General features: G+C 39.3%; 1 protein-coding gene, 1 long non-coding RNA gene and 1 pseudogene across 6 annotated transcripts; 1 reads left to right on the top strand and 2 right to left on the bottom strand.

Annotated features, from left to right (window-relative positions):
* Window positions 1–56,139: 56,139 nt before the first annotated feature.
* Window positions 56,140–61,022, bottom strand: LOC132394750 (very low-density lipoprotein receptor-like; annotated as a pseudogene).
* Window positions 61,023–75,178: 14,156 nt separating this feature from the next.
* On the bottom strand, window positions 75,179–193,784 carry smarca2 (SWI/SNF related, matrix associated, actin dependent regulator of chromatin, subfamily a, member 2). 4 transcript variants are annotated; one of them, XM_059969959.1, is made up of 35 exons: window positions 193,649–193,784; window positions 180,376–180,643; window positions 175,001–175,130; window positions 170,131–170,460; window positions 164,652–164,744; window positions 162,245–162,491; window positions 159,645–159,771; window positions 157,485–157,658; window positions 154,171–154,344; window positions 151,273–151,440; window positions 150,448–150,501; window positions 149,194–149,324; window positions 144,286–144,346; window positions 140,971–141,074; window positions 136,808–136,955; window positions 134,766–134,929; window positions 130,166–130,232; window positions 129,085–129,195; window positions 128,300–128,542; window positions 124,322–124,435; window positions 123,678–123,785; window positions 122,318–122,404; window positions 121,402–121,448; window positions 120,738–120,904; window positions 113,858–114,021; window positions 112,599–112,826; window positions 109,356–109,394; window positions 104,533–104,610; window positions 101,195–101,413; window positions 95,139–95,356; window positions 92,862–92,967; window positions 89,271–89,372; window positions 81,052–81,178; window positions 78,030–78,175; window positions 75,179–76,488 (listed from the first exon to the last, which is right to left on the bottom strand). In XM_059969959.1, exons 2-35 carry the CDS (start codon window positions 180,607–180,609, stop codon window positions 76,453–76,455), a joined length of 4,746 nt encoding a protein of 1,581 aa, XP_059825942.1. In that variant the 5' UTR covers window positions 180,610–180,643; window positions 193,649–193,784; the 3' UTR covers window positions 75,179–76,452. The 4 variants fall into 4 exon arrangements, with proteins under 4 accessions (XP_059825942.1, XP_059825943.1, XP_059825941.1 ...); XM_059969960.1 differs by having other exon boundaries at window positions 193,758–193,775; XM_059969958.1 differs by lacking the exon at window positions 193,649–193,784 and adding an exon at window positions 193,292–193,311.
* Window positions 193,321–216,098, top strand: LOC132394158 (uncharacterized). 2 transcript variants are annotated; one of them, XR_009512198.1, is made up of 6 exons: window positions 193,321–193,489; window positions 207,576–207,690; window positions 210,698–210,855; window positions 210,935–211,071; window positions 213,855–213,970; window positions 214,524–216,098. It is a non-coding gene; the product is annotated as an uncharacterized LOC132394158 (long non-coding RNA). The 2 variants fall into 2 exon arrangements; XR_009512196.1 differs by lacking the exon at window positions 210,698–210,855 and having other exon boundaries at window positions 193,332–193,489.
* The last annotated feature ends 72,260 nt before the right edge of the window (window positions 216,099–288,358 follow it).

Here is a 288,358-nt window from a genome sequence, read left to right as displayed (position 1 = left end):
AACTAATTCAGAATCTAAGGAGTTTTGAAAAATTATCACTAATGCATCCACTATTTCTTGGGCTGCTTCCTTAAGCACTCTGGGATGCAGACCATCTGGTCCTGGGGATTTATCTGCCTTTAATCCCTTCAATTTACCTAACACCACTTCCCTACTAACATGTATTTCCCTCAGTTCCTCCATCTCACTAGACTCTCAGTCCTCTACTATTTCTGAAAGATTATTTATGTCCTCCTTCGTGAAGACAGAATCAAAGTAGTTATTCAATTGGTCTGCCATGTCCTTGTTCCCCATGATCAATTCACCTGTTTCTGACTGTAAGGGACCAACATTTGTCTTAACCAATCTTTTTCTTTTCACATATCTATAAAAGCTTTTACAGTCAGTTTTTATATTCCCTGCCAGCTTTCTCTCATAATCTTCTTTCTTTCTTTCTTTTTCAATCTTTATTGAATTTCATATATAAAAAAAACATATCATAATATTGAATAGGTTATAAGTGCACTAGACTTGAAGTTGAATTAGTACTAAGATAACAATATCTTATTAAAATATCAGCAAAAAATAGTACATTAATCAATCAAACCTATATTAATTATACATGAAAAAGAGTAAGAATAATCATCAAAAGAAAAAAAATTAAAAAATACAAGAAAAAAATATATATTGAAAAAAAATTAAACCTAAACTAAACTAACATGGGCAGTAATAACAGTTTATATGTATATGATAGTGTCAAAAACTCTGGAACTCCATACCAGAACAAGAATAAAAAGAGAAAAGGTCTGGAAGAGGCCAAATTAATTCATATGAAAGTGACGAATGAACGGTCCCCAAGTTTCTTCAAATTTAATTGATGAGTCAAAAATAGTGCTTCTAATTTTTTCTAAGCTCAAATAAGAAATAGTTTGAGAGAACCACTGAAACATGGTAGGAGGATTTACTTCTTTCCAATTTTGTAATATAGACCTTCTGGCCATTAATGTTACAAAGGCGATCATTCATCTAATTGAAGGGAAACACCGATTACCATCCTCATTTGGTATACCAAAAGTTGCAGTAATAAAATGAGGTTGTAAATCAATATCCCAAATTGAGGAAATGGTAGCAAATATGTCCTTCCAATAGTTATGTAAAGTGGGACATGACCAAAACATGTGGGTCAATGAGGCCACATCTAAATGACATCTGTCACATTGAGGGTTAATATGAGAATAGAATCGAGCAAGCTTATCTTTAGACGTATGAGCTCTATGTACAACCTTAAATTGTATTAAAGCATGTTTAGCACGTATAGAAGAAGAATTAACCATTTGTAAAAATTTTTCCCATTTTTCTGTTGATATATTATATTGAAGTTCTTTTTCCCATTCTTGTTTAATTCTACCTGATATTTCTGGTTGTATCTTCATAATCATATTATAAATAAGAGCCACTAATCCATTCTGACAAGGATTCAAGGTAAAAATCATATCTGAAAAATCTATCAAAGTTGAATTGGGGAAGGATGGTAGAACTTTATGTAAAAAATTTCTGATTTGTAAATATCTAAAAAAATTAGGTTTAGGTAACTTAAATTTGTTGGAAAGTTGGTCAAAAGACATCAAACTACCTTCAAAAAAAAGATCACGAAAACATATTATACCTTTCTTTTTCCATATGCTAAAAGCTTGATCTGTCAAAGAAGGTTTAAAAAAGAAGTTAAGTAAGATAGGGCTATAAAGAACAAAGTTTTTCAGAGTACAAAACTTACAAAATTGAAACCAAATTCGTAATGTGTGTTTGACAATAGGGTTGGATATCTGTTTATTGAGTTTGACTATATCAGCAGGAAGAGAAGAACCAAGAATGGAGAATAAAGAATATCCCTGTGCATCATTGCATTCTAAATTTACCCACTGTGGGCACAATGGTGAATCCAAATCTAATTTCCAATATATTAAGTTTTGAATATTATTCACCCAATAGTAAAATCTTAAGTTAGGTAAAGCTAAACCACCATCTTTTTTAGATTTTTGTAACTGCCTTTTACTTAACCTGGGGTTTTTATTTTGCCACACAAATGAGGAAATTTTTGAATCAATGTTATCAAAAAAAGATTTAGGAATAAAAATTGGTAAGGCTTGAAATAAATATAAAAATTTCGGTAAAATCATCATTTTAATAGCATTAATCCGACCAACTAATGATAAGGATAAAGGAGACCATCTTGTAGTAAGTTGTTGAATTTGATGAAGCATAGGTAAAAAATTCAATCTGAATAAATCTTTATGTTTCTTGGTAATTTTTATACCTAAATAGATAAAGTTATCAGTAACAACTTTAAATGGTATCCTGTCATTCAATAAAGTTTGCGCATTTGAAGGGAATAATTCACTCTTATCCAAGTTTAGTTTATAACCAGAAAAACTACCAAATTGAACCAACAAGGATAAAATAGCGGGAATAGACCTGTCAGGATCAGAAATATATAACAACAAGTCATCAGCATAAAGTGATAACTTGTATAACTTCTCATTACGGGTAATACCAAAAATATTAGGGGATTCACAAATAGCAATGGCTAGAGGTTCTAATGCGATATTAAATAATAAAGGACTTAAAGGACAACCTTGTCTCGTTCCATGAGATAATTGAAAAAAAGAGGATTGGTAATTATTTGTAAGAACAGAAGCAACAGGTTTATAATATATTAATTTAATCCATGATATAAAATTAGGACTAAAATTAAAATTTCTCAAGGCATTAAATAAATATGTCCATTCAACTCTATCAAAAGCTTTTTCAGCATCTAATGAAATAACACATTCTGAGGTTGTGGGTGAAGAAGTATAAATTATATTAATCAATTTTCTAACATTAAAAAAGGAATACTGGTTCCTAATAAAACCAGTTTGTTCTTCTGAAATAATCTGTGATAGTAACTTTTCTAATCTAATAGCTAAAATTTTTGTAAGAATCTTAGAGTCTACATTTAATAGTGATATAGGGCGATAAGATGCACATAAAGTAGGATCCTTATCTTTTTTAAGAATTAGATTGTAGCTTCATAAAAAGACTGGGGTAATCTCTTCTTAGTAAATGCATCATTAAAGATTTCACATAACCAAGGGGAAAGCAAAGAAGAAAAAGTTTTTAAAAATTCTATAATATAACCATCAGGACCAGGAGCTTTCCCTGAATTCATTGATGAGATAGCCTCTCCTATTTTGGACATAGAAATAGGAGCATCGAACAAGCTCCGATCTTCATCTGTCAGTTTAGGAATATTCAAATTGTTAAAAAAATTATCCATCATGGACAGATCACCATCAGATTCTGATTGATATAAAGATTTATAAAAATCTTGGAAAGTATTATTAATTTCTTTATGATCAGTAGTCAGATTACCGTCTTGTTTATGAATTTTAATAATTTGTCTCTTAGTCGAAGTAGCTATTAATTGGTTAGCTAACAATTTACCAGTTCAATCACTATGAATATAAAATTGAGCCCTGGTCTTAATTAATTGATTCTCAATTGAAGAAGATAATAATAAGCTATGTTCCATTCGAAGCTCAACTCTCTTCTTATAGAGTTCTTTGGTAGGAGTCACGGAGTAAATCTTATCAATTTCTTTAATTTTATCCACTAATAAAGCAATATCTAAATATCTTTGTTTTCTTTTACCGATGGAATATGAGATAATTTGTCCACAGATAAAAGCCTTAAAAGAGTCCCAAAGTATTCCTCTGTCAATCTCTTCGGTATAGTTTGTTGAAAAAAAAACAAGTCAATTTGCTGTTTTATGAAGGTGATAAATACTGGATCTTGAAGCAAAGTAGCGTTAAGTCTCCAAGATCTAGTATTATTGAAATGGTCCGAAATCTTGATAGATAACTTCAAAGGTGCGTGATCCGAAATGGCAATAGAATCATATTTACAATCAGTAACATCTGTTAATAAACGATGATCAATAAGGAAATAATCAATTCTAGAATAACTGTGATATACATGTGAAAAAAAATGAAAATTCTTTATCTTTAGGGTTCAAAAACTGCCATATTTCAGTAGTTCCCGAATCAACCATAAAGGAATTAATAAGTAAGGCTGATCTATTCGGAAGAATTCGAATAGGTTTAGATCTATCCATCAAAGGATTCAGACAACAATTGAAATCTCCACCCATTATCAACATATATTCATTTAGATTAGGGAGGGAAGTAAATAAACGTTTAAAAAATTCAGGGCAGTCAAAGTTTGGAGCATAAATATTAACTAGAGCCACTTTTCGATTAAAAAGTGAACCAGTTATCAACAAAAATCTGCCCTGTGGATCAGAAATAATTTCATGATGTGTAAACGAAATTGAGGGGTCTATAAAAATAGACACATCCCTAATTTTGGCGGTACAATTCGAGTGAAATTGTTGACCCTTCCAGAACCTAAAAAAGCGTTGATTATCCTCCCTCCTAATATGGGTCTCCTGTGCAAAGATAATATTAGCATTTAGTCTATGGAATACTTTAAATTTTTTTTATGTTTAATCGGATGATTTAAACCATTAGTATTCCAAGAGATAAAGTTAATAGACTTATCCATCATGACAATATTAATTGTATATATCGTAAAAGGTTAAAAAGACACATAACCCATAATTCAGGAAGAAGGAAAAATGGTTCAGGAGCAACCGGAGAACATGACACTTCAACAATATTAATAATTTAAAGTCGGCCCATAAACTAAAAGCAAAAAAATAAAAAGCAAAAGCGTGAAAAAAGATCCCTACCCCCTCCCCCAACCCCACGAAAAAAAGCCAAGCAGCAGGCGCACAAACTAATACTAATATTACCCCCATTTCAAGATGGCAACTCCATGAAAAGAAAAAAAAAGACTATATAACACCCAGATAAAAATACAGGGTTGTAAAAAGAAAGAATATATATCAATCAAAATGAAAAAATAATATAATAAAGCAAAAGATCATTAATAAAAAAGGATAAATATTAAAGTTTAAAATAGTGTAATATGCCTTTAAAAAAAGATTCCATATTCAAATACAAGAAAATGACGTTTCAAAAACAGAGACTTATGGGAAGAAGAAACAACATTTTGAAAAAAACCATATAACAGAATATAAATGTAAATTCACCAATCTATTAAAAATTTCTTTTAAAAAAAAAGGTCATCAAAATAGGATTAAAAAAGGATTCAATTATCACTACAATACATAAAAAAGGTCCAAAAATCCAAAACATTCGTCCCATTTTCAAGTACAAGCAAATAAATGCTTACGGAAAGCAAAGTCTTATGGGAAGAAGAAACGACATCTTAAAAAATAAATCATTATTACAAAGTATTAACGTGTATATCCAATTCAGAGGAAAAAAAATTAAGAAAAAAGACACTATAGTAAAATTAGAAGAGCATCTATAAACCATGATAATTAAAAAAAAAACAGGTCTACAGACCAAAGTAAAAAGCTATACCGCAGCTTCATAAGTTAAAGCCCAAAACGAGATGGCATCTTCTCTCCAAAAATTCTTCAACATAACACATAGTTCAACTTGTACTAGAAGACTGATATTCTTCGACGAATTTTTTCGCTTCTTCTGGAGTATTAAAGAAGCGCTGACTGTCATCACTCAACGTAATTCTAAGATTCGCTGGGTATCTTAAAGCTTGTTTAAGTCCAATCGAATGAATCTCTGCCATCACTGGTTTAAAAGCGATTCTCACCTTCATCACTTTAAATGAATAATCTTCAACAATACAAAACTTGTTGTTTCTGTGAGAAATCATACCTTTCTGATGAGCTAATCGGATTAAAAGCTCTTTCTCCCAAGGATAATGGAGGCGAACAATCACAGCTCGTGGCTTGTCTCTCGAGATCGAAAATCTCGAAACTCTGTGGGCACGATCAATAGTAGGTTTAGCCCGCAAAGCGTCCTCGCCAAAAATTTCCCACAATAAGTTAATATTCAGTTAAGTCACCAGACTCAACATTTTCGGGAAATCCGATAATTCGCAAGTTCTGTCTGCGAGATCAGTTTTCAAGATTGGTGATTTTAAACTTATTCTGCTCCACTATTTTAGCGGTCGACAGTCCCTTCTTCTCCAAAGTTTCAATAGTACGTATTTTTTCACAAATTAACTTGTCAAGAGCCGCAAACTTTTCTTCATGCCGTTCAATATCTGCTGCCTGCGATTGAAGCTTGGTATCAAACGATCTAACAACTTCTTCAAGCTCAGACATTTTTGCAGTAAGCTTATTTTCCAGACTTGCAAGTTTAGTATCCAGAAGACTGGAGATTGCCTCAAGAGATGGAGGGTCTTTAGATGATTTCTTAGATACAGACATTTTAAGTTTGAAAAGATTAAATCAAGTATTATTTTAGAAAAGAAGTAAATCATAAATATCAACCCATGTAATTAAGTACGAAAAGATTTGATTAAAGGGTGATTATAGTTTAAAAAATGAAGAGCGCCTAAAAGACAGATGTCTACGTCGCCATCTTGAAACTCCGCCCTGAAGGCAATCTTTTTTTCCCTTTCCTAATTAAGCACTTTGTCCTCCTCTGCTGGGCTCTGAATTTCTCCCAGTCCTCAGATGTGCCGCTTTTTCTGGCTGATTTGTATGTTTCTTCTTTGGAATTGATACTATCCCTAATCTCCCTTGTCAGCCATGGGTGCACTACCTTCCCTGGTTTATCCTTTTGCCAAACTGGGATGAACAATTGTTGAACCATGTGATCTTTAAATGCTTGCCATTGCATATCCACCGTCAACCCTTTACGTATCATTTGCCAGTCTATCTTAGCTAATTCATGTCTCATACCTGCAAAGTTACTGTTCTTTAAGTTCAGAACCTTTGTTTCTGAATTAACTATGTCACTCTCCATCTTAATGAAGAATTCCACCATATTATGGTCACTCTTACCCAAGGGGCCTCGCACGACAAAATTGCTAACTAACTCTTCCTCATTGCTCAATACCCAGTCTAGAATGGCCTGCTCTCTAGTTGGTTCCTCAACATGTTGGTTCAGAAAACCATCCCCCATACATTCCAAGAAATCCTCTTCCTCAGCACCCTTACCAATTTGGTTCACCCAATCTATATCTAGATTGAAGTCACCCATTATAACTGCTGTTCCTTTATTGCAAGCATTTCTAACTTCCTGTTTAATGCCATCCCCAACCTCACGACTACTGTTAGGTGGCCTGTACACAACTCCCACCAGCATTTTCTGCCCCTTATGCAGCTCTACCCATATTGATTCCACATCCTCCAGGCTAATGTCCTTCCTTTCTATTGCGTTAATCTCCTCTCTAACCAGCAACGTTACCCCACCTCCTTTTCTTTCCTGTCTATCCCTCCTGAATATTGAATATCCCTGGATGTTGAGCTCTCATCCTTGGTCACCCTGGAGCCATGTCTCTGTGATCCCAACTATATCATATTCATTAATAACCATCTGCACATTCAATTCATCCACCTTGTTACGAATGCTCATCGCATTGACACACAAAACCTTCAGGCTTGTTTTTACAACACTCTTAGCCCTTATACAATTATACTGAAAAGTAGCCCTTTTTGCTTTTTGCCCTGGATTTGCCTGCCTGCAACTTTTACTTTGCACCTTACTACTTTTTGCTTCTATCCTAATTTTACACCCCTCTGTCTCTCTGCACTTGTTCCCAGAGAACTGCTGCTGCCAATTTAACAAATTTCATGTCACATGCAAGTGATAATAAATCTGATACTGATAATTGGTACAAATTATTTGCTTCATGAAATAAATCACACTCACCATCCCTTATGAGCAATCCGCAGCCCATGTTACTGTGTATTCTTTTTCATTTACCTCATTATGACCCTGCACTTTATCTTGGCTGGCAGGGTCAAGATGTGTCCCTACCAAAAGGAGGTGGAATGTGCTCCTTCCCTCTGCTAGCCTGCAGGTCACCCTCAGGCGAGGCGTAGCACCTGTTTTGACCCCTGATCAGGGTCATTTGAAGCCATGGGAGCTGGTGCTGGATGGTCGTAGGAACAGCTGGTACATATTACAAATCCTGGTTATGCGACCAGTGATACCAGGCAGATAATCTCTGAAGAGCATCGATAATAGCGGGGGTCGCCCATCTTGTAAAGACACTACTCAGAAGGCAATGGCAACCCACTTCTGTAGAAAAATTTGCCAAGAACAATCATGGTCTTGGAAAGAACATGATTTCCCACATCATACAATATGGCACATAATGATGCTCTTATTGTCTTCTCTGTAACTGTAACACTTTATTCTACATTCTGTTATTTTCCCATGTATTGCCTCATGTGAAAATAAACTAATTTACCAATAATCTCTATATACTCTACTGAATGTTCAGCACTGTGACTAAAAGCTTGGGTACGTAGTGAACTTTAAATTCCCAAGTCCTCCAAGAGGACCACAACCTTGTAGGGTTTGGAGGCTTGTGTACCTCAATGACCCAAAGAGTTGTGTGGGCTGGAGTAAGGGCCTTGTGTTTTAACTCCTTGTGGGGTCACCCATGCCAAACATGGCAGAGGACAGACTAAGAGTGGTCCACCGGTTTTCCAGGTACAGGGTTTTAGCTCAGGGTTAATAACTCCATCTGGTCAAAAAAATTGTTACAGAAACAGCAATGAAGAATCCTATACCTGTGTGCAACAGTATTCCTGAGTCTCCACTCGGAATTTGCATGATGGACAGTAGTGAAAGCCAAGAGGAAGCTTCTTGGCTTGAACACTGACAAGACTAAGACCAAAATTGATTTTTGGAATGTACGAACCATGTACATGTGTTGGTGTAACCTTCATATACTGGGAGCCAGTGAAAGCAGATGTCTATCTGGCATACTACAGGCAGCAACTGGTGGAACAGTTTTATACTTAGGAAGTGAAGATGCTCAGCATCATGATGGTGTAGCTGTCATTTTGAAGAAAGGCATTGAGAAGTGCTTGCTGGAGTGGGAACCAAGCCCCAGTAGGCTGATGAAAGTCAGGCTGAAAAGGAAGCAAGTGACCATGAGTGTCATCCAGTGCTATACTCCAACTAACGATAGTGACATTGAAGAAAAGGACATATTTAAAGAACAGCTGCAATGAGACGTAGAGTTAACACCATGCCATGACATAATCTTCATCATGGGAGATCTAAACACCAAAATGGGAAGTAACAACTCCCACTTCACTAGGGTCATGGGCACACATGGACATGGAATATGAATAATGATGGTGCAAGACCAGTGGAGTTCTGTGGCATGAACAATCGGGTCACAGGAGGGATCCTCTTTCCACACCATGAAATCCACAAACTGACATGGTGCTTACCCAGTGGATGTGACAAGAACCCAATTGACCATTTAATAATTAATGGTACGTGGAGACTGTCCTTGCAGGGTGTAATGGAGAAGAGAGGAGAGATAGAGGATGTGATCATCACCTTGTTGTAGCAGTGATGAAACTCAAGCTGAGAAGCACTGGGACCAAAAGACATGAACAAAGACGTTTTCATGTTGAAAAGCTCAAGGACACCAGTGTGACTTCTGCCTTCACCATTCAACTTAAGAGCAGATTCCAGACCTTTCAAGACCCTGATGAGGATGTGTCAGTACACAGGATCAATGCAATGTGGAAATGGATTGCCTCAGTCTTCAAGGGGAGCAGCACGGCATGTCTAGGATACAGAGCTAGAAGAACAAAGAATCGATACAACGGGAAACACAGACAGCCTTAGAAAGACAGAAAATTAAGAAGAAAAGTGTTAGATGCAAAGTCAAGACAAGTTAAGATGAAACTTCAACCAGCATACACTGAAGCTAACAAAAAAGTGAAGAGACTTGAAAGAAAGGATAAGAGAGTCTACATGGAAGACCTTGCAGAGGAGACAGAAGCAGCAGCCAATCAAGGTGATCAGGAAAATACTGTAAATACAAGATTTCAAAATTAGTATGCGGAAAGAACCAGGCCAGATCCAGTGGTCCCATGAGAGATAACAATGGTCTGGTTTTGACAACTGCAGAACAGCAAGAAGAACAATGGATGGAGTACTTCAGAGAACTACTTGAAGTTGAACTACGGTGAAGACTATCACCGAATGAAGAATCTGACATAAAAGAGGCACCCAAGGGATTGATGTCAATACAGATCCATGCAAGAGAAAAGAGGTTGTTGTTGTGATGAGATCATTAAAGAAGAGCAAAGCTCCAAAAAATAACCATTTGAACATTGAAATGATGAAAGCCGAACCAAATGTTTCAGCAGCCATTCTGCAACCACCGTTTACTATAATCTGGGAACAGGGACAAGTACCCAGGAACTGGACAAAGGGAATTATTGTTAGGATCCCCAAGAAAGGAGCACAAAGTGATTGCAACAACTAGTGTGACATCACACCTTTGTCAGTGCCCAGCAAGATTCTCACCAAAGTCATTGCCCCATGCACTACAGATGCTGTCGGTGTGTGCTTGAGGAAAGAGCAAGCTGGCTTCAAGAGACACAGAGGCCATGTCAACCAGATCTTCACACTGCATAATATCATAGAACAGTACACAGAGTGGCAGAGACAACAGTATGTGAATTTTGTGGACTTTGGAAAGGCTTTTAATCCCATCCACAGGGAGAGCATCAGGCAAATTCTCAGATCATACAGGATCCCTTCCAAAATTGCCCAGCTTATCCAGAGTCTCTGCGTTAACTTCACCTGCACAAGTGGTGACTGTAATTTGTGCTTTAAAGTTAAGACAGGAGTCAGGCGATACATCATTTAACCTGGTGATTGACTGGGTCATGTGTTATGATCCAGCAACAATGAATATATAAATGAGACAGGGTTTTTTATAACAAATAAAACATTTATTAAAAACTGCTTAAAAAAATCCCAAAAGTAAACGAACAACTAACTTAACCTGAAGTCGGCTGCGATACAGCAGCTTGAACAGTTCTTAAAGCGATAATGCAAAAACAGTTCCTAGAAGTAGTACTGTGAAAGTCCAAGTGTTTTACACAGTCGCTTAGGAGAGACTTTCCTTGAAGTAATAAATTCTCTTTTGCGACGTTACTGCTGATCCCAGCCAAAGTATGCTTTACCAAGGGATTTACGATTGAAGGAAATAAAGGCACTGACCTTTCCTTGACGAAACACTGCATCCGACTCTTTCTGCTCTTTTTTGGCAAAGCAGGATTTATCATGGACCCAAGTTACTAATTCCTCGTATGAAGATTAAATAAAGGTCAAACCTGCTTTACAGCCGACAACACCAACTCCTCGATTCTTCAACTTCCCGAACTTCGATAAATCTTCACTCTCCACTCGACTGAACTGGCAGTGATTTTCAGAACTGCCGGCAATAACCTTTGAGACTTAAGGCAGAAAGTAAAACAACACTTTAAAACAAAACTGTGTCATAACATCGAATATGCAGCAAAACAGAGTCACTGAACAAATTCAACCACAAACTGCCCCACGTCACAGGGAGGGGTTCTCCTTTTATACATTTTTTGAAAAAAAACTATCACATGACCTCTCACTGGCGGGGAAAATGACGTCACTCCACCATCACCAGACTGTTACCTCATGCCCAGCATAGCCTCAATTACATCATGGTCATGTGATAGGCACAAGATACTCACGGGTACGTAACACTTCCCTCCAAAAAAAAAATTTGGTCTGTCATGAACAAAATTTTAACAATTAATTATTTACAAAAGAAAAAAAATACAAATGTATAAAATTTACAACATACACAGTATACATAGTATTATCATACAGAACCTTACAAATTATTACACAGGAGTGTTACAAATGTTAAAGTATCACGCCATTAAAAAAGAATTACATCATACATTCAACATCGAGATAGACAATCAGCAATCACTTTATCTTTACCTTTAATATGAGTTATCAAAATATTGTACTCCTATAACATTAAATTCCAATATAATAACCTATTTTTGTTACTCAGAAACACTAGCGGATTATGGTCGGTGTTGACGATGAGTGGCTTTTGAGTTATACCAACATACATATCAAAATGTTCTAAGGCCAAAACAAGAGATAACAATTCTTTTTCTATTGTCGAATAGTTTCTTTGATGCTTATTAAATTTCTTAGAAAAGTAAGCTACGGGATGATCAACCTCATCACCCTCATTCCTTTGCATTAATACTGCTCTTGCAGCCTCATCGCTAGCATCTACAGCTAATGAGAAAGGTTTTTCAAAGTCAGGTGCCTTGAGCACAGGTTGTTGACATATCATAGTTTTCAATTTTTCAAATGCTTCTTGACAAGGTACTGTCCACACAAATTTTTCATTCTTCTTCAAGAGGTTAGTTAATGGAAGGGCAATATTAGCAAAATTCTTACAAAATCTTCAGTAATATCCTACCATTCCCAGGAATCTTATGTGAGTTTTTTTTCCCAGTTGGAGTGGGGGTCACTAAAATTGCCCGAACTTTTGCCTGAACAGGAGCTACCTTACCTTGACCCACAACATAACCAAGGTAAGTTACAGTGGCATGTTCAAATTCACTTTTAGCTATTTTAATAGATAAGTTAGCTTTTTGAAAGCCTTTCAAATAATTTCTCCACTGCAGTAATGTGTGCTTCCCAAGTATCATTCACTGTCACTAAATCGTCAATATAAGCATCTGTATCTTTTGTTACGAATGTGCCACAACTCTGAGGAGCCAAAGGGTACAAAGTCGCCCCCTCCTTTTTGAGAATTGCAAGATCGCTATTAATTCGGGTCTGGGACCCAGGAAATGAGAGAGAATCCATAAGGTTTTGGAATGTGTCCTGGCCTCAGTGAAAACAAAAACCCCTGATAACGGCTATTGTCTCTTGGAGACAGAATTGTGTATTGAGTACTATACTATTCATTGAAGCCCTCAGGGGATGACCAGAGTGGGCTGGTTGAGGGATTGCATCATCCCAACCTGATTGACATCTGAGACCCCGTGAGTAAGGATAAAAGAGGGTCTGGGGAACAACCCCTTTAGACGCACCAGGAGAAACGCTGGAAATCCAGTGACAGTGTTTTATAGCGAACACTGGTGAGGGCTTGTGTGTGCGTCCTCCCTTTCCAGGATGGCAGGTTCTTCACGGAAGAACCGCTTAGCTAAAGGAGAGGCCACAAGTGAACGGCCACACTAACGAGACTCCAATGGATCAAAATCATAAAAGGAATTGGCAAGTTTCTCAAAAATCTGTCTCTCTCTCCAAAGAAGGCAGCAGCCTGCATGAACTGAGTGACTTTTATATTTCCATCCGACAATACATTATCCCCTAGACAACAATAGAGCTTATTTCTTATTGATTATTATTATACCCGCACTTTTAGATTTAGTATTGACAATGTATATTATCTGTATGTTTGCATTGATATTATTTTTGTTATTTTTATTAATAAATACTGTTAAAAATAGTACCATCAGACTTCAACGGACCTCTTTATCTTTGCTGGTAAGTGATCCAGTTACGGGGTTCATAACACTTTTAATCCCTGAATCACAGTGTTAATCATCCGCTGGAAAGTACCTGAGGCATTCTTCATCCCAAATGGAAGAACATTATATTCATATAACCCAGATGGAGTTACAAATGCAGAAATCTCTCTACCTCTATCCGTTAATGGGAAACACCAATACCCTTTCAATAAATCAATCTTTGTAAGGAACTTTGCTTTTCCCACTTTATCTACACAATCATCTGCTCTAGGAAATGGATATGCATCTGTTTTTGTCACAGCATTCACCTTCCTCTAGTCCGTACAAAACCTAATACTACCGTCTGATTTAGGCACCATAACACAAGGTGAACGCTAACTTGAGTTAGAAGATCTAATATTATTATTCCGTAACATATATTTAATTTCTTTCTCAGCAAGTTCACATTTTTCCATGTTCATCCTATATGGATGTTGTTTAATGGGTTTGGCTTCTCCACATCTACATCATGTGAAGTTACTGTGGTTCTAGGAACGTCTGGAAACAAATCCTTATATTTAAAAATTAATTGCTTCATCTGCTGCTTCTGCTCTGGCTGTAAATGTGCTAATTTCTCATCAATATTTTCCAAAATCGTTGAGTTTGGTAACCTGACAGAAACAATGTTGGGTTCAGAGTGAGTTTCAATGAATCATCTGTTATGTTCCTAGTGAGATCAGACTCATCATTATTGACCACAACAGTCATAGTAGCAGACTGTTTCTCATAATATGGTCTTATCATATTTATATGGCAAAGTTGAGTTGGCCTTGTATGATCTGGAGTTTTTAATCACATAATCCACATCATTGATTTTAGACACAATTTCATAAGGACCATGAAATATAGCTTGTAAAGGACTTGTTTGCACTGATAAAAGAACCAGCGCCTTATCTTCAGGCTTAAACGTCCTCATCCTAGCTTCTTTATCATACCAGGATTTCATTTTCTCCTGAGCCAATTTAAAATTTTCCCTGGCTAAGCTATAAGCTTTGTGTAATCTGTCTTTAAATTTTAAAACATTGTCCAACAAATTAGTGAGTACCTCTTTATTAATCCATCGTTCTTTTAATAAGGCTAAAGGTCCTCTAACTCTATGCCCAAATACAAGTTCAAATGGACTGAAACCTAAGGATTTCTGTACCGACTCCTTTACTACAAATAGTAGTAAATATATACCCTCATCCCAATCTCTTTCATTTTCCACACAATACATCCTAATCATGGTCTTGAGGGTAGAATGAAACCTCTCCAAGGCACCTTGCGATTCTGGATGGTATGCAGAAGAAGTGATTCACTTAGCTCCCAATTTATAAACTATCTGTTGAAACAATCCAGACATAAAATTACTGCCTTGATCAGATTGTACTTCCTTTGGTAACCCAAAATATGTAAAAAAAAAAATTATAAGAGCCTTTATTACCGTTTTAGTTGTTATATTCCTAAGTGGTACCGCCTCTGGAAACCAAGATGCAGTGCACATGATAGTCAGCAAGTACTGATAAACAGTATTTGTTTTAGGTAATGGACCTACACAATCTATAATAATTTTAGTAAACGGTTCACTGAATGCTGGAATAGGTTGCAATAGAGCCACTGGTGTAACTTGATTTGGTTTACCCACAATTTGGCAAGTATGACACATTCCGCAAAACATCGCCACATCTTTTCTTAAACCAGGCCAGTAAAAATGTTTTAAAATCTTGTCCAGTTTTCCTTACCCCTTGATGTCCACCTAAGGGCACTCTTTGGGCTAAAGTTAAAATCTCATTTCAATAAACTTTAGGAACAACTACCTGGTGAACAACATTCCATTCATCACTTGCAAGAATTGTAGGCAATCTCCACTTCCTCATCAACACTCCTTTCTCAAAGTAATATCCTACTGGCATCTTATCAATTTCACTGTCAGGAAGAGCTTGTTCTTTTAATTTGATAATTTCAGGGTTTCTATTCTGCTCTGCTATCATCTCCTTGTGAGACAGAGACAAATCTTCATGGTCAGACTTACTCCAAGAATCTTGTTCAAACAATGAAGGTAAGAAAGTTTCTGACGCATCCTCAAAACTCGAATCCTGAGTTGAACAGTCATGGGAAACGACCTCATTCTGCATATCAATCTTTTTAGCCATAGCTCGAGTTACAACACCGAAAGAATCTGTGTTAGAATCCATCCATGGTTCCTCTGACTCTATTGGCAAATGCACTTCAGGAAAAACTTGTCCACCTGCCAAATCATTTCCTAACAATAAAGAAATATCATTCACAGGTAAACTAGATTGTAGTCCTATTTTAACAAGTCCTGTAACTAACCTGGACTTTAAATTTACTTTGTGCAAATTTACAGGCATAAGCGCACGCCCAACACCTCGTATATAATTTACCTCACCTGTGTCAGACTCATCATTAAACTTTAATGCACTGTCTAATATCAGTGATTGAGAAGCTCCAGTATCCCTAAGGATTTTTATTGGCACCGGAGTAGATCCTTCTTTCAAGGATACAAACCCTTCAGTTATAAAATGATCATATCCCTTCCTAACTTGGTCAGACTTTAACAAAACTTCATTTGTGTTCATCAAATGCTGTGGATTTACAGGTGTTTCAATATGTTGCACACAAGCATCTGGGACTGCTTCCTTCTTCCTTTTCAATCGGAAGCAGCTATTATGTGACCAGGTTTCTTACAATAATTACAAATGGGACCAAACTCTCTTTCCTTCACAGGTTTTCCTTCCTCCTTACCTTTCTCATCAACTTCTGATTTAATTTCTGGTTTACCTTGAGTCTCTGTGTTATTTTTCCTTTTAAAAGCTCTGCCCTGAGGAAATTTATTCTTATGGTTTAAAGCATACTCATCAGCTAATTTAGCAGAGTCCTGCAATGTAGCAGTATCTCTCTCATTTAAGTATGTCTTTCCTTCAACAGGGATGCTCCTTTTAAATTCCTCCATTAAAATCAGCTCTTACTATTTATTATAGTCCCCATTTACATTTTTAGAAGAAACCCATCTCTCAAAACACACAGCTTTATCATAGGCAAATTCCACATAAGTTTTCTCCACAGATATCTTCAAATTTATAAATCTTTCACTACATGCTTCTGGGACTAACTCATACGCTTTCAATATGTGCAGTTTCACAGTATCATAATCAAGTGCTTGCTCAGCAGTTAAGGCTGTATAAACTTCTTGTGCTTTGCCTTTAATTACACTCTGTAACAACACTGACCTTTTCTCTTTCGGCCACTCTGGAATAAGAACAACAGTTTAAAAATGTTGAAATATTTCTCTACTTCTGTTTCATTAAAAGGAGGGACCAATTTAATTTCCTGGCTAACAACAAACATTTTTTTAGAACCAGGAGACTGATTCTCAAACTTTAATTCTGCCATCGCTAATTGACTTAATTCCAAATCAGTTTCCAATTGCTTCTTTTTATTTTCAGCTTCTAATGGACTTAATTCCAAGTTAGCTTGTAATTCCTTCTGTTTTAATTCAGCTTCTACCTTAAGCTTTTCTATCGTTACTTGTTCCAAGTGTAACTGAGTCGCAGCTTTACTCACAGGAAACTTATCTAAAATTGATACATTGAAAACACCCAACTCTATAAAGTGTTCCGCGATTTTTCTCTAAATTACAGGCTTTGTTGTATCTTTTGAAATACCAAGTTCCAACCTGCTAGCAATCTCAAACACATCACTCTTTCTCACCTTTGCTAATAACTCTGGAACTGGCGATTCCAGGAAGTCATCAATATTCATTGTTGCCAAATACTACTCACAAGCCAATCAAATAAAAGAATCGAGTATTCCCCTTTTCCAAAACACCGATCAAAAATCAAACAAACATTTAAACTCGAAAATGGATTCAGATCCCGGATGAGCCCCCAAATGTTATGATCCAACAACAATGAATGTATAAATGAGACAGGTTTTTTTTATAACAAATAAAACATTTATTAAACATTGCTAAAAACAACCCCCAAAAGTAAACAAATGACTAACTTAACCGGAAGTCGGCTGCGATACAACAGCTTGAACAGTTCTTAAAGTGATAATGCAAAAACAGTTCTTAGAAGTAGTACTGTGAAAGTCCAAATGTTTTACACAGTCACTTAGGAGAGACTTTTCTTGAGGTAATAAATTCTCTTTTGCAACGTTACTGCTGATCCCAGCCGAAGTATGCTTTGCCAAGGGATTTACAATTGAAGGAAATAAAACGGCTTAAAGGCACTGACCTTTCCTTGATGAAACGCTGCATCCAACTCTTTCTGCTCTTTTTTGGCAAAGCAGGAGTTATTATCGACCCAAATTACTAATTCTTCGTACAAAGATTAAATAAAGGTCGAACCTGCTTTGCAGCCGACAACACCAACTCCTCAATTCTTCAGCTTCCCAAACTTAGATAAATCTTCACTCTTCACTCGACTGAACTGGCAGTGATTTTCAGAACTGCTGGCAATAACCTTTGAGACTTAAGGCAGAAAGCAAAACTCCACTTTAAAACAAAACTGCGTCATAACATCGAATACGCAGCAAAACGGAGTCACTGAATGAATTCAACCATGAACTGCCCCACATCACAGAGAGGGGTTCTCCTTTTATACACTTTTTGAAAAAAAAACTATCATATGACCTCTCACTGGCAGGAAAATGATGTCACTGCACCATCATAAGACCATTACCTCATGCCCAGCATAGCCTCAATTATGTCATGGTCATGTGACATGCACAAGATACCCACAGGTACGTTACACATGAGGCAAACAGATAAGCAGAGAGGCATTAGGTGACGTCTACTCTCTACTTTGGAAGACCTTGATTCTGCAGATGACCTTGCATTACTATCACATACAGACCAACAAAGGGATGAGAAAACTCAGTGCCTGTGTACCTTTGTTGGCAAGGTTAGAGTCAGCTAGAAAGAGACTGAGACCATGACCCTCAATGCAGAGTCTCCTCCCCCCATCAAAGCAGACGGCATCAACTTATCCAGCACCAACAGATTCACCAACCTGGACACCAACATTCAGCAGAATGGTGGGACCAAGGACAACATCCAGAGTAGACTCAATAAAGTTAGAAATGTCTTCAGATCAATGAGCAACACTTGGGGATCAACCAAGTACAGCGACAATACCAAGGTGAAGCTGCAACAGAGCTGTGTTCTGACCACATGCTTGTATGGGTCAGAATACTGGTGCATTGCAGAGCTGTCAAGCTCTCGTCATCCCATACACCATAGTTTCTGGCCAAGAAAGATATCCAACTACACTCTATTCCTTCAGTGTCACCAAGAGGACATGGTCACAATCATTCTGAGGAAAAGCTGGAGATGGATTGGGCATGTGATGAGAAGAAAGGCCAACTCCGTCATTAAGACAACACCTCATTGGACCATTGAAGGGTGGAGGAAACATGGGAGACCAAAGGCAACTTGGCACCGTACCACAGAGGCAGGAATGAGGTCCCTGAACCACACCTGGGGCACCATAGAGAAGATGGCTGAGGACAGATGGAGATGAAGGAATTTTATTGCTGCCCTAAACACAGTGACTTAACAGGCAGTAACTAACAATTCCTTGTGAATCCATTATCAGAACAAGGTTGAAGCAGGCCACAGTTCTGTCAGCTATAGCTTGAGCATTGTCCATCCAATAATTTATTATATCTATCGATATATTATATATCAATTCAAAACTGGACCCTGCTTTTTCACTTCATAGCATAAGGACATTGAATCCAGGCAAAACAAAGTACAGTTAACATTATACTTCTACATGCTGTTCGTGTCATGCTGATACGCTCCCTCTGTGTCTTCTGCACTCGTGTCCCCATTCTCTTTTATCCGCAGATCTGCTTTCGTCAGGAGTGGTCAGATGTGAAGCAACAGGCTGGTGTTCATCAGCACGTAAGTTCACTGTACTGACATTGTTACTGGGTAGATTTGATCCCTTCCATCTGTGAGGATGACAAAGAAGGTGAGTCAAATGGTTTAGCCTAAATCTAGTGTTTCCACTGGCTGCCGTGCCTGGTCTGCAGATAAATACTGGGGTCATTTGTCTGGAGCACCAGCTGTAGTCCTATCCACCTGGGAGCAAACCCTGCCTTTTCAGGCATTGTACTTACCATGACCTGGCCACCTAGTGTGGGAGGACTATCTTATCTCCCTCAGGGACTCTCCAACCAGTGTCGCTTGGCCACTCAGCGTATTAACCTGGTTACAATGGTCCTTCACATCCCCATATAATCATACTCAATTCGCTGGTGATTTCTTCCATCACACTTGTAATTTCTGCCTACTTTTCTCTCTTTGCCCTGGGGTTTGCACGCTCAATCCTAGTGGTCGCCAACCCATCGATCGCGATTGACTGGTCGATCTTTGAGGCTTTCCCAGCAGATCCCAAAAAAAAAGAAAAATAAATACACAAACACTGTTGAGAGATTGGTTCCGGTTTGCAGGCTTTTAGTTCCGTTCTTTCTGCCCAGTGTGCATGCACATAGCTCCCCCACACTACACAGTGTACTTCAGTGGTCCCTAACCACCGGGCCATGAGGAAACAATATGAATTAGTTGCACCTTTCCACAATCCCTGTCACAGCGTCTGTTGAACTTGAACCCACGCGAGGTCATCAGTTGCCTAATCGCAGTGACACCCTCGTGCCAGTGTTCGCCTTGTGCAGCCGGCAAGAACCTCTGACGCTACTGGCCTGGAGCGCGGCTGGCGGGAAGTGCCAACGTTACTGGCCCGGAGCGTGGCCAGCGGGAAGTGCCATTGCTACTGGCCTGGTGCGCGAACAGATGAGCGCAACCCCTGAACCGCTTCACCACACCGAATGTTCATGGGGAACCCGGTTGAGTTTAACACCACCCCACCCCCCTCCCGTCGGCTGGTCCGCAAGAATATTGTCAATATTAAACCAGTCCATGGTTCAAAAAAAAGGTGGGTACCCCTGGTGTTTATGCATTATTTCTACTTCTGGGTTGCGGGGTTTTACTTCCGGTCTTTTCCGCCCCGGTGCACATGAGTGTAACTAATTGACCTGCGGTTGATCTTGCCTTTCACTAAGGCCGAGGTAGGGGATTTTGGAGTTAAAAAGGTTGGTGACCACTACTCAATCCCTTTCTGCTGCTTTCTCTTCCCTTTCTGGTGTGTTCTTTCTTGCTGCTACCTCTGCAGGCAGCTGCACTGCTTTAACAGTTCTTGATTGTGTCTGGCCCCTGACATAATTCACACACACACGCTGTCCTGTCTGCTGTCTGTGCTTGGGGCTGCTGTCTCACTGTGAGCCATGTTCACTGTTCAGGGGATCACACGTTTTCTGTCCCTGTCTTGTCCATGTTATTACTCCCTTTCCTAAGTCTAGATTGTTACGAAGGTGGAGCAACTCTGAGGGGCCGAAGGGTACAAAGTCACCCCCTCCTTTTTGAGAACTGCAAGGTCGCTATTATTTCGGGTCTGAGACCCAGGAAATGAGAGAGAGACACACAGAATACACAAGGTTTGGAATGTCTCCTGACATAAGCGGAACGGAACCACTGATTACTGCCATTGTCTCTTGGAGAAGGAATTGTATATTGAGTACTGTACTATTCATTGAAACCCCTCAGGGGACAACCAGAGTGGTCTGATTGAGGGATTGCATCATTCCAACCTGATTGACATCTGAGACCCCGTGAGTAAGGATGAAAGACGGGTCTGGGGAACAACCCCTTTAGACGCAACAGGAGAAACGCTAGAAATCCAGTGACAGCGTTTTATAGCGAAAGCCAGTGGGAGCTCGTGTGCGTCCTCCCTTGCCTGGGTGGCGGGTTCATCACGGAAGAACGGTTTAGCTAAAGGAGAGGTCACAATTGAACGGCCACGACAACGAGACACCTGACAGATCGAAATCATAAAAGAAGGTTGGCAAAAACCTGTAGCGGTAAATGTTCCCATTCTCTTTCTCTCTCTCTCTCCAACAATTGCAACACAGCAACAACCAAACACTGGAGCCCGTGTGAACTGAAACGAACTTTATATTTCCATCGGACAATTCATTATCCCCCAGACAACGATAGAGCTTATTTCTTACTGATTATTATTATACCCGCACTTTTAGGTTTAGTAGTGACGACATATATTATCTGTATATTTGCATTGATATTATTTTTGTGTATTTTTACTAATAAATACTGTTAAAAATAGTATCACCAGACTCCAACGGACGTCTCTATCTTTGCTGGTAAGTAACCCAGTTACGGGGTTCGTAACAATATCACCTGCCTTACTTAGCATGTCTATCCCCAGTACAGGACCCTTACTGTCTGTGCACACCCAAAAATCCGCAGGAAGCTGCACTCCCTCTATCTCAATGACCTGAGGCTGATTTAACTCTCTCTCATGGTTTCGCCTCTTGCATTGGTAACGTAAATCACCTCTCCAGCCATGGACAGAGTAGATCAATTATCGATACTAACGACCACGTGACCACTAACATTTCACATTGCTGGCCCCCTAATAAACCTCTTGTAGGATATGTATGTATGGGTGACCACTACTGGCAAAGGAGGCTGCTGCCAGCCATTTGTCTGTCCTGGATGCCATCCTCACCAGCTCTATAATTTGGTCTGCAGTCAACTTGAACAGAGAGCGTACTACTGTGGTTTCTGCCTGCATGGTGGGTGACACTTGCTCCTTCTTCCCTTTTTAGGACCAGAAGGCCTAATTTTGCTCTTATGTCTTATGGTATTATGATGTTGTTAGAACACCACTGCCAAATATGGCCTGAGAAGCCACAGCTGTAATAAATTATCTCCTTTCCCCTTCTATGTCAATTCTGGCAATTTGTCACTGGGTGCCCTGGTTACGGCACACAGAGCAAGACCTCTGTGACATCGCGGTGGCTGCACTTACTACAGCAACGTAACAACTTCTCCCTCCTCGGGCCTATCTCACCAGCCCATGGTTCAATCCCACTGCAATCCACAGATCTAAAACATCCTGCGGGCTGGCTCAGGCCTTCCTTCAGAAGGCTGGATCATTCAGCTCTCCGCCGTGTCTTCTGGTACTTTGTCATTGACCTAAAGAAATCTAAGTGTGGGTACCATTCTTAGAAATACTCACCCCCTATAACTACTGAGATTGCTGGCCACACAGTGGGTCATAAACAAATCCTGAATGAGCCCTGTGTTATTCAGTTGATATAAATAGCTGTTATAAAACAATTCTGATAAGAATGATCTTATCATATTTGTGATCTTTATTGGCACCACCAGACCCATGCTCTTTAGGTACCTTGTAACCTACAGATCATATGAATCTTCACAGCCAACAGAAACAGAGTCAGCTTTATTGTTTATTTTTTTTTCTCAATACAGCGCGGAATCTGCCCTTTGAACCATGCCACCCTGCAACCCCACTTTAACCCTATCCTAATTACAGGTCAATTTACAACTTACTAACCGGTACATCTTTGGACTGTGGAAAGAAACCAGAGCACCTGGAGAAAAGCCATGTATCCCACAGGGAGAAAATACAAACTCCTTACAGAGGACGCTAGATATGAACTCTGAACTCCGAAACCTGGAGCTGTAATAGCGTCATGCTAACCTCTAGCAGCATGTCATGAAATTGTTGTTTTATGGCAACAGTATATTGCAATACATAATAATAAAAAACTATAAATTACAACAAGAAATAAATATATATATAATTAAATAAGTAGTGCAAAGAGAAAGTAAAAATAAGTGAGAGAGTATACATGGGTTCATTCTCCTTTCAGAGAGGAAGAAGCTGTTCCTATACCATTGAGTGTGTGTCTTCAGGCTCCCATGTGACCACCTTGATGCTAGCAATGAGTAGAGGGCATATCCTGGGTGCAAGGGTCCTCAGTGATGGGTGCTGACATTTTGAGGCATTGCCTTTCGAAGATGTCCTGGATGCTTGGGGGGGGGGGGGGTGTCTAGGATTCATGATGGAATTGGTTAAGTTTGCAGCTTTTTGCAACTTTTTCTGATCTTGTGCAGCGGTCCTCCATTGCAGATGCTGATGCCCCAGTTGGAATGCTCTCCATGGTACAGCTGTAAACATTTGTAGAAGTCTTTGATGACATAACAAGTCTCCACAAACTCCTAATGAAATATAGCCACTGTCATGCTTTCTCTGTGATTGCATTAGTATGTTGAGCCCAGAATAGAACTTCAGAGATGTTGACACCAGGAACATAAAACTACTCACCCTTTCCACTGTTGATCCCTCTAAGGACTGGTGTGTTTTCCTTTGATTTCCTCTTCCTGAAGTCCATGATCCATTCCTTGGTTGAGTGTAAGGTTGTTATTTCAACATCATTTAACCAGCTGATCTTTCTCACTCCTGCAGTCCACCTCATTACGTCTGAAATCCTGCCAACAATTGGTGTGCCATTGGCAAAGTTATAGATGAGTTGAGCTCTGCCTGGCCACACAGTCATGAGTGAGCACTTATGCCTGAGTTGCACTAGTGTTGATATCACTGAGGAGGAGATGTTATTTCTGATCTGCACTACCTTTGGTCTCTTGATTGAGGAAGTCAAGGAACCATTTGCAGAGGGAGGTACAGAGGTACGTGTTTTGGATTAAATTGATAGGTATGGAGGTGTGATGATGTTGAAAGCTGAGTTGTAATCAATTAGCTGCAGCCTGATATCATTGTTGCTATTGTCCAGGTGATCCAAGGTTGAGTGGAGAACCAGTGATATTGTATCATCTGTAGACTTACTGTGGCAATAGGCAAATTGCAGCAGATCCAGTTCCTTGCTTAGGCAAGAATTGACTCTGGCCCTGACCAACCTCTCAATCGCAGTACATGTGAGAGCAGCTCTGCGACAGTCATTGTGGCAGCTTACCCTGTGTGACAAGAGACCTAGGCAAGGATGGTTGGACCCAAGTGCTCGAGTATCTGAGGCTGGAATTGAGACATGATGCAATACTCAAATGAGAACAGAATATTAAATGAGATGCTAGGCAGTAATCCAAGTAGAGCCAATGATTCAGCACTGAGCCTCCGAATATTGAAATCCTGGTGCCAAAACATGGCTGCCATTTAGCGGGATGGCGCTGAATCCTTAGAGTCCTGAAATCCTAGTGCCAAAACATGGCTGCCATTTAGCGGGATGGCGCTGAATCCTTAGAGGCCATGCCATATTCTGGAGAGTTAGAGCATCCAAACCCTGGAAGATGGCACATCTGGATGTGCATTGTAACTGGACGCCTCCCCTATGGCTGACTCCTGACAGCACTAGTTTCTCAGAGGTAGCGATGGTGGTTGTGGACAAGAGAGGAATCCTAGATGACCCTTACAGGAACCCAGCACCATTCCTCAGGTCCGAATCCTTCCCAGGTCCACAATGTGAATCGTGGACAGCGATCCAACACAATGTCCACCAGAAAGCCGTGGATCCTGAAGACCTGGTGCAGAACACTTTCGACCTTCTCTGCCACAGATGGTAGTCTGTTCAAGCTTGTGAACCCAAAGTTCTTCTCACAATGAAGGCCTATTCCCCATTGACAAACCTGGGAGGTGGCAGGACTGATGGTGGTGGGGCTAAAAGGCTGGTTTTCACAGGTTTTAATTTGGAAATATGGGAAGTGGGATGATCTTGAGGGTCTTGGGGAGCTGCAAGGTGTGAGCCAACAGATTTACTTTTTTTGAGAACCTTAAAGGGTCCAATGAACTTGGGCATCAGTTTCCTAGACTCCACCCAGTGAGGCAGTTCCTGGGTAAACAATCAGCCTATTGCCCAGGCTGCAGATCTGGTTCTTGTCTTCTCTTGTGGTTAGCTTTTACTTCAGCCTTCCAGGCCAACAAAATCTCCCTTGCACTCATCCATTTCTGCTTGTAGCATCAGAGGAGATCTTTAGCCACGGGTACCCCAACTCTATTCAGGGCAGAGTAATAGAGAATAGCCAAATTGGCATTTGAATGGATACATCCTGTGCACCAAATACTGTAAAGTATTGTGGGCGACCTCTGCTCACACCAAATGGTTGCACCACTCGTCCAGTCTTAGGGTTTGTTCCAAATCTTGGTTCACCTGCTCCATCTGGTCGTCGGACTGTGGGTGAAACACGAACAAAAGACTTGCTATTTCTTCAATCAGCTTACAAATCATTCTCCAAAGACATGATTCGAAATGTGGACTGTGATCCAACACAATGTCCACCGGAAAATCATGGATCCTGAAAACCTGGTGCAGAACAATTCTGGCCGTCTCTGCCACAGATGGTAGGTGATGAATTTGCAGGCCTTCAAAAAACAGTCATCAATTACCATGATGATGGTCTTACCCTTGGAAGTAGAAAGTCCCGGGACAAATTCAATGGAGATGTGCACCCACGGTCTGTCCAGAACAGGCAGAGGGTGAGGGAGCCCTTGAGATTGGCTGTGGGGTTCCTTGTTCTGAGCACATACCTCACACTTCTGCAAATATTGTTGGATCTCTCTCGCCACTCCAAGCCACCAGTATCTTTTCTTGATGAACGTGGGGGTCCTGGCAACCCCTGGGTGCGCGGTCATTCTCGATGCATATACCAACTGAAGTACCCGATACCGGACGGAATTTGAGATGAACACCTGACCCAGAGGACCGTTCTTGAGAATCTCTGCTTGTGCCTGGACCTTGTGAACAGGTGTGTCAATTCCCCAACAAAATGGTGCTATCTCCTTGGCTTGGGGAAAATAGTGGTAGGCTGCTTCTCTCGTTCGGGTTCATCAAACTGACAGGACGCGGTATCTGGCTTCTTTTCTCATTGACCCCGGTTGATAGGTCAGGACGAAATTAAAGCAGTTAAAGAAAAGAAACCACCTGGCCTGCCAAGAATTCAGTCTCTAAGCCACTTGAATATAAGCCAGGTTCTTGTGCTCTGTCTAAACGATAAAAGGGTTCTAGGCCCCCTCAAGCCAGTGATGCCATTCCTCTGAAGTCAAATTGACTGTGAGCAGTTCTCTTTTCCCTATGTCATACCTCACCTCTGCCGGGGGTAGCTGCCTGGAGAAGGATGAACACGGGTGCAGTTTATTGTCTAAAGGTGTCCATTGAAACAGCACTGAACCCATTGCAATGCCCAAGGCATCCACCTTCATGAGGAAGGGAAGGTCCGGGTTAGGTACAACCAAAATGGGAGCTGTCATGAGCCACTGTTTGAGCTCTGTGAAAGCAGCCCAATCTAAAGGGCACATGGATCTCTTAGTTGGAGCTGTAAGCGGAGCTGCCACTGAGCTGAAGCTGTTTCACATTGGGTGGTTGTGGCCAATCTCTGACCAGCTGGTGAGGTGGAGGGCCAAATGAATCCCATGTCAGGAACCTCCTTTATATACTCCTCCTTGGCTCTTCTCTCTGGGCATGAGTGTGGGTACACTCGACCCCGTGAAGGTCAAGAACCAGGGCAGTGGATCTAAAGCACAGTCATAGGGTCAGTGCAGTGGAAGAGTTGAGATCATTCCCTTGCTGAAGGCCTCTTCCAACTCCTTGTAGATGAAAGGGATTTAGCCTGGTTTTGGTGTTTCAATTAACTTCAAACCTTTCTTTGAGGACTGTCCTTGAGGCTCCTTGGGTGGCAGAGGTGATTCGACAGACTTCAGTCTCCTCCCTATGTTCACTAGACTCTTTCATTGAAACAGTGAACAAATCAGAGTCCAAAGCATCGTCCATATCCTCAGACGATGCCAATGAGATATTAAAAGTGACCCTTGTGCCCCAGGAACCAGACTCCAAGGTACTGTGTTTAGCAGTCTTTCCTGTAGTCGGGACCTGGTGACTGAATACCTTAGGCTGAGCTGTTAGAGTTCCAGACTGCTTGGGCACCTCCTTGGTTTGCTCCTGAATCAGAGATCCCCCTATCTCTGCACGCCCGCGACTAGACAGAGTTGGGAATCGCATAGTCTTGTTGGCTGGAGCCAGTTTGTCTGTCCTCAAGGGCAGGACTGGGTCTCCAGAAGGCTTCAGGTTACCTCGAACTGAAGTCTGTTCCCTGATCGGTCATTTGTCTCAGGAGAGTCTGGGGGTCAGAACACCATGTTGGAAACATACCCTTTTGCAAAGACTGGACCAATCATGACCCTTCCTTCCTTCCAGTACATGGAAGGTTTATGCTAGGACAGCCAAGGGTGTCCAAAAGTCATGGGAATGAGAGGCGAATTGATGATGTAGAAACTAATGTCCTCCACATGATCCTCAATCATATAACCATGTAACAATCACAGCACGGAAACAGGCCATCTTGGCCCTCCTAGTCCGTGCCGAACCCTTAATCTCACCTAGTCCTACCTACCCGCACTCAGCCCATAACCCTCCACTCCTTTCCTGTCCATATACCTATCCAATTTTACCTTAAATGACACAACTGAACTGGCCTCTACTACTTCTACAGGAAGCTCATTCCACACAGCTATCACTCTTTGAGTAAAGAAATACCCCCTCGTGTTTCCCTTAAACTTCTGCCCCCTAACTCTCAAATCATGTCCTCTAGTTTGAATCTCCCCTACTCTCAATGGAAACAGCCTGTTCACGTCAACTCTATCTATCCCTCTCAAAATTTTAAATACCTCGATCAAATCCCCCCTCAACCTTCTACGCTCCAATGAATAGAGACCTAACTTGTTCAACCTTTCTCTGTAACTTAATTGCTGAAACCCAGGTAACATCCTAGTAAATTGTCTCTGCACTCTCTCTAATTTATTGATATCTTTCCTATAATTCGGTGACCAGAACTGCACACAATATTCCAAATTTGGCCTTACCAATGCCTTGTACAACTTTAGCATTACATCCCAACTTCTGTACTCAATGCTTTGATTTATAAAGGCCAGCGTTCCAAAAGCCCTCTTCACCACCCTATCTACATGAGACTCCACTTTCAGGGAACTATGCACAGTTATTCCTAGATATCTCTGTTCCTCTGCATTCCTCAATGCCCTACCATTTACTCTGTATGTTCTATTTGGATTATTCCTGCCAAAATGTAGAACTTCACACTTCTCAGCATTAAACTCCATCTGCCAACGTTCAGCCCATTCTTCTAACCAGCATAAATCTCCCTGCAAGCTTTGAAAATCCACCTCATTATCCACAACACCTCCTACCTTAGTATCATCGGCATAATCCTCATCCACGAAACCAATATCTGCTGCTGGATCTGCCCAGAACCTAGTGGACAGCCATCCAGGACAGTTGCAGGGATGGACGGGCTTAACTCCTGCAGCGTTATATTGAGCCAACATGTGTTCCCCAAGTCCAAGAAATTACCAGCTCCTCCAGAGTCCACAAAAGCAGGGAGCTCTCTTCAGTTCTTACCCCAGGGGATCTCAGCCTTCAGCGTGACACCAGAAGCTGTGGGGTTGAGAGTGGTCGTGGCTACTGTCACAGTCCCCCCAACACTAACCAGTCTTAGCAGTTCCTCCAATGGCTGCAGCTTCAGACATTCGGCCCACAGGTTACCTGCTTCCCTGCAGTAATAGCAGCCATCTCACCTCCGACACCAGGACACGCCATCGGCGGAGAGTCTTGTGCAGCCGATTTCCATAGGCTCAACAGGATACGGGCTGGTCAGTGTCCAAGATCAGGAAGTTGAACTGCAATGTGTTGAGGGAGGCCTGGCTCGGGCTATTTGAACTCGATGTAATCCCACCTTCGCTCCACCAGAGGATTATCAAGGTGGTTGGACAGGTTGATCAGAAACCACAAATCCTGTGATGGCTCTCCCAAAGTAAGGGCATCCAGGAGTCCGTGGCATTATAGAGTGGCTAAGGCTTCACCGTTCCAGCCACGCTCTTGGGCCAAAGTCTGAAACTCGATAGCGTAGTTGGCCACTGACCATCTGCCCTGACACATCATCAGCCAGTCCGAGACTCGGCTTGTTCCGGTGGGTTGATGGATCACCTTCCTCATGACGGGCATGAATTCCTCCATTACCTCCGACCTCTGTTCCCAATGTGCGGTGGCCCAGACCAGGGCTCTCTCTGTCAGGAGAGAGATAACGAAGGCCACCTTTCCACACTCTGAAGTGAAACGAGACAGCTGGAGTTCAAACACCCGTGAGAAGTGAGTAAGGAAGCTGCTGCAAGAACCCATGTCTCGGCTGAATCTCTCCAGGGTCAAAATATGTATTTGCTCTGCAGAGGTATCGAAAGCCTTACCTGAGCGACTCTGGCTTCCCCCTTGCAAAAGTTGGCACACGGCAACCTGGAGGTAACGTATCTCCAGGCTCTACATAGAAATCCTCTCACGGTGGCTGCCACAGCGAATAAGAGACTCTGATACCCCACTGGGTCCACTTCTGACTGAAACGAGAGCAGAATACTAAACGACGCCAGATGATAATCAAAGTAGAGCTGACAAATGAGCACTGGACCTCCACTCAGATGTTCCTTAAATATTTAAATCCTGGTGCCAAAACATAGCTGGCAATTAGCAGGTCAGTCCTGAATCATTAAAGGGGCCATGCCAGCTATCCATATTCCAGAGAGTTAGAGCATCTAAACCTCAGAAGTTGGTGCGGTTGGGAGTATATCGTTACCCCCACTCTTCATGGGCACTGGTATGATTATAGTGCTTTTGAAGCAGGTGTGAACCTCTGACGACAGCAGTGAGAGACTGAAAATGTCCTTGAAGACTCTGCCAGTTTCTAGTGCCCCACCTTGGCAGTGTTCATCCACTTGAGAGATGTTCTGACAACAGCCTCTGAGATAAAGATCACAGGGTCACCAGATGCTGCAGGGGTTCCTGCAGGTGCAGTTTTACTCTCCCTTTCAGAGTGCCCAAAATTCATTGAGCTCATCGAGAGTGAAGTATTACAGCCATTCATGACATTAGGTTTCACCTTGTAGGAAATAATGGCCTACGAACCCTAACAGAGCTAATATGAATTTGATTCCATCTCTAACTTCAATCAGAATTGGTTTTTCATTCTTAAAATAGCCTTCCATAGGTCATACCTGGTTGTCTTGTATCGTTCTGGACCACCAGTCTTCTCTGCCACAAACCTAACCCTCAGAAGAATATGAACCCCCTGGTTCATCCATGGCTTTTGGTTTGGGTGTGTCCAATATGTTCTCAAAGGCACACACTCATCCATATGGGTCTTGAAAAAATGCCATGACAACTGTGGCATATTCATGTAACTTCAAAGATGAATCCCTGAATGTTGTCCAGTCCACCAATACAAAGCAGTCCAGTAAGTGCCACTCGTCCTCCCTTGACCATACCTCTTGGTTCTCACCGTTGGTGTTGTAGTCTTTAGTCTCTGTGCGAACGTTGGGAGTAGAAGTACAGCCAGGCAATCGGACTTTCCAAATTGTGGCCGTGGGATGGCATGGTAAGTGTTCATGTTGGTGATATAACAGTGGTCAAGTGTGTTGGCTCCTCTGGTTCCACAGGTGGTAGTTGTTAAGAAGTTTTTAATTCTCAAGTAATTTAACAATTAACAAATAATCTTACCCAAATATTCTTGGCCTTAACAGACACACTTTAAATGGTCAGTGCTGAAATATTGATTCTCCTGCTCCTGGTCTTGTTAATCTCTCACTTTAGGCAACTATCTCTTCATGCCTTGTCAAGTTACATTCACAACATTTTGTTGGTGAGTGTATATACTTAAAACCACAGCTCTTATAAATAATTGCTTAACATACTCAATTAATTCTGTCCAAACATGATCAGGACAGAATAAAAAGATCAGTATATTTGTAAAACCCACCTCCTTATTGAACTATACCCAAGGTATGTGGATAGCACCAACATTGGTCCAAGTGCTGACAACCCTAATCTTCTATCAATCTTTCTAATAGTGGCCCTCCCAGGTCTCCTGCTCCCCTTTACTGGGCATTGAGCACACAGGATCTACCTCCATGTGCTCAACAATGTCTACCTCCAGGCATACATTGAGTAAGGACTTCTGTGCTCACTCCATTTCTGTGATTCTGCTATTGTTAGCAGAGTTTCTGATAGTGACAAGATGGCATACAGAAGCAAGATATATCAGCTAGTTAAGTAGTGTCACAACAAGAACCTTGCAGTCAACGTCAGTAAGACCAAAGAACAAAAGGGTAAATTGAGGGAACACACATCAGTCCTCAGAAGTGGAAAGAGTGAGCAATTTTAAGTTTGTGGGTGCCAAATTCTCTGAGGATCTATCCTGGGCCCCAACATATTGATGCAGCTATAGAGAAGGCACGACAGCAGCTATATTTCATTAGGAGTTTGAGGAGATTGGGTACGTTACCGAAGACACTTACAAATTTCTACAGATGTACCGTGGAGAGTACTCTAACTGGTTGAATCACTATCTGGTATGTGGAGCTACTGCACAGGATTGAAATAAGCCGCAGAGAGTTGTAAACTTAGTCAGCTCCATCATGGGCACTAGCCTCTGTAGTATCCAGGACAACTTTGAGAAGCGATGCAGACTCCATTTTGCAGCGAATGGAGTGAGATGCGTTTCTATCGCGGCTCCACTTTTTTTTATATCTTACATTCCACTGATAGATTCATTTTAAGTTTGAAGATTCATTATTTCTGTTGAAGGATTTATGACTTAATTATGATGGCAGGATGTCGATCTGGTATTGAATTGAGAAGCGGCAAGACTTTTCCTGAAACGGAACAAACAGAACAAATAACGAAGTCGGAGGAACCTGTTACTTTAGCAGTAATATTCTCTTCAATACAAGATATGAAATCTGAATTTAGTTCACTTAACATTAAGATTGATAAACTGACAGATACTACAGGGAAGCCTGAAAAATCCATCTTTACTATTCAAGAATCTCTGAAGAATTTGGACTTTCAATTGCAGACGCTCAAACAGACTACCCATCAAATTGAGAGGGAACAGGAACGATTCAGGCAAACTATCAATGAAAAGGAATTGAAGATGTCATCTATGGAAAAGAAAATTAATGAAGTTACCTTGGAATTATCAAAAACAAGGGGAAAAAATGATGACTTAGACAGCAGAGCGCGCTGAAGGAATTTACGTATATTGGGTTTGCCTGAAAATACTGAAACTGGTGACCTGTTAAAGTTCTTCTCTGATATGCTGTATTCACTTTTTAGTGAGATCCTTAAAGCGAATCCTGTCCTCAACAGAGCGCACAAAATTCCGAGATCTTGGCATTCATCGGAACTTCGTCCAAGATCACTCATATTTAGCTTCCATTATTATACAACCAAAGAAGCCATACTCCGAGAGTCTAGAAAAAGAAGGAAACTGATCTACAATTCAATTGAAATTCGTATAGTGGAAGATTTTCCTCCTGAGATTTTTGCTGAAAGAAGGAAATACCGGGAAGTCATGACTGAATTGTATAAAATAAATTGCCATCATTCACTCCGCTACCCCGCTCGCTTGATAATTTTTCCTCCTGATTCTCAGCCACACAGGATACTTTCTCGAAATAAGGGCTGGGAGTTTATTAGAAATTTTAAAAGTATTCCGATTGACTTCCGGTGAGGAACGAGGCAAGATGGCAGCACGGCACTGAGCGCTAACATATAACCCTCCTTTTTCACGTTCTTTAGGGCTCATAGACGGTCTTAATACAAGGTTGAGTTGGAGAAAGATCTTACTAAAGACATGGCCTCAAAAAAAGATTCAAACACAACCAGGAAACAAGATACCAGCAGACGACACCAAGCTAGCCATTCATCTGAGGAAGAAGCTATGCTAATTAAGCAAACAATGGCAATGGAGATGGAATCACTGCAAGAAACGGTAGCCCACATGCTAAAGGAGTCGCTGGAAAAGGCTCTTGACCCCATACAGAAGCATATGGCAGAGAATGGTAACATTCTCCGGTCGTTAAAGGAGCAAGCGCACATTCATGCTAAAAAAAAATTTAGCACGGTCTTCAACAAAATAGACAACATTCAGGTTTGCTTACACAAGAATGAGAAAGTTACTAATTCCTGTCTCGCGAAGGTGACTAAGATATGGAAGAAGCTAAATGACTTGGAGGTGAGATCCAGAAGAAACAATGTGCAGCTGGTCAACCTACCGACAGGTGCTGAGGGCAATGATTCAAGAGGTTACCTCCAGGAGATGCTGCCTAATTGGATTCCAGCGCTCAAGAATTCCCACAGCACTCCACTGGAGATCGATAGAGCACATAGGATCTTTTCCAACCACACCGCAAGACCACGGACCATGGTTTTTAGGCTTCTATGGTACACTGGCCGGCAGGCTATCCTGGAGGGCGCGAGGAAAGCCAAACCTACTCTCCCTGATGGCACCCAGCTGCAGTTCTTCGCCAACTACAGCCCCAGCATGATGCAGGAATGGCAGGGACACAAGGAGATCCGCGCTAAGCTCCGACAGAAGGGGATCGACTCATTCCTCATATACCCGGTGATTTTGAAAGTGAATATCAAGGGCATGAAGATGTCGTTTAACTCCGCAGAGGAAGCGAAAGAAGCTCTGAAATCATCGGTGCTGAGAGATACGGAAGAAGACCCTGGGCAAAGTCCACACAACCCTCGGGAGGAGATGGAACTGCATTAAGAGCTTGGACTAGCCTGCATGCGCAATCTAACAGACACGGGCAAGTTAACGTCCTAGGTGTGAATTTCTCTGGTTATTCTTTTACTGGAAAGTCATTCGTTGCACTTTTGTATTTAGTTAATTAAGGGGCCAATTTGTTTCTGAGTATTGCAGGTCAGAGTTTTAAGGTGATATTCAATATACCCAATTGTCTTACTTCATCAAGAATGAAGCTGAGAAACAGCTGTTTGTTCTGAATAACTTTAGAATGTTTTGTCTCCAGTAGACTTGTTTACGTTCCTGGGCACCAGATCAGATAGCACTGGAGCCATGGCCAAGCGACCATCCATTAAAGTGACAGTTTCTCGCTAGAGAGCTGTTGGGGTCTTGATAATGTGTTATACTGTATTTGAGCAGGAAATGGTTTTAATTATATAGGTTAACGGGTTTGTCCAGGTTTTTTTTTTCTTGTCTCTTTGATATGATTGTCAATAAGAACTGCTTTACCTTTCTAATTTGTTGTTGCTAGAGGGGGGGCGGTTAATGTCAGTGTTCAATGTCTGACATTGCTAAGTGACACTCACAGATGATACGAAGTAAAGGGTTGAATGGGAGGGGTGATGGAAAGGGGGGTGGGAAGGGGGTAACTCAGGGCTCCAACACCAACTTACAACAACAGATCCAGGGGAAGATGAGCGACACAGATAAATTAGAAAATCTTGCTATTGTATCATTTAATGTTAGAGGATTAAACTCTCCCTACAAACGCTCAAAGGTTTTATTGCGCTGTTACAGGAAACACATCTTAAACCTAATGACATTCCTACGGTTCAAAAACACGTTTATAAACCCGCTGTGGCATCAGCTGATGGTACTCGTACCAAAGGAGTTATGATATTAATGAGACGTAATATTAATGTAGCAATTGAAAGGTCTGGCGCCGACAATAAAGGACGTCTAGCTTTTTGCTGTACATCCATTCAGGGTAAAAAAGTTGCATTCATTAGATATTCATTATATATTCAACTATATTCAAGGTTGAATTTTTTCCCTCAATTACCTCACAATTACTGAAGTTAAGTGACTACCAACAATATGTTGGTTCCGACATGAGTGCTTTGGTAAACATTAACCTCAATAAATTTTCCTCAACTATATCAAGTTTTTGAGAACAAAACTGACAGAATTTATAAATTTGAATAAAAAGTGTCTCAGATGTGACAGTGATTTGGGCCTCCATCAAGGGTTTCTTAAGAAATAACGCCATATGATTCAGTGCCCATCTACATGAAAGCTGGCTTCAAAAGATTTCCACCCTAGAAGAACAATGTAAGGTTTTGGAGAATAACTTCTCCAAAACACATGGAGACACACCATAACAAAAGAAAACAAGCTCAAAACAAAACAAGCAGTATTAAATGATTTATTAAGAAGCAGTTCAGAATATATGATCCGTATAACCAAACATAAGTATTATGCAGAAGGCAGCAGACTGAGCCATCTTTTGGCACTAACGCTTAAACAACAGGAAGCTAAAAGGTCTATACCAGCAATTAGATGTGCTAAACGTGGGGTAGTATCTTCAGAGGAAATAAATGAGACATTCAAGAATTACTTTAAAGAATTGTATTCAAGTGGCTCAGTTCCTTCTGAGAACAACCACAGATTTTTTAAGTAGATTACACCTCCCTACGTTGTCATTAGAGGACACCAAAACCCTGGACTCTCCTATTACACGAGATGAGTTACATAAAGCAGTCAAAGCTACAAATAACGGCCATATGCCAGGTATAGGTGGCATGCCTGTGGAACTTTACCTAATACTTTGGAATATTCTTGGACCAGCATGGTTAGAAACATTAAATTATGCTTTTGGAAATGGCACTTTCCATAGAGATCTAAACACTGCCCTGATCACAGTTATACCCAAGCCTGGTAAGGACCCCTTGGAGTGTGCCAATCACCGTCCAATCTCCTTAAATGCCGACCTCAAGGTATTTTCAAAAGTCTTAGCCAGTAGACTTGAGACAGTAGTTGGGAAAATAATTATCCTAGATCAAACGGGCTTTATCAGCGGACGTCTCGCATCTGATAATCTTACACATACTGAGTGCAACACATAAAATCCCGCCTGCCTGCGGCCTGCTGTTTCTAGATGCTGAAAAGGCGTTCGATCGTCTTGAATGGCCGTATCTTTGGAGAGTTCTTAAAGAATTTAAGTTTGGCGATAAATTTATCAATATGATTCAAACACTGTATGCTAATCCCTCAGCCTGGGTATGTGTGAGAGGAGGTTTCTCAGAGTTATTTAACATAGGACAGGTCACACGACAAGGGGACCCTCTGTCTCCCTTAATTTTTACTATATCAATTGAACTGTTTGCACAGTTAATTAGAAACTCTCCTCAGATCTCCCCTATTACAATAGGTACAACTTCACATTTGATATCAATTTAAGCAGACGACACGCTAGTTTATATGGCAAATGTTCAACAAACTCTCCCCTATGTTTTAAAAACACTGGAGCAATTTGGATTTATTTCAGGATACAAAGTTAATTTGTCAAAATCAGCACTGATGCTGATTAATACGGATAAAGGTAAGGTGTCTCTCCCTCCCCAAATTACGGTTACAAATGAGATCCGCTACTTGGGTATTAAAGCTAATACTTCCCTATCATCTGTGGCTAAAACAAATTACTCTTTAATTTTGAAAAAAATAGAAGATATTAATAGATGGAGACACCTGCCAGCATCAGTCCCAGCCCGTATATCGGTCATTAAAATAAACATCTTACCCCGTAATAATTTTATCAGCTCAATGATCCTACTTGCGCCTCTAGCAAGATACTGGCAAAAATTGGACTCCTTACTATGATGCTATGTTTGGAATGGTAAACGACCCAATATAAAGTGGTCAACTCGATAATTCAAAAAGTTGGATGGGGGACTGGCATGTCCAAATTTTAAATTGTATCTCTGAGCATTTGTATTAAAAAGTCTTAGCTATTAAATGGAGGAGGATAAAGTTTCATTATGGAAAAATATAGAACAAGAGCTAATAGCACCAATAAGGTTGAAGGACTTTCTCCTAATAGGTATGTCTACCAAAAAATGTGATTTGTATTATGGTCCAATTTTAACCCATTTGCTACAAGTGTTTAGAACAGCAGAAAAATTCCTAAAATTTAAAAGTGTATGGTGCAAGTCATCTCCATTATGGAACAATAATCAAGTCAATCAAGTCAAAGCAATTCAAGTCAATTCACTTCTATTGTCATTTCAACCATAACTGCTGGTACAGTACATAGTAAAAATGAGACAATGTTTTTCAGGACCATGCTGTTACATGACGCAGTACAAAAACTAGACTGAACTACATAAAAAGAAACAACAACACAGAGAAAGCTACACTAGACTACAGACCTACACTGGACTGCATAAAGTGCACAAAAACAGTGCAGGCAGTACAATAAATAATAAACAGGACAATAGGGCAAGGTGTCAGTCCAGGCTTCAGGTATTGAGGAGTCTGATAGCTTGGGGGCATAAACTGTTACATAGTCTGGCCGTGAGAACTCGAATGCTTCGGAGCCTTTTCCCAGACGGCAGGAGGGAGAAGAGATTGTATGAGGGGTGCATGGGGTCCTTCATAATGCTGTTTCCTTTGCGGATGCAGCGTGTAGTGTAAATGTCCGTGATGATGGGAAGAGAGACCCCGATGATCTTCTCAGCTGACCTCACTATCCGCTGCATGGTCTTGCGATCTGAGATGGTGCAATTTCCGAACCAGGCAGTGATGCAGCTGCTCAGGATGCTCTCAATACAACCCCTGTAGAATGTGATGAGGATGGGGGGTGGGAGATGGACTTCCCTCAGCCTTCGCAGAAAGTAGAGACACTACTGGGCTTTCTTTGCTATGGAGCTGGTGTTGAGGGACCAGGTGAGATTCTCCGTCAGGTGAACACCAAGAAATTTGGTGCTCTTTACGATCTCAACTGAGGAGCCGTCGATGTTCAGTGGGAAGTGGTCACTCTGTGCCCTCCTGAAGTCAACAAACATCTCCTTTGTTTTGTTCACATTCAGAGACAGGTTGTTGGCTCTGCACCAGTCTGTTAGCCACTGCACCTCCTCTCTGTAAGCTGACTTGCCGTTCTTGCTGATGAGACCCACCATGGTCATGTCATCTGCGAACTTGATGATGTGGTTCGACCTGTGTGTTGCAGCACAGTCGTGAGTCAGTAGAGTGAACAGCAGTGGACTGAGCACACAGCCTGGGGAACCCCCGTGCTCAGTGTGATGGTGTTGGAAATGCTTCTCCTGATCTGTACTGACTGAGGTCTCCCAGTCAGGAAGTCTAGGATCCAGTTGCAGAGGGAGGTGTTCAGGCCCAGTAGGCTCAGCTTTCCAATCAGTTTCTGAGGGATGATTGTGTTGAATGCTGAACTGAAGTCTATGAACAGCATCCAAACGTATGTGTCTTTTTTGTCCAGGTGGGTGAGGGCCAGGTGGTGGCAATGGTGTCATCTGTTGAGCGGTTGGGATGGTACGCAAACTGCAGGGGGTCCAATGAGGGGGGCAGCAGGGTCTTGATATACCTCATGACGTGCCTCTCGAAACACTTCATGATGATAGATGTGAGTGCAACAGGATGGTAGTCATTTTGGCAGGACTCTGAAGACTTCTGCAGCACGGGGATGATGGTGGCGGCCTTGAAGTACGTTGAAATGGTGGCGCTGCTCAGGGAGATGTTGAAGATGTCAGTGAGAACATCTGCTAGCTGGTGTGCACATCCTCTGAGCACTCTACCAGGGATGTTGTCTGGTCCAGCAGCCTTCCCTGGGTTGACCCTGCACAGGGTTCTTCTCACATCGGCCACGGTCAGACACAGCACCTGGTCATTTGTAGGAGGGGTGGACTTCCTCGCTGCCACATCATTTTCTGCCTCAAAACGGGCGTAGAAGTTATTCAGCGCATCTGGGAGGGAGGCATCACCTGTACAGTCAGGTGATGTTGTCCTGTAATTGATGTCCTGGATGCCCTTCCACATGTGCCGTATGTCGCCGCTGTCCTGGAAGTGACTGTGGATTAGCTGGGCATGTGCACGCTTTGCCCCTCTGATGGCTCGGGACAGTTTGGCCCTTGCTGTTGTTAGAGCTGCCTTGTCGCCTGCTCTGAAGACGGAGTCGCGGGACCTCAGCAGTGCATGCACCTCTGCGGTCATCCATGGCTTCTGGTTAGTGCGTATAGTGATGGTCTTGGACAGAGTGACATCATCCATGCACTTGCTGATGTAGCTGGTCACTGATGCTGTGTACTCCTCTAAGTCGCCATCGGATGCAGCCTCCCTGAACATGTGCCAGTCAGTGTGCTCAATGCAGTCTTGAAGAGCAGAGATGGCTCCTGCTGGCCAGGTTTTCACCTGCTTCTGAACCGGTCTGTATGCTGGGATTAGCATAACAGAGAAGTGGTCTGAGTATCCGAGGTGGGGAAGGGGCTCTGCCTGGTACGCGTCGGGGATGTTGGTATAAACGCACGTTCTCCCCCCTCGTTGACAAGTCCACGTACTGATGGAATATGGGGAGCACTGACTTAAGGTTCGCGTGGTTAAAATCTCCGACGACAATAAACGGTGTGCATTCTGCAGTTCGTGAATAGCCCGGTACAGTTCACAGAGCGCCTCCTTAGCATTAACGCTGGGGGAATGTCGACACCGAATATAAGGACAGAGGTGAATTCCCGCGGCAAATAAAATGGTCTGCATCGAACTGCCACAAACTCCACTAACGATGGGCAGTGTCTGGAAACCAGCACAGAGTTCTCACACCATTCCGTGTTGATGTAAACACAGACACCGCCACCGCGGACCTTACCGGAGACGGCTGCATCTCTGTCCGCACGAAACAAAGCTAGCCCGTCCAGCTGGATGTCACCGTCCGAAATCCCATCAGTGAGCCATGTCTCTGTGAAGACAAACGCGGAGCAGACTCTGTACTCCCGCCGAGTATTCCGTTGGAGTTGGATGTCGTCCATGTTATTGTCCAGGGAGCGGGCATTGGAGAGCAGAATGGACGGGAGAGCCGGCCGGCTAGGGTTTGCTTTGAGCCTGGCACGGACCCCTGCCCGTTTGCCTCGCTTCTGCTTCCTCGCACATCGCTTTCGACGTCTCCTTCTCCATCTCCGGGTGCCAGCAACAGGCAAGTCCAAGGAGTGTAGGCCCGTTCCCCTCAGCAAGCCGAGGACCCGTAATTCAGCCAGCAGATCTTTATGAAGGTTTGTTTTTGGGGCGATCTCTGTGATGTAGTAGTGTCTGGCGATGGTAGATAGCCGCTCTGTTATCCATGTGCCCTAATCGAAAATTGTGTATCAAACTTAAAATAGAAAATTAAATTAAAGTAGCACCAGGTCTGAAAGGCCACTGCTGCTGCGCCGCCTCATGGGAATAATCATTTTCTATCTGGGGGGAAATCATTCACTAACGGAACTTGGGAGGATAAAGGTTTTGCTACTCTTCAAGATATTAATGGGGCAAGTACTATCCTTAGCTTTCAAGAACTGATATCTCGATATAATATTGATAAACACTCTCTTTTCTTCCACTTTAGAGTAAGATCAGCTTGTAAAGCCTACGGTGTTCCCTGGGGGTCAGATTTAAAGGACCATCCCATTTTAAGTTGGATACAAGGTGCTCCAAGACAGATAGTGTCATATATCTATGATAAATTAAACTCCTAGAATTATATGCCCACACCAGGAATGAAAGCCTGGAATAGGGACGTATCTAAATTGGGACAAGACTTCGACTGGGATGCGATTTGGGATAATGCTGCTGGTGCTTCGAAAAACCCAAATAATCGGTATGTACACTTGAAATTTTGCCATGGAGCATATCTAACACCGAGAATTAGACATCAAATGGGACTAGTTCCTGAACCATATTGCTCATTTTGCCCCCACAGAACCATTGGCTCTTTTATACATGTTGTATGGGAGTGTACAGGGGTTTTTGGTTTGTGGGGGAAGGTTATCAGTACTCTTACAGAACTAATGGGGGTACAATTACCAATGGACCCCGCTGTACATCTTCTAAATGATGACTCCCACCTTTCCCTTATGGAAAAAACACACAAAGTCTGGCTGGCAGGCCTGACTGCAGCTAAGAAGACTGTAGTCCAGTGTTGTAAATCTCCCCATGATATTTCATATATTCACTGGCTTCAGAGCTTTTTGGACATTTCTTACTTGGAACTTACATCAGCAAGAGTAAATGATGCACAACCAAACACAATCTTAATGTGGACAAATTTGATGTCTAACTTAAAATACCTTTTGTTAAAATAGGAATGCTTTGTCTGTTTATGCACTACTATTCAGTTAGTGGGTGGAGAGGAGGGGGGTAGAGGGGGGATGCTGAGGAAGGTTGGGGAGTTGGCTGGGTTCAACAGTCAAAATATAATTGGCAATTGGTTGTATTGAATGTAATTTGTTGGTGTTTCAATAAAAAATTAATAATTTTTTTTAAATATTCCAATTGTAACTCAAACAGGTAATTTTGAGCTGGGAGATGTTTATAGATACTTTGAGGAAAGACTATTCTATGCTTTATGGATGTCCGTACAGGACTTGGTTGACTTAATCCTTTTTTTAAAATTTATTAATAATTAGTATATATGCGTAGTTGCTTTGAAGAAAACCTGTTTTACATTTTATGGATGTCCACACAGGATCTAGTCTGATTTTTTTTCTCTTACGTTTGTTTTAACATTAATATAGCTCTGGGTTTGCTATATGTATTTCTTTTTCACTTTTTTTTGTACGACTTGTAAGTTCTCTTAAAAAAAAATTCAGTTGTAATATATTATTTGTTTCGATTTATTCTTTTCTGAATATATGATTCATATATTTTAGATGAATTTAAGATGGCCATCACTAGTTACATTTTAATTATTGTTAGACATAACATTACAGTATTTGAAATTTTTTCAACTCTTTTATTATGTCTGGAATCGGTGGGGTAAACATACTTTGTGAAAAGAGCTGTAAATGGAGGATGGGGTTAAGGGTTAGTAGGTTTAGCTTGTGGCCTGCCTATTGGGTCACTATTATTCGGGCTTTGGGGGGTGGAACTATTAGATTAGTTTTTTTTTCTCGATAGGGCAATTCTGAGAGGTTATGTTTTCTATCAATCATGACATAATTTCCTGTCAAGTCTGTGTGGTTTTTTTTCTTCTGGATCTAGGGCACTCTTGCGCAATAGCTTTCTTTAAAATAATGAACTTAAATTCTAAATATGGATGCTAATAAAATTAATACAATTTCTTGGAATTTGAACGGCATGAATCATCCTATTAAGCATAAAAAGATTTTTAAGAAATTAAAAATACTTCATGCGGATATTATTTTCACACAAGAGACTCATGTACGGAAACAGGATGAAGATCGCTTTTTTAAATTTTGGAAGGGACCTTTATATCATTCCTTATCAACAAATAAAGTTAGAGGGGTATCTATTTTTGTTAATTCTAAAATCCCTTTTGTGCACTTTTATACTGTTACTAATTCGATTGGAAGATATTTAATTGTCACTGGTTTATTATGCAATCAAAAGGTAGCTCTGGTGTGTGCTTACGCACCTAATTCAGACAGTCCTGAATTTTTAAAGAAGCTTTTTTTCTGAGCTACCGAATCTAAATGAATATAAATTGATCATGGGTGGTGATTTTAACTGTTGCCTTAATCCAGCAATTGACAGGTCATCAACCAATCCATTGCTTCCTAATAAAGCGGCAACCTGTATTAACTCCTTTCTTTTAGAATATGGCCTGGTTGATATCTGGAGATATAAACACCCTAATGACAAAGATTTTTCTTTTTTCTCACACCTTCATCATAAATATTCAAGAATTGATAATTTTTTTCTAGATACACGGTTATGTTCTGTTAATGAGTGTGCATATGACATCATTGAGCTGTCAGACCATACGCCTGTGGAATTAACCCTGAAGCTCTCTGATAAATTTTTGAAAATGTCACAGTGGAGATTGAATCCCGTACTGTTACAGGATCCAGCTTTTGTTAATTTTATCAAGGAGCAAATTTCTTTATTTTTTGAACTTATTACAACTAAAGGTGTGTGAAATTTATTTATATGGGATACGATGAAATCCTTTATCAGGGGACAAATAATTCCATATTCAGTAGATCTAAGAAGGAAAACTAAAGTGGAACTTTTAGTGATTACTAATAAAATTAGAGAGATAGATAAGGTGTACTCAGTATGACCTAGTGAAGATCTATTTAAGGAAAGGGTTGAACTCCAAACACAATATGATTTGCTTTTGACCTTCCCCACTGAGCAGCAAATTTTTAAATCTAAAAGTTATTTTATGTACATAGTGACAAATCAGGTAAACTGTTGGTGGCAGTTAAAGGCAAATATGGTCAGAAGGCAGCTTTTGAAAATGCGCAGATCAGATAGAACTGAAACATTAGACCCATATGAAATTAATAAGATATTTATAGATTTCTATTCTAATCTTTATAAATCTGAATTCTCTGATAATACTATTATTATGAATTGGTTTTTTCAAAAATTAAATATACCTAAAATTTCTACTCAAGATATTAATGTACTAAATGCACCTATTAAACAAGAGGAAATAGCCAAGGCTATATCCTCTATGCCACTAGGGAAGCACTGGGACCAGATGGATACACAGTGGAATTTTATAAGACCTTTAATGAAATGCTTACATCACATCTTTGTCAAACTTTCACTGATTCTACATCTTCTGGGAATCTTCTGGGGTCAGCAGGAGACGCTCATGGAGTGAGTACTGTTTTAGATTCGCTCCATAACCTTTACTTTTTTTAACCTTTGATCACCCTTATTCAACTTATTTTTACCTACACCAAAAGATTCTTGCTATTTTTTTGGACTTATCGTTAAGAGTTTATTGTGAATTTTTGAAGATATGTACTCAGAAATGGCTCTTAGATCTAAAGGACGAGAACCTGGGTGGAACCTGAACAATAATGGAAAGAAGCAAGCTCATCCGCAATGCACTGAATTAACTTATGAATTGTTATTGGAGGTTTTGGATAAAAAATTTGCTGAACAACAACAAATTTTTAAACAAGATATAAAGGCTTTTCAAGATTATATGGATAAGACGGATTCAGTAATTAACCAGCAGCAAGTTCTTATCGTATCTCTGCAAGAAGACGCTCGGAAACGAGATTTGATAATTGAAAAATTACAGCAGAACTTACTTTCGACCATTAAACTGGTGGAAACACTTAAAGCCAAGAGTGTCGACTTTGAGAATCGGTCCAGAAGACAGAACCTACGTATACTTGGTCTCCCGGATGGCATAGAACAAGGCGACCTCTCAAAGTACTTTGCTCAACTTTTAAAGGATGCGTTCCCATCTGATTTTCCAGATAGCCCCCCGTTACTTGATCGCGCTCATAGAATTATGCGTCGATCACCGAGTGCTTCAACTAAACCCTCGGTTGTAATTGTCCGGTTTCATTATGTATATGATAAAGAGCAACTTATTCGTGTGGCTCGGGGGGTAGGAATGGTTAAATTGCAGGATCACGATTTCTGCTTAGTAGAAGATTTTAGTCCTGAAGTAATGAAGGCAAGGCTTCTTTTTAAACCTCTGATGTCTGAATGTTATGAGAAAAATCTAAAACCTGCGCTCTTATACCCTGCGAAACTTAGAATCTCGCCGCCGAATGCTCCACGCGGGATTTTCCTTTCTACATCTGAAGCGAGAAGTTTTCTGATTGAGTTCTTCCCTACTGCTACGGTCTCTCGTTCCTAATAAATGAGGGATTTTGATCATGTAAGATTGTTTTTGATTCCTCAAACCAGATTTTGTTTCTGGCTATTGGTGTAGGTTTACTCTATACTTTATATTCAAGTTAAGGTGTTCTTTCGTCATATTAATCGGTTTGTTTTATACACTTTAACCATTATACTATATTGCTGACTATTATTTTTGTTCCTTCGAAGGTGTATTTTTAACCCTTCGAAAGTGAATTTTTTTTTACTAAGATGGTGGTTTTTTGGAAAAATATTTTTGGTGTTTTTTTAAGATGGTGTTATTTTTTTTTCTCTCGTCTTCTTCCTACAATGCATCGCTTATCAGTTTAAATATTTTTTGGTTTGTTTGGGTTATAACCCAATTTATAAGTTTTCAGTGATTTATTCTTTTTGTTTTTTTTACAACCAAGTATATTAAGAAGTTTGGTTTTAGTATAGTGATCATAATTTTTAAAGTTTGGGTGGATTTTTTTAATATATATCCTTTATATACAGAGTGGACTTCCGCTGATACGGGGGTAGAATTAATTTCATTTTTTTCCTTTTCCCAACCTATTTTTGGCTGTTGTTTTTTACTCTTTCTTGAGTGGGTGGGGGGGGGGTGGTCTTTTTTCTAACTCTATATTTCCTTTATCAGTTTGTTTTAGTTTTTTCACTTGGGCTGTTTTTGAACTACAAATATGTCTACTATGTCGTCACTTCCGGGTCCGCTCTTTATTTTTGTTCCTCTTCCGGGAGCATGAGTTTATAATTTGATTAACCCTTTTTATACCAAAGGGTTGATTTTAGAAATATGGCTCAGACCATTAATTTTGTGTCTTGGAATACTAATTGTTTAAACCATCCGATTAATCAAAAGAAGATTTTCAAAGTATTCCAAACACTTAATGCTCATATCATTTTTGTACAAGAAACTCATGTGAGGAAGGAGGACAATTATCGCTTTTTTTAGGTTTTGGTGGGGTCAACAGTACCATTCGAATTTGAATGCCAAAGTAAAGGGAGTCTCAATTTTTATTGACTCCTCTATTGCTTTTGTCCAACATGATATCTTTTCGGATCCGAATGGTAGATTTTTGTTAATTACGGGCTTACTTTGTAATAAAAAGGTTGCTATGGTTAATGTTTATTCTCCAAATGTGGATTGTCCTGATTTTTTAAGTCCTTATTTACTTCCTTACCTAATCTAAATGAATATAAGTTGATAATGGGTGGTGATTTTAATTGTTGTTTAAATCCTTTGATGGACAAATCTATATCTACTCAGACTTTACCCAATAAGTCGGCCACTTGTATCAACTCTTTCATGACTGATAATGGAGCTTTTGATATTTGGAGATTTCAACATCCTAAGGATAAGGAGTTTTCTTTTTTCTCACATGTTTATCATTCTTATTCGAGAATTGATTATTTTTTTATTGACTCTTGTTTGATTCCTTCGGTAAATGGTTGTGATTATGATATTATAGCTATTTCTGACCATGCTGCATTAAAACTTTCTATTAAATTTATGGATACAGTTCCTAATGCTAGACAATGGCGATTTGACTCTACCTTATTGCAAGATCCAGACTTTATTAAATTTATAAATGAACAGATCGACTTCTTCTTTTCAACCAACTCCATGGAAGATATTTCTTACGGAACACTTTGGGACACTTTTAAAGCATATATATGTGGACAGATTATCTCTTACTCTGTTGGTCTGAGAAAACGCATAAAGAAGGAAGCTCTTTTATTGGTTGATAAAATTAAAGAGATTGACAAGAAATATTCGATCACTCTGAGTAAGGAGCTTTACAAGCAAAGGGTTGAACTTCAAACAGAATATAGTCTATTACTTACATCTTCAATTGAAAATCAACTGATGAAGTCCAGATCTGATTTTTATATACATAGTGATAAATGGGGTAAACTACTGGCTTGTCAATTGAAGAATGCTTTGGTTAAAATCAAATTACTAAGATCCATCAGCAAAATGGGGATTTGACAGTTAACCATAATGAGATAAATAAATCATTTCAAGATTTTTATACTTCCCTATATCATTCTGAATTTCCTCAGGATTGTGGTACCATGTGTGATTTTCTTGGGAAATTGAATTTCCCAAAATTATCAGCAGATGATCGTTCAATATTGGAAACTCCTGTGACTGATGCAGAAATCAAAGCAGTTATTTCCTCCATGAATTCAGGGAAAGCACCTGGTCCAGATGGGTATACAGCAGAATTTTTAAAATGTTTTTCCACTACTCTCTTTCCTTGGTTACATAAGGTTTTTGAAAAAGCAATTAGATTGGGCAATTTGCCACATTCTTTTTATAGAGCTTCCATCTCTTTAATATTGAAGAAAGATAAAGACCCTACTGATTGTGCATCCTATAGACCAATATCCTTACTGAATGTAGATTCCAGGATTTTTTTCAAGTTACTTGCATCCAGGTTGGAGAAGGTATTACCCCAAATTGTCTTGGAAGATCAAACCGGTTTTATTAAAAATCGTTATTCTTTTTTTAAAGTTAGGAGGTTATTGAATATTGTGTATACTCCTTCACATAATATTTCAGAATGTGTTATTTCATTAGATGCGGAGAAAGCATTTGACAGAGTTGAATGGCCATACTTATTTAATGTGTTGGAGAAGTTTAATTTTAGTCTGACATTTATTTCCTGGATTAAACTGATTTATCTTGCTCCAGTAGCCTCGGTGTTTACTAATAATCAAAGATCTCCCTTTTTTCGTTTATTTCAGGGCACTAGACAAGGCTGTCCTCTTAGCCCATTATTATTTAATATTGCTTTAGCACCCTTGGCAATTGCTATCAGAGAATCACAGGATATTCTTGGTAGTAATCGTGGGACAGATACTCATAAGTTATCTTTGTATGCAGATGATTTATTATTATTTATTTCTAATCCTGAGAAATCTATTCAAGTATTTTTATCATTGTTGGCTCAATTTAGTGATTTCTCTGGGTATAAATTAAATCTTAATAAGAGTGAATTGTTTCCTTTAAATAGACAGGTCTCAATTTATGGAAACTTTTAAATTAGTTAATGACTCTTTTATTTACTTAAGGATTAAAATCACAAAAAAACCATAAAGACTTATTTAAGGTTAATTTTGTACCCTTAATTGATCAGATTAAATGCTTGTTTACCAAGTGGTCACCATTATCTTAATCTCTAATAGGTAGGATTAATGCTATTAAGATGGTTATTTTACCTAAGTTTTTATATATTTTTCAAGTGGTACCAATTTTTATTCCAAAATCTTTTTTTACTAATGTTGATTCAAAAAATTCCTCATATACATGGCAGAATAAAAATCCCAGGTTAGGTAAAATATACTTACAGAAGGCAAAGAAGTAAGGTGGGTTAGCATTGCCTAATTTTAGATTTTATTATTGGGCAGTTAATATTAGATATTTGATATGTTGGTTGAAAGATTGGGATGGATCTTTTAGCCCTCATTAGGTGAGCCTGGAAATTAAATTGGTACCAGGTTTTGCACTGGGTTCTATTTTGGGGACTTCTCTCCCTTTTGCTCTTTCTAAATTGCCGAAACGAATTGACAACCCGATAGTTAAACATACTTTACATATATGGTTTCCATTTCGGAAATTTTTCGGGTTGACTCAGTTTGTTTTATATATTCCTATTGTATCCAATTGTTTTTTCCACCCTTCAATTATAGACCAAGCTTATTCGGCTTGGAAGACTAAGGGATTACTATGATGTTCTGATTTATTTTTGGACAATTGTTTTATGTCTTTTGAGCAATTATCTAATAAATATAATTTGCCTAGATTTCATTTTTTTAGATATTTACAGATTAGGATTTTTTTAAATACTCTACTTCCTACTTTTCCAAATTTTGTGTCTTCAGGTATTTTGGAGAGTTTGTTTGAATTAAACCCCTTTCAGAAAGGGCTTATATCAAAACTTTACAATATAATTATGATGATACGTTCAGAGCCCCTTTATAAGACAAAAAATGATTGGGAAAGAGAGCTTAACCTTATTATTCCTATTGAGAATTGGGATAGAATTCTTCAATTAGTTAATACATCATCAATATGTGCCAAACATTCATTAATACAGTTTAAGGTTTACGTAGGGCCCAAATGTCCAAGGATAAATTGGCTCATTTTTATTCCTATATAAATCCTATTTGTGATAGATGTCAATCTGAAATAGTGTCTTTAACTCATATGTTCTGGTTGTGTCCACTTTTGAAAAAATATTGGAAAAGTATTTTTGATGTTATCTCTGCGGTATTGAACATTGATTTACAACCCCATCCTATTACCGCAATTTTTGGATTACCAATGATGGACTCACTTCATTTATCTTCTTCCGCCTGTCGAATGATTGCATTTCTTACATTAATGGCTAGAAGATCTATTTTGTTGAATTGGAAGGAAATTAATCCTCCTACTGTATTTCATTGGTTTTCTCAAACTATGTTATGTTTAAATTTAGAAAAAATTAGAAGTGGTGTATTTGATACTTATATTAAATTTGAAAAGATATGGAGACCATTTATTCAATATTTTCATATGATGTAATATGACCCTGTTTCAAGCCTATTTGATTTTCCAGTTTTGATTTTATATATGTTGAGAGGATCGGAGTTAACGACACTGATGATTTTGTATTTTTGTGAGATTTTATAAATAGCCCTTTTTTTCTTTTTCCAGTTTTTCTTTTTCTCTTTTTCCTTTTTTGTTTTTTTCCTTATTAGTTATTAGATTATTAGAATAGTTTTTTTGCATAATTTTTTTTCTTTTTCTTTTTTCTGTTTTTTTTATTATATATTATGATATACCTAGATTTGCCTTGGTTATTTATATATTGTGTCGTCCATGATTTGGGAATACTCATTTATACTGTAATCATTGCTTATGTATTCTTTCATGTGCAGTTGAAAAGTGTATGTTTGTAATCCCATTATCTATGTATCAATTGTATTTTGTTGATATTAATAACAATAATAAAAAGATTGAAAAAGAAAGAAAGGAATCTTCTGAAAAGTTTTTATGAGGCATCAATTTCATTGATTCCTAAAAAGGGAAGAGATTTATCTGAATGTGCCTCTTATGGCCAATTTCCCTATTGAATGTGGATTTTAAAACTCACCCTATGATTTTAGCTAATAGACTTGAGAATATTTTCCCTACTGTTATCTCAAATGATCAAACTGGATTTATTAAAAATAGGTATTCACATTTTAATATTTGGTGATTGTTTAATATAATTTATTCCTCCTCAGTCAAAGAATCTGAATGTGTTGTCTCTCTTGATGCAGAGAAAGCTTTTGATAGGGTGGAATAGCCTTATTTGTTTCAGATTTTGGAGAGGTTTAACTTTGGTCTGGGATTTATTTCCTGGATCAAACTGATCTAACATGCCCGATGGCTGTGGTTATAACTAACAATCAAAAATCTCCTTATTTTAGATTATATAGAGGAACTCGTCAGCGTTGCCCTCTTGGCCCTTTATTATTTAATTTGGTTTTAGAACCACTTGCTATTGCTCTTAGGGATTCTAATTCTGTTCAGGGTAGTAAGAGAGAGGATAAATTGCATAAGGTTTCATTATATGCAGATGATTTATTAGTTTACATTTCAGACCCTAGGAAATCTATTCCCTCTATGATATCCATATTTACTGAATTCACTATTTTCTCTGGATATAAATTTACATAAAAATGAATTATTTCCTATTAATAATTATTCTGATTATCATGATCAAATACCTTTTAATATTGCTAAAAATTATTTTACCTATCTTGGTATTAAAAATACAAAAAATTTTAAAGATTTATTTAAGTATAATTTTCTTCCTCTAATTGAATATACAAAACAAATGCTTTCTAAATGGTCACCTTTGACAATGTCATTAATTGGTCGAATAAATACTATAAAAATGGTAATTTTACCAAAATTTCTATATACGTTTCAAGCTGTTCCATTCTTTGTCCCGAAAACGTTCTTTGATAGTATGGATTATATGATCCTGTCATATATCTGGAATAATAAGAATTCTAGAATGAGTAAACTTTTATTGCAAAAATAAAAAAAGGGAGGATTGGCAAACTTTACATTTTACTATTGTGCAATTAATATTCGTTATATTACTTTTTGGATTTACGGTATAGATAATCAGGATTGTCCTTCATGGTTGGACTTGGAGGAGAGCTTGGTAAAGGGGTTTTCTTTGGCTTCCTTACTGGGAGTTCCCCTTCCTTTATTATTTTCTAGGATTGGTAGACAAGATTTTAGTCCCATTGTTAGACATACATTAAAAATTTGTTTTCAGTTTCGCAGATTTTTTGATTTGAATAACTTTGTTCTCTCTAGTAATATCCATCTTAACTACTTTTTTAATCCATCAATTCTGGATAATGCCTTTTTAATATGGAAAACTAAGGGAATAAAAACTTGCTTAGATTTGTTTTTAGAGACTTTTTTAATGTCTTTTTCGCAGCTAGTGGATAAATATGATATATCTAATGCACACTTTTTGGTATTTATAAGTTAGGAATTTTTTACAACATTTATTACTGAACTATCCACTTGCTCATTTACCAAATATGACAGGTGTTATTTTTCAGCTTAAACCATCTCAAAAAGGATTGACAAACATTATATATAAACGGCTTATGAATTTACGAATGATGTCCAATGATAAGGTTAAACGTGCTTGGGAATTGGAACTTCAGGAGTCACTTTCAGATGATCAATGAAATAAAATTTGTCATTTAGTCAACAGTTCATCCATCTGTGCCAGTCACTCCTTGATTCAGTTCAAGGTAGTGCACAGGACGCATATGTCAAAAGATAAACTAGCGCATAACTTTTCTAATATAAATCCCACCTGTGATAGATGTAATGCTGAGATGACTACCTTAACACATAAGTTTTAGTCTTGTATAAAATTAATTTTTGGAGAGATGTTTTTAGAACGTTATACAAAGTCATAGGTTTGGACCTACAACCTAATTCACTTACGGCAATTTTTGGGATCACTCCGAAGGAAACATGAAATGTTTCTGCTTCCGCTCAACGTTATTGGCTAGGAGAGTTATTTTGTTGTATTGCAAAGATCCTAATCCATCTACTGTTTTTTTTTTTGGCTCTCCTCCATTATGTCCTGTTTAAGCTTGGGGAAAATTAGAAGTCAGACGTTTGAAACATCTTTCGAATTTGAGCAAACCTGGTGACCTTTCATTCAATATTATCATATGATTTAAATTTTCTTTTTTTTAACTTTTTTTTACCACTTTTTTAGGTAATCTTTTTTCTTCTTCTCCGTGACTTTTCAGATTTGAGCGGAAGGAATTCCCCCCCCCCACCTGTTTTTTGTAATTATATTCTCAAATGGAATGCCCAGACTTCTTTTTTTTTGTTTTAGGTTAGTTTAGTGGGTTTTTTCCTTAATAATGGCAATTTTTGATCTTTCTTTTGAATTCTTAAGAGGAGTTGTGGCTCAATATTATACTATATATCACTTTGACAGTGTATGCTACTTTTTTTGTCTGTACTTCTATTGGAATGTGTATTTGATATAACTTCTCCTCTGATTTGTATTTGTCTTTATATATTTTAATTCAATAAAAAAGATTAAAAATGAAAATGAAATGACAACACATTATTCATTGTTAGCCCTTGTAGAGGGGTGGAGAAGGAAAAAGACTGGGGAGGTTGCAAACTATCTATGAAGAATACAGATCACTGTATACATACAGGGGACAACACCAGGTTACAGTTTTCCAAAACATGCTTATTGAGAATTGGAATATTGGGTACAGTTTTGGTACCCTGTCATAGGAAAGACGTCATTAAGCTAGAAAGAGTGCACTGGTTTTTGAGAATATTCCTGGCATTCAATGGGCTGAATTATAGGAAAAGTTTGGGCAGGCTAGGGCTTTACTACATTGAGCATAACAGAACAACGGTCCGTGTTGTAGATGTATACAAAATTATGAGGGGCACAGATAAGGAGAATGACCCCTACAGAGAAAGGGAATTGAAACTAGAGGGCACACATACAAGGTGAGGAAGAAGACATAAGAAGTTCTTTCTTTCTTTTTCAATCTTTTTATTGAATTTCATATATGAAAAAAAACATATTGTGATATTGAATAGGTTATGGGTACATTAGACTTAGTTAAATTAGTAATAGAATAACAATATCTTATTAAAATATCAGCAAAAAAATAGTACATTAATCAATGTAACCTATATTAATTATACATGAAAAAAAACAAGAATAATCATTAAAAGAAGAAAAAAATATATTTTTTTAAAAAATGCAAGAAAAAAAATATATATTGAAAAAAATATATAACCTAAACTAAACTAACATGGGCAATAATAACAGTTTATATATATATGATAGTGTCAAAAACTCCGGAACTCCATACCAGAACAAGAATAAAAAGAAAATGGTCTGGAAGAGGCCAAATTAATTCATATGAAAATGTCAAATGAACGGTCCCCAAGTTTCTTCAAATTTAATTGATGAATCAAAAATAGTACTTCTAATTTTTTCTAATCTCAGACAAGAAATAGTTTGAGAGAACCACTGAAACGTGGTAGGAGGGTTTACTTCTTTCCAATTTTGTAATATAGACCTTCTGGCCATTAATGTTGCAAAGGCGATCATTCGTCTAATTGAAGGGGAATACCGGTTACCATCCTCATTTGGTATACCAAAAATTGAAGTGATAAAATGAGGTTGTAAATCAATATTCCAAATTGAGGAAATAATAGCAAATATGTCCTATTGTCCTATTGTCAAGCACACATTACGAATTTGGTTTCAATTTCATAAGTTTTTTAACTGTGAAAAACTTTGTTCTTGATAGCCCTATCTTACTTAACTTTTTTCTTAAACCTTCTTTGACAGATCAAGCTTTTAGCATATGGAAAAGGAAAGGTATAATATGTTTTCGTGGTCTTTTTTTTTAAGGTAGTTTGATGTCTTTCGACCAACTTTCCAACAAATTTAAGTTACCTAAATCTAATTTTTTTAGATACTTACAAATCAGAAATTTTTTACATAAAGTTCTACCATCCTTCCCCAATTCAACTTTGATAGACTTTTCAGATATGATTTTCACCTTGAATCCTTGTCAGAAGGGATTAGTGGCTCTTATTTATAATATGATTATGAAAATACAACCAGAAATTTCAGGTAGAATTAAACAAGAATGGGAAAAAGAACTTCAATACAATATATCAACAGAAAAATGGGAAAAAAATTCTACAAATGGTTAATTCTTCTTCTATATGTGCTAAACATGCTTTAATACAATTTAAGGTTGTACATAGAGCCCATATGTCTGAAGATAAGCTTGCTCGATTCTATTCTCATATTAACCCTCAATGTGACAGATGTCATTTAGATGTGGCCTCATTGACCCACATGTTTTGGTCATGTCCCACTTTACATGACTATTGGAAGGACATAAGAAGTTCAAAGGAAATTTATTATCAAAGTACATATATGTCACCATATACAACCCTGAGATTCATTTTCTTGCAGGCATACTCAGTAAATCCAAGAACTACAACAGAAGCAATGACCACACCCAACAAGGTAAACGAACAATCAAAGTGCAACAGACAACAAACTGTACAAAGACAGTAGAAAAAAATAATTAGTAAATGATAAATAGTCCTTGAAAGTGAGTCCATAGGTTGTGGGAACAGCTTAGTGATGAGGCAAGTGATCCCCACTTGTTCAAGAGCCTGATGATTGAGGGGTAACAATTGTTCCTGAACAGGTGGTGAGAGTCCTGAAGCTCCTGTATCTTCTTCCTGATGCCAGCAGTGAGTGGAGAGCATGGCCTGAGTGGAGGAGGTCCCTGATAACGGATGTTGCTTTCCTGCAACAGCACTCCATGCAGGCGTGCTCAATGGAGTGGACGACTTTACTGGTGATGGACTAGGCCACATCCACTACTTTTTTTTAAGGATTTTCCATTTCAAGGCATTGGTGTTTCCATACCAGGCTGTGATCAACCAGTCAACATACTCTCCACCACACATCTGTAAATGTTGGTCAAAGTATTAGATGTCATGCTGAATCTTCGCAAACCTCCAAAGAAGAGGTGCTGCTGTGCTTTCTTCATAATTGTACTTACGTGCCGGGCACAGGACAGATCCACTGAAATGATAACACCGAGGAATTTAAAGTTGAAAACCCTTCCATCTCAGATCCTCTGATGAGGACTGGCTCATGGACCTCTGGTTTCCTCCCCGATATCAATATTCAGCTCCTTAGTCTAGCTGGCACTGAGTGAGACGTTTTTGTGGCACCACTCAGCCAGATTTTCAATCTCCCTCCTACACGTTGATTCTCACCACCTTTGATTTGGAAAATAATAGAGATGGCATCAGAAAACCTAAATATGGCATTGGACCTCCGCTTAGCCACGCAGTCATTAGTGTAAAGTAACTAAAGCAAGGGGATAAGCTGACGGAGATTGTGGAAAAGATGTTGTTGCCAATCCCAATTGACTGGGGTCTGCAAGTGAGGAAATTGAGGATCCAGTTGCACAAAGGAATATTGAGGTCAGGGTCTTGAAGCTTATTGATTAGTTTTGAGGGGATGATAATATTGAACGCTGAGCTATAGTGAATATAGAGCATCCTGAAGCATGCATCTTTACTGCTCAGATGTTCCAATGAAGAGCCAATGGAATGGCATCTGCTGTGGACCTGTTGTAGGAAACAGGTAGGAAAACTGAAGCAGATCTCAGTTGCTTCTCAGGCAGGAGTTGATGTGTTTCATCACCAACCTCTCAAAACATTTCATCTCTGTGGATGTAAGGGCTACTGGACGATACTCATTAAGGCAGGTTACAATGTTCTTCTGAGACACCAGTATGATTGAGGCCTGCTTGAAGCAGGTGGCTACCCAAGACTGCCAAAGTGAGAAATGAAAGATATTGGTGAACACTCCAGTCAGTTGATCAGTACAGGTCTTTAGTACTCAGCCAGGTACCCCATCTGGGCTGGATGCTTTCTCCCTCCTGAAGAATGCTCTCACATCAGCCTCAGAGACTGAAATCACAGTGTCATCAGGGCTGGGGGAGTTACTGAAGGTGCCTCCGTGTTTTGATGGTCAAAGCAAGCATAGGAAAGGCTTAGATGGGCATCTTGATGATCATGAACAGGTTGAGCTACAGTACAGCACAGAAACAAACCCAATGACTGCCTACAGTTATACTTCATGATTCAAACTACAAATGTAATAGAACTGGACTCCTGCTTATCACAGGTGTTACTTACTATTTTCTTTTCCAGAAATTTTTACCTGAATATTGCTTGATATGCCAAATCAGCCCAGAAGATTTTCTGATTTCCAATGTCAACAGCAAGTGCTACAGCATTTCTTAACTGGTCAACAACTCGAGTGTATTCCAAATGTTTCAGTCCAATTTTCCTGATGTCATGGCAGTTGACAAAAATTAAAGTAGGTTCATCCCCTGTTCTAGAAATAAACAAAAGCTACTCTCTCAGGGTTCCACAAGTTTAGATAACTGATAAAATACAGGAAGTTGCTGGTTTCTACTTTCTGAAGAGACCAATGTTCCTAATAGAATCCCTTGTTCTTCCATACCCTACTCATCTTTGAGCGAGGATACAAAAGTGGGAAATTAATTTTATGAAAAGCAACACATGGCAGAAAAAGGAAGTCACTAAAATCTTTTACATAAATATATCCTTTTATGTCTGTCCAAATGGTGCATTAGATCCAGGGTATTTTGTTTGTCTGCTACAAGATACAGATTCCAAGTTTTGTTCATTGGGTATACTACTTTACAAATGATTTGGGCATCCAAGGAGGCAAGACATTAACTAAACAGCTTATCTATAATAACGTTTCTAATGATGCAAAACCTGCTACCAAATCTACTAACCCATGATAAGTGATGAGACATAATGGGATTTCATTGCCATCAAATTGTTCCTTCAGTTCAAAGGCTTTGGACTATACCCACTTAAGTTCTGATCAGACTGGAGTTGAAAATTATTCTAGCATTACTTCCTTAGAATAGAAGTGGAGAGGCCAATTTGTAGTAAGATGGCTTCAAAACTAAAAGGTTATATAATTAATGAAGAAAGTCTTTATCTAGGGAAAGTCAAGGCACCACATCGAAGCTATGTGGAAAGTTAGTGGATAATTTGGCATGAAGAAAATAAAAACAGCAGTTCACTGTCCCACTTGTTTAGATACTTGGCTGGAGATGTTCTGAAAAATAAGTTCAAAATAGTCATTTTAGTGGCACTTAACACGATACGTACCTTGAGCCTTGCAACTCCCACTGAGTGGATCCAGATGATATCCTTTGTGACACTCACATTCAAAGCTCCCCTTTAAGTTGACACAGATTTGTCTGCAGATCTCCAGATTCTGACATTCATCAACATCTGCAGGACAGAGAAAAACAAATACTTCATACTTATGTTCATGCTAATTTCCAAGGAGACCGTCAACTTGACTTGCCTGCACAAGAGTTTCTGTCAAGCAGTTCAAAGCCAGGAGGACAGTCACATTCATAACCAATGGGAAGATCTCTGCAGATGTGAGAACAGCCACCATTGCTCATCAAGCATTCATTCAAATCTGTAAAGAAAAAGAGCTTAATAGTTTTATACTATTAAAACTTAATTAGCAAACTTGAAGCAGAGAATCACACTGTGGAGACAAGGCTGATCTGGGATCATTTCCAACAGGCAGAACCATACTGGAACTAAGAGTCAGCCAAGAATCTTCTTTACCCAGAGGTACTGAATTTTTGAAGTTCTCTATCATTGCAGTTCTGAGATATGTAAAATTGATTTTATGGATAGTGCAAATATAGGGTTAGTCCTGGACAAAATGGTCAAGAAACCAAGATCAGCAATTATCCTAATAAACACTGTAGGAAATATTTCATCCTCCTCCTATTTCTTGTATTCCTAAAATTAGAGTAGACATTAGCCATCTGCATTTCATTGGGGAAAACACACTTTAAATAAATTTAATATTGTGATCATTCAAATAGCATCTTGGCATTCATGTTGAATTTATTGTTGACTGCAGGTACAACACTGCCCTTGTAAGCTGTTTACAATGAGAATTTATAATAAAATTGGGAAAAGACAGGAGTTTAAATAGAATAACTGAGGAATAGTTCAAAAATAAATGTAACAAATCCTATTTGTTAGTAAAGCAAGCAAACTGACACTCACACACAATTTCACATTTAAATGAGGAAGAGTTTCTGACTTAGAAAGTGTCATAGATACAAATTGCAGAATGTTTGGAAAAGGAATTAGAATTTCGAGGAACACTAGAGATTGAAGGCTTCAGGGCAAGAAAATGTTGATCTTGTAAATACACATTGGTGGAATAGAGCAAGCAGCTAGAGAGCTCATCCATTTTCAAAACATGTTGACATTTATTACAACTTCTCAAATGTAAGAGCCACCTTTACAAGCCAAAGTCACTTATTACATTTATCATGTGGTTCATCACTCCAGTCCTTGCAATCTTGTTGCTGGTTACACAATTTGGATGCATTTATGCATTCTCCGCTTTAGCATCTGAAATTAAAAGGTCTGGAACTGGAAGGAGGAAGAGGTTTTATTTATAAATGAGTTGAAGCAAGGAATTAAAAGATAGTCAGAAAATAAATCACATACCTACTCTTGCAGTCAAATTCATCACTGCCATCCGGGCAACCCTTAAAACCATCACTTGCTTTCAGGAATACAGCTACCGCCACATTTCAAATAATCAGGCTTACAGATCTTAAGTGCTGAAATGAAAATTAAATTTAAAGATTAGGGAGAAAACACATCTTGTCTTTAAGATGCCTTTTTTAATACTTAATTTGAATATAAGGGACATTACAATATATCTAGAACATTTTCAAACAAAATCAAAACTGAGGATCTTTTTCAATTATATAGTGTAATTTTAAAAAATTGATTTAGAAATAAAATCTATACAACTTAACACATTGTTTCTGGTGTGTCATATCTGAATATACTTCACTATATCAACTTTATCAATTTGTTAAATTAGCTGTTCCACCGTACGCACGAAAACTGCTCCTGAACCAAAAACAACATTTTAAAAAATGCTGGAAAAGTATTTTTAAAAGTACAGTCAATGTTTCAGGCTGAGACTCTCTAGTCCTTCCGAAGGGTCACAGCCTGAAATGGTGACTGTATATTTTCCGCATAGATGCTGCCTGGCCTGCTGAGTTCTGTCAGTATTTAGTGTGTGTACTGCTTGGATTTCCAGCATCTGCAGGTTTTCTCTTGTTTGTGATGTTAAAAATTACTGTATATTTAACTTGAAAGGATCAAGTGCACTTACAACAATTGGCTTCATCACTTCCATCTTTGCAGTCACTATCACCACCGCAGGATCGGAGATGATGAATGCATTCACCAGAATCACACTGGAAGTCTGTAGGAGAACAAATCACAACTGTGGGCAGCACATGCCCACAACGGTCTGGAGATTCATCCGACTGGTCAACACAATCTGTGTGCCTATCACACAACCAGCTGAGGGGAATGCATTCAGAACTATTGCACCGAAACTCATGGGAGCCACAGGAGTGTGGAATATAGCTGCCTTCATCACTTCCATCACCACAGTCATCTACACCATTGCAGACAAATGTTTTGGAAACACACCTGTCACTGGAGCAAGTGAATGCATCTGGATGACAAACCAGGTCACCTGAAAAAAAACAATGAATTACAAGATGTGCAATTTAGAACAACGCTTCTGCTTGAAGCTTTGAATCTCGCCGATGTTCTGTGGTCTGCAGAACATTCTTCCAAAAATTCTATTTCCCTAGTTCATTCTATTTACCCGAGGAGATTTGCTCTGTAATCCTGACCACAGTTTACATACCAACAGTGGCCAGGTATAATCAAGTGCTCACAATACTGCCAAATGCCATCTCCAAACAAGAAACAGTCCATGCTGAAGCATTTTAAACCACAGTCGAAGACTTCAACCAAGATCATTTGAAGAAAACCCTGTCCAATTACCATCATCACTAGAGGTCCTGACATACTACACCACTGTTATACTAAGATAAGGAATGCCTATTGTTCCTTGCCCACACAGATACAGGCGGAGGCTACAGAGCAATGGTCCTGAGATCAAAACAACAAGGAGGTGTTGCTGGGGTCGGAGGAGTGGTCACAGGATTGCTTTGTCGGTGGACTGAGCGGTGATCAAACACTCATTTAGAGATCTGAATGAAATCACCATAGTTGTAATAGACTTTATTAAAACAGTTGTGGTGTTCAATGACAACAAACAGTGTAAATGGAAATGTAAATAGTAATAAATATAGAGGATCTGAGACGAAAAATCCTTGAAAGTGAGTCCATTGGTTGGGGGAATATTTCAATGATGGGGCCATTGAAGCTGAGTGGCACCTTCTCATTTCCATTACAATGGATTTAAACTTACCTCTGACATCTCCACTGTACCTACATCCAACCACCTTAAAACTGTGCCCTCTCGTGATAGCCATTTCAGCCCTGGGAAATGAGACACAAATCACCTTGCCACTAGGGTAAAGGCTGACTTCCCAGCAGCCTATTTTCACTTTCTTTCACTCAACAAGTCAAATTGAGGAATAGATTGGGAGTCTGCTTACCAAGAAGCTGACACCAGTACAAGAGGTTAAAGTGCAGGCTGGGTGCATGTATTTCTTCCAGAAAGACTCATCAATTGATACGTTCTTTAGATTATGCATCGTGCTGGCACCTATTCATTCTGTTGACTTACTGACTTTGGAGTAGAGCGTTTGCAATTTATGTTGAAAACAAAGCGCAAGTTACATTGCCTACAAATAAGGTAATATGGTTACCATGGCTATCAAAGTTCATCGAAAAATTATAAGGTGTCTAAAGCGCCGTTTACAAGAACATGATACAATCTAATATTCACTTGCGACTCCATTGGAATAAATGGCTTTTCCCGCCCCCGATATTGTTTAAGCTAATTTCCTCTCGGCTGACGCCACTACCAGTTAGAAACAAAAATGACACTACTTACCATTTACACAGCTGGGCAAATGGGAACAAGCTGCCAGCAGCAATATAACCAGCCGAAATGAAATCACGTCACTGCTTTCACCTGAAGCAGGAATCCAAAAGCGGGAGCCCATAGCCAAGGGCAATATATACCGTTTCTGCCTCTATTTCCCCATTCGGAAAACACATCTAAACGGAAAAATACAAACCACTGGTTTTTATCAATTTTCTTTTCGATCATAACAACCATCCATTGGTTGTTGCGCGCCTCAAATCCTGATTTGTTGAGCAATGACTCTGTCACGCACCCTATCGATATCGTTATTTCCATTGGATATCGTACACGTTGGGAATTTGCTGCAGCGATTTGCTGCAGGAACCCAAGCGAGCCAGGCAGCAGCAGGGGCGGGAATAAGGTTTTCATAACCACTTGATGAAAACTAATGGATTAATTTTCATCATCTGGTCTCTTCCCTAATTTTAAGAATTCCTCGGATGCTAACTGATTTTTCATCTTTTACCTTTTGGATGGAACCAAAATATTTCTCTCGGTGACTAGGTTTCAATGTGGAGCTTAAAGTTACATGATTGAAAATGTCAGTGTCTGGGTTATAGATAAGTAAGTTTCCAAATTGCACGGAACTATTTTGTGGAAATGGTTTGGGAATGCAGCATCGAATGCGTTGATTCTTTTGAATCCTTGTATTCTAATGCTTTATCACGTGCTGTTGTAGTTAAGCAGATAGACAAATGAGTTTTAAACGAGTAATGGATATTTACAGTTTGTTAGGTGATACTGTATGTACTTAGTGAAATGAAATCTAATATCTTAAGTATTATGCCTTAGATTTTTTTGAGAGTATGAAATTAAATAATTACAGTGAAATTTTCAAATTGGACCCTAGATTTACCTAGAAAAATCTATTAACAATTTGAATGAGCATTTCAGCAGCAAATGGGCTGAATGAAGAAGATTCAGATGATGGTATAGATGCCAAATCATGAAGACAAAGTGGAGCCACGCCACCAAGTGAACAGTCTCCATCAGATCCTGCCCCTCAGCGCTGTAAATATTTATACATTGCAGTTTGTAGTGGGGACCAAACAAAAAAGTGTGGAAATGTATCTCTAACCCTGAAAGTCTTCATAAATTTTTAATTTTTGTCAAATGTAATGTGACAAAATGGAACCTATGAAATCCCAGGAGGCTTTGCTGGTTTGGATGGGAGGTTACAAGTCTCTGTGTGTGTTTTATGCCAAGTGATAAGTGCCGTAGGACTCCGGTATATCCTTCCCGATGTTTCCAGCAAGAAGAGATCAATGGCCTGGGTGTTGGGGGTCCTTCATCATGGATGCTGCTTTCTTATAGCAGCAGTATTTGCAGATGTACACAATGGTGCGGCGGGCTTTTGCTGTGATGAATTGGCCTGTATCCACCACTTATTGTAGGCTTTCCCATTCTTGTGTACTGGTGTGTCCATACCAGGCCATGATGTAATCACTCCACTGTGCTTCTGTAGAAGATCTTTTAACTTGCTCTAATCTAATCATTCCCTTCCTCATAGCTGTCCTTTTTTTCATTCATCCATCTAGCTGGAGGAAATTCTGCCAGATAAGCAAAGTAATAAATCAGCATGTGCTAAGGAAGCAAAAAGCAGTAGAATGAGACGTCATTTGGATAAATGTGAATTATTAATGTGTTTTCTAATGGCAAAAGTGTTGAAATGTTGGCTACGAATGCAATTAACAAGCATGCCAAATGCTGCAGAGGAAGTATGAATAATAAAGAATGATAGTTCTCCACAGTCACAGAACACACATGAACACTAGAATATAGGAGCACAAGTAGGACATCTGGCCCCTCAAACCTAGCTTGTCATTCAATATGATCTTAGTTGATTGTTACTCTGCCAGTTTCCCATGGCCTTTAAGTTGTCGATCTTTCAACTATTTATCTGACTCCACCTTAAATATATCTAACGATCTGATCTCTATCACACTCTGAAGTAGAGAATTCCAGAGATCTATTACCCTCTGCAAGAAGAATATTCAATACACCTCACTTATCAATGACCAGCTCCTTGTAACTGTGTCCCTTGGTTCAAGGTTCTTCAATTAATTAAAACATTTTGGGGCTTGCCCTATCGAGCTCTCTTAGGATCTGAAAAATAACTCATCCTTTATTTTTTTTACCTGTGTGTAGTACAGACCCATACTGTCTCACTTCTTTTGACTGGACAGCCTTCTCATGCCAAGCATTACCCTGATGAATCTCCTTTGGATTATCTCCAATACTACGATATTTTCTATCCGATAACATTTTTTCAGGTCAATTTTGCTCACGTAAGAGGAAGATAAAATTCGAGTCCATTAGTTTAGGGTAAGGAGGAAGGGATGTAGAGGGGAGAGGGATCCTTCTTTCACCCAAAAAGCGGCAAGTGCCTGGAATGCCATGTTTGAGAGTTGATTGAAATTGGATTGCTGAGTTTACTTAAAGAATGTCTAGATGAGCCTTTGAATTGTTTAAGCACAGAGAGCTGTGGATCAAGTACTGAGAAATGGGATTAATACAGAAGGTGCCCACTCATTGGCCTGGTTGAGTTGGGTCAAATGCCTTATTTCAATGTTGTACAGTTCTATGATTATATGTAGCACCTTGTCAAATGACTTCTTAAAATCAAAATACACTACATCTACAGGTTACCCTTCTATTAAGTTCCCCAGTCATATCCTTAAAGACGCTGAGCAAAAAATACCCACCTTTCATTACAGTATATTGACTAGGTTTTATTATATACAAAATTTTCTAAATGATTATGTATTTCCTCTTTGATTATTGATTCTAGCATTTTGTTAATAAAAGCTGTTAAAGTTCCTAGTCAATAGTTCCCTGCCTTCTGTCATCCTCTCTTTCTATTCTTCTGGTACTCTCCCAAAAATTAGCAAGTTTTGAAAATTTTCAATGACATGCAGTTTAATTTGAGATTCAGATTGAGTGCTTCAGTATAAAATTGTCCAGAACTCTCTTTTGTACCCTCTAGGAAGTTCCTGAACAGAGAGCACAGACGTCATAGAAGTTAATTTTTCACGTACTTTGGAGGAGAATGGGAGAGTGGTATCATATTGAATTAATTTAATTAGCTGAAGATCAGTATTTGTGATGCTGAGGACTTCAAAAGTAAGTAGTGTCTCCCCGGGTCATTTCAGGATAGAGGTGAATGCAAACACATCGGTCTTATCCTCTGCACACATGCCACATTCTACCATTATGAAAGATGAGATACTTGTGATGATGTTTCATTCCATTAGTTGTTTAACAGCTAACATTCTAACCAGATGTAGCAAGTCTGCAAGGCCTTACTCCAATTTGATGGTTATTGTGATTGCTTACTTCATTTTATATGACCTCAACTCTTCTGCACATTTGTTCTCGATTTGCAATTTGATGGTTCCTCAGTTTTGATCCTGATACGCTCATCTCCATTTTCCATCATACATTGGATTGAAATTTGACTGAGCCTGATGTTGGGAATTGTTCTCAGCTGGAAGGGGAGCAGAGATAGTAGGAAGAGATGACGAAGATGGAAGTAGTGAACGGGAGGTGGTATTGGGCGATAGGAGTTGTAAGGAGGAAGGTGAATAGCAGGTTTCTGAGAAACAGAAATGTAAGTGATGAATTGGGGATTGTAGTGGCTTATCATCCAGTGATGAAGGCAAGTAGACAGGATTTAAATAAAAGAAGGAAGGAAGCGCTTAATGTTTTGTTGGGTTTTGAATGTGGACCTGTATGTGATATCAGTCCAATTAGATTAACTAGGGATTTCAAAATTGCATTAGGAGATATTGTGGGTGCAAGATCATTAAGAGATTGGACACTCGGTGTAGTGTTCTTGCACAGGTGTAAAAACTCTGAACTAAACACCAAGTTTAAACCGAGTCAATGAGGCGCGATCCCAGTAAGATTAACCGTTTACTGTTCACTCATCCACATTAACGTATGGTGAAAACTGTTGATAAAACAATATAAAATATATACAGTATTTGTTTCCTTCTTGGCATCACATCTACATCATAAATACTTGCAAAAGTAAAACTACAACAACTATATTACATTAAAGTGCAACAGACAGTCAGAATCTACCTACGCCATCGACTGGCTTTAAATACTTCAACACAAACTATCCATAACTCCTTAAATAATAAAGAACATAAACTATCAACCGTCATTACTTGTAACAGAATCAGTGTTAACATTCTTACTTCAACATATCGATTATCTCATGAACTTATGGTGTTGCTTCTCTGATGTTTCTAGTGCATAGAAATAAAACTTTTCTCGCGCTGATCCTGCACACACAACCTCCTCCTTCCTGTTTCTCCAAACTGGTATTTTCCCACAAGACGCGGCGAAACCGGGTGTGACGTTATTGCGTGCTGCGATATATCATAGACAACAAATTTACTTTAAACAATCTTAACTTTAGCTAGAAAATAATTACAAACAAATTACTAAAGCGAAAATATAATAAACTAAACAAATGCCTTAAAGGCAACACACTCAGTGTTTTGTAAAGATAGTAAGCAATGTGACAAAGCTTTAGGGTTAGATGCTGAAGGAGGAAGGAAAGTAACACTAAGGAACCACATTGAATGACAGTGTCTTTGGGGAGTAATCACAGGAGTGTTTCTCGATGTACCAAAGTTAAAAATAATTTAATAGAGGGAACAGTTTAAAATGGTTTCCTGATGAAGTAAAGCAAATAGCTTATTGATCTTGATTAAATTTGATGGGGATAAATTGCCAGGTAGGGTTAATTTAGGCTATATGAGTTATGTGGTTTGAGACTATGTGCCACCCCCACTGAGATGTTTTCAGTGCCATAAGTTTGGTCAAGTAGCAGCTGTCTGTAGGGGTAAAATGCAGTGTGGTAGATAGATTATGGCAATTGTGGAGAAGGCATTAGGCCCAAATGTAGCAATTGTGGAGGGAACATAGCTCTGCTTATGCACGGTGAATTCTGTGCCTAAGAAAACTGTGAAGTGCGGCATGTTCAGGTGGAAATGGGCATATCATATGCAAAGGCTCTTCAGAAAGTATCAAAGACTGATTCAATAGGACTATTAATATCCAGAAAATAGATTAAACTCATTGTGTAAAGTGCATGATTTTATAACAAAGGTTTCTTATGTTAGATGTGTTAAATTGTTCAGCACAAACTAAAAGTAGGACAGAAAAAAATAAAATTATATTAAAAGCTGCAGAAAAACCTCTAAAGTTAAAATACTCAACTTGAGAATTATTAATAATACTTTACAAGGAGGAGTAAATAATATTCAGATGTCAAAGGAGAGTTAAAAACAGGAGAAATTCTGCAGATGCTGGAGATCCAAAGCAACACACATAAAATGCTGGAGCAACTCAGCAGGCCAGGCAGCATCTGTGGAAAAGAGTTGAAGTTTTGGGCCGAGACCCTTCTTCAAGACTGGAAAGGAAGGGAGAAAGGGGAGGAAGTACAAGGTGGCAAGTGATAGGTGCAACCAGAGGAGAGAGAGGGGGTGAAGTAAAGAGATGGGAAGTTGATTGATGAAATAGATAGAGGGCTGGAGGAGGGGGAATCTGATAGCAGAGGATAGAAGACCAAGGAAGAAAGGGAAGGAGAAGAGCCGCCAGAGGGAGGTGATGGGTAGGTAAGGAGATAATGTGAGAGAGGGAAACGGGAATGGGGAAATGGTGAAGGAGGGGAGAGATGTCAATTACCGGAATTTCGAGAAATTGATGTTCATGCCATCAGGTTGGAGGCTACTCAAATGGAATAAAAGGTATAGGTATTGCTACATGGAGATCCCATGTTTCTGATGGACAGAGTGTAGGTGCTCGGTGAAGCGGTCTAACAATCTTCATCCAATCTCACTGATATACAGGAGACCACATTGGGAGCACTGGATAGTAGACCCACAGGTGAAGTGTTACCTCAACTGGAAGGACAGTTTGGGGCCCTGAATGGTAGTGAAGGAGGAGGTATAGGGGCAGGTGTGGCACTTGTTCTGCTTGCAAGGAGGGAGATCAGTGGGATGGAACGAGTGGACAAGGGTGTCACATTGGAAGTGATCCCTATGGAAAGTGGAAAGTGAAGGGGGATGGAAAGGTGTGCTTTGTGGTGGGGTCCCAATGGAAACGGCGGAAGTTACAGAGAATTATGTGTTGGACACGAAGGCTAGTGTGGTGGTTGAGGACAGGAAGAATCCTATCCCCGTTGTGGTGGCAGGATGATAGGGTTAAGGTAAATGTGCACAAAATGGAAGAGATGCGAGTGAGGGCAGCATTGATAATGGAGGAAGGGAAGGAGGACGACGCATCATTAGTTTGGGAATGAAAAGCTTCATCCTGAGAGCAGATGTGCAGAGATGGAGGAACTGAGAAAAGGGGGATGGCATTTTTACAAGTGACAGGGTGGGAAGAGGTATAATCTAGTTAGCTGTGAGAATCAGTGGGTTTATAAAAGATATCAGTAGGTAAACTGATATCCAGAGAGGGAGAGAGAATGATCTAGAAAGGGAGGGAGATCTCGGAAAGGAGGGCTGTTAATGGTTTTTCTAATGTTACAATGGAATAGAGTGCCCTTTACTCCACTGTAATACTGAAATGTCTGACATTAGCTTCTCTTACTTAGATTTCAGGGTGAATTCGATCATATTATGATCACGTCCCCTAAAGGTTTTTTTTAATCTTAAATTCTCTAATCAATTCAGTTCATTGCGCAACACCCAATCCACAATAGCTGATCCCCTAGTGAGCTCAACCATGAGCTGCTCTAAAAAGCTTTCTTGTTGGCATTCTAGAAAATCCCCGTCCTGAAATCTAGCACCAACCTGATTTTCCCAATCTACCTGCATATTGAAATAGAACATAGAACATAGAATAGTACAGCACATTACAGGCCCTTCAGCCCACAATGTTGTGCCAACCCTCAAACCCTGCCTCCCATATAACTCCCCACCTTAAATTCCTCCATATACCTGTCTAGTAGTCTCTTAAACTTCACTAGTGTATCTGCCTCCACCACTGACTCAGGCAGTGCATTCCACACACCAACCACTCTCTGAGTGAAAAACCTTCCTCTAATATCCCCCTTGAACTTCCCTCCCCTTACCTTAAAGCCATGTCCTCTTGTACTGAGCAGTGGTGCCTTGGGGAAGAGGCATTGGCTGTCCACTCTGTCTATTCCTCTTATTATCTTGTACACCTCTATCATGTCTCCTCTCATCCTCCTTCTCTCCAAAGAGTAAAGCCGTAGCTTCCTTAATCTCTGATCATAATGCATACTCTCTAAACCAGGCAGCATCCTGGTAAATCTCCTCTGTACCATTTCCAATGCTTCCAACATCCTTCCTGTAGTGAGGCGACCAGAACTGGACACAGTACTCCAAGTGTTGCCTAACTAGAGTTTTATATAGCTGCATCATTACATCACAACTCTTAAACTCTATCCCTCGACTTATGAAAGCTAACACCCCATAAGCTTTCTTAACTACCCTATCTACCTGTGAGGGAACTTTCAGGGATCTGTGGACATGTACCCCCAGATCCCTCTTCTTCTCCACACTACCAAGTATCCTACCATTTACTTTGTACTCTGCCTTGGAGTTTGTCCTTCAAAAGTGTATCACCTCACACTTCTCCAGGTTGAACTCCATCTGCCACTTCTCAGCCCACTTCTGCATCCTATCAATGTCTCTCTACAATCTTAGACAATCCTCTACACTATCTACAGCACCAACAACCTTTGCGCCATCTGCAAACTTGCCAACCCACCCTTCTATCCCCACATCCAGGTTGTTAATAAAAATCACGAAATGTAGAGGTCCCAGAACAGATCCTTGTGGGACACCACTAGTCACAACCCTCCAATCTGAATGTAATCCCTCCACTACAACCCTCTGCCTTCTGCAGGCAAGCCAATTCTGAATCCACCTGGCCAAACTTCCCTGGATCTCATGCCTGCCCCCTGCTGACTTTCTGAATAAGCCTACTGTGTGGAACCTTGTCCATTCCCCCAAGACCATTGTAACATTGCCCTTTTGGCATGCATTTTCTATCTCCCATTGAAATATATAGACCACATCCTTATTACTGTTTGGGAGTCTGTATACAATTCCCATCAGTGTCCTTTTACCCTTGCAATTCCTTAACTCTATCCACAGTGATTCAACACTTTATGACCCTATGTCTCTTCTTTCTAATGATTTTCATTTTTTACCAACAGAGCACCGCCACCCCTTCTGGCTTCCAGCCTGTCCTTTCGATACAATATGTGCCCTTAGACTTTAAGCTCCCAGTTATACTCTTTTAGCCTTGATGCAGCGATGCTCACAACATCATATATGCCAATCTGCAACTGTGCTAGAGAAGTTTATCTACTTTTTTCCATATACTGCACACATTCAAACATAACACCTTCAATCCTGTATTCATCCTTTTCAATTTTGCCCCCTTTTACATTGCAAATCATCCTATTGGCTGCAATTTTGCCCTATCAACAGCCTTTCCTCACTACACATTGCCTCTGTTCGTAATCCAGTTACCTTGTCTTCAGTACTATTATCTGCCTTTCCTACGATACTTCTTGTATTGAAATATATGCAGCTCCAGACACTAGACACACCATGCTCAACCTTTTAATTCCTAACTTTATCTGAGGTCTTACCAGCATCTGTCTTCACAACCTCTCCACCAAGTGCTCTGGCACTCTGGTTCCCATCTGGCAACACTAGTTTAAATCCCATTAGAAGAGTCCTTGACCATGAGTTCATACATTGTGGGAATATTTTAGTGATGGCATAAGTGAAGTTGACTGAAGTTCAAGAGCCTGAACGTTAGGGAGTAATAACTGTTCCTGAACCGGATGCAGTGGATCATGAGGCTCCTGTACCTTCCTCCTGATGGAAACAGCAAGAAGAGAGCATGACCTGCTGGTGGGGGTCTCTGATACAGGATGCTGCTTACTTGTGACAACGCTCTGTGTAGATGTGCTGGACTGGGCTGTATCTACTACTTTTTCTAAGATTTTCCATTCAAAGGTATTGGTGTTCCCATAGTAGGCTACCACCAAAAAAAGTATTAGTATTAGGCATTCTCTTTCATGTACAAAAAAACTTTTAATATGTTATGGACACAAGGCCTGTCATTTAAACTTGAAAAGATGGAAAAAACTTCCTTTGTTCACCAATTAAAGCGATGAGGGAGATTAAAGCATTGAGGTGAGTTTGGAGGGTGAGTACCGATCACCTGCCTTTTATTCGCTCTGCTTCTGGAGAGGGGACAGCCTGTTGCTGTGCCCATGGGGTGTTGCCCAAGTTTTCTGTGTTTGGATGTGGACTTGGACTATAGACTATTTTTCAGTCTTATAGTTCTTTTATATTCTGTGTTTTTTGCTCAATCTTTATTGATTTTTTTTGTGTGGGGAGGGAGATTTGGGGGTCGATGTGCCTGTTCCATTTTGTTCCTTTTTTTGTGTGCAGAGGGATTTTGGGGTTGGTGATTCTGCTGCTTTATTTTTTCTTTCTTCGTTTCACAGCTACCCAAAGAATTTCAAGAGTTGTATACTTTGACAATAAGTGAACCTTTGAACCTTCTGAGGTGAAGAATATTCAATTGAATTCAAGATATTTTGTGACAGGAAGATATGTTAGGGTGGGAATATCAATTACTAAGGAGCATGAAATAGAGAATGGGGCTTCACAGGGGAGTGTGTATAGCCCACTCCTCTTTAACATTATGATTAATGATATTTAATAAAATGTTGCTCAGCTATTTCCAAATCATTATATGCTGATGAAGTTGCATTGTGAAAAAGAGGCAGGAATTTGAACTAGTTAGGAAAATAAAGACAGCTATTAATGATGTGAAGGAATGGGGATGTCAGTAGGGGTTTAAATTTTCTTTTGCAAAGACTCAAGTTATTTGTTTTCTAAAAGGAACATTACACCCACAATTGATCTAAAGTTATACTGTAAGTCTCCTAAACAAGAGTCGATGGTAAAGTTTCTGGGTATGTGGATGGACATAAGGCTAACATGGATGGTGTATGTGAATAAAATTCTATAGAAGTGTTAAAAAAAACCCTTAGTACACTCAGCTGCTTAACTGGGTGTGATTGGTCACCTAAATAAATGTACCTTGCTATGATCAGATCTATCTTTGATGATGAGTGTATTGCTTATGGGGTCAACTTCACCAGCGGTCTTAAAGCCCCTGGATAAAGTTCAAGCTTAAGCATTGAGATCATGTTGTCGTGCTATTAAATCATTTCCCAATTTTGGCATTATTGGTAGTGTTATGAATGTACCACAGCTCTGAGGGGCCGAAGGAGCGGGAGCAGCCCCCTCCTTCCGGAGAATCGCAAGAGCACTATTAATTCGGGTCTCGGACCCAGGCAAATGAGAGACAATGTAACGGTTTTGGCCAGGGCTCTTAGAGACACCTGTGCTGAGGGCAAGACCCTGCTACGTGACAGCTACCACGGATATGGACACCCTCGGGCAATGTGGGGGTGGGGATTGCAACACCCTACTTTGATGGACATCTACAACTCTGCAAGTCAAGATAAAAGGGGACTGCAGGAGGCGGTACCCCAGAGAGACGCACCAGAAGGACTCTATCGCTTAACGCTCCCGTGATAGCTGGAAGCCAGTCAAAAGCAACGTGCGCTCCGTAACTTCTCTGCCTGGGGAGCGGGTGGCTGATAATACCGAGGACTTCGAACTAATAACAGGGAAACAACGCTCCCCTGATTCAACAGTGTTGCTTCGTCAAAGACCCGGGCAAGTTTTGTCGTTTCTCCTCACTCTCTCTGAAACACGTGAAACCCAGCGACTCCCCAAAAAGACTGAAGGCTGCAGACTTTCTGAGAGACTTTTATATTCCCAACGGACAATATATTATCCCCTAGACAACAGTCGAGATTATTTCTTAATGATGATTATTGCTATACCCGCGCTTTAGATTGAGTTTTGCCGATGTATATGTTCTGAATGTTTGGTTTAACCTTAATTTTGTGCCCCCTTTATGACTAAAACGTTCAAAAATAGTGCCATCAGACTCCAACGGACCTTACTATCTTTGCTGGTGAGTTATCCAGTTAGGGGATACGTAACAGTAGAAATGAATGAATTACTTTTACGTGTCTGCAGGTTACAGGGTTATAACCAATGATTTATAGGATTAACACAAGAGGACATAAAGTTGATCAGCCAATATTGGCAACATTAGTAGAATATTGGGAGTACCACATTTGTAAGGTCTTCAGTTTTGGCTGGATGGGAATAGACACAAAATCTTGTTTTTTTTAAAAAGTGTGGAATAGGGTCCCGGTATTTTCCTCTCTGCCAGTTATTCACGGTTTTCCCCTTTGCCCGTGGTTGATTTAAGCCTCCAAGAAAAGATCAAGGTGAGGAGTGATTGTTTATCAGTGGCACAGGAGGTTCAGCAATATATGCAAGGCAAACACGGATTTTTACACAGATGGTTCAAAGAATCCAATGACAGGTCAATCAGTTGTTTTTGTTTATGTTTTAGGAGACTACTAAGGAAAGATTATCAAAGTATCAGTATTCATGTCTGAGATGGTTACTATCAGTTTAGCCCTGGAATGGGTCAAAGAATTACACCCCGATTATGGACTTTTGTGCTTTCATTTGTTCTCAGTCTTGACATCTATTAAAACAGGCATTTCAATTTGTAGGCCAGACATTCTACATCTATTGAGTCTGCAGGGTCTTGGTTTATGTATCCATTTCTTTTGGATGCCCTTGCTGGGATTGAAGGAAACAAGATAGCAGCTCTCACCAAGATATCACTAAAAATTAAGGATGTAAATGTAGTGGTGCCTTTACATGAAGGGAAGGTGAAAGCCATAATTAAAAAGTTGGGATAAGGGAAAGGAAGGACCTCATTCATACAACATGACGAGAGCTCAACTGGAAGATAGGGATAATAGGAGGAAAGAAGTCATTTACATACTGGACACACTAGGCTAAATTCCTTGTTCAGAATTAATATGCATGATACAGGAACTTGGAAGGAGTGCACTTGTCAAGAAATGGTGTAGCACATATTTGAATGCAGATCCTATGAGATGCAAAGGAAACTTTTGTTAAATTGAGACCTTAGGTACAGACAGTTTAACATAAATATTTTGTTTCTCCCAGCCACATCAGTGGGAATAACGTACATTAAATTGTTGACCTTTTGTGTCAAGACCCTGCATCAGTCCTGATACCAGGTTTTCAACAATTCTTCTGCCCCCCACCAAGATGTCAACGTGCTTGAGATCCTAGCGTCTACAGTATTGGATCTACGGTAGACAAACTTCACTGTGCAAAGCTCCTAAGAAAACCACAGGGAGCAATACCAGTCACCAAATATTACCTTAATCAACCATCCTAAAATTTTGACTTCATCAAATAAGATGAGACTGTGAAATGTCCTTCTCGAATTCAGCTGCCTTTAGGAATGCCACTCCATATTACATTTGTTTTGAGATGACATGCAAACCGTAATACTAAACAATGGGTCTATAACAGCATCAAAAATTGGTTAAATCAGTTATTTTATTACTCCAGCACTTTACTCAATCTTTCCTGCTGCAACATGGTGCCTCAACTCCAACAAGCTTCCCATGCAAGAGTAAGGATAATTTTCAGAATTAAGGAGAACCTATTTGATGTTCAGTGACCACAATCCAGAATGAAGGCCGAGCTGCAATATGTAGTTAGTTACTGCCCGTTACGCTGCTGGTGTTTAGGGCAGCAATGAAGGTCCTCCATCTCTGGCAATATACCGATAACCATGTTCAGAGGCCAAGCTCCAAGACACAGCTGACTCAAAGCATACTAGAAGATAGCTCCTACACATCTGCAAGACCAACCTGCCTTTGCTGCACTATTCTAATATCTAACAAAAAATTAACCTACAAATACAGAAATGAAGGTCAAGGAAAATGAGCCACACTACATTTTTAAACAAATAGTAGTTTTGGAATATTTGCATGATTGGTTGAACTAAATACATTGTCTTGACTGTACAAAACAGGTTCATAGTCATAAGACACAGGAGCAAAATTAGGCCATTCAGTCTGTTGAGTCTGTTTCACCATTCCAGCATGGCTGATCCTGGATCCCACTCAATCCCGTACCCTCTGATGCCCTGACCGATCAGCAACTTCCGCCTTAAATATAATCATAGACTTGGCCTCCACTGCAGTCTATGGCAGAGCATTCCACAGATTCACTACTCGGTTTAAAAAAGTTCCTCCTTACCGCATTCCAAAAGGACACCCCTCAAGTTTGAGGCTGTGTTCTTTAGTTCTGTATACCCCCACCACAGTGAACATCCTCTCCACATCCACCCTATCTAGTCTTTACAATGTTCGGTAGGTTTCAATGAGATCTTCTAAATTCCCCCCAATGCTAAATTCCAGTGAGTACAGGCCCAAAGCTGCCAAATGCTTAAATATGTTAACCCCTTCATTCCCCTTCTGAACCCTGTCTAATGACATCACACCTTTTCTGAGATATGGACCCCAAAACCGTTAACAATACTCCGTGCGGCCTGTCTCTCATAAAGCCTCAACATTATCTCCTTGCTTTTATATTCTATTCCCCCTTGAAATAAATGCCAACATTGCATTTGCCTTCTTTACCAGACTCAATGTGTAAATTAACCACCTAGGAGTTTTGCACCAGGATTCCAAGTCCCTCTGCTCCTCTGATGTTTGCACCTTCTCTCAATTTAAATAAGTCTGCACTATTGTTCATTTTACCAAAATGCATTATCATAGATTTCCTAACACTGTATTCCACCTGCCACTTTTTTTTGCTCATTCTTCCACTTTGTCCAAGTCCTGCTGCAATTGCATTGCTTCCACGGCACTACCTACCCCTCCAACTATCTTCATATAATCCACAAACCTTGCCACAAAGCCATCAATTCCATTATCCAAATCAATGACAAACAATGTCAAAAGCAGTGGTCCCAAAACTGACCCCTGAGGAACACCACTAGTCACTGGCAGCCAAAATCCATGTATTTCCAGATACGCTTTTTAGCTTAATACTTGTGATTCATTCCAAGTGAAATAAAAAAACAGCTATGCATCAGGTGTTCAAAATTCCTAATGTATAAAAACAAAAGACAGTGAGTGGAGTGTATTCAAGACAAATAATTACAATACTGAAAAATCATAATATTCTTAAATTATATAAATATTAAAAATGCTGCATGACATTTTGTAGATTTATTATTTTTATTGGCAAGTTTAAAATACACTTCTCTGACATATTGATAGATCAAAACTTTCACAAGCAATTACAATGAGAAAATGCAAGGAAACCAATAACAAAATAAAATTATAACCACAATTTGAATTCAAACTATTAAAAAAATCCCCATAAATGTACCATCACCCCTCATGCATTCAAGCTACATTTAATTTTAGTATCGTCAAGGTTCTTTCCTAAATAACTGTTCAAAGTTGTATTTTTAAAAAAGAGGGTCTTTTTGAGTTCAAGTGGAAAAGTGATCTGCTCTATTTTTTTCTGATAATGAAGAACAGGCATCAAAGACTCAAGACAAGTGAAGTTTCCTGTAACTGAGTACATCATAGAGATCAGTGTCATATTTAAGAAAAGCTGAATTTCATTTCCCACAAGTAGAACTGTCACAATGCCATCCAGATGTAAGAATGTGGTTGAACTGCCACCCATTTCCACATACTTCAATATGTTACACGATACATTAATTCTGTGTAACTTTTTACACAAAGCCTAAAAATAATTCACAAGGAAGTCACAAAATACATCTTTACAATTTTTTCATAGGATGACCTTTAATCTTGAGCTCAATAGTGGCAATATAAATAACATTTCAGGATTCCTCATGAAGTTTCCTAATCTTGCTAAATTCTTAATTAGTGCTTAAATAAACACAGACAAAAAAAGTTTACTCTTTACAACTGAATTAGATTTTATTTGCCTTGGGCAATCAGTTACACCAAAGACATTGTGCAAAGAAAGCAAGAATTAAGTACACTTAAGGAAAAGCTTATTACCAGCACTGGTTGCAAAACAATATTTTCAAAACAAATTAAACTAAAAAGGGATGTGCATATGAAACAAATTTTCCACTTGAATTATATTTGTCAGAATTTAAAGCTGTGGAGACATTGACCTTCAGGACAACAAAACTGTCATTTTAATGTATATATACTGTATATATAAACTGATACAATTCAAAAGCAATTTTTACTCATTTTTGACAAGCTTAAAGCAAATATATGGTGATGCAAACAGATGTATAGCTATGAAATCATTTACTGCAGTCATGCTTACATAAAACTAAAGATTATATACTGTTCTACTAACAGATTTACTTTTCAGTAAAAAAGACAATCCGAGGAAGGGAGAAGTAGGGAAGGAGAAATTATAATTAGCTGTGCAACAAAACAGTTGGTAAAGTTACTGAAACAAAGATTTGTCCATGAAGCAATTCACATTCTTGTTATTAGTTCATTCATCTTCACTTCCACTGATATCAGATTGGTCCTGAGGAAGAAAAAAAAGACGAGTTTTACATTTTCATACAATTGAAAACACTTGTATATCAGACTAATCTTGACACATTTGGCATAATATTAATCTGATTTTAAAAAAATACATGCAACTTCTGAGATCATCAGAATATCAAAGTGTGCTCAATTCTTTAGAGACTTAGTTCGCAATATAGTTTCCATCCCAAATTATTCATAAAATGATTCATTGCTGCTTAAGTCAAATTGTGGTAGAATGTTTTAAAAGAATTGTGATGTTAAAATTCATTACATCTAAGAAAAGCAAATTACTGAATATCTTTTTACCAGAATATTTATAATTCAGAATTATAGGAAAGACAAGCTATTTTCAAAGATGAAACCTTCCACAAAGGTGATAGAATAGGAGCTTTTGATTACTTCAGTCTTGTTGAATTTTTAAAAAATAAATGAATACATTTCTTTCATTCAATGTGACTAGATCTTAACCTTGAACTGATAAGTTAATTCCATTTCTTTCTGCACTAATGTGTGATTAGAGAGCATTTTCAGCTTGTGGTAGATTAGTACAGTCATTTCCCAAATATGATGTGGAGAAACCTGGATTACTGATAGCAGTGTTAATATTTTGCCGCTTTATAAGTTGCAATTCATGTCCTTATGACCATGAGTTGGTTCTTATATTATTACCATCACACTGTTATGCATGACACTTTGGAAATACACAGAGGGAGTAAAACATGTACACAGACAAATTATAACATCTGTCCTTTCTAAAAAGTTGTGACTTTGACTATTTACAAGCACATTCTGGCAGAAAAATCTGACACATTGTTCTGCCAGGAGGAAGGCCAATCTCAATAGAAGATCCAAACCTTTCTCGAAACAATTGCTCTTTTACAGCCTAAATTCCAACAGAATGCAAATTCAATTTATGTCACCAATTCCTCATTTGCAGCCTGTGAATCCAGGACCAGTTTAAAAAAATACTGAAAAGGACATTTTGGTATCTACTTCTAAAGCTAATATAAATTTTCCTCACTCTTTTTTAATAACAAAAAATTAAAGCCACTTTATTAAATGTAATCCTCTTATTGCTAATAATCGAAAAAGAGTTATTGTTATAGAAAGTGCCATTATTTGTTCGCCTTCAATGATGGGAATATTAAAGAAAACTTGACTTTAACAATACACAACAATGGACTCAAGTCATGTGTAACAGCTCAAGCTGTACAGTATACGTTTTCAAGTCAGATGCTTCAATGCAATTGTAAAAAACGGAATCACTTAATTTACAAATTTTGACAACGGACTGTGAATGGGTGGGGGTGGGAAGAGCATGATAACAGAGAAAAAAAATAAATATACCAGGCAGACAGACACCATTCAAGAAAACCTTCTTTTATGGAGTAAATGATCTTAGTGGTCATTTTGTAATGCCTCAACTGAAGATACCTAGATTATATATAAATAGTTTGCACAGTGAACATTTCTAAATTTCAAAATGCCTTTCAAGCGAAATTCTACAATAATAAATCACCTTAATCGAAAACTTACATTGTTATCTTGGTCATCATCACTGTCATCATCACTAATGACGGGCTTGATTTTAGTACGAACCAGCCGTTTCCTACTTTTTCCTTTCTCACGACTTTTGTCACTGTCCTTTCGACCAAGTTTTATTTTAACTTTGACTGATTTTGCTGCATTATACAGAAAATTATATTTATTCTTGAAATTCCAGTCTATTTTTATTAAAGTGCTTAATAAATAATATGCACACATGACTTAAAGATGTTCTCAGCTTTATTTCCCAAATAGTACTCAATGAGCTGAGTAAGACAATTTAAATTAAATACTAAAGATCTTTGAAAACATATTGCTCTGTTTCATGTAACAAGGACAGAAGATGCTTTGTAATACAACTCTGGAGCTCTATTCAATGCAGATGTTTGATTTTCACAGCAATCTACATGAAAAGCTATTACTATTTCAATTAAATTTACCCTTCCTACTTGAAAGAGAGACAAATCTAATCTGTCCAATTATGAGACCTGAAGTACTCTACATTACTGAAATTTCTTGGAACTTGCAGAAATCAGGGTTATGAAGGGATAAGGATGACCAAGGTGCTTTTTACAGCAATAGGACATTGAGCTATATTCTATTATTGACAACAGAGCATTTCTATTAATTTGTAAAATTTCAGTTTTCTGCAAGCTAAATCACTTTTAGATATTTTGTATAAACATTAATGAATGGGCTACACTGCTTATTTAATAGAACTCTGCCCAAGTATAAAACCATGTTGGCTAAACATTTTGGTTTGAGATCAGACTGTTCTGACGTCAGAATTAGTAGTGCTGGAAGTGGATGGCAAATAACTTGAATAGAAACATCAATGAAAAAGAGCCGACCAACTGCTGTTGGAAACAATATTTGGTTTTTGATCTGACTTCACTGTATGATGTTAAAAATAAGACATCAACATCACAACCTAAGATCTGAAAATGCAAAACTATGTCTCTCAGATTTTTTATCTTGGTTCAGGCTGTTACCTGCCAACAGGTTGCTCAATATATTGAGGCATAATAACCAAGATCCTATGGCATGGAAATAACTGGGAAGAAAGCTTTCGATGTCAAAAGCAACTGCTCACAACCTACTTATCAATGATATACCACCCATAGCTCAGCCATTAAGATTAACCTTGAGCCCTTTTCTGCATCACTTCCTAAGCCATAATCATCTGAGATTTCAAACAACTACTTTTAAATTTCTTAATCCAGCTAGCAGTATTAATACCTTGAAAACACCCAATTGGAATGTGTCCCCAACTAAGCTTACTGTCATTTAAGTTATTCACTGGATGCTCAATAAATTTCACCTAGTATAGTTATGGACTCAAGTTTGTGTGGCAGTCTTTCAATGAGTAATTTCAAAGGGTTCATTGGAAGTCTGTAAGTACCAAGCTGAAAAACCTACAACATGCATCTGATATGGCATTTCCCAAAGGTAGTATCACCTACTTCTGAAATGACAATTATTAGTTAACACATAGGTATTTAGTGTGACATCTAGGTGTTTGGGTTACCTTTAAAAACTGGTAATGAATTGTGATCATTACTAGCTGAGATTAGATAATAAGGGATTGATCGAAGCTTACAACTTTGTATCAGCATTCCTATTCAATGTACCATTCAGGGTTGATGTACTATGGACAGGATAGGGGCAGGTTCTTGAAATGGGCAGGAAGATGAGAGATAAAACTTACAGCTGGAAATGTTAAATCATCACTATCAGTTTTTGGTGAGAAGATTGAGAAGAGTCACAATGAATTAGAGAGCACAATTCTAAAGGGGCTAAAAAAAACTGAATTATCTATGGTTTTATATGTACTGTTGAGGAAAGGCCTGCAATCTACTTCTATATCTTCGCATGAAAACCCTATGGACAACTACACTCTGTATAGGGTTGCCATGAGTCAACAACTCAATGGCACTCACAACAATGTATGTACTGTATATTTAATATAAAATACAGGCAGGAGGAGTCTCATGTTCATTCGGATTACTTCACTGTTACTGAGCTCATAAACCTCTATGAACTACTGGTTCAGGCTATGCATGATTATGGGTGCAACTCTCTAGGGAAGGAGAGGCCTGGCAGATCAAGCACTACAGACACAAAATTAATGTGATGGCAGAAGATCCAAATAAAACTAGAGGATTCCCACCACCCCCCCATCCCCGACACACACCATCACATAGGAATTGTTTAGGTTATGGACATTCTGTCCAGGGAGTAGAGAAGGCAGATTCAGTTGTAGTTTTGGCAGAGGGATGAGTGGTGGTAATAATCTGAATGATCTTAAATCGATTTGGTGTAGACCTCATGGGCTAAATGGCAGCCTCTGGTATTTTAACCATTCTGTAAATTCTATCAACTGATGGGTCAGTCAGCACCACCACGCACCAAATTGCCTCCAAGACTTTTGTCACACCAGCCAATGAAATCAACTGGTTGTGAAAAGCAACTGAACCTCATGTGAGCAACCCTGATGACCTTTCAGCAATTTGCTGTTGTCAAAGGCCTTTAAACTACCGTTAAATATCTTTTATAAATCAAAAGCATTTAAAAACAATTAAAAGAGATATAAATAATTGAACTAAAAATAATGTTTAACTTAAAAATGAACACTGGAAATGAATTAAAATCAAAAAAAATTAAACAAACGACTTACATTAAGAAAAGTCAGTGACTCCAGAAAATATATGGGGCTACAATGCTTTTCTCATCCCTGGAATAAAGCTGAAGGGCCAGATATGAAATACATCTGGCCCAACTGATCAGTTGGTCCAGATGTTCTGCTGATGGATTAAGTAACAGAAAGTGACAGTGAGGCCAGAAGTGTCATCTTCTAACCAACTCATCTGCATTGTAGAGGAAAGAGGCAAACCTGCAAATGAAGTGTAGCTGATATTCCTATGGAACAGACAGCCATAGGCAAGCACAATCTGATTGTTATGTTGACTAAAAGTAAACTTAACACCAGTTCAAGATAAAAATACAAGCTCACTCTCAGATCCTGATTCCTCTTCCTCCTCCTCATCATCATTACTTTCCTCCTCACTTTCCTCTTCTTTAGCGATCTTCTGCCTTGCACTTTTAAACACTGATTGAAGAACAATGGAATCTTCGTAAATCTGCAATAAGACAAAAGTTTAAACAGGAGTAACATTACCCATCAACAATTACAACTGCTATCATGTATTTTGAATTTCAGTAAACCTGTAGTATGACAGGTTTTTAAACCATTCTGCTGAATCAAAATGTAATGTAGTGTTTCACAAATGGCATGATATTATAGTGTTTCCAATTATGAATTGCAAAGAGTTGCAAGTTAATTTGTTCAAATATTAATAAAATCCTTGTAGTAATTCTACAAGCGTGAGTTTCCATTAACCAAATAGCCATAAGGCAGGCATCGCCTGATAGCTGGTTTCACTTTATTGAAGAACTTCAACCCACAACTTAAGAGACTTGGTATGAATTAACATTAAGTTTAGATTACCTTTTATAATAAAATGTAAGGAATAAATAAGATTCCATTATCTAATGTGCAGTCCCCAGTTGTGAGAATGCTTTCCAGACATATCTGGGATATAGGAAGTGCAAAAAGTATATTGCAAAAATTGGCGAGACCAGATCATGTAAGTATCTAACTTTTGATCTTAAGGTTGATTGACATGTCACAAATTCTTGAACTTGATCTAAATTTGATGTGTGCATTGTATGAAATGTTTCTACACTAAATTCTGCAACTCTGAAGTGGTTTTTCTTAAAGAGCAGTTATCTCAAACTCTCAATGCATTAACAAATTTTTTTACAAGTGTGAGCACATAAACCAGGGGTCCAAGAAGAAGTACAAGATTATATTCAAAGAAATAATTAGTTTGCATTGATACAGTACATGACTTTAAAATATTAATATTTCAATCGAGGAGTATTGTGAGGAAGGCTGACAAGCTGAGGGCGTGGATTAACACGTGGAATTATGACATTGTATCCATTAGCGAAACTTGGCTACAGAAGGGGCAGGACTGACAGCTTAATGTTCCAGGGTTCCGATGTTTCAGACATGATAGAGACGACAGAGGGATGAAGGGTGGGGGTTGGCATTGCTAGTCGGGGAAAATGTTACAGCAGTGCTCAGGCAAAACAGATTAGTGGGCTTGTCTACCGAGCCCATATGGGTGGAGCTGAGAAACAGGAAAGGTATGACCACATTAATGGAGTTGTATTATAGACCACCCAGTAGCAAGAACTGGAGGAGCAAATCTGCGGAGAGATAGCAGACAACTGCAGGAAACAAAGTTGTGATAGTAGGGGATTTTAATTTTCCATATATTGATTGGGACTCCCATAATGATAAAGGTCTAGATCAGGGGTCAGCAACCTTTACCACTGAAAGAGCCACTTGGACCCGTTTCCCACAGAAAAGAAAACACTGGGAGCCGCAAAACCCGTTTGACATTTAAAATGAAATAACACTGCATACAACGTTTTGTTTTGCCTTTATGCTATGTATAAACAAACTATAATGTGTTGCATTTATGAAATTGATGAACTCCTGCAGAGAAAACGAAATTACATTTCTGCATGCAACAAAAACATTTTGAACTCCGAAAAAAAGACGTTGGGTTGAAGGTTACTTTTAAGTAAAATACTCGACGTCTATTTGAGTCCTTCTTGTATTTATGAAAAACGCCAAACTTAAATTTGCCGCCAGCAGCAAACCATAACTAACGTCAGCCAGCTGTCAACCTGAAATATAAAAGGACTATTTCACTGAACAATGAAAACATATGAATATACGTAAAATAATAGGCAATTAAAATATTTATCATACTTGGTCAGGTTGACTCACACCTGACAATGCAGTCGTATTCAGTAGGGATGGATCGATGCTTAGGGGAGTGACCGGGAAGGATAATGTGTTTTTTTCCTCTCTGAACTCACAGAAGCGTTTCCCAAACAATGTTTGCATTGCGATGATTGCAGAATGTAAATACTCCGAATCTATCATGTCGTGACCTTGTTTGAACTCTCTCAAATTGGGGAAGTGAGACAATGTGCCTTTCTGTAAATCTCTGGCAAGCACTGTCAACTTGCGCTCGAATGCCAAAACATCCTCCAACATGTGCAGGGCTGTACGTCCTTACCCCTGAAGAGCTGTGTTCAGCGTGTTCAGGTGCGCTGTCATGTCTACCATGAAGTGTAGCTTTTCCAGCCACTCTGGCTGTTCCAGCTCAGGAAAGGTGAGCCCTTTGCTGCCCAGGAAAGTTTTCACTTCTTCCAGACACGCGACAAAGCGTTTCAGCACCTCCCCTCTGGACAGCCAGCGATAAAAACACGTTGTAGCGGTGTGCTACACGCAGTCAGTAAACTGCAGTCAAAGATAGCTTTATTCGAACTAAACAGCCTTGCTTTTAAGCCTCCCTCAACCCGCCCCCCATGGGCGCGGATGCTGCAAAAGACACGTACTCACAAACCCCCTTAGGCTATCTCCCTTAGCCTGAACGCTGGCTAATTGTGAGTCGGTTTGGATGTGTCAGGAAATGGGTCGCCACAACGTCCTATTTAGATTGTACAAGATCACCATAATCTTCAAATTTAGAATTACATTTCAAAAACTGTTTAACAAACTAACATAAAATACATTTTAATTAAATACTGACCAATTATTTCCCTAAGCAACAGGGAGCCGCAGCACAGATGTAAAAGAGCCACCTGTGGCTCTGGAGCCGCGGGTTGCCGACCCCCGGTCTAGATAGATTAGAGTTTGTAAAATGTGTCCAGGAAAGTTTTCTAAATCAATATATAGAGGTACTGACTAGAGAGGATGCAATATTAGATCTCCTATTAGGAAACAAGTTAGGACAGGTGACAAAAGTGTGTGTAGGGGAACACTTTGGTTCCCGTGATCACAATGCCATTTGTTTCAACTTGATCATGGAAAAAGATAAATCTGGTCCTTGGGTTGAGGTTCTAAATTGGAAAAAGGCCAAATTTGAAGAAATGAGAAAGGATTTAAAAAGCGTAGATTGGAGCAGGTTGTTCTCTGGCAAGGATGTCGTTGGTAAGTGGGAGGCCTTCAAAGGAGAAATTTTGAGAGTGCAGAGTTTGTATGTTCCTGTCAGGATTAAAGGCAAAGTAAATAAGGATAAGGAATCTTGGTTCTCTAGGGATATTGGAACTCTGATACAGAAGAAGAGAGAGATGTATGACATGTATAGGAAACAGGGAGCAAATAAGATACTTGAGAATAAAAAGTGCAAAAAACAACTTATTAAAGAAATCAGGAGGGCTAAAAGACATGAGGTAGCTTTGGCAGTCAATGTAAAGGATAATCCAAAGGTATATTAAGAGCAAAAGGATAATAAGGGATAAAATCGGTCCTCTTGAAGATCAGAGTGGTCAGCTATGTATGAAACCAAAAGAAATGGGGGAGATCTTAGATGGGTTTTTTGTGTCTGTATTTACTAAGGAAACTGGCATGGAGTCAATGGAAATAAGGCAAACAAGTAGTGAGGTCATGGAACCTACACAGATTGAAGAGGAGGAGGTGCTTGCTAGCTTGAGGAAAATCAGAGTAGATAAATCCCCAGGAACTGACAGGGTATTCCCTCGGACCTTGAAGGAGACTAGTTTTGAAATTGCAGAGGCCCTGGCAGATATATTTAAAATGTCGGTATCTACAGGTGAAGTGCCGGAGGATTGGAGGATAGGTCATGTTGTTCCGTTGTTTAAAAAAGGCTCTTAAAGTAATCCAGGAAATTATAGGCCGGTAAATTTGATGTCAGTAGTAGGTAAATTATTGGAAGGAGTACTAAGAGATAGATCTACAAGTATTTAGATAGACAGGGACTTATTAGGGAGAGTCAACACGGCTTTGTGCGTGGTAGGTCATGTTTAACAAATCTATTGAGTTTTTCGAGGAGGTTACACGGAAAGTGGATGACACGAAGCTGGGTGGCGTTGTTAGCTGTGAGGAGGATGCTAAGAGGATGCAGGGTGACTTGGATAGGTTAGGTGAGTTTGCAAATTCATGGCAGATGCAATTTAATGTGGATAAATGTGAGGTTATCCACTTTGGTTGCAAGAACAGGAAAACAGATTATTTGAATGGTGGCCGATTAGGAAAAGGGGAGGTGCAACGAGACCTGGGTGTCATTGTACACCAGTCATTGAAGATGGGCATGCAGGTACAGCAGGCAGTGAAAAAGGTAAATGGTATGTTGGCATTCATAGCAAAGGGATTTGAGTACAGGAGCAGGGAGATTTTACTGCAATTGTACAAGGCCTTGGTGAGACCGCACCTAGAGTATTGTGTGCAGTTTTGGTCCCCTAATCTGAGGAAAGACATTCTTGCCATACAGGGAGTACAAAGAAGGTTCACCAGATTGATTCCTGGGATGGCAGGACTTTCATATGAAGAAAAACTGGATCGACTTGGCATATACTCACTGGAATTTAGAAGATTGAGGGGGGGGGGGGATCTTATTGAAACATAAAATTCTAAAGGGTTTGGACAGGCTAGATGCAGGAAGGTTGTTTCCGATGTTGGGGGAGTCCAGAACGAGGGGTCACAGTTTAAGGATAAAGGGGAAGCCTTTTAGGACCAAGATGAGGAAAAACTTCTTCACAGAGAGTGGTGAATCTTTGGAATTCTCTGCCACAGGAAACATTCAAGGCCAGTTCATTAGCTATATTTAAGAGGAAGTTAGATATGGCCCTCGTGGCTAAAGGGATCAGGGGGTATGGAGAGAAAGCAGGTACAGGGTTCTGAGTTGGATGATCAGCCATGATCATACTGAATGGCGGTGCAGGCTCGAAGGGCTGAATGGCCTACTCCTGCACCTATTTTCTATGTTTCTATGTCTGCTGGGAAAGGATGCCTCTCTGGTTGGCTGCGTTGACATGCTAACTAGTATTCAAATTGTTTATCAATTTGAACTTTTTTCATCTTAAGCAACTACTTTCTATGTTTCTGAGGGAAGGCAGTGGATGTTGTCTACATGGACTTCAGTAAGGCCTTAGACAAGGTCCCGCATGGGAGGTTAGTTAGGAAGATTCAGTCGCTAGATATACATGGTGAGGTAGTAAATTGGATTAGACATTGGCTCAATGGGAGAAGTCAGAGAGTGGTAGTGGAGGATTGCTACTTTGAGTGGATGCCTGTGACTAGTGGTGTGCCACAGGGATCAGTGCTGTGTCCATTGTTATTTGTCACCTTTATCAATGATCTGGATGATAATGTGGTAAATTGGATCAGCAAATTTTCTGATGATACAAAGAATGGAAATGTAGTGGACCATGAGGAAGGTTTTCAAAGCTTGCACAGGGATCTGGACCAGCTGGAAAAATGGGCTAAAAATGGCAGATGGAGTTTAATACAGACAAGTGTGAGGTATTGCACTTTGGAAGGAAAAAACCAAGGCAGAACATACAAGGTAAATGGTAGGGCACTGAGGAGTGCAATAGAACAGGGGAATCTGGGAATACAGATAGAAAATTCCCTAAAGGTGGCGTCATTGGTAGATAGGATAGTAAAGAGAGCTTTTGGTACATTGGCCTTTATAAATCAAAGCATTGAGTAAGAGTTGGAATGTTATGGTGAGGTTGTATAAGGCATTGGTGAGGCCGAATTTGGAGTATTGTGTGCAGTTTTGGTCACCGAATTACAGGAAGGATATTAGTAAGGTTGAAAGAGTGCCCAGAAGGTTTACAAGGATGTTGACGGGACTTGAGAAACTGAGTTACCGAGGGAGGTTGAATAGGTGAGGACTTTATTCCCTGGAGCGTAGAAGAATGAGGGGAGACTTGATAGAGGTATATAAAATTATGATGGGTAGAGACAAGAGTGAATGCAAGCAGGCTTTTTCCACTGAGGCTAGTGGAGAAAAAAACCCAGAGGTCATGGGTTAAGGGTGAAGGGGGAAAAGTTTAAAGGGAACATGGGGGGGGGGGCTTTTTCACACACAGAGAGTGGTGGGAGTGTGGAATGAGCTGCCAGATGATGCGGTAAATGCAGGCTCACTTTTAACATTTAAGAAAAACTTGGACAGGTACATGGATGAGAGAGGGTATGGAGGGATATGGTCCAGGTGCAGGTCAGTGGGACTAGGCAGAAAAATGATTCAGCACAGCCAAGGAGGGCCAAAAGGCCTGTTTCTGTGCTGTAATGTTCTATGGTTCTATGACAAAGTACTATATAGAAAGCAGGCATTGCCAAACACAGCAGATTTCTATTAAGAGTAGGTCAATAAATTAGCAATATTTTTTGATTTTTAGTTGGTAAAGGAATAAAATAGATCATAGCAGTGGAAGAATTTCCATGCTATTTAAGTAATCTTATAGCTTTCCTTAAACTCAGCTGGTTAATGACCTTATCTGTACTTTCAACAGTGCATCATTCTTTTGATGCTGCAATGAACAGATAACCTTTAGGTTCTAGAAACATAGGGAATTTTCTGTAAGTGTTTTTTTTTAAAAAGAGCTTGCAGCCTACTCTGCCATTTGATTAAGACTGATAAAATCATGACCTTACCTCAAATATTCATCATTTCTCTATACTGTTTAATACCTTGGGCAATCAAAAAATCAGATACAGATTTAAAAATATTCCCACTAAGCATTATTTTAATCCTATTTTGGTTGTGCCACTTTCAGGTTGGTAAAAAGCTTACAGAAATATTCAGTCGATATAGCTCAGTAAGTCCTAGTCAATTCTTTGATATAGGGTAGTTGAAATATTTATTTAAAAAATTTATGACGTTGGTGGCAAATGAAAAATATAGTAATCATACCTTTATAGAACAGCTTTAATGTAATAAGTTATCCCAGTGTTTTTGCACAACAGTGAGCACTGCTACACAACATGAATAATTAGAGCAGCCTGTGTATCATCCTGAACTCAGGTGCTGTTTAGTGTAGAATTTGCACATTATCTCTGTGAGCATGTGCTGTTTCTAAAAAGTAAAAGGCTACTTAGTTATCTGACTACTGCAGGTTGAATGTCAAGAGAATCAGGTGCTGATGGGGATTTAAAAGAGAACATGCTCAGGAAAAAATAAGAGAAACACAAAAAAAAGGATTATTCTGTTGGGAGTCTGACATTAGCTCAATAGGCCAAAAGTTCAAAATGGAATATTATCTTATAAACATTTTCCTACTCTCTCCAACGACCTCCATTGCAACTTTGTGAACACCCCACTCATGACATTATGGATCAGAGAACTACAAATTCATGTTTGTGTTTCAACAGAATCCTACTTATTTTTGTCCACATCTATTTTTAAACTAAGAACAGTTAATTAAAACTGATGTCTGTATAAACATCCCCCCACCCGCATTACAAATACTGTCCATAAATAAACCCATGAATAGCTCTAGTTAGCTATCACATACAGTATGACCTGGATTTGCTACGCATCTTCTTCACTTCCTGTATCCCAGGTATGTCTGATAAGCATTCTTACAACTGGAAATGAAACTGAAGCCTGCACATTATCTAATGGAATCTTATTTATTCCTTACATTTTATTACAGAAGCCAATCTAAATTTAATGTTAATTCATACCAAGTCTCTTACGTTGTGTGTTGAAGTTCTTCAATCAAGTGAAACCAGCCATCAGGCAATACCTACCTTATGACCATTTAGGTAATGGAAACTCACACTTATAGAATTCATGCATCTCAAATTATTGGGTGGTGATTCATAATAAAATTTGTTCTCATGAATTTGTGAAAAATGTAAACAAATCAACAACCTCTCCCTGCCCCTTATTCATATTTCTAGATGCCCAAAAAAATGAAGCTACATTGCATTATAAAAAACATTATGGATTTTCTAGAAATGCAATCAATCCATCTTGCAGAAGTCACTTGTGTTGATTTACTTACTGTTCAGACTTTCAGTAAATTAAGTTCCAAGTCAAGTTTATTGCTTCAATTTTAAAATATAGACATGAGAGCAAATGTGAATCAGTAACTACTCCAGAAAAGTACATTCCCAGATGCTTGCAACTAACAACAGTTTTGGAAGAAAATCATAAGATTTAATAATTGCTTAAGTGTCACTTTTATTAATTACTTACACATCTTCCATGGGATGGATTCCAATAACCAACTGTCCCTTCAGAAGTTCTGATCATCACAGAATAATCACATTTTGTACATGTATTTCTCGTCATAAAAGAATCAACAAAGTCAACATTAAGTAAATAAACAGACCTGTGATCCTTCTAGATTGTACGTCTGAGCATTATGACATAACAGTGTTACATCCTTCTCCAGATCTCCGAGACTACGGTATTTATGGTTGCGAATACGGTCCTAGACAAATTCAACAGATTTGATGTACAGTTAAATTTCATATTTACAGTTCAAACTTCCAAAATCTGCCTTATTTTCATGGCATAATGAAAATTTCACTAATCCACCAGTGTCAATTTCTTCTTTTTCATATACTCTTGTAAGGCAGAATTTAATGCCAGTTATCGCTGACTCATGGGAATGAGACAACTGTAGAACAATGAAGTCAAGGTTTCCCAGAAGACCTAAATGAATCAGGTTGCATTTCATTTAAATTATATATAATGATCTGGTGGATTTCCCAGTAATGTCTTCAGAAACAATTTATTCAATTTAGTAGATTATTCAATCTTCCAGCTTGTCATGTTAAATCTTAGATTTTGGGTTATAACTACTTTTCCTCCCTCATTCTCTAGGGATTGAACACAAATATCCATTCATATATTATTTAATTAACTCTGGAAAAAGTCATTTGAACTGTAGCAGCTAATTTGTTGAAGGCATCCTCAGTGCTATCCGAAATTGAGAACTTAACTCAGCAACAATGCAGTTATCGACATTATATTTACAAATCAAAAGTTTGGAGGATTACTTGTAGACCAACTAACACAAATATGCTGGAGGAACACAGCACATCAGGCAGTATCTATGGAGGGGAATAAACAGTCAATGTTTCTGGCAAAAACCCTCCATCAGGACTGATGAATGGTGTCGGCCCAAAACATCGACTGCTTATTCCCTCCATAGATCCTACCTGAACTGCTGAGTTCTTCCAGGATTTTGTGTTGTTCTGGATTTCCAGCATCTGCCAAAGCCTTTGTGTTTATAACCTGTAGACAGAGTTGGTTATTTTATACTGTATATTGAAGTTAAAGAATTTGAGATGTGTTGTCCAAGAGACCTAAAGTTGTTGCAGTGTATCCACAGATAATCATGGCTTGCTTGAGGTGGAGGATGCATATATTTAAATTATAAACATGATGCTACTTGAAATAATTATGTCTTGGCAGAGGCTATGTTTCCTTAGCAGTGACCAAAACCCAGGTTAACTAGAGTATTCCATTACACCTCTGACTTCCATCAGCCTTTCTGGAGCAGAGTCCTTCAATGCCTTTGTAGCTACTGTATATATTTTGGTGGCCTGGTTAAGCATCCCATCTAGGATATTGATGCTGCTGTGTTTTGCCATGGTATAAAAGTTGAATGTCTTGAGAATTTAAGACTCTTGTAGCACAAATATCGCTTGTGATTTCACAGCTCAAGACAAAACACTATTTCGATCATGCTAAATGCTGGCAAGTACCCAACAGGATATGGAAGTGAAATCTACACAAACATGAGAACATGTTCTTCTGATCTATTGATACAAATCACTGAAGCTGAAATTGGACCTTGAATACTGTTGAGAACTCTTGTAGCAATGGCCTGGAGTTGAAAAGATTCAATTCCAACACACCCATCATTTTCGGTAATCCACCCCAAATTCAATTGGCTTCAATATTGAGGATTGCTGCTGTGCCATCAAGGACAGTCGCCTCATCTCTGGAGTTCAGTTATTTTGTCCACAACTGGATCAACGGTGTAATGAGGTCTACAAGCTGAGTGATTCTGGTGGAACCAAAACTTCAACCTTCAAATAAGAGAAGCACATCTGTTGATAATTGTGCAATGCTCATTTCCAGGGTCATGATCAGACATGAGCTGAGAAGTAGAATTCATTCCCATGCAGTGCCCGATAATGGCCAGGTTCAAACAAGAGACAGAAAAGCATTACCATTCTCTATTTCTTTCTATCAATGATGACTGGCTTCTATTTTAGTTGTTGTGAGTTCTGAGATCAATGTGGGAACTGTGTATTCTTTTACAAATGGGCAAGTGAGTTTTTTGTGAGATTCACTCCTACCACTTAAGCAGGGCTTCTACATTCTTTCAATGCTCGGGGTCACAATATCAGTATGAATGCTCTTGCTTCACTGTGGTCATGGGCAATGCACTCTCAAGATTCAATGTGGTTATTGCACATTTCCCTCCAAGGAGGCTCTGAGTATATTGTTGAATTTTTTCCTCTGGCTACCTAATAATTTCTTCATGCAACAAAATCACATTCATGAATTGAGTTCTGAACTCAATTCACGAATGTGATTTTGTTGCAGGAAGATATTATTAGGAAGTGGGTTTGGGTGCTGTGAAAAACGAGTGACCAGCGATCAGACTGAATAATTAAGACATCAGTGCTGAGGACATTTAGATGTTGGCTTACCTGCCCTTCTACAGACACCTACAATCAACATCTTGTGACTCACTACTGACTAGAATTAAAATGGTCAGGTAGGACAGAGGACATGTCTGATAAACACACTTGCCATTCCATCTGTACAAGTGCAGCTTCAAAGACACTGAATTAATTTAATACCATCCAGGGCTATGACCTCCACATTAGTCATCAACTTAAAAAGACATCCTTACCAAGACTTTCTGATAGTTACCCGTACCAACAGACTGGGGAGAAATAAGGTGAAATAGGGTTTTTCCTAATTTGGTTCACTCATTTGTCCTTAATGCCTAATAAATAATCCAGTGACCACATCCTTTGTTTTGGATTCTCCAGCCTGGGAAATACCTCTGCAGATATATTATCAATTGCTCGCAGAACCCTAAATGTTCCATAAAATAAACTCCAGTGAGTATAAGCCAGTTACTCTCTTGGTCTTCACAGGTATTCATCATTGTAGGATCTTGTACTTCACTGCCTTCAAATCTAGCATTTCCTTCCTTGGGTATAGAGACCAAAGTTGAAAACAGCACTGGTTATGATAATGATAAAGTGCACCCTAACCCCTTTTTGATAAAGGGTAACACACCATTGTGGTTTAATTACTCATTTTCATCTGGAGAAATGCAGTAGGCATCAAGTCTTCTTGCCCAAATTCAACCTGGTGCCATGACAACACAGTGACTAGATTCCATTTTGTAACTTCCCAGAGCTGCACTTTAACCCTGCAATGCTGTGTGGTGGTCTCAGATAAAGTATATCCAAGAAAATCAGTGTGAACCCTTGTGTAAGATTTTGATATTGTGACTGAATTAAGTTGGCTGTTAGTTGGCTAGTTTGTGGCAGGTTTGAATTGCTCCTGTTAATATACAATTTTTGAGTGGATAGAAAACGCAACTAATATTATTATCCAAGTTTTAAAAGATTATCTGGAGTATAAAATATGGTATTTCAACTTCTTTCTAGGAAAAGCATTTAATTAGCTACTTTGTTTACAGGGACACTTTAAATACTTTTTAAAAATATAGTTTGAAGTACTCAACTGAGTTTTCATTGATCTTCTTTACTTATAGGGCATAGGAAGATGAAGAAATGTTCAAAAATTGCATCTTTTAATTCATTAGAGCAAAATGGTGATTGAAGTCAGTTTAAGTTATGTGGTTATAATTAGTATTTAAAAACCAATTTATTGCAAGATGAAGAATGAAACAGAACAAATTTTACAGATCTGTTTATACCTTGATTTTTTTGAAATCCACAGGTTTTCGAATCAGCTCATAGTATTCGGGCAACTCCTTCCGTGATGGTAACTGGATGAAGACTTCACTCAGTTGTCGGTTCAAGCTATTTCAGGGCAAAGGTAGAACAGGTGATCAGTGCTACATCACCATCATTTTACAAGAAGTTCAAGTCAATTCAAATTCCATATGCCTATTTTTGATATTCATTTATATTTTTATAAAGCTATTACTACATTAAAATATCATTGTAAAAGCAATACTAAGCTTTCTTTTTGACTGAAAAGACAATTTGCCAAATACAATGCCCATATTGCAAAAAACATTGTACAGTAGATTCCAGTTAAGACATATTGAGACCAATACATTTTGGTCCAATTAAGCGGCAGCCCGAATTAGCAAAAGTTACATAGAAATAGCTTAAAAAAGTATAAAAAAGAGAAACTACCATTTAGTTGAGTAACAAAATTGTGTATTTATATACAAATTAGAACACTACTACTGTGACTACAATACTATAAAACTGTGTACAAGCTCCTAATAGTTACTGACTGAGGAATTCATCCAGTGTATAGTACTGTGTTCTTTTGACTGTAAATAAATAAAACCAGCACAGACACCTAGTGCAGATAATAGACTAATTTCATTGCCTTCCTGCATGAAGTAGTGTCAAAAATTACAGCCTTTTGGTGTCCATCAGTCCAAATGAATAACATAAGCACACACAAATAATGCAACTGTTCACTCTAAAGCAATGTCCCACATATTTTCCCAATTAGTTTTTGCTCTTTAAAAGTTGCCTCAGTTAACCATAATCCACTGCATATAGTGAAGACATACATTTTGAGCCTTTTTTTCATAATAGTTAACTATGGCTGCAATCTTCGATTATTATAAACAAAGGACTCATTACTGAAATACAACTGTAGTGAATTGTTAAAAAGAACCAATAACCGTGGAAAATCTAATACAAAGAATCAGGATATTTCTTACTCCTGTAACAACTGGAAAAATTGGCCCAAATTCTATACTAATACTACACATTCATCAACCCCAACATACATTTGTAGAGGCAGCCCGAAAAGAATACAAGCATAATTATTTTAATGTGGTTGTACATTGCAACAATATTCACCTGTCTCTTAACATTTTGTAAGATAAAAGGAAATGAAAAAAATTAGTTGACCATTGAAATGAGTGTGCACTATATTTTAAACTGCATATGACACCTGACATCTGTTCTTTGTTGCTAAGTAGCAGAATATAGTTGAAGATAGTACGGGGAAACCACAGTTAATAATGCATATATGGGAAGAGAAGTAATTGCTGTTAGTTCTCTAGCAATAAATAAATAAAATCAGATAAATGCAGTCTCAAATACTGTTACAATAGCAGCACCTAAACATGAATATTTGACAAAAGGATGTGATTCGTTTAAATTGATATCATGGGTGGCATAGACTGTAAGCCAAAGTGTCAGTGGCCATGTTCCATATTCTACATTCGTCGACTTGGACAACAGAAGGCAATACAATTTAAATACACATAAATTAGAAATGTTGCCAATGCAAATAGGGCTAGGTACAGATCAATGATTTATCATTCAGGAGTTTGGGGTTTAGTAAACGGTTCTAAATGGTTCCAATGAGTAAATTTATGTGAGGAGACACTCACATCAGGAAGAATCACTGCTTTGATTTCATATAATATAAAATAGGCAGTCAGAATTGAAAAGAGCTGCTATTTAATTGTCTTGGCACTGGAGAGATGACCAGTAACTCAATACCCAGCTGATAGGAATGGACTTCAATGTTGAACCTTTGAACATCCTAAACTGAGCATTACTTTTCTCCCATTTGACACCAGACTAGGACTATCATTGAAATGGATTTGAACACTTTAAACAATAATTTTAAGTGTGATATGTTGTGTTGAAAGTTCTCACTGCCTCATCAGTAATTAGGAAGTCAGACATCGTTTTATTTCCTCATTGTTAAACCATTCAAGACTGGTTTGGTTAACAAACCTTGTCTCAAGGACAAACCTTACATCTTTATGAAAAAGCTATTATGATTTTATGCACTTCTTTTACAATTCCAATGGTTCTGATGTTGGTTTAACATTTTAAGAGTTTCATCATAACACTTCCGATATTGGACAGTTGGATGAAATTGCTGAAATACAGATCTTAATGCCTAGAGTTGGACTAATGCAATGGAACTGCAAATGAAATACTTGATTGGGAAGGCAAGGATGAAAATGTCCAACTCATTTTACCTGTCTCTGTAGTTTATAACTGTATCAATGATTGCATTCATCTGCTTGGTTATCCTAGGTGGATTTGGAGACAGTTTTTCTGCTGGAGGTCTGCCTCTCTTTTTCTTCTTTTTTCCATCCTCCTTTGATGAATCTTTATCCACATTTCTTCTGCGTTTCCTAGCTTTCTTCTGACGTATTTCCTCTTCCATTTCTTCTAAATTGCCATCTTCAATTGCCTAGGAAGTTAAAATCCCAGTTTTAAATTTTAGATTTAAGTATATTGAATATCCATTAATGTCAAACTACAAATAATATTTGATCCTTTAATGCCTGCTGTAAATAGAAATGACAAATTTAATTTACCTACCCTGCATTTATAAACTCCATATCCCTGAACCCATGCAGGAAGCACAAACCAGAAATACAGATTCTTCATGCTCTAAATATATAATTACCTAGTTCTTCATAAAGCTTCTGATAATTTCAGCTTAAAAGGTAATTAATTTACTTCTTAAAAAAAAAATACTTTTAGTTATTGAGCTGTATAGTGGGAAAATTATCAGTTACGCTATACCTCCCAGAGGTCAGTTTTTTGGTTTAAGCAAGGTTTATTGAAAACTCCTACATCTCTTCAATTTTTTTTACCCCAAATCAAAGATATCTGATTCTCACATGACCCAAAGCAGTTTTTCCCTTTATTGTTTGAATCCCACATTTGCTAAGGGCTTAAAGCAGATTTGAATCATTCTCAGAAACTAATTTTCACCTTCAACAATTACCTGGATTACCCCACAGAAAAACTGCATTTGGTCAGCTGAGAAAATTTTGGTGGGATGTTCCAAAATTTACAATACAGAGTGATAAATGTGAAAAGCTTCAAAAGTCTTCACAGGAAAGCTCTAAAACAGAACTAGATACTGATCAAAGAAAATATGAAAAAGAAATAACAGCGAAACTGGCATTTTAATGCCATTACAGATATCTGGTCAAAGACTTAAGTCAGGACCATCCCCTCAAGGCAGACAAACAACCAATATGCAAAAGGCAACAAACTGCGAATACAAAAGACAAAAAAAAGGTAATTGCAAATAAATAAGCAATAAATAGTGAGCACATGAGATGAAGAGTTCTTGAAAGTGAGTCAATAGGTTGTGGGAACAATTAAGGGATGGGGAAAGTGAAGTTGAATTAAGTTATTCTACTGGTTCAAGAGCCTGATTGTTGAAGGGTAATAACTGTTCCTGACCTGGCAGTGTAGATGTGTTCAATGGTGGGGAAGGCTTTACCTGTGATGGACTGGGCAGTATCCACTACTTTTTGTAGGAGTTTCTGTTCAGGGGCATTGGTGTTTCCATACCAGGCTGTGATACAACCAGTCAATATACTCTCCAGCACATGTCTAAAGAAGTTTGTCAAATTATTAGATTCAGCATGACATCTTCAAAAACTTCTAAGGAAGTAGAGGGTCTGCCATGCTTTCTTCATAATTGCATTTACATGTTGGGCCCAGGACAGGTCCCCTGATATGATAACACCAAGGAATTTAATGTTGCGACCTTCTCCACTGATATCCCGATGAGGGCTGACTCATGGACCTCTGGTTTCCTCCTCCTGAAGTAAATAATCACCTTAGTCTTGCTGGCATTGAGTGAAGCTGTTGCTGTGGCAGCACTCAAACAGATTTTCAATCTCCCTCCTATATACTGATTCATCACCACCTTTGATTTGGCCAATGATAGTGGTCGTGTCAGCAAGCTTAAATATGGCATTGGAGCTGTGCTTAGCCACAGTCATAAGTGTAATGCAAGTAGAGCAGTGGGGTAAGCACACAAGACAAATTGCAAATAAAAACAAATAACTAAGTAAATAAAGCTGGGAATATGATTTGTAGAGTTCTTAAAAATTATAGGTTGTGGAATCAGTTCAGAGTTGAGGTGAGAGAAGTTATCCACACTGGTTCAAAAGCCGGATGACTGAAGGGTATTAATGGTTCCTGAAACTGGTGGTATGGGACCCAAGGCTCCTGCACCTCTTTCCTGACTCCAGCAGTGAGGGGAGAGGATAGCCTGAATCATGGGTGTGGGGGGGGGGGGGGTCCTGTTGATGGATGCAGTGCTTCTTGCAGATGTGCTCAATAGAGGGAAGGACTTTCCCCTTGATGGACTAGGCTGTATCCACCATTTCTGTCGGCTTTTCCATACCAGGCACTGATGCGACCAGTCAGAATACTGTCTACTTGCATCTATGGAAGTTTGTCAAGAGTTTTACATGGCATGCAGAATCTGCACAAACTTCTGGGAAAGCAGAGGCTCCGTCATGCCTTCTTTGTAAGTGCACTTGCACGCTGGAACCAGGAGCAAACCTCTGATATGATAAAGCCAAGGAAGTTAAAGTTACTGACTGCCTCTGATCCCTTAATTCATCACTATCTTTTGTTATCTGTGAAGTTATACATGGTTTTGGAACTGTACTTAACCACACAGTCATAACTATAAAGCAAGTAGGCATGTGAGAAAATCACGGATCCAGTTACTCAGAGATGTTCCAAGCTAAGTGAAGAGTAAATGAAATGGCATCTGCTGTTGACCTGTTGGGATGGTAGGCAAATTAGAGTGGAGGACAACTCAAACACAACTTGATATGACTTCTAAAAGCATTTCATCACAGTGGATTCAAGTGCTACCAGATGATATTTATTGAGGCAGGTTACCATGTTCTTCTTGGGCACCGGTATAATTAAAGCCTACTCAGACTGCCAAAGCAAGAGGTTAAAGATGCCAGTAAACACTCCAGCCAGTTGATTAGCACAGGTCTTCCATTATCAGCTAGGTACATTGTCTGGGCAGATGCTTTCCAAGTGTTCATCCTCTTGAAGGAGGCTCTTACATCGACCTCAGAGACCAAAGCACCTTCAGGAACTCCCAGCAGCCCCCAACAACCCCGTGACTTCAACGTTCGGTGTCAAAGCAAGTGTAAAAGGTATTGAGCTCATCCGGGGTGAAACTGTGTTGTCATTTACGTTGCTTGTTTTGCTTTGACATTCAAGCCCTGCTACAGCTGTCGAGCATTCTTCTGTGATTGAAGTTTTGTCTGGAACTACCACTTTCCATGTCATACTTTCTGGATGTCACACTTGGACCTCTTGTACTTCCCTAGGTCTCCAGTCTTGAACACCAACCTAGCCCTCAGCAGACTGCAGATCTAATAGTCAATATAGAGCTGCTGATTGGGAACAACTATGAATGATTCTGTGGGAACACAGATGCCCATGAGTGTCTCTATAAAATCTGTCACAAATGTGGCATATTCATTCAGGTCCCCTGATTAATCCTTGAAAATGGCCCAGTCCACTGACTCGAAGCTATGCCATAGCCACTCAAAAGGTTCAGGAGTTCATTTATTATTAGAGTATGTGTACAATATAACCTGATATTGGCACTTCACAGACATCCACAGAACAAGAAACCCCATAGAATGAATGATAGAAACACCGAAGTCCTGAAGACCCCACTCTCTCTTATGACCACTTCTTTGTTGTCCTTACTTCTGATGCTTTGCTCTTTAATCTCTGCCTGTATGCAAGTAGGAAGATAGCTGAATGATCAGACTTCCTGAAATGTGGTCTAGGGATGGTAGTGTAGAAGTGGTTGAGGATGTTAGGTCTTCTTTTGCTGCAGATGATGTGCTGATGGTAACTGGGCAGAGATTTCTTCAAACTAGCCCAACTGAAGTCCCTGGCAAGAATGTGCAAAACATCAGGTAGGGTTTTTCTTGTTAATCATAGCACTCAATACATTGAGTGCTTGCTAACATCTGCCTTTGGCGGTATTGTAAACTACAGTTAGGATCATGACAGGGAACTCTCTTGGTATATAGAACAGCCAATCTTTAATCATTAGAGGTTCCAGATTGGGAGAACAAGAATGAGACAAGACCACTACACCTGAGCACCATGATGAGTTTACCATGAAGTGGAGCTTGGGTGTCCAGCATGTCAAAGGTGAGCCACGTCTTAATGAAATAGAACACAGCAATCCCTCATTTCCTTCTGATACAGCAACCTTGCCCTCAAGTCTTCTATCTTGTTCTCCAGTGACTATACATTAGCCAGCAATATGCTAGGGTGAGGTTGCTGTATACTCTGTTGCTTTAGTCTGGCATGAAGTCTTACCTGGCACTTTCTTCCAGTGACAGCTGACTTTCAAGCTGCTTACCTGCATTCCTGAGTCCAGTTCGACAAGTCCTTATGAAATTGTAAAATTGCTTGCGTTTAGACTGTTTGCTGTATATCACCAGTGCTATCTTACTCAACCTTTAGTGAATTAGACAGCACAGGATTTCTAGCCTCTGATCTGCTCTGTAGCCATGTAAATGGCTATTCAGATTAGTTTCTGGTCAATGGTTTATTAGTAGTGGGTGATTCAGTGATAGAAACATAGAAAATAGGTGCAGTAGGCCATTCGGCCCTACGAGCCTACACCACCATTCAGTATGGTCATGGCTGATCATCCAACTCAGAACCCCGTACCTGCTTTCTCTCCATACCCCCTGATCCCCTTAGCCATAAGGGCTATATCTAACTTATAACTTAAATGGTAATACCATTTACTGTCATGAATTGATAGCTGAATTTTCTTTTGTTTGATATTATCAGTCTGGCACTTGTGTGATAGGAGTATTACTAGCCACCTATCAGACACAGCTTAGATATTGTCCAGGTCTCGCTGTGACTGAGGCATGGACTATTTCATTAATTTGAGGAGTTGAGAAAGGTTGTGTAATCATTCTAACATTTTGCAATCAGCAACAAACACTCCTATTTCTGAACTTATGAATAAAGGTCCTCGATGAAGCAGCTAAAGACACTAGCCCGAAGAACACCTGCAGATGTGTCCTGTGACTGACATGATTCATTTCAAACTACTTTAACCATCTTTCTTTGCGCTAGTTATGATTCCTGTGGTCCTGTGTGGAGCAAGGCTGTAACAAAGTCAGGAGCCAAGTAATTTTAGTGGAATTCAAACTGAGCTTCTGTGACAAGATAGTTGCCTAGAAAGCGCCATTTGATAACATCACTGATGATCGTGATGATTGGGAACACTCTAATTGCATTGTTAATTCTCTAAGTTGGATTTGTCATGCTTCTTGCAAGCAGAACAAAACTGTGTAATTTTCAGCATTACCAGATAGATGTACCTGTACTGACACAACTTGGTCAACAACACGTCAAGTTCTGAAGTACAGGTATTCAGTACTATTGCAGGAGCACTGTGGCTACGGAATGAGGTTTTTTGGCAGAAATGAAGACAGTGGGTCAATCTTCCCAATATTTGAGTGTATTACTGTTCACCTGGTGCAAGATGCTGAATAAGTGAAAGCCAATATAATGATCATGGAAAACTCCAGTTAATCCAGCCTTTCAGGTTAATGTTATCAGCTTATATGTGGAATCTAACGGATTTTCCAAGGATATGCCAAAGAGATCACATAGTTTTTCATCTAGAAGGCCAAGGACTAATTTTTGCAATTTCAAAAATAATGGTTTAGAAATGGGCAGAGAAGTCATTGCAGGAAATATTTGCTTTAATTTAACCATATGAATTACAAAACATGCTCAAAAAAGTCACCTCTAGAAGTTAACAAAGATCTATTCCAACTTTCAAATCCTCAAGGATAAAATTAAAATCTAAGTAAGGCAAGTGTAATACAATAGCTGCTTTAGCACTGCTGCATAGCAGCTAGCTTAACACTCGGTCAGTGATCTGGGTTCAATTGCTGCCATAGCTTGTAAGGAGTTTGCACAGTCTCCCTGTGATTGAGTTTCTTCTGGGTGCTCGTTTCTCCCACATTCCAAAGTAAGCTGTGGCCATCTAGGTTGGCACTGGAAGTACGGTGACACTTGTGCGCTAGCCCCAGCACATCCTTGGACTGTATTGGTTATTGACACAAATCATGCATTTCACCGTATTTTTCAATGTACATGTGATAAATAAAGCAAATTTTAAAATCTTTCTGTTTTACAAACAATGATTCTTTGAACTATACAAATACACCAAGCAATAATTGTTACCTACCCTTAGCCACTGTTTTTCTGTAAGGGCATCACTGTAGTCCACATCCCTGCGCATGCGTGAACCTCTCCCAAACATCTTCTCCTCCTCCTCTTCACAGGTCAACCTTTCAACTTCTGCATCATCTTTGACAATCCATGATGGCAAATCATCTTCCTCCATCAGTCTTGGCTTGCGTTTTGGATTCCGTGCGTCTTCTCTTCGCCGCTCTAGATCCATGCGCTAAGAAGGTAGAAGGTGTTGACATGGTAATATCATGCCTTTATAATCACAGTACATTTATTATGAATTAAATAAAAACATTAGTTGATGCATATAATGCTTTAGGATGAGGCATAAGTCTGTCAGGAGGATAGTCACTGACAAATAAATTGTAACTTTATTCCTCCTATCAAATTGCTACTAATTTACAAACAAGAAATTTTACACTAGGTGTAAGTATTAAAACTAGAGCTGTGGTAAATTTGAAGGGAAGAATGAAAAATGAAGAAAATGGCCTACTTTCTCTATTCCTTGAAACATACCATATTTGGAGTTAAATACTTCTGCATACATTTTTTGTTCTTCAACATGCATTTGATTCACATTGATTGGTTAAAACCAATTCTTCTGGACACCAATTTAGAAGCAGCCAAACTTTGTTTTGAAGTCACTAAATTGAAATGGCACCACTTTTGGGAGGAAATAGACTCATTTTTGTTGTGTTGTATGCAAACATGTAAATTTAGTTCAGATGTATCAGTATGTTTTAAGCTGTTTTAAAGATTGATGGGATGTAGACTTGCATTACATTGACATAAGCAAAACTGGTTCAGTTGCATCAATTTCACAATAGAATCAAATAGAGCTAAAACAATAAGAAATTCCAAAAGCATACCAAGGTGTTTTGTTAAAAATATAAGTAAATTAATCATGACAGTTCTCTGAACCTTGCGTACCATTCATATCTGAATCTATGTAATCTCCCAACTAATAGACAAGGGCATATTGGATAAGGAAGTTAACAAAATAGCTGCCAGAAACGGAATAATTAATGACTCATTGAGGAGATTACAGTGATGTGTCGTTGGCAATTTTCAATGTACAATATTTCACTAGTGCCCTTTAGGGAAGCAGACTGGCCTAATTCTGCTCCCATGTCTTATGGAATGAAACTTAGCAGCCTTTTCTAATCTCGTCTATATGTGATGTCAAACCTCCCAACAGTTTTTTCCTAACTGTCTTCTCAAGCAGGGGCAATTAGGGATGGATAATAAATGACAACTCTGTTGGGGATATATTTTTTTCCATTTTTTGAATGCATATTTGGAAATTCTTCCCCGTTCTACATATTAATGCTACAAACTCCAGCAAAATTTTAAAGAAACATAGCACATTCTAGAACAGGAAAATGTGACCATAATGGAATTAAGTAAAATTGTAAAATTCTAGGTTCTTCAACAACATGTTTATACTTCTGAACACCATTGACGGAAGGATTCTGGTTAATTGGGCCATCAGGTTTTCAGGCGAGCCACTATTTGGGACAACTCTTAAAGAACTAAAACTAATTGAGAAAATAACTGGGATTCCTTTTGGGGATGCAAAAAAAAAAATGGGAGTGAAAATGAAATGATTTCACTACTTCAGCAAGTTAGGAATTATGAAAAATTTGAAGGTATCCACAATGAAAGTAAAGATTTGGAGGATGCAATCACCAAAAGCATTACATGAAGGGAGTGCATTATCTGCACTAGGTGTCTGCACTGATCCTGTTCATCTACAGTCAACCAAAAGAACATGGTAGAATACAATTCCTCCTTCAATAACTACTAGGAACTAATACAGCTTTATAGTACTGTAGTGTTCTAATTTGTTCTGTATTTCATTTAAATACATAATTTGTTACTCAGCTAAAATTAGTTTGTGTTTTTATACCTTTTTAACTATTTTCATGAAACTTCAGCTAATTGGGGCAGCCCAATGTACTGGTCCCGATGTGTCCAATTAACCACAATCCACTGCATCTGCAGATATATTTTGACATGAATGCCTCCAATCGCGTGTGCCTCAAAAAGCTCTCGCAACTATGTCCAGCTCTTGCCCTTCACGTGTCTTACTACTAAGTCCAGTGGAACAGTTTTTACTGAAAGGAGAAGGGTCAAAGGCAGGTTACTGGCACCTTAAAATCAGTCACTTTGGGCTGATGGGGCTCATCAGCCTTGGTGGGTAGCTTAATTAGAAGAAGGAAAACTTTGATCTCAAATCTCTGCTGCCTTGTGGCAACACCCACTAAAGGGGAAGGCTTCAGGGGTAAACCACGAGGGAAAATTCTGGAGCTGGCATACCTTGGAGCATAAGACAGTCCTACATTGAGTTTAATGCCGACCAGCAACTTCTGCTACACTGCTAGTGCCAAACTGTACCAGTCTCTGCCATTTCTTATCAGATGCACGGAGACGGGGAGCTTGCTCTCCACATTGTACTGTACTAGCTTGCATATCCAGACAGCTGGGACACAATATCCATGGTCAACCCTAACCAATGGAGGCCTCATTCTGTTACGGAATCATAGAGGAATACAGCACAATATCAGGCCACATGGCCCAACTTGTCCATGTCAATGAAGGTGCCCACCTAATCTAGTCACATTAGCTTATTTTGGATCTGTATCTCTCTAAACCCTTCCTATCCATATACTTAACAAATGTCTTTTAATTTTTTTAAATTTTTACCCATCTCAACATTTTCTATGGCAATCCATTCCATATACAGTACATACTACCTACTGTGTGCAGTTGCCACCCCTCAGTTCCCTGTTAAATCCTTCCTTTCTCACCTTAAATCCAAGCCCTAGAGCTTCTGGTTCCTTTTCCTGGAGAGTTGGGGGAGGGGCAGACGACCAAATGCATTCATAGCATCTAAGACTCATGATTTTCTACACTTTTATAAGATTATACCTCAGATTCCTATGCTCCAAGGAATAAAACCATAATCTGCCCAATTTCTCCCTAAAACTCAGGTTCGCAAATCCTGGCAACATTCTCACAAATATATTTTTAAGGTCTTTTTCAGCTGAATGATAGCAATTCTATAAACGAGGTGGCCAAAATTGTGCAATATGCTCCAAGTATGGCCACACCAATGTCTTGTACAATGCATCAAAACATCCCAACTTGTATGCATGAAAATTAAAAATAACTAACTTCAGATGTAATTCAGATTCAGTTTATCATCATTTAAGAACCACAAATGCAATGCAGTTAAAAAATGAGACAACGTTCCTCCAGAATGGTATCAACAAAGCACATGACAAAATAGACTACCCCAGAAAATCCACGTAACGTTTGGCATGCACTTACCATGAATAATTCAAATTCTTCTTCATTTCGAGCAATCATCTGATTCAGAGTCTCATCATCTGGAACTTCATCTTCTTCCTGCAAATCAAGAGGGCAATATGGCAACTGAATATTGTTTTAGCAATTGCGTACCATAACTAAAATCATTCCAATTTTTGAAAGAACATTTTTAATGGTAGATGGTCATATCAGCATTTCTCTTCCAAGGTTTTTTTTTCCAAAGTTGTTTTACTCCCCCCTCCAATTGTACTTTAAGTGAAGGAACATGCAATTTAAGAGGCTAGGGCCACTCCACACTAATGAGTCCAGAAACAGGGATAGGATAAACAAGATTAGGACACTGCTGTGCCTTAGATCACAGAATCTTCAGTAAGAATTATGTATAGCACAGAAAATTAGATACCAGAATGCAAATACATTTGAAGTCTATGATTTATGAAAAGGTTAAAATAGTGATGCCCATCTAATTTAATGTAATATCTGAACCAATTGCAGCAACAAGATAAGTATTGGGAACATTAAGTAATTTAGCTAGGTATCAACACTTTAAAACAACTGGATGTTGTCAAATGCAAGTTTTCTTATGCACATGATTGTGCATGACACAAAAGTATTTTTATACTGGCTCAGTCCAATTGACAACTTCTGATAAATTATACACAACATTCTGAGCACACACTAGGATTCATCGATATCTGAAGACCTGCTGCTGCAACTTTAAAATTACATCATGACATGGACACACATCAGACCACTGAATTGTGGAAATGATTATCTGTATGTCAGGCATGGGAGTTCAGTTTCTGGAAAATTTCTCAATTCTGGTTTGGCAAGTATACTATTAGATTTTCAGAAATTTCCCATAATCCTTCAACACAAACACACATCAAATTGGTGGGAATGAGATGTATTGCCAAGCTACAGCAAGAAATCCTGAAACTTTCTCATATGGATATACAGCATGCAGTTTAGGAAGCTTAAAGAGACTGCACCGAGTAAAATTAAAATTATACAGCACGTGAAAAAAGAAGAAAATTGCTGGACAAGACCAGAGATGTGCAAGATTGTGCCTTCTCCTCCATAGCTTCTTCAGTGTTCAACTAGGGCTCCAGGGTGTGCCACATATGCAGACAGCACCAAGTGAGATATTTTAATTTAGGCAACAAAGATTACAGACTTTATATTGGGCATATTTTACTCAATAGTCTCATACCAGAAAATAAAGATTATACACCCTCGAAACCAAGTTAAACATTCCTAGAATGTTTCTAGTACCAAGTGATTTCTGTGCAGCTTTAGTTTTCCAGCATGATTATCACAAATATTCCCCCCCAATTTTGTTAAATACAAGTTTGTCAAAAATTAAGCAAAGAGAACGAGATTGCAAAATCTAAATTGTCATTATGATAGCAATCTGTACAAAGCTGAGGCAAAACTTAAAACTTATGTTAGAAGGCAAACTGCTGGTAGCAATACAATTCTTCAAACAATCCAAATAACTTGGAAGAAAGGGCTTCAAATTTTACCAAAACTTAGTTTTCAAACTCAATGAATACAATGGAAATAAACTATTCAAGAAGAAATGTAAAACAAAACATACATCATGACATTCAACAGAATTGTTTTGCTAATTAGCGGTATTATTAAAATCAACTTGAGTGAAGTCAAAGTTATCTCTCCATTCAAAAACAGAATTGTTAAAAGAGCTCTGGCACTCAAGAAGCATCTGTGGAATGACAAACCAGTCAGCCATCCTTCCTTAGAACTGAGGACCTGAACTGCTGGCTGGCTTCCGTTTCCCCGATGCTGATTGAATGCCGAGTTCTTAAAGCATTTCTATTGTTTCAGATTCCAGCTTCTGCAATTTTATTTGTTTACCATTGGCTCTCAATTCCTTTCTTTATCCTACCTTGATATGTCTCTAGTCCATAGAATTAAAACATGGCAGGGTAAGCCTTCATTAAACTATCAATTATGTCAGAAATGATAGTCAACATACTTATGTCACACAATTAACAAAATTCATCATGTTTGCAAACCAACAAAGGTCTCAGATCACCCATGAAACAAATCAGAATATGGAGTACAGGATAATCATCTATATTGGAGAAGACATCTTTTCACACAGAAATTACCAGAATGCAAAAAAACTAAAAACAGGCAGAGTTCAAACTTCTGCCAACTCGACTGGTTACTATGCAACCTGTACTAGTCAAAATATTGTTTTTAAAGAAAGCTTGATCCTAATGATGCTGTTCCACAAGTCAATTTTACACCACTTATAATACAAGTATCACAAAGTCCATATTTTCTTTTATATTTCCAGAAAACAAAAATTCAACATGACTGAGTCAATGCAAAGTGATCACCTAGGAAGCTCATTACTCACACCTCCACACCACTGTCTTTTCCCCAGCCTTAGCCACTGATATATTCTGAAATTAAAACTTCTTTGGTTGTTTACTGGCTAAATAGTACTTAGTGGAGTGCATAGCCAAACAGATTAGCAGGAGTTCAGCTGATCTACAATGCAGAAAATTTTGATACTACAGTCAGCTTTACCCTGGGCAGAGTTGAGGCAAGGTTCCCACTCGAAAGTGCTATCCCATGAGAAATTTTGAATACTGATTGGTGAGAAGAATGGAAAGGCATGGAGGAAAAAACATCACCGTGCTCAAGTAATATTCCCTGCTCATTCAATAACTTGTCAACTGCGTCCACATTCACATAGGAAAAGTGGCCACGTAAGCAAGATCCCAGAGGGCTGATGATGCAGATGGAACTATATGCAAGCAACAGTCAGCACATTGAGGGTACAGGTAATAACATCAGTTATAATTTAGAACAAAGCTTTTAAATATCATTTTTGGTTAAATAGTAAGTGAAAATAAAAGGGGAGGAGATGAAGCACGTATCAAATCACACATACATGCAAACACATAGTAATTAGGGCATCCTTGCAGAATTTAACACAATTATTATGTGTCAGAGGTTCTTTAAATTTGCTGGTCTATTTCATTAGTTACAATGGCACCTCATTAGTGTGGGTGACCTATAAATTTTCTCGATAATTAACATTTTTTAAAATTTGTGCATTTCCAATTAATGACAGATAGTCAACTTTATTGGACATTGTTGGTAAGCATCAAGACTCTCACTAGATCAAAAATTGTGCTGTACCAGAATTTGCAAAGTTTAGATTGAACTGTTGCATTAAAAATTACAATAAAAAATAAACAGCACAATTCAAATGGTTACATGCTTGCATGTTTTTGTTTTATTTATTTAAACACCTCAATTCCTCCCAGGATGAAATAAATACAGTGGATTCTGTTTAATTGGGCAATTGATTAACTGGGGCAGCCAATTATTTGTGAAAATTGCTGGGATTCCCCTTGTTTATTTTTCATACTATACTGCTTAATCGGGACAGGAGACTGTTACTGAACAGCTTCCAACCAGGGTCAGTTCGCACTTAGTAGCCTGTAGACACAACACTGTGCTCTGAACGAACAATTTTTGAATAGCATCAGTTGAGTGCACTGTGTTCAAAAAGCAGTGACTTTCGTGACTGATATTTGGAGAGAAATAATCAGTAAGTCAATTCAGAATGGTTTAGCTCACTGCGGTTTCAAACATTCAGGCCCAATGTCAGAAACAGCCAGGAGTAAAAATGAAAACATTTCACTACTTCAAGTTAGAAACTATGAAGAGTTTGAAGGTATCTACAAACATCTTGAATGTTACAATGAAGATGCAGATTTGGAAGATGCAATCGAAAGCATTGTATAAAGGCAGTCCATTATCTGCACTGTGTCTGCACGGATTTTGTACATTTACAATCAAAAGAATATGATACATTCGAACTCCTCTGTTGATAAGCTTTAGAAACTAAAACAATTTTATAGTACTGCAGTAGTATTGGTAGAACTTTGTTCTGTATTTCATTTAAATACATAATTTGTTATTCAGTTTTTTTAAAAATATACCCCTTTAACTATTTCCATGAATCTTCGGCTAATTAGGACAGCCACCTAATTGGGCCAAAATGTACTGGTTTGGACGTGTCTCAATTAACCGGAATCCACTGTATTTTTTGGAAATTTAAAAACAGTCAAAAACTCCGTTATAACTTATTTTTAATACTTCACGATTATAGTGACCTTTGACTATTTTTATTACAATTTTATTTCACTAAAGTGCTCACTGCATATTTCTCACTTTGCTGCATCTGAAATTTTCATTTAGGCATATGCTTCACTTATCCAATTTCTATTATTTCTTTTCTTATCAACTAGCATTAGCTGAGAGAACAGTCACTAAGCATTACAAAATCCTATTCTTCTCACTCCCCTCAAGAATTCTCAAATGCCCATTATAGGTAATAATTGTAAATAGTGGAACTTTACACTATTATTTTTGACCAATTACATTGGCAAACGTCATAAAGGATGGTTCAAGATTTCCAAAAAGCACGAAACAAAAAAGCTAAATTATTGAAACAAGGATTTTACAGTAAACATACTATCCGGTTAAAAGAACCATAGGATTAAGCTGTTATGTATTTTGTGCATAGCCATCCATTATTGAAAGTTGAGAGCCTTTCAGATGTTTAATCAGAGATTTAATTATTTGTAAATTTTAGATGACTAAACATTTTACTGAAAAACTCCAACCCTGCTAGCTTGCTTTCTATTAATAATAAATCAGCTGATTAAGTATAAAATACAGCGCATAAATAAGACACTGTTTGTAGCATATACTCATTTAAAAGTTATTGAGCACAGCTATAAGTCACAAGCCGGCCAGTAATGTTATCCTACCCAGGCAGTACTGCAGGAAGGAGAAGCATTGGTGTCCCCCTGGTGGTGAAAGAATGCAATGTTACAACACTGATTTCTCCAACAATACACTACTAGATGGTTCAGTACACTTGAGGATTACACATTTGAGAGAAAACTGAAATTAGCCATTTTAAAAGGGGAAATCATTTGTTATGATTGCTTTGCTGAATTCAAGCAACTTTGGACAATGGAAATGGTCACTCCTCATCAGTTTAATTTAATCAGAATAGTTTTGATCCTTTGCTTTTCAGGATAGAATTTTAAAATAAAAATGCCAATCACATATGAAAAATATTGATGTTTGTAGAGGAATGTAATCGCCAAGCAATTTAGCAGAATTGTTTTTCGGGCCATTAAATACATATTTGCAGTGTGATTCTCTTTGAAAGAAACTATGAATGTAATGTTTGCTCAAAGTTAGTTAATTAAATTCAGTCTAGCTGTAACAGGAGTACTCATTAACTGCTACAGACCTGGCAAAAGATGTCTGATTGATTGTAAACTTTCTACAGACCCTGTAAATTCATTGAATTTCCATTGACACCCTAGTAAAATACCTACATGAATTTGGTGACTTTCTGGCACAGAGGCTGTATTTTCCACACACCGTATTAAGAAATACCTTGGTTGTATTACTAGAAATATCCAGGCAACTCCTAAAGACTGCATTTACAGGGTCCATTACTTCATACCCCTTCCTCCGTAACAAATCAATTAAACTTAAATATTCAACATATTTAAAATATGGTTTTCTTCATCACTATTGGCTGCACAATATTTTTGGGTTTGTAGCTAATGTGGATACTAATTAAAACTAATCTGAAACTTGCCATAGGGTGGCAAATATTAATTAAGAACACAGGATTTAAAGGCAAGTTACTGCTGGACAAAATGGCTCACCATAAAAATTTAGACTGGAATCAATCATCCCTCTGCAATCTGAAACTACTTGAATTTTCTAACATCCAATATATGTGGACCATGAACTCTGCATTATATTAACATAACTAAAAGTTAAAGATACAATTGGATGGAAATGGTACAATTCACATTTCTGTTAGCAATTCAGTTTATACTTCAAATTCCATGGTAAAATGCATATTCTGTAAATATGCAAAAAATAGACATTTTTAAAGGATTTAGTATTTTGTTTTTCGAACAAATAGATTGATACTAAAGAAACTGCAGATGTTAGATTTAATGGCAAGAAAAGTACCCATGATAAGTGATCAAATTGCTATAGTATAATTTATCTATTATAATATAGACAAAAGGGCTGCACTTACGGTTGTAAATATTTAGATTTTATATTCATCATAAAGAGATGAATACCAAGAACCTATACGATAATGAGATATTCTGTAATTAAGCTTATCTCTAAGTACTTAAAAATACTGCGTCTCATGTCTCACAGCATTTGTTAATGGACACATGCAGTTTATTCCATAAAGCCTAAATATATTGGATGTCTCAGAAATTTTCAATATCCAAATTTCTCTATGGCTACATAGATTAGTGAATGGTCCCTCTAGTGAAGTGAACAACTAAGATATCTGAGTATATTGTAAAAACATACCAGTTATCTAAGTTTTAGGATGTGTGTGCATAGAGGATCATGGCTTTTGTTTATGAAAATCTATTGTACACATTTAAACCATGATTTTAATCACTAGAATGAGATGTAACTAATCTCTTTGTGAAACAATTAAGAATTTGTCTTTTCAGGTATGATGTGCGCAAATAATAAAATCAAAATATCTTCATAAATATACTTCCAAAAGTAAATCTTTCTGCTTGAATTTCTTCCACAGTGCCTTTCCTGTTGCAGATTTTATTGAATGTGGACCACAATCTATAAACCAATTGAAAAGCACTCCTTTCACTTCAAGTTTTGCAAGTACAATCAAGGCAAACTAACTGCGCATTTAAAAATAAAAACATAAATGTTGCATGAAATTTCTGGAAATGCTCATAACAGAGAATCTCACCTGGTTCCTCAACATCACCTCTTTAGTCAAGAAGGCACAGCAGCATCTCCACTTCCTGAGAAGACTGAGGCGGGAGGGGCTTCCCCCCTCAATTCTAACCAATGTCCTGACCAGCTGCATCACTGCCTGGTACAGGAACTGCACGGCACTTGACTGCAATTGAGAACGTCCAGACCAGCTGCATCACTGCCTGGTCCAGGAACTGCACGGCACTTGACTGCAAGACCTACAAAGAGCTGCAAGGGCTCCTGAGAGGACTATGGGGGGGGGTTCTCTTTTACTAGAGATATTCATTAGGAGTGCTGCATACACTGGGCCCTTAGCATTGTCATGAAATCCTCCCATCCATCTCAACTTCTTTGACCCCCTATCATCAGGCTGGAGGTATTGTAGCATTAGGAAGAGGACTGTTAGGATGAGAACCAGCTTCTCCCCCCGCCACTACCCAATATGAAGCACCAATTAGTTATACTGTTTACCTTTTAAACTTGTATTATAAATGCACATCATCTTAATTATCAATCTTCTGGAAAATATTTTACATTTATTTGTGGCAATATTACTTTGTGTTGTGTACTAGTTATAAGTACTGTGTTAAGCACCTTGATCCAAAGGAACACTGTTTCATTTGGTGGTATACATAACTATATGGTTTCTGATGTAGATTATATACTTCGTTTTTAAAATGACTCAGTATTTTGCTATTTGACTACCAAGTACTTAGTCTATTTAATTGATTAACAAATTAAAACTATCTCTGCAGTAGGAAGTACCTATCGGTTATCAATAACTACTGCTCTTTTGGTCAAAGCTATTGATAAAGGCTGAATATAGCAAATGGAGCATGTCAGCTTAAAAATGAGGACTAAGTGAACATTTCAGTAAGAGAAAACAAGATGTAGAAAGGGTATCCAGATAAATTCTCAGTCCTTCAAATTTTCTCCCAAAGTTCATTTGCACCTACAACTGAATCATGCAGTGAACTTTCAAAATGAGACTGTGAACTGTGATCATACAGCCTGGATTACAAAACTATGGCAATTTTCTATAAATCATGATGGCTTTAAAATAAATGCTAATTTATGTACTTTATGCACACAAACTCTTAGCTTTACAAGTATTATTCCATATACCCTTAAGTCATGTGATTTTTTAAAAACAAAATAAATACTTTATTTTCCAACATAAATTGCAAAGGATGTTCAGACATCATGGTAATAAAACGCTTACATACCTCATTCTGTTCCTCATGCTCCAATAAAGCTTGCAGGAAAGCTCGGCGCTCATGACTTGAAGATTTTTGATCAAACATACCAGCTTGGATAACCTTTTGGTCCACATTAAGCTTGTATTTGGCAGCAGCGAGAATCTTTTCTTCCACACTGTTGACTGTGCACAGGCGCAAGACTCGAACTTCATTCTGCTGTCCAATACGATGTGCTCTATCTTGGGCTTGTAAATCCTAGGAGATGCACAAGAATAAATACACAAATTCTCAGCAAAAGATGGATGAAATAGCTTTAATCAGAAAGTCTCCAACTAACTTGCAGTTTATTTATATGGTGCAAAGTTCAAGTTATGTAATTTTTCTCATTTTGTAGCCATTTATCTCAAAATGAAAGGATAAGATAATTTTTTTTCACTTTATCAGCAAAATAAAATTTTGGTCAGGCCACAAATGGAGAGTATTGTGATCATTTCAGGTCAGCCCATTACAAGGACATGGAAGCTTTGGGCTAAGGAAGTTACCTGGATTAAAGGGCATGAGCTTCAAGGAGAGATTGGACCAACTTAGGCTGTTCTCTATGTAGTGTCAAAGGCTGGATGGGGAAGAGACCTGATAGAAATTTATAAAATTTTGAGAAGCATCAACAGGATAGACAGATAGAACCTTTCTCCCAGGACAGAAATATCAAATATTAACTAGGATGCCATCAAGGCAAGAGGGAGATGTTTAAGAAAGATAAGCGAGGCAAGTTTTTCCTTTTTGATACAGAGTGGCAGGTGTTGAAATGGGCTGGCAGGGTACTGGTTGATGCAGACACGATAGATACCTGAATATGTAGGGAATTGAAGCATATGGATAATGTGCAGTCAGAAAAGATCTAGTTTAACTGTCGGCTAACTATTACTTGGATTGCACTACCTGTATGTATAACCTATATTTTCATTTATATTTATCATTATTATTGTTATGAGCAGAGAGACAACATCTGCCAGAAGTAAATTCCTTGTATGTGCACAGGTACTTGGCGATTAAAGTCTGATTCTGATTCTGATGTTCCACACAGACATCATGAGCCAAAGGGCCTAATCCTGTGCTATACTGGTTTATGTTCAATGCTACACAAGAAACGGCCAAGTACAAAAAAAACTTTACTTCTGTATGTTGTAGCAGAAGTTGAGAGAATCTCACTGTTGAAGACTGACAGATGAAACAGAAATTGGATTTATAGATGCTTTAGGATTTTTTCACCAAAATAAATCTCATACCTGATGTGGATTCCAATCACTGTCAAAAATGATAACAGTATCAGCTGCTTGAAGATTCAAACCAAGGCCGCCAGCACGTGTACTCAGCAAGAATATAAAATATTTTGAGTTTTCTTCATTGAACATTTTCAACAAAGCACCACGGTCCTCTGCTTTAGTTGTTCCTGTGTATGGATAAAAGGTCCTGAGCTCAATAGCAAAATATAGGTATTTCCATTTCAAATCCACAGATCCTAAAGTGTGCAAGTGTTCAGATGGCATATGGTTGCCATTCATTAGTCAGGAGACTGAGCTCAAGAGCCATGAGATAATTTAGCAGCTCTATAAAACTCTGGTCATAGGAACAATGTGTAAGTGTTAGAGAGCGTGCAGAGGAGATTTATCAGGATGGTGCCTAGATTAGGGAACACGCTATAAGGAAAACTAATTGAGTGAGCTAGGGCATTTCTCTTTGACAAAAACAGGATGAGAGGTGACTTCATAGAGATGTAAAAGATTATGAGTGGCACAGACAAAGTGGACAGCCGGCACCTTTTCCCCAGGGTAGCACTGGCCAATACCAGACAAATTCTGATTAAAGGGAATGTAAAAACGTTTAGGGGAGATGTCAAAGATAGTTTTTGTAGGTGTCTGGAACACACCACTAGGGGTGTCAGTAGTGGCTGATACAATAGGGATATTAAGAGACTCTTAATCACAGAGCTGCAAGACAAAGAAAGGGTTATCGGTTGTAATGGGAAGTCATTACAATTAGATGCAGGAACACAATGGGAATTCACAATTGTGTATCCACACAAATTGCTTTTAATAAGAAATAAAACTCAAGCCAAGGGTGGTTCAAAGTACATTCATGAATGTTGTTCCCACTTCCAATGTTAAACCCATCCCATTACATGAAATTTCTCATTTTCCACAGAAGAGAAATCTACAACTACACCTGTTAAGTTTCTATTTTCAACAAAGAGCCCTGCTTTAAACCAGGTATCCAAGGGCGCTATTAAGCCCTGAATGGATGGTAAATGTTTCACTACAAATTTTAAAAAAACAAATACAGTCAGCCTTCATTATCTGTAGGTTCCACATGCACGAATTCAACCAACTGCGGATCAGGTAAACCCGTAAGTTCTCTCTCCAGCACTTGTTGTTTGAGCACTGTTCGCCCCGTGTCTCGTGTACAGACTTTTTTCTTGTAATTATTCCCTAAACAATACAGTATAACAACTATTTACATAATATATACATTGTATTAGGTACTATAAGTACATCTAGAGATGATTTAAAGTATATGGGAGGATGTGGAAGGTTATATGCAAATACTACGCCATTTTATATAAGAGACTTGAGCATCCATGTTTTTTTGGTATCCGTGAGGGGTCTTGGAACCAATTCCCCACGGATAAGGAGGGCCGACTGTGATCAGTTTGGGCAGGATATGTTAAAGTCAAAGTATACATGTCACCATGATATTGAGTTCCTTCAGGGCATTTTCAGGAAAATGAAGAAACACAATAGAATTTATCAAATCTACACATAAACAAGAATGACATACAATGTGTAAAAGAAGATAAATTGTACAAACAAAAAATAAATAACACTGAGGAAGTGAGTTGGTAGGTTGGGGAATCAGGTTAGGTTCAGAGTTGCACTTGGCAAAGTTATCCATGCCGGTTCAGGAACCTGATGGTTGTAAGGTAATAACTGTTACCAAACCTGGTGGTGTGGGATCCAAATACTGCCGTATCTCCTGCCTGAAGGTAGTTTTGAGCAGAGAGCATGGGGTGGGTGCGCGGGGGGGGGGGGGTCCTTGATAATGGATGTTGCTTTCCTGTGGCAGCATTCCATGTAAATAAGCTCAATGATGTCCTGTGATGGACTAGGCCATATCCACCAATTTCTGTTGATTTTTCATTCCTAGGCATTGGTGTTTCCACACCAGGCAAAGATGCAATCTGTTAGAATACACACCACCATGCAGCTACAAGTCTGTCAAAGTTGTAGGTGACATATTAAATCTATGTCATGCTGCTGTTGACTGACTAAAGCTCAAGTGTTCAGCACAATCATCCCCCCAGTTCTCATCAACATGCTCCTAAACCTGGGCCTCTGAAACTCCCTCTGTAACTGACTCCTCGACTTCCTCACTGGGAGACCACAATCTGTGGAGATTGGAAATAATATCCTCCTTCCCCCAATGAAAAGCAAGACTAGCACACCTCAAATGCCATCTGTAACCACAATTATTATTGGCAGAATTTCAGATGGTGTAAAGGAGGAATACAGGAGCGAGATAGATTAGCTGGTCAAGTGGTGTCGCAGCAACAACCTTGCACTCAGCATCAGTAAGATCAAGGAATTGATCAGGAAGTGGAAGTTGAGGTAACACCCACCAGTCCTCTTCAAGGGATCAGAAGTGGAAAGAGTGAGCAGTTTCAGGTTCCTGGGTGTCAATATCTCTGAGGATCTATCCTGGGCTAACAATTACAACAGCTAGTTTTCATTAGGAGATTGAGAATTGATATGTCACTAAAGACATTTGCAAACTTCTACTAATGTACTATGGAGAGCATTCTAACTGGTTGCATCACTGTCTGGTATGGAGGGGTCACTGCACAGCATTGCAAAAAGCTGCAGAAATGAGTAAACTCAGCCATCTCCATGATCGGCACTACCCTCCCCAGCAATGAAGACACCTTCAAAAGGCAACGCCTCAAAAAGGTGGCATCCATCATTAAGGACCACCCCTTCAGGACATGATTTCTTCTCATCAAAGAACTGGTGCAGGAGCCTGAAAATACACAGTCAAAGTTTCAGTAAAAACTTCTTCCCCATCCGCCCTCCGCCTTCAGATTTCTTAATGGACAATGAACCCATGAACATTACTTCACTATTTTTTCCCCACTTTCTGCACCAAATTATTTATTTTTTTATAGATACTTACTACAATTCATAGTTTTTATTATATATTGCAATGAACTGCTACTGCAAAACAACAAATTTCATGACATAGAACATAGAATAGTACAGCACAATACAGGACCTTCAGCCTACAATGCTTTGCCGACCCTTAAACCCTGCCTCCCATATATCCCCCCCACTCTAAATTCCTCCATATACCTGTCTAGTAGTCTCTTAAATTTCACCAGTGTATCTACCTCCACCACAGACTCGGGCAGTGCATTCCATGCACCAACCACTCTGAGTAAAAAACCTTTCTCTAATATCCCCCTTGAACTTCCCACCCCTTACCTTAAAGCCATGTCCTCTTGTATTGAGCAGTTGTGCCCTGGGGAAGAGGTGCTGGCTGTCCACTCTATCTATTACTCTTAATATCTTGTATATCTCTATCATGTCTCCTCTCATCCTCCTTCTCTCCAGAGAGTAAAGCCCTAGCTCCCATCTATGATTATAATGCATACTCTCTAAACCAGGCAGCATCCTGGTAAATCTCTTCTGTACCCTTTCCAATGCTTCCACATCCTTCCTATACTGAGGCAACCAGAACTGGACACAGTACTCCAAATGTGGCCTAACTAGAGTTTTATAGAGCTGCATCATTACCTCACAACTCAAACTTTATCCCTCGACTTATGAAAGCTAACACCCCATAACCTTTCCTAACTATCCTATATATCCATGAGGCAACTTTCAAGGATCTGTGGACATGTACCCCCAGATCCCCCTGCTCCTCCACACTACCAAGTATCCTTGTCCTTCCAAAGTGTACCACCTCACACTTCTCCAGGTTGAACTCTATCTGCCACTTCCGCATCCTATCAATGTCTCTCTGCAATCTTAGACAATCCTCTACACTATCCACACCACCACCAACCTTCGAGTCATCTGCAAACTTGCCAATCCACCCTTCTACCCCCACATCCAGGTTGTTAATAAAAATCACGAAAAGTAGGGGTCCCAGAAGCGACACTTGTGGGACACCACTAGTCACAACCCTCCAATCCGAATGTACTCCCTCCACCACGACCCCCTGCTTTCTGCAGGCAAGCCAATTCTGAATCCACCTGGTCAAACTGCCCTGGATCCCATGCCTTCTGACTTTATGAATAAGTCTACTGTGTGGAACCTTATCAAATGCCTTACTAAAATCCACATAGATCACATCCACAGCACTACCCTCAGCTATGTGCCTGGTCACCTCCTCAAAGAGCTCTATCAGGCTTGTTAGACATGATCTGCCCTTCACAAAGCCATGCTGACTGTCCCTGATCAGACCACGATTCTTTAAATGCCCATAGATCCTATCTTTAAGAATCTTTTCCAATAGCCTTCCCACCACAGATGCAAGGCTCACTGGTCTGTAATTACCTGGACTATCCCTGCTACCTTTTCTGAACAAGGGGACAACATTCTCCTCCCTCCGATCCTCTGATACCATTCCCGTAGACAAAGAGGACATAAAGATCCTAGCCAGAGGCTCAGCAATCTCTTCCCTCACCTCGTGAAGCAGCCTGGGGAGTATTCCGTCAGGCCCCGGGGACTTATCTGTCCTAATATATTTTAACAACTCCAACACCTCCTCTCCCTTAATATCAACATGCTTCAGAACTTCAACCTCACTCATATTGTCCTCACCATCATCAAGTTCCCTCTCATTGGTGAATACCAAAGAGAAGTATTCATTGAGGACCTCACTCACTTCCACAACCTCCAGGCACATCTTCCCACCTTTACCTCTAATCGGTCCTACCTTCACTCCTGTCATTCTTTTGTTCTTCACATAATTGAAGAATGCCTCGGGGTTTTCCTTTACCCTACTCGCCAAGACCTTCTCATGCCCCCTTCTTGCTCTCCTCAGCCCCTTCTTAAGCTCCTTTCTTGCTACCCTATATTCCTAAATAGCCCCATTTGATCCTTTCTTCCTAAACCTCATGACTAGATTTTTCTACCTCACTTGTCACCCATGGTTCCTTCACCCTACCATTCTTTATCTTCCTCACCGGGACCAATTTATCCCTAACATCCTGCAAGAGATCCCTAAACATCGACTAAATGTCCACAGTACGCTGCCCTGCAAAAACATCATCCCAATTCACACCCGCAAGTTCTAGCCTTATAGCCTCATAATTTGCCCTTCCCCATCAAAAATTTTCCTGTCCTCTCTGATTCTATCCTTTTCCATGATAATGCTAAAGGCCAGGGAGCGGTGGTCACAGTCCCCCAGATGCTTACCCACTGAGAGATCTGTGACCTGACCTGGTTTGTTACCTAATACTAGATCCAGTATGACATTCCCCCTTCTCAGCCTGTGAACATACTGTGACAGGAATCCATCCTGGACACACTTAAACTCTGCCCCATCAAAACCACTGGAACTAATCAGGTGCCAATCAATATTAGGGAAGCTAATATAACAACCCTGTTATTTTTGCACCTTTACAAAATCTGCCTCCCAATTTGCTCCTCGGTACCTCTGCTGCTACCAGAGGGCTGGTATACTCCCAGTAGAATAACTGCTCCCGTCCTGTTCCTGACTTCCACCCATACTGAATCAAAAGAGGATCCTGCTACATTACCCGCCCTTCTGTAGCTGTAATAGTATCCCTGACCAGTAATGCCACCCCTCCTTCCCTTCCCCCCCCATCCCTTTTAAAACACTGAAATTCAGGAATATTGATCATCCATTCCTGCCCTGGTGCCAGCCAGGTCTCCGTAATGGCCACTACCTCATAATTCCATGTTATGTATTCTAGCTCTCAGTTCATCACCTTTGTTCCTGATGCTTCTTGCATTGAAGTACACACACTTTAGCCCCTCTACCTTACTACCTTTACACCCTTTATTCTGCTTCAATGACATATGCAGGTGATATTAAAACTGATTCTAAAAGTAGAGGCACTGTCATGCCTTCTTTGCAATGGTCCCAGGACAGATCCTTTGATATGATAAAGCCAACGAATTTTAAAGTTACAGACCCTCTCCTCTTCCAATCCCTTAATGATGACCTCTGGCTACTTCCTCCTGTGATTAATAATCAGATCTTTTGTTTTGCTGATGTTTAGAGAGAGTTATTGCCGTACCACCATTCAACTAACTTTCCCTCCTACATGCCAATTTGTCACCACCTTTGATTCGTCCAACAACAGCAATGTAGTCAGCAAACTTAAATATGGCATTGGAGCTGTACTCAACCATACCGTCACAAGTATAAAGTAAGTAGAACAGAGACTAAGCGCACAGCCTTGTGGTGCATCTATGCTGAGTAACTGGGGAGATGTTGTTGCCAGTCTGTACTAACTGGGCTCTGCAGGTGAGGTAACCGAGGATCAGTTGCATGCAGGGAGTGGGGTATTGAGGCCCAGGTCTTGGAGCTTATTGACAAATTTAGAGGATGATAATGTTGAATGCTAAGCTGATTAATAAAGATCATCCTCATGCAAGCATCGTAGTTGTCCAGATGTTCCAAAGTTGAAGTAAAGGGCCAATGAAATGGCATCTGCTGTTTACCTGTTGTGAAAGTAGGCAAATTGGAGTTGATCCAGGTCACTGCTCATGACCAACCTCTCAAAGCACTTTACCAGTGCTCCTGGATGATACTTATTGAAACGTGTTAGGAAAATATTAGATTTTAATCTGATATTTATAAAAGAATACTCTCCAAATGGAAGCATTAATTGAAGGAATATATGGGAAGTTCTAATATTCAGTATCAGATTTTCAAAAACTACTTAACTATGCCAATACACATGATACCACTAACAACTGAGGAAGCAATTTGCATCCCCATACAACATTAAGACTATTGTATACCACTTCCTACTGAAATAGCTCCACAAATTCCTATTTACAGCATTTTACAATGGCTTTAATCAGAACAGCAAGAATATTTTGGTAATTACACCCAAGTTCCCAAATGCTAACATACCATCAAGTCGCAAATACAAAAAATTTCTGAATGCAAAGTAGTCTTCCATAATAGTCATCAATGAGGTCATCTGGCAGAATAGCAGTACCCTGTGATTTGTAACTCGTAGTTTTGGCAAAATGCGGTCCAGTAATTCAAATTTTCCTGAAGCGCGATATAGATCAGGACTAGAAAAAGTAATTGCATAGTTAGATAAGTAGCATGTTTTGAATGTCCGTTCTAAAATTAATCAACTAAATGCATACTGTATCAAACATTACACTAGAGGAACAAGATATAATTACTGCAAGTCAATAAACTACCATAAATTGAAATTGTCATGATTAAATATTCCAACTGCAAATTATCAGGGACAAGTTATAATCTTGCTTTCATTCTGACACAATTCTCAGTTAAGGCAATTTTAAGACTAAAACTAGTTTCCTCAATTATTACATGATGCAAGGAAACTGTATAGCCATCTGTTCAAGATAGAAATAAAGATCATTGAAAGGATCATATTTTCTACAGTTTAGCTTAATTCACTAACCTTGTTAAATGCTACAATAAAAAATGAAAATAGTCTCGATTAAAATGCACTAAGTTTGCCAGCTTGAATTTAACTTGCAAAACCTGAAATTCCAACATTAGTTTCAAAAGCTGAGTAGTAGGTTTTACTACTCACCCAGTAATGAGTCCTCCATTATAACCTAGGTGTTCAGCAAAAGATTCCTACAACAGCAAGACAGAATTAGTTACTAGACTATGCAATTAAGAATTATACAATTCACACATATTGAGTACCTACGGGAAAGAGTTGGGGGTGGGAGAGTGATCTTTCACTAAAGTGTCAGAACAAATTATAATTTGGCTATATCCAATTCATTTCCAATTTACAGTATTTAGCAGATAAACATTCCCAAATACAAATTTCCACCTATGCATATGCTATACAAACTGCAAGTCAATGCTTAATGCCCATAACCCCCTTTAAATCAAAAAGATTATACTGGCACTTAACAGAGTATTTGAAGATCAAAATTTCAGACCAGGCAAAATGGCTCACGGTCTAAATGGCATCAGTAATCCCCGTCCACCCAGAAGCTTCTGAAACCTAGACTACTTACAGCAGAACAAGTCAAGACACTGAGAAAATTATCATCAATACTTTCTTTGCAAAATCCACCCAACTCTTTAGAAGGCTAAGAAAGACAACATCAATGACCCTCCTGGTCCAACACCCCAGTATTGAAGTTTAAGTTTCAGTCAGTTGACCAAATTGAGTAGGCCAACTTGTTTGCTTGACAGGCAACAGGTGTCTGAAAAATGACTTGCTATTCTTCGCAAAAAGAAAAAATAAATAAAGATTTGTTGAAAGCTTCCTTGAGGGAATTATTTCCTCTGACTCAGAGAAACCTTTGACCTATGATTGTTCAAATTAAAGTATTGCAGACCAACAGGTCAAAATGTTACAAGCACATAACACTCATGTAGGCAGAGGAAGGAACCAATTACACTCTTCCACCACCCCCCCCACAACTGTCTTATCAGCTGCCACTTCTCATCCATCCAAGAAAAATTCAATGCAATCATGAACTTACCTCTATATGTTGAAACATGAAGGGATGATTGCATATTTTTCTCAGCTGCATGATGGTATTCATGAGAGTTTTAGCACCACCTTTGCCCTGTAGGGAAACACAAGAATTAAAAGAAAAATAAATTGCTACTGTTTCTATAAACTTAAAGCATACATGCATATATTTCACAGGTAATATTATTTGACAAACACATTTATTTCACTCAGTATTAATTTGAAAATGACCAGGCTAACTTTGTCCATATAGAAGTAACAGTTATAGTGACTTATGTTTTGATAGCACAATAGAAGAGTACATGTAAAGGAACAAATATGCAATCAGCTTGTCACTTTATCCATGTAGAAGTAGATAGCAAGAATCAATCTGTAGAATTAACTATAAGATAATTGTTTGCACACTTTAACTTGAAATCTAAATAGATGTTACAGCCACACAGAAAATGACTGAGTACATCTTTTTCTCCTTTTCAGTCAGAAAGCAACTAGAAAGTTAGAACACTCTTGTAATCAATAATATATGTACTATAATATATATTTGGACTATAGTATATAATGGTATATAATTTAACAAGGTTGCTCTTTCTTTGATCAATCTCATTAAATTATTTGTTACACTAGCAAGCAGCATCTCTACCTTGATGGTGAATCTGTATTTGACATACATACTTTAAGGCAAGAGCTTAGATGTGAATACAAGAGGAACGATAACTTGGTCAGAGTGTTAATAACAGTGGGTAGTCTTGAGATGCAATGATACTAAGCAGCTGGTAAATTGTGCAGGTAAAATTTAGTTTAATTCCAAAAGGCAACACCTCGCACTTATTCAAATTAAACTCCATTTGCAATTCCTTGGCCCACATTCAAGGATTGCTGTAATTTTTAGTAACCTCCTTTATTGTCCATTATACCACCCATTTTAGGCGTCATCTACAAACTTACTAACAATGTCTACTGCATTCTAATCCAAATCGTTGATACAGACAACAAACAACAGGGCTCATGACTGTCCATTGGCACATCACTAGTCAATGGGCCTCCAGTCCGAGAAACAACCTTCTACCATCACCTCTGCTTTCTAAAGTCAATTCAATTGCGTATCCAATTAGCCATCTCTCCCTGGATTCCATGTGATCTAACCATTCAGAGCAGTCTACTATGTGGAACTTAGAAGTTCTTACTGACGTCCATATAAATCATGTCAAGAGTCCCACCCTCATCAACTTCCTTGGTCACCTCAAAAAAAAAGCTAAGCCAAATTTGTAGGACACACAAAACAATACTGACTACCTCATTCAACAATTGCAAAACATAAGCATTTAAAAATGTGTGTTATTTACAGCTTAAAACAAACTAGCCCCTACCTTTTTATCTTTCTCAGAACCATCTGTTAGAAGAATACCTTTAGCTTGCATGTGACGATATAGAACCTTCTGCAGCGAGGACATGTCACATTTGATGACATACTCAACCTAGAATTAAATTCAAATTGTTACAAGCAAATGAAATCTCATTTACTGAAAAAATCAGCAATCTAGGAACAATTCTAAACCTATCTGGAATCAGTATACTTCTTAATTTTTTTTTGTGATACGGGCATCGCTAGCCAGGATTTATTGCTCAGCCCAATTTGCTATTGAGAATGCAATTATGAGCTTTCTTTTGCAGTTCTGTTTGGAACATCCAGAGATTAAGGCTCAGTATCAATGAAGATCTGGCAAAATGTTTCCAAGTAAGGCTGCAGAGAGACTTCAGCAGGAATCCACACAGTGGTAATCTGATGCAGCTGCTGCCTTTGTCCTTCTTGGTGGTAGACATTGTGGGTTTCAAAGGTGCTACTAAAATAATCTGGACAATTGAGTGCAGTGCACTTCATAGATGGTCCACATTGCAACATATGCAGTGGTGGGGGTGGAGAATAGAGGCTGTGCCAATCAAATAAGCTGTTGTTTGAAGCTGATGAACCTCGAGGAATATCTTTCTAAGCTTCTAAAGAAACTATTAGAACCTTTTCTGGCAACTGGGATTCCACTTCTTTTTTCAGTCTTCGCAGAAGGAAAGGACGCAGCACTTTGTGAAGACGACGAATGATCAAGATTGTTTCCTCTTCATTTAGATCTACCTGCAGATATAAAAACAATGAATAGGAATTTGGCTTACTTGTCCTCCTTGCACAGTATGACATATGTAAAATAACTTCACTTTTCCCAATGAGGAAAATGTAGACACAACCTAACTGAGTGATGCTACAATCATTCTATCACGTTAGATTTGTATAGAAAAAGAAAAGAGAAGAAATAACCATGCCTAACATGTGTTTACATTTTGTAAACACACCTTTTCTTGTTAATAGTACACTCCATTCAAATATTATAATTTTTCTCAAAAATGTTCTTATCTCAATACTTCATCTTAATTCTGTAAGAATCCAAATCCAATTCCAGATCCTAGCTACCCTATCTCAGCTGGGTGCAGAAGACACGTAATGTATAAAGTCTGCCATTTCTGATGGCTAATCTTTTGTGAAAATAGGCATTAACAGCTTTAATTTTTGCACATTCCAAACTTCATCAAATCTCCTAACCCAGAGAGGTTTCAAGGTGACCTAAAAAGATTGAATAAGTGGGGAAAACATGGTAAAAGCATCATGATGCAGACAAATATGAAGTTATCCACAGCAGGAAAAAGACTTTTTTTTTTAAAAAAAAGATGAGGCAGACTACTAGCAGAGAGGATATTTTCATTGGTGGGGGTAACCTGGATGAGGAATCACAATCTCACAAGACATGCAAAGTCATAATGAAGGAATGTTTCCTCACCTGGAGGAACTCAGAGGCCAAGTTGCTGAGTATATTTAAGATAACATTACCAGTTGCAAAACAGCATTAAAGAAAGATGGGGGAAAAATACAGGACCATTGTATAGAGATGTGATTTTACTAAATGGAAAAAAAGACTTAGAAGGTTCAATGGCTTAATCCTGCTCCTATCTATATTTTATTTAGACTTTTATATGGTTATTAGAATCAAGTTTTCTGTATCTACAAAAATGCAGTTAATAGACAATAGGTGCAGAAGTAGACCATTCGGCCCCTAGAGTCTGCACCGCCATTCTGAGATCATGGCTGATCATTCACTGTCAATACCCAAGTCCCTGCCTTGTCCCCATATCCCTTGATTCCCCTATCCATCAGATATCTATCTAGCTCCTTCTTGAAAGCATCCAGAGAATTGGCCTCCACCGTCTTCCAAGGCAGTGCATTCCACACCTCCACAACTCTCTGGGAGAAGAAGCTCTTCCTCAACTCAGTTTTAAATAACTGACCTCTTATTCTCAATCCATGCCCTCTGGTACTGGACTCTCCCAACATCTGGAACATATTTCCTGCCTCAATCCTATCAAATCCTTTAATTATGTTAAACGTTTCAATCAGATCCCCTCTCAATCTCCTCAATTCCAGCGTGTACAAACCCAATCTCTCCAATCTTTCTGCGTAAGACAGCCTTGCCATCCCAGAAATCAACCTAGTGAATCTACGCTGCACTTCCTCAATTGCCAGAATGTCCTTCCTTAAACCTGGAGACCAAAACTGTACACAATATTCCAGGTGTGGTCTCACCAGGGCCTTGTACAAATGCAAAAGGACATCCTTGCTCTTGTACTCAATTCCCCTTGTAATAAAGGCCAACATTCCATTTGCCCTCTTCACTGCCTGTTGCACTTGCTCATTCACCTTCATTGACTGATGAACTAGGACTCCTAGGTCTCTTTGCACTTCTCCCTTACCTAACTCTACACCGTTCAGACAATACTCTGCCCTCTTGTTCCTGCTTCCAAAGTGGATAACTTCACATTTATTCACATTGAATGACATCTGCCAAGTATCTGCCCACTCACCCAGCCTCTCCAAGTCTCCCTGCATTCTCTTAACGTCCTCTTCGCATGCCACCCAGTTCAGTATCGTCAGCAAACTTGCTGATATAGTTTTCAATGCCGTCATCTAAATCGTTGACATGAATCGTAAAGAGCTGTGGTCCCAATACAGAGCCCTGTGGTACCCCACTGGTCACCTCCAGCCAGTCCGAGAAACACCCATTCACTGCTACCCTTTGCTTTCTATCTGCCAACCAGTTTCCTATCCATGTTGAAACCCTGCCCCCAATGCCATGAGCTCTGATTTTACTCACCAATCTCCTATGTGGCACCTTATCGAATGCCTTCTGAAAATCTAGGTACACAACATCCACTGGCTTACCCTCGTCTAACATCCTTGTTACACCCTCAAAAAACTCCAACAGATTAGTCAAGCATGATTTGCCCTTGGTAAATCCATGCTGGCTCGGCCTAATCCTATTGCTGCCATCAAGATGTGCCACTATTTCGTCCTTAATAATGGACTCAAGCATCTTCCCCACGACTGATGTTAGGCTAACAGGGTGATAGTTCTCCGTTTTCTCCTTCCCTCCCTTCTTGAAAAGTGGGATAACATTAGCCACTCTCCAATCTTCAGGAACTGATCCTGAATCTAAGGAACATTGGAAAATGATTACCAATGCATCCGCAATTTCCTAAGCCACCTCTTTTAGAACCCTCCGATGCAGACCATCTGGACCCGGGGATTTATTAGCCTTCAGTCCTACCAGTCTACTCATCACAGTTTCTTTCCTAATGTCAATCTGTCTCAATTCCTCTGATATCTTATGACCCTGGCCCATCCATACATCTGGGAGATTGCTTGTGTCCTCCCTGGTGAAGACAGATCTAAAGTACGCATTAAATTCTGTTGCCATTTCCCTGTTTCCCATAACAATTTCTCCCAATTCATTCTTCAAGGTGCCAACATTGTTCTCAACTATCTTCTTTCTCTTCACATATCTAAAAAAGCTGGTTAAGTTTCAACAAAAGGGAGGTAACAAAAAGCACATTAAAAGAGCTGCCAATATAAATTCCATCTGCCTCCTGTTCAAAAGGATTTTATTCTGTTTGATTTTGTCAAAAATAAAATGACTGCTTGTTACACAAATGCTAATATTTTTATTCCTTTAAAGAAATCAAATAGTTTTCATGTATTAAATTATAGAGAATGTAAAGAGGGTATTATAGATATTTTTATTAAAGCTCTTTTAATGAAGCAAAAATGTCACAAGTGCCCCTTGGGACCATTATTAAACTAAATCTGTGATATACAAGGAGATATTGATTGAGCATGCCAACAAAAGCTTGGTCACATTTTTAAGGAACACCTTAAATGGAAGAAAAACTGAAGGAATTAGTGAAAGAGTTTGAACTTGACAGTTGGCAGCACAGACGTCAAAGAGGCTGAGATTAAACTCAGGGATGAGCAAGGAAAAGTAATTGAAACAATATGGAATTAAAATGGTTATACAATAGGCTTAATAAGGTTATATGGAAAGGGATTGGCAAGAGGTATTTGAAAACAAAAATAATAATATTTTTAAAAACAAAACGTTGCCTAACCAGAAATGAATATAGTTCAGTGAGTATAGCAGTGAAAGAGTTGGACCCAAGGCAAGACTGCAAAACTTCAAAGTTCATTTGCCCGTTTTTACTTATTGCCCATGCATCCCGATTTTAATTTCAGAGTTTGAATTGCAGTCTCAATTTACTGCTAAAGGACCAAAATGGACTCTACCCAGAGAAATAGAGGGAAATCTTTATAAAAAGGTAGAATGAAAGAAACAGGAGCAGATGTAGGTCATAGCTCCACAGGCTTGTTCTGATCAGAATATGGGCTTCAACTCAATTTTCCTGCTTGATCCCAATAATCCTTCCATCCCACATTATCCAAAATCCATAGCAATACACAATGCACCGAAGGAACTTAGCAGGTCAGAAAGCATTTATGGATCGAATGGACAGTCAAGTTTTCAGATCCCAAAATGAAATGTTAACTGCCCACTTCCCTCCTTAGATGCTCTCTGACAACTTTAAATGGAACCGTGAAAAAAAATTAGCATATCTTTACCCGTTCTCCAGTCATGGCAAATGGAGCATTAAACCATTGTTCAAAGGTGCTGCAGCTTTTGAAGATAGTCGGTAAAAGAAAATTTAGAAGTGCCCAGAGTTCAGGAAGTTTGTTTTGCAGAGGTGTCCCAGTCAAGAGGACTCGGCGAGGTGCAACATAATGAGTATTCAGCACTTGGGTCAGCTTACAATGGTGATTTTTCATACGATGACCTTCATCGACAATCATGTATTTCCATCGAAGCTACAATTAGGGAGAATATCTGGTGAATCCAAACACCTATCCCATAAATTCTACAAGCAAATGAACCATTTCTACTGAAATTCTAAAAAATACTAAAGACAATACCACAAATCAGATTCAGATATAGTTTATTGTCATTGAGAAACCTCAAATGCAATGCAGTTAAAAAAATGAGACGACGTTTCCCCAGAATATTAGGAATGAATAGAATTGCAACATTCACTGGTAAAACATTCTAGTTATTCTTATTTCCCCTCTAACAACTGAATCATAAATTATAATTCAAGAAACATTTAATACTTCATTCTGATTTTCTAGCTAGAATCATTTCAAAACTAATTAAGCTTGGATCTTGGCACTTATGTCACTAAGTATACTTACTAAATAGGTTACACTTATTAAATATGATGTGAATTTAGGTTAATTTCTATTAATCTCACAGTCATTTCTACCATCAACCCAAAAATAACAAGACACCCTACTTAGCAATAACAATCAAATTTGGTAAATAAAGTTATTCTGATGGATAAAATGTGTCTTACTTTAGCAAGCACATGTTTGTCCTTAATGATGTATTCATACGTGGTTAAAAGAACATTGAACTTTCCACTGCGCAACTGTGGAATAAATGATCGACGAAGTGCAGGAGTACCCTTGGAATTAATAAAAGCTACATCAGAACTGCAAGCCAACAAATATTTACTAGTATTTCTAGCACAGGCCATTATGTATATATAAATAAAAACAGTGCAAAACTCCATATGCAATTGCATTAAATTTACATTACCTTGCACTAACTATTATAACTTGTACAACAATCGGCACAAATATTTACGCTTCTTAGATAGAATTGTTCAGTTAAATTGTTTCATTATGTTTACTCAGCCCATATTTAGAATTTCTTCCTTATGACCAGGTTCATCTTGTGCATGCTAAAATATTACTATACTGAAGAAATATTAGGTTTAAAGGTCAGACCTAAAAGTGCTTAAACAAGTTCCAGCTTTCCATACTTCAATTAGCTTTAAGTAACAAAGCACATCTTGCGAAATTACCATTATGTTGGAAAAGCTGAAAGAGAAGTGTGCAAAAAAAAAGTTGTGCTGACTTATTCCCATTTTTAATACATTTCTAAGCCTTGACACCTTCTCTTTAATGAAAGAAAAAATGTCAGAAGTTATAATGCAAAATTATTGATAAATGCACATCAAGACAACACAAGGAATGGTTATATTAACATCTATATCTCAACCCAATATACTGTATAACACAATTTTTAAAAAAACTCACCTACTTTGGATATCTAGCCAAAACAATTTTTAACAAGAATCATTCACTGACTGCTGTCTACCCATGGCATGCCAATCTTGCTTCATTGCAGACTGATTGGTGTTAGAAATGTGCATTATTAACATTCAAAACTAATTGCATATTAGCATGCAGCTTTCTTTACTTCCTCTCCAATTATCTCATTTTTATTTGCATCAGCAGAGAGCATTTACAATTCAACTGAAATGCATAATGTACACTACTGAATTAAATTAGAATGTAATTACTAGAAATCCGTTTTGAAAATTAGAAGAAACTCTGCACATTTTCTATATAAAATTAAAAAAAACCAACCTTATAAGAAATTTTCACAACAGATGGGGCCCACTTATCAAACTCATATACCCAGTTGGACAAAGTTCTAAAGAGAATAACAAAAGAGTCAACTTCCAATATATATTTAAATATCACCAAAAGTTTAAGTTAGAAAGCTTTAATTCAATCACCACTTATTCAGTACACTACAAATACATTACAAATATATTATTCTTCTGGCATTTCAAATAAGTAGGTGCTGTCAAGTTATATGTATACCACAATACTGCTTATACTTAGTCCCCAAAGAAATTACAAAATCATCAGATCCTGAAACACATAAAATGCAGCAAGTCAGGCTTGACCAACAAGTACTGATGTTAAAAAAAAGGAAGCTGGATTGCAAAGCGCATGGGGTTTGAATCTGAAATGAAGCAGTTAAATTAAAAATTGCTCAGTGGAAGTGAACAAGAATGCAAATAAAAATACAGAAGTATAAATACAGTTAAGATCAATATTGAAATTAATTTTCTCCTTAGTAAGAGAACTACAACTCAGCCCAAAGACAACCAGCTAAATTTCTCCATAATGCAAAAAGACAAAGCTGGAAATAATTCAGGCACCATCTAGAATGATAAGCAGATTTAATATCTGTCAATGATCTTCCATCACCTCAATTTCACCTACTGCACAACCATCAACGTCAAAATCAGCATGCCCAAAATTTCCATAAGTGGCTCTGAAATGGTTCAGCAATTTATATTTTAGAAAGTAACTTACAATGGTTGTTTTGTGAGAAAGGCACAAGAGCATTCTCAAATTATTCTGTAGAAACTGTTTCAAAACATATAGGCTCTTGCAATGTAGAAATTAGGACAGTGCTTCCACCTAAATTAGGTATTTCCACGAAAGACCGATTTTAAGTATTTAATTATTTCTTGTCTTATTTGCACTCTGTACACAAATATATTTGAAGTTCTTGGGATAATCTTAGAACAGGTCACATATTACTACTATCCAAATACAATAGATCTAGGGTTGAGAGGGTGAACAGCTTTAAGTTCCTTGGCATCCACATCACCGAGGACCTCACGTGGTCTGTACACACCAGGGGTGTGGTGAAAAAGCACAACAGCACCTCTTTCACCTCAGACGGCTGAGGAAGCTTGATATGGGCCCCCAAATCCTAAGAACTTTCTACAGGGGCACAATTGAGAACATGACTGGCTGCACCACTGTCTGGTATGGGAAATGTACCTCCCTTACTCGCAGCTTTCCACAGTGGTGCGGAAAGCCCAACACATCTGTAGTTGTGAACTTCCCATGATTCAGAACATTTACAAAGACAGGTGTGAGGAAAGGACCTAAAGGGTCATTAGGGACCCGAGTCACCCCAACCACAATCTATTCCAGCTGCTACCATCCGGGAAATGGTACTGCAGCATAAAAGCCAGGACCAACAGGCTCCAGGACAGCTTCTTCTACCAGGCCATCAGACTGATTAACTCACACTGATTTGAGTGTATTTCTAGGTTACATTAATTGTTCTATTTATTATAAATTACTATGATTGCACATTTCAGTGGAGACACAATGTAAAAATCTTTACTCCACATGTACGTGAAGAATGTAAGAAATAAAGTCAATTCAAAAAAGTATGCTTTTATTGTATTACTCTGTGTAGGATAATCTAATTTCCCTTATTTTAAATTTTGTGAAAAGTATAAATAAGGTGATTATCAAGGAAGAAAAAAGCTAAAAGTTTTCGTGAGGACATGTGGGCTTGTCCTTGCTTAAGATAATCACTAACTGGCATTTCAGTAGTACAAAACATGAACTGGAATTAGGGATCAGCATGGGACACTGTTCAGGAGTTATGGAACTGGGGAGGCACTAGTTAATACAAATCAGAACTTGTCTTCAATCTAGGACAAGCCTTGCTGCATACGCATACCAGCTTCTGCAGAGAGCCATCACTCAGTGGTAAAGGCAACTGTTTAAAAGTCTGGATTTTCAAAGCCATTTGAATATGTATGTGTTGTCAGCTGAGATGTCTTCCCTCTGTAAATATCTAATTTCACAGAGCCTATTTCCCATACCCAAAAATTTTGAAGCCGGAAGTGTATTTCTTGTTGTCATCTTTGCACTTAAACTGCACAAATCATCACTTGGAAATTCTTCAAGTGAAATTCTTCAAGAGAGTCTGCTTGTTATATTAAATAAAAGCCTCTTAAACCTACAGCTCCAGTCTCTGTGTTCTTTAGTCACACCATCTTCTGCACGAACCTCCTCACCATCAAGGACATCTTTAATAAGCACTGCCTCAATAAGGCAGCATCCATCATTAAGGACTCTCACAATACAAGGACATGCCCTCTTCTCATTGCTACCAGAAGAGAGAAGATACAGCAGACTGAAGACACTCACTCAATGTTTTTGGAACAGCTTCTTCCCCTCTGCCATCAGGTTTCTGAATAGACCATGAACACTACCTCACATTTTCTTCACTACTTAGTTTTAAAAAAAAAAATTCTTATTTTGACTTGTACTAATTTTTTTAAAATACAAAACATATTTTACGACATGTCAGTGATAATAAACGTAATTCTGATTCTCCACCCAGGGTTGGAGTGAACGTCAAATGCATTGAGCTCTTTTCAGTCTTGGACCCAGCAAGCAATAAGGCATATCCTTGCAGCCAGATACAAGACACTCTCAACATCCCTGAAAACAGATCAAAGAAACATATCAACAGACAGGTGGTTATCATGACCTGGAATTCCTCTAGTATATAATACAAATATTATCTGTGATCCTCAACATGAGATAAATTAAGCTACTGAGCCTTGTGCTTATTCTTACTGAACCGTATCATGAAAATGCAAAACAAACTATTATCGTTATTCCTCAACACAAGCCAAGTTACTCAGCTTGTGCTCCTTGCCTACTAAGTAACCACCAACAGCCAGATATGATCATCTCAAAAGTGATAATCTCATTAAGGCCAAATGGACAAAGAAGGGAGGAGATCACAAAATATTAAGAATTACATAACATCATTTTCAATATAGGCACCTTTAACAAAATTTATCTGGTAGGGATTAGACCATGCCTTGAAGCATATCCATAACGTGGTGCCTGAAATAATCAGAATTAACATATGCAGTAAGATCTCCCAGAAGAGGACATTGGTCAAATACCCGGAACAGCACATTAACATTATCAATGCTAAATTCAAATTATTTTGCCATATTCTTGAAGGTAGTTAAGTTATGCAGTTCCATAGATAATAGTAAGTGTAGATGCAGTAGATGCACATACTGATAATACTACAGTAATCTAGGAAATTGAAGGAGATTCTCAGATGTGGGCAGTTATGGTCTTAACCATGATTGTTCTTAGCAAATTTTTTGACAATAGCGATTTGCCATTGCAGTGCCTTTACAAGACGGGTGATCCCATCCGTTATCAATACTCTTCACAGATTGTTTACCTGAAGCCAGTGATACCCAACCAGAACTTGTGATAAGCATCAGCTGCACACATGACCGTCCACCACCTGCTCCCATGGCTTCATGTGACCCTGATTGGAGGGGTTGCTAAGCAGACTGTACACCTTGCCCAACGGCAACCTGTAGGCTAGCAGAGGGAAGGAGTGCCTTACACCACCTTTGGTAGAGATGCACCTCCATCCCAACACCCTATATACAAGAAGAATGAGTCTAATTTAAGACAAGGGTGGCTATATGAGTACAGATTTCCTGCTGAAAGATCTCGCTCAATAGTGGTAAAAGGAGACGGTTTTAAGTGTATGGGTTAAACAAAGGTGCTTAAATATGCAGGTGTGTTCATGTCAGCTAAAATGGGTTCCCACTGTAAATATGCAGTTGCACAGATCCATTAGTCCACACCCAAACTGCTACATTTGTGTTTGGAGAGTATATGCCCTCAATATACTTGGAGGTTCTTCAGGAGAGGTTCTTCTGGATTGCATGCTTGTTGTGCTCAATAAAGACTTTTTACAACTACAGCTCCAGTCTCTACATGGCTCATTCTAAGTTACAATAACTGTCTTTTGCACAATCAAGCAAGCTTGAACCGTTTAATCACAGAATTGTAAGTTAACTGTTGATCTTGCATCTATGTATGGATCAAGGCTCTATCAAGTGTGAACAAGCTAGTTCGAAGTGTAAATCATTGCTAGAAAGATGTTACTTGATAACTAGTGATTAGATTGATTCTGTGTTTATGGAAAAGACATGCCTGAATGACTCAGTACTTTTGAGACCATTGACACAGTGTTCTGCAGTGTTGGAGGCCATTTATTCCAGGCATAATGAAATCTGCAATTTCAATTTGAAGTAGTAACTGAGAATAACTGAAATATTCCTATTATAGAAACATTGGGATTACATCATCAGTATGATCATTTTAATTCCTACTGTCTCTGCTTTCTCTCAATTTTCCTTTATTTCTTTAGCCAAAACTATGTCTTCCATCTCTGAAATCATTTATTGATTTGACTTCCATTTCTAGCCATGGTAGAGAATACTGAAACAATTCCTGATAAGCCAAGTAGAAATATGAAGCAGCTTACAGTAGTGCACAAAATAGAACAGAGGAATTGTAGCAGACTTACGAGAGAGGAACAATAATGAGATATGGTCCATTAAGTCTCTTGTGTTCCATCAGGTATGTAATGAGCCCAATAGTCTGGATTGTCTTTCCAAGTCCCATTTCATCAGCCAAAATTCCATTCAAATTGTTATTGTAGAGGGAAACCAGCCATTCAAGTCCCTGAAGCTGCAGTTTGCAAAGAATATCCAGTTAGAATTCATTTTTAAAGAAAATTACAAATTCAAAGCTCACTTTTACACATTTATAGAAATGTTTAAATTTGGGTTGTGATCAAGCATACACAAATCCTTCTTAAGAGATGAGGCAGGCTTTTTAAAAACAAATGCAAACCTTAACTCCAAAACATTGCAGGTAAATCCAAAGTGGATGGAATTGAATGAAATTACCTTGTACTCAACCTTTCTGACTGACCGGCAAAATTCCTGGCTCATAATCTCCTAATCACTGCTTGCCTAACAATCAAATATTGCAAATTTTTGATGTGACAATCAAGATGCAATGCATGGTAAGCTGAATCAAAACAAACGTGCCATACAACTTACAGGAGTATCTCATGGAAAAATATGTTTGTGTACTAACAGAAGAAACATATGATGTAGAAAATCATGCAAGTTCTTAAAATTAAAATCACAAACCAAAATTATATTCACAATGTTTAAAAAAAGAAAATAATTGGAATACTACACAGGTTAAGTAGCATCTATGGAGAGAAAAAATAATTAACATTTATCATCATTGGTCTTTCAGGAAAAGTAGAAATAAAGACCACCTTAATTAGAAATTCTTAGCACAGATCTATGCCTCTTATTATAAGGTGCACCTCTATCAAGTCACCTCTCATCCTCCTACATTGCTTCACTTTCTTTCACACATTAGTGCTAGTATCTACTGTTTCAAAATTCCAGTACCTGCACTATTTTGTTTTTGAATACTGCAAATGGAGACAAATATACAAGATAATGTTGATCATCATTCCCTGAATTTCACATCTGCAACAAAACCAACTCTTAGCATCATAGCTTTGTAATCGCTGCTCAAAAGTTAATGGCGTGTAATATCTGGTGATGGACTACTGAAGTGTTGAGGCCACTAACTTTGTTTTGAAATGTCTAAATTTCAGTAACAGTAGCTCTCCTTCCATTCAACGGGAGCCGAATGCCATGTTAGAATTCACTTCAAGAGGTCTAGAATACAAGAGCAAGGTTCTGATGCTGAGGCTTTATAAGGCACTGGTGAGGCCTCACCTTGAGTATTGGGAACAGTTTTGGGCCTCTCATTTTAGAAAAGATGTCCTGGCATTGGAAAGGGTCCAGAGGAGGTTCACAAGGATGATTCCAGGAATCAAAGTGTTATCATACAAGGAACGTTTGATGGCACTGGATCTGTACTCGCTGGAATTTAGAAGGATTGGGGTTGGGGGGGAATCTAATTGAAATTTTTTGAATGTTGAAAGGCCTAGACAGAGTAGATGTGGAAAGGATGTTTTCCATGGTGGGAGAGCCTAGGACAAGAGGGCACAGCCTCAGGATAGAGGACGCCTTTCAAAACAAAGACATGGAGAAATTTCTTTAGCCAAAGGGTGGTGCATTTGTGGAATCTGTTGCCACAGGCAGCTATGCAGGTCAGGTTGTTGGATGTATTTAAGGTAGACAGTGATAGCTTATTGATTGGACATGGCATTAACAGTTACGGGGAAAAGGCCAGGAACTGGGGTTGAGGAGGAAATTTACAAAAAGGATCAGCCATGATTGAATGGCAGAGCAGACTTGATGGGCCAGATGGCCTAATTCTGCACCTATGTCTTATGGTTTTATAATGAGTTCAATGAACTGATTAACTGAAACAAAAATGGGTGCAGAAGGAATCAAATTGGGCGAAGACCAACCAAACAAAAAAGTGTTTGGCATTTGTGACAGTTTAACCTTAAAACTATTAATTCTTACACCATGGCAACAAGATACAAAGTCTGCATCAAGGTATCTCCCAAGAAGAAATTTTGCAGCTGACAGGAGTTTCAAGCTCTTCTGAAGTATCTATTCTTACCTGATACTGTTTAAGAGTTCCATTGATCAGGAGAGCAGATTGTTTCTCTACCCTCTCTGTTACTGCATGAGCTACTGCATAATATGACTGGGAACCTTTCATTCCTGCTCGCATGCTATATTCATCATCAACATCTTGCTTAGCACACCTAAAAATCAGAAAGAATCAAGCCATTTCAAATTATGAATCAAACTAAATATTCAATTATTCAGAACTATTCTCACTCACAATGAGATGCAGCAAATCCCAGAAATGTACAATTGTTAGCTGTAACAATAGTATTATATTTTTACCATTTTGTTACTACCGTTAAAAAGATGCAACTCTCAAAATGCAAGATGGGATTTCACAAATCTACAACTATTTTCTTCTACTAACCTTATTCTAGGGCCATATATTTCCAAATAATAGTCTGTATGCCAAGAAAACAGTTTGTGAGATTATAGGGTTCCTATACATTTGTTCTCACATCCCACCAGGATGCAAATCAATGAATGCAAGTGGCACAAATATCACTTACAGTATTTTATTTCTTGTTTGCTATGCAAAACCTAAATTTTTGAGCTCTGGAAATACATTGATTAGCAAGATGGTCAACCAATTACTAAAATTATTGACTTTGGACATTTGAAACCATCATGTATGCATCTTAGAAACTTCAGAAAAAAAAGCCTTATTCACAATTCTATCCATATTTTCATCTTCTAAGGTACTTCATCAGCCTTTGACTCTGGTATTATGGGTTCTGAGACAACTAACTTAAGGGTACTGCAGAATCCTCACACTGTTCCATAGTGGAGGTGGTGGTGGTGGTGGTGGTTGTTGATGAAATAGGCAGATGGGTAATTGTGTAGTGCCTTTGTGTGCTCCGGGTTCATGGCTTCAAAGCTATCTGTACCTTTCTGAATGCTCTATCTGCACATCAAATTGCCAGGGAACAAAGGTTCCCAGGAGTCAGTGTTTCTTCAAAAAAAGGCTTTCAGCACATTATTGAAGAATGTTAGAAAAAATTATCTTTTTTCAGTATCTTGAGCAACTTCACCTGATAACCTCTTTCCATGACAGAGACTAGTATACGTTAGCCTTTGAATATACACAAACAAATATCTACAGTATTCTGCACTTCCATAGCCAAGGTTGGAGTGGAGGTGATGTAGGTCAGACAGGTTCCAATTTATCCTGTAGATAAATTTCACTCCAGCAGGAAGCCAGTTGTAGGTAAGATATTGCAGTGAGAAAAAAAAGTGATAAGTACTAGGGTTATAACTCAACTGTATTTATTAGATGCCCAGACTATTAAAAAACCAACAGCAGGGCTTTGAGTTCTTGTTCAATGAATCATCAAACATTGTTATTGCACAACTTGCTGAATTACTTCAGCACTTAGTGTGTGGTATTCAATAAACTAATACCCACATATTTGTGATTATAAAAGATTAACAGCAAAAACATAGCTCTGGTAGAGTTTCAAAAATGAGACAAAATTATTCATTCAAGGCTTACAACCTTTGATGTCTAAGGCTGTATTTAAATATCCATCCCTAAGTATCCTCAAAAAGGTGGAGAGCTGCCTTCGTGAACTGTTGCAGCCCTTGCAGTGTGGATAAATCTTCAATGATACTAGTGAGATACTTGCAGGATTGTAACATAGCAACGGTGAAAGGACAGCGATATATACATTTTCGAGTCAGGATGGTGGGGGCTTTCAGGCAGTGGAGTTCCCTGGCTTTGTGTGCTGTTAAAAGTTGTAGGCCATTAGTGTCATGTAAATAGTCATAGCAAATTGCTACAGGACATACTGTAGATAGAACAAACTACTACCACTGTGCGTCAGTGGTGGTAAGTAGCTCTAGATGGGATGCCTATCGTGGGTTGCTCGTCCTATTTAGTCTCAAGCTTCTTGTGTGCTGTTGAAATTGCAGTCATTTTAGGCATATGGAGAACAAGCCTTGCAGATGGTGGATGTACCTTGGGGAACAAGGAGGCAAGTTACTTGTTGCAGGATTCCTAGCCTTTACCCTTATATATAATGTGTCTATGTCTATGTGGTTACTTCTGTTCATTGTTATAAATACACTCAGAAATAATCAGACTAAAGCATTAAAATCTTTACAGATGCATGTATTAGATGTTCAAAAGTCCACCACCATGTGCTGCTCATGTTAAGATGATTTTCCTTTACTACATTAGGTACATAAATAAAGATTAAAAAAGTCTAAGGTTAAATTTATTTTCCTCTTATTTGTTGTTTCTTTTCAAATTTTTGACTTTCAATTGTTTTTACAAATTGCTTGCAAATTAGAACTTTGTTAGTATCAAATTACAGTAAATCTAGTGCATATGAGAAAGCAAATGGAACTTTGTTTCTAACAACATGTAAAATAATAAGCAGGAAATGCAAATCATATACTTACATTTATATACTATATATTTACAAATCAATGAAATGTGCAGTTTTTGACACGCTAGGTTCTGTTATTTAGTCCTATCTATGGAAAGGCAAACGTCACAGACTAAATAAAGCTCACCTTCAAAAACCTAAAAGGGTAGGTGGTATGGCCTTGCCCAATATTCATTTATATTACTGGGCAGCCAACATACGTTGTCTTATCTTTTGGTCTTATTTTTATAATCAGTCTGACTGTCCAATATGGGTGGCAATGGAGTTGAACTCTAATAAGAATCTCTCCATCTCTACACTTCTTGGATCCGCACTTCCTTGCCATTTGCCTAATCCAGTCATCAGACACACTCTGAGAACATGGGCTCTGCTTTTTCAGCCTTCTATGCAGGATTTAATATTTCTAGACTGGTATAGAAAGGGCATCAGGTGCTTTTAAGATCTTTTCATAGACAAGCGCTTTGCAACTTTTGAACAACTATCCGTAAAGCTTGGCCTACCCAACACTCATATCTTTAGATACCTCCAAATTAGACATTTTCTCAACCCTTTAATACCAAACTTTCCTGAAGTACCTGATAAAAATGTCGTGGACTTCTTACTTCGTATGAACCCATTGGGTGAAGGTTTAATATCTACTATTCGAGATATGTTAGCATGTTGAGGCAAGCCCCATTTGACAAAATTAAAACTGCCTGGGAGCATGATTTAAATTTACCTCTGACCGACGAGGATTGGGATTCATTTCTCAAGTCAGTTAATTCAACTTCTCTACGTGCTCGCCGCTGCCTTTTACAATTCAAGGTTGTACACAGGGCTCATGTCTCAAGCGAAATTATCGCGGTTTTATCCTGATATTAGTCCCTGTTGTGACAAGTGTAAAGGGGGTGAGGCTTCCCTTATTCATATGTATTGGGCTTGTCCTAGTTTGGAGAAATTCTGGAGAGATGTCTTTTTAAACTTTATCTCATATACTTAAATGGTACTTGAAACCTAACCTTCTGATTGTTCTTTTCCGCACTTCATGAGAAGTTGACATGCATCTGACTCCAACTAAGCGTCACACATTGACTTTCGCCTCTCTTTTGGCCAGACATGCAGTCCTTAGGTGGAGAGATGTTGCCCCACCCACTAATTCTCAATGAGTCAGAGACATTATGTCCTGCTCAGACCTTGAAAAGATTCATTATTCACTTCTTAATTCCGACATAAAGTTCCAAAAGGTGTGGGGACCTTTTCTTGAATATTTTCATAATTCCCATTTAGATTAAGGGTGCATCCCTCCTTTTTTTCTTTTGCATTTAAATCCCTTACTTCCAGTTTCGTTCGGTTAAGATTTATGTTTTTTTTAATGTGTTAACATATTATAGCTCAGGTAATAGGCAATATACCCTCATTTGTATAAATACAGCTCTGTGGTGATAAAAGTTCTGATTAACTTTTTTTAATATATCGTAAGACTGGCTTGGAGTTGGGTAGTGGGAGGGTGGGGTGGTAACTTCCTTTATACGATTCTACTATGGGTGCTTTTTTTTGTGAATTTATTTTTTTATTGTTATGAACTGTACATTTGATACATTTGTTTTGCACTGTATAAACCTCTTCTTAAACTTTTTTTATTGTTTTGTCGCATTATAGAAACATTAAAAATTCACTTAAAAATGTGCAGTCAGCTAACCAGACAACATGGGATACTACATGTGCTTCACTGCAATCTCTTAAAATCCTATATTGTAAACCAAAACATTTTTAAAATACATACTCAATTATCTGCTTGGCAAAAATGTCAGATACATCTTCAATGTTAGAAACAATAATCTTCTTTTCTTCAGTATCAGGTGCAACTGGTGTTTCTTCATCTTCCTCCTTAACATAAAGCAAATCTTGTATTTAGGCTAAAGATTGCATTGATATCATACTTGATAGAACTTGCAAAATAAGGGGAAAAATAATGAATCAAATTAAAACATCATAAAATGTTTGTCAGCCAATACGGACACTTGCAGCATGATCAACCTTAGCAAAGTTGCAAATAAGGTAACATATTCTTGCAACATAGTACATGATTTATGAGTCTACAGATCAAGTACTGCAGTAGACTTCCCTTCCTCCAAAGCACATTTTGGACTTCCCAATTAAACAATGTTGCAATAATATCCAAAATAAAACACTTTTACAGAGTTACAAAACTCTGAAAGCAATTTTTGTCAGAAATTACCAGGTTGAAAGGAATTGTTGACATTCCATGTTGAAACCTTACATCAAGTATTTGGTCCTGATGCAGATCTGATGTGAAAAGTCAGCAACTCCTTTCATCCCAGCAGATTTTTAGTTGCTCCAGATCTGTTGTCCATCATCCCAGAAGTAAAAAGACCAAACATATACACCGCACACTAGTATATACAATGAAACTTATGAAAGAATCTAGCTTCCCCAAGTTGAGCAACAGACATATCTGCACCTCCCCGTCCTGGATTCTGAAGTAATCTTTCCCTGCAGGGTGTTCTGGTACACTCTTCCATTTCCATCACTACCTAACCCCCTTCTCACTTCTTGCAATATGTGCCATTTTAATGCCCCTATTCAATTGTCCAGGGATACTCCTTTCAGACGAGGCCTCCTTCTTAATATACTGCATGGTGCTCAAACGTATACTCATGACCTTTTGGAAATTATTTCGGAATGAGTGATTACTTTGTAAAACAACTCGGTTCAGCAGGGAAGATGAACCCCTGCTTTCAGTTACCCATCACCTTAGTTCCCAGCCCACTTCCACTGACTGCTGTCACAAAAAAACTCAATGTAAACACATGGAACAGTTGGTCATTTCACTAGGCATAATGCAGGCAGTTGGGCTCAACTGACTAATAAGTTTCATACAACTCCTCCAGGCTTGTATTTCACATTTCCGGCATTCACTTTTATTTGCCGCCCCCACTGGCATTTTCGAATTTTAATTGTAATATTTTCTTAAAAATTCACTGCCTAAACCAGACACTATCACCCAGCACCAGTAACGGAATGATTCATTCCCCTGCATTTACCCCCCCAAATGATATTGCTCTCTCCACTCCCTCCCCACACACACCTGTCTCCAATGTTAAACTTATTTTAATTCCCTAGTTCTGATGAACTACCAACTTCCTGAAAAGCTAACTAATTCTCAATAATACTAGTCAGTACTAGAAATCAGCAACTCATGCTGATTTCCAACACTTTGCTTCTATTAAAATGAAAATATTGCTGCCTCTCCACAAATAATTATCAGTACTACAAATTAATCAGAGCAACTGAAAGCAGCGCATTTCCAACTAGTGTAACAAACTAGGATCTGGTTAACCTGTAAATTTAAACAATAATCCAAATACTTTCAAAAATAGTACTGACATTTTCTATTAATGCACAAAACTGAACCAGAGAAACTTGTACAACTATAGCCCTGTCAGAAAGGCAGTAAATGGGGAGCACTGCTTTGCCACAATATACAGTGACTTCTGGTATTTTTGTCAAGCATATCAAGGTCAATCAAATGTAGATGAGGCTTACTCATTTTGCTCCCAAAGTCAAGGGTAACTAAGAGTCACAACATTAATATAAGCAGGAGGCAGCAGTGGTAAGTCATCTGGCTAGTGAGACTGCTCTGGCATTCAACAAGATATGGCTGGTGTTCAATCTCAAATACCATCCTCAGAACTATGTCAAAATTTTCAATTCCTGTAATATCCACATATCTATCACTCAGTTTTGTTGGCCAAAATGCCACAGCCTTCCATGATAGAGAATTCCAAATAACTCTGAGCAACAACATTTCATAGTTCTATGCCAATCTATTTTGATATCACAACTCTTAGTTTTAAACTCCGAAGTATCTAGCTTGTCAAACCTAAGAATTTTGAATATGGTTCCTTTTCAATATTCTAAATCCTAGCCTAATCAAACTTCTCATAAGACAAACCTGCCAATCCATGAACCTGCCTGGTGAAACTCTGTAGTACTTGTTTGACAACTAGTATATTTTTTTAATCTGGAAAGGAAGGTTAAGTTGTACACCAATATAACACTTCTGGGATTCATAAACTGCATTTGGCCACAGTGTTCAAATTTGGCTTTTTAACATATTTCCATATTCTGACCCTACTTGGCTTTTGTTTCTGCTTTCTATTTGCTTATGCATTTCAGGATCAACTTCCCTGTTTTTTTTTTAAATAATTAATCTCTTATATTCCTTCACTTGCACTGGACCTTTAATTCACCAGCATTTCTAGGAAGATCTTGGTCTGCTTTGTGATTTTTAGTTTTCTTGCTTTTCCATTTTCCCTTCATTGATTTCTTGGGCATGATTACATTACCTATTACACACAGCTCTAATATCCTTATTTTAACTATGTCCTACATTATGACTACGATTAAGACAATGAAAATGAACTCCCACTAATATTTTCTGGCCCCTGCTGCTCTTTTAGCTCCATCCAAAATTCCATGCTTGATCCTCCCCTCCATCGGCAGTGCTCCTCAACTGCTGTTTCATTTTTTTGTCCTTCCTATATGTCAAATACACTGGAATATTTCAGTTACCAATTTTAGTTACCTTGCAACAAGGTTCCTATAATGGCAATTGATCATGTCCATTTATAAGTGTGCCAATATTGCTGATGCAGACTGCATTTAGATATAGTGCTTCCAAGCTAGGCCTTTTAATTTTTTTTCCATTTATTGACTCCAATTGTAGCTTGCTTTTGTTTCTGTCATCTATTTACATTTCTAATGCTTACTTTCTGCTTTGTTTCTCACCCACCTGATTTTCCATGCACACCATTAAGCTACATTTAACTTCCTTCCAAAACATTGTATCCACCCCAGGCCCCCACAGATATTGCTCTCTGCCATCTACCTCAGAAATAGTCTCAGAAATCTAAAGTTCTTCCTCCTGAATTGCCAGCCACAAATTTATATGCTTTAGCCTAACATTGTTCTTGTTAGTATACAACTCTGGGATTAAAAGTGAATAACAATGTAGTAAGGCAAGAGCAGTGAAACAAGTAAAAACAAGCTCTAATATGCCACAAAAATAACAAACCTCCTCTTCATATTCTGAACCACTTTCTTCTTCACTGTCTGATCGTGGGGCTACTTCATACCTAAAAAGGAGAAAAAAAAACATATACCAAGTTAACATATTGATGGCTGAAAGATTTAACATAATGTGATGATATCATAAAATCAAAGCACATTGCACAAAAATGTTTTTAAAAAAAACTGAAGAGATAATGTGTTATTTAATCGAAGTGTTTTTCCACAGATTAGATCTCAATAAAGAAACATTCTTGTCACCACACACACACAGTATTTAGGAGAAAAATAATTTTTGTGCTAATACACTTCACAATAACCAGGTAATCAATTTAAATATAAAAAAAGCAGAAAATGCCACAAGTGCTTAGCAGAACATGACAAGTAGCATCAAAGGAGAGTTAACATTTCAAGTCAATGAAAAGCCCAAAATGTTAACTGTTACTCTCTCCATAGATGCTGCTCAACTTCTTTTTTCACAATTATATATACTGTATAGTATTTCAGATTCTCAGCATTTGCATTTTTTGGTGTTTGAATTGGTTCAAAACATGCAATTTATGATTTTAGTCTCCCTGGAAGCCCTGGATATGAGCATATGAGCACATAAATAACTAATGTTCCAATTTTTCTAACAAGACCATTGCCTGATTATTTATTATAGGGAATTTATTTGAAATAGCCAAATCTAGGTAATTGTATGTGAAGCGCCACACACAAAATGGTAAACAGCAGGCTAGACAGCATCTATGGAATTAAATAATCAGTCAACATTTCAGGCTGAGACCATTTTCAGGACAAGTCAATTGACCTGTCTTTACATAAATAATTGTATGTAAAAATATTTCAAATCGATGACAATTGTAACCTCGTTTAAATTTCTGACTATGACCAGAATAATCCATGGTGAAATACAGGTGTCCCCTGCTTTACGAAAGTTCCCTTTACCCCACTTCACTTTTACTTAGGACCTACATTAGTATTTGTTTTCAATAAACTAAAGAAATTCGAAGAGGATTTTCGTTTTTACGAAAAAAGGTGCTCGCTTTAAACTTGTGTTTACCCCGAGAAAGACTACCAAAACCGTGAAGCCTTGCACGGGCAGGTGTGTGCACATGTGTATCTGCTGATTTTTCTCCCCTACAGTTCAATTTTTGGCCAAATCTTTCCGATTCTGGTAAGTGAAACTACACTGTACATGCATTATTTCTACTTTATATAAGCTGTGTATTTATCATATCATTCCTGCTTTTACTATATGTTAGTGTTATTTTAGGTTTTATGTGCTATTTGGTAGATTATTTTTGGGGTCTGGGAACGCTTAAAAATTTTTCCCATATAAATTAATGGTAACTGATTCGTCTTACGAAAAAACTGATTTCGGCTTATGAAAGGTTTCATAGGAACGCTCTACTGTCAGTGGGGGAAACCTATACTTGATTTAACCAAAAATTTTCAATGATTGTTAGAAAACAGAGTAGTATGGAATATCTGATAGATAATCAATTGTCAGCACTGGTGGTCTTTAACAAGCTCTCCTCCTTCGACTGTCCATCGATTTCGATGTTGACTGTGCTGTGAGTTTACTCTCTGCAGGCACATTTATGGGCCACAAGACCAGCATTGGATCAGCACTGACTCCCACATCGGTTGCATTTGTGACTTGTCTGGTCTAGCACTGAATGTCTGTGTTCATGACCTGCTTCATATTTCTTCTGCCTTTTCTCCTCAACAGCTGGGATTGACTTCTTGACAATGCAGCGCCAACTTCTTCTGTCCAAAGCATCTTTCTCCCAGGTGCTGACATTTATGTCAGTGTTCTTCATTTGGCGCTTGAGCACATCTTTGTAGCGCAGCTTCTGACCACCATGCTTCCTCTTTCCTTCATGTAGCTCGCCACAGAAAACAGCTTTGGATAAACAATCATCGCTCATTCTTGGGACGTGACTAGTCCAACGCAGCTGAGAAGCTATGATGAGCGATTCTGCACTGACTGTCCCAGCATATTTGAGCACCTCCACATCTAGTACCCTCTCTTGCCACTTGATGTGTAATATTTGGCATAAATGCCTGAGTTGTGTCTTGGTCAATTTCTTGATTTGCTTCCGATACAATGTCATTGTTTTAGTTGAATAAAGCAGAGATGGTAAAACAGCTGTGTTATACACTTTGACCTTTGTAGTCTTTATCAAGCTCTACTTGATGAGCAGCCCCTGAAAATAATCAATGGGGTAAGCAAAGCAGTAAATGACTACTTTGCCTAGCCTACTGAATTTCAGTCAACTGCACTGACATTTCATCACACTCATTCCCCACCTTCCTCCAGATCTACACATCTTTAATGAAGTTTATAGACACTTTTCAAGTCACTTTAATTGTCATTTCGATCACAACTGCTGGTACAATACGTAGTAAAAATGAGACAGCATGGTGTTACATGACACAGTACAAAAACTAGACTGAACTACATAAAAAGAAACAACAACACAGAGAAAGCTACAGTAGACTACAGACCTACACAGGACTGCGAAAAGTGCACAAAACAGTGCAGGCATTACAATAAATAATAAACAGGACAATAGGGCAAGGCTCTGGGTATTGAGGAGTCTGATAGCTTGGGGGAAGAAACTGTTACATAGTCTGGTCACAAGAGCCCGAATGCTTCAGAGCCTTTTCCCAGACGGCCGGAGGGAGAAGAGATTGTATGAGGGGTGCATGGAGTCCTTCATAATGCTGTTTCCTTTACGGATGCAGTGCGTAGTGTAAATGTCCGTGATGGCGGGAACAGAGACCCCAATGATCTTCTCAGCTGACCTCACTATCTGCTGCAGGGTCTTGCGATCTGAGATGGTGCAATTTCCAAACCAGGTAGTGATACAACTGCTCAGGATGCTCTCAATACAACCCCTGTAGAATATGATGGATGGGGGGGTGGTGGGAGATGGACTTTCCTCAGCCTTCGCAGAAAGTAGAGACGCTGCTGGGCTTTCTTTGCTATGGAGCTGGTGTTGAAGGACCAGGTGAGATTATCCACCAGGTGAACACCAAGAAATCTGATGCTCTTAACGATCTCTACTGAGGAGCCGTCTATGTTCAGCGGGGAGTGGTCGCACAATGCCCTCCTGAAGTCAACAACCATCTCTTTTGTTTTGTTCACATTAAGAGACAGGTTATTGGCTCTGCATTAGTCCATTAGCCGCTGCACCTCCTCTTTGTAAGCTGACTCGTCATTCTTGCTGATGAGACCTACCACGGTCATGTCATGGCGAACTTGATGATGTGGTTTGAGCTGTGTGTTGCAGCACAGTCGTGAGTCAGCAGAGAGAACAGCAGTGGACTGAGCACGCAGCCCTGGGAGGCCCTGTGCTCAGTGTGATGCTGTTGGAGATGCTGCTCCCGATCTGGACTGACTGACTGAGGTCTCCCAGTCAAGAAGACTTTTCTGTCAGGATTTTCTGAACCAATCCATGTTTGGTTAGCACCAGATCTAACTTTATCAAGTCCACGCTGGTTTTATCGATGTTTTCCAACTTCTGGTAATTCCCTCTACTTCTCTCTTTTTCAATACCCCACTCTGGCTCCCCTCTTAACTCTTCTCCTTATCTGCCTATCACCTCCCTCTGGTGCCCCTTCTTCCCTTTCTCCCATCGTGCACTATACTTTCATATCAGACTCTCTCTTTTTCAATCCTTTACCTTTTCCACTTATCTCCTCCCAGCCCACAACTTCATCCCCCTCCCCACCCACCCGGCTTTATCTGTCAACTTCTAGCTTGTTCCCCAATACCACCTTCTTATTCCACCCTCTTCTCCCTTCCTTTCCAGTCCTGAATCTTCATGAAGGGCCTCAACCCATAACTGTGACTGTTTATTCAATTCCATAGATGATGCCCATCTTGAGTTCCTCCAGCTTTTTGTGCGCGTTGCTCTGAACTTCCAGCATCTGCAGAATTTCTTCCATTTACAGTTAGATGTTTTCCATGTTATAGGCGCAAGTTGTTAAATAAAATTAAATATAACATCATTTCACAGGTCGACTAAATCATTCATGCTCAACACTGAACTGATTCCACAACCCATGAACTCACATTCAAGAACTTTATAAACCCATGTCCTTGGTATTATTTATTTATTTATTTATTTATCTATTTGCAGTTTGCACATTGGTTGTCAGTCTTAGTGTGCAGTTTTTCATTGACTATTGTATTTCTTCATTCTACCGAGAATGCTCATAAAAAAAATGAATCGCAGGGGAGTATATGGTGTCATACACGTACTTTGATAAAAAATTTACTTTGAACTTTAAAAAAATATATATTGAATTTTACATGAATATAAATAATCTTGATCAATATATTTTAAACAGACAGCTCATTAAAAAAAAACTGGATGCCAATTTAAAAATCTGAATGTAAATTAACTAATTACATATGAAGCAATCATTCTGAAATGGCATTTAGCCATTTTTAAGCCACAATCATTCCTTAAACTACATCCTATTCATTCAAGAATTTTAAAATATAAGAAAATGACGTAACAACTTCATTTCTTTAATTATTGCAATGCACTACCTCACCTGAGAATTTTAAAATTTGTAACGTTTAACATCCTTCACAAATATGTATTTTTTTCCTTTTGAAACTCATTCTATTACAACAGTGTACTAATTTTATTTGTCAGCTTACTTCATATGAATACTAAGCTGAGTGGATCACAGTTTAATCGCATCTTGAATAAAGATGACATATTGATTGTTTGCATTTTTCTAGGTTAATTTTTATATTAAAGGATACTAATTATAGAGTCTGTTATTTTCCAGAATAACATAGACTCAGGACATTTTGTTTAGTCTGTCAACAACACTGGAATGGTAAGAAGCACCCCAGCATCTTTAATGCTAAATATAATTTACTTACCCAGGATTCATTTCCAACCAGGCATCCAACTGGACAGCTTTTGGAGCCTCAGGTCCTTGCAAAACTTTGCCAGTTTCAACATGGATAACTTTGACTGGCAAATCACTCATCTGGCTGCTTTCATCCAAAAGCTTGAACAAATGTACAGCAGGTTTATTTGTACACAGAATTTGTAAGACCACACACATCAAGCAGATGCCATCAAAAGACAATTCCATAGACAGTAATGTGCAGAAGTCTTAGGTGTATATATAGCTAGGATGCCCAAGACTTCTGCACAGTACTGTATATTGGTTAAAATACGAAGGTGGTTGGAAAACAAGAAATAATAGTACTCAGCTTTGTATTAGCTCAGAAGTATTAAGTGTTATTTGGTAACTGGAAAGTATGAAAGTAACACACACACACTCATCATTTTTTTTAAAAAGTAGTCTGGTGGGAAGTTAAGCATACAAAATCTAAAAAATGCATTAAGTATCAATAAACATAAAACCTCACAACAAATAAAAACCTTTGGGCTTATGTCCACATCTTTACACAAATTGGCACAGTGAAAATGATCTCAAAGCATGGACCAGTGCCCCAGTTTTCAATTCTCCACACTTCATGCAGAACACATTAAGTCATTAACTAGCTCAAGGCACAAGATGTTTAAAATATTTGAAATCAGAAATTTTGGATATTTTATGCAGAGTGGCAGATGAAATAAATAAGCTAGGAATCATATGAAGTCTAAGGTGAATCCACTTCAGCAAGTCTTTGGCAGTATAATTTCTATATGTTTTGCAGCTTACTGTGAGTTTTCAGAACCAACAACCAATCTCCTCACCCATGCACCAAAACTTAAGAATTTTTGGCTTTACAGGAAATTACATACTAGTTTTCTCTAAATCCTTTACTAAACAATGGCCCACTACAAGCATGGGGAGATGAGTTAAGTCGAAGAAATCATATGCTTCCCAATTCTCCCAAAGTAACCAATTAAATTATGAAATGACCCAATTATTCAAATTCCAAATGCTTGTTTCAGGCAGGAAAATTATTTTGTGTATGTCATCAAGGTCCATACCCCATCCTGAATCATTTGTTGACATTAAGGTGGCACCATTTCATTTACTTAGCTAAGCATTTCCATTTCTTCTTCCTTGCTTCAAGAAAATTTCTACTGGGTACCCAAATTAACTATCACTTTATAACCATACTTACTCTGGCAGATAGAAAAACTCATTTGTAATGCATGAAAAAATAACTCACTTCACCATCAGGAGCAAGGCTGGAGCTCATTCCTTCGGCAGGTTCTTCAGTTTTCTGATGATTTTAAAGAGTATAGAAATATTGTTGTTAACCGTAAGATAAACTTTTTAAGTATGAACACCAATTATCTACCTCAATGAGGAAATTAAGGAAACATAAGAGAGTTCCTCAAAGAACACACATCTTCAGGTAGTTCTAATGAACCTTTTCCATTCAATTGAGAGAACAAATGTACCTCCAATTAAATGTCTCATTCAAAAGACAGCCCAGATTGTGCTAAAATCTCTGGAAGGTGGTCTGAAACTGCTAAGTTCAACAGAAAGGTAAGAATGTCATTAAAATGTCAAAGTTGACAGCATTGTGATACTGCTTGAAAGCCTCTACCTTCTGAAATGTTGGAAGGATTCATTTCTGGTAGTTCATAACTATTTTCCCTTATCAATTAGTTAACAATATGTATTACACACTTATGTCCAATATCAGCAAAAATATTGAAAGACTATTAATTCCTTCTGATTAATACAACTTCAATTGAATTGCTTTAGAAGAAGCAGGAAGGAATACAGACTAGAAGGAGAAATACTTAAGAATCAAAGGTAGGAAAGAAAAATGAAAATGGAAAAAAGGGCAAATACACCTTCAACAATCAATACACTTAAAGTAAAAAAAAAGTCAAAATTAACCTACATGTCCCAGAAATCATTTCCTATCCATTCACACCCAAAGCAAAACAGGAAAAAACAGAGTTTAAAGTAATTCATACTAAGCCACCACAAAATCAAAACACATCTAGATTCTGACAACATTAGTAAACACAACTCAAACCTTCTTTTTCTTCTTCTTCTTCTTTTCCTTAGCAGCTTGGGCAGCTTTATGCTCATAGACCAGTTTAGTAAGGCTTGCTACATATTCATCTGTTTGTTGAAGCAGATATGCCAGACGTTTGTCCTTTTTCTGATCAATTAATTTACGATAACCTTCTTCATCTTCTGCCTGGTTCATAAAAATAAAAATGAATTTTAATTGGCAAATTTTATTTATTTAAGGAATAGAAATGGGTGACCTTCTAGCCCTGGTTGCTGCACTTCCTTTAAACTCAGCCAGTTCTATTCATTAGAACCCTCAAAACCCATTGAGTTCATTGGAAAATTTAATCTACTGCATAATATCCAAAAAATAAAGTCATCTAAAAGTGTGTTGAAGTATTAGTAAAACAACATCCTGAAAATCCACTAGTCCCACACAAAGTCTTGAGCACGCTGGATTAATGGAGTTTTTATTGTTAGGTGTTGTGTAACCAAAAGTATTTAAATTTCTATCAATATAGAAAAAATTGCTTTGCTTATGTTTTGACTTTATAATTTGATGCTATTATAAGTAATAGATATAACTCATCCTCAGACGATTCTGCTCCTCTAATACACCAGAACTGTTCTCCAAGAAACACCTTAATTCTTCCTGCCAAACTCCACCAGCCTACTCTTATAATTGAAAAATAAATTTGAAGATCCATCCTGAAAGATCATTAATACCTTCCAGTGTGTTTAATTTTACTTTATGTTCAATCTGGTATCGACCTTAAATTCTGAAATTGACCAATTCCACAGGCCAAATTGTTTGCAAATAGTGAACAGTGTGGACTCAGAGCAGATTTTAACAGAAACAAATTTCCCAGCTTTATATGAATAAATTAGCTGATTTTGTTTTTGTATCCAAGATGCAAACCATTCACCTACAGGTTTTGCAGAGACAAGCATCTGGGAACTTATTGAGGAGACTTTTAAAATTTCAAATATGCTGGGCAGGGTCTTGCTGGCTCAGAGTCCCCTTCTTCCCAACCCCACAAAAGGCTTTGAATGTGGATGGGGAGGGAGGAAAGAGGGAAGCAAACTCTGTAGCCTAAAGCATCCTAGACTCCAGCAGAGTGATCCAAGTTGTGACAAGGCTTTTGGTGGCAGTGAGGGAGGCTACCACTACAATTATCTTGTCAGCTGGCAAAAATCTCACCCTCAGCTCAGCTCCTTGGCCTACTCTGAAATGACAATGATATTTAGGTTTTAAAAAAAAAATTACTTTGAGATACAGAATCCATTAAAGTTAAGAACACTACATTATAAACAGCAGCTAAGGAACAAATCCCTACAAAACATTAAAGGACAAAGCTTTCCTTTTTGCCTTTTAGACTGAATTACTATAACCCTCTTTAATTAAGATTCTTTAGCAGGTGGAATTTGCAAATCTCGACCTCCAGGACCAAAACAGTTCAGTAAGATTGATCAAATACAGTGCTTGCCCAAGTTTTATGAAAATTATTACATGCATGGTATGGAACATGACATAGTGAATACGACCCAGTCCTTCAGAGGTAAAACTTTCATTAAGCACATCTACACAGAGCATTGTTGCAGGTTTGTAACATCAATCATCAGGGACCCACACCACCCAGGTCATGCTCTCTTCTTACTGCTACCATCAGGAAGGTACAAGGAGCCTCAGAACTTGCACCACCAGTTTCAGCAACAGTTACTATCCCTCAACTATCAGGCTCTCGAAGCAGGGGGGATAACTTCACCTGCTCCATCACTGAAATGTTCCCACAACCTTCGGACTCATTTTCAAGTACTCTTCATTTATTGCTTATTTATTATTTCTTTCTTTTGGTACTTACACAGTTTGTCATCTTTTGCACACTCAATGAACACCCAGATGGTGTGGCCATTCATTAATTCTATTATGTTATTATTCTGTTCAGTAAGTTCAGTATTTTGACAACTTTAGTTTAAATTTGCCTAATAATTATGCAGAAAGGTTCTCAAATCATTAATATTTATAAGCACAGATGCAAGAGGCAGAGAGTCAGGAGATACCAAATAGTAATCATTTTAAGTGACTATCAGAAACTCAGGAATGCAAATTTATGTGAAAATATAGACTAATACTGAGTACTTCAATACAAATGAACATAAATAGTATGGAATACAAACCTTCTCATTAACACTTGTTTCCCAAAACTTATCTGAATAAATAGTTGAACAGACATTTGCCTATATCTTTACAGTTTAAAATCCACATTAATCCATATTGACTTGACATTTGTTTTAATGAGGGATTTCATTTGCTGCTTGCAGTTTTTTTAGTTTGAATTGTAAAAAACCAAAGAGATCCTTATGCAAATAATACAAATCTCTCAGCCCAAAAATCAAAAGATCAATGAAAATAAATCAAAACTTTGTCTGGTATCAAAAAAGAAAGCAGCAATGTCTCCAATGCGGAATTATGAAAAAAAAAACACCAACAAATACATCTCCAACAGGACACAAGCTAAATTAGGCAGTGTAAAAACAGGAAGTCAGCTCACAGCCACTGAATACGCAGCATCCAAATTAAAATACAACCATACAACTCCAAATCTAAACTTGCAACAGATTTTACAAATACATCTTCTAATCAAATATTTCATTCTCTACTTTTAAAGAAAGTCAGGAATACTAGTAAAGGCACATTTAAAAGAGAAAAGACCAACAATTCAGAACTGCTGTCATTCATTCCTCATGAAAAACACTGGTTCCTTGTAGTACTTTAATTCTGGTAACCATCAAGTCACTTTCTACATATTTATTTTAAAATTGTATTAAGTTCAAAAAATAAAGGCACTTCATTATCAAAAACTTTCAACAGTAAAGTAGAACAACTAACAAGCATCCAATATGAATTCCAAATTACCATTAGTCTCCTCATTCTTTCTTTCTCAATCCTCTCCGTTTCCTTCTTCTGCTCACGTTCGGTATTGGCATGCCAAGTACCAATTGCTCTGGAAAGCTTCTGAATTTTCCCTGTAACTGAACGATGATATTCCTTGAAGTCTTTTGCATGCTGCAATATGCTGTTGAGATATTCCTAAAACAAATATCATTAAAAAAAAAGTCAGAATCGAGGTAAATGTCAATTTCATCTCAACTAAAATACAAGACTAGTTGCAAAATCCGAGTGGCACCAAATTAAAAATGATCTGCTAATGCAAACTTCATGCTTCAGAGGGAATTTTGTCAATATCCCCTACTCCCTCAATAATGAACTGGAGTTTTTAAATATCCAACTTAAATGCCAGCAAGCATTGATCCTGATTCAATTGCCGTCACAATCTGTAATGAGTTTGTATGTTCCTGACCACAAATAGTTTCTCTGGTTTCCTCCCACGTTCCAAAGACATGAAGTTGGGGTTAGAGAGCTATGGATACGCAATGTTGGTGCCAGAAGCACGGCAACATTTGCGGGCTGCCACACAAACTTTGCTCATTTGATTTGATGTGAACAATGCATTTCAATGTACGTTTTAAATGTACAGTTCCAAGAAAAAATTTCCGAACCCTTTACATTTACCTGGTTTTCTGATTTACTCATAAAATGTGGTTTAATCTTCATTTAAGACACAATAACCAACACAATATATCTAATTGTACTTTTCATGTCTTTATTGAACACATTATTTAATCATTCACAGACCAGGCTGGAAAAGGTCTGTGAACCCTTGCATTTAATAACTGGTAAAACCTCCTTTAGCAGCAATAAACTCCGAACTTTTCCTGTAGCTACTGATCAGACTCACACAACGGTGAGGAGAAATTTTAGACCACTCTTCCATACAAAACTGTTTCAGTTCATCAATATTTCTGGGATACCTTGCATAAGCAGCCATCTTCAGGTAATTGGGTTTTGCTCTGTACTCTGACTTGGCCATTCAAAAACACAAATTTTCTTCTTTTTAATCCACTCTGTTGTTGATTTACTCTTGTGTTTCAGATCATGATCTTGTTGTATCATCCAACTTCTATTAAACTTCAGATAACAAACTGCTACCCTGACATTCTCCTGTAAAGTGTCTTTTGAATTCATTGTTCCCTCAACAACTGCAAGCTGTCCAGGCCTTGAGGCAACAAAGCAGCCCCAAACCATGATGCCCCTTCCACCATGCTTCACAGTTGGGATAAAGCTTTGGGGTTGGTGTGCAGTGCCCTTTTCCCTTCAAACATAGTGGTGTGCATTTCTGCCAAAAAGTTCAACTTCTGTCTCATCTGTCCACAGAACATTGTCCTTGAAGCACTGTAGAACATCCAGGTGATCTTTTGCAAACTTAAGACATGCAGCAATTTGTTTTTTTTTGGGTAGCAGTAGCTTCCTCCAAGGTGTCCTTCCCCAAACACCATTCCTTGTTCAGTGTTTTTCCTAAAGTGGACACCTGAACACCTGAACAGAGTCTTTAGCAAATTCTAGAGATTTTGACGGCTGTTGCCCTTGGGTTCTTTTTCACCACCTTCAGAATTGGACGTTGTGCTCTTGGTATGACCTTTGCAGGACTCCCACATCTAGGGAGAGTAGCAGTGCACTGAATTTCCTCCATTTGTAGACAAGTTCTCTTCCTATGGACTGATGAACATTCAGGTCTTTAGAAATGCTTTTGTAGGTTTTTTAATGCATCTCTACAATTCTTCTAAGGTTCTTTAAAAGTTGTTTTGATTTAGGCATAGTGCACAGAAACAGATCTTTGGTGAGTAGAGCAGGCTCTGTCAGCAATCTGACTGCTTTTTTTCATATGGCAGGGCACCTCTACAACCCACACCTCCAATCTCATCTCATTGATTGGAAACACGTGACTCCAAATAGCTTTTCTAGAAGGCATTACTCCAGTGGTTCACGTACTTGTTTTAAATCTAGACTGATTGTTTAAGTGGTGTACTCAGCATTGACCAGAAGTAGTACAATTGCTTGTGTATTATTAGCTTAGGGTTATTGTGCTCATCTATTATTGTGACAGATGAAGATCAGATCACATTTTTGAGTAATTAGTGCAGTAAACCAGGTAATTGCAAACGGCTCACAAACTTTTTCTTGCAACTGTATATGTGACAAATAAAGGCAATCCTTAAATAAAGAGCAAGTTTTTCTGCCATTCAAGCTACTCTGGCATTTAATACAGTCATGGCTATCTAACTAGCAACTCCACCAATTCTTGGGATCCTGGCCTACTGACTGCTTAAAGTGATACTGAGAAACTCTGGTCTATGCATCACAACCACAGAAAAACCTCGTATAACTGTGAGATGATTCACTTTTTCTACTAAACTATTCGCTTACTGCGCCATCTGTGGGAACCACAAGCTCCCCAAAATTGACCTCATCAGTTACTTTAAAATACACAATAATGAAATGCATTCAAAGTCATCCCTGACCTGAGAGAATGCTTAAGAAAACCAATGATATTCTTGAAATTTCACTGTGTTGAAATTTATATGATCTGGTTTCAAATAACCATATAACAATTACAGCACGGAAACAGGCCATCTCAGCCCTTCTAGTCCATGCCTAACACTTACTCTTACCTAGTCCCACCGATGTGCACTCAGCCCATAACCCTCCATTCCTTTCCTGTCCATATAACTATCCAATTTTACTTTAAATGACATGGTATTAACAATATTTCCTGGTACTAACAGTAATTAATTTAACAGATTCAGTACTAGATGATTAAATGGAATATTCATCTTTAGTTGACAAATTTATTATGCACAGCAAATGAATATTACAAAATAAAAATAGAACAGCATGAAGAGACAAAGCATTGCCCAAGTTATCACCTAAATACTGTGGTAAAGTCAAATGCTAGCATCAGATCTGTTTAGTAATTTAGTATTTATTAGTGCAACCTTTCAGATAAAGTTGCACGTCAAATATATTCTGATATAGTCTATTCAAAGAGCATCAAGAAATAATCCCAATTATATGAATTCTTACATCTTGCAAATATTCAAGTAAATAAAATTTACAAAGCAGACACATTACATAGTATCATTGCAGTGTTCACCAAACACAAATTTTATGGGTTGGTGTCAGAATAGTTATTATAAATCACAGCAACACTACTCTGCAAATTTTCTCTTCAATGCAAATCTAGCAGCACAGATCCCACTGAAGTTATTCGACAAATTTTAATTTTACAAAAATGAATCCAAATTGCACAGCTTTAAAAATTATTTGCATACCTGATGTTTTTGCCGGCGCTTACGTTCTTGTTCAATCTTCTGTTGCTTCTCCAATTTCTCTGTGATACGAGCCTCTCTTAATGACTGCCTTTTACTTCGTTTATAGGCTTTCACGTTCAGTGCTGTCTCCAGAGTTGTATCACGACGCATGCAAGCAACTACTTCTTGCCTTAGCTGCAGTTTAAAAAGGTAAACAAGTTAAAAATGTTTTCATTGCAAAATTAAAAGTCCAGTTACAGTTTTATTTACACCTTTTGCAGTTCTAGCATTTAGTCAATAGAAAAATACAAAACAGTTCACTTTTTGACATGAAATTGAAGAATACAAATATACTTGAATAACAATAATAAAGATATAGGTGAACAATTACTTTTTAAAAAATCCCAATTTTGAAAATAATGATAGAATTCTATTTGGAGAGAGAGAGAAAAATATATAAATATAGATGGATCCCTTAACTTTACAAACTGTGAACTAGCACAGAAGAGGAAAAGTTCATGAATATAAACAAATACAAAAAGTGAAGGAGCCAACATTAAAAAAAAATTATCAGCCAAAAATGTTAATTTGATTCACTTTGGCACAGATCTTGTCCGGAATGAATTTCTAATTTCTAACACTCACTGTTTTGTTTGTTTTTATTCATCACTAATTTAGGCTGGGTGAGATTGGGTCCAATTCTAGACACAACTTTTCAGGAAGGATGTCTAGCTCTTACTGGGGTTGATGAAGAGAATTATTAGAATGATACAAGGGATGTGGGAACTTAATTACAAGGACATATTGAGCGTATGGAGCAATACATGCAGTAATACAGAGCCAATTAATCCCTCAAATGATGGATTAGATTGGAACCCTACAAGCAAATGTGTACACATACAAAAAAAAACTAATGGGAGCAAAGGCTTTATGAGTATCTCCATCTTTAAATGTTGGCACCCAGCAGATGAGTGCCAAAGATAATCCAGCCTTTCTCTATAAAGATATTCATGTTTACTGAGTTTATCACTCATATTCATTTCTTCATGAGATCAACAATATCAAAGAACGAGACCAGCCATTTCAACTCAGTCCATGTCAAGTAACTGCTGACAGTACTGGATTCCATGAAAATTATGGGATCAAGGTACATCCTGGCTGTAGAACTGAAGACATTTGCTTCACAACTAGCCTTCTCTCTATTCAATCTCTAGTGACTATGATAGTGCTAGCATCTGCAAGCAAAAGGCAGGAATGTGAGGTACTCTCCTTTTGCCTGGATGAGTGCAGCTTTTAATACTCAAGAGGTGCGTCACTATCCAGATTGCTTCCTGACTGATTTGCATCCAAGTCACCACCCGTAACATTCATTCTCTTTCCCAATGGTGCACAGCGGTTAATTTCTTTTTTAATCCTGCAAAAATTGCACTGTTAATTCCTCATTGGGCTATCTCAACAGCATCTTCATAACCCCCAACCTCTACCAAAATGGCCAAGGCCTTCAGGTGAATGGGAACACCACCACCTGCTTACTCTCCAAGTTGCTCACCATCCTTACTTAAAAATACATTGCTGTTTCTTCATCACTGGGTTTAAATTCCAGAACTTGCTTCCCACCAATGCTGTCAAAGCACTTTCATAAAAAAGCACCACAGAAGTTAAAGGTTCCAATCACAATCAACTTCAAGAGTAGAGATGTGCAATTAATGCAGAATTGCATTAAGAAACCAGAAATATGGCTTTTAAAAAACATGCATTTTTGTTTACGAAGGGTATTTAAAAGTATTGGATTAATAATTTTAAAAAATGTTTCTAGGTTGTAAATGTCCATGTTAAATTGGCATTTACTTCCATCCAAGGTGTCCCTGACTGAGGAGGAACTTACAGTCAGCCACATTGGTGGAAGTGCAGCCACTTGTAATTTGTGTGACTTCAGTAGATCTCTTCTGAAGAATATGGAAACAATGAATTTTCAAGAAAATCTGGTGCTGATTTATTTGTATGATCTAATTATTAACAGTAGTTTTCTTTTTATTTGTTCAGAGTTATTTGAAGAAACAAAAAGCAGGATATAGGTAAATGTGGAGGATTATTTGATTGAAATTGCTGTGCAGTTAAAGAAATCAGGCGTCATCAAATCCCCTTGTGGTTCATCATTCTATAATCCTAACATATACCAACCTGTCTTTGGAAGTTGAGCAGGCGAAGAGCTTTTAATTCAACAGTAGCTTTATTGCGCAAATCTGGTGGTAAAGAACCAGGTAAGTTTTCAAGCTCTTGAATACGATGTGCAATTCGAGCCTGAAGTCTTTGAGACAAGAAATATATAATTAATTGTACCAGCTTGCAATTTAAGAGCAAACAGCTCATATTTTCATGATCAAAATCAAAGATTATTTTGTAAAATTATATTCTTGAAGTTATTGTTAATATGATTCAACTGTATAGAATGACTTAATACACCAGCATGCAAACAGGGGTCTAAGCCAATGTTTATGGACCAGGTGACCTGTTTCCTATTATATCCACCCTGTTATGACTTAACAGCATATCTTATTACTCCACTTGAGACTCCCCACTGAACACTCATTTTATCTGAATCTGAAAACATCAATTAATTTTTAATCATTTCTTATTCGTCAATCTCTCAATGCTGCTTTTGGAGGTTCCTCTTTACTTCAAAGGGCGACAACCGTACAAGTGTCCAAGAGCAGAATGAGCTGTCTGAATGACTACCGTCCAGTTGCACTTACATCTACTGTGAAGTGCTTTGAAAGGTTGGTCATAGCCAGAATCAAATCCTGCCCAAGGACCTGAACCTGTTACAATTTGCCTATCAGAACAATAGGCAGATGCAATCTCCCTAGCTCTCTACTTGGCCTTGGATCAGCTGGACAATAGTAGTACCTACATCAGGCTGCTGTTTATTGATTATAGCTCAGCATTCAACACAATGATACCCCTCAGTTCTAATCAACAAGCTCCAAAATCTCTGCACTTCTTTCTGCAACTAGATCTTTGACTTCCCCACCGGGATAACTCTATTTGGATCAGAAATAACATCTTCTCCTTGCTGATCATCAATACTTGTGTACCTAAAGGATGCGTGCTTAGACCACTGCTCTACTCTTTCTATACCCATGACTGTGTGGCTAGGCACAGCTCAAATGTCATCTACAAATTTGCCAATGGCAACTATTGTTGGCAGAATTTCAGATGGTGATGAAGAGGCATACAGGAGAGAGACTGATTAGCTAGTTGAGTGGTGTTGCAACTACAATCTTGTACTCAACATCATGGACCAAGAAACTGATTGTGGACTTCAGGAAGGGGAAGTCGTGGGTACACATACAAATCCTCAGAGGGATCAGCAGCGTAAGGAGTGAGCAGTTTCAAGTTACTGGATGTCAACATCTCTGAATATCGAACCTGAGTTCAACGTATTGATGGAATTACAAAGTAGGTATGACAGCTGCTACATTTCATTAGAAGTTTCAGGAGACTTGGCATATCGTCAAGACACTCAAATTTTTGCAGGTGTACCATGGAGAACATTTTAACTGGTTGTATCAAGTCTAGTATGAAGGGAACATTGCACAGGATCGGAAAAAAGCTGCAGAAAGCTTTAAACTCAGCCAGCTTCATCATAAGAATTAGCGTCCTAAGGACTTCTAAAGTCTATGCCCCAAGAAGACGGCAGCCCCCCCTCACCCAGGACACATCCTCTTCTAAATGCTACCAACAAGTAGGAAATACATGAGCCTGAGGACACACTTAACATTTCAGGAACAGCTTCTTCCCCTCTGCTATCAGATTTCTGCATGGACAATGAACACTACCTCACTATTTATGTATGCTCTCTTTTTTTTAAACTAAAGTTGTTATATATTTCTTATTGTAATTTATAATTCTTTTAAAATTATGTATTGCAATATACTGTTGCTGTAAAACAACAAATTTCACACATCAGAGATATTAAACCCAATTCTGATAATAGTGAAAATATAATCAGTGGTTTTAAAAAATTCTTATTTTTCCATGGGATTCATTAGTAACAACCTTCTACTAAAGTTTCCTAATTATGACCATCAACTAGAACCACTATGGCCATCCATATCAACCTTGTCTAAATTTATAAAATTCAAAAAAACTCTCCCATTACCTTCAAGTTCCCTTTCCTTAAAGAAAGTCTGCAATCTGCAAACTCAATTGCTACAAGGCTTCAGCTGTGGTACATTGTTTCTAAAGCTTTATCTCAGCATGAACTTGTCACAATTAATTCTTTATCACAAGCAGAACAATCAAAGATTGATTTTGTCTTCTGAAATCTCAACCATAAATGACGATGACATTAAAGATAAAGTGACTCTGGAAATGTAGATGAAAATCAAGAAATCTAAATAATTAGTAAAGCAATTTTAAAAAAAAACAAAAGCTATTTTGGCATGCTTTTTATTTCTGATGTACAGGATGTACAGATTAAACCAACATTTCTTCTTTAATCCAGTAAACTCAGCCAGCAATTGACGAAAATTAAAAAGTGCTTATGAAGAGTGTTCAACATTTATCTGTAATCTATACTCAAAACTTTCCCAAGGTATTTGTACTACTATTTATATTAGCAAGGTCTTAATTGTAAATTTTTCAAACCAGCTACGATGAAATATTAAACTTGGAGATGTAGAGAATTTGTGCTTTATTCACAAGATACAGCCTTATAAAAGATTGCTGTTACCACACAGAGAGAAAATACAAATTTTAGTATTAACAATTGAACTCACCTGTACTCTCGTTCTTGAAGAATTTCAACAGGATCCAGCCCTTGTGGTTTCTGGATGGGTGTTATACGGTTTTGTTTCTGATGAAGTTGGATAGTTGGTGAAGGCTGGACAACAGATTGTTGTGGCAATGATGCCCCAGGGCCAGAAGGAGTTGTCTGCACAGCTGGCGCAGGAGAAGGTCTTCCACAAGTAGCTTGAGTAGGTATTTTTTGAGAAGCGTTTGGAATTCCCATTTCATTAACTTGACCTATATTTTTTTCCACAAAGACAAATGAAAAATAGGGTTTATTACATCGTGTTCCTATTTCATTATCATAGTGCAAAGAATAAAATCTATAAATATCAGATTTATATTCAAATTTCTCAGAGATTAAAACAATGCATCAATTGTCTCATAAGCAGGAGGAAAGTCATGGGGCGGCGGGGGGGCCTGCACAGCGAGTGTATCGAAGTTATGTATGTCATTTAGCATCACAGTATTGGAAATCTGTAGTAGTCAATAGACCAAACTTTCAAATCATTCTAACCCAGGATAACATAAATGTAAAAAGAATGTCTTGATGCACAGGAAGTGTTTAAATTCAACACACCCAAATGTTAGAACTCAGGTGGTCAGGCAGCATCTATGGAAGTGAATAACCAGTCGGCATTTCAGACCAAGACACCTCATCATGACCAAGTTTTGTAGTTTACCATGAAATTATAATGTGTGATAAACTTTTTATAAATTTAGCAATTTCATTGGACCAGTGAACACTAATGGACTAGGTTATGGCAAGGTCAATCGTGAAGGTTAGTAGTGGATAGAAAGAGGAAAGGAAAACAAAAGGAAGGAGTCACCACAATAAAACTTGTGCATTCCAGTTTGTACAGTCTCTCCTGGTTAGTAAAATTCACTTAATGAATACAGTCAGCCCTCCTTATCCACAGGGTTTGGTTCCGAGACGCCCTGCGGATACGAAAAATCACGGATGCTCAAGTCCCTTATTTAAACTGAATCAGTGCGGTGGTCTTTAGGACCCAGTGGAACCCCGGACTTTATTTAACATGTTCAGAGCGGTGGGCATTAGGACCCGGCATAGCTCTGAATCCGCGGTGTTTCTGTTCACAAAAATAATCACAATCGCGATTGAAAATAAGGTGGATGTAATAAAGCGATCGGAAAGAAATGAAACGCCATCGATCACTGGAAAAGCGTTACGCTACAGTCGGTCGACAATCAGAACAATTTTAATGGAGCATGTGAAAGGCCCTGCCCCGATGAAAGCTATGATTATTACTAAGCAGCGGTTTAATTATTGAAATACATATGTTTCTTAACTGTTCTATATGTATAGAAAGGTAAAATACGTACTATATACTAAGAAAAACATTTGACTAACTGACGCTAAATAATACCGGATGTACCTGTTCCGACTTCAAATCCGACTTAGAGACGGACTCAGGAATGGAACTCGCTCATAACCCGGGGACTGCCTGTACTTTTAAGTCATTTCTAGATTACTTATAATACCTAATACAATATAAATGCTATGTAAATAGTTGTTATACTGTATTGTTTAGAGAATAATGACAAGAAAAAATAATCTGTACATGCTCAAACAATGAGTGCTGGAGAAAGGACTGCTGGGTTTTCCCGATCCGCAGTTGGTTGAATCCGCGCATGTGGAATCCGCAGATAAGGAGGGCCAACTGTATTCACTATCCTTCAAATTACCTTTCAAACACAGCTCATGAAAACTAGGAACATTAAATATTTTAGGTTTGACTTGACGAGAAAGACTGGCAATATGAACAAGGTATATAAAATGGGGGAAAAGCTCTCAAGCACCATTTGAAAATAACGGTCAATGGTTGAACAAAAAATTTCAAAACAAGAAAGATTGGATTTCATTTACTGCATCTTTACTGGGAAAATAGACTGTTCACTTAATTAATTTTTACATTACTATATCCATGACAATTGGTTCCTGCAAAAAAAAAGTTAATGTACTTCTTTCCATAAAAGGATTCTTTAGGAACCATAGACCTGCAATCAAGTCATACCAAAGTATACATTCTATAAAGCTTGAACATCTCATGATTTTCTAAAGAAATTACTTCAATCTAATCACTAATGCCAAAATCATCTTCAAACAAAAACACGTAACTATTAAGATTTAGTTAACTGTGCTGTCTGTAAATATTTAAATTTCAATTTGATTGTGACGGAATAGCTATTCTTCCACCACAAAATCAGTTCATCACCATATACTATAGTTCCTTAAATGCAGTGGTACAAACAATCAGAAATAAGAAAAACATAAGTAAATGGCTGAAGTTTTATACTGAAGCTGCCAACATACCAAGATGGTCTTACAACCAATAGCACAGAAAGTAGTAAATCATTAATTTGATGGTTATTTACCTTCTGTCCAGGGCTTATGAACATTAGGCATATGTCCTGGCATCATTTGTGAGGGTCCAACAGCCTGACCAGCCATTGAATGCATGCCTATACCTAAAAGTTAGGAAAATTTAACATATCTCTTATCAAATCAAACCAAATGACCAAAAGCTATATTTTAAAATAAAATACAATTTATGAAAACAAAACATAATCAAAGGATGGCAAACAACTAATGTGCAAAAGATAAATAAGCAAATTTTTAAAAATGTAACAGAGACCATCAGCTGTAGGATGCTTGAAAGTGAGTATGTAGATTGTGAAATCAGTTCAGAATTGAAATAAGTGAAGTTATCCAGATTGTTCAGTAGCCTAATTATTGTAGAGTAACAATTATTTCTGAACCTGGTGGTGGGGACCCAAGGCTCCTATACCGCTTCCCAAAGGCATAGCAAGAGCATGGACTGGATGGTAGGGGTCCTTGATGGATGCTGCTTTCTGACAGCGCTCTTTGTAAAATGTGCTCAATGGTAGGGAGGAGTTTACGCCCCACCATGGATTGGTTTGCATCCACCGCTTTCATTGTGGTGAATTAATGTTTCCGTACCAGATCGTGATGCAACCAGGATACTCTCCACTGTACATCTATAGAAGTTTTAGATGGCATGTTGAATCTATACAAACTTTTAAGTTGGGGCATTGTTGTGCCTTCTTTGTGACAGCACTTACGTGCTCATCTCAGGACAGAAACTCTGAAATGAAAACGCCAAGAAATTTAAAGTTACTGACCCTTCAACCTCCAGTTCCCTTAATGAGGTGTGGCTCATGGACCTCCAATTTCTTCCTCCTACAGTCAATAATTAGCTCTTTGGCTTTGCTAATGTTGAGTGAGAGGTGGTTGTTGTGGCCACATTAACCAGATTTTCAATCTCCTTCTTATATGTCGATTTCTCTCCACCTTTGATTTAGCCAACAGTGGAGTTGTCACTAAATTTAAATATGACACAATTTAAGTATTAGCTGTTAAAAAAGAAAGTATAAAAGTGAGGGGAGCTAAGCACACAGCCTTGTGGTGCACCTGTGCTGATGGTGATTGTGGTGGAGATGATGTTGTCAATTCATACTGACTGGGGTCTGCAAGTGAGATAACATAGGATCCAGTTGCAAAAGGAAATATCAAAGCCTAGATCTTGGAACGTAGCGATCAGTTTTCGAGGGGATGAGCTGTTGTCAATACACCTTGATGCACACATCTTCATTGTCTAGCTGTTCGAGAACTGAGTAAAGAGCCAATAACATTGCATCTGCTGTTGACCTGTTATGATGATAGGCAAATTGGAGCAGATCCAGTTCCCTCCTTAAGCAGGAGTTGTTATGCTTCATGACCAACCTCTCAAAGCACTTCACCACTGTGGATATAAGTGCTACTGGACAATAGTCGTTGAGGCAAGTTACCACTTTCTTCTTGGGTACCGGTATTGTCTGCTTGAAACAGGCAAGCACATAAGATTGCAACATATAAGATTATTAAGATACAGGCAGGAAATATGTTCCAGATGCTGGGAGAGTCCAGTACCAGAGGGCATGGTTTGAGAATAAGGGGTAGGTCATTTAGGACAGAGTTAAGGAAAAACTTCTCCCAGAGTGTTGTGGGGGTCTGGAATGCACTGTCTCAGAAGGTAGTGGAGGCCAGTTCTCTGGATGCTTTCAAGAAGGAGCTAGATAGGTATCTTATGGATAGGGGAATCAAGGGATATGGGGACAAGGCAGCAACCGGGTATTGATAGTAGATGATCAGCCATGATCTCAAAATGGCAGTGCAGGCTCAAAGGGCCGAATGGTCTACTTCTGCACCTATTGTCTATAAGCACCTCAGACATCTAAAACAAGAGGTTGAAAATGCCTGTAAACACTCCACCCAGTTGATTAGCACAGGTCTTCAGTACTCGGTCAAGTATGGTGTCTAGGCCAGATGCTTTCCGTGGATTCATCCTCCTGGAGGCTCCCATGTTGGCTTGAGAGACTGAATTCACAGGGTCATCAGGGGCTGTGGAGGTTTATGAAGATGCCTCCACGTTTCTGCTGGTCAAAGTGAGTATAAAAGACACTGAGCTCATCTGTTGTCATTTATGTTGCGTGGTTTTGCTTTGTAAGAGGTGATGGTATTCAAGTCCTGTCACAGCAGTCAATCATCCTTCTGTGATTCAAGTTTGGTCCGTGGCATACAAGATGGTTTTCCAGAGATCATACAGAAATCAACAGGAAAATTAGGAAATCCTGGAGGGGCCATAAAAAGTCCTTCCCAAGTAGGATTAAAAATAATGCTTAGGCATTCTATATACAAAGTACATCAAGAACAAGAGGATAAGTAGGGAAAGGATAGGATCACTGATATTGAAGGAATCTTGTGCTTGGAGGCCGAAGATGGGACTAGGTCCTAAATGGGTACATTGTGTATTTACCAAATAGAGGACATGGAGTTTAATAAGATCAACATGGAGAGCGCTAAATGCTAGGGTATTTTTCAAATAACAAGAAAAGTAGCGTTGGGTTTCAAAGAACATTGAGGATGTATTGTCAAGGCCCAAGTTACTGACAGGCAAGAGATGAGATTACTGGAGTCTTGACCTAGAACTTTTGTGTCCTCTGTAGGCACAGGCAAAATCCTGGAGAACTGGTGAGTTGCTAATCTTGTTCTGTTATTCAAGAAAGGGTAAAGGGATAATCCTGAAAACCACAGACCAGTGATTCTCACATCAGTGGTAGGAAAGCTATCAGAAAAGATTCTTAGAGACAGTATTTACAAGTGTAACCCTCAGGTTTGGCTAGTGGCTTAATCTGGGGGGAAGACAGCCTCTGGCCTGGCCAAACTTGAGAAATCTTGTTTGGATGGATGCTACGTGATGTATTCCCCTGTTAAAAATCAGTACCATAAAATAACGAACAATATACAATATGCAATTAAATGATTGAGCTTTATAATTTTTAATTTGATTATAGGGCTAGTAAAGAAACAAAAAAAGGGCCCATTCTCATGACAGTCTAATACGCAACATTGGAGCTCACGATTTGCTTCCATTCGCTCGCCATCAATCTCCTCTGAGCATCATCGACCCTCCAAGTCTGCTCCAAGTCTGCTCCACCCAGTGGTCTACCAACTCTCTCCACTCGCGTCTTCTCGCTTCATGTCTTGCCGACAAAAGATCGCAAATACCTTCTCTCAGACCCCCCAAAAAAAAGACAAACAACATGCCTCTCAGTGGATGGCACACATTCCAAAGTCCCCATTATCGCTAGGCATAACCCAAACATTGCTGCAACAGAGAAACCATTACATTAGCAGTGAAACCTTACAGCGCGTTACACAAGCATTTAAAAAAAATCATGGCCTAATTAGGAACAGCCTACACAGCTTATTGTAGGACAAGTCATGTTTTACTAACTCGATTGAGATTTTGATTCAGGTGTTGAAGTTAGAGCTCTGGATGTTGTCAAAATGGATTTAAGAAAGGTATCTGACAAGGTTCCTCATGGTAGGCTCAGGCAGAAAAGTGTTCTTCGGCCATTTGAATTTAGAATCAGCTTGCCCGAAGTGTTATCTGACCCCATTGTCTTAATGTGTTTTGTACTACCTAACATGATCCAAAATAATATACATGCAGGATGTGACAAATGCTCTACTCACTTTACACCTATGATTGTGTGACCAAGTACAGCTCTAACACCATATACATGTTTGCTGATGACACCACTGTTGTGGGCTGTATCAGGGGGTAGAGGTGATGAATCAAAATACAGGACGGAGATTGAAAACTTAGTTGAGTAGTGTCATAACAACTTCTCACTCAAGGTCAATAAGGCCAAGGAATTGACTGTAGGCTTCTGGAGAGGGAGCCAGAGGTCCATGAGCCAGTAATCAGAGGATCAAAGGTGGAGAGAGTCAGTAACTTTAAATTCCTGGGTGTCACCACCTCAGAAGACATGCCCTGGACTCATCATATAATTATGAAGAAAGCACGACAGCACCTCGATTTCCTCAAGAGTCTGCAGAAATTTGGCACGTCATCAAAAACCTTGACAAACCTATACAGGTGTGCTTGCATTATGGCCTGGTATGAGAACACCAATGCCGAGTGGAAAATCCTACAAAAGGTAGTTGGTTCGGCCCAGTACATCACGGGAAAACCCTCTCAACCATTGAGCACATCTACATGAAACACTGTCATAGGAAATCAGCATCCATCATTAAAGATCCTCACCACCCAGGTCATGCTCTTTCTTATTGCTGCCATCAGGTAGAAAGTACAAGTGCCTCAGGATCTGCACCACCACATTCATGAAGTTACTACCTCTCAACCATCATGCTCCTGAACCAGAAAGAATAATTGCACTCATTTAATGACTCTTGTTATTTCATGCTCGTGAATATTGCTATTTGTTATATCTCCATTTACAGTTTATTTTCCACTGATCCTGTTTACAGTTCTGTTCTATAGATTTGCTAAGTATGCCCACAGAAAATGAATCTCAGGATTGTATTTTGTGATATACATGTACTCTAATAAAATTTTACTTTGACTTAAAAACATAACCCCAATTCCATTTGATAATGTTCCAAGATCCACATAATACAAAAACCCAATAGTGGAAGGCTTTAAGTCCATGTTTAGCTTTCTCCTTTGAAATACTTTGTCATCAACTGAGGAATCCAAATATACAAGATCCAGTCCATTTCGCAAAACCAGATCATTCTGGACCAGGCCTCTACCCAAACTCACCACCTTCAGTAACCTAACCAGAAATGCAGGACCAGCCAATTTGACAATCCATACAAGAGCATTAACAATAAGACCCAGGAACTTAGCGAGGTGCAACTTAGCCTCAGGCAGTCCCACCCTGGAAGACCATTTTGATAGTGCACTGTGGCCAATGGTCTTTCCACAGGTATCTGATAATCAGAGACTTAAAAGAGTTCAAATAATGGTTTATTGAAAATTAGCACAAGTAATACAAAATTAAAAATACTCGTGAAATTTGGTTTTATACCCGTCATAGCTCTATACAGACGATTTCAGATCAATATCTACCTGTAGTACTGCCTTCCACTTTTCAACAGACAAGCAGAAATAAATTGACCCACAAGGAGAAATCAGCAACTTATCCAGCCTTATGTTTTAAATTATTCAAGTTTTACTCCATATTATTTTCCGTAAGAAAAGTGTCCTTTCAATTTGTGCTTGACTGAATCAATGGAAGTAGTTACTGCATAAAAGATAGCCAATTATCAAATTATAAAATATTTGAATCTCTCAATTATTGGCACAAGATTGCAACTGCTTATTTGCACTTGCCTCTGTTCAGAATTCATAATCAATTTTACTGCCAGAATGCCGAAACAAACCAACTCAAGATTGCTTTTGCCCTGAGTAATGAGAAAATGCATTTTGAATCAGTGTATTTTTTTTCTGCACATGAAAACAAAACTAAATTGCATACTTACTTGGTGGTCTGTTGTAAGCAATAGGTGCTACTTGCTGTTGCATGCTGGGTAGTGACCGCTTCCCTTGAACAGCAAGCTGCAGATTATCTGGTAGAGGTTGTCCTCTAGCTAGCATTTTATAAGCCAGGATTTGAGCCCTTAATTGGTGAAGCTGAATTGGATTAAAAGGTGAAGGACCTCTGTTTTGCTGACCCATAACCTGAGGATCTCCTTGCAATATAGATGTGGCCTGTGATGGTGGAATCTGAGGAGGAGTGGGACCACCTGCTGACATTGGACTCGGAATATGCTCCGGTGCGCTCATAGGAGATGGATGAGGAGACATATAGCCTGCAGAGACAAAGTACATCATTAAATTCCAAACACGACAATGGATTCAAAATAATTGCACTTAGATCATTCAAATAATTCTGTCAAATTATAAAACACTGCAATATCTGCAGTTACCAGTTTACATATTTATACAGTTGTACCAAAAGAATAGATTAGCTATTACAGGTGGGCCCTGGGCAAAAGAAACTACAATTTTGTGTTTTCATGAAAGGGGGAATTCAGGAAACAATTCTACAAGTTTTGCTAAGAGGATTGTAGAGGATAGTGTAAAGCAGATATGCTGCTCTCTCTTTTGTATATTTTCTTTCAAGACTGCAACCAAATTATACTTGTAATTTTTGGTTATTAATCCATTGCTATGTCTGAGGTATCTTCTCCCTCAACTGGTCCTATCCATTTTCTTGTAATTTTTCACAATAAACTACTGTTTGTTATTTCTAATTGATATTTAGAACTCCGGGACTCTAGTGGCATAGACTTCCTTCAATGACCAGGCAAATTCAAACCTGAGGTGTGAAAATTGGAAAGAATAAGAAATTGAAGGGAGCAAGTAACAAACGGAATTGTTAAAGGAAGAACGGGGAACATGCAGTGTTTGGATTACCCCTGGGCTGAATGGCTGAGCAGAGTAAATTAGCAGCACACAAGTCTTTGGGCTTCTAACCAACCATTTGTTACTATGATTTAAGGCATCAGGTTTAATTCTAGCTGGCATGGACAATGAGATAATTTTTTTTATATCAGTGAGTCTGAGTTGATGATTCTGAATAGATATAGAAAGCAAGGATGATTAGACAAGTTAAATTTGTGCAGTAAAGGTTTTCTTTTCTGATTAAGTTAACTGCAGGGGAACCAACTTAAAATACATGTGTGGAATTATTGTGACTATGACCCAACATTTGTGATATTGAAGATAACTTGGCAGCTTTCAACAGAGTTTACAATTGCAGATGATCAAACAGTATGGTACAATGTACAGAACAAAAAAAAACTTCTCAAATTCCCAATAAAAGGTCAACACCGACTCCAATGGAGCCAAAAGTTAACCGGTATGCAAATCAAGCAAAAGCTGAATGAACCCTATCTTGATGTGGGTTAAATTAAAGCTGCAATTTTTAGAGAGCTCTTGGAAAGCGCTAGGTTCTGATAAAGCTGGGGGAATAGGTATTAATGTTTTTTTTAAACTCCCCTCTTCCTCCTTCCCCCATCAACTGCTCAGAATGCAGGAATGGCCAACAAAGCCCGCACTTAGAGCTCATCTCCAATTGTTCCTCAAATAGCGGTGAGCCTCTTTCATGAATCCCATGAATATCTATGTTCCTTTTACTGGCAGTTTTCCATCCCAATGGTGCTGCTGAAAGTGAATATCTGATTTAAAGGCAGTGATGAAGATGGAATGACAATATACTTGAAAGTTTGGTGTGCAACTTGAAATGGAACTTGCAGATGATAGCATTCCATTTCTGTTTCTTCCCTCTCCCTGATGATAAAAGTTGCAGATATGGAGGTGCTGTCAGAGTAGATGATACACACTATTGCTACAACACATAAATGACAGAGGCAGTGATTACACATCATCATGTATGGAGTACCAAACAAGCAAGTTATTGTGTTCTGGGATGTTGAAATAGTTAAGCATGCTTGGGCATAAGATACCACTAGAATAATTCCTGCAGTGATGTGCTGGGACTGGAATAACCTCCTTCCAACATCAAAAACACTACCCTTCAAAACTGTGTGGTATGTATGTGCCCATAAACTTTTAGAATTCACCACTTTTGTTTCAGCCATGGCTGGTTCTGGAATGCAAAACACAACAACCAAGTGTTATCTGATCCCATGCTTTGCTATTTCCAGTGCTCACCTATTTCTTTACACAGGGAATAAACCTAATTTGCCCAAGATGCAACTTTTGTAAAGGCAGAGATCCAAGGAAGAAGCTGAGATGGATCCCTGAACTAAGTCTTCAGCCTTGGGATTGAAACTCAAGCCGGGTCACACTACTACTGAGTTACACAGCACAAAAACAAACCCTTCAGCCTAATTCACCCTGTTGCTTATCTGAGCTAATCACATTTTCCTCTATTTGACTCATAACCCTCCCTACCCATACACCTGTCTAAACGCCTTTTATGTGTTGCAATTGTACCAGCTTTTCAATTCCTTTAGCAACCCTTTCCACATACCCCACCACCCCCATGCCCCCTTTACAATTTTCCCTTAACATCTTAAATCTATTCCCTCTAGTTTTAGATTTATCTATTCTGTAAAGAAAGACAGTCATTCACCCTACTATTGCATCTAGTTCTTCCTCTTAGCGGTTTTATTGTCATGTGGCCAGATTCCCATCTGCTGGTACTGGGATCACTGTCTGTCTAGGACTTCTTGTTTTAGTTGTTTAGCATGCATCTAGATCTGGACTGCAGCTTCACTGGATTGACAACTCATACTTAGATAAATGTGATGTTGCTCCAAACATGCTAAGGCAAATCTCCCAGCATGATTGTAAAGGTAGAATGAAGGATATTATAGGACCCCAAAGTTGGAATGTAAAGGAATAAATTCCTACTGCTGCTGTAGGCCAATGTTTCATGGATTCCCACTTTTAAACTGCTATTTAACTCAGTGGCATGAAGTTCGAGGAATGAAGACAAGATTTTCCCTCCATATAGACCTTACAGCGGCATTTCTACCAAATGTCAAATGAAGATATATCAAGATGTGGAGTTACAAGGATCAGTTGAAACAGTTTTTCCCCCCTTCGTACTGGTTCACTCACTACCTGTCACAGAATTAGTTTGCCAGTTGTGTCTTTCAGGACTTGACTAGCTCAGTCAGTTGTGGTAATACCAAGGCACTTTTGATGGTGGCCTTCGAAGTTCCCACACTCAGAATATAGATCAGAGCCCTTGTTGCCCTGTCATTCTTTCAGGTATTTTTCCAAAATGGTGGTACACTGATTCATCAGACGAGTGTGGATCTTGGGTAGCAATTAAAAAGTAGGCTCCCTAACCCGTACATGACCAAATGCCATTAGACTTCATGGAGGCTGATAACAATGTTCAAGATTCCGAGCTCAACACCCACTCACTTTTTATACTACCATACCACTACTTCTGGTGACTCTTCTGTTCGTGGTCAGGATGTGTCTATACTTTGTAATTGAAAAGTACAGCACACTGCTGTCAAGGTACAACTCTGTAAGCAACACATCAAGCTGTTGCTTGTTTGGTCTGTAGGACAACTCTCAAATTAAAAGCCAGTCCTTGGGTATATTGAGGATAACTTTACCAGGCTTTTCAGGCATTCACTTTAATGTGGGTTTGAATTCGCACAGGCCACAAGAGGTATGCACAGCAGATTTCTACCCTTGACAGACATTAATGAAGTGTAGTTTTGAGCTCACCACTATCAACATCACTTCTTCTTTTAAATTCCTGATTACTTATATATCTGAATTTTAACTTGTTTTTCGTTTGTTAATCTGGGCCTCTGAATAACTGGTCCAATGATGACTATGACACAGTTGCCCACCATACACTTTTTGAATAATTGATCATCCTTTCTAAGTATTTCTCTGTAGACTATTTTTAGTTGCTGCACTCTGATTGTGGATATTTTTTTAAATTTACACTGCTAGTTTTTATGCTATCATATCTTCGGTAATGGAGGAGCAGCAGCACAGAGGGAAAAGGGTAGGAGAAAAATAAAACCATTAAATACTTAGGAATCATCTTATCTAGAAATAACATATGAAGCTAGAACTAAAATGTAAACACATTTAAAAGAAAGGCAGTTCTAATACTGATAATGCTTCAGAATAGGATTTACGACTACACGTTAATAGCGCAACAAAAATAAAATCTCCAATGTCCTGTCTTACCATATTGGCAGATATACTGCTAAAATGATTCTCAAAAAAAAGGGGGTGGCATTTATAACAACAATGTAGACTCCTTCCAACATCATGGCTGAACTGTACCTTGGACTCAAGACTACAACTCTAAGGTCCAAAACAGTCTCTTTCTTGTATGAAATTAATCATGCAACCAGCATCTGCTCAGACCCATTCCACTGCATTAAAAAATATGTAAGGCTATTAAGTTTGTTTTTAAAAGGGAATGAAATACAAGAAAGAGGTTTTATTTGAAGGTCAATTTCAGTCACTGAGAGCAAAAAGGACAGAAAAATATATTCAAGATTATGGGTGATCAGATTCAGTAATTCAATTGACTTTGGCATTCATTTACAATTGATTGAACTTGCTCAAGAGATCTAGCCATTTTTCACATTTTTATTTATAGTTTCTTTCCTCCAGATCCAATTTGCTATCTTATTGTGAGACAAATATATATCAGTAGTGCCACGTGAGGAAATTTATGATGGATGTAAGACATAATAGACTAATCAAAGAATCAAATGCCAAGTTACCAAATGCAAAGGTAAAATGCAAAAGTTACCAAATGCATTAGTTGGAAAAATACTAAAATGAAAAGATATGAAGAAATACAACTTCACAATATTTTTCCAAGCATACCTTGAGAATGTTGATCCATTGGACTCTGAGGAGGGCCCATTCCAGTATGAGAAGGCCTCATTCCCATACTTTTCATCTGATTATAATGCATTTCATCAGCCATACTCTTGTCATGCATTGCGTCCATGGACTGAAAAGGAAAATAAAATGACACACATTTATCTTTTGTCAATAAACAGGTTATACCAATTGGTAGTTTTCAGCAATGTGCCTTCAAGAAAAATTAGATTTAGAAATTACTGCAATAACATTCACTTTTAATGTTTTACACTGAAGTGCACATACCCAAAACATCATTTCACCCTTGATGTGAAGAAGTATTTGCATGTATGACACAGAGGTCATCACCACAAGAGTTTTGTAGTAGGAAGCCGTTGGGATAAACGTAAAATTAAAATACGTTAACAACCCATAGTTTTCTCAAGTTTTAAAAGAAAGCTGAACACTTGCTCAGGTTTTCCTGTGGAGAGGACCACTATGAAATACTTACAAACCACAAATATCAGAAACATCTTGGCCAAACCCACCTAACATACAAGAACATCATGCTCCTAATTTAAATCAATAGGATTGTGATTACTCTGTAGTCTACATTTAATGAGGTGGAAAAAAATGCAATCAACTAGTTAGAAAACTAAAAACTAAAATTTACTAATCTGCCAAATTTTTCTTTCACTCCCCTCTCTAATTTAATTAAACTACGCCATTAGCAAATCATGTATGACCAAACTCAAAGATCATCTGGGAGGATAAGCAAACGAGCCACATGTTAAATGCTAGAAAGGATTATACGACTTTAACTTCTTGCTTTCTATTGTTGGTTTGGTGTATGCTAGCAAGTGTTTTGCATCTTAATTATATATTTAATTTGAATGTTCATCACTTAACCAATGAAAGTACTATACTCAAACACACTGTGTCACTTATCTCACTCTCAATATTCCAAAGAAAAACATGATAAAGTTGTCAGGACATTTGGAAGTACAAATCTACACAATGTTATAAAATTTAACACAGAAGGCAGTCATCAAGCCAACTAGATTATGTTAATGTTTATATCACGAGTCTTCTCCCATTCAATATGCCACATTTCAGCCATTCAAAATATTTCTCTTTTTTTTCCTATTTTATTCTTTCCTGAAAACATTTAAATCACTTGCCTTTACACTACCAGACTTTTTAAAATTAAATGAGACAACATTCCCATTGAAAATTCTTTAAATCATTTGAAAGATTATACCCAACAGCTGTTGGTAAGCAGCTAATATAATCAAGTTTTATCCCACTGGCTTGGAAACACACCAATCTTCAGACTGCATTATATATTTTAAGACTTGCAATACACTTCAAACAGGAATATTCACACTTCACTAGGGAATCAGGTTTGGCAGTCTCTACCCAGCAAGTTAGAGATTTGTGTACAAGAAGCAATCCCAAATCTCTAAGCTATATTGATACTTCAAGTACTCCACTTAGCATCAGTTGTGTCTGTTTGTGTTCACTTGAAGCACGGTGTACATGTTTGTCTAATGGCCACACAAATATTCACGGCTAATGCTGCTCAAAACCTGTTCAGCAACAGTCTCTGGTCCCAAATAAGGCTTCCCAATTTTAAAAAAAAAGGAATCCCAGTAATTTTCTCAATTAGTTTCTGTTCTCTAAGAGTTGCACCTTATAAATGGCTGCCCTGATTAACTGAAGGCCCAATTAACTGGAATCCACTGCATTACATTTCCATGTCTGAAGATGACGCAAAGAACATAAGAAATAGGAGCAGGAATGGGCCATCTGGCCTGTCGAGCCTGCTCCACCATTCAATAAGATCGTGGCTGATCTGGCCATGGACTCATCTCCACCTACCTCCATTTTCCCCATAACCCTTACTTCCCCTACTATGCAAAAATCTATCCAACCTTGACTTAAATATATTTACTGAGCCAATTCCACTGCTTCATTGGGCAGAGAATTCCAGATTCACCACTCTCTGGGAAAAGCAGTTTCTCCTCATTTCCATCCTAAATCTACTCCCCTGAATCTTATGCCCATAGTTCTAATCTCACCTACCAATGGAAATGCCTCTTTATCTATCCCTTCCATAATTTTATGTTCCTATAAGATCTTCTCTCATTCTTCTGAATTCCAGCAAGTTCAGTCACAGGCGACTCAACTCTTCTCATAGACAAACCCCCTCATCTCTGGAATCAACCTGGTGAACCTCCTCTGCACCACCTCCATAGACAGTATATCCTTCTAGAAGTAAGGAGACCAGAACTGCACGCAGTGTTCCAGGTGTGACCTCACCAGTACCCTGTACAGTTGCAGCATAACCTTTCTGCTTTTAAACTCAATCCCTCTAGCAATGAAGGCCAACATTCCATTTGCCTTCTTGATAGCCTGCTGCACCTGCAAACAAACCTTTTGTGATTCATACGCAAGCAATCCCAAGTCCCTCTGCACAGCAGCAAGCTGCAATTTTGTACCATTTAAATGATCTGATATCCCATTGTTCCTTCCAAAGTGGATGACCTCACATTTACCAACATTGTATTCCATCTGCCAGACCCTTGCCCACTCACTTAACCTCTCTCTCTGCAGACTCTCCGTATTTTCTGTACAATTTGTTAAAGCCAAAGGCTCTAGGTCTCTTTTCCACCCATCAGAGATATTTATCAGAAGTGCAGCATTGTCAAGGATCCTTCCCATTTGTCCAACAATCTATGAGCCCCCACCGTCAGGCAGGAGGTACCATAGCATTAAGACAAGAGCTGCTAGAATGGGAAATAGCTTCATCACCTAGGCCACAAGACCTCTGTACTCCACCACCCAGGTCGCATCACTTATGAAGTGCCAGTAGCAGTATACCATTTACTTTTTAAGTTTGTGCTGTAAATTCACCTTACGCTAATAGCTAATCTTCCAGAATATATTTTATTATTTGTTAATTTGTGGTAATAACACACAAAAATGGTTTAACACACAGACCTAAATGGTATTATTAACCAAAATAGGATGAGAATTAATTTGATCAGGATGTACAAGTGATTGTGGTGAAACAGGCTTCCAATTGCTCATAATCAATCTTAAATTGGTCAATAGTTTGCCACAGTAATTATGTTCCAAACTCCAATTATTGTTGTACTACCTTCATCACATTCTCATATTTTTCCCTTACAATGTACTTATATAGTCTTCCTTAAAGCATATGTAATTATTACCCAAATGACACCTTCCCACTAATTTCTCAATTTGCCAACTCATACTCAAGACCCACAACTTCCATGAGTACATATACCCTGTTTGCCTCTGCACATTTATATAATCATAGCAAGTGATTCTTCATCTTTTCCCCACAAGTAATGGGTGAAAGTTCAGTATATCATAACAGTTCAAAGCTCTTGGTTCTGCTATCACTCTAGTCAATGTTATACATTTCTAGTGGATCAGACTTGCAACTCAGAGACTTGAATTGTTCACAGCATTTTGAATGTGCTCCAACCAAAGTCTTAAAATACCACTTCCATTTTTTAGTTCTGTCATTCAACAAATGAACCTCAGCTATGTTCCCTTTCATTGTGCAGTACTTCATTTGTTATCCATTTCCTCAGATCCCTCAAATCCTCCGCCCTATGTAGGTACTCACTTCTTCAAAAAAAAAGTCACCTTATTTTTCCCCATCAAAATCTGCCATCTCACATATCTACTTTGGTGTCTATCATTTAAACAGTCATACTACATGCTTATTAAAGACTTCCTATATTTTGTTACAACCCAATTCTCTATAAACACAAATAAAGCACCCAATAAGTAAAAGCAGAGACATCAACAAATTTTAAAACTGCAATTTTGAATCCAGAATCCATATGATTTATAATAAATGGTGAACAAATATGTAACTGTAGCTTATTTATACCCATGGAATCTATTTCAACATTGAGATAATGGCTGATTTGTGACATTAAGTCTTCTTTGCTCATATTCCCTAATAAATTTGATTTAAGAAAATCTATGAAAATCCAATATAAAAACTAAATTTATCTAGCACAATGTCAGTTGAGGATGGATACTCAAAACCATGCCTCCCAGAATGCAGGAGTGATTCACATCCACCAGCCAAAAAGTAATGGTATGATAATGCAAACTGCTTCCCTTCATCCATTATAAAATTGAAAAGAATTAATTTGTTATCCTTCTTAATTACAGACAGTAACTGCAGTCCAATCACTAATCCTTACTCAATTCCACCTCAGGACTTTTGCTGGATCATTCATTTTCCCGTTTCAAAACTTGCAATATATTCTGCTATTTGCTTCATGGCTCTATGCCACTTTGACCTGCATCACAATTCTTATGCAATATCTTATTATTTGTGAAAATCCAAATGCATTAGCCTTACTTACCCACTTGCCTAACTTCTCAAAGTATTTCAACAAGGTTGGTAACCATGGCATTCTCTTTAGAATTTAAGCTTCTGTTTTGTGCTCAGTTTCTAGATGTTTTTCTTTAAAACATCTGTGAACAAGGACACTAATATAAAACCCATCACTGACTCTAAATTGATTGGGCTCTTGGTTCGCTGGATTTGTTCCTTTCCTTATATACAGAGAATCACTCTAGCTGTCTGCTTCTGCCCTTTGCTAATGATTTTTTTAATATATATATATATATAATGTTGCCTCTAACTCCCGCCTACCTTGTTTTTATACATGCTGTTTCAATGCATATTGCCTAGACTTATTTTCCAATTTCAACTGTAAATCACATCAACACTAATTTTCAAATGAGGCCAAGTAATTATTTAATATTTTGCCATTTTGTTAGAAACAGCTTGGTATTACCATGTGTAATCATTAGTAACCATTACTTATATTTTCACATTATCTTGTGGCTGTCAATTTTTTGTGTAAAACAAAAATCTGAGATCCTGATCCAATGCTGAATATAATCAGCTTTTTAAATTCCTATTGCTTTCATGTTAATTGTCAGGAATTTTCAAAGACAATACAGTGGAACAACACATTAACTCCAGGCTCAAATGAAATATTTCTATTACTTTTAAATGCACTAGCTAGGATAGCATCATACATTTAACAGTGGATCTTGTGCTGTATTTTGCTATAAACAACAAAAAAAAGTAAAACTCCATTGAATGAGGAAAACAAATGCTGCAAATCCAAAATAAAAGGAGAATTTTTAAAGAAGAGAAATCCATAGGTCCATTAGAATCAATAAAGGTCAAATTCTTTTAAGAAATACACAGGTCCAATCTATGGCAAGAATTGCATTATTTAAAAAAATCTCAGCAAATTTTAAATTTGCTTGCATTACATGCGTTATAAGTAAGATTTATGAGTAATACGTTAAGGTAAGATCATTACCTTATGCATCTGGTGCATGCTATCCTGCTGGAACTCGCCTGGAGCTTGGGATGGCATTGAATGAGTTACATTTGACGGTCCTGGACTTGGACCTGGACCCATCATACTATGTACAGAGCCTGGTGATGGTCCTGGTCCTGGACTCGGGCCTAGAATTGGTCCAGGAGATGGACCTGGTCCTGGAGATGGTCCAGGATGAGGCATCCCACCAGTGGGATCTGTAGGCGTCGACATCTATGCCAGTGTTGCTTGTTGACTTGAAGAAATTCTACATGGAAATCCAAAAAGGTAAATAAAGATGTTCATACATGCAAAAGAACATAAAACTTTAAAAACTATTCATGGTTCTTTGTGCCCAAAGTACTCAACTGAATAACAATTAATACACAACTTCAGATTTTGTCACAAGAAATCTGTTTGTGAAAAATAGGTGGCAAATTGACAAAACCAAGGGCCATTTTACAATAAAACTACCAAATTGTGTTTACAAATGCGATCATTTCCTCTGCCTGAATTGCAGAGTATAGAAGACTGCAGTTTTATCTATATTATGCATACCAACATCTGTGCTTTCATGCTAGACTACCCACAATTTCATATTCGGGAAAACAGAAAAATAGTATTGCTAGCAAAAATATGCATAAGACATGAGTGCTGTCATTTTTGAAATGATTTTTTTTTCCTTCGGCAAGCTCTAAAGCAGACCTAGAAATTATCTATTTCATTCCTAATTACTACTAGAGCCCCAAGGCTTTTATGATACTTCCAAGGAAAATGCAAAATTGTACATTTGATTACAAAATTCTACAGAATGAAAAAAATAATAAATAAAAATGCTTGGAAAACAGAACCAAAGACTGACATAGATTTTGTTTGCTCGTCTACAATATGTAGTATTTTCTATAGTAGATATATGGAATGAAAACAACCTCTCATTACAGTATCCTAGCAATTGCTTGGAGAGGCAATATCATTTTTGACAGTTCCAGCTTGCTGTTAAGTTAATACAGTGAAATATCACCAAAAAAATGGAACGAATAAAGAGAATGCAATCTTCTCAATTGAAATCAGCATCTGTCAAATTATTAACAATCCTCAATTTTTGGTTGAATTCTTGGTCTTAAAAGTTAAAAATAATAATGGAAAAAATTCAAACACAAGCCTGCTGTGAAAAATTTAGCAATACACAGCCTACTTTTGCATTTATTTAAAAAACAATAGATGTGAAATCGAGGAATTTTCTTCCAGATACAAATTCATTCATGAAAACAGAGGAAATATTAATTTTTTTCAAGTCATAAAAAGTAAACAGTAAATGAGAAGTTACTTCTCTGCAATTAACTCATCCTCAAGGATTAGCTACATCGATGGAATACAGAGCATTATTTTTTCCCCAGATAGAATGACAAATTGTTTGTCATAAAACGTTCAATTTTACATTTCTATCCTTTAGTTCATCTCCCAGTAGGAACAATGCTTATTCTTTCAGAGAAAAGCAGATCACATGAAATTAAAGCCAACCTAAATGAACACCACAGAAACAAATTACATGCATCAAGGAGCAGGTAGAACAAACTGTTTTGATCCCTTATCTTCACTCAGTAATTCCACTAGCAAGAAGACTACTTCCTGCAGTGAAATAAATGGATGTGCTAGTTTACTTTTCTCCACAAAATTCTCAATATTATCAAACTGATACCACCAATGACCAAACCCCACCCCCAAACACTCCCCCCTCCACCCCCCCCCCCCCACAACCAATATAGAATGCCAGCTATGCTGATGGGAAATAGCTTGTATGCAATTGATCAATTTGAGTGGTAAACACTGGTGCACCTCAAATAAGCAACTGTTGTAGCTATTGAAAATTCCAAACACGATATCCAGGAATATACAAATCCAAGAAATTTATCAAAACATTTATCGGTTTTACAGTCACAATGGAAGCGCCAAATTTCCAACTTCATCTTCATTAAAAATTAAATTTTCCACAGAAATTTATACTTTTGAAAACCCGAGTTACACTTGTAAGAAAAAGTTTGTGAACCCTTTACATTTATCCAGTTTTCTCATAAAATGTGGTCTGATCTTCATTATAATAGACAAGCACAATCTGCCTAAACTAATAGCACACAATTGTACTATACTTTTCATTTCTTTATTGAACACATTGTTTAATCATTCACAGTCCAGGCTGGAAAAAATATGTGAACCCATGTACTTAATAACCAGTAGAACCTTTTTCAGTAGCAATAACCTGCCACAGAATTTCCTGTATACTACTGATCAGACTTGCACAATGGCAAGAAGGAATTTTAGACCATTCCTCCATACAAAATGTTCCAGTTCATCAATATTTCTGGGACACCTTGCATGAACACTCCTTGTCAGGTCATACCACACCATCTCAATTGGGTTAAGGTCTGGACTGACTTGGCTATTCTAAAACAAACTTTCTTCATTTTAAACCACTCTGTTGATTTACTTTTGTGTTTCAGATCATTGTCTTTTGCATCATCCAACTTCTATTAAGCTTCAACTGACAGACTGCTGCTACCTTAACACTCTCCTGTAAAATGTTTTTTGAATTCATTGTTCCCTCAATGATTGCAAGCTGTCCAGGCCATGGGGCAGCAAAGCAGCCCCAAACCATGATGCACCTTCCACCATGCCTCACAAGTAGGATGACGTTTTGGTGTTGGTGTGCATTCTGCCAAAAAGTTAAACTTCTGTCTCATCTGTCCACAGAACATTGTCCCAGAAGTGTTGGGGAACATCCAGGTAGTCTTTTGCAAACTTGAGATGTGCACTGTTTTCCATTGGTGTCCTTCCGTGAACACCATTCTTGTTCAGTGTTTTTCTTATAGTGGGCACACGAACAAAGACATTAGCAAGTTTTAGAGATTTCTGCAAGTATTCTGCTGTTACCCTTGGGATCTTTTAGCTCCTTCAGCTTGGCACATTGTGCTCTTGGTATCTTTGTAGGACGCCCAGCCCTAGGGAGAGTAGCAACAGTTCTGAATTTCCTCCATTTGTAGGCAAACTCTCTTACTGCGGACTGACGAACACTTACGTCTTTACAAATGTTTTTGCAGCCATTTCCAGCTTCATGCATCTCAACAATGCTTTGTCTAAGGTCCTCTGGAAGTTGTTTTGATTCAGGCATGGTGCACATAAATAGATCTTTCTTGAGAAGTAATAATCTGACTTTGTCTTTTTTTATATAAGGCACAGTTTCTCTACAACCCAAACCACCAATTTCAACTCAATGATTAGATCACCCGATTCCAAATAGCTTTTGTAGAAAGCATTACCCCAGTTTCACATACTTTTTTGAACCTAGACTGTGGTTGTTTCAATAGTGTACTCAATATTGAAGAAAAGTACAATTGTGTTATTAATTTAGGCAGATTGTGTGTCTATTATTGTGACTTAGATGAAGATCAAACCACATCTTATGATTAATTAATGCAGAAAAACCAAGTAATTTGCAAAGGGTTCACAAACTTTTTTACAACTGTATATTCCACCTACAATGGTCACAAAAGTATCTTGTAACCTGACATTCAGAAGCAAAGTTCAATGAACAATTTAATAAACAGACAACTACTGCTTGATAAGAGGTCATGAAATTAAGACAGAAAGGCCCTTCTCTAATTATTATTTGTATCCATGCAAATATAAACAGGAAATTGGTTTAGCGCCGATCAGTTCTGGATTGCCAGGCTAGATCAGGAAAGGGTTCAAATTGATGAAATGCTGATTAAGAGGGATGTAACCACAAAACTAAGAACAGAACAAGAGAAGGTAGTAAATGCCACACATATTAAGTATGCTGGTGGCAAGCAACTTTCTAATGAGAGGCTTGGTAATCAGTACAACACTATGATCATTAACACAGGAGTTTATTATGCCTTATAATTTCATTTACATAGAATGATAAAAGCCTCAGAAGAAGCATAAAGAGATGTCAAAACAAAAGAGATCAGGTGGTCAAAGTAGGTAACATATGGGGTTTCTGACAGGGTTTGAAAAGTGAACAAATTCCTGAAAGCATTATCATACAAATAAGGAATGTTAGGGCAAGAGACACTCAAGATGTTACAGAATAAATTAAGAGAATAATTTTGGATCTGAATAACTAGGAGATCAAGTCAAATAAACAATAATAAATAAATAAAATAAAGCAAGCTTGAGAATGAGAGACGCGAAGTCCTTGAAAATGAGCCCATATGTTATGGGAACAGTTCATTAATGGGGTGAGTGAAGTTATACCCTGTGGTTCAAGTGCCCGATGGCTGAGAGGTAATAACTGTTCTTGAACTTGGTGGTGTGGGTCCTGAGGGTCCTGCTTCTTCTTTCTGATGGCAGCAGTAAGAAGAAAGCATGACCTGGGTGTTGGGGGTCCTTGATGATGGATGCTGCTTTCCTGCAATAGTGCTCTGTGTAGATGTGCTCAATGGTGGGATGGGCATTACCTATGATGGACTGAGCTATATCCACTACTTGTTGTAAGATCTTCTATTCAATATTATTGGGTGTTTCCATACCAGGACATGATGTAATCAGCCAATAAACTTCCCACCACACATCTAAAGAAGTTTGTCAAAGTTCGAGATGTCATGCTGAATCATCGCAAACTCCTAAGGAAGTAGAGGTGCTGCCGTACTTTCTACGCAATAGCACTTACACGCTATGCCCAGGACAGATCCTCTAAAATGTTACAACATTAATTTAATGTTGCTGACCCTCACTACCTCTGATCTGCTGATTAGCACTGGCTAATGGACCTTTGATTACCTCCTCCTGGTCAAGAATCAACTCCTTGGTCTTGCTGCTATTGAGTGTGAGATTGTTGTTGTGGTACCACTCAGTTCGATTTTCAATCTTCCTCTTAAGTGTTCATTTATCACCACCTTTGATGTGGCCAACAACTGTGGTGTTATCAGCAAACTTATATATGACAATGGAGCTGTACTTAGCCACACAATCCTAAATATAAAGCGTATGTTGAGGGGAGGATAGCATTGAATGCTGAGCTGTAGTCAGTGAGAAGCATCCTGAAGTATGGATCTTCGCTGCTTCGATGTTCCAGAATTGAGTGAAGAGCCATTGAAGTGGCATCTGCTGTTGACTTGTGATGCTAGGCAATTTGGAATGGATTTAAATGGCTTCTCAGACAAGAGTTGACATGTTTCATTACCAAACTCTCAAAGCACTTCATCAGTGGAAGTACAGTACCATACAAAAGTTAAATATATATATATATATCTTAAGACTTTTGCACAGTATTGTAGCAATTTTATGTATTATACTGCAGTGCTGCTACAAAGAAAAACAAACTTATTGACACGTGAATAATAAATCTAATTCAGATATGGGTCTCTATTGTGGACTGACAGTGGGAAGGGGGGGATCACAGTTGGAGAAAAAGAGGAAGGAAGGGGGAGGCAGCAGGAAACACCAGAGAAAGATTCTCTAACGATCATTAAACCAAATGACCTTGCCTAGTGTCTCAGGGTCGCGTATGTCTGCTCCCATGCCACCTCCAACCGACACTCCTCTGCTGCCTGACCCACACCTCCCATGGTACTTCATCCTCACCATTCCTAAAATCCTTTGCTCCTGTACAAACTTACGCTCCACTCCACGTTGACAAATACAGTAGTGCACAAAAATCTTAAGCTTCCCAGCTCTATATACGTGCCAAAGACTTTTGTACAGTACTGTCAGTGCTACTGGATGATAGTCATTGACGCAGGTCACCACATTCTTCTTAGGCACTGGTATAATTGAAGCCTGCTTAAAGCAGGTGGGTACCTCAAACTGCCAAACCAAGAGGTTGAACACTCTAGTCAGTTGTTCAGCAGTCTTCAGTACTCAGCCAGGTATCCCGACTGAGCCGAATGATTTGGTGAGTTTAGCCCCTTGAAGGATGCACTCCCATTGGCCTCTGAAACTGAAATCAGGGGCTCTGGGAGTTCATGAAGATGCCTCCATGTTTTGGTAGTCAAAGAGAGTACAAGGCATTGATCTCAGCAGGGTGCAAAGCCTTGCTGCCACCTACACTGTCTGTTTCACTTTGTAGGAGGTGTTACAGCCTGTTACAGCTGTCAAGCATCCTTCAGTGATTCCACCAGCATTTTGTGTGTCTTCAGTGATTCAAGTTTGGTCCAGAATTGCCACTTCGCAGGTGAAATGGCTTTCTGGAGATCATTACTGAACCTTGTGTATTTAACTTGCTCACAAGTTGAATGCCACTGATCTGACCCTCAGCAAATTGCAGATCTCGTGGTTCATCCCGAGCCTCTGGTTAGGGAAGACTGAATGATTTTCTGGGGACACATTTGTCTATGACTACTTCTGTTTATAAAGTCTGTGACAACAATGGTGTATTCTTTCAGATTCCCTAATAATTCCATGAACGCTGACAGGTCTAACGGCTCACAGCAATCCTGTAGCCGCTCTTCAGCCTCCTGCAACCATCTGTGTGCTCATCTCTGAAACTTTGTTCTTTAGCCTCTGCCTGTAAGCAGGTAGGACAGTAAGTGACCTAGGCATGGAATGGTAGACATTCCTAAATGCAGTGTAACATTGGTCAAGTGGTCAACCCTGGTGCTGCAGATGATAATGATAATTGAACAGACTTCTTCAAACAAGCCTGAATGAAGTTGCCAACAATGATTTAAAAGGGGTCGGGAAGGCTGTTTGTTTGCCATTCATGGCACTCAATACATCAAGCACTTATACATCTGCCTTTAGTGGTATGAGAACTCTCTTGGTAGGCACAATCATCAGTTGTTCCAGTTTGGGGGAACAAGAGTATGACAAGACTGCTGTGTCTGAATACCACAGAGTTTATCATGAAACAGACCCCCCACCTTTTCCCTTCTCCAAATCCATCTGGTGTACTGAGAAGCCCTCGTGCCTTAGCAATGAAACAGGCAGGCCCGCAGTGATCCATCTCTATGAAACAAAGAACACAGTCACTCAATTCCCTCTGATACAGCAATCTTATTTAATGATATAGTCCTTCTGGCACTTCGAGCCACGCTGCCCCTGCAACCTCAATTAACCCTAACATAATCACAGGACAATTTATAATGACCGATTAACCTACCCAGTACATCTTTGGACTGCACGAGGAAATTGGAGCACCTGGGGGAAACCCATACATTCCACATACAGAAACTCCTTGCGGAACAGCACCAGAATCGAACTCCATGTTCCGGCACAGTTTGAGCTGTAATAGCATCACACTAAATGCAACGCGACCATGGTGCCCTTGTTAACCTGTACATTTGCTAACAAGATGCTAGAAAGTTTCACTCCCCAGTGTTTCAGACTAGCTTGGAATCCTGCCCTTCTCCCTGTGTTGGCCAGGGCAATGAGGCTTCAGGCTTAAAGGTGCCGTACCTGCATGCTTGGGAGTCAAGTATGCCAAGTCCTTCAGCAGATCATGAAATCGCTAGTTCATTAAGATGGTTCAAAGATATGTTACTTAAAGGGAAATTACAGACTACAGATTACATAGAAAGTAATTCAGAAGTAAATACAGAAGTTTTGGAAGCAGCCCATTAACACTTCACTGTGGTTCACCAGTACCATCTTGAACAAAAGATGATTCAACTAAAAGATCAATTTAATAAAACTGATAAGTTAAGAGCTGAGGTAGTTAGAAGAAAGCTGCAGTTAGGTGTCATTGGTGTGCAAATGAAAGCTAGTATTTGGATTATAAACTGAATAAAGAACAGAAGAGGTTATGTTTCATACTTCTACATCTTCCAATCACTACTGCTTCAATTATTAAAACAAAGTGATTAATGAAGATGACATAGCATTTTTGTCACTATCTGGTAAACATTTTTCCAGTATTGTTTGGTTAGGAGTGTTGGAAAAAGGATGGGCAAAGGCATTAGATAAAAGACGGAGTTAGAGTTCCAGTTTGTCAAAAAGAAAAGGTCCTGTAATAGCTGTGCGACAAGAAACAGTTACTGTTACAAGTTAATGAACTTTAATGGGTACTGACAAAAGTTAGATAATTCAAAGTGTATAAAGAAAAAGAACAATGCTGGAACTGTGAAATAAGGACTCTGCAGATACTTTGAAATCTGGATTAGAGTACTCAAAATATTCAGCAGGTCAAGTGCCATCTAGAAAAAAAGAACTTGTTAAAGGTTAACAGACTGAAGATCTTTCACCAAAACTTTCACAAATTCTGATAACAATTGCATATAACCAAATTGTAGGTCCTGATATCTGTACAATGTCCAAGTCGAAGAAATGCTGGTCCACAAGCTTGGTTTGAGCTTCATTAGAACAATCAGGAAGCCAAATTGCTCAGTACAGCATGAAGAATTAAAATGACAGGTACCAGGAAGCTCAGAGTCACCAAAGGACTGAACAAAACAGGTTTCTCTAAAGCAGTCACCTAATCTTCATTTAGTTATCTCAATACTGTATCACCATATGCAGTATGCTAAAACTGTAAAAGGCAAATTGAACTATACACACAAAATGCTGGAGGAACTTAGCAAGCCAGGCAGCATTTTTATAGGAAAATTTACAGTTGACATTTCATCAGGTCTGTAAAGGAACATAGCAGAAACAAGAGAAAAAAAAATCTGCAGATGCTGAAATACACACACACACACAAAAATGCTAGAAGAACTCAGTAGGCCAGGCAGCAACTACTGAAAAAGAGTACAGTCGATGTTTCAAGCCAAGACCCTTCAAGACAGAACATGGCAGAAGCCAGAATAAAAAAAAAAGTTGGGGGGAGAGAAATCGGGGAGCACAAACTGCAGGAAATAGGAAATTCCTGATGAGAAGAAGCTGGTCATATACATTAATGATCTGGATGATGGGGTGGCAAATTGGATTAGTAAGTATGCAGATGATACTAAGATAGGTGGTGTTGTGGATAATGAAGTAGGTTTTCAAAGCTTGCATAGAGATTTAGGCCAGTTAGAAGAGTGGGCTGAAAGATGGCAGATGGAGTTTAATGCTGATAAGTTTGAGGTGCTACATTTTGTTAGGAATAATCAAAATAGGACATACATGGTAAATGGTAGGGCATTGAGGAATGCAGTAGAACAGAGTGATCTAGGAATAATGGTGCATAGTTCTTTGAAGATGGAATCTCATGTGGAAAAGGTGGTGAAGAAAGCTTTTGGTATGCTGGCCTTTATAAATCAGAGCATTGAGTATAGTTGGGATGTAATGTTAAAATTGTACAAGGCACTGGTGAGGCCAAATTTGGAGTATTGTGTACAGTTCTAGTCACCAAATCATAGGAAAGAAGTCAACAAAATAGAGAGAGTACAGAGGAGATTTACTAGAATGTTACCTGGGTTTCAGCACTTAAGTTACAAAGAAAGGTTGAACAAGTTACGTCTTCATTCTTTGGAGCATAGAAGGTTGAGGGGGTACTTGAAAGAGGTATTTAAAATTATGAGGGGGATAGATAGAGTTGACGTGGATAGGCTTTTTCCATTGAGAGTAGGGGAGATTCAAACTTGAGGACATGAGTTGAGAGTAAGGGGCAAAAGTTTAGGGGTAACATGAGGGGGAACTTCTTTACTCAGAGAGTGGTAGCTGTGTGGAACAAGCTTCCAGTAGAAGTGGTAGAGGCAGGTCCGATATTGTCATTTAAAAAAAGAATTGGATAGGTATATGGACAGGAAAGGAATGGAGGGTTATGGGCTGAGTGCACAGGTTGGTGGGACTAGGTGAGAGTAAGCTTTTGGCACGGACTAGAAGGGCTGAGATGGCCTGTTTCCGTGCTGTAATTGTTATATCTTATATGACAAAAGGGAACGATAAAAAAGGCAAAGGACAGGAGGAGGAATCCAACTGGAGAGGAAGTATACTATGCAATAAAAAAGGAAAGAGATGGGGAACCAGAGGGAGGTAAATTGAAATGTTGTTTCATCTGGAAAAAATGTTTGGTGCCTCAAAAGGTAGAAATGCCAGAGGCAAAAGAGTAGGTGCTGAATCTTTAAAACACTTCTACTAACACTTCTGATAAAAAGTCATTAGCAGTTTCTCTCTCTACAGATGCTACATGACTAGTTGTATTTCCTTGGATTTTCTGATAGCTAGCATCTTTTATTTTGCTTTCCAAATGCAATTTTTAAGCCAAAAATGTACCTATAATGTTTTGGATTGACAAGTTTCTGAAGTAATTATTTTCCAGTCAGAAGTTTTCAGTTTACAAACTCATTTAAGTACCACATTTAAAAGGGAAAAGTATCCCTGTTGGCAATTTGAAATTAGGTATCAGATATCAAGTTATTACTGAAATTTCTAAAGCTTTGAACAAAACTTCACACATTGCCTCTTACATTGCTTTTCAACTTGACTTTCCTCATATAGCATTTCATTACTTGCAACCTAGATTTTTAAAAAAATTGCTACAGCTTACCATTTTAATTATCCTCCAAAACAGAAAAGTTGTTCTACCAATTTACATAGTTCAGTTGATTTGCAATTATGCTCAAAAGGATAGCTAAGTTACACAGCATTTCCTTTCAATAAATTTTCCAGATGGAAAGTTGTACCAGAACTTTAAAAGCTATGGTTATTTAGCCACAACTAGAGACGACATCCAGTACTGGTCAACACAACAGAAGGATAGCACAACAATGGATGGAGAGGAGATTTCAGGAGTATGTTGCCAAGATTGCAGCATTTTAATTGTGATGAAAACCTGTGTCTGAGCTGGGGATTGAACAAAGGTCGAGGGACAATTTAAACAAATGGCAAGTGTTGTAAAATACAAAATTAGGAATCAACAGCTTGCATGCTTATATAGTAGTTCTCTTCTGTTATATATAATACGGCCAAATTGTCTATGTTTATTCATACCTTCAAAGAAATCCTGGGACAGATTTAACCTTTGTGTTACAGTATTATTTCAATTGAACCGCTAAACATATGGGAAAGTACAAATGGACCACCAGGCGGTAAGTAAAATAACAAGCACATGAGGCAGTAGAGATACATAGTCACATAACACAGAAAGAGGTCCTTTTGCCCACTGTCCAACTCAATCAAAAATGCATTTACACCAATCATACTTTATTCCCTTTCATTTCTCACTAATTTCCCCAGCTTTGGCAACTCACCCACACAATTTAACTACTAACGATCAGGACTGGAATTTGGAAAGAAACACAAGCAGTCAACAGAATAAGCAAACTCCACACAGACAGCACCATAAGTCAAGGTGGACCTAGGATGATGGTTATGAGAAATCAGCTGCACCACTGACAGCCCAGACCGTGCAAGTTTCTATAATTCTTTAATAAACGCAGCAGATACCTTTGTTGAAATTACTAAATTAAGCATATTTGTAGCCTGCCAGTTAGCACTAAAATTCACTGAAATATTCTATACACAATTTCAAAGAACAAATTGATTATGGATATGACATGATTTTGAATGCATCCCATTCACAAGTAATAACTACTAAAAATAAAACTTACTGCAAATACCAGTAAGAGCTGTGATATTTAAATTTTATTGGTAGATCAGCCTCAACACCAGTAATTAAAAAAAAAAGCAGGCTATAATATCCGATAGTTTTTTTTCAGTGCTCAAAACACGTTCTGCTTCTAACAAAACTAGCAATTTTAAAATCAACATTACACCACTATTTCCAAAATCTTGAGTTTCAGGCATGAAATTTAGGATGCTCAATGTTATCGGAGCATGCTAACTGCAACCTTACAGACCTTTGTTTTCAAGTGTCACCCTCATGTATTTACTCAAATTTAATCATAACACAAGAACTTTGCATTAACATGGAATTTAATGAGAATTAGGATCACAACTTTATATTTAGTCCTCTTCTCCCCCCCCCCCCCCACAAAAGATTTGAGAGTAAAGAATTTATAAAGACAAAGTAAGCAGACTCCAGAATGATTTAACAGAAGGGTTACTTCATCTCTATTTCCCTGATCCATCAACATAACGAAATCCTCAGTAGCACACCACCACGTTTGCTACAAAAAAAACCTCAAATGATTTATGATCAACACTTCTGAAAAATGAAATTTAAGCTCAGACATTTTTATTGCATAAAACAGCAGAAATCAAAATAATACATTTTTGAAATCCAGTTTTTAGTTTTTACTCCCAATATGGTATTAGCATATGTTCGCGTAAAAAGGAATGGAAATAAAAATGAATGAGGGCTAAGTTACACGACATAATTCCTTCAGCTGTTCTATCACATTGCATCAGTCCATTTCGCAGCCTAATAGGTATTACATTACGCACTGCTACATTTTCCTCAAAACTTTTGCATTGACTTTTTCCTTAGACTGTTTTATTTTCGACGCAGAGCGGTTAGGTCATCGGTCACTACCAAAATTATGCTTGCTGGCGACATCTTTTGTATCAGGTTTTAAAAGCTTATTTTTAGAATGAAAGTCAAAATACTTTTCCTTCTGTTGTGCTTGAAAAGCACACATGAACCGAAGCGGGTAATCTTCAAAGAGAGAGGAAAAGCAAACCTACAGCAATCCTCACGGCTTGGCCTCGGGGAGTTCGGTGCATGTTTAACATAACTTCACCCCGTTTTGCTTCAAGCTCTAGGCTCGAGGAGAAATTGATCAGCACAGTCAGGCCTCGAGCAACAAAAAGGCGACGGAATGGCGGAGGCCGGATAACACTAAACTGGAAGCGGCGACCCGCGCGACTTGGGCCTCAACAGGCCGCAAACCCAGATCTAACCCACCGGCTGGGCCGCGGAGTCTTTCTACGGCTTGTTAGGCCTTTTTTTCAAAAAAAAACCTCCCCCAAGAATGAAAATACTCGAGAGCGGGCGCCAGCGCCGCGCAGCTAAAACACCAAATCAAATCCCCGGGCTCGGGCCGATTTGCCCTGCGCGGGAGGCGGCCCCACAAACCTGCGACATTGACCAGACAGGGTCCGGGCGAAGCGAGGCGCCCGGAGCCGGAGCCGGAGCGCGGGCGGGCGGGCGGGCGAGGCGCCGTCGGGGAGCGGCGCGAGGTGAAGCCTCCCCGTGGCCGCCCGGGCGGCTCGAGCCGACTCCCCGGCGGCCTCGCGCCCATTCCCTCCCGGAGAGCCCGCAAGCAGGTCTGAGGTAAGAACTCCCCCCATCTCCACCAACGTTCAACAGCCCTCCTTCCTCCGCTCCACTCCATAAAGTACATAAAGATTCAAACTGCAACAGTTTTAGCCTAAACGTGCACTTAAAAATAACCGGCTGGAAAATAAACTACGGCTAGCATGGAAATCTTACCCTTCAATCTCGCATTCATTCATTCACTGACTCACTCCAGGGCATCGGAATTTGTGAAAACAGTTGGGGGCGCTTTTACTTATATATTTATTATTTTATATATTGTAACCTTTTTTGAGGAGTTTTTTAATTGAGTGGCCAAGAGGTGATCTCATTGGTGAAGTGACAGCCATCAACTTCCCTTTTCCTGCAATCCTCTTCCTTCTTTTATTTCGTTATATTCGCTAGCTCAACAACAACTCGCTTGGCAGGAAATCCCGCCTCTACGCTGCAAATTCATTGGGTACTGTACTTACAACGCCCATAATTTCAGCAAGCAATACAAACCAAGCATTTGTGCAGAAAATAAGTTTTATATTCAAAAATACACATGCCAAAATATCAATGTTCTATTCCCTGCCTTTTAACTGCATTTTTTCTTTCACCCATTTTTCATGCCTATTTTTGTTTCTGTCTCCGAAAGAATAACGAATTAAATAGATTTATCAGTAGGTCACATGGTGGTTATGTGCACTGTAGTTATTCTTCATTGAGGATTAAGAGATGTTTGCAAACATGGAGGGAAGCTGCCCTAATCAGCGGAGAAACACTGTGAATGAACCTTCTCCGCTAAATCAAAACATGAGTTGAAGCTACACCATGTTCAACCTGGGGTGCTGATCTTCCAGAACTGGTTTGGATTCAGCAGTAATCGTAAATTAGTCTCCAGAACACCGACGAACTATTACAAAGAGCATACACAGAAGCACTGTAAAACGTTCTTTGGGTTTAATTTTGGGAATGCTTTAATTTATTGGCCATAAAGTAATATATATGTTTTGCTCTGCAGCAAAGCTTTATAGAAGAGTATCAGATATTATAGAATGAAAATGCATAGAAGCAATTAGTAGAACTCAGCCATAACTCAATTAAATGATGGAGCAGTTTCTGAATAGCCTAAACCTGTCACAACAATCTTCCTAGAAAAAAAGTATTCATAAATATTCTATTCATTTCAATACGGGATGGGAAGATATCCAGTTACAATGACAAATCTATCAATCAATCAAGGACAGGAGTAACATGTATGAAATTGGAATAAACTGCAGGAATTCATTCAACTAGAAATGACAATTATGAAATTGGTTAATGATCCAATTTTCACAATACTCTCCAAGATTAGTGGGATATTTATGCAACTTTTAAAGAGTAGACATATATAGAGATAAATTCATGGTAATTCAAGGGTGGTGGAAGCAAATTCAATAGCTTTCAAAGGAAGATTGAATCTTTAGTAAGAAGAGAAACAACATGGCTGCAGGTCAAACAGACAGCGTGGTTGGAGACTGACATGGGCTAAACAGCTCTCTAATTAATGAACAGTATAGAGAATAGACAATGAAATGTTCAGGTGTGAAGCATGTAACAACAATGTGCTTATGTTGGATTCTAGCATTTTAATCCAAGATTCTTTCAGAAGTCAACAAAGAGGTACAAAACTTGTTGCTTTGTGATCGTTTTATTAAAACTTGGCAGAAAGGGAAGTCGAACAGAACAGTGATAAAGATCTACTAGTTGAAGAAAGAGATAAAGAAACAAAAATGGCGCCAAGCACAGAACAGCTATTTTATACCACCGAGGAAAGGAAAAATTACATTCAGATTTATAGATAAGAATTATATAATGTATGGATCTATTTATTTTTGAGCAATGTCCCTCCCCTTAGCACTACATATAGATGTGATCTGCGCATGCGCTGTTGTCTATGTATATGTATTGTTCTCTCTTGCTCTCGCTGCAATGTGAATACACCAGTTAAAGCCACTTCCTGTGCACTTAAAGCCGTCTTCCGTGGTGACGAGTACGATCCTGAATGTCAGAAAATATCACGAACTTCACCAACAGTTATGAGATGAAACAGCGAGAGTTAAGCAGCACAAGAAAGCAGAAGGACCATGAATAACAGTGAAAGGCGCTCTGAATTTAAAGTGGAAATAACATGGCAATGGCTTCAGTCGAGAAAGTTGACAAATTTGAAAGCACTAATGAAGGCCGGGAGTCGTATATCGAAAGGGTAGAATTGTATTGTAACGTGAACAACGTGGAAGAGCAAACGAACACCCCTACGCTTCTTAGCTTAATGAGCCCAAGAACATAAACTCTTATGCGACCTAGCAACTCCTGAAAAGCCAGCAAGCAAGATGTTGGATGAAACTGTTACAAGTTTACAAAATCACTTGAGCCCTAAACCACTTGTTAATAGCTGAGAGATTTAGATTTGGGTACAAGAGTAACCAGTCAAAAGATAAAAGCTTTTCTGAATACATTGCAGGATTGTTCAAATGTTCCAGTGTGACTTTGGAGGTGGACTTTCTGATGCATTAAGGGACAGGCTTGTATGTAGCATGCGTAGTCAAAGCACTCAAACAAGGCTACTGGCAGAAAAAAACCTAACCTTAGAATGGGCATTGACCATTGCAGTATCGTTAGAGAATGCAACAAAGGATGTAGCGGAACTACAGAAGAAGTGACTCAAATGGGACATACACAAAATGTCCCGGAATGGTGCAAAAAGCCAGAAGTTTTTTCGACGTGGCATGTCCTCCAATGATGCAAATGACTATTGGTTCAAAGAAAAGGTCTGCAGAGAGTGTCATAGACAAGGTCACATAGAGGGAGTGAGCAAGACAGACTAAAAGCACAACCGAGTGAAAAGTCTCAAACACAAAACTAAGCAAGTGCATAAAGTTACCAAATATAAAACAGAATCAGACAACATAGAGTCTGACAAAGTATGCCTGGAACTGCATAGTGTTACTGAAGCAGATCACAAAATCATCTGCATCACTATAGATGTATCAGGTGTAAAACTGAAAATGGAGCTGAATACAGGATCAGTTTTGTCTATAATTCCAAAGGCCGACTACAACAGACTGATTTGTAAGATAACATTAGGGAAGACCTCAGTGATGCTAAAGGAGAAAAAGTGTTTCCTAAAGGCAAACTGAAAGTAAATGTGATGTTCCAAGGCCAAACATAAGAGTTAGACCATTATGTATTGAAAAGTGGAGGGCTAGTGCTCATCAAACATGAGTGGTTGAGAAAAATCCAACTAGATCGGCGCTGCAGCCCAAATGGTAGCACTAACCAGAGACCGTCACAGCTGCCTAATGCTAATGAGAAAGTGTTTGAGAGGGGTATTGGTAAACTCAAAGGCATAAAGGCCAGAAGTGAACTGGATGAAACAGCAACACCAAGATTTCATAAAGCACATCTGATGCTTATGCACTACGTCCTAAAGTGGATGCAGAACTGCAGAGCTTGGAGGTGTCCGGAATACTCTCCAAGGTTTAGTGGAGTGATTGGCCCATGCCCATTGTCCCGGAGATCAAGAAAGGGAAGGTTGGAACCGTTCGCATGTGTGGGGATTTCAAGGTGAGCATCAGCCCGGTGCTGTGTACTGTGTCTCCTGCCATGAATAAAAGAGATTTGCATCTTTGGTAGGCGGGGAGAGGTTTTCAAAGATTGACTTGTCACAAGCCTATCTGCAAAGGGAGAATAAGTAGTCTAGCAGGAAGTTCCTCACAATCAACACTCACAAGGGACAGTTCCAGTATAATTGTCTCATCTTTGGCATCGTATCAGCTTCAGCAACTTAGCAAAGAGCAATGAACCAAGTGCTCCAAGATATCCCAGGAACACAAATTTACCTTGATGACATCATCATGACTAGCAGGAATGATGAATAGCACCTCCAGAACTTTGCTAAAGTGCTTACCAGGCTGAATGAGTATGGTCTGCGAGCAAAGAGAGAGAAATATGAGCTTTTCAAGAATTAAATCTCATATTGTGGACATGTCAATGACAAGCATGGCCTACATAACTCAGAAGAGAAGATTGAAGAGGTGCTACAGACATCAAACCAGAAAATGTTTCACAACTCAGGTCATACTTGGGCCTTGTAAACTACTACCACAGGATTCTCCCAAACATTGTCACAGTAATGCACCAATTGACTGCACAGTTGCAGACAGGAGCAAAGTGGGAATGGTCAGAAAGATGTGAAAAAACATTCAAGGAAATAAAGAAATCAATAACATCCAATGAATATTTCACCCATTATGACCCATGCCTGCCCATCAGACTGGCTTGTTTGCATACCCATATGGCTTTAGAGCCATTTTGTCACACATTATGAAAGATGGATCTGAATACCTGAGCGTAGAACACAACTAGGCTCTTAGTCTAGTATGGGGAATAAAAAAGTTCCACCACCAACTCTATGGACAAATGTTTACACTAGTAACAGACCACCAGCCCCTTGTGTCCATTTTCAATCCCAGGAAGGGAATTTCAGTGATGACTGCTATCCAGTTACAACAATGGACACTATTCCTAGAAGCCCACTCTTATGATCTAGAGTTCAAGGGTACCAAACAACACAGCATTGCTGATATCTTGTCACTTCTTACACTGAAGAAGTGAAGAAGAAAACTGAAGAAGAAAAGTCTTTATACCATGTCCCAGCAGCAGCGTTCCACACCGCATTGGTAGACCAGTTGCCAATAACAAATTCTGAAACACAAATGGAAACAAGTAATGAATTGACATTGAAAAAGTCTATGAAATCACCATGCAAGGATGGCCAGCTCTTGGTAACTCTATGTTTCCAGAGTTCTCAGTGAGATGAGACCAACTGCCAACTAATGTGCAGTACTTGTGTTGTGGTTCCCTCTCAACTGCGTACCAGAGTATTAGACAATCTGCATGAAGGATACCTGGGTACAGTCAAGATGAAGAGTCCCACCATGAGTTACATGTGGTGGCCGGGAATAAATAAACGAATTGAAGACTTGGCCAAAAACTGTTTGGGGTGCCAAAAAGTTCAAAATGCCCCCCCCCCCCACAGGCTCCATTACACCTGTGGGAATGGCCCTCGTCACCATGGGAAAGAGTCCATATCGACTTTGCGGGGCTATTCATAGACTCTATGTTTTTGATTGCTGTGGATGCTCATCCAAGGTGGCTGGAGGTTATACCAATGAAGTCAATCACCTCAGCAAAGACTCTGCTGTGAGGACTATCTTCATGAGAAATGGCTTACCAGAACAAATTGTGAGTGACAACAGACCACAATACATGTCAGAAAAATTCTGACTGTTCATGAAGAAAAATGTCATCAGACATTTCAAGTCAGTTCCTCGCCACCCAGCAACAAATGGGTTAGCTGAAAGGTTTATCCAAACCTTCAAGAAGTCCATTGAAGTGACGGACAAGGAGGACGTTTCTCTACACCATGTGGTGGACAGCTTCCTTTTCGTACATCAGAGATCTGTTCATGTGACGACAAATCAAACACCTGCAATGCTGTTCATGAACTGGAATCTGAGATCTCACATAGACCTCCTGAAACCAGATCTCCAGAGGGAAATGCAGAATAAACAATTCAGCCAGTTGTCAAGTGAAGCAGCAAAGAGCTTCGAGATTCGACAGGACATCCTCGTGCATGATTACCGAGAAGACAAGTGGATACCCGGTAAGATAGCTACAAGAACTGGACTAGTGATGTACACAGTGGATACTGGAGATCAGACATAGACGTACTGGAAGCTCAACCGAGGAACACACCTGAGTGAACTGCATCCAACAAGATGGACACATTACAGTCACTGTATTCTCACAGTCACTCTCAGTGATGATGCCATTGACAGCAACATGACCCTGGAATCCAAGACAAGATGTGGTCTAGAGGCACTACCTTGAAAGAAACAGAGCGCCACCCAAAAGACTGAACCTTTAGAACTGTGAAGTTAGTTATGGATTGTTATTGTGAAAGCAAGTGTATTTTGAACACGTTTTATTTGTGAAAGGGAAATTGAATGTTTTGCACATATACAGTTCTATGTTGCAGTTATCTAAAAGGGGAGGAAGTGTAATGAATGGATCTATTTCTTTGAGAACTTTGACCCCGCCCCCCCTTAGCACTATGTATTGATCTGTTGTCTATGCATGTGCATTGTTCTCCCATATTCTTGCTATTATTTAATTAACATGTAGTTGTGCACAGACACAGCAAATTAAACAATTAGAAATTAGATGTTCAGTACTGCAGTACCAAGTACCAGTGAGAAGGCACATACTCAAGAAATGTAAAAACAAAGAAACTTCCAGAGTTTTCCAGAATTATACTTTGTACGGTCACTTAAGGCATATTTTTTTAAATATTTATTTATTAAATTTTAGAAATTACAAGAATAAATGTAAAAGTAAAATAGTAAGAAAGATAATATTAACCCTCCCCTCTCCCCTTAACCCTTATCTAAAGAAAGAAAAAAGAAAGAAAAGAAAGATTGCCTGGATATCAGAGGATCCCCACATGCTCCACGGAGTTCAAAATAACTTTGATATTTATTTTTTACTTTCCCCAATTACTATAATTTTATCTTCAAAGGACCTATGTATTTAATCCTATCTTTTGTAAGTATGGGAGCCAAATTTTCAAAAATATATCATATTCATTTCTTAAATTATACGTAATTTTTTCAAATGGAATACAATTATGTATTTCATTATTCCAACAATCCATAGTTAAGTATAAATCAGATTTCCAACTAACTGCGATAACTTTTTTGGCTACTGCCAATGCAATTTTTATAAATTTTTTCTAATACTTGTTCAATTTAAGTTTCGGTATTGTCCCTTCAATGTCTCCTAATAGAAATAAAAGTGGACTATGTGGAAGTTGTACTCCAGTAATTTGTTCCAATAAAAGTCTTAAACTTAAGGCATATTAAACTGTTATATTCATATAATAACTGTTTAAAATACAAACAATTAGTTGTTAAACTGCAAAGATAATAACAACTAAACAGTCTAAAGCAAGAATTAAACAGTCATATCCAACAATTCCCCCCCCCCCTTTGATTCTAAATCATATATTTAGAATCATTATATCTGAAAATTCAGAGGCAGGAAAATTTGTGGTATCTACATTAAAAAATAATCAGTAACTACTTAGGTAATAAATTATCAAAGGTATATATTCTTCAATACAGTCGTAAGACTATGTCATGGTTAGTCAGATTAATAGGCACACTTAAGTAATAGAATTATTCTATTACCTATCACCTTTAAACAAGTAAAAAAATGTAAATTATGATAAGGCATATTAGTAAGGATAGTATGACTTGTACTATTGAGAATCCCCAGCTTCCAGGAATTAAATGAATCCAGTGAAAGAAACCCCATTCATCAGATTAATGTATTTCAGCTGCTTCTTTATGAATACGATCAGCCAATTTAGTTATGTCTTAAGACTCATCAGGTATGTAGATATGACACTCATTGTCCATAACTGCACATGTTCCCCCTTAAATGCTAAGGGGAGATATCATGCCATGCGATTTAGAAGAACCATCTTATGTATGGTGACCATTTCTGTATGTTACTTTTCTCAGGGCTTCAGTAGTATCATTGCTTGCTCTTTCTAAGGCTGCAGAAATATTTTTAATCTCTCTTACATGCATTGCAACATCATAAAATGGGAATAAAATTGATGGGATAAAAACAATCTCCTTCTGAAATGTCTCATTTACTTCTAGACTCAGGACATGAATAGTGTTAGATATGATATTCCCTAAATTATGCTGCTTATATTTAAATAAATGATCCAGTTTAAGGCGATATGTGGGGGGGGGGGGGGGGGCGGCGTGGTCATTGTATATTTGTCTCTTGAGCTTAATGAATCATAGGCATAATGCCAACATTGCCATTGCTGGAATGTTTAATAAAGAGGGTGCATGTTTGCTCTGAACTTGCAGAAATGCCTAACATTGGTGAATATTTTGAAGTGTGTGGAATATATTGAAACACCCAAAAGGTATAGTTGTTAACAGCATTAGTAAATTCATGTGATACTCTCAAGTGTGCATTATGAGTCATCTCAACTGGCACATTATGAGTAGGGAAAATAGGCAAAAATATAACAACAAGAAATAACCTTAGAATAAACTTCACAATGTCCAGTAGTTGTTGTCTTGCTTGAAGTTTTCTGGCTGGTTAGTGACTTGCTCACTGTAGCTCAGCAATGTTGGCACTGTGACCAAGAGTTTACTAGCACAGTGCTAGCTGTCCACATCAGGTACCACTTCAGCTCACTTGCAATGCCTGGTGTGTATCCACTTAACTTTTACCTTCTACTTTCACCACCAAGTTGGTAGAAACAGCACTTGATAAGGACCTGTCGAGCTTCCAGTGGCTCCTACTGTGTTTTTCTAATCAGGGTCCACACACCAGAAATCAGGGTGTGTCTTCCTTCTGTTGGATCACCCCAAGTGGCAGAAACCTGTTGAGAAGACTGGACAATCTGAGTTATCTTCACACAATAGATAACTAAACTGTCTGCATATCAACCTCTCTGAGATCGAGGGGTCCCAGCAGTAACATAGGAAGCCCTGTTACTACCTCAAATGGACTTGGTTTTGTTTTCTTGATTGGGGTTGCTCTGATGCTACACAGGACCATAGGATGAGTGTAAGCCATGGTCCACCTTCCTCATGATATTTAGTCATTGCTTGATGGTTCTGTTTATTTTTTTGACTTGTCTTGATGACTCGGTGAAGTGAACAATGAAAAGACCATTCAATGTTCATCAGTAGACATAGTTCCTGACAAACACTTCCATTGAAATGTGTTCCTTGGTCAGAGTCAATGTGACATGGCAATTGCCATCTGGAAATATAGCCCTTGATCAGAGTCTTTACCATAAGTGTGGCTGTTGCTCTCCTTGCTAGATTAGCTTTCACCTATCCTGAAGTCTTGTCCACTATTACCCTCATGTCTGAATATTCTTGACATTTTGGCAAAGAAATGTATTTCACTTGTAAATGTAAAAATTGACCAGGTGGGGCAGGAGTACCTAATCTGCTGCTCAAGGATTCTTTTTCTGGCATGTCATGCATCCTTCAAACGTTTTTTGAGCTTGTGCCCTGAACTATGGATTCCACTACCACTGGGAGAATCCTTTCATCACCTTTTGCACACCAATGTGTCCCAGGGAGTGTATCTGCTATGCCAGATAATCTTGTATGTTCATCTGTGATACAGAGCTCAACTTTATTCCCATAATTCCAGTTGTTGGGTTCACTGCAGATGTTCTCAGAACTTCCTTTTTTTCCTTCTGCTCCTTCCCATGCTGCCCTTTTTGCAATTTCATCTGTGAATGCATTTCCATGCCTTTCCATTGTAGTCGCTTTGGAGTGGCTTTTACATTTTAATACAACTTCTGACTGCAGTTTGTATGACATCTGTAAGTTCTTGTACTAATTGGTTATTCTTGTTTGGAGTTCCTGCAGGCATAAGAAATCCTTTTTATCTCCATAAGTTTCCAAAATCATGAACAAAAGCAAATCGAGAATCAGTGTAGATGTCAGCTGATCTTCCTTCCACCAAATTACTGACTTCAGTCTGAGCCTTCAGTTCTGCCAGCGGCATAGAAGCTATGCTTCCTGTTGCCAGAATTTCAATTCAAGGATCAATCATTCGAATTCCTCCCTCAATTGTTGAGGAGCCATCAGCGTACAGAATCTGATCTTTTGCAGATGCCATGCTCTTGAATCAATACTGCTAAAATGTGTTTCTCGTAGACATACAGGGTGAATGGTCTACCTGTATCAGGGATTCTCAATGTAAGTGCAGTACACAATTTCACCTTTAAAGCTTGAAGTTGTTCTTCATTAAGAGTCACGAGGCCATCTGAGCAGTTCTTCAGCAGATTTTTGAATGGTTGGGAAAAAGTTGATGAATCTGCCACTAGCTTGTCAAAACTTTGGTTACCTATGGTTTTGTCTTTAGTCCTGCATGTCTTCACTTCCTTGGTATTTATTGGAGTAAGCTGTGACATTGTAAGATTTTGTAAATAAAATGTGTGAGAGTCATTTTATGTGCTTAACAAAAGCCACAATACTTCACTTCTATTAAGAATAAACGAAAAGCAATCACCTTACACTGATATCATTACATCAGATACCGTCTCTTAAAGTGAAAACAACAACTGAATAACAGTGTTTGTGACACTGTCATAATAGACACTGTCTATTATGAACAATATGTGTCACCACCACCCATTGCATTACCCTACACACCCCTTCCCCTGCCCACCCTATCCAGAACTCACCAAAACTGGCATTGTGAGTCTGCCTGGATCTCATATGAGCCACTTAGCTTGGGTCCTATGTGCCTTGGTTGGAGTAACAGCAAGTGCTTTGGACTTGTCCAGGGCTGTTCTGACACACACACACACACATGGTCATGTTGTGATGAGGCGGAGTATGATAGTGGAACCAGCCAGCTCTTGCTGGGCCAGTTTAAGGTGATCTACAGAAATACCTTCAGGTTTACCATCCCTATCTACAAAAAGAGGTCTTTTCATTCCATTTCAAAACAAGTAACGGGCCGTTGTAAAGGGGCTTAAGGGGGTGTTGATTTGCATCATGGTGGACAAAGACAAACAAGGTAGAATGTAGGTCAACTGGAACCCAAGACTGTTGTACACCATGATGGGAGGTAGGAATAGGTGTAAAAGAATTGAGATTACTGAGGAGGGCAGAATGCTGTTGAGATGCCCACCAGGCAGTCGGGGTGTCAGGAATAAAATCACCCGGCTCCCATAGTAGCTGCCCATACACTAACCCAGCTGTGGAGGACTGCAGGTCCTCTATTGGAGCCATTCTGAGTCACAGCAGAACCCACCTGAGATGATTGTGCCAACACTCATCCGTCAGGGAGGCCCTCCAACAGCCTTTAAGGAATGGTGAAACCACTCGCACAGGCCATTGAAATAAATGTGGGTGACACGCACTGGCGTGATGCAATTTAACACCGAAGTTCTAGGCCTTTGCAACCCCGAGGTTTGACATGAATTGGGTCCATGCCCTGGGTGCCAAACCAAGCAACACAGGTGTTGATAAATACCCTAGCCACGTCGGCAGCAATCGTCGATGCTAGAGAGACGGCTGCTGGCTACCTGGTGGTGTGGTCCAGCATGGTAAGGAAATGTGTGAAACCTGCGGGGGCAGGGTGGGGGGGAGAGCGGATTAACCAGGTCCACATTCAAGTGGTCAAACCGTTGCCAGGGACTCGAAAGGTGCCCGAATGTGACAGTAAATTTTCGCTTGCTGACACACGACACAGGCTGCACTCCAGTCTCACTCATCCTTCTTAAGGCCGTGTTACACAAACGTCACAATTTCTGTAAAGCCTTCTTGACTGGATGTGAGATGCCATGAACGGAGCTAAAAACAGTATGCCTCCAGTTTGCCAGTACTATTGGGTGAGGGTGAGCAGTTGAGACATCTCACAGGACAGAAAGTCCCGTGCCTCCAAACTTGATGTCAGCCAACCACAGGCCTGTGACAACTGTCCTATAAGCCTGGACCTCTGGGTCAGTAGCTTGGTCGGCATAGTCAACCCCAATATGCATGGCATTTTCAGTAGGGCATGACAGGCAATCAGCTACATCATTCTTTTTCCCTTTTATGTGTTGTATGTCAGTCATGAATCTGAAATGTAGGCCATCACACGCACAAGAGGTTTGTGGTCAATGAACACCTCCAGCAGAAAACAAAACTGGCAGATGGCCAGACCACTCAAGCATGCGATTAGGGGCACTGCCTTTAAGGGCGCTATACAAGAGGAGCATAAGTTTAGCAGCTCGCGGAATGAAACAATGATAGAAATTCACCATACCTAAAAACTCTTGCAGAACTTTGGTAGTGCGGGGCAGTGGAAAGTCCATAATAGTGGTGACTTTTGATGGCTGGGGTGTCACATGTTCCTCAGAGATGCTGTGGCCAAGAAAATCAATACTAGACAACCCAAACTGGCATTTAGCAGGGTTAATAAACAGCCCGTGTTGGCTTAAGCACTTGAAAAGTGTGTGGAGATGTGATGTGTCGGTAATAGACGCACCTGTGACAGGTATGTTTTCTAGGTAAACAAAAAGAAAACCTAAGTCTTTTAACATAGAGTGCATTAGTCAGTAGAAAGTCTGTGCTGCATTTTTCAGCCCAAACAGTATACTCGGAAACTCAAATAGGCGAATTGGGGTTATAACAGCCACTTTGCAAGCATCCTCAGTGCACACAGACACCTGATGTAATAGGCAGCCATCTATTCCAGGGGATCATGGGTTTGTGCTACTGGTGGACTGTGTCCTCTCCGGGGCGCAAGCTTGGGCGGGAAGATTTGAAGAACCGGCTGTTGCCCATGCAGAGGGCTCCCCCTCTCTACGTCACTGATGTAGTCCAGGGGAAAGGCAAGTGCCAATACAGCTTGGCACCAGTGTCATCGCAGAGGTTGCCAGAGTGAAGTTGTAAACAACATCAAACTGCCTTAGGGACCCCGGCTCTGGATTTCTTCCTCGGGTTTTACTCCCAAAGCCTTCCCCATGGATGGGTATGGCTGCAAGGCAGCGGAGGTTTTTCTTCTCCTGGGCGGGCTACCGTCCAAGGCTGGCAAGCCGCACCTGCCCAAGGCACCTGATGGTTGCCCCGAATTAAGTCCACATTAGAAAAAAATTACCTTTCTCGCTAAATGGGCTGAGAAGTGTTAAATATGTGGGACCGGATGTTGATCAGGGGGGTTGGCCTTGCTAAGGCAGCAGTAATTGCCACATGGACAGCAACCACCATTGGACATAGAGACCATGTGGAGGGGTAAAGCCCAAGGGCTATTCAACCTGCGTACAATGCCAAGCATTTCCTTGTTAGCAAACCCAGCCTTCGCAGTGTCCAGTGTTTCTGGGTCCACAGGTGTGCGTGGACTGGCGGGCCAGTTGTGGAAATGGGGACCCCATGCATTGTGACTGCAGCAGGAAATGTTTATCTTTTTATCTGTGCTCCACGATTTGTACAAAGTTAAATTTTAGCTCTCTACCAGCTTGCACATTTAATCTATGCTCTATTGGTTTGCATGGGACTCTACCAGTTTGCATTCCTTTTTTGCAGATCCTCACTCCTAACTCGCATCTGATATTCAAAGCCAGACCCTTTTCCTCTCAGACAACAGAGGAACAGAGAAGTTATATTTCCTTTGTTGCCCACTGAAAATTCTTCATAGTTTTTGAATGTTCCTTAACCATCCTGCTGACTATGCTACTTGTTGGATTCTGGTGTTTTAGTCCAAGTTTCTTTCAGAAGTTAGGAAAGAGGCACAAAACTTTTCCCATCTTAATCATTTTATTAAGAGAACAAAGGGAAGATGATAGGGGTCTACTAGTTGAAGAGAGAGACAAAGGAACAAAGGTGGCACCTAACATAGAACAGCTATTTTATACCACAGAGATACGGAAAAATTCCATTCAAATTTATAGATAAGTATTAATTAATTAGAAAGCTGATGTTCGATACTTTAGTACCAAGTTAACCAATGAGAAAGCATATATTCAAATAATTCAGAACGAGGAAACTTCCAGAGCTTTCCCGAATTATACTTTGTATAGTCACTAGAGGCATATTAAACTGCTAAATGTATATAAAAACTACTTAAAATACAAGCTGATAATTAATTGTTAAACATCTAAGAATTGCACATCCAGAGCCAATACAGTTAATATAGATAAAAAATACATTATATGATTCTCTTACCTCCAAATACTCTGCCCTGGCAGTAATTTTTGTGTCTTTAATATGGTAAAATATTAAACATAGGTGTTTATAGTAATGAGAAAAGGCAGCACTGACTTTTAACCTTTTTGTCCTTATTTTCTGATAACAGTGTCCATTATATTATTCTATAACTTTCAGATTCCTGGGCAATCCTGAAAGATTGTCAAATTTTGTTTGTATATTTTGATCATATACTTTGTATTAATTTTTAATAAAGAACATTTCATTTGTGCCGTTAAGATTTTGCACTAGTCTTTTATGAATTTTCTTCTTCTCAACTACAGTGTATGTTGGTCATAGGAAGAGACCATTTCGTTCAGCATAATGTCATATACTGTATTTCCTGTATACTGCTACTGCTGTATTTCCTGCTACGATCTGGTGGTTTGACTGGAGCAGGTAATCAGTTTTGCCTAACCTTTCACTACATCATTTAACAATTTTAAAACTAAGCAGCACATTAAACAACGTTCATCACTGTAGCGCTGGGGTTCCTAACCTGGGGTCCATAGACCCTTCAGTTAATGGTAGGGGTCCATAGCATAGCAAAGGTTGGGAGCCCCTTCTGTTAGTGATATTATCTCATGAGGTTTTAAAGGGAACTTGTTTTTAAATAAGCAAGATAAGTACTTGGACACGCTAAGTAACAGGAAAATTTACAGTAAATGGAAGAAGATATTGCAGAAGCTTAAATTCTGAGCTTTATGAATGGATATAAAAAATTGGTGAAAGATCAGGGAAAAGATTTACAAGGCTAATGTTTAAATTCTAGAGAAAATAAAATTGAAGAGGAGGGTAGTGGTGGAAGTTAACATGATCAAAGTCTTTAAGCTAGTAAAAGACCAGTTGGAGAAACTCTAGTGGTCAAAAACTAAAGTTCATAATTATAAGATGTCCTTCAATAAGCTTACATTAAAAAATCAGATGAAATCTACTTACCCCAATAGTTGTAGGAACTATTATTTGCAGAAACTAAGATGATTACCACTTATTCGCTGATATATTTGTGGGAAAATGTAGTAAACACACTGCAGAGGAAGGATTAATCGGATACAGTGATGTTGAATGCAATAGAGTAGGAGGAGGTTTGAACAGACCACAAGTACCTGCAGAGACGATCTGGGAAACTTGATATAAAACATATGAAAAAATAAGCAGACACTGTGGACTCTTTATAGTAACCTTTCATTATAAAATTGAAATATAAATTCCAATTTCCCATCAATAAATGCTGTCTGGACTGTTGAATCTCAAAATAATTTCCATTTTAACTTCCATTTCCAGTAAAGCGAGACTGTTAATATCAACTTTTTTAGTTAGCCTGTTAACACAAAATTTCCTTGGATTATCTTTATGACTATTTTCCATTTACTGCTGATTTACATTCATGAACCTGCAACTTATGTTACCATTTGTTACCCTATTAAGTGTATTAAGTGTTGATGTGTTAAACTTTAACAAAAGCTTGAATTTTTCAAAAAGTTATATGCAGTTACTGTTAAAATGATTCACAATATATATGTTCCTTCAGTGGACACTTTTAAATAAATTACATAAATGTTCAAGACTTTCGAAAGCTATTTATAGGTTTTTGCTAGTATTGCAATGATAGACAAGCTTCAACCCATTTGTCAGCTTATTAGTTTCACAAGAAAAATGAGTCTGTTTTCCACTGGGTGGTTATTATCAAAATCAACCAATTCAATCAGAAATAAGTAGACACTGGAGGGTGTCAAACCCAGATTGGTTAAAGACAGAATTTGAGCCTGGGGAATAGTGTTAGAATAAATCAGGTCATTTAAAAGGCAGGGCTTAAAGCTATCAGAAGTAGATTGAACAGTGTCAGTTGGGAGATTACTTTCTCCATTTTTATGAGCAGAAGAGCTGAAGATTGTGGATGAGTTGACCATCAGTCCTCAAAGAAGATATCCACTTTTCTTCAGTTGCAGCAGCCAGATAAGCAGAGGAGAGGAGCTAGCAGCTTTTAAAAAGTTGCTTTTTACACTTGGGGGCTAGTTTTTCACCAGTTGCAGCAGCAGCCCAAGCAGCTTTTATTAAAAAGCCTGTAATTGGCTAAGTGTATGGCAACTTAGACAATTAAAGGAAGGTAGGGTAAAGAGGAACATCCATATGCAAGTGGACCTGGGTAGGAGTAGGAATCTGAGGCAACATCCACACTACACCGGATAAATCCGTAACCGAAGCTTTTTCTCTTCGTTTTTTACCCTCCATCCACACTAAAATGACGTTTTCATCCCCCGAAACTGGAGCTTTTCAGAAACGCTTTCCAGGGTGGGTATTTTTGAAGATGCAGCTCAGGCAGATCAGTGTGGACGGGGTAACCGGAGACTTCTGAAAACATTATCATGCGGCAGCGCGCTATTTCATTGGTTTCTTGAACGCAACCTAACAATTTCAGAACAGATGGCAACGAGACTGAAGCCAGAAGAGTTAGAAATGTACTCACCAAATACTTTGACCCATAACTTACTGAATAAATAAGTATACTCACTTTGCCCTGTTTTCTGTCCTTGCTCGTATGAAGGTGGTTTACCTATTTAAGCAAGTACTTCTCTGACAATAGATGTGTAACAGCCTAGTGTAACATTGTATGGAAATACAAGATAACACTAATGCAGACATTAAAACATTCATACATTTAACAAGGTGCTTTATTAATGAGTTAGTCAGTTTTTTAATGTTCGTCGTCAGCTGTGACAATCTGTCCATGAACTCCCTGTCGGTTGCCTCCATACACTCCAGTATTTGTTTTTTTTTTACTTTTAAGTTCTCCTGTGCGAGAGCCAACAGCTGTCTGTCGTTTTAAGTTTTTCTATCTAGTCTTTAACTACACAAATGCACACTTTTATGGCGAGATTCGACACCAAACCTATCGCTTGTTTTCGGTAGATGTGTCCTGCGCATGCCCAGTAGGAGATAATTCGCCGAAATCTCCATTTCAATGTGGATAGAGATATTTTCAAAAACGCGTAGCATGGACACCTATCGTTTTTACGTGAAACCAGCATTTTCAAAATTATCTGGTCTAGTGTGGATGTAGCCTGAGTCTTTGACTTGAGAGGCTTCAGTGAGGAGGCACCAGTGAGTAACAGCGAAGGTTTTTTAAATAATATATTTCTTAAATAAAAACACCAAATTACAATAATTAGGTTAGGTAGGGATGCAGGATGAGGTGATGAGTTGTGGCTGCATGATGTGAGATCTGGTGGACCCCATTGTGGTTCCTGGTGATCACATCTGCAGCAAGTGTTGGTAGCTTGAGGAACTTGGGGGAAAAGTTGGTGACATGGAATCTGCCTCAAACTGGGACGGGGAGGTAAGTGGGCACTGTATTTCAGGAGGCAGTTACACCCAGATAACTACTTCAAATTTGTTTTGTGGCCAGGGACAAGAGAGTGTGTCTGCACGCGAGGATATACAAAGGAGAGCAGTGGGCATTTTTTACCGGATTTTCAGAAAGACTTTAATAAGGTGCCTTACACGAGGCTGTTGAACAAGATAGGAGCCTATGGTATTTCAGGAAGGACACAAGCAAGTAAAGAGGTTGGCTGCTGAAGTACAAAGTGCATTTATTATCAAAATGTGTATACTATATATAACCTTAAGTTTTATCTCCTTACAGGCAGCCAAAAAACAGAGAAACCCAAGGGAACCCGTTAAAAAAAAGAAGACAGTCAAATGCCTAATGTGCAGATAAAAAAGCAAATTATGGAAGTAATAAAAATAAGCAAATAACATTCAGAACTGAAGTTGATGAAAGTGAGTTCACACTGCAGTCAAATCAGGAGCTCATTAGTTGCAGGCCACACCCTCAGTTCAGTGCAGAGCAGAGAAAACCTCATAGAGCAGTGAGCTGAACCAGAAAGTCCCACGCCTCCGGCCCTGACATCCTGACCTTCTCAAACTTGCCCAGCACTTAAATCGTCCAAACTTTAGGTCATCCCTCGCTCTTGGGCCCAGGCCCCACTGCCTTGATTCACCTTGCATCTGACCTTTCCCATTTGGCCAATGCTTAAGTTAATCAAACCTTGTTTCCTTCCTTGCTCCTGGGTCCCACTTTTCTCACCTTGTTTCTGCTGTATCCAATCACCTCCAAGTCTGCCCTAGCGATGGCCAAGCTCATTTGCCGATCTTGTGCCCAGCCCCACCACCTCAATTTGGCCCATACAGACCACACAACGGTACTGCACCTTGAGACTCCATCCCAAAAAAAAAAAAGTGGTTGAGGTAGGTAAAAAGCTCAACCGCAAAAGGGAAGTTACGTTGATTGCAGTGATAATTTACCACAAAAGTATAATTAATAAAGTAGTTAGTAGTTTGTTTGCTACCAGCAAGTGGTCACTGTGCTTCACCAGTGCCATCATAAACCGGCACTGACTGATAAAATGCAAAAGGTGGGAATAAAGGGGGGCTTTTTCTGGTTGGCTGCTGGTGTCTGTTGGGTGTGCTACCTTTCACGTTATATGTTATTGGTCTGGATGACAGAATTAATAGCTTGGTGGCCAAGATGATACAAAGATAGTTGGAGGGGAAGGTAGCATTGAGGAAGCTGGGAGTCTGCAAAAAGACTGGAACAGATTAGGAGAAAGGGCAAAGAAGTGGCAGATGTGGTACAGCATAGAGAAGAGTATGTTCATGCACGTTGGTAGAAGGAATGAATTCAGAAATCAGATGTTCAAAGGGACTTGGAAGTCGAAGTGCAGAATTTCCTTGCAAGTTGAGTCAGTATTAAGGAAGGTATCTGGAATGTTCAAATTTATTTGAGAAGATGAGAATATAAAAGCAAGAGAGTAATGCAGAGGCTTCATAAGGCATTGGTCAGACCACATTAGGAGTATTGTGAGTAGTTTGGGGCCTCATATGTAAGAAAGGATGGGCTGGCATTGGAGAGGGCTCAAAAGAGGTTTACATGAATGATCATGGAAATTTTTATTTTAAATTTATTTTATTTATTTTTATTTAGAGATACAGAGTGGAACAGGCCCTTTTGGCCCAAAGAGCTGCACCACCCAGGACCCCACCTATTTAACCCTAGCCTAATCAGAAGACCAATGACCAATTAACCTACTAATGTTTTTTGATTAATAAATATAATAAAAAATATGTGATTTTTCCATTTTTGTTCTAAATATTCGTAGTATGCATATTGCAAAAAAAAACACTTAAAGTGCCGTGCAGTTTTCAGACTGTGTAAAAATTTCCTGTTCCGAGCAATGGTTGGTCTGCACAGTTGTAAAAAAAAAATTAGAGGGACCATTAGTCTTACTGCAACTGTATCAGACGATAGTGAGATCAGACCTGGAGTATAGACTGTAGTTTTGGTTTCCTTGCCTAAGAAATCTTAAAACATAGAACATAAAACATAGAAAATAGGAGAAGCAAACTTTGGCCTCCATTCAACATGATTATGGCTGATCACCCACATTATCCTGTTCCTTTATTCTTTTACCGCTAAGACATACTGTGTATTTACCTCATTTTCAAACATATTTAATGATTTGGTCTCCATTGCTCTCTGTTGTAGAGAATGTGATAGGTTCACCATCACGTGGTGAAGGAATTATCCTGATCACAGTTCTAAATAGTATATCCCATATGCTGAACCTGTGACCCCTGTTTTGGAATACCCTATCTGTTGAAACCATGCTCCCTGGATCTAATTTACTGTATATAGTCCTATTAGACGTTTATAGCTGACTATGAGATACCCTCTCATTCTTTTAAATTCTAGTGAATATTGAGTAATCAATGCAATTGCTCCTTATTTGTCAATCCAGTCATCCTTAGAATCAGCCTGGTAAATTATTGTTGGACCTTTCTGAGATAAGGTGACCAAGACTGCACAATAAGCTACTGATAGGATCTCATCAATGTGTTGTTCAACCATTAAAACTCCATTTTGTACTTAAAATCTCTCGCAAAGAAACCAACGTAATTCTTTCTTTCCTAAATGCTGGCATTACTATTTTACAGTAAGGTGAAAAGAATATTATAAACACCAACACCACTTCCACCTTTTCTTGTCTCCCACCTGTAAGTGTTTCTTAATACTTAATTTCAGGTATTTTTCAAAATTACAAACTAATGTCACACAACCTTTCAAGGCAAGAAACACATCATTTTAGGTATAAAATGAATGTCACCAAAGGTACTTCAGCTTTTTAGAAAAGTAGCCTGATCTGAGTATTCCAGAATCTTTATTTTTGTTTGAAGCATTCCATCTTGTCTATATCATTGACATATATTTTGAATAGGTGGTGATAAGCACTGATCCTTGTAGAGGCCCAGAAAAAGAATAAGAATGCAGTTATAGAGGAATGCAGCTAAGATTGACTGGATTGGTTCAAGGGATGGTAGCTCTGCTGAGAGAGGGGAGGTTGAGTAGACTTGGCCTCCATTCTTTAGAATTTAGACAAATGAGAGGAGATCTCATTGAAACTTACAAGGTTCTTATGGGTTAAGTATAGTAGTGATCTGCAACCAGGAGCCACAGTCTTTCAATAAGTTGTTTAGGACTGAAGAGATATTTATTTATTCATCAGATAAGAAATCAATGGAATTCTTTAACCTGGAGAGTGGTGAAGGGTCAATCCCTGAATTTGGTAAAAACAGAAATGAACAGCTTTCTGGATGTCAATGGGAATCAAGGATTTTGGAGGTAAGGTAGAATTCAGTCATGATATTGAATGGAGGGCCAAATAATCTATTGTTCCTACTTATGTTCTCATGTTATGTTCATTTCCATATATTTTTGTTACATTTACAGTATTTGTATTTACTTTGCCATTAAGATTGTAGGGGCAAAACTAAACCAGAACAATTGCTGTTAGCCTGTGACTGCTACAGAGTTGTTATACTTGCATGACGCATCCTCTGCTCCACTGATTGCTCCAAAAGTCAAATCTTGTATTTGATCCTTTATCATCAATTAGCAACCAGAGAAATTTGAAGTGACTAACTTACGTGGATCCAAGTCTAAGCTAACTTTATTCAGCAATATTAAACAGTCAGCAAAAGATAGAACCTCTTCAAGTCCCAAGCTACAAACTGCAAGAATACTTAACTTATTCCCTTTGCTTTTACTAATGTGACATAATAAACACTCAATATGTAACACAAAGCAGATAGAGAGCAGATGCATGGCTCCTACAAAGATGTTATTGGCATAAATCATCAAGGTTTATCATATAGATTTTTTGATTTATTTGCAGATGGATTATTGCAATCCTCCAGGTTGGGAGGTTCAGCTCAGAGTTAATAACCTTAACTAGTTAACCAACACGATTACAGAAACAGCAATGAAGAATCCTTCTACATCTGTGTGCAATGGTATTCCAGAGCCTCCACCTGGGACTTGCATGACTGACAGTAAACGGACAGAAAGCTACTGACACAATGAAGGAAGCCGTGAACGTCGCCAGAGATGGAGGAGCTTCATTACTGCCCTAAATGTGAGCAACGTAACAGGGGAAAGAAGAAGATTATTGCAAACAACTGCATTTCATAACTTTCAAAACTGTTTTCTGTTATGTTTATGCATTGTGATTACTTCTCTTGTTACAGTGAAAAAAACTAAAGGCAGTCCTCTTCATATATCACCATCCACCAAGAATGAAAAGTATGAAATGACTCAATGACAAACTGAATGATTCAATTCAGACTGATAACTTACCATACCTGGTCTTGCAAGCCACATTGTTATGTACTTTTATCCAATGTATACAGCAGACAATTAAATGTATTTCTGCTGCATTTCATTTCTGTCCATAAAATTAAACTGCTGGTGGTGAAATTGTTCATGGATATCCTCATGATATCCCTTCATCCAATATTTTGGATGAGTAGATGATATTGTAAAGACTTCAATAATTATTGTAAAGTGTCTGACCATTGTCACCAGCACTAATTTCTACTCTCATAAATGAAGATTTTAAAAACATATGCTTGAAACTTCCAGTGATGATGAACAATTTGTATTTATTTATATCTACAACATAACAAAACATTCCAATATACTTTACAGGAAAATATTAGTCATAATTGACACTGAGCCACACAAGATTTATGTCTTAATGGAGGAAAGTGAAGTAGAGGAAATTTTTGATCTTAGGCTCTAGATACATGGAAGACTAGGCACAAATTAAAGGGATGACAATAACTTAATGTTCACAAGGCAATAATCAAATGAATAGTAGGTTTGCCATATGACAATAAAGTAGATTTGGTAGATTAGAACCATATTTTCTAGAGTTCAGAAGGACAAGAAAAGATCGTGTTTAAATTTACAAAGCTCTTAAAGAGCTTGATAAGGCATGTGCAAAGAGGATGTTTGCCCTGAACGAGGAGTCTAGGTGCACAGTTTGAGAATAAGGGGGTAGGCCTTTTAAGACTGAGAAAGGTGACAAACCTTTGAAATTGCTTATTCTTTAACAGCCAGGGAAGCTCATTCATTATGTTCAATTAAAACAGAGATCAATAGATTCCTGGGCATTAAGGAAATCAATGGATATTCAGGTAGTTCAGTAAAGTGGCACTGAGATGCAATATTGGCAATGATCTTGATGAATTGTGGACTGGGTTTCCTCCTACTCCTATTTCTGATGAATGTAGAGCTCTGAAAGGGTTAGAGAAGATTACAGAGCCAGCACTTGAAATGCAAGGATGAAGTTGGAACTAGTGTATGTCAATAAACACCAGTAATAATGCAAATCAGAATGTGTGGCAGAATTTGCAAGACAGGAAAGTAAAGGAGTCTGGGGCTGAAAGGAAAATTGGATAGGCATGAGTCAATGGGTCAAATGGCCGAATTCTGTTCCTATATCTTATGGTCTAAAAATAAGTTGCCTTATAATAGGAGTTTTGGGAACAAAATTTAGCTCACATCAAACCTGATCAAATTTTTAATATAAACCTTAACCAAATCTTGGCCTTGCTGAATGTTGTACCAAAGTCAAACTTCTATGAAATTTACTGAAGATTATAATCTCCCTTCATTTTGCTGTAATCTTTTGCATCCAACTTACATTTTTGGTTTGGCATCATTGTGAGGCAAATTGTTAATATCCTCTGACATTTCTGTTTTAATAATATTGATTCGCCATTATCTTTCCTATAACTAATTAAAATTAAATTTCATTATATTGGTAGCTAAGTCAGCTTCTTCTCAGTTTGGATTATTTTCCTGTCTGTGCTTCACTTCCTAAGTCAAGGATAGGCACGATCTTTAAAAGGAACTCAGCAGGTCAGGCATCATCTATGGAAAAGAATAAACAGTTGACATTTCAGGCTGAGTCCTTTCTTTAGGACTTGGCATGAAACACTGCCTGTTTATTCTTTTCCATAGATGCTGCCTGACCTGCTGAGTTCCTCTAGTGCTTTGTGTGTGCTGCTTTGAATTTCCAACATCAGCAGACTTCCTCATGTATATGATCTTTTAAGTGTAATATTTAACTGCAAATGTAACTTTTAACTGCAGGGTGAACTAATTTAAGACTGGAATTGAAACTTTTAACATTATATAAATTAACATGATATATCGGAGGTTAGATTTCTAATGGAAGTAAATTGAGCCTGTAAAGCTGAATTTCATCTGGTGATATTTATTTTATATTTAACATTTTGTAAATTTGGAAAGTACTTTAGAATCAGAATCAGGTTTATTATCACCAACATATGTCATGAAATTTGTTGTTTTGTGGCAGCAGTACAGTTGTAATGCATATATTTACTCTAAGAAGAATATGTTACTAATAAGAATGTATTAAAAGTAAATAGTACAAAAAGAGAGCCAAATAGTAAGGTAGTATTCATGCATTCACGGACTGTTCAGAAATCTGATGGCAGAGGGGAAGCAGCTGTTCCTAAAGCATCAAAATGCATCTTCGGGCTCTTGTACCTCCTTTAGACAGTAGTCAAGAGAAGAGAGCATGTCCTGGATGGTGATGGTCCTTCATGGTCGGCGGCTGGTGGCACAATGGCATCAGTGCTGGACTCCGGAGTGAAGGTTCCTGAGATCGAATCCAAGTCAGGCCATCCCCTGAGCATGCTTTCCATCTGTGCTGGGTTGAGTGACAAGCTAGCCACTCGGCCTTGTAAAAAAATACAAGGGTCGAGTCAGGAAAGTTTATAATGTGACCCAGTTAATCTGAAAGGAGACCAATCCTGACCCCACGCGCTGACAGTCTGGTGCGACACACTAAAAAAACTGATCCTTCATGATGGGTGCTGCCTTCCTGAGGCACCGCCTTCTGTAGATGTCCTTAATGGTGAGGAGTCTAATGCTTATGATCAAGCTGTGCCGACAACCCTCTGGAGCTTTTTTCTGATCCTGTGCATTGGTTCCTTACATACCAGACAGTGATGCAACCAGTTAGAATGCTCTTCACTGTACAATGACAACTACATCTGCAGCTTACCTTATGGTTGAGAAGGCACTGCAACTTCAGTCTTACAGCTTTCTCTGATGGTTTTACATGAAGTTATTTATTTATTGTTGCATATTATTAATGAGGATGATGCACCATCAATAACTCACACTGAGACGTAGGCGAGATATCGGCTTTTATTGACTGGAAGAAGGAACCAGGAGTGAGTGTCTATCATACAAGGTCCTGGAGACTGAGGCCGATCTTCAGGCCGCAGGTCGGCACATAGTTCACCACAGAGGAATAGTATTCTTTCAATAGTGATGTGGTTTTCTATATGGTAGTTGTGAAAAGAGTGGGACATCATGGAGTCAGGCATAGCATAAAAGCAGTAGACAATATGGGACGTTTCTTCATGTATATACATCTTGGTTTTATTGTGCTTATGAGCATCTTGATTTTTTTCAGTGTGAGTTTCAAGGGAAAAGTGTTCATTTTGCTTTCTATGCTCACAATATATTTCTTCACATTCTATTCCTGATTTTAGCTAACCCAAGGTGGTCTTATCATATCAACCTAGTCTGTTTTCTTCTTCTTAGGTTCGCAATTTATTGATGGTTCTACTTCCTGGTCCAAGATATTGGAGCTCTCAACCTTATGGTGTTGATGTAGAAACAACATTTTCACATACCAATTTCCTGTTAAATATTGCACCCTTATTTTGGACCAAACTATAGATTTAGGTATGGAATACAAGCAATATAATTATCTCTAACATTTGATTAAAGCTCAGCTACAGTATGTTGCTTAATAGAGGTTGATTTGATTGATTGCACAATGTGCTTTAACAATGATCTTATGGAAGTTACAGAAGGGAAATTAGATGACTTTGATGGATGGTGATCCACAGTTCCACACTCCCATTTTATTTATCCACTCCCATCCTTATTGCACTATGGTGTATTTTCTACAGTAAGTTATCTATTACAGTAGGAGTTTAGAATTGGTGTATACCAATATGTTCAGCATCAGAATCATGATTAATATCACTGTTGTGAAATTTGTTGTTTTGTGGCAGCAGTACATCACAATACATAATAATAAAAGACTATGATATATATATATATTAATTAAGTAGTGCAAAAAGAGAGCAAAAAAGGAAAAAAATAGTGAGGCAGTCTACATGGGTTCATTGTCCATTCAGAAATTTAATGGTGGAGGTGAAGAAGCTGTTTGTGAAATGTTGAGTTCTAAGTCTGTACCAAAATATGGGTGGAAGCAATTTGGATTTCTGCTGATTGTTACTGTTTGCAGATATTGAACCTTTGTGCTTTACCAATAAGTGATAATCATAGCAGTTGATGAAGGGGTTCAATTATTCCAGTGCCTAAGAAGAATGTGGTAATCTGCCTCCATTACTATCATTCAGTAGCACTTACATCAGCTGTGATGTAGTGCATTGAGAAGTTGATGATGAAATATATCAACTCTTGCCTAAGAAGCATCTTAGATCCATTTTGCCTACCATCACAACAGGTCAACAACAGGTGCCATTTCATTGGCTCTTCACTCAACCCTGGAACATCTGAATGATAAAGATGTGTATATCAGGATGCTATTCATTGACTGGAGCTTGACACTCAATACTATCATCCCCTAAAAACTAATCAATAAGCTTCAATACTTTGGCCTCAATACCTTCTTGTGCAAATGGATCTTCAAATTCTTCACTAGCAGACACCAGTCAGTTTGGATTTGCAATAACATCTCCTCCACGCTTTCCATCAGCACAGGTACTGTGCTTAGCCCTCTGTTCTGCTTGCTTTGTACTTATGACTGTGGGGCTAAGCTCAGCTCCATTGCTACATTTAAGTTTGCTGACGACACCACTGTCGTTGGCTGAATCAAATGTAGTAACAAATTAGCATATAGGAGGAAGATTGAAAATTTGGTGGAGTACCACCACAAAAACAACTTCTCACAATCTCAGCAAGACCAAAGAGCTGATTATTGACTTCAGCTCTTGAACCAGAGGATAACTTCACTCAACTTCACGTGCCCCATAAGTGAACTGTTCCCACAACTTATGGACTCACTTTCAAGGACTTTTCATCTCATATTCTCAATATTTACTGCTTATTTATTTATTATTATTTTTATTAATGTTTTATTTTTGTATTTGCACAGTTTGCTGTCCTTTTCATATTGGTGTGAGAACAAGTTGTGTTGAGAGTTAAGGGGTAACATAAGGGGGAATTTCTTTACTCAGAGAGTGGTAACTGTGTGGAATGAGCTTCCAGTAGAAGTGGTAGAGGCAGGTTTGATTTTGTCATTTAAAGTAAAATTGGATAGGTGTATGGACAGGAAAGGAATGGAGGGTTATGGGCTGAGTGCAGGTAGGTGGGACTAAGTGAGAATAAGCGTTCGGCACAGACTAGAAGGCCAAGATGGCCTGTTTCCATGCTGTAATTGTTATATGTTATATGGTTATATATGGTGTGTTTATCCACCCTGTTAGGTGTGGCCTTTCACTGATTCTCAAACGAGAGAAAATCTGAGGATGCTGAAAATCTGAGCAACACAAACAAAATGCTGGAGATACTCAGCAGTCCAGGCAGCATCTATGGGAGAAAGTACAGTCGATGTTTTGGGCTGAAACCCTTCAGGAGGACAATGTCAACTGTACTTTTTTCCATAGATGCTGCCTGACCTGCTGAGTTCCACCATCATTTTGTTTGTGTTGCTTTCATTGACTCTATTGTGTTTCTTTGTATTTACTATGAATGCCCACAAATAAATGAATCTCAGGGTTATATATGGTGACATATGTACCTTGATATTAAACTTACTTTGAACTTTGAACTCAGTCTTTACATTTTTGGACAAATTGAGCATTATTTAAATCCACAGCCGAATAACTGATGTTTGACAACCTTGAGATTTTTTCAGCATCCATAACAATTTTTGCCATTCTACTACACCCTCAGTTCTTTCAGTTTTGTACATACAAGCAACTTTACCTTATCATCGTCTACTGATTGCAAATGTACCCAGTCATGTTATTTACATTGCTTCTTTTCGCTATGGCCAGTGGCAAAGTGTTTTTGCTCTTTGCTCCCAATGTAATTCATTTTTTTTACCGCAATACTTGAATGGCTTGCATGTTAATGTAGGAGGTATGATTTGTAAATCTTCAGATGTCACTACAATTAGTGGTTTTATGGATAGTGAGACTCTCAGGCTGCAGAAGGATCTTGATCAGCAAGTAAAATGGGCAGACCGATGGCAAGTGGAATTTGATCTTGATAGTGTGAAGGATGCAGTTTGGTAAGTTAAATAAGTGTAGAGCATACATAAAGAATGTTAGGGTCCTTGGAAGTGTTGAGGAACAGAGGGACCTTGGTGTGCAAGTTCAAATGTCCCTGGAAGTGGAAGCATAGATATTTAGGGTGGGAAAGAAAGCTTAGTGTGCTACTATTTAATCAACAGGGGCATAGAATATTAGAGCAGAAACGTTATGCTATGACTTTATGAAACTTCGGTAAGAGAATTCTAGAATATTTGTGCAATTTTAATTATCACTATAAAAAGGACAGGTTGCTCACCAGAATGCCTGGGATGGAATGTTTCATTATCAGCAAAGAGTGAATACAATGGACTTGTTTTCTTTTGAATAGAAAAGGCTGCCAATTGGCAAAACATGAGGAGCATAGATCAGTTAGACAGCAGTATGCTTTGCAGCGCAGATCTCTAAAAATAAAGAGTGGCAATTTAAGATAAAGAGCAATGGTTTTAATATCGGGATGCAAGGAAGAATTTTTCACACAGCTGGACTTTGGAAAGCACTGCCTGAGAGGGTGAAGGAGGCAGAGACTCTCTCAAAATTTAAGGAGTATCTACTGTAGATGAACCGAAAATAGACAACTGTGGAACAAGTGCTGGTAAAAGGATTTAGTACAAATGGGTACGTAGTGATCTGGATGGGCTGAAGGGTCTACCTCGCTGCTGTATGACCTTGACTCCATGAAATACTTTTGCCACACCATGACAATGCCTTCAACAACACGTATCATTGAATTTCATTATGTTGCTGAAAACAGCTGAAGAATTTTATCAGCATAGCCACAGGGAAAAAAAAATTGAATCCACTGTGGCCTTCTAAATATAATTTTATATTGGTTTGAGTTTGCATTGAGAATGAGGTTTTTCACATAAAAATAAATGAACAACCCACTTGAGAAATTCTGCAAAACTATGGTTTAAGATAAAATTATAGTGGACTCTATCTGTCTACCATTTTGCACAACTGACTGATTTCTCAGCAGGAACATCATTGGATAGTAAAATTTTCTAAACAGGAATCCTGCTTCAAAAATGCCTTGGGAATAATTAAGCATACAGAGTATCTAGACTGAAGATGAGCTGCAAAGGAATATATATATATACACACACATAGCCATCTCATGTGCAAAGTGGAAAAACTTCCAGACCAAACTTGAATTGTTGAAAGATACACAAAAGCTGTGGCAGGGCTTGAATGCTACTATCTCCTACAAAGTGAAAACAAGTGACACAGTTAACAACTAGGCTCTCCTCCCATGTTCACTTTTAACATCAAAACATGGAGGCGCCTTCATGATTTCAGTCTCTGAGGCCAATGTGAGAGCATGCTTTATGAGGGTGAACACACAGAGAGCTCCCATGGTAATCTACCTCAATGATTATTGTCCAGTAACACTTACATCCACTGTCATGGAGTGCTTTAAGAGGCTGGTGATGAAGCGTATCAACTCCTGCCTCTGAAGTGACTTGGATCCACACCAATTTGTCTACTGTCACAAAAGGTGAAAAGCTGATTGCATTTCATTTGGCACTTCACTCAACTCTGGAATATCCAGACAACGAAGATGCATACATCAGGACACTCTTTATCCACTACAACACGGCATTCAATGCCATCATCCACTCAAAACTGATCAATGAGCTTCAAGACCTTGGCCTCAATACCTCATTATGCAGTTGGGTTCTTGATTTACACACTTGCAGTCTCCAATTAGTTCGAACTGGCAACAACATCTCCACAATCTCCATCAGCACAACTGCGACATAAGGCTGTGTGCTTAGTCCCCTGCTCTACTTGCTTTATACTTATAACTGTAAGGCAAAACACGGTTCCGATGCCATGCTTAAATTTGCTGACACCACTATCATTGACTGAATCAAAGGTGGTGACAAATCTGCATATAGGAGGGAGATTGAAAACTTGGCTGAGTCGTGCCACAACAACTTCTCATTCAATGTCAGAAAAACCAAGGAGATGACTTTTGACTCTAGCAGGAGAACGTCAGAGGTCCATGAGCCAGAGCTCAGCAGAAGATCAGAGGTAGAGAGGATCAGAATCTTTAAGTTCCTCGGTGTTGTAGCGATGTGCTACACACAGCGCTGAAGTAACGACACGCAGTCGGTAAGTCGTTTCGAGACTAGTTTATTCAAACCTCGTGGCACTGGCATTTAATCCCTAGTGCCCGCCCTCTCCGGGCGGAAATGACGTCAGAGGTGCTTTACCAAAGTCTTCCCCCCGCGCGCTGGCTATTTGTGAGCTGGTTCACCTGCGCAGAAAGTGGGTCACCACATAATCCCCCCCCCCCCCCAGAACCGGCGATACACCCCTCAATGTCCACAGTCTGGATCAGCTTCTGTTTGGGAGGTCTGCCTCTGCGCCGCGGTGCCTGAACCTCGACCGGCTGCACCAAGTCCACATGGGCTGGTTTGAGTCGGTCCGCCGTGAAAACCTCCTCTTTCCCCCCAATGTCCAGAACGTACGTGGACCCGTTGTTGTTGATCACCTTGAACGGCCCCTCGTACGGCCGCTGTGGCGGTGCCCGGTGTCCACACCTTTGTACAAACACAAACTTACAGTTCTGCAGGTCTTTGGGTACATGAGTCGGGGTCCATCCGTGCTGTGAAGTCGGTACGGGTGCCAGGTTGCCGAGCCTTTCGCGTAGTCTGTCCAGGACTACTGTGGGTTCTTCCTCTTGCCCCCTTGGGGCAGGTATGAAACTCTCGGGATGGCCAGGGGTGCACCATACAACAAACCAGCCGACGAGGCATGCAGATCTTCTTTGGGCGCTGTGCGAATTCCAAGCAGGACCCAGAGAAGCTTGTCCACCCAGTTAGGTCCTCTCAGGTGGGCCATGAGAGCCGACTTCAAGTGACGGTGGAAGCGTTCCACTAGTCCGTTCGACTGTGGGTGGTAGGCAGTAGTGTGGTGTAGCTGCGTTCCCAACAGGCTGGCCGCAGCTGACCACAGGCTGGAGGTGAACTGGGCGCCTTTGTCGGAGGTAATGTGGGCCGGTACCCCGAAGCACGCAACCAGGTTGCAATCAGTGCTCGGGTGCAGGAATCGGCAGATGTGTCGGTGAGCGGGACTGTGTCTGGCCAACTCATGAACCGGTCTACCATAGTTAGGAGGTACCGCGCTCCTCGGGACACTGGTAGGGGGCCCACAATATCCACATGAATGTGGTTGAACCTCCGGTGGGTGGGTACGAACTTCTGCGGTGGGGCTTTAGTGTGCTGCTGTACCTTGGCTGTTTGGCAATGTGCGCACGCTCTGGCCCATTCACTAACCCGCTTGCGAAGTCCGTGCCACGCGAACTTGCTGGAGACCAGCCGGACGGTTGTCCTGATAGATGGGTGTGCCAAACCGTGTATGGAGTCGACAAGCTCGCCGCCTCCAGGCTGCCGGGACGATGGGGTGAGGTTGGCCGGTAGCCATGTCACAGGAGGGTCCTCTCACCTGGGCCTACGAGAAAGTCCTGCAGCTGCAAACCCGAGACTGTGGTCCTGTAGCTGGGCGTCTCGTCGTCTGCCTGCTGCGCCTCTGCCAGTGCTGCATAGTCCACCCCCAGGGACAGGGCCTAGACAGCAGGTCTGGTGAGTGCGTCCGCCACGACGTTGTCCTTTCCCAAGACATGCTGGATGTCCGTCGTGTACTCGGAGATGTAGGACAGATGTCGCTGCTGGTGAGCCAACCAGGGATCGGACACCTTCGTGAACATGAAGGTCAACGGTTTGTAGTCCGTGAATGACCTGCCTTCTAAGAAGTACCTGAAATGCCGGATTGCCAGATACAGTGCCAACAGCTCTTGGTCGTAAGCACTGTACTTGAGTTCAGGTGGTCGTAGGTGCTTGCTGAAGAACGCCAGGGGTTGCCAGCACCCCTCGATGAGCTGCTCCAACACCCCACAGACTGCTGTGTTGGATGCGTCCACCATGAGTGCGGTCGGAACGTCCATTTTGGGGTGCACCAGCATCGTGGCATCTACCAAGGCTTCCTTGGCTTTAACGAAAGTGGCCTCGGCCTCCTCATCCCACGTAATGTCCTTGCCTTTACCTGATATTAGGGTGTACAAAGGGTGCATGATACGGGCTGCTGAGGGGAGGAAACGGTGGTAGAAATTCACCATACCAACGAACTCCTGTAGGCCTTTGACTGTGTTGGGCCGGGCAAAGTGGCGGATTGCATCTACCTTGGCGGGTAGAGGTGTTGCCCCGTCTTTGGTAATCCCGTGGCCCAGGAAGTCGATGGTATCGAGACTGAACTGGCATTTGGCCGGGTTGATCGTGGGGCTGAAATCACTCAGGCGGAGGTGGGACAGATGCTCCTGGCGACTACTGCTGGCTATAAGGATGTCGTCCAAATAGATGAACACAAAGTCCAGGTCGCGTCCCACGGCATCCATTAGCCGCTGGAATGTCTGTGCGGCATTCTTCAGGCCGAACGGCATTCTGAGGAACTCAAACAGGCCAAACGGGGTGATGAGTGCTGTTTTGGGGATGTCTTCAGGGCGCACTGGGATTTGATGGTATCCCCGGACGAGGTCTACTTTGGAAAAGATTCTTGCCCCGTGCAGGTTTGTTGCAAAGTCCTGTATGTGCGGCACGGGGTAGCAGTCTGGAGTTGTAGCCTCATTCAGTCTGCGGTAGTCGCCGCATGGTCTCCAACCCCCAGCTGCTTTGGGCACCATGTGCAGAGGGGAGGCCCATGGGTTGTTGGACCTTCGTACGATCCCCAATTCCTCCATCCTCTTGAACTCCTCCTTCACCAGGCGGAGAGCTTTTCCGGGGGGAGCCTTCGTGCGCGGACATGAAGGGGTGATCCCTGGGTCCCTGGATCCCTGTGGTGCTGAACCCCGTGCCTGGGCATGGCTGCCGTGAACTGCGGTGCCAGAATTGATGGAAAGTCCGCCAGGATTCTGGTGAATTCGTTGTCCAACAGCATGATGGAGTCCAGGTGTGGGGCTGGCAACTTGGCTTCACCCAGGGAGAACATCTGGAAAGTCTCGGCATGTACCAGTCTTTTCCCTTGCAAGTTGACCAGTAGGCTGTGAGCTCGCAAGAAGTCCGCCCCCAGGAGTGGTAGGGCCACGGCGGCCAGTGTGAAGTCCCTCATGAACCAGCTGGTGCCGAACTGCAGCTGCACTGTGCAGGCGCCATAGGTCCGTATCGTGCTGCCGTTTGTGGCCCTCAGGGTGGGTCCTGGCTTCCTGTTGCGGGTGTCGTACCCTGTCGGGGGCAAGATGCTGATTTCCGCTCTGGTGTGTGAAGAAGCGGCGTCCCGACTGTTTGCCCCAGACGTACAAGAGGCTGTCCTGGTGGCCATCCGCCATAGTCATTAGTGGTAGCTGGTCCTGGCCCTGGCCCTTGCAGGGCGGGTGACAATGGTGGGCTTTTGTGCCCCACCGCTGGTGGTAGAAGCACCACTGTTCACTGGCCTCCTCACTCCTGTCTCTGTGCTGTGTGTGCCCCCCCTGCTGGGCCTGGTCTGGTCTGTTGTTGGGTGTGTGGCCTGGTAATCTGACCAACAGATGCCACGCTCTCCCTCTTGGCTTTCCATAGTACGTCTGCCCAGGCCGCCACCTTCCTGGGGTCGCTAAAATCTGCGTCGGCAAGCAGCAGATGTATGTCCTCGGGCAGCTGCTCTAGGAACACCTGCTCAAACATGAGGCAGGGCTTATGTCCGTCAGCCAGGGCCAGCATCTCGTTCATCAATGCTGACGGCAGTCTGTCTCCCAAACCATCCAAGTGAAGCAGGAGGGCACCCGGCTCACACCGTGAGAGGTCAAAGGTCCCAATGAGCAGCACTTTGAATGTTTCATATTTGCCTTCTTCCGGGGCGACTGTATGAAATCGGCAACCTGGGCGGCCGTCTCCTGGTCAAGGGAGCTCAACACATGGAATCAGAAGATATCTGCCGAATCTGGAACTGGGCTTCTGCTTGGCTAAACCACACGCATGGTCGCAGCATCCAGAAAGTCGGCAGTTTTAGCGAAACTGCGTGAACAGATGAAGAGTCGGTCATCTTTGGTCCAAATCCCGTTTGGACCGTCGGGGTCACCAATGTAGCGATGTGCTACACACAGCGCTGAAATAACGACACGCAGTCGGTAAGTCGTTTCGAGACTAGTTTATTCAAACTTCGCGGCACTGGCATTTAATCCCTAGCGCCCGCCCTCTCCGGGCGGAAATTATATCAGAGGTGCATTACAAAAGTCTCCCCCCGCACGCTGGCTATTTGTGAGCCGGTTCACCTGCGCAGAAAGTGGGTCGCCACAGTATTATCATTTCAAAGATCTGTCCTGGGTCCAGCATGTAAGTGTTATTATAAAGAAAGCACAGCAGCACCTTTACTTTCTTAGAAGTTTGTGAAGATTTGGCATGTTATGTAAAACTTTGACAAAGATCCCCAGATGTGTACTTCTCTAGGTGTATAGGGGTGCTGTTGTAGTGTGGTGCACTGACTTCTACCTTGCTACAGCAAAGCGACTACTCTGAGACAGCTCCCGTCAGGGAGGACCCAATTCTGCACGATCAGGAAACAGTTTCCAATACCATCACTGACCTCATCCACTCTGGAGAACTCCCAACCACTGCCACCGAACCCATAGTTCCCTTATCCCGCAGTGCTCACTTCTATCCCCCACCAAGTTCCACAAACTAGATTTCCAGGTGGGCTTACTGTCTCTGCCTGCTTCTGCCCGAGTGAACTCGTGTCCTCATATCTCGATTCAATTCTATACCCCTTGGATCAATCCCATCCCACCCACATCCGCGACACTTCTCATGCCCTCAGTCTCCGTTCCCTGGATCTGGCCGCTTCATCTTCATCATGGCTCTTTCATCCCTGTACACGTCTATCCCCCATCAGGAAGGCCTCAAGGCTCTCCACTTCCTTCCTGACAGAAGAACCAACCAATGCCCCCTCCACCATCACCCTCCTCTCTCTGGCAGAACTAGTCCTCACTCTGAACAATTTTTCCATCAGCTCCTGCCACTTTCTCCATACTTGAGGGGTGCCCATGGGCACTTGCATGGGCCTTAGCTATGTCTGCCTCTTCATCGGCTTTGTAGAACAGTCTATGTTTGAAGCCTTCCCTTGTTTTGCTCCCCAACTCTTCCTCCGCTACATTGATGACTGCATCAGTGCTGCTTCATGCACCCATGCTAAGCTCGTCAAATTTATCAACTTTATCTTTAACTTCCACCCTGCCCTTAAATTCACTTGGTCTATTTCTGACACCTCCCTCCCCTTTATTGATTTCTCTGAGGACAAACTGCCAACTGACATCTATTCAGAGGAACGGAGTGAAGTTATGATGACGCTAAACAACAACTCCTTTGCTTGCAGCTTCAGAAACAGCTATATTTCTATTTGAGATATCTCTTTTTTTCCTTTTCAAGGTTCTTTTGAAGACCCTGACCTGCAGTTACACCCTGGCTTCAGTTCTTTGTGGGAATGGGGCCCATTCTCAGGGCCTCACGACCGGCCATTTTTTAATATCCCAAGGACGTGCCCTGGAATGGGAGCGTGTCTTCAGAGTGCTGGATTTTCATGGCTCTGGAGGTGAGTTGATTCTAGGCCGGTGCACTTGACTGAAGCGTCGCGGGAGAACATTGAACATCGGGAGCAGCGGGTTAGATGCCGGGGGTTGTGTGTCTGAAGGGCTGCGCCTTTCTCGGAAAAAGCAACACAATAGACTTTTAACGTTGTAAATCAGTGAGTTGTTTGTTATGTCTCCCCTGAGAAATGGGGACACTTCTTTTTCCCTTATTAGGGAGAGAGAGCCTGTGGTGTGTCGAATTACCAGGTGAACGAGTAGTCTTTGGGGTACTGCAAGTCTGTGTCTTTATTGATGCTTGAGTGCTCGGTGGAGGGCGCTGATGCTTTTTGCTGGTGGGGACGGGGGGGTGGGGGGAGTGTTGTTGCTTTTCTGCTGCTTCTGTATGGGAGGGGGAGCTGGGGGGGCTTTGGGGTTCTAACATTTAACTGTCATTTATGCTTTGGGGCACTGCTCTGTTTTCATGGATGTTAGTGAAGAAAAAGAATTTCAGAATATATATTGTATACATTTCTCTGACATCAAATGTACTTATTGAAACCTATTTATAAGCCTACTGATTCCCATAGTTATCTCAACTATACCTCTCCCCACACTGCCTCCTGTAAAAATGCTATCCCTGTTCTCAGTTCCTTCGCTCTGCCACATCTATTCCCAGAACATGGCTTTCTATTGTAGGACATCGGAGATATCATCCTTCTTTAAAATATGGGGTTTCCCTCCCTCTACTATCGATGCTCCCCTCACCAGGATCTTCTCCATTTCCCATACATCTGCGCTCACATCGTCCTCCTGCCGCCATCATAGTGATGGAGTCCCTCTTGTCCTTATCTGTGCCTCCGCATCCAGCACGTTATCCTCCACAACTTCTGCCCTCTCAAAATGGATCCTACCATAAACATACCTTTACCTTCCCCCTTTGCTTTCCACAGGGCTCGCTCCCCTCTGCGATACCCTCATCCATTCATCCCTCTCCATGAATCTCCCACCTGGCACTTACCGCTGCAAACATTCTAAGTGCTACATCTGCCATTACACCTCCACCATTCAGGGCCTCAAACAGTCATTCCTGGTGAGGCAACACTTCACCTGCGAATCTGCTGGGGTCGTCTGTTGAGTCCGGTTCTCCCCACGCAGCCACCTCTATATTGGTGAGACCCATTCGTAAACTGGGGGACTGGTTAGTAAAGCACCTCTGCACCATCCCCCACAAGCGGGACTTCCTGGTGAGTAAACATTTTAATTCCGATTCCCATTCTCATTCCCATCGATCCATGGCCTCCTCTTGTTCTAAGATGAGACCACCCTCAGAGAGTTCTGGGTGTTCCAACTGAGTAGCTTCCAATCTCATGACATAAATATCAATTTCTCCTTTCAGTAAACAAAATCCATCCCCCTTCCTGTTTTTCCCATTTTGACCTTTTACTTCTCACCTGCCTATTACGTCCCACTGGGTCCTCTCCCCTTCACTTTCTCCTCTGGTCCACTCTCCTCTCCAATCCTTCTTCTCCAGCTCTTGACCTTTTCCACCCACCTAGCTTCACCTATCGCCTTCTAGCTTGCCTCTTTCCCCTCTCCCCACCTTTTTATTCTGGCACCTTCCCCTTTCCTTCTCAGTCCTGAAGAAGGGTCTCGGCCTGAAACATTGACTGTTTACTCTGTTCCATAGATGCTACCTGACCTGCTGAGTTCCTCCAGCATTTTGTGTGTGTTTCTATCGATGTGTGGTGACTAGTATATTGACTGGTTGCATCATGGCCTGGTATAGGAACACCAATACCCTTGAACAGAATAGATGACAAGAAGCAATGGATACAGCCCAGTACAGAAAGGGCAATGCCGCCCCACACCATTGAGCACATCTTCAAGGTTTCTGATTGAAACGTTTAAGATAATTAAAGGATTTGATAGGATTGAGGCAGGAAATATGTTCCAGATGTTGGGAGAGTCCAGTACCAGAGGGCATGGATTGAGAATAAGAGGTCAGTTATTTAAAACAGAGTTGAGGAAGAGCTTCTTCTCCCAGAGAGTTGTGGAGGTGTGGAATGCACTGCCTCGGAAGACGGTGGAGGCCAATTCTCTGGATGCTTTCAAGAAGGAGCTGGATAGATATCTGATGGATAGGGGAATCAAGGGATATGGGGACAAGGCAGGGACTGGGTATTGATAGTGAATGATCAGCCATGATCTCAGAATGGCGGTGCAGACTCGAGGGGCCGAATGGTCTACTTCTGCATCTATTGTCTATTGCCTATTGTCTATTGAGTGCTGTTGCAGGAGAACAGCATTTATCATTAAGACCACCACCATCCAGGTCATCTTCTCTTCTCACTGCTGTCATCAGGAAGAAGGTACAGGAGCCTCAACAGCCACTGTATCACTTAACGATCAGGCTGCTGAACCAAAGGGAATATTTTTACACGCCCCGTCACTAAACTGTCCTCACAATATATGGACTAACTTTCAAGGACACTTCATCTTGTGTTCTTGATATTTAATGCTTATTCATTTATATTATTTATTTATTTTCTTGTTATATTTTCTTAGTTTATTGTCTTTTGCACATTGATACTTTGTCTTATTCGGTGCGGTCTTTGATCCTATTGCATTTCTTGTGAATGCCTGCAAGAAAATGAATCCCAGGGTTGTATATGGTGACCTATATGTACTTTGATAACAAATATGTTTTGAACTTTGAAGTAGGAAGCCGTACATCTGAAAATGCATTTGAGTGAAGCCAGAATAATTAGTTTTCAATGAGCAAACTTATTCCAACATTAATGTGTTTTTATTTGGTATTCCATACAGACACATAAGGATTATAACAACACAGTATTTTTACAAGATATCATCTCATAGTTAGATCATTCCACATAATTTTTACAGACCATTAGCATTGCCTACACAATTACAGGAATAGTATTACATACTATTAATCGCATACTGAAGATTAGTAACATATGTCATTCCTAAAGAATAGTGAAGAAAATTGGAACAGTGTTAATAACATGAATAAAACATTATTAAATGATTTTCTCCACATTTGTGGAATATCATGACCTGCAAGTACTATAAACATCAGAAGTTACGAACTGCATTTGCATTTTTGACAACTTTATTGCACTACATAAAGCTGATTTAATTCACTTTCTCCTATTGCAGTGATTTGTAGGATAGAATTTGTTTGCAAATAGAGTCAGATTTACATGGAAATATCCTCAGAAGCTTGTGATTTTCTTAGGTGAAAATTGTTTATGTGGGATCAAGGTAAGGAATATTAGCATTAGCTGTGTGTATAATATCATTATGTAGTCCAGCTTTTTAAATAAAATGGTATGCTAGTCCAAGTTTTATTTGTTGAATTGATTTACAATTCTGTAGTTTTCCTAACTACAATTTTAAAAATTGGAGGTAGAACCAAATTAAGAAGAAAAATTATGCCGTATCTAGAGGTCTGCTAGGAATTCAGTAGATAATAAACAAGGTTATATCACATTGGACTCTTCTGGATGGCAACTGTGAAGTGCAATCAACCCATTTATTTTAAGAAAATAATGTTGCATTATCAGTATTTTGTCTTCCAGATGTGATCTCAACAAAGATACTTGTACCTGAAGCAAGAGTATCTAGTCTGAAAAAAAGCTTTGGTAAACAGAATATTGTGCTAAGCAGAGCTGTGTTGGTGCTCATGCCAGGTATGTGTAAGGTCCTTTGCATTGCATTAATCTACCACGCAGGAGGCTCTGCAAATTATTTTTGGTAGAATGGACTTTTCCTATGCAGGAGTAATTCATCTGATCTCACCTGCCAGTCCAGAGGATGAAGGTCATGGAGAAAGGGTGTCACATGGCAGACGAGGAGTGAGGAATAATTTCAGACATGATTGGTAGGAAAGATCAGGATCATGGGGAGAGTAGGAATAATGGTTTTGGAATGAAGAACAGGAAAGAGGATCCTGGGATGGATTAAAGGCAAAACTATCATGAATTGCTGGGAGGGAGGAATAGGGACTAATGAAACAAATTGGTGGGGGGGCATGAGAGGCGGATTTGGGGTGAGGTCTTGTTCACATGATGATTGTCGTGGTTAAGGAGATGATCAAACAGTGATTGAAAAGTGGAAAATCAAGGATGTGAATTGCAGAGAGGGGTCATTGATATGATTTGAAAGTTGTTGGAAGTATGATCAGCTAGTTTCTCGATGTGGTGGAGATATCAGTAATAAGAAGTTAAAGGAGGATTTACCTGTAAGAAAATCAGATAGGATCATCCAGGCATTGCTCAAACCCTCTGGTTAAGAGTCTACTTAAGTGTTCTTTTGGTCCATTTTTTTATGTAAATGAAATGGGTATTGTTGGACATTTCATGTTATACATATCTCATTGTACTCCACCACTCTTTCAGGAAAAGTTATTTATCATTTGCTATAACACACGCTAATTTTCTGATTGTTCTACAATGACCCTTATATTACCCCCAATAACAAAGTTGACTATTTTCCCAATTCCTACAAATTATTCTGTTCTTGCTTATTTTGTAAATGAATAAAAATTTCTTATCACTATCTTGACTATTCAATTAACCTGACCATATTCTTTTTCAGTGTATTTTTATCCTCCTCATGGTCTATTTTTGCATTTAGATTTGTATCATCAGTATACTTAGTTTTATTGCAATTGTTCCCCACTTTGTAGACATAGATTGTAAACAGCGAAGGGTTAAGTACTGATCCTTACATACATCATTCAAATCAGTCACTGATTTGCAAGTTTCCTTTTTATATCTGTTTGGCAGTCCTCAGTCCATAGAAACATAGAAAACCCACAGCACAATACAAGCTCTTCGTCCCACAAATCTGTGCCAAACATGTCCTTACCTTAGAACAACCTAGGCTTACCCATAGCCCCCTATTTTTCTAAGCTCTTTGAGTCCATGCTCATATGTTTCCATGATGCCTAATCTAGCGTACCATGTGGCACCTTATCAAATACCTCCTGAAAATTGGAATTGATTTATCATTGTCACATGTACCAAGCTACAGAAGAAAGCTTGTCTTGCATACTGTTCCAATCGTAACACAGAGCACTGAGTTAGAACAAGGTAAAAGAATATCAATGTACAATTAATGTTAACAGTTACAGAGGAAGTGCAGTGCAGGCAAACAATAAGGTGTAAGATCATAACGAGGTAGACGGTGAGGGCAAGAGTCCTTTTTGACATACTGGGGAGCCATTCAATAGAATTGTAACAGCAGGGTAGAAGCTGTCCCAGAGCCCGATGGTGCGTACTTTCAGGGTTTTGTATCTTCTGCCCAGTTGAAGGGGTGAGAAGAGAGAAGGTCTGAGGTAGGTGGGGTCTGATCACACTGGCTGCTTTACTAGGCAGTGAGAAGTATGACAGAATCCATAGAGGGGAAGCTGGTTTCTGTGATGTGCTGAGCTGTGTCCACAACTCCTTGCAGTCACATGACGAATGGTTACTATACCAAGCTGTATGCATCCAGATTGAAGTTTTCCACGGTTCATCAATAAAAAAATGGGAGGGATCAACAGAGACTTGCAAGTTTCATTAGCTTCCTGGAGAAGTGAAGGCATTGGTGAGCTTTCTGGGCTATGGCATCTTTGTGATTAGACCTGTACAGTGTATTGCTGGTGTTCACTCCTAGGAGCATGAAGCTCAAAACCCTTTCAACCTTAATGCCATTGATGTGGAAAGGAGCATATGCTCCATCCGCCTTCAGAAATCAAAGAGCAGCTCTTTGGTTTTGCTGTCATTGAAGAATAGGTTGTTGCCATGACACTTGTTCTTGTACTTTGACTCATCATTATTTGAGATATGGCCTGCTGTGGTGGTAACCTGCAAACTTGGTGACTGAGTTAGAGGAGAATCCGGCCACACTGTCATGATTGTACCAGGAATAAAGTAGATAAGGGGCTGAAGACACAACCTCGTTCAGCATCAGTACTGAGAATAATCGTACTGGAGGTGTTGCAGCCTATCCATATTGATAGCAATCTGTTGGTCAGAAAGTCAAGACTCCAATTGCAGAGGGAGGTGTTGACTCCCAGAGTCCAGAGTTTGCTTGGAATTACAGTATTGAGGGCAGAGTAGTAGTCAATAAACATTGGTCTAACATAGGTGCCTTTGCTGTACAGATGCTCCAGAGATGAGTGTAGGGCCAGAGAGATGGCATTTGCTGTTGACCTGTTTTGGTGGCAGGCAAATTGCAATGGGTTGTGGTTGCCTAGAAATTTTAAAATACAAATGTACTCCATTTTCTATCACCCCTTGAATTTTCCTACTAGCTACACCCTTGAAACGCTTAAGATTTGCTAAGTAATTTCCCCTTCATAAAACTCTTGATCTTGCAAGATCAAATTATTGTTTGGTGCAATATCTTTAATATCTAATTCCATAATTCTCAATGCATCTATGACTGGCTATCTGCTTTATTGTTCCCCTGTTTCTCTTTTTGCACCTTCCAGCCTAAGGGTCTATTCTAGAATCTGTAGAAAATCTGGAAAATCAGAATTGAAATTATATGCAGACATTATTTTTAAAATCCCTTGGGCATTAAATTCCAGGGAATGCCTGATTTTAGCTTCAAATTTTGGCAGTACTCTTTTTCACTAACATGAATGCTTTTAGTTTATCACTCTAACTGGTTCCCTTAGTTTCACAAAATTTGTGATACATCTTAGCTCCTTTATCATGAAGGCAACCAATAAAAGTATTATTTAGAAACTCTAACATTTTGTTATTCCCCTTTATAATTTCTTTCATTTTTGCATTTATCGTCACTAATATCTTACTTCTAAAATTCATTTAGAAGTTCCTTCGGTCTCCTTTTACATTTCTTGTCAGATTATATTCCAGTTTCTCTTTGTATCTTTCAATGGTCATTATTTGCTAATTATTTTATTAAAATATTCCCACATTCAGAATAGATGAATGTTTCTGGCATTGTTGTTGCTTTGCTCTGTTACTCTAAAACCAACCTAATCATCCTGGTTGGATATGGCTGTGCCAATTTTATATTGGATGTTTTATTTCTGCAAGTATTATCGATTAGAAATGTGAAATGTGCACACACATGGACCTAATTTTTCAAGTGCTACACAATAAAAAATTATGTTTCTCTATCAAAAACACTTCCAATATGTGAATGCCTTAAAGTCTGGGAAAATGGACCAGGTACCTTCAGCTGCAATGTATGTCAGATTGTTGATGCACATGCATAGAGTGATGCATTTCATTGTGCAATGCCTGTTTAGAATGTTGCCAGGGGAATTTGGGTCATGTATTTCTGATTTGGACAAATCCCCAGCTAATTACTAAGCACTTTCTCAGAATGTTCCATTAACTGCAGTAGTATTAGCTCACTTAGGTTTAAAACGTACTGCAGAATGCCCTGGAGGCTTGTTGTTAATTCAGAAAGCTCCTACTATTGACCAGAACAAACAGTACACTGTTGTTTCTGTATTTATTATCTCCTTACCATGAAAGCTCTTGTTGTGATCCTGCATAGCGTCTTGCAGATGCTGAAGTTATAGGACCGGGAGTGAAAATGGTAATACTCAACATGTCAGACAGCATCTGTGGAGAGAGAAACAGAGTTAGGATTTCAGATTGATGACCTTTCAACAGTAGTTAAATCAGTGAATTCTAAAGAAAGGTTAGTTATCTCATATTGAGTAGTTAGGCTACATTTTCTGCTTTTCAGATATTCGTTACCTGCAGTTGATGCTTTACAAGAACGGGAAGTGGACGCAGGGCAGGTGCACCTGTGGAGTTTGAGGGAGGCGGGAAAGAAGAGCTCAGATTCACAGCAATGTACCCCAAGCATATTTCCTGAACAACATTCCTATCTCCATTTATAGGTTTTTAGAGCAATGTATCCAGAGCATATGGCCTTCTTTATTAAATAAATAGTGACAGAAATTTGCAAGTCTTAACCATGCAATGATTTTGCATGGTTTTGCACATAAGGTCCCCCTCGACGTGAGCATTCAAGCCTTTGGATGATTCCACATGGCTCTTATTATGGCACAGACCATGGTCATTTCAGCCCATTAGGTCTGCTTCTATCTCTTTTCTCTCCTCTCTCTTGTGCCCAGCAACTCCCCTTTGAGTAGATTCTAGACACGACCAATCTCTCAAAGCACTTCACCACAGTGAATGCCCTGGCTAATAGTCACTCTGCTCTTCTTGGGCACTGGAAAGATCTTTGCCCTTTTAAAGCAGGTGGTAATCTTTGACTACAGCAGTGAGAGTTTGAAGATGCCCTTGAACACTGCCACAGAGCCCTACCAGGGCCTGATGCCTTGCTAGGGTTCACCCTCTTGTAAGATGTTCTGATGTTGTTTGTTTGTTTGTTTGTCTGTTTGTTTGTTTGTTTGTTTGTTTGTTTATTTATTTATTTATTTATTTATTTATTTATTTATTTATTGTCACCTAAGCCAGCATTTATTGCCTGTCCCTAGTTACCCTTGAGAAGGTGGTGATGAGCTGCCTTCTTGAACTGCTGCAGTCCCTGAGGTGCAGGTACATCCACAGTGTTGTTAGGAAGGGAATTCTATGATTTTGACCCAGTGAAATGAAGGAATGGCAATATGTTTCCAAGTCATGATGTTGAGTGACTTGCTGGAGGATTTCCAAGTGGTGGCGTTCCCAGGTATCTGTTGTTCTCGTCCATACAGATGATAGTGATTGTGGGCCTTGGGAACCTTGGTGTGTTGTAGCAGTGTATCTTGTAGATAGTACACACTGCTGCAACTGCTCGTTGATGGTGAAGGGATTGGATGCTTATGGAAGGGGTACCAATCAAATGGGCTGCCTTGTATTGGATGGTGTCAAGCTACCTGAGTGTTGATGGAGCTGCACTCATCCAGGCGAGAGGTGAGTATTCCATTACACTCCTGACCTGAGCCTTGTAGATGGGGTTCAGGAGGTGAGTTACACACTGCAGGACTCCTAGCCTTTGACACGTACAAACAAGCTGGATGAACTCAGCAGGTCGGGCAGCATCCGTTGAAATGAGGATTTATTATTATGACTGCTCGTTGTTTGACTGCTCATTTCAATGGATGCTGCCCGACTTGCTGAGTTCATCCAGCATTTTTGTATGTGTTGATTTGACCACAGCGTCTGCAGTGTACATTGTGTTTACTCCTAGCCTTTGGCCTGCTTTGGTAGCCACAATGTTTATATGGCTAGACAATTTCAGTTTCCTGTCAATGGTAAGCCCCAGGATGTTGATAGTAGGGGATTCAGTGATGGTGGTGCCACTGAATACCAAGACACGATGGTTAGAACCTCCCTTGTTGGAGATGGTCATTGCCTGGCATTTGTGTGGCTTGAATGTTACCTGTCACTTGTCAGCCCAAGCCTGGATGTTGTCCAGCTCCTGCTGCATTTGGGTATGAACTGCTTCACTCTCTGAGGAGTTATGAACGGTGAAGAACATTGTGCAGTCGTCTGCGAACATCCCCACTTCTGTCCTTATGACAGAAGGAAGGTCATTGATGAAGCAGCTGAAGATGATTGGTCCTAGGACACTTCCCTGAGGAACTCCTGAAATGATGTCCTGAGGATGAGATGATTGACAGTCAACCACAAGAGCCATCTTCCTTTGTGTCAGGTATGATTCCAACCAGTGGAGGTCTCCCCCCTAATTCGCATTGACTCTATTTTAGCTAGGGCACCTTGATGCCATACTCGGTCAAATGCTGCCAAGCCCATTGGGCTCAAGGAGAGCTTCTCTCCTGACTCTTATACAGACATATTATATGTTAAAGATGAACTCTTGATCTCTCAGTGTACTTCATAACAGCCCTTGCACTTTATTTGTCTACCTACATTGTACTTTCTCTGTAACTGTAACACTATATTCTGCATTTTTCTCTTTTATACTACCTTGATATACATATATGGAATGATCTGTGTGGATGGCATGGAAACAAAACATTTTTACTTGTATGGGTGACAATAATAAACCAATTATATTTATGGCAACACATTGTTTACACATGTTTTATTAGCTTTGCTCCAATAAAACCCTTTTCTTTTAGATTTAATCATATCATTATAAAGATTAACATAACTCCATCATACTCCAAAGAATCCCTATATTGTAATTAGAAATTACGAACAGTTGTTTTCTTTTAATCTATTGCTCCAATAACAGCAGATTCCTTTTAACACACTTCTTTAATTTTTGAATTGTAGTATTCTGTTTAATTTATGTACTGTTAATAAATTATAAGCTATTCACCACCATGTTTTCTACTCTTTGTTAGCTGTAGCTCTGTCAATATAGATCTACATCTGGTACCCGTGTGTTAAATTAATTTTGCCTAAAGCCTTCAACTATTTTAAAATCAAGCCTATCCCAACTCCTTGTCCATATTGCCGCTCTTTTCTAAATGTCTCTTCCCAGTCTCGGTCATTCTACAGTCACATCTTAGTATGAAATGGCTTCCAGATGAAATGCAATTATCTCTGTTTTTGCCATTACACTTTAATCTGATCACAAGTGTTCTATGCGCTGAAGTAAAACCATTGATTTTAACATTTTAATTTCTTTCCCTGGTGTGGTCTTTTCACTAATACCCTATTACCATTGTCAAATATTTGCCTATTCACAACATTAGCTGCTTAGCCTTACTTAAACTAGCTATTACTCTCACTGGTTTCTGAAATGTTCTAACACTTTTTTTTCCCCAAAGTCAAGGAAGAAGCTTCTTGTTGTATTCTTGTGAACAATTATAGATGTTGAATAAATTTTGAATCTCTTTCTCAAAATGAATTTTAAAAATAAATTGTAGTAGTACTAAATTAGGATTATGCTAGTCAATGAATACCCATATGCTGCATTTACAGTGCACCTCCTACAACTCCATTCATTGTAACTTTGTTTTTATATAATTAATTAATTTTTGTAATAAATTTGCAAGTTTCTTTAAATTTTTAACTTAATTAATAGGAACACTTTCTTCCCAGTCCCAGCTAGTATTTTACTCTGCGCGTTCTCACTTTTATACACCTTCTGAGTGATATTCAAGTTACAACTGCTCAGTCAGCTTCCAGTTTATAGCAATTACCCCTACTGTGGGAATCATTTGCAGTTGATTAAATGATGACTGCTTAATTGTAACCTGCACAACTGTTAAATGCTTTCCAGTTTTTGAAGTTCTCAGTTAAATACGAAGGCATACTAATGCAATGTTACCAATACATTTTTGAGGCACACTGCTTCAGAGAATTTTTTTTTTACATCTCTACCTCCTACATCCTCCACTCTAATTATAATATGCTGAATTAGAAACTACTAATTTTTAGAGTTGACCATCCCTTCCAATTTCTCTGCGGTCCTTGTGAGGGGTTGGGGTAGAAGGTATGCACTTGTTAGCTAACCTTGTGAATGGAGCAATATTATTAAGAGCTTTTCTATCTGAAGTGTATCTAACATGTATTCTATGGTCACATAGTAGGCTTTGGAAGATTCTATAGTAATCCACCCATCTATATTTTCAACCGAGCCATTTATTAATGTCATAAACAACAGAGATCCCAGAATGCCACTAATCATGGACCTCCAGTTGGAATAAGTCCCTTCAACCAATACCTTCTGTGTTTCTATGGAAAGCCAATTCTAAATCCTAACACCCAATTCACCCTGAATCACATGCATCTTAATCTTCTGGATAAGCCTGCCATGGGAGACCTTGTCAAAAGCCTTACTAAAATCCATGTATACAACATTCACAGCTCTACTTTCAACAATCACCTTCATCACCTCCTCAAAAAGCTCAATCCACTTCATAAAGCATGATTTGTCCTACACAAAGCCATGTTGACTGGCCCTGATTAGGCCATAGCTTTCCAAATGCTCATAAATCCTATCTCTAAGAATCCTCTCTAGTAACTTTCCTATCACTGACGTGAGACTCACTGGTCTAAAACTTCCATGATTATCCCTATTTCCTTTCTCGAATAATGGAACAATATTAGCTACTTACCAGCCCTTGGTGACTTCGCCTGTGGCTAGAGTGGATATGATGGTGTTGGTCAAGTCTGCAGCAATTTCATCTCTTGTGCTGCTCTCAATAACCTTCAGCTTATTCCATAAGACCCAGAGTACATTTCTACCTTAATATGCTTTAGGAGATCCAACTCCCAATGACTAGGCATCCACAGCCATCTGTGGCAATACATACCACAGATTCACCACCATCTGGCTAAAGAAATTCCTCATCATCACTGCTCTAAAATGAATTCGAACATTGCATTTGCCTTCTCACCACTAACTCATCCTGCAAGTTACCCTTTAGGGAATATTGCATAAAGACTTCCAAGAAACACTGCACCACTGCTCTAAATGGATGTCCTTGTATTCTGAAATTGTGCCCTCTGACCCTAGACTCTCCCAATAGAAACATCCTTTTTACGTTCACTCTTTCTAAGCCTTTCAATATTCGTTAAGTTTCCATGACATCCCCCCTCATTCTTCTGAACTCCAGTGAGTACAAGTCCAGAGCCATCAAATGTTCCTCATACTTTAATCCCTCCATTCCCGGGATTATTCTTGTGAACCTGTCCTGGAACCTCTCAAATGCCAGTACATCCTTTCTTTGACAAGCAGCTGAAAACTGTTCACAATACTTCAAGTGCAGTCTGACCAACACTTTATAAAGCCTCAGAGTTGAAACTTTTGCTTTTCTACTATTATCCTGTCAAAATGAATTCGAACATTGCATTTGCCTTCTTACCACTAACTCATCCTGCAAGTTACCCTTTAGGGAATACTGCGTAAGGACTTCCAAGAAACACTGCACCACTGATTTCTGAATTTCCTCTTCATTTAGAATACAGTCTATGCTTTTATTTCTTCTATCAAGTGCATGACCATACACTTCCTACTCTATATTCCATCTGCAACTTTGCCCATTCTCCTAATCTGTCCAAGCCCTTGTACAGACTCCCAGCTTCTTCAACTCTACCTGCTCCTCCACAGACCTTCATACAGTGAGTAAAGTGAGTAGAACAGAGGGTTGAGCATACAGACCTTTGGTACACCTGTGCTGATAGTTGAAGGCTTTAGGCAAAATTAATTTAACACACTTGATCTTCATATTGTTTGCAAACTTGGCCATAAAGCCATCAGTTCTATCATACAAATCATTGACATATAATATGAAAGGAAGCAATTTCAACAGGGACTCCTGTGGAACACTACATGTCATTGGCAGTAAGACAGAAAATACTCCTTTTATTCTCCCTCTTTGTCTGATGCCAGTCTGCTAATCCCCATGCTAGTATCTTTCCTGTAATACCCTGTGCTCTAATTCTCTTTAGCAATCTCATGTGTGTGACCTTGTCAAAGGCCTTTTGAAAATTCAAGTAAACAACATCCACTGACTTACAAATCCTCTCTGGTATCCCCTTAAGGAAACCATGCTGACAGAAGTATTTTATCATGTGCCTCCAAGTATCCTGAAACCTGATCCTTAATAATGGACTCCAACATCTTACCAACCACTGAAGTCAGACTAACTGGCCTATCATTTCACACGAGTGAATCTGCAGATGCTGGAAATAAATAAAAACACAAAATGCTGGCAGAACTCAGCAGGCCAGACAGCATCTATGGGAGGAGATAGTGGTGACGTTTCTTTCGGCCTGAAATGTCGTCTCTACCTCCTCTCATAGATGCTGTCTGGCCTGCTGAGTTCTGCCAGCATTTTGTGTTTTTATTTTTGGCCTATCATTTCCTGACTTTTGCCTCCCTTCCTTCTTAAAGAGTGGAGTGACATTTGCAACTTTCCAGTCCTCTGGAACCATTCCAGAATCTAGTTATTCTTGAAAGATCACTACTAAACTCTGCAGCTATCTCTTGTGGTGTTGTCCATTTGGTCTAAGTGACTTATCTGTACATTAAAATCCCCCATGACTGTTGTAACATTGCCCTTTTTACAAGCCTTTTCTATCCTCCAATGTAATTTGTATCCCTTAGCCTGGTTACTGTTTGGAAGGCTGTATATAACTCCCATCTTCTGATCCTATGTCACCTCTTTCTGAGGATTGGATTTCATTTTATACCAACAGAACCACTCCGCCCTTTGGTCAACAATGTTGTGCTGACCCTTTAATTAATATCAATCTATCCCTTCCCTTCTATGTAGCCCTCCTTTTTTCTACCATCCTTGTTCCTATCTAAGAGTTTTTTTAAATGCCCCGAGTGTATCGCTCTGGCACCACCTCTGGCAAGGCATTCCAAGCACCCAGCACTCTCCATGTAAAAACCTTATCCCTGATATTCCCCCTATGCTTTCCTCCAATCACCTTAAATTACACTCCCCCTTGTATTAGCCATTTCTGCCCTGGGAAGATCATCTCTGGCTATTCACTCAATCTATGCCTCTTGTCATTTTGTGCACCTTTATCATTTGTATGCTCCACATTGATTTCACTATTCTCCACACCCTTCCTCTCAGTTAATACTGATGTTGAGTACTCAGTTAAGATCTCCCCCACATCCTCTGCCTCCAAGCACATGTTCTGTCCTATATCCTTGAGTGGTCCTACCTGTTCCCTCGTTATCCACTTGTTCTTGACGTATGTAAAGAAAGCCATGGGATTCTCTTTAATCTGACTTGCCAAGGACTTTTCATGACCAACCCAATTCCCTTTTTGAGTTCTTTTCTGGCTTCTTTATAACCATCAAAAGCGATGTTTGATTTTAGCTTCTTAAACCTCACAAACTCTTCCTTTTTCTTCTTGACTAAATTCACCACTTCTCTCAACTTCCAAGAATTCCTTACTTTGCTATCCTTATCATTGCTTTTTACTGAAACATATCTGTCCTGTACTCTATGCAATTGGTCTTGCCAAGCTCATTACCCAATACCAGGTCCAGTATGGCTCCTCTTATTATTGGACTATTTATATATTCATTATAGAAACCCTCCTGGATGCACAAACAAATTCTGCCCATGTAAAACTCTAAGGATGTCCCTGACGATATTAGGGAAGATTAAGTCATCCATTATTTTCATACCTTTCACTATAACAACCCCATTATTTTCACACCTTTCACTAATCTCCTTCCTTAATCTGCCTGCATATCTGTTCCTCAATATCCTGGTAGCTGTTGGGTGGGGAAAGGGGTCTGTAGCGTATTCCCATCAGAGTATTCCCTGTTCGTATTTTTGAGTTCTATCCATATACGTAGAGTAGGAGATGAACCCTTCCTCTCAGAGTGCTGCTGTAATAAATAGTGCAACTCCACCTCCCGGCACATTCTTCCACCCCACTATATTTAACCTCCACCACCCCCACCCCCCACCATTACCTCCTTCTCTATATTTTATATAACTTCAGAATCCTGGAACATTAAATATCCATTCCTTTCCCTCTCTTAACCAAATCTCTGTTAAGGCCACAACATCATAGTTCCGTGACTGATCCATGCTATACCTTCATCAACCTTACCCATAATACACTCAGCATTAAAATATACACCTCAACCCATTGTGACTATTATTTGCTCTTGCTGTTCTCACTCCCTCCATTTTCTGACCTGGTTCTCTGGTTCCCATTCTCCTTTGAAACTGGTTTAAATCCTGGCCTGGGTATTGGTTCCTTCCAATTAAAGTGCAACCCAATCTTGAAGGACCCTTTCTCCAATCAATCTGTCTCCATCTTCACGAATCATTTCCCTGCTACCTCCCGCAAACTGGTACTTGACTCAGTAATCCCTCTTAGCATCACTCTGAAATTGTTCTGGCCCCAGTCTGTTTTCCTTCCTTCTTTCTGAATCCCAATGTCACAAATTCTCAAATTATCACACTACTTATGGTGAACACTTGACTCTGCCTTAATTCGGATCGGCTATTCATAAATATTCATGTGATTAAGGAAAGGACAAAGGTGTGGGACTATATGTGGCATAAACAGGGGTCTTGTTCAGGGAACTGTCCAAGTATTATTGGAGTGACCTTTGTAGTTTTTGTTGAGTGCTGTCCGAATGACCTTTACTGCCGCAAAATTCTAACTTGATCATTCTGAATCTTTCTGCTTCAAAAAAAACAACTCACACTTGAGCTCCTATCCACTGTCACTCATACAAAGTCACCACGGATATAGTATATTACTACTTTGAACCTGTCTGCCAGCTGGAGAGGCAGGTAGTATTGAAGGAACAGGGAAACATTAAACATCCATTCTGCAGAAGGATTTGTACAGGTTGGAAGAATGGGCAAAGAAGAGGCAGATGCAATATAGCATATAGAAGTGTACAGGAATGTACTTTAGTAGAAGGAATGAAGGCATGATCTATTTTCTGAATGGGGAGAGAGTTCCAAAATTGCAAAGGGACTTGGGAGTCCCAGTACATGATTCCCTAAAGGTTTACTTGCAATTCGAGCTCATAGTAAATAAGTCAAATGTAATGATTGCATTCTTTTCAAGAAGACTGCAATATAAAAGCAAGGATGTAATGCTAGGGCATTATAAGGTATTGGTCAATGACATTTCGGCTATTGTGAGCAGTTTTGGACCTCTTATCTGAGAAAGGATGTTCTGGCATTGAAGAGGGTCCAGATGAGGTTTATAAAAATAATCCTGGAAATGAAATATTCAACATATGAGAGTGTTTGATGGCCCTTGACTACACTTAATGGAATTTAGAAGAATAAAGAGGGGGATCTCATTAAAGTCTATTGAATATTGAAATGGCTGGATAGAGTGCATGTGTAGAACATGTCTCCAGTAGTGGAGGAGTCTACCACAAAGGGCACAGCCTCAGAATAAAAAAGGCATCCCTTCAGAAGAGGGATGAAGAGGAATTTCTTCAGTGAGAGTGGTGAATCTGTGTAATCCATTGTCACAGACAGCTGTGGAGGCCAATCCATTGGTTTGATTAATAAGGGCACGAATGGCTATGAGTGGAAGGCAGGGTTGAGAGGGAAAGATAAATCAGCCATGATCTAAAGGTGAAAAAGACTCAATGGGAAGAATAGCCAAATTCAGTTCCAATGTGTTATGATCTTACTGCATTGAACATTGATCTATTAGGTTATAAACCACTTCATTCCATGATGAAGATTTTAAAGACCCTCAAGTACTGTTAAGGAATAGTGATGGACCATCTTTTCTTGCCAACACATAAACCACATCAGGATTATACACCTGAACTAAACTCAGTGGGAAAGGATGCCCTACCCTGAACAGGATTAGATCTTATGAGGACACATTAGTATACTGCTGTCACATCAAAAATAATGTCCATGATTACTTGTTTCACAGCTTCAGTGGAGCAATAGCTGCTACACCTGCCAATCCTTAACATGGTTCAACAACTTAAATAAAAAGCTTTTAACCATTGTTGATTGCCCTGTCATATGAGAGAAGGTTTGTAATTTTCATTGTGTTGCTTGTAACCTTCCTTGTCCTCATCCAATATTCACTGAGCAATCTCTGTCCAAGCAAATAGGGAAAAAATGTGTTTGCTCTAGAAAGAGTGTAGAAGAAGTGATGCTGGGATTTTAACTATGAGGGAAGATGAGAAAGGTTGTGAATGTTTTCCTTAGAAGAGGAAGCAGATATTATTGAATAACATTATGCAGTGTCTAATTGGGCCCTATCTATATATTCTGTTTCACTTTGCTGAAATGTAAAAAAAAATCAACATAAATTAATCCATACAATAAATGGAACAGGTATGAGAAAGTTGCTTTCCTCATCTCTTTCTCTTGGATGGTAGGGGAGATTTCCTTCAGAGAGCATAGTAGGGGTGGAAGCCCATTTAAAAAGCAATTGAATGTGCATTTTAAAAGCATGATTTTCAGCATTGTAGATCGAGTGCTGGAAGGTGGGAATAGGCTGGGAAGATGTATTTCGACCAGAGTCGATACTTGACCGAATACCCTTCTGTGTCATGATTTTCTATTATTCAAAGGCCTTTATTTCCACAGGTAATATTTGTCCTGTTGTGAGCCTCTGTGCATACTTTCTTTTCACTTTGATTTCCTTTTATAGTTGCTTCTACGTTAAACCTTATGAAGTATTATGAAGTTCCTAGGATGATTATACAGTAGATGAAGCAAGTGATCGAGGTAAAATACAAGAAGCATAGAGAAAAGGAGAGAGATGGAGCAAGTGGGAAAATTACATCACATTCATACAGATTGGAAGCAAGCAAGCAATAAACAGGAGTCGGAAACACTCCTAAGGGTTAGTCCAGTATCTGTGCACCAGCCAAAATGATGTGGATGTGAGCATCAAAGGCTAGTGGCTTGTTAAGAGTTAAATGTTGTTAAGCGCAAGCATATTCTGATGTGTTGAAGATCACACGTTATAGTCATTGAGCCTGATTTTCTCACTCCCTTCTGCTTAAGAGTCTGATCTCTCTTCACAGCAGATCTGTACTTTAAACTCAACTTAACATCAAGACGTCAAAATTTTAATTTTTGATCTTACATAAGATATTCTTCGTCCAATGTATCAAAGCTCAGAACAACCAACATAACATAACATATAAGAGTATTTTCTGATCATTCTCATTGATAAATATAGATGTATACATAAGCAGATTAGGACTAAGGCTAGCTTCTGTATTAGGACTAGCTTCTGTATAATCTACTTACAGTGCCTGTAAGAAGTATTCACCCTCCCCCTGAACCATGGAAGTTTTCATCTTTTATTGTTTTACAACATTGAGTCACAGTGGATTTAATTTGGCTTTTTTGACACTGATGTACAGAAAAGTAAAAACAAATTTCTACAAATTGGTCTAAATTTATTACAATTATCAAACATGAAATAATTGTTTGCATTATTACTCACCCACCCTTCAAGTCAGTATTTAGTAGATGCACCTTTAGCAGCAAGTACAGCCTTGAGTGTGTATGGATAGGTCTCCACTGGCTTTGCACATCTGGACACTGCAATTTTTCCCCATTCTACTTTACAAAACTGCTTAAACTCTGTCAGGTTGCATGGGGATTGTGAGTGCGCTGTCTTTTCAAGTCCAGCCACAAATTCTCAGTTGGATTGAGCTCTGGACTATGACTTGGCCATTCCAGGACATTAACATTGTTATTGTTAAGACATTCCTGTGTAGCTTTGGCTTTATGCTAGACATCATTGTCTTGCTGGAAAACAAATTTTCTCCCAAGTTGCAGTTCTCTTGCAAACTGCATCAGGTTTTCCTCCAGGATTTTCCTGTATTTTGCTACATTCATTTTACCCTCTACCTTCACAAGCCTTCCAGGGCCTGCTGCAGTGAAGCATCCCCACAGCATGATGCAGCCACCACCACTCTTCACGGTAAGAATTGTGTGCTTTTGATGGTGTGCGGTGTTTGGATTACACCAAATGTAGCGTTTAGTCCAATGGCCAAAAGCTCAATTTTGGTGTCATCAGACCACAGAAATGTTTTCCAACTGACTTCGGAATCTCCCGCATGCCTTCTGGCAAATTCTAGTTGACATTTCGTCTGAGTTTTTTCAACAGTGGCTTTCTCTTTGCCACTCTCCCATAAAGCTGTGGAAAACCCGGGCAACAGTTGTTGTACATGCAGTCTCTCCCATCTCCGCAACTAAAGCTTGTAACTCGTCCAGAGTTGTCATAGGACTTGGTGGTCTCCCTCACTAGTCCGTTTCTTGCACAGTCACTCAGATTTTTGAGGACAGCCTGCTCTAGGGAGATTTACAGCTGTGCTAGATTCTTTCCATTTCTTGATGATTGATTCAACTGTATTCCAAGGGATAGTCAGTGACTTGGAAATTCTCTTGTATCCATCTCCTGACTTGTGCTTTTCAATAACCTTTTTGTGGAGTTGCTTGGAGTGATCTTTTGTCTTCATGGTGTAGTTTTTGCCATGATACTGACTCACTGGCAGCTGGACCTTCCGGATACAGGTGTATTTTTACTACAGACAATTGAAACAACGACTGCACATAGGTCTCCAAAAACTGATTTCCATTTAACTAATTATGTGATTTCTAATTGGCTGCACCAGTAATGATTTGGCATGTCATATTAAAAGGGGATAAATACATGGTGTAAATTATTTTGTATTTCATATTTATAATTAATTTAGATCACGTTGTAGAGATATGTTTTCACTTTGACATGAAAGAGTCTTTTTCTGTTGATCAGTGTAAAAAAAATTAAATCCACTGTGATTCAATGTTGTAAAACAATCAAACATGAAAATCTTCTGGTGGGGGAGGTGAATACTTTCTATAGACATTGGATATAGCTTGTGAGCTACATCTACAGGTTTTATTTTTCTTGCTTTTGTACAAAATAGAATCCTGCATTAGTACATGATTTTCGCCTCCAGTTGAAAAGAAGTGACTAGTTAAATTAATAATACCAATGGCAAGAAGATTGGGTTGACATGACCTTGATCAGAAATTGATGGATAGACAAGAAGAGACCTTGTACAAATGTATCACTACCACCTTTACTTGATTGGTGGCACGTTGTATATATTGTGTTTAAAGAGCTTGCAAGAGCTGATTTTTTTTATTCCACTACACAGTGTTCAAAGTCATCAGTGATGTAGAAAATAGATGCCATCTTTGAAGAAAGCTACCTGGGTACTGTCATGTGCCAGCAACAATAGACCACAAACTGAGTCAGGGTTTAATGTTAAACCACTATATTTATCAGTATCTACTCAAAATACAGAAGCTTAAACAAACTACCTTCCTACTCAGCAGTTAACAGTGTTATGCATTTGTGGGCTCCCAGACCATCAGGCTTAGGGACAGTTCTTAAATTCTTAAGATAGCAAGCTGAAAAGTTCCAATAATCCATGAAATGAAATAGGTGAGAGAAGAAACTTGTTAATCTGCATTAAAGTGCAATGAGGAGGCAATCATGAAGAATTGCACAGTTTCCATGCTGGGAAAACAAGGTAACAGTCACAAAAGATCCTAGTCGTCGAGCTCTGTTCCGAAATCCATGTAGAGATTATCCCAAGGTGACAGTCATGGAATGTTCTTTAGCACAAGTGGTCACTACAAAACACACCTGAATCCATGTAAGGGTTAATGAAAGTGGTCGCCAGAGAATACTCCAAAAGTTTATGTATGGATCATAAGAAGTGACAGTCACATATCCAGTATGTTCTCTGTGCCGCACATTCACCCAATCCTTCGGGCATGGGAAAGAATCAAACTTCACCCATTACTGGAGCGAGCTCCTGCTCACAGTCCAGAGCCTTAACTCTCTCTCTCCTGAATGTCCCAGCAATCTGTCCGCATTCTGTTATACTGACGTCATACTCCCGCCTCGTCCAGGCATTTAAAGTGACGCCCACCGTCAACAAAACCCGTGAGTCACTGCTCAACAATCATGTAGCAGGTTGTAGCTCAAGTATAATGCCTCATAATATTGTCTCTCTGCATTCATAAGTCTCAGATATCCCTGGTTCCCCTTATGTACATATACATACTCTAGGAGGACAAATAGTTGACCATATTGTCCTGGATATGGACAAATGCACAACTTGCTGCCTCTGGTTCCTGAGCAAACTATGCAAAGCAACTACAGGTGTAGAGGAGCAGTTGAACTAATCCTCCATTTCTGAGAAGTGCTTGATTAATACAGGCACATATGACACCTTTTACTTGGTCAGTTACTCTCAAACACAATGAGAAGAAATTCAATTACTATGGCTGCTCTATATATGTCTCCATAAATTAGTGGTAGTTATAATATTGTTAAAATATAAAAATATTTGAAAAAATCATACCCTTTGTTAAAAATGTGTAACCCTCTCTCTGTAGGCTTGTAATGAGTTAATTATTGCTGAGAATTCAACCTAACAGCACCAAAATTCTACATTATATAGGGAATAATGACGAAAAGGCCGTTTCCTATAAATAAATGCATCTCCATTTAATATGATTTGGGTAAACTCAACTCATGAAAGCTTGGATATTCCTTTAAGGGAAATAGTACTGTTACTTGTATGAATACTGACACTTCTATGTCAATTTACTGTTCACCAGAAAGCAATAATTTAATATTCACCAGTACAAATATAACTTGAAATTGTATTGACAAAATTTTTAAACTATAACAAACACAATAGAGAAAAAAGGCCCATTACATATATATTAGTCTATTGTATGCACATAATCATTGGAAGTCATCGTTGCATAGTCAATCCGGTTTGCTTCACCTCATTTACTTACAGTACCGAACAACTCTGCCTGAAAACATAGTCCAAGTGAAATGGGAATTTACCAGGAGGACGTTTCCTGCTTGGCAGTTCTGCCTGCCTCACTTCCAACAGTGCCCATAGGTCAGCTGCAGGGTCATCAGAGGGGACCACCATTCATTGATGTTTCACTCTCTTAGCCCTGGTACATCTCCTGGTGGCAGAGCAGTGGTAGGGACATCTCCCTGCCTCCTCCTGCAGCTTTCAATGGAGTTAGTCAGTCCCCCAGTTACTCTCCTTCCTCCTCAGCCACAGCCAAAAGCATCTGCATCTTCAGCCAGCTCTCAGGTGGCCCTCCTGAGCCTCGTCCAGTCACTGCCCTATCATGGAGTAACCTTGTCATCAGTTTGCCAACAAAGCGCCTGCATCATACCTCCACAGGGCAGATGATGGTCCTACAGCCAGCTTCCTTACACTCAGCTGCCAGGTCTGAGTACTTCAGCCTCTTTCACTTGTGGGCAGCTGCCACTCCTTCCTCTCCTTAACTCAATGAGGAGGACTGTCTTGGTGGCTGTGGACCACAATACTAAGTCTAGGCAGAGAGATGTGGTGGTGATTTCAATAGGAAATGTAGCTGTCTGCCGAGATTTGCCCTCACATTCCACTCAATGGCTGTGGAGAGGAGTCCTGAAGGAGCTCTTGGGCGGGTCCATTCAGCACCCTTGCTAGCCTTAACAAATGGGATGAGTTGTCATCTTGCTAGGGAAGGCTGCTTCTCGCATCCCACCTGCAGGTCCCTGAGATCTCCGCCAGCTTCTTTAGGACCTGGTTGTCCTGCCATCTGTAGTGCCCTTGGGACAGTGCAGTCTTGCATCCTGGCAGGAGGTGTTGAAGGATGGCATCAGTGGTATCACACAGGGGCCAACTACTCTCACTGCCGAACCACTGGTGAAGATTTAGGGGACAGGGCAAGGTGTCATAGATTGTCCAGATGAGGAAACTGAGCATGGCTTGTGGGACCTTCCACAGGTCAGATCAGCTGAATGACCTATTGATGGAGTTCTCCCATGTTGTACAGCTTCCCTGGTGGTCCTGTGCCACTATCTTCAACCTGTAATGCTCCTGCTCTGTCCTTATCACCTCCACTACCACAGCTTTCCTCTCTTTCTTCAAGGCCTTGGACCAGAAATATGCTGCCTTCCCCCAGCCAAGTCCTGCATGTCCGGCCTGGACTCTGCCGACAACCTTTTGGTGCTGCAGCCCGATGATGGCCTGCTCTACCTCAGCTTGAGCTCTCCATTTACAATAGATAGGATTGAGGCATTGGCACTCCTCACCACCAGGCTGATAGACTCTCTCAGCCTCAACGACCAGTTGGGCTTTCTCCTGCTTGTACCCCAGGCTGATAGATCTCAGTGCAGCTGCAACATGCTCTTCCTGAAACACAGAGGCAGTCCCAGCCATTTCCAGATGTATCAGTTGGCTATCCTATCCAGCTGGGCTGTTGATGAGGGAATTTTACAAATTTTCAGGGGCCACATCACCCTTTGGTACAGTGTGAACAATGGGATTTTCTCGAGCCCTACAACAAAGCTGATGTTGTCACTTCTGACCATCCATATAATATCCAATGACAATGTATCAAACTTTCTCCAAGGTCGTGTGATAACTAGCTGATTAAAAGTTATCTGTACATTATTTGTGAGAACATAGTCTGCATGAGGATTTTCCGACTGCTGTATCTGTCCTTCTAAGTGGGTTCTGTCAGTGTTTCACCATGTTCTTCACTCATGTTCTTTGTCCTTCTCCATTTCTTGTCTCTCTCCTTTTTCAACTTCTTCCTTCCACTCTCTCCAGAATATGGTTCTAGCCCCCTCCCACCCCCAATCCCCTAGGAAGTTCTGGGGCATCTTATTGGCCAAAATGTTAACAAGACAAATCCTACTGGCTAATTCAACAAGCCTAACCTATCAATCAACTTAATTACTCAATTATATAATATAAGTAGAGGAAAAAAGTTAACCTCTACAGGCAGCTTTGCAAATGCAGAAGTTGTGCCGATGCAGGAACAAATCTTTGCTGGAAATCAGAGCAGCCAGAATGAAGCTGGGGTACTTTAACTCTTGAGGCCTCATTCTGTTATTTGACCTTCTAACTGCACTAGGTGGAAAATCAAAAGGAAAATTAGAAAATCATGCAACTGAGTGATCACTAGTTGAGAGTGGGTAGATGATAGATTAGTCTTCAAGCTCTCCTGACCCTTCCCCTCCCTTGCTTCTAACCTCAGGGAAAGTTATTAAGGAATGAATATATGAAACTTTAAACACACAAAACTCTGCAGGTGCTGGAATTTTGGAGAAACACATACAGTGCATAATGCTGGAGGGTCTCAGAAGGTCAGGCAGCATCTATGGAATGGAATTAAAAGTCTCACCCAAAACATCAATTCTTTTCATAAATGCTGTCTGGACTGCCAGTTTGCTCCAGAGCATTTTATGCATGTTACTTTATATATGAAGCTTTTTTTTGGAGTACTATTGGTCCTCATCTCTTCTCCATCTGATGGGCTGGAGGAGGTGGGTTTGGGGTTGAGGGAACACACTGAGGCTTCTTGCTTAAACCTTGTTAAAATTGCAACCAAGGATTGAAAACATCATTAGCACAATATCTAAACACGGATGACTCTGGTTTTAAGACTTTGACAACTGCTCAGTTGAGGAGCTTAATTTTGGTCAATAACCATGGGACACGTCGAGTTATCAGAGTATTTTAATTGCCTACCTGTTTGTTTCCCATAAACTTGTCTATAACCATGGATAATAATATTGGACATTAAAGGAATGTAGAATGCATAACTGAGGAAGTGTATCTGGTTGGTTACTGAGCAAGCTCAGCCTTCAATACTATCATAACAAGCAAACATATCTCCAAACCGCTAAACCTAGGACTCAACACCTCTCTTTGCAATTGGATCCTAACCTACTGACTGACAGACCGCAATTAGTAAAGATACACGGTGCTAGAAACCACTGTCTTTTTTAAAATAATACTTTTTTATAAGATTAGTATTTTTTTTAACAAATTTGTGTATTCTTCACACTCACACTGGCAGAAAGTGGCATAGCACACAAACTAACGGTGTATCATCTTACACAATTTTCATGAGCACTTTTACCCACGTGATGTAATTGTTTAATTATGTAGCCTAATAATGAATTCATCACTATCTAAGGAATTTTCTTTTACTTATCTATAAAGGTGATACAGTTTTTAAAAGCATCATCTTTTATTCCTTTGTCTTACACCTCATCATTAATTCCCCTCTCAGCATCATTTCTTAGCTCTTTATTTAGTTTGCTTTGTACTTATATGTTTGTTTGCACTCTAAAATAAACTGAAATCTTGGAATTAAGTCTGCTCTCCATCTTTGAACCCTAATGATCAGAAGTTAGCAGAGATCCAATAGCAGCCTCACCTTCACCACAATTATCCTCAACACAGGTACCCCACAACACTGTGTGTACAACCTCCTACTCTATTCCTTGTACATTCACAACAGTGCATCCATGTTCTGTTCTAACTCCATCTACAAGTTTGTAGATGATACCACCAAAGTGGGCCAAATCTCCAAATGTGATGAGTTGGAGTACAGTAAGGAGATAGAGAGCCTAGTAACATAATATCATGAGAACAATCTTTCTCTCAGTGTCAGCAAAACAAAAGAGCTGGTCATTGATTTCAGGAAGGTATGCAGCACACATACTCCATTTTGCATCAATGGTGCTGAGATCAAGAAGGCTGAGAGTTCCAAGATCCCAGAAGCGAACATCCTGTCCTGGTCTAATCATGTTGATGCCACAGCCAGGAAAGCTCACCAGCATCTCAACTTCCTCAGGAAAATGAAGAAATATAGCATGGAACCAAAGATCCTCACTAATTTTTCATTGATACATCATAGAAAGCATCCTACTTGGATGCATCACAGCTTGATATTGCAACTGCTCTGCTTAAGGACATAGCAAACTGCAGAGAGCTGTAAACACAGCTCATTAAGAAAGAGGACGTTCAAAGTTCAAAGTAAATTTATTATCAAAGTACATATGTATATGTCACAGATACTACCTAGAGATTCATTTTCTTACAAGCATTCACAGTAGACCAAAGCGATAATAAGATCATTGAAAAGCTACATAAAAAGACCAAGGTGCAAATACAAAAGAAAATAAATAAATAAACAAACAAACAAACAAACAAACAAATAATACTGAGAACATGAGTTATGGAGTCTGTTGTGGATTTTATATTTCAGTAATATTTGAGTAATTTTGTGTGTGTGTACATTTATATATGTGTATGTGTGTGTGTATATATATTCATTGAGCCTGCTTAAATAATTCATTACAAGTTGTATAAATAAATATATAAATTGCATACGTCATCATGCTATCACCTGATACACCCATGCCTCAAAGTAAACATAAAGCTAGACCCACCATTTCGGACTCCCGTGTCTTCCTTTTAATGTTTTGAAGTTAGAAAATATAACAGAGTCCTTGAAAGTGAGTCCATAGGTTATGGAACTCATTCAGAGTTGAGGTGAGTGAAGTTATCCATGCTGGTTCAGGAGCCTGATAGTGAAGGGTAGTAGCTGTTTCTGAACCTGGTGGTGTGGGACCAAGTCCTTCTGTATCTCATTCCTGATGGCAGCAGTGAGAAGAGAGCATAGCATGGATGATGGGGATCCTTGATGATGAATGATGGTTTTGTGTGCCAGTGCTCAGTGGTGGTGAGGGCTTTGCCTGTGATGGACTGTGCTGTGTCCACCAGTTTTTGTAAGCTTTTCAATTGTTGGTCATCGGTATCTCCAAATCAAGCCAAGCTGCAACCAGTCAGGATACTCTCCGCTGTGCATCTATAGAAGTTTTGTCAACGTTTTAGATGACATACCAAATCCTCACAAACTATGTGTTGGTCCCACACATTATCTCTGAAATGATGCTGCTAACAAATTTAAAGTTACTGACAGTCTCCACCACTGATACCTCAATGAAGACTGGCTCATGCACCTCCAGTTTCTTCCTTCTGTAGTCAGTAATCAGTTCTTTGATTTTACTGATGTTGACTGAGAGATTTTTGTGGTGGGATCATTCAACCAGGTTTTCAATCCTCCTCCTATATGCTTATTCATCACCTCCTTTGATTATGCCAGCAACAATGGTGTCATCAACCAACAGATATTGGGGCTGTACTTAGCCACACAATAAAGGTATAAAGCGGGTAGGGCAGGAGGCTAAGCCACAGCCTTTGAATGCACCTGTGCTGATGGTGATTGTGGAGGAGATATTGTGGCCAATCCATACTGACTGGAGTCTGCAAGTGTACTGGAACTTTAAAAAAAAATAGGATATCTAAATCCCAGGGGCCAGATAGGACATGACCCAAGTTATTACTGGAAGTTGGGAAAAAGATTGGCATTGATCTTCGAGTCCTCACTGGTCACAGGGGTAGTAGCAGAAGATTAGAGGATTGCTAATGTTATTCCTTTGTTCTAGAAAGGTAATAGGGAACATCTTGAGAATTATAGACCAGTGAATCTTACAAAAGTGCCAAGCAAATTATTGGAGAGGATTCTTAGAGAAAGGATTTACGAGTATTTGGAGTAGCCAGATGTCAGAAGACATGGGATCCTGTTACAGTGAGCCAAAAGCAATCAATGTCTTCAGGTCTCATCAGTAGTTATAGGTGAATGAACCCAAAAAGTCGGTGACGAGTTGCTATATCATATCAACATGGCAATTTCAGCAGAAGTCTTACGCGCAATCCCACGATAGCAGCAAGCTCTATTGGAGGTGGTCCAACCAAAGTTAATCGAAACCTTGACCAGTAGGTTATCCGTGAGTCCAATGATATTGGTGTTGACAGGACTCATGTGAGCCTGTTGTTGCTTCTATTACCAACTTCCAGTTCATGCCACTTCAGGAATTACGTTTGAATCCTGTTTCAAACATTATGAAGATATCTTCAGAGTTAAGTTCGCCAGTAAAGACAACTCGTGGCAGACACACACCTTGCTCTGATAATTGGGTACTGCCGAACATGAGCGTTATTTCAATTGCATCCTGCCTAAGAATTCACGTGACCAAGCATCAGTTGAAACTGTCCAAAAGCTAACAAGCATTTTTGAAGAGCAGTCATCTCTCTTCAGAGTTTGCTACCACTGAAACAAACTTGTCAAACACAGTTCAAATGTCTGACCGAATCACAGCTCAAATGTCTGATATTTCTTTGCGTATTTCAGGCACTTGGCAATACAGACATTCGAAAACCACTCCTGGCCAGACTGGAGAAAGACCTTGATACGACACCATAAGTTGTCACTCAAGAATGTCAGCATTTGGCCAATTATGATCTGATCCTGGTTGAACAGAACTGTGTCAACAGAGTTTCCAGTAGTCCAGGTATCAACACTTAGCAGATCTCCAAGCTGACTTGTTAGAACTGTGGTGTGTGGCATTACACAAGGAAATGCCAATACAAGAACCACGTTTACAGCAAAACCAATGGCATGGTCAAAAGTAAGGCTTTTGCCATCCTTCACTGTCTGCTAGGCCAGTGAAACACAAGGGCACCATCAAAACCTATAAGGAGTTTTATGGTCAGGTTCAAAGTTGACTTCAACACCAGGAGTCAGTACATCAATGTATTTATCACCAATCAATTAGTCAAGCTGCAACTCATTCTGGCATCAGGCATCCCCATTATCTACAAATACAGTGTGCACTTGTGTCCTCGCTAGTCAAATCAACTCATGACTCTGCCTGCAGGGATTCAACTGGTGAACTGCACTGCAAGGTGAAACTGAACATTAAAAAAGACAGCAGTGTGTGTTAACTCACTGACCAGCCAGATCTGAATGTCCTTTGCATTGATTAGATAGACAAGCTCCTAAACATAAAACTAATGGGAAGGAAACCATGGATAGTCTATAATGAGAGTATAATCTTTTTTAAATTTAAGCATGGCGTACACGTATAATGTGGTAGTGTCATGCCAGATGCCGTTTATGTACTTTTACAGATAACCCACTATGCATGATGTAAACAACAAAGATTGCTTAATCAAAGAATATTAATAAAATATTCCTCAAATATTAAGAACTATTTAATACACAACACTCCTCCCTGCTCAGCTATAAACTCCAACTGAATATAGAATGTATCTCAACTACATACGCAGTATACCATACATAGTAGTTGTATATAATAAACCATATAGTACCAGAGTAAATTTTTAAATTCAGCCCCAAAGATTTAGTCTCTGTGTGTGGAAGTTTTCTTACTCATGTGGGATAATGTCTTTCCTGACAAGGGGTATCACTCTGCTTGGCAGGTGAGACTTGTGACTGTGAAGCAATTTCATCTTCTGGGGCCTTTTCCGTGCTGGTTGTTGGAGTTGAATCTGAGACTGTAGGAAGTGGTTCAAACAACTCTGAACACCTTTCTTCTTTTCTCAGCTTTTCTCTCTGGATCTATTTTAATCATTGCTTCTCTCCTGGTCCCAGCTTCTTTCTCCCTTTCTTTTCCTTTTTTTTCTTTCTAGGATGTGCATCTTGATCTTGGAAAGGGGTACTTAATTCACTGGAGTATTATCTTATTGATTCTTCTATTGCTCCTTTTTTGAAATGATCTCTCCTCTTGGTTTTCTCATCCACAACATCCTCTGACAAATCTTCTATTTCATATCTCCATTGAGTCCTTTCTTTGCATCAACTTTCACAAACAGCTGTTAGTTTCCCACTTGAAGTTCATGCAATAACCTTAATGCTCACAGAGCAGATTCTGGTTCTTTATACTCATAAAAGCTGATTGCTTGCAATTTTCCCGAAGCTTCTTAAACTCCCTTCCACCTTAAAACCAAGCCACTTTTTGCAAGTAACTGCCTGCTTAACATATCAGAAGCCTGCTCAGATATGCTGTCAAAAACTATTGTAGTCAGATCACTTCTTTTGTCAATTTCATGATTTGTCTGAGCAGCATGTTTCTTCATTGGTTCAATATGCTTTCCAACCAGAGGCACAGAGATTGGCACCAACACCTGTTTGCCCTTAGATGGGAAATGGTTCATTGGTGATAGTTGTGGCATCATCCAATACTTGTCTTAATTTGCTTTCAGAAGGCTTCATTGCAGGGAAATGGTGGATGCAAATTGTAGTTGTCTCAGTCAATCATGCCCCTGCAATGCTGACCCTTCTGTTTTTACCACATACAAGCCCAATGTGGCTTGTTGATTGTTATAAATGTCATTTCCGCAGGAGTCATTTTTTTCTCCAGTATAAGCTCTTAGTTGGACATCTGATGGTTTCAGTTCAGTATCTTTGAAATGCCATTCAAACTTATTTTGTAGAATGACTGAAATAGCTCAACCAGTACTCAACCACAGTATATTGCTTGTCTATTGTTAGTTCTCACATTATACAACCCAAGGCTACTCAGTCCTGTGTCATTCTCATTATTATCAGATTTTTCATCTATAGCATACATATTTGTGCTTTGTTTGAAACTCCAGTTTGACTTATCTTTTTCTCTGCCTTGCATAGTCTATTTATTTCTGTCTGCCTGACATGTTCTTTGTATATGTCCTACTTTGTTGCATTTTCTGCAAGTTTAACCTTTAAACCTTCATTGGTTTGGTGTATGTGAACCACTGCCACAATGGTAACACAATGTGTTCAGCCTTGCCGGTTTCTGTTTAGATGTTGCAATTTTGTTCTCACCCACTTTCACTCCTGACTGCAACTCAATTACATCTCTGTCAGCTGTTTCCATTGATACGGCTATTTCAATTGCTCATTTAAACGTGAGTTGAGCTTCAGTTAGGAGATGTTTTTGAATGCTTTTTTTGTAATATTCCACAAACTAAATCATCCTTCTGTGCATTATTATGCCAGTCTTTGAGCTGATGATTCCCAGTCAACTTCTTCAATTCAGCCACCCATGCTAAAATGGATTCCCTTTCCTTTTGATTCCACTTATGAAACCTAAAACATTCTGCAATCAACAATGGTTTTGGTTTTAAATGTTCCTGCATTGCTTGCACAATATCAGCAAAGCTCATTTCAGCTGGCTTGGTTGGAGCAGTTAAACCACTAAGCAAACAGTATGCTTTTAAATCCAATGCACTCAGCAAAATTGGTACTCATTTCTCATTGGCTATTTCATTTGCTTTAAAATACTGCCCAATCTGATCCATACCACAATACCCAGTTACCTGTTGTGTAATGAAATGTGTCAATCTTTCCAATGTAGCCAGCAACTTTTGCTCTTTTTTATGATGATTATCGTCTGGTATTCCTTGTTTATAAACCCGTGAATTTTCTGGCTTTTTTAAACTCGATCATGTTTTCATTCCCAAAGAATATGTTCTGCAATGCCTTTTTTTATCTCAACTATTCTCATTGCATTTTTTTTAACTCAAACATACCACTGCACTTCAACAGGTTGGTAGTTGTCTCAGATTCATTTAAAGCTTTCTCATCCAAAAAACAAAGGCATCTTGGTTTGTTTTTTCACTTTCAGTGAGGTACACGTGTATTATGTGGAAACGTCATAATGTATGTCATTTACCTACTTTTACAGATAACCCACAATGCATTGTGTAAGCAACAAAAATGCTTAATCAAACTATACATTTACATTATTACTCCAACTTCAGTGAAACTTTAAATACACAAAACAAAATGCAGTGAAACTCCAGCTCTGTCCATTTTGTTACGAAACCCCGTAACTGGGTCACTTACCAGCAAAGATAGAGGTCCGTTGAAGTCTGATGGTACTATTCTTAACAGTATTTATTGATAAAGGGGCACAAAAATAAGATTAATGCAAACATACAGATAATATATGTCGTCAATACTAAATCTAAAGCGCGGGTATAATAATAACCAATAAGAAATAGCTCTATCATTGTCTAGGGGATAATGTATTGTCCGATGGAAATATCACAGTCACTGTTAGTTCATTCACACTGCAGCATTTTGGGTTTAAGAGAGAGGCGGTTTAAAACTTGCACAGGTTTTTTATGATGCCAATCCGTTGAGTCAGGGGAGTAGGTTTCCCCGTTGTTAGCTAAAAGCCATTATCCATGGTTCCAGCCACCAGTTCCAGCAATGGAACTGAACGCACGTGACCTCCTTCAGATGACTTCCTGCTGTTACGTGGTCGTTTAATGTTTCTTCTGGTGCGTCTGAGGGGCTGTTCCTGACTCGCAGGGTCATAGATGTCAATCAGGTTGGGGGTGATGCAATCTCTCCCTCAACCAGCCCACTTTGCCTGAGGGTGTTCACGTAGCATAGTATCTCAATCCACAAATTTGTCTCCAAGAGACAATGCCCATGTCCCGTAGTTTTACATCGCTGGGGAAACGAGACATTCTGCATGTCCCTCTCTCATTTCCTGGGCCCCTTGACCCAACCCAACAGTGATCTTGCGATTCTCACAAAGGAGGGGGCTACGGACGTAACAATATGCAAAGACAGACTTCTGGCCCAGAAGACCATTACCATATGCAGCCTTCTCAATCATGGATCAAGAACTGGTTCACTTGCAACAAGCTGGTGTGATCAAACCTATCAACTACTCACTTTGTGCAACTTCAGTTGTCATAAGCAAGAAAACTAATGGTACAGTGAGGTTGTATATAGCATTCCCAACTAGTTTTAATGCAGCTTTGGAGACACACCAGTACGCATTATCTGTACCAGCAGATTTCTTTGCAAAATTGAACAGCGGACACCACTTTGTGAAGATGGACCTGGCTGAAGCTTACCTCGAGGTAGAAGTGACAAGAGGCTTTTGATCAGGTGAAGAATATGCTGTGGTCTCTTGACATGTTTCAACCCAGAACTGCCTGTCATTGTGGTAATGGATGCATCCGATTACGTGGTGAGTACTGTCATGTTCCACCTCTTCCCTGATAGTTCTGAAAAACTGTCATATATGCAGCTAGATAATGGATTGCAGCAAAAAGGAACTATAGATATATTGAGAAGGAAGCTTCGAAATCATTTTTGCTGTAAAGAAATTCCACAAGATGCTTTATAGCAACACTTCACTCTCCTTACTAATCATAAGCCACTGTTCATCTTCAGGTCTAAGAAAGGTATCCTGGTATATACAGCTAACCATCTACAAAGATGGACAAGAATGTTATTAGCTTATGATTTTCCAATCAAGTGCACATTAACCATGAACCTGGTCAAGCAGATGCCTTCTCCAGACTTATGAATCAGCATGTTATTGAAAACAAAGAGCATTTGCGGCTGTGATTTTAGTTGATTGTGAAGTCCAGTGGGTTGTATCAGATGCCTCTGAAGATCTTCTGATCATGGTCAACAAGATCAGAGCAGACACAGCTGCAGATCCACTTCTTCAGTGTATCTCCAGATACCTCGTAGACAGATGCTCAGTCAAAGTTGAGGAAGATGTCATACCCTTCTACCGATATCATACATAGTTGTCAACTGCGGACTCCTGCCTAATATTTAGAGACAGAGTAGTGATTCACGGACACATCAACCAAAAGTACTGAAACAATACCACCATGGTCACCTGGCCATTAATCAAAAGAAAGCCCTGGCCAGAAGCTTTATGTACAAGCCACGCAAAGATGAAGAAATCACATCTGTATACAAGTAGTGTACTCAATGATCTATGGTAGCAAAGAATCCAAGTGGAGCTGATTCACAAGCATGGCCTCAGGCTACCAGACCTTGGAGTCGAGTACATATTTACTTCACTGGCCCAATTTACGGGAGTGCCTACCTTGTCTTGGTTGTTGCCTATTCCAAGTGGCCAGAGGTATTAAGTATGAAGTCAGCAAGAGAGCTATCATAGAAATACAGAAAACGTACAGCACTATACAGGCCCTTTGGCCCACAATGATATGCTGAACATGTACTTACTTAGAAATTACCTCAGGTTACCCATATCCCTCTATTATTCTAAGCATCATGTGCCTATCCAAGAGTCTCTTAAAAGACCCTATCATATCCATCTCCACCACTGTTGCCGGCAGCCCATTCCACACACTCACCATTCTCTGCGTAAAAAACTTACTCCCAACTTCTACTCTGCACCTACTTCCAACCACCTTAAAACTGTACTCGCTTGTGTTAATCATTTCAACCCTGGGAAAAATCCTCTGACAATCCACATGATCAATGCCTCTCAACATCTTATACATCTCTTTCAGGTCACCTCTCACCTTCCATCACTCCAAGGAGAAAAGGCCAAGTTCACTCAACCTATTCTCATAAGGCATGCTCCCCAATCTAGGCAACATCTTTGTAAATTTCCTCTGCACCCTTTCTATGGTTTCCACATTCTTCCTGTAGTGAGGTGACCAGAACTGAGCACAGTACTCCAAGTGAAGTCTGATTAGGGTCCTATATAACTGCAACAGTACCTCTCGGCTCCTAAACTCAATCCCATAATTGACGAAGGCCAATGCATCTTATGTCTTCTTAACCACAGCGTCAACCTGCGTAGCAGCTTTGAGTGTCCTATGGACTCAGACCCCAAGATCCTTCTGATCCTCCTCACTGCCAAGAGTCTAATCATTAATACTATATTCTGCCATCATATTTGACCTACCAAAATGAGCCACCTCACTCTTATCTGGGTTGAACGCCATTTGCTACTTCTCAGCCTAGTTTTTGCTGTAACCTCTGACAGCCCTCCACACTATCCACAACACTCCCAACCTTTGTGTCATCAACAAATTTACTAACCTATCCCTCCACTTCCTCCTCTAGGTCATTTATAAAAATCACAAAGAGAAGGGGTCCCAGAACAGATCCCTGAGGCACACCACTGGTCACCAACCTCCATGCAGAATATGACCCGTCTACAATGACTCTTTGTCTTCTGTTGGCAAGCCAGTTCTGGATCCACAAAGCAATGTCTCCTTGGATCCCATGCCTCCTTATTTTCTCAATAAACCTTGCATGGGGTACCTTATCAAATGCTTTGATGAAATCCATATATGCTACATCTACTGTTCTACCTTCATCAATATGTTTAGTCACATCCTCCAAAAATTCAATCAGGCTGGTAAGGCATGATCTGCCTTTGACAAAGCCATGCTGACTATTCCTAATCATATTATGTCTCTCCAAATGTTCATAAGTCCTGCCTCTCAGGATCTTTTCCATCAATTTACCAACCATTGAGGTAAAACACATTGGTCGATAATTTCCTGGGCTATCCCTTCTCCCTTTCTTGAATAAAGGAACAAAATCAGCAACTCTCCAATCCTCTGGAATCTCTCCCGTCCCCATTGATGATGCAAAGATAATTGCCAGAGGCTCAGCAATTTCCTCCCACAGTAACCTAGCATACATCTCGTCTGTTCCCAGTAACTTATCCAACTTGATGCTTTCCAAGAGCTCCAGCACATCCTTTATCCTAATATCTATATGCTCAAGCTTTTTAGTCTGCTGCAAGTCATCCCTACAATCGCCAATATCCTTTTCCATAGTGAATACTGACGCAAAGTATTCATTAATTAACTCCATTATTTCCTCTGATGCCATTCACACTTTTCCATTGTCACACTTGATTGGTCCTATTCGCTCATGACTTATCCTCTTGCTCTTCACATACTTGTCGAATGCTTTGGGGTTTTCCTTAATCCTGCCTGCCAAGGCCTTCTCATGGCCCCTTCTGGCTCTCCTAATTTCATTCTTAAGCTCCTTCCTGCTCGCCTTATAATCTTTTATATCTCTATCATTACCTAATTTTTTGGATGTTTTGTAAGCTTTTCTTTTCTACTTGACTAGATTTTCAACAGCCTTTGTACACCAAGGTTTCTGTACCCTACCATCCTTTCCCTGTCTCATTGGAACGTACCTATGCAGAACTCCAAGCAAATATCCCCTGAACATTTGCCACATTCCTTGAGAACATCTGTTTTCAATTTATGCTTCCAAGTTCCTGCCTGATAGCCTGATAGAAATACTTTTCTAACTTGTTGGTTCCTATCCCTCTCCAATACTATGGTAAAGGTGATAGAATTGTAACCATCTCCATCTCTAAAATGCTCTTCCACTGAGAGATCTGACACCTGACCAGGTTCATTTCCCAATACCAGATCAAGTACAGCCTCTCCTCTTGTAGGCTTATTTACATATTGTGTCAAGAAACCATCCTGAACACACCTAACAAACTCTATCCCATCTAAACCCCTTGCTCTAGGAAGATGCCAATCAATATCTGGGAAATTAAAATCTCCCACCAGGTATTGTTCAAAAGTTGCTGCAAATATTCAGCTAATTTAAGAAGCCAGGAACATTTGTATCTGACAATGGCATGCAGTCAGTGCACATCAGTTGCTGCATTCTGCCAGCACAGTGGAGCTATCCACATCCACTCACCCTCATGTCATCCACAGTCCAACGGGCAAGTCTAGTACCCCTTGAAAAGGGATACGGCAAATGAAACATAGATACGTTATGTTCATGCATCAGTCACTTCTTGGAACCAAAATAAATTACCATACATCCAGTTAACTGTACAATAAGGAAATCGTAAAAGGTATTTTAGACAACATAGCTAACTTGTGAAATTAGAATAGAAAGTATTAAGGATACTCAGCTGCTTATGTTTTAAGTTGATGACCCTTCAAGAGAACATTGATTTTTAGTTACCACCTCATTGAAAATATGCAGGGAAATAAACCCCAATGAATGTGAGCGAGATAAAAGAGAAATGCTGAATCCTCACTGCAGTAAAGAGTACTTCATGAAAAGAAATTAAACTAATGAATAATTGAAAGAAAATACCAGAAAACAACATTCCGGCTAGATATAGTCCTGTGGTCCACAATAGCCAAGCTGGCATATGTTGTGGAATTGACAGTACCATGGGAAGGTGCTGTTGAAGAAGCTTATGAGAGGAAAAAGACCAAGTACTCTGAACTGGCAACTGGAGCTGCTCAGAATGGCTGGAAGACCAAGATTTTTCCTGTAGAAGTGGGACGCATGGGATTCGTTGCTACATCTATGACCAGTCTATTGAAGAAGGTGGGGGTGAGGGGTGTCTCCCTCCAACAAGCAATCAAGTCCTTGTCAAATGCAGCAGAAGAAAGCAGCAGTTGGATTTGGATTAAAAGAAAAGACGACAACTGGGCTGCAAGATGAAGACAGGAGGGTACGGAACTGAGGGTGGTGTATCTGGGAAGCCAGGTAGCACCATTGAGCCCTCTGGAGACGTCGTGGGCTTCTCAACGAAATGTTAAAGAAGGAGAGTGCCCACCTGACAACCTCGATGATGTAGCTACCCTCCTCGTCACCACTCCAAGCCTACTGCCAACATTGAGAATGCCGACTTTATCATTGAGATTGAAACATCAAGTCCTATTAGCTCTACTACTACACACCCAGTTAACTGTACAATAGGCAATGCGATGTACATTAACTCCTTTTTCCATTTATACTGTTATTCTTTGTTGGTTGAACTATCATTTCTGTTATTCCACGGGAACAACTCACTTTAATTTAAATGATCAAAAATATAACATAAAATATAAAAATACTCCAATAAACCATCATCAGCAATACTATGTATTCAGACAGTTATAGTATGTGCTGATGGCACTGTCTCCATACAGATTTAATGCTTCAATCCTACAAGCCATGTGGGTGGAAACAGCCCTTTTTTCCCCACAGCTTCAAACAAACATATAGCTCAATATACAAAACTTTGTAAAAAAATACTTAATGTTTTTATGAGAACATGAATGTGCCAATTTGATTAAAATTCCAGTTGTTTTCTGTATTTCTTATCCTTCCTGGAAAAGGGATATAGCAAATGAAACACATTTTTCATGCATCAATCACTTTCTGGAACGAGAACGGTGTGTGCTGCCCCTCCTCAGGCATCAACCAGTTGTGGCCATGTGCTCCCGAAGGCACAACATGCAAATCATCAAAATCAGAGCTGGATCTTCACCTCCTCCTGAAGCATTCAATTTACCTCGGCTGAACCAGCCATTAGAGCCAGAAGAGCAACAAGCAACATCGCGACAAGAATGTGACAGCCTGCAAACACTAAGAAGGATTAGCTGGCAGTGAAAAACTGTTGTTCCAACCCAGAACAACCCTTGTCTCAAATCCTACAGGTAATCATCCTCAGGAGGGAGGTGTTACAGCAAGCCAAATGCAAACAATGCCTATTGATTGTCTGATAACCAATCTCAGGCTGACTTTCATTGATTGGTTGTTGTTCCTGGGAACATCTCAAATGCTCTTGGGTAAACCATTTAAACAATCGTGCTCTGGGTGCACTGTTTAGTTTTTGTGGCTGCATGGTTTTACTGAATTTCACATTCTGGCTTTGTTCTGTCTTCTGGTTTTAGGTGACTGAACACATCAGATCCAGGGAAGCTTGGCTGGGTGGATGCAGAACTGGCTTGCCCATAGAAAGCAGGGGGTGGTAGTAGATGGAGTGTATTCTGCCTGGAGGTTGGTGACCCAGTGGTGGCCCACAGGGATCTATTCTGGGACCCCTGCTCTTTGTGACTTTTTTAAATGACTATAACAAGAAAGAGCAAGGCTGGGTTGGTAAATTTGCAGATAACACAAAGGTTGGTGATGTTGTAATAGGTTATAATGAGACATTGCAAGGATGCAGAACTGGGCTGAGAAATGATAGAGGGAAAGGTGCGAAGCGATTCCCTTTGGGAGGTCTAACAGGAAAGCAAAATACAGGGTCAACGGCAGGATTCTTAGCAGTGTGGAGGAACAGACGGATCTTGGGATGAATGTCCATAGATCCTTCACAGTTGCCACACAAGTTGATAGAATGGTTATAGAGGCCTTTGTTAGCTTGGTATTGAGTTCAAGAGCCACAAGGTAATGTTGCAGCTCTATAAAACTCTGATTCAACCATACTTGGAGTATTGTGTTCTGTACTGGTCACCTCATTGTAGAAGGAGAAGGTGCAGTGGAGATTTATCAGGATGCTGTCTGGATTGGACAGCACATCTTATGAGGATAGATTGAGTGAGTTAGTGCTTTTCTCTTTGGAGCAAAGGAGGATGAGAGGTGACTTGATAGAAGAGTACAGGGTGATAAGAGGAATAGATAGGGTGAACACCGGAGACTTACTTCCCAGGGTGTAAATGGCTAATATGAAGACGCATAATTTTAAGGTGATTGGCGGAAAGTAAAGGAGGGATGTCAGAGATAGGGTTTTTGCACAGAGAGTGGTGGGTGGCTGGAACACACTGCCAGAGGCGATGGGAGGGGCAGGTACATTAGGCACTTCAGGAGATTCTTAGGTAGGCATGTGGGTGATAGACAAATGAAGGCCTACATGTGAGGAAAGGGTTAGATTGATCTTAGAGTAGGCTAAAAGATTGGAATAACATCAGGTCTGAAGAGCTTGTACTGTGCTGTAATGTTCTGTGCTCTATGTTCTACTTCTAAATAAAGGCCTTTTCCTTGGATGTTTTCCCACTATTTCTATTTAGTATCTTTTAGATGACTTGCCAGTATTTCATCAAAGTGTAGCTGGGAACTTCCAGACAACTTATTTTGTATATTGTATCAGCATAGTTCAAGTTTCATTTTAAAGGATCATTCTGGGGTATAATAAATTGTACATTTAACCAAACTGTTGAAAAAAGAACCAATTAATGCACAATCCTATATATTTTATGACAGAATTATATGGCGTACCATTATGTTTTATAGTGGGAAGCAATCATTGATTTCAGATCAATGCTGAGAAAAACAACTTCAGAATCACATCAAAATGAGGGTTCTTTTAAGATACATGAAAACCTAGTTGTTGGGAAAGCTCTTTAGCTTTCATCCTACAAATATTAATATTTCATAGTATGGTGATTAACCTTCTCCTATTTTAATTATCTTAGAAGATTATTACTTCATCTGGAAGAAATAATGGGAGTAAAAGCTATTAAGGCAAGTTTAAATCCAGCTTTAATTACATTGTAAGCTATCTGCTATAGCCGCTGAACTGTATCTAAGGATCTCATGAGATGAACTATTTACAGTCTTGAAGAAGTATTGTTGGAAGCTGTCCTCATATTATTCTGAAGTACAACTTTGTTTTACCTAGGCTAGTGACTTCTTGAGTACATGAAAGACATAATATAAATTTAAGATTTCTTTTAACTTCATTTTATATTTTGGAAACTGAGCAATTGTGGCCATGCCACCTAACTCAGAAGATTCTTTTAACTTCATTTTATATTTTGGAAACTGAGCAATTGTGGCCATGCCACCTAACTCAGAAGATGCCAAGGATGTCAGGTATGTTTATTTGTTTGCCGTCCACTTCCTCACTTTATAATCTCACTGAACCATTCGAAACTCTTCTCCAGTGCCCTGAAGTCTGTTCCAGAGATATCACTCAATGTTGGTTTGGTAGTTGCAGATAAGCCCTTCTCATTAGGTGATAAATTTTGTAATTCCCAAACAAAGAACTAAATAGAGGGAGGAATGACCAAGTGGAAGAAAATCATAGAAGGTGTTTTAGACAACATAGCTAACTTGTGAAATTAGAACAGGAAATATTAAGGATACTCAGCAGCTGTGTTTGTGAAGAGCTTATGTTTTAAGTTGATGACCCTTCATTAGAATATTGAGTTTTAGTTACCACCTCATTGAAAATATGCAGGGAAATAAACCCCATTGAATGTGAGCGAGATAAAAGAGAAATGCTGAATCCTCACTTCAGTAGAGTACTTCATGAAAAAAAATTAAATTAATGAATAATTGAAAGAAAATAGCAGATGCTGGGAACATAATGTAAAACCATGAACTGCTGGAGATACTCAACAGATCATGATGTACATGTGGAGGGATAAACAGAATTAATGTTTGAGATCAATGATCTTTCATATATAGCCATCTCCTTGTGGTCTTCAAAATAAGCTTAATTAAACTGAATATATATTTTTACTGATCAATATAAGCAAGAGTAGGCCATATTTCCTCAGAAACTTACTCTTACAGTACATTTTTTGCCACCTCTTGTTCAATTTCTTGACCTTTTCATTCTCTTCCTCAACAAATGTCTTACCAATCATAGCTGTGAATATACCCAGTGATACAGCACTCTTTTGTAATAGGGAAATCTGAAGATCTACAATCTATGTAAATTTCTCCTGTTTAAATAGCTAAGCTCTTCACCTGAGACTGTACCCCCTCATTCAAGCCAGAGGAAGCAGTTTCTCAGCACGTACTCTGTGTTGTCTACCTTGAATCACTGATGTTTTGTTAGATCATAACTAATTTTTCAAAATCTTGGGAAGTTGATTCCTGAGAGGCAACCAGAGCCCTTTACTTAACATGTTCTTCCTGAGCTGGAGATCAGATTGATGGTTCAAATGATTAATTTATTGTTGTAGCTGTGAAAGGATAAGTGTCCGTGGAACTGCAGTTACATTGGTTTGCCTCTTCTCCTCTGGATTCATTCCATCTTCATCTAACCCTACTCCAGAATGTCTCTAAACAACCATAAAAATTGAGAAATTCAAAATGTTTCCTTTTTGCCATTACACCCCAATTCCTTGGTCCTTTCCTTAATTACTAAGGTGTTAACTTTACCTTTTTGGCTACTCCCAACTTAGTTAACTATGCTGTTCAAAAGCAAAAAATGTATTTTTGGTTAATTTCTCTTACACTGAAAGAAGGTAAAAGCTTGTTGGTGAAACAAGTTGGTGAACTAATTTATCATGGACGTGGGTCTGGTTTGATGATTCGTCACAAGGTGAATGCTAATTCCTAGCTAATAGATAAGGCAGCTATAGAGGCTCAGGAAAAACAAAACAGAGGATCAAAACATGAGGATGATCCTTGAACAAACCATTAAATTAGTTGATAATCCTTTGAGTCATATAATAATGCACAATAGCAGAGACACAAATGAATAGTGAAATTGATAAAGAAATAACCACTGATATTTACACAGATTAAAAGTAAAGTTTAATATGTTTGAAAGAATAGACTGTTCTTCATAACATAAAATGCAATAGAAACGAACTTCATGTGCCTTAGTTGGACTGAGGAAAGTCTTCACAGAATGTTGAAATGAAATTTGAATGCACAGAAACCTGAGGGAAGGACAATTCAATATAACTTGATCCTGAGACTACTGTTGAAATATTCAAAGTCAATAAATACAATCAGGTCCTGCTATTCATTTTCATATGATGATCAGAATAGTAGTCTTTTCTTTCCTTTGGATGTTAATATCTCCACCTCCAATTTAAATATAAGTTTATTTTTTAAAAGCTGCTAGTTCTTTCTAAAAGCTAAAGTACCCAAGAGGGTCAGTAAGTCAGTAGGTGAAATTCCTACAAAACAGGCTTGCATTACATTAGAAGCCCAATTTGCACTGCTTTGTGAAATGGGTTACTGATTTGTAATCAGCCTAGCTTAAGCAGTTGGCAAGAATAACTTTGTTCCTAATAATTAATGTGATTAATGCCTTTTGGCAAAACTTGTCTTTAATGTGAAAACCATGGTACATTTTTATTGTTCCTACTTCCAATTAGAAAGCTGATTTTTTAAAAAAAATATTAGAATTTCCATTCAAATTTCAATTTGGCCTGCCTGTTTCCAGTCCTGGTAACTTCCTCCATTTGCAAAGCCTTTTGTGATCTCTTCAGCCCTCCTTTTTACATGAACCTGGCCACTGTTCCATTATGAACACTTATACCTTTAGCCGCCTATGCACTAACTTCTAAAGTTTTCTTCATAGCCTTTAAATTCCTTTAAATCCCTGTTTGTATTCTAGTTCTTTGACTAAACATTTGGTCATGGGTATCTTACATACTTCAGTGTCATGTTTATCTGATAATATTGCCATGAACAACTTTTGCATATTCTATGATAATAAAAATTATACATAGTTATATTGATTTTGCTTTTGTAAATTCTTAATTCTCAGAGAAGTTAAGCTGGATTTCTGCCTGTTCTATTTCCCACTGAGCATTCACAAACATGCACACAACATATATGACTTAGCCTACAGAATAATGTACTTATACAAACCGTACTTGTGCCTAACCAGTAAAAGGTATCAAACGCATCTGTTACTTGGTCGAAATATCACCTAACACATTTTTTCCAGGGCTGAAATGGCTAACACAAGAGGGCACAGTTTTAAGGTGCTTGGAAGTAGATACAGAGGAGATGTCAGGGGTAAGTTTTTTACTCAGAGAGTGGAGAGTGGGTGGAATGGGCTGCTGGCAATAGTAGTGGAGGCGGATGTGATAGGATCTTTTAAGAGACTCCTGGATAGGTACACGGAGCTTAGAAAAATAGAGGACTATGTGTAACCCTAGGTAATTTCTAAAGTAAGGACATGTTTGGCATGTCTTTGTGGGCTGAAGGGCCTGTATTGTACTGAAGTCTCTCTATGTTTCTACTATTTTAAAGGAAATCCATCATAAAGGAAAAAACTTTTTATGAAAGTAGTTAGCTTTTTGGCTAGTTTCATTACAGTGACTTCACATACTGATATATTTTAATGCAAAGTACAGTACATCATTAAGCTCATGTAATTGTGAATGCAGAAAAATGCCAAACACTTTGTCCTTAAAAATGTTATAGTGCAAATGTATAGCTGGAAGGTTGTTCTTGATTCCAGCTGTTTTCTTGCCAGAACTTGGGAGAGGAAAATATTCATAGAATAACTTCAATGCTTGGAGCAATGTCGAAATATAATTAAAACTGCTCTTAATATCGCCTCATGACTTAATCCAGGAAATCATTGTGAGTGGTGATTATTGCCACAAAATTTGATAAATCATTGACAGCAGTTTATAGTTTTTTATGCTCAATGGGAATTTGCATGCAGCTTACCATCTGCTGCTAGTAAGATGCTTAGCTCACTGCCAATTGTCGATAGGCCCTGTAGTCATTCGTATCGGAGAAAAGAACGCCTTAAAATTGTTTAGTGAATGTTCTCATTATACTTGTACTGAAGGAAATATTGAGTGAAAATTTAAATCAGTTTATCATGAGGTAGGTGTATTTATATACTGTTCTCCAGCATGTTGATTCTTCCAAAGAGAAAGGCATAGCAAATATTTTTGCATTTAATCTCCTACTACCACATTTCTTGGCTTTAGGTGTATATTTTCCCATGCTGCTGCTCATTAATGAAAATGCAGAAGGTACAAGTCAAGAAATCCTGCTACAACCAACTCATTCCTTTTAGCTGTTCATATAGGGTTGATGTAGTATCAGTTCTGAGGAAGATAAATGCCCGCTATATGCCATTGAGTAAGGTTATTAATAAATTCATATTAATTGCATGACTCCGTTAGTATTATCTGCACGGAGGAACATAGAAATGGGGTAGAATGACAATTTAGTAATCACAGTCCTTTAATATGAATGCGATGACATTAAAGAAATCAGTAATATTGCCAATTATCAACCAATAGCAGTATATTATGCCCACATTTGTATTTGACGATAATAATTAGTATTTTTGTAAGTCATTTTTATTAATTTTTGGCTAAATAATTATATAATAAATTATGCAGTAATCATTTTCAGTTGATGATAATGAAATGCTTCTAAAAAGGACAAGTTTTGCCTCAGCTGCAAACCAATATTTTTATGTAATGAAACTTTGAATATGTGTAACAGTTCAGAAATATGACAACTGCTCTACTATATAAATTGAATAATATAGCTACCAAGTAAATGGCATAGAAATGCAAATTTGGACAGTTGGAATTAAAAACATAGAACAATAGGTAAAGCAATTATTTAGTTAAATTCATTTAATTGATAATTTAATTACCTGTTGCTTTTGGAGTTAATATTGAATGCAAAAAAGGCAGAAAGCAACATAAAAAGACTGCATCTTGGGACATATTATACCTATTTACTCATTGAGAATGTATGTTTGATGACATTTCATGCACACTGCTGTTAAGCGACTGCCTTTTTGCTGAGAAGTTATCAGTAAAGCTTGTTCATGACAATAAACTATTACCACCAAGGCATAAATACTATATATATTCCCCATAGCTCACACTGACATTTTTGTTAATATTTTAATATGATAGCTGTGCCAAAGGAAAGGTCCCATTGCCCTCTCCAAGGATGTATTATAACTTATGTATATCAAATATAGGAATACAAATAGTATATTTTTCTTTTGAACTTGTGGAGAGAAAACACCTTTGAGATATAGAGGAAAAAGAAAATCTGAATTGAAATTCAACTATTATCAGAATTGACCAGAAACATTTGGAATAATATAGCTCCATTTCCATCATGCAGATGTCAATTCTAGGAAACAGAGAGAGGAAAATGTTCCCTTCACAAGTTATGTGCAATTCTGCAGGCCTATTAACCGATTGATGCACCATCAATAACTCTCTCTGAGACGTAAAGGCGAGATATCGGCTTTTATTGACTGGAAGAAGGAACAAGCAGTGGTTGACCACCATACTACATCCTGGAGACTGAGAGGCCGGGCTCAGGCCTTGATCGCCTTTATACCGGGGTGTGTGGGAGGAGCCACAGGAGCAGTTAGCAGGGGGTGTGTCCAGACAGGTATATGTAGTTCACCACACCGATAAAGCAGTGGCAGTGGGCCACTCCCTATACTGTCAGTTGTGGAGGTTTGAAGGCTTTCTGCTGGTGGTTAATGCAAAGACTGCTGGAGGCAGTGCACAAGCTGTGTAAAACACTCATTAAACTGCTCAGTAAAACTCAGGGCTGACCCAAGTTGTGACTGGAGTACTTGAGTAGCACTAAACCTGTACAAAGTATATTTTAAACCATTGCAGCTCTGTTTGATGGCCTGATGCTGTCTTGGCCCCATGCCAATTCTGTACTTGGTCAAAAAATTCACACTATCATACAGACAGCTCAATATCTTTCATAAATATGGCAGCTGTCTTTGCATTCAATGCACAAGTTTCTTCATTCCTCTACAACTGGGCGGGGTATCTAACTACTGTGGGTTTAATTGATATTCCACATGGCTTGTCTTATTGTCCTAGCGGAGTTCTTTATGAATGGTATTATGTATGGCACAAAGAAGGGATCTTAAACAAAACCAGTTCTGGACTATTTGATTAAATTTATATAACCGTATAACAATTACAGCACGGAAACAGGCCATCTCGGCCCTTCTAGTCCGTGCCAAACGCTTACTCTCACCTAATCCCACTAACCCGCACTCAGTCCATAACCCTCCTTATCTTAAGTCTTTTCTGGTGTTTACCATTACTTGCATTTTAAAATAATAAAATCTCTTGTAAAAGTCATGACTAGAGCAAACACCCTTTTTTGTTCCTTGCATTTATACTTCCTGATACCTGTCTCTAATTGTACTGTTTCTTCTAAGACTAACTTGACAACAAATCAAAGAATGGCCATGTTTCATTTTGCATGTAGACAATGCTCTCACAACAATCTCACACACATGTTGGTATGTTGGTCTGTGCATTTTGCATTTTCCATGCTCTAGACTTAAAAAAAAACTATGTTATATGTTACATATGCACACAGTGAAATGGCAGCCAATGTTCATTTTAATATCATTTGCACAAAATGTGCTCTGCATTTGAGGTCTGTGAATGGAATATGCATCACACACTGATCATCACACAATGGATATGTTAAACATTCAGAGAGTCATTAAGTCATACAGCAAAGACACGTGACCATGCCAATCATCAAGTAACTGGTTACCCTATTTATCATCATTTGATCTGTGACCTTCTATGCATAGACAATTCAAATGCTTGTCTAGATAACCTTTAAATGTCATGAAGGCAGTATGTTCCAGTTTCCTACCACTCTTTGGGTAAAATAAAGTTTTCCTTAAATTCCCTCCATATCTACTACCCCCTACCTGAAACTTATATCCTATGTCATGGGAAAATGTTTCTTTCTGTCTACCCTGTCTGTGCCTCTTATAATTATGTTTACCTTTGTCTGATTCACCCTCAGGCTTCACTACTCCAAAGAAATCAAAACACAGCCTATCCTATTATTCCATTTCTGGAGTAGCTAATGTTTCATATATAGTTGTCCCATAATGTATTCACTCATCACCCTCAATAGACAATATAACTTTAGCATCTGACATCTATAAAACTGGTGCCGTTAGTTCATCAAGTCTCCATGGCATAAACACATTTTTTTTTGCCATGGAGGCTTACCATTAACCAAGGGGTCCGTGGATCTCAGGTTGGGAACTCCTACCTTAACAGCACTTCACAAGTTAGTGATCTTTACCTCCTGGAAGGACAAAGTCAACATTTGCATGGGAGCATCCATCTTCAGAAACTCCATCCATAGCACACACCACCTTGACCTGGAAACTATTTTGTTCATCATCAGTAATTCGCTCTCTATTTGACAGCAATGTGTGAGGACTACTCCTACATGGGTTATAACGTTCAAGAAGACAAAGTTCTTAAAAGCATGGATGGTTAGTACAGCAGCAAACCGACATTTTGATGTAATAAAAATTTGATTATGTGTAACAGTTCAGAAATATATATATAATCACATATATATATGATTTAAATAATATAGCCATCAAGTAAAATGCAAACAAATGCAAATTTGGACAGTTAGAGTCAAAAACGCAAAACAATGGGTAAAGCAATGAAGCAAAGTTAAATTTGTTCAATTAATAATTTATTTAATTACTTGTTGCATTAGGAGTTAATATTGAATGCAATGCATACCTAAAAAAGGCAGAAAGCAACATGAAAAGACTGCATCTTGGGGCATATTATACCATCTACTCATTAAGGATGTACGTTTGAAGACATTTCTTTAAAAAAATTAATTTTCATTCATCACAATGTCTTTCTGCTGAGAAGTTATCACTATAGCCGATACAATAACAATGAATTTTTGACACCAAGGCATAAATACTGTACTGTATATATCACTACTTTCAAACAAATACATTAAACAAAATTCAATGACAGTAAATATTCAAGATGCATAGAAGGACAACATGCTGATGTTTGGGATTTGTAGCTCAGATACAGACAAGAATGGTAAAGGAAAGCAGAGCAGTGTGGGGAAATAACAAGTTTAAAGTTGTGACGGTCCCACTAATCTTAGGGAATATCTTATTTAAGACATTTGCTGTAGATTCCGCCCAACTATTTCTGAAATTGGCAACTTTGGAAAATGACTAAGCATATTAGGAACCACCAGGAAGCTGCAAACTTAGACCATGGCAGTGAGAAAATCTAATGGCTTTAGGATGTCACTGGAGAACAGAGTGGTTGATTGAAATGGACTGGTGGGAATGTTGGTGTGGAATTGGTGGCAGAAGGCTCGGTGTCTTTGGGGCTCAAGGCCGGCATTTATAAAGTTTGCAAAACTCTCCTCGGAATAATCTGAATAATCAAGAAAAACTTAGTGAAGAAGGTCAAATGCTTCAACTGTTCAAGTAAAAGCACAGTATTGAAATTTTACTGGAAATAGAGTCAAAACTGTAGAATTCACAGAAAGGTTTTTTAATGGCTCTTGTTCATTAACAGGAAAAGGGACAGCCACTCACTTATCAAAAAGTCTGTAATTTTCTTTCCCCATGGAACAATTATTCGTGCTGAGGATAGGTACATTATTCTGAAAGGGTTGGTAAGATGTCAAGAAATAAATTTTACTCACTAAGAAAAGGACTAGATTTTCTACCCATTCATACGTAATGGGTAGAAATTATTTTAAACATGGTGCATATTCCTGAATGTTCATGTCATGTATTGAAATTTTAAAGAAGTCCATTTTAACAGAAGCTCCTTCCATCGTTTTAACATTTCTTATGATTAAGATAAATGATTAAAAGGCATAGGCTTAAGGTGAAAGGAAGGAGTTTTAAAGGGGACCTGAGGGGTAAGTTTGTTTACACAGACAGTGGTTGATATCTGAAATGAGCTACCTTTGCAGTTGATGGAATCAGATCAATACCTTTTAAACAAAGGTACTTAAACAGGCATTTAAATAGACATAGTGTACAAGGGTACAGCCCTAATGCAAACAGATAGGATAAGTGTAGGTGGACATGATAGGCTGAAGAACTCCTTTTTGTGCTGTGTTACTCCATGGCTCTATGACTCTATAACATTATAGGACTGACTTATTAATAAACATTGGTTGAAATAACCAGACCTTTAGCAGACGATTCCATACACTACTTCCCACAGTTGATGGCTCCACTCTTCTCAAACTTCCATCTATTTCACCTTTTGCATTGCACTAGACTCTGCACTAAGAAAAGGACATACTGAAGAAAGGGATGAGACGTATTTCAATTTAGTTCTACATGAGGGCTATCTGGTAAAGAGAGGATTTAGTTTGCTTACATTATTTCCATATTTTCTATGTGTTACTTAATAGTTCTACTGTGTGTTTTGTTCTATTTTAACAAATTTTTATTGTTTAAATCTACCTGATTATCAGAAGCATTAAAAAAGATTCTAAAAGCTTTTAACAGCGAGATTGAGACACAGTACAAACCCTGCTTGCCCTTAGGGAGTCAGATTGCCTGGCCCTCCACATCCAGGACAGGTTAGTTTAGGAAAGCAGGCGCAGGCAAAGACACATTTGGAGGGCAGGCAAGATTCAGGACAATCCAACTGCCTTCTGAAAAATATTTTGCAAAGTTCATGTAACCTGTCAAATGAATACAGAAATAGGAGCAGAAAATGTCGGAAAAGCTCAGCAGGTCAGGTAAGAGTGGTGGAAAAGAAATAGTGTTAATGTTTGAGGACACTAATCAAACTCATCTAATTTTTATGGAGGCACAAGTGTCAGCAGATGTTGGAGTCTAAAGCAGCACACAAAGTGCTAGAGGAGCTGCATCCCATTCAGATTTAGAACCCTGACCTAGAAACTTTGACAGCCCACTTCCCTCCATAGATGTAACCTGATCTGCTGAGTTCCCCCAGTGCTCTGTGTGTTGGTCTATTTTTATTTCAGGTTTCCAGCATCTGCAGATTTTTAATTTTCAAATAAATTCAGGGGTAGTGAGACATACTTCAGTAATTTATTTTGACATTGTCAAGCTAAAATTAGATAAATTGTCTGAAGTTCCTATTCTTATTATTTATTGGTTTGCTTGTACATTCTATATTGGACAAATAATTTATTTTATTTCCCCACAAACAAATAATTTCCAATAAAGGCAGAACTTGGCATGAAAGCTCCCATGTTAGAATAGTAGAATAGCCTCTGTAGGTCTGTTCTCTAGCATCAGACATGTATACAGAGATTCAGCCACAGGTACAAGAAGGGTGAACAGAATCTTATAAAGGGGTCGATAGGAACAATGAATCCTAGCCCTAAAGGTGATATGAGAGATTGTATTTTTTTTCTCAGATCATCAGTGCATCTGCTGCTACTTTACCTCACAACTAATGCTCACCATGCTATCAAAACACCAGCTGGACAAAGCTCCCAACGTATTTTCCAGTTCCCATTTCAGATTAGTTTCTTGCCAAATGCACCCGACTGCAATGACATTCCTTGCTCGTGTGAAGCTCACTGAGCTAAAGAGCGTACAGGGTGATAATAGACACAATACATACAGTGAAATGATAGAATTATGCATAGTAGTGAGAACTACTAAGGGGACATTTACAGAAGAGAAAAATCCAATGGTCTGAGAATATGTTAGCACTACTGGGAAGTGGACGTGAAAGAGATGGCTGGTTCAGAAGAAAGATGCAGTGGGGACGAAGTTGATCTTGAGCCCGTTTCTCTGGGTTTTCAGGCAGCTGTAGCTTCTCCGAGAAGGTAGGAGTTTTGAAGTGGATGGTACATTTATGGCACTTTGTACATGAAGTTTGTTCATGTTGCTCTCCTTTCTCTTTTCTCATCAGTTTGCCATCTTCTGGCATTTGAAAACAGAGGAAAGCCAATCATCATGCACGTAAAAGAAATTAAAGCCAACAAATCTAATTCCTTATCTTAAGCATAAACAAAATGCAGAACGGTGACACAATTGGATTTCAGTGTTTTTAATGAGTGACATTTCCAGAATAAAAAGCAGTACAGCCAATTTTAGGTGATGAGGTCTTCTTCAAGCGAGGCAAAGTACTGCCCAACCTGCTGTTCTTGATTTTGTATCTCTTCCATCTGTCATTTTATATGTAGCTTAGAAGCAAGAAAACATGTCACTTTGTGCTAATCCATGTTTTTGAAAAAATTTATCCTGAATTTTAATTCTGAATCATCTAGAGCCTGTACGAGGTTTCAAAACTCTTCCAATTGGTTTTCTTAGATCAAATCCACGAACTCCAAGCACTGCAGGAGTGCCCCACAGCCAAAACCATTTTATTCTGCATCCCTAATTACCTTTGAGAAGCTGGTGGTGAGAATCCTTGAACTTCTGCAGTCTTTCAGGTGAAAGCACTCGCATTGAGCTATGGGATGGGGGATTCACAGAATTTGACCCTACAATGAAGGGTTGCTAATATATTTCCAGATCAGAACGGTGCATTATTGGGAAGTTAATCTATATGTGGTGTTATTCTCACGTACAGTGCATTTTCACTTCAGCCGCTGTGGAGAGAATGAATTTCTAGGATGATTGATGAAATGCCAGTCAGTTGGGCTGCTTTGCTCTGGATGGTGCTGAGCTTCTTAGTGTTTTTTGGGCTACACACATCCAGGAAAATACTCAGTACAATAAAAATAGTAGCCATTTGGTCAACTAAAATGTGTGCTTTCTCTCCATCCACAATCTAATTTTGGTAATGTACTGGTTCAAATGCATTAGCATTCACTTGCTACTGAACAAAAATACTCTCTTTGTTCTTCTGAAACAGTCTTTCAGAGTCAAAGAGGACCTAATTTCACTCTGCTTTTGTGGGTTCTGAGTGAATTTATGAGGTTCCTTGGGGAACATCGAATATAGAATGGTACAGCACAGTGCAGATTCTTTGCCCAACATTGTTTTGCTGACCTTCTAACCTGCTCCAGGGTCAATCTAGCCCATCCCTCCCATGTAGCCCTCCATTTTTCTTTCATCTATGTGCCTATCTGAGTCTCTTAAATGTCGCAAATGTACCCACCTCTACCACTACCTCCCAGCAGTGCATTCCACTCTCTGTAAAAAACTGTATCTCTGACACTCTGCTATGTTTCCCTCCCTTAAAAGTGCGTCCTCTCGTATAAGCCATTACCACCCTAGATAAAGGATGTTGGCCGTCCACTCTGTCAATGCATTTTATCATCTCATACACCTCTATCAAGTCTCCTCTCATCCCCCACTCCAAAGGGAAAAGCCCTAGGCCACTCAACCTTTCCTCATAAGACATTGTTACATACCCCGTGGGTATCTTGTGACTATCTTATGACCATGATGTAATTGAGTATCTGGTGAGCATGATGTAATGGTTTTGTGAGGGTGGGGTGATGTAATTTCCCACCAGAGTGAGGTCACATGGTGTAATTTTCCTGCCAGTGAGAGGTCATGTGATGGCCTGTTCCAACAGGTATAAAACAGGGAAGCCTTGTTGTGACGCAGGTTAGTTCGTTGTTTAATTCATCAGTTACTCCATTATGCTGCGTATTCGTCTCATGATGCAGTTTTGTTTCAAAGTGGAGTTTTACTTTCTATCTTAAGTTTCAAAGGTTATTGCCGGCAGTTTTACCACAACACTGCCAGTTTTAGTCCAGTCGGACAGTGAAAAATTTATTGAAGTGCGGGAACCTGAAGGATCGAGTAAAGTTTGTCGGCGATAATACAGGATCGACCTTAATGATTCTTCTTTCAAGGAATTAGTAACCTGCATCTGAGGTAATCCCTGCTATAACAGCAGAAAGGATTGGAGCAGTGCTATTTGCCAAGGAAAAGGACAGTTTTTAAGCCGTTTTTATTTCCTCCATCATAAATCCTTCGGGCAAGGCATATTTCTGCTAGGATCAGCAGTAACATCACATCATAGAGGAATTTGTTACTTCAGGAAAGTCTCTCCTAATTGACAGTCTAAATCACTTGGACTTTTACATTTATCACTGTAAGACTGTGTTCGCATTTATCACTTTAAGAACTGTGTTCGCATTTATCGCTTTAAGAACTGTTCGAGTTGCCGTATAGCAGTTAACTTCCAGTTAAGTTAGTTGTTTGTTTACTTTTTATTTTTATTGAGCAGTGTTTAATAAATGTTTTATTTGTTTATAAAAAACCTGTCTCAACTTTATATTCATTGTCGGATCATAACAATATATTCTCTAATCCAGGCAGCATTTTGGTAAATCTCTTCAAACTGCAGACTCTTCCACTAAGGGGGCAGATTGTTGTTTATGGAAGTTTGGGTGGGGAGTTTGTGAGGTGATCTGTTCCTTTAATTGCTTACATACAGGCCCATGTGTATGCCCAATGTACAGGCTAAAGGACAAACCATTCTGTGTGCTCCATCTTGACTTTGTGTGGTCCCAGGTTAGAGATTTCCAGCAGTCAGACAGGAAGTTGCATTTCTTCAAGGGGGCTTTGAGCACATCTTTGAAACTTTTCATTTGACTACCATGTAATCTGTTTCTGTGATAGAGCTCAGAACTGAGTCTATGCTTTGGAAGTCTGATGCTATTTGTACATGTGACTTGACCTGGCCTGCCCAATGTAGCCAACTGATTGTAACTGGAAAATTGGTACAGGTCATGTTGACCTTGGAGGGGTCACTGACATTAGCTTATTTGTCCTTCCTGTGATTTTGGAAGATTTTGTGGAGAAGGCATGGTGGTACTTTCCTAATACTTTCAGCTGGCTCCTGTACGTAGCCTAAATCTCTAAAGCAAATGTAACTCAGCTTCTCCACCACCACCCATTTCAACGCCTGAAACTCCAACTTGTGTGTGGGGTAGATTTTCTCGGAGGGCAACAGACTCCGGCTGGCAAATGCAACGGACCTCAACCTGGTGCCCTGATCCTGATCCTGGCATCTGTGTGCAGTACATACGGCAAGTGGGGGTCCACAAAAACCACCACCAGCACCTGGGTCAGCAGCTCCTTCAGTGACTGAAGGGCCTCCTCATGTTTTGCTTCCCACCTCGGTCCAAAGGGCTCTGATGGGCTAAGATACTCTCCACCCTCCTGTCCTTTCCCCCCTCCCTTTCTTCCCCAAGGGAGGGAACCGCACAGAAGCTGGTTCAAAGGGTGACTCACTTTTGCGTAGCCCTTTACAAAACCCTGATAGTAACCACAGAACACGAGGAACGAGCGCAGAGCACTCACAGTCTGGGGTCTTGGCCAAGTAGTAACCACTTCTTAGCTGGGTCTGTAGCTACTCCATGCCATGAGACTATGTGCCCAACATAGCTAACAGACGTTGGCAGAACTGGCACTAGTCCAGGGTAAGTTTCAGCTATCAGGTGGCCCAGCACCTTCAGCAGCCTCGCTTCATGTTCTTCCAAGGTGGACCCAAACACTATGAGGTCATCCAGATACACAAATACCTCAAGCAAGTTCATATCCCTCACAGTCTTCTCCATGACCCACTGGAAGGTTGCAGGGGCTCCCAAGCTGCCCTGGGGCATCCTTTCGAACTGGAAAAATCCCAGGGGATATATAAATGCCATTTTCTCTTTGTCAGCCTCACTCATGGGGATCTGGTAATATTCACTCCTCAAGTCCAGCACACTGAACCACTCAGGCAGGCCAGTGTGTCTTCAATCCTCGGGACCGTATACTGGTCAGGGACAGTGCTCCTGTTCAGAGTCCTATAGTCCACACACATCTGTACCTTCCCATTCTTTTCTCGGGCCACTACTATTTCTCTGAACGGGGTAACCTCAGTCACCCAGATAGTGTGACGAGTGCTCTTGGAACAACCCACATCAAACTCTTCAGTGGAAAAGACACCTTCCAGCTTCAATATATTCTCTACCAACCTTCTCTTCCAACCTGCAGGAACCGGGGAGTCCACGAAGTCGAATGACTCAGCGGTTGACTTTCCTCCCTTTTCCAATAGTTTCTCCCCGGCTTGTCTCACAGGGACACTAGACATTACCATCATTGGGAACAAATGCGCCAGGGGCATCCCCCACTTGAAGGTGACCTCCCTCTTCGTAGTGTTCCTGATGATCACTGCCATCCTGCTCACCTGTACAACCGAGGGCTTCTGTAATTCAGGCCTCACCAGTACCCCAGCCAGAAATCCTGACTCCCTCTCATGGTCTTCTGTAGCATCCACTAAGAGGGCTTCGCCCTCAGGCACTCCGGGAAACTTGGGGGTCCCCATCACTCTCGCTACTTCCCCATTGGCTTCAACTGCGTGAACCACACAGTCCCTCGTCTACATTTGATATCTGGCCTGATGCAGCCACGCACCTCCTCAGAAGCAGCTTGAAACACCAGGTGCACAGACAATGTCCCCAGAAAGCTCTCACCTGTATTCTCCTTGCAGAGCCCCAGGAGCCTCCTCACAAGAGGGGTGTTGGTCCTCATCAGAATTGAAATTCCGCCCGTCTCAACAAGGTCTGGACAAACCGCACTAATGTATCAAGGACCTCAGACACTCCCACATCGGCCACTGAGAACTCCAACTTCACTGCCAAATAACCGTCATATGGATAATCACTGGCACTAAGCCCTCAGATCTCCGGTGCCCTGGATGGTGTCAATGGTAAATGCTTCAGATACTGGTTGTAAAACAAACGGTACAACAAAGTGACCTGCGACCCGATGTCGAGTATGGCTTTGGCATAAATACCCTCTATCCATAGTGATACACAGCAGCATGGCCCAATGAGCCTTCAGGAATAGGGTCTTTCACTTTTGGGGGTTCCTTGGTACATTGCTGGGAATGTATTCCCCAGAGGCATCAGGTCATACCCTCACTGGGTTTTCCCAACAACTCTCTCTGCTGAGGCACCTGGGGTGGGGGGGTCACTCTCCTTCTGGTGTGACACCTGCTGCCAGCAGCCCTCCACATTGTTCGTCCCCTTGGGGAATCCGGCCCCCATCAGCTCCATCACACCCGCTGATAACAGCTGCGACGTCTCAGTTCTCAACTCTGCTGCAATCTCCTCTACTGCTCCTTGGGGTAGAGGCTATCTGTGGTCACTTCACTGCAGGGGACCACTATCAAGGACTGTACCCTGCTGATGGAATTCTCACGCGCCTCCGACGCATTCTCCTCCTCTCGTGCCTCTCTGATCAGCTCAACAAAAGATGGAGGGGGGCGCATCTTACAAGACCTCAAGCAATCAGGTCCTGGGAGTGGAAGCCCCTGGATATCTGGTCCATTCTTACCTGACCCACCTCAGCCGCCCGAATGACCCCTCTGTGCCGCCAACAATTTAAGTGCCTCTCTCATCGAAAAATATAAGCAGAAAGCTTCTCCCCCTTCTCCTGACTCATGTTCTGAAACCCCACCGTGAGCTCCATTAGGCTTCCTGTCATACCAAAAGCATTTTCCCGTGCTCGCGTGTAATCTCTCATAGTTGCTAGGGGATACCGCAACCTGACAACTCTCGCAACATCAGTAGCCCGTCCACTCAATCTCTCAACCAACCTCTGTCGCTTTACTTCATCAGAGCACTGCCACCCTTCTAACAACTGAGAAGTCTGCACTGCCCAAGTCTCATACCCCTCTTCCCCTTTAGGGGTGGGCATTATTCCAGAGAGCAGCTGGAGCCTAACATAGCTGGGACTTTGGACCTGGGCATTTTTCCATTTATCCACCAGAGAGGTAAGGGCAGATACTAACTCAGAATTCTCACTCTCCCCTGCGGGGGGACAGGGAATAATTAAACATTCCAAATATGACCACTCCTTCCCCTCACTCCTCAGAAATGATAGAACCCTGTTTTTGAGATCTCCGTCCCCAGCTACAGGAAACTCAAATTGAGATTCGGCCTGCTCTGCTGCTGCTACATCAGCGCTAGTCTGCAGTAAAACAAGAGCGGCGCCCGCCATTTTATCAAACCTCCACCCACGATCGCAACTTCAACAGTACTTAATAATTCATCCGGAGTACGAATATCTACCCCACTGGTTCAATGCTCAGAGTAATCACACAGCACCAACGAAGTCAATCCTGAACGATACCCCCATAGTTGTAACCCTCAGGTTCAGCTAACGGATTAATCTAGGGGAAGACAGCCTCTGGCCCAGCCAAACTTGAGAAATCCTGTTTGGGTGGATTCTGCATGGTGTGTTCCCCTGTTACAAATCAGTACCACGAAATAACAAAACAGTGCACAATATGCAATTAAACGACTGAGCTTTATAATTCTTGATTTTAGGGGTCCTCATCACCGTCGCTACTTTCCTGGGCCGTACCACCATTGGCTTCGACTGGCTGAACCACACAGTCCCTCGTTAAAATCTGGTATCTGGCCCATTGCAGCCATGCACCTCCTCAAAAGCAGCTCGAAGCACCGGGTGCACGGCCAATGTTCCCAGAAAGCTCTCACCAGTCTTCTTCTTGCAGCCCCCATGATCCTCCTCACAAGAGGGGTGTTGGTCCCCACCAGAACTGACACACTGCCCTTCTCAATGGGGTCCGGACAAACCAGCACCAATGTATCAAGGACCGCAGACACTCCCACATCGGCCTCCGAGAACTGCAGTTTTACTGACAATTAACCGTTGTATGGATAATCACTGGCACTAAGCCCTCAGATCTCCGGTGCCCTGGATGGTGTCAATGGTAAATGCTTCAGATACTGGTTGTAAAACAAACAGTACAACAATGTGACCTGCGACCTAGAGTCGAGTATGGCTTTAGCATAAATACCCTCTATCCATAGCGATACACAGCAGAATGGCCCAATGAGCCTTCAGGAATTGGGCCTTTCGCTTTTGGGGGGTTCCTTGGTACATTGCTGGGAACGTATTCCCCAGAGGCACCAGGCCGTCCCCTCACTGGGTCTCCTCTAGGTTTTCCCAATGACTCCCTGCTGAGGTACCTGGGGGGGGGGGGTCACTCTCCTTCTGGCGTGATACCTGCTGCCAGCAGCCCTCCGCATTGTTCGTCCCCTTGGGGAATCCGCCCCCCATCAGCTCCATCATATGGGGGGGGGGGGGGGTCACACCCGCTGATAACAGCCGACATATCTCCATTCTCAACTCTGCCCCAATCTAGGTTGTCAGTGGTCATTTCACCGCAGAGGGCCATTACCGAGGACTGTACCCCGCTGATGGAATTCTCCCATGCCTCCAACGCATTCTCCTCTTCCCGTACCTCTCTGATCAGCTCAACAAAAAATGGAAGGTGTGCGTCTTACGAGACTGTCGGAGACCCCAGGCAGTCAGGTCATGGGACTTGGCCACTCTTAACTGATCCACTTCAGCAGCCTGAAATTAGCTGCCTTTCTAGCCCGAAAATAAAAGCAGAAAGCTTCTCCCCCTTCTCCTGATTCATGTTCTAAAACCCCACCAGGAGCTCCACTGGGCTTCCAGTCTGGCCAAAAACATTGTCCAGTGCTCGCATGTGATTGACTGCGGTCGCTACCAAATATTTCAACCTGACAGCTCTCACAAAGTCAGCGGCCCGCCCATTCAAACTTTCAACCAATCTCTATCCCTTTACATCATCAGAGTACTGCCACTCATTTACAACTGACAGGTCTGCTCTGCCCAAGTCTCATACTCCTCCTCCCCTTTAGGAGTGGGAGCTATTCCAGAGAATAGGCAGAGCCTGCCATAGCTGGGACTTTGAATCTGATTTTTCTATTTATTTGCCAGAGAAGTAAGGGCGGATACTAACTCAGAATTCTCACTCTTCACCGGGGGACGTGGACTAATTAGACATTCCAAATCTGACCACTCTTTCCCCTCACTCCTCAGAAAGGAGAGAACCCTGTCTTTGAAATCTCCATCCCCAGCTACCACTACCTCAGTGCTGGTCTGCATTAAAACGAGAGCTGCACCCACCATTTTATCAAACCTCTGCCCACAATTGCAACTTTAACAGTACTTAACAGGTGAACAGCAATTCATCCGGAGCATGAATATCTACCCCACTGGTTCAATGCCCAGGGTAATCACACAGCATCCAACGGAATCAATCCTGAACATAGCCCCCACAATTGTAACTTTCGCTTTGGCCAGTGGCTTAATATAGGGGGTGATAGCCCCTAGCCCAGTCAAACTTAAGAAATCTGGTTTGGGTGGATGATGTGCGATATGTCCCCTGTTACAAATCAATACCCCGAAATAACAAACAGTACACAATATGCGATTATATGATCAAGCTCTATAATTTTTACTTTGACTGTATGGTTAGTAAAGAAGACAAAAAAAAAAGAAAAAGAGCCCAATCTTATTAAACTGTCTATTGTGCAATATTGGAGCTCACTGATAAGCTGGTTGCTCACCATCAACCTCCTCCACTCATCGCTGCCCTTCAGACCCTCGCTCCAAGTCCACTCCATCCGGCGGTCTACCAACTCTCTGCATTCGTGTCTTCTCTCCTCAGCTCTCCCAGGCAAAAGACCATGAAAATCTCTCTTCCAAGCTTACAAGAAAGAACAACAGTCCTCTCATTGGATAGCTCCCAGCATCCCAAACCCTGTTATCTCTAGTCATAGCCCAAATATTGCTGCTACAGAGAGACCAT

This window comes from Hypanus sabinus, chromosome 5, assembly GCF_030144855.1.
Source record: "Hypanus sabinus isolate sHypSab1 chromosome 5, sHypSab1.hap1, whole genome shotgun sequence".
Classification (NCBI taxonomy): Eukaryota; Metazoa; Chordata; class Chondrichthyes; order Myliobatiformes; family Dasyatidae; genus Hypanus; species Hypanus sabinus.
Note: the sequence above shows the minus strand (reverse complement) of the source record. Positions and strands in the feature narration are given on the sequence as shown.

What these genes read in the sequence shown, in the direction of transcription:
- smarca2 (XM_059969959.1), bottom strand. Translation starts at nt 180,609, where the DNA reads ATGTCGACGCCTACAGATCCCACTGGTGGGATGCCTCATCCTGGACCA. An exon ending in CAGAAAAACAGTGGCTAAGG is followed by an intron (nt 95,357 to 101,194) that starts GTAGGTAACAAT and finishes TTAACTTCCTAG; the next exon opens with GCAATTGAAGATGGCAATTT. An exon ending in GTTATAAACTACAGAGACAG is followed by an intron (nt 92,968 to 95,138) that starts GTAAAATGAGTT and finishes GCCCTGAAATAG; the next exon opens with CTTGAACCGACAACTGAGTG.